The 288,358-nt window shown below is 39.8% G+C and overlaps 1 protein-coding gene across 7 annotated transcripts; it reads right to left on the bottom strand.

Annotated features, from left to right (window-relative positions):
- Positions 1 to 61,327: 61,327 nt before the first annotated feature.
- Positions 61,328 to 257,363, bottom strand: LOC147199255 (neurexin-1a-like). Of its 7 annotated transcripts, none has more exons than XM_086121384.1 (23): positions 257,187 to 257,363; positions 253,941 to 255,164; positions 240,964 to 240,981; positions 238,887 to 238,916; positions 237,789 to 237,836; positions 185,589 to 185,890; positions 183,354 to 183,377; positions 182,201 to 182,362; positions 177,145 to 177,586; positions 171,659 to 172,042; positions 163,881 to 164,084; positions 162,363 to 162,389; positions 157,446 to 157,568; positions 155,797 to 156,178; positions 154,434 to 154,624; positions 153,804 to 153,977; positions 151,716 to 151,835; positions 128,729 to 128,910; positions 94,180 to 94,351; positions 89,145 to 89,234; positions 87,627 to 87,946; positions 73,209 to 73,296; positions 61,328 to 63,054 (listed from the first exon to the last, which is right to left on the bottom strand). In XM_086121384.1, the coding sequence occupies exons 2-23, from the start codon at positions 254,650 to 254,652 to the stop codon at positions 62,750 to 62,752; spliced, it is 4,500 nt and encodes a 1,499-aa protein (XP_085977510.1). In that variant the 5' UTR covers positions 254,653 to 255,164; positions 257,187 to 257,363; the 3' UTR covers positions 61,328 to 62,749. The 7 variants fall into 7 exon arrangements, with proteins under 7 accessions (XP_085977510.1, XP_085977511.1, XP_085977516.1 ...); XM_086121385.1 differs by having other exon boundaries at positions 73,218 to 73,296; XM_086121390.1 differs by lacking the exon at positions 89,145 to 89,234.
- Between the last annotated feature and the right edge of the window lie 30,995 nt (positions 257,364 to 288,358).

Below are 288,358 nucleotides of genomic sequence, written 5' to 3'. Positions count from 1 at the left end.
ATGCAAAACATTCCATCAGGCCATGCTTTCATGACCATCGCATTTACTCTACTATACTTATCCATCCATCCATTTTCCGAACCGCTTGATCCTCACTAGGGTCGCGGGGGGTGCTGGAGCCTATCCCAGCCGTCTTCGGGCAGTAGGCGGGGGACACCCTGAATCAGTTGCCAGCCAATCGCAGGGCACACAGAGACGAACAACCATCCACGCCCACACTCACACCTAGGGACAATTTAGAGCGTCCAATCAACCTGCCATGCATGTTTTTGGAATGTGGGAGGAAACCGGAGCACCCGGAGAAAACCCACGCAGGCCCGGGGAGAACATGCAAACTCCACACAGGGAGGCCGGAGCTGGAATCGAACCCGGTACCCCTGCACTGTGAAGCCGACGTGCTAACCACTGGACTACCGGGCCGCCTCTACTATACTTAGTTTTATTCAAAGCATGGCTCCGAAATCTTTTAGGTTTTAGACCTGGTCCCATCCAGAATCAATTTCTGAAGCAGTTCTGTGGTCATTTTTCCACAGGAAATACATTTTTTTGAAGTAGTCATTTAGGGCCATTTTAGTCATTCCCAGGGATTCTTTTTACTCCAAGAGATTTTGGCCAATTGTTCCCCAGTTTCAACCACATACTAGACAAATGGAAAGTGATTTTCTTTTCACTCCCCGCCATATCTTTCCCCAACTTCACAATATACATATCGCCAACACCTCTCATTTGAACAGGGGTGTGTAGACTTTTCGCTGTTGGCTGTGGGAATGTAAGGAGTCGATTCCATCTCCTGGTTGAATCATTCCTTGATTAAGAAGTGTGTCTGCAGACTTATGTTGACAAAAATGAATCTCTGACATTTTTTGGGCTGTGAAGATAGCAGCTGCTCAGTGTGGACTTCAAACCCTTTTCTCAGTCACTTTCTTCTTCCAAATGCTTTCTGCCACAGTGCGGGGCTTGTCTTAACAAAGCCCTCAAGGCACTTGAAGTGTCTGCAAATGTGATCCCCCCACATTGTGGACTGCAACATCCCTGGCATTGTTTCACACGGCCGGCTTGTTTCCCCTTCATTTACAATCAGAGCACATCTCAAGCCCTATCCTGAAATCAGCTTCCCACCCATACCCCCCCGCGCCCCTCTCTCGGCAAAGAAATGCAAACTGTAATCAGATCAGTGGAATGGAGATGAGTGGCATAAAGATGGGTGACATGAGTGACAATTCCGAAGAATCAGCATAAGAAATGGAATGGTTTGTTGTGATAACAGAGATGTGGACTTGATCAGTCAAATGGTTTGTTTTGGTTCTATTCTTCTATAGTTGTCTGTAAATTATTGAGATAGAGGGCCAAGATAGATGACTGGTAATTTTTGTCAATTTTGGGCCTAAGAGTAATTCTAAAACTGGGCAAACACAAGAGAATGATGTTGAGATGCATGGCTCTGATCGCCCCATGCCTAAAACTAGGCCTCAAGCAAGCCCCGTTATTTTTATTTATTTATTTTGGGCTGTTTATTTAAATGTGTTGGTTCACTATACATTTAAAAGTTCGTGTTTTATCCAGCAGATAGCCTATGCCTGTTAGAAATAAACTCCTGCAAGCCAATAAAGAGTGAGTGAGGAGAAAACTTGGAAAGCGGCAAACTACTTCTTTGTCTTTTACACGCATCCCAAACCTAATCCTTGTTTCCCCCCGCTAAGTGACTGATTTTTGTGAGTGTGTGGTCTTTGGAAAAAGTACAGTTCTGAAAGTAAACATTACATTCCAATAGTAAGGCAAGTTTGCTGTAGAACACAAACTTAGACTACAATATTCATGAATTGCCTTTGGAAACGATCGGGTCTCTTGCAGTTTTCTCCCTGTTAAGTCTGACCCTGACAGTGCCAGCTACTCATCTGCCAGCATTTGACTTGTGCTTAAGGACTTTTGGCAAAGTCTTTTATCTGGACGTGCATTAAAGAGTCTGCGGACTACAAAATACATGATGAATTTTGGATTTCATTATAACATTTAAATGGTTTATTCATGATCCAGTTGAAAGGTTAGGTCAAATGTCAAATACAATTCTTGAAGGGAAAAATCAAAGTGTAAAAAAAGAGGTACAAAATTATTTCAGTCGCAATTTCGTGTCAATATACACTGACACAACCTATCAGTTGGATATACCTGTACTTCACACTGTTAATCACTCTCATTTAATTTTAAGCTTTTGTGAACACTTCTATTTCACTACTTCTGATATAATGCTTTGGATCCCATATCTATATTTCATATGCATGTATGAAGTGCATCACAACACATGCCACAAAGCAGGAAAGCATTCTAAATTAGAAATTGCAATACCCGCAAACATATGCGGACAAATACAGGCGTTGCGTGAGGAGTCTAACTATCAGTGTTTAATGCTAGAATATCGCTCCATCTTCGCTTCACTGTCCAATATAGTGGTGCCTGGACATACGCATAATCCAATTAATACTTTTTTTCGTGATACAAGTTGTCATCCAGCCGACTTTTGGCTTTGACTTGCAAGCAAATCTTTCAGATACGAACCCCCTGTGGTGACAGTGAACTCAACTCAACCCACTTTCAACCAAGCAGCCGTTTACCAGAATATTGTGAATATTCTTCAAAAAAGAAGCTTCAAGCCATTCAATGCCACTCAGAGTTGATTTAGTGTACTGTGAAACGAAATATAAAACTAAGAGAATTAAGCCATGTATTTAAATGAATAAAGAGGATTAATGTGTCACTTTTTTGGGTAACACCTTACTTTCTCAATCATAATAACACAGTTACTGTTACTGCTCAAATATGTGGTGCATTACTTTAACCGTTTGATCACTGAAGCTGTCTTCATCAGACCTGCAAAATCTCTAAACTGAGAGGCAGCTTTAAGTCAGTCAGAGGAAGAGTTGGAGGAGGAGGACGAGGAGAAAGAAGAGGAGAAGGAGTAGTCTTATTGCTTTGTGTGCTGTTTGCTGCTTGCCATTCATGCATTGTTCCTGTCACAAGTCTCGTTGTAGTTAATTGCCTCTTTTGTAGTTTGTATTGATTTTGTATTTCCGTTTTACATCTCCTTCATGTGATATTTCAGTAGATCGTTGTTCTGTTTCGTTTTGCAAAATTAGCTCTTTGTTCTGCTCGGCTCCGTCCATCACCTTTTGAAAGTGAGTAGTAGCACTTGTTTTTTGTTATCGCTGCAACATTTTGTCGCTATTGTTTTAAGTTACTCTTCATTGCTTGCTTGTGCAACCTTGCTGGAATCAAGCCTATGACACTGCTCTCAAATCTTTATGTCTGGATGATGGCTGTAAGGCCAACCTTGACATACTTTACAGAAGAGTTTGAAGCCCTTTATTGTTTCACTCTTACGGATGATATTTTGTTGAAAATACTATGTACACACACACACACACACACACACACATGCACAATTACAATTGGTTTACCGTGATACATAAACTGTTACATTTTATGTAATTATGTTTTTTAAATGCACAATATTATAGGATGTTGTAGTATTTTTTTTGAGAGAGGCTGGAACGGATTAATGGCATTTCCATTTATTTCAATAGGAAAACATTATTTGAGATCCAATTTTAGATTGCAAGCATGGTCACGAAACAAATTACACTTGCATCTCAAAACTGTATGTAGAAAAACTAATTTGAATGTAAAAACGTTTGAAAACAAGGTGGAAGAATAAGAGCATGATTTATTTTAAATGCAAAATACCATTAGTCCACCTTTCGCTATCAACACACAATTCTTCTGCAGGCAAAAAAATAAATAAAATAAAATTACATTTCAATTACATGATGGTTTAACAGTTTCCAGATCATCAGGAAAAAGGATGTTTTTTCCAGGCAAGAGTCTCAAAAATGAACATGTATAATTCCTTTTTTAAAGCTCCATTCTCTGAGTGGATCATTTGACTGTTATAATGCCTCGAGGGGGTTAGACTGTTTATTTTTTTTATTGAAATAATCTCTCAGTGGGAGAAAAGTTGCCCATGTGGGAAATCAGATTTTCTTCCAATGCAGCTACACTGCAGAGTCAGACAGAAGAAGTCAAGAAAGAAGGTATCGAATGAATTCCTCTATTTTAAAAACAAACTCAACAAACAAACAAAAATATATGTAGTGGAACAATGAACATAATCTCTTCTGTGACGCTAGTTGACTTCCAAGTTGTTCTGAATTCAAAATAATTTTCCCACCGGCCATCTATCCATTTTCTTCCTCATATGAGGGGTCGAGTCACGGGGGTTGCAGCTTGAGCAGCCAAGCCCAGACATCCATTTCTTCCATGGGGATGCTGAAGTGTTCCCAAGCCAGCCAGGAGACATTCTGTAGTCCCCACATTCCTCTCTGGAAACATTTTTACACAACCATTTGGTTGAACTCCAAATTATGGAGTTCTACTGTGTATTCGACTTTGAAAGTTCGACTGTATTCTGATTGGGCTTCATATTTACACTTGAAATATTACTCACTATAATCAAACTCTTCATTCACCTGCAACCATTTCGTTGTAGTTACACATTAGTGTGTGTGAGTAGGGTTGTAAACAATGTGCACCATATAGCTGACATGCCTAATGTGCTTGTTAGCCACTTCGGGCTTGCCGGAGGCAAGAGTCTCAGTCCTAGGACTTATTTATGGCACATTTTAACAAGCCTAGTCAATGTGGGCCAGCCTCGCAAGATTACAGTCAATAGCAATGTCATGTGCCACACACAGTGCAAATGAGCTCTCCAAATGTTACTGGGCCTTCAACTTATGTCCGTGACTGCAGGAAGACTGAAGCATGATTGCCTGAGGCTGCAAGGAGCACATTCAGAAAAGGATATTCTATTAGTAGAGTGATATATTTTACATACTCCAAACCGTAACATAAAATCGAAGAGAATGTCAGGTGGTGACAAAATCACTCACCCCTAAATAATTCATCGCAATCTTCCCATCAAAATCTCTGCCATAATGTCAAAACAAAATGTCCATGTGTAGCATTTTGTGCCCGGTAGGCCGATTTTGTTATCTTTGGGCAGTGCCAGGGAAGCTATGCATATTTTTAGCCTTAATATTAAGGTAAGCTAGACAGCTGTCAGCAGTGGTACTATTATTACCTTTTCATGAGATGTTTTATTTTGTTGTTTTTCTTTAGGTGTGGGTATTCCTATTTGTTCACCCACGAATTATGTCGTCAAAGCAAGGGCAAGATGTATCTCATCTTTCGTGTTTCTCTGCAACAGTTGCTTTTCATTCACACTCACAAAGCAGCACCAAAACATTTCCATTCATCAATTTTCTATACTGTTCCAATACTTGCTGTATACTGTTGAGGGCCCTGGGTAGCTTGAGTCTGCAGCTGACATTCAGAAAGATAATATCAAATGTTGAACTGGTTTCCAGTCAATCACAAGGCGCATAAGAGACAGACAATAATTTACACAAGATTTATTCAAAGCTTTTTACACATTACTGCATCAATGTAGTCGGTTGCAGGTCTTGGTAATGTTTAAAAAAAACAACAAAAAACACTTTTTATCAGAATGCATCCAAACCTTTTGAAGTGATTTGTTGGACACACATTTTTTAATTGGAAATGATGACCATGTTGTGCTCTGCAATTGGTTAACCCCAAATCAGCTGGGATAGGGTCTCACTCATATGTGGCCTTATTGATTAATGAATCTTCTCCTGAGCAGATTGGGTAGAACTAAAAACACACCACAGGATAATTAGTCAGAATCATCTTTTGAGCCTCTAGTGACTTTAGTCGGAAAAGGAAGAACCAAGTTCAAAATGGAACAAACTCTGCAAGTGGCTCAGTGTTTCCTAACCTTTACTAAGCCAAGACACCTTTTTTGTATTGGAGAAAAAAAAAATCACAAAACACCAACACATAAAAATGTCACACAAAGTATGAAAATTGAAATAATGATCTTGTCTCATTTTATTCACATCTACTCACTCAATGTGAAATTTGAGGCTGCTTTTACGTAAGCACAAAGCTGTTGTACTTGCCGAAACCATGATTCATTTTGTTTTATGAATGACAGTATGGATACATAACTTTATTGTACTTTGTGCCAAGGAAGAACATTCGATTATTCTCAGATACGTCCCTCGTATTGTTAGATAAACAAATAAATATTTGTTCACACACATTAAGTGAAATTTAATTGACTGCACCATCCTTGCTGATCCACTAGTGGGAATGATTGCGTTCCATCCTGTGCAAAATGTATCGTCGTGATTTTGAGTCACATGTTCATGTCTTTGTTATATGAAGATAGCCTCACATGAGAATGTAATAATGAAAAGATGTTATTTTGCCGGGAAAAAACTCACCAGCCTCCATTGCTTTGCAAATAAAATGCGATTTACTTGACATTCATTAAATAGGTTATTTGGCAATCAGATATGAACAGGTCAAAACGTCAGTGTCAGTCGATCCATCCATTTTCTCCAACGCTTGTCCTCATTCCAGTTGCGGTTTGTGCTGGAGACTATCCCTGGTGACTTTCACATACACATTTCGTCCGATGGACAATTTAAAGTCTTTGAGTAATTTATCATGCACGTCTTGGTAGGAGGAAGCTGGCATACCCGGAGAAATCCCACACAAGCACAGGGAATATGAATGCACATTTCACATTGTCAGGCCAGAGTCTGAGAACAGGCAAAAAAAAAAAAAAAAGCTCTTTTTTTTTTTTATGAAGTTTAGGTCTACCAGAAAACGTTCGTTAGCAGTAGCGCCCTATGTTAGAATGTGATAAATGTAAAAAGGACACTTATCTCACTCACTTCACTGGCAGCACTTCCAAAACCAGAATGTGCTGTTTTCCTGAAGAAGTTGGTTTGTGTGAAGAGGGGGGCAAGGGCGAATTCATGAATTAACAACCTTGTGGTAATGGAACTGAAGGTCTCATTGCGATGAAGGCAGCCATGCATCCACTCCTCACTTATTAGGGTGCAATAAAGAGACACTGTGTTTAGATTAATACCCCCGCCTTGGTGGGTTTACTGGGAAGAGGGAAGACAAGTAGAAAGAGAAGAGAGATAAAATGACAGTGAGAGGAAGCGGATTTCCAGCAGGACATCAGCATAGATTCCACAAATGCCTGGATTAGAATTGCAAGAGGCACAACAAAGCAAAACAATGGCATCCACCCACAATTGTCGGACTAAATATAACAACCCGAGATCCACTGTATACCAAATATTCAGATCCCAATTCCAATGAGTAAAAAGTAAAAACAGGATACATGATTTGCAAATTCTTTACAACTTATTTTCAATTGAATAAACAAGGTAATGTTCAAACTGATGAATATTATTGTTTTGGGTTTTTTTTTTTCAAATGATCTCCCATTTTAAATTTGATGCTAGCAATATGTTCCAAATCAGCTGGGGCAGGGGAAACAAAAGAGGAGGAATGCTAAAAACAACAACAACAAAATAACATTCCACAGGTGAACGGGTTAACTGGAAACCGCTGAGTATAAAAGGAGCATTCCCAAAAGGCTCAGTTGTTCACAAGCAAAGCTAGGGCGATGTTCACTGCTTTGTAAACCACTGTATGAGCAAATAGTCCAACAGTTTAAAAGCAACATTTCTCAATGTACAATCGCAAGTAGTTTAGGGATTTCATCATCTGACGTCCAGAATATCATCAAAAGATTCAGAGAATCCTCAGAACATCTGCACGTAAGTGGGACGCCCCTCCCTCAAAAAAAAACCTAACAAACAAAAATCAAAAAACGTTGAATGCCTGTGCCATTTGATCCCTCAGGCAGCACTGCATTAAAAACCAGCAACAAAGTATAAAGGTTCAGAAGCGCTTCAGAAACATCGTCAGTGTACGCAGTTCTTTGCAACTTCTACGAATGCAAGTTCACACTCCAAACCATAAGAGGCAAAAGCCTCAAAAACAACCAGCAATAATGCAGGTTTCTTTGGGCCCAAGCTCATCCGAGATGTGGAAATGCGTGCTGTGGTCCGATAAGAGGTTTTGAAGCTGCATCTGCTGCCATCCAAGCCAAGCAACGTATTTTTCAGGGTCATCTCTTAAATCTAATATTGTTTATTGTAATTCCAATTATATTATTGCTTGTGTTCGTTAAACATAATCTGCATTTTGAAAAGCGAGACCCTGGACTGTCGACCATCTGAAGTTATACATCAAGCAAGAATTCTAACTACAAAAGTTCAACACTTGGTGCTCTCTCTTCCTCATCGCTTACCGAGCATTATTGAAAACAAACGTGACCTAGCATAGTGTTAAATACACTTTCCCAACCTTCTCTGCCACACCTTCATACACTCCCGGAAGGATCTTTACAGAATCCTCCACAGCTCCGTCGTCACAGTCATCTTGATGTTATCCACATTTTCAGAATGGCTCCCCTTAACTCTTGTGAGGTTGGAGAAAAAGAGAAAAAGTCATAGACAGCCAGGCCAGAGGAGTAGAGAGGTTATTGTAGCACAGCGATGCTCTTTTCAGCCACAAACGGTTGAATGCTCCGGTCATTGTGAGCAGGCGCGTTGTCAAGGTGAAGCAGGTGTGAGTTGTGCCGCCATCAGTCTCACCATTCACTTATTGAACAAGCAAATGTCACAGGATGCCTTTGTAGACGTGCTGGTCGATCACCTGGCCCTGTGGCAAAAACTTGCAACGGATAGTGGCCCTCACATCAAAGAATGAGATCAACATGACTTTGACTATGAACTTTGACTGTTTTGCTTTCTTTAATTATGGCTGCATTGGATTTTTCAACTGAGGGCTCTGGCATTTTGTCATACTCGAAGATCCGTGACTCATAACGGGTTATTAAATCCATCCATCCATCCATTTTCTGATCTGCTTTATCCTCAGAAGGGTCGTGGGGCACGCTGGAGCCCATTCCAGCTGTCTTCGGACTCCATTAACCTGCCACGCATGTTTTTGGAATGTGGAAGGAAACCGGAATACCCGGAGAAAACCCATGCAGGCACGAGGACACCCTAAAAGGCGGGAGCCAAAATTGAACCCTGGACCGACGCACTAACCAGTCGCCCACCAGGCCGCCTAGTATCCCTTTAAATTTATTATTATATTTTTGTTGGTTTTAGCCCAACTTAATCCTGCTTGTCAACAAATGTGACTGTTATTCCTCAGTTTCCATTGACAGAAAGCATCAGGTTGGTTTTGTTTTGCATTTACATGAAAAAAAAAGCAGCTCGATGAAATCTCCTGAAAGGTAAAAAGAAATTTGATCTCACAAACACTGAGCAACAGTTTGCTCTCACTCATCTTCACCTACCTCCAACTGATCTTTAAACACAACATCAGTTTTCCTTCTTATTTTATTTTATTCTAACTCACCTAGACCTTCTAATCCACTTTCAACAAGCAATATCTGCACCTGGGGTAACCATGGCAACACTTCACTTAAAAATAGACCTAGAGGAAGAAAGGTATAAAGTCTCTTGGTACAATATGTTTCATATGCCACATGATTCAGGATGATGTATTGCTCTGTTGGTTCTTAAATCCACTTTGCACTTTAGCTGGCTTGGTTTTATTGCTTCATTTAAGGATTTTGCTCTTTAGGATGCCGCAATTGTGTTTAGGTATCCGGAAAAAATAAAACACTATGTTTCACATTGATATTTCATGAAAGAGTCGCCTCTTGAGGTTGTGAATGGGTCAGAACATTAATGGGTGCCCTGTTGACATCCATCAAGATTTTTTTTTTTTCACTTCGCATGTTCACTTCCGGTGAACAGGCCTGACATTGACGTGTTATGCTAAATTTCTCGATTAACAATTTTTAAACCCTTTTCAAAATGTGACACAGAACAGAACCTTTTGACAGCTATGACAGACAGCGTTTCACTTTTGGGATTAGTGAAAGCTTTGGCAGTGAAGATGCTGGACAAGTGGCCCGGCAGGGTGTAATTCTTCTTGTTTAAGAGCCACTGCGGGTGGATTTTAAATGTGATTTGTGCTGAGCAGTCAACTTTCCACTGAAGCTAATTAATTTTACATGCTGAAACACAATGTTGTCATGAATTATAACAATGTGACATAAAGCAGAGCTAAATATTTCCTCGCCAGTAGCCATCTTACCTATTGGGACATGTTTTCGCAAAGTTTAAGTTGTACTTGCCAATCATTCAGTTAGTTGTCTCTTGGGACAACTTCATTGTCTGAAACTTTGCCATTCTTGTGAATGTTTGCAACATGACTTGAATGAAATCATTTCTTGCACGATAATCAAAGTTTGCAAACTGAAGCAAATCTTCGTATGACTCTCCTAAAACTTTGGGTGGTCGGTTGTCCACTTCATAATTCTGTATTGAATTCCTTAGAGAAAGACACAGTGTTGCCATTGGCTCTGGTAAGAGACACTTTTATTCATGAAGAGCCTGAGGGGGAAAACAAAAGCAAAAAAATAAAATAAAAAAAATAAACAGACCATGCAGCAGAGTGGAGACACAGGATACACGTAATGTAATATTGGTGTGTGTTTGCATCTCAGTCCTTATATAATTACATTTTGCGGCTTTTAAGAATCCGATCGACCAATGAGCAATCAGCAACTTTAAAAAAAAAAAAAAGATATTGTCTCAACATGCTTGGAACCTCTACTGACCACATACCTTGTAGTATCGTATTGTACGTGGCTTCGTGAGGTACTGAGCAGTGGAAAACACACATATATAGAGCATCTGACCTGTTCATAGTGCATAAAATTACAACAATTAAGGAATTTTTTTCAAGGCAAGAAAAAAACTCAAGCTGGACTCAGACTGGTGACTACATTGTATGGTGCAAAAGTGAGATGCTTTAGATATCATCTTCCATCAAACCAATAGCAGGCAACATAGAAATTCCACACAGGGAGGCAGGATCCCAGATTGGAACTCGCAACCTCAGAACTATGAGGTTTATGTACTAACCACTCCACTACCTGCGTACCTAGTAAAAAAAAAAAAAAAAGTAGTAATGCACATAATGAATATGCACGTTTGTCTGGAGCCACAAAACATGCAATGGGTTATCAAATCAGCCTTTCCTACCCATAAAACACATTTGGTGATGCAAATTCTCACCAAGGACCCCATGCATCATACGCATGATTCTTCGGTAAATATATACTGTACATATTTTTAATCTAATCATGGCGGCCCGGTGGTCCAGTGGTTAGCGCGTCGACCTCACAGTGCAGAGGTACTATTGCAGCTCCGGCCTTCTTGTGTGGAGTTTGCATGTTCTCCCTGGGCTTGCGTGGGTTTTCTCTGGGTACTCCGGTTTCCTCCCACATTCCAAAAACATGGATGGCAGGCTGATTGAACACTCAAAATTGTCCTTAGGTGTGAGTGTGAGTGTGGAAGGTTGTTCGTCTGTGTGTGCCCTGCGAATGGCTAGCAACTGGTTCAAGGTATCCCCCGCTTACTGCCCAAAGACGGATGGGATTGGCTCCAGCACCCCCCGCGACCCTTGTGAGGATAAGCGGATCGGAAAATGGATTGATGGAGGGATGGATGGATAATCATACATACCTTTTTCATCCAGTGTGATAATGAGCATCTTGGCTGTATTTCTAATCAACGTTGTCCTTAAATGTGCTGTAAAGCGCTTCGTTACAGCTCGAGCTGTTGTGAAATTGCTCTATAAGTAAAGATGAATTGTATTGTACTGTATTGCTGAAATACCACTACCAACACAAATGTACAGTATTTTTAGCTAAAAGACAAAGGTGAAAAGTTCTACTCAGATTGAAGCCATACACTTTTGAAACAAAATTAACCAAAGAGAACTGGAGATGCTCTACAGAATGGCATACCTAAACTCCAACATATTGTTTGTTTTCCCTTCCCTTTTATGTGCCTCTATATTTGGAACTATGTGTTGCAATTATCCAGGCAAGTCACAGGCAAAACACTATTCTGCAGTTATTCTAGCAGGTCAATTGCATTTGTGCTCCTCCCACAAGCTCTCCAGTAAAAAGAGTCCACGGCAAGGGCTTGACCTTCATTGTCTCTCTTCATCATCCGTCCTATCTCCTTATTAGGCCCATGGTCTGACCAACAAGAAAGGTGAAGGCAAAGACGCGGGCTAATGAATTACTTGTCCAATTATAGACACTGCGGATGCGTATACATCCCATTTCATATTCATTTGCACTCATTTAGCTGTTATCATTCTTCTGTTTACCTCAATTACCCTCTGCAACAGCAGCATACTGAGGAAAGTGTGAGGGAGAAACGTAAGCATATATTGATGACATCATTGGTAGATTCGTAACGTTTTCCTGCCATTGTAATCACTCGGGTATATTATTTCTGACATCACCATATGCTCTAGAAGAGATCAGTAGAAATTGCAAATCGTACATGTATCAAGTCAGATTCTTACTACAAGACGCTAAATGTGTGGTTGTTCTTATGTTAAAGCTGCAGTATGCTGTGTCTTTTCCCGCGGAGGCCGCCCAACGGTCTTTTCTTCTGCCGGATGACACTTGAAAATGTGCCTTCTTTTTACACGGGAGCAGCTTGTGTTTTCATTTTTGTCTCGATAACTCCTTTTAAGTACCTGCTGCTCTGTATTTTCTTGTCCTCGTTATCGGCAAAAATTACGGCTTTCTCTTTGTTTCTTGAGCCTTTGCGAATTTGAAGCAGCTCAATTAAAAACCCACGGGGCCCTTGCGGACTTGAGCACGAGTCGTTGTTGGCGTCAATCACGAGATAATTGGTCCGGCAAAGAGCAATTTACGAACAACTTTGGGGAAAAGGGTGCACTCAGTTGTCACACACAAATGGAAGGGTGAGCGGTGATCTGAGCAAAAGATTAGAAGGATGAAAATGTACAGTGCTACTGTAACTATTATACTAAATGCCAAGGCAATAAAAATTCTCATCATAAAGAGGCAAGCTTTTTGTCTTCAGGTCACTACTACCAAGTTTGACAAAGTCTTCATCCGTGGTCACAAATAGATGCAGAAATAATGTTGGGAAAATTGTGACAAAGGTGCTTTGAATATTTCCAATGGGTTGCTTTTTGTCTGAGTAATCTACTGAGAGATGATTGTGCAGGTTGTAATAGATCAGAGGAAGTCATAACGCTATTCTATGATGGCGTGTAGTTTCTACAGGCCCCAAACAGAACGAGTTGCTAGTCTAGTTCACCAGAGAAAAAAAATGGCAGCAACTGTAATTAAAACTCATTCACTCCCAAAGACGTTTTAAAACGTCTTTTCAGACTTGGTCTAGAATTGGCTGGAGTTAAGACCAAGACACTGCAGTTGTGCCCTACTCAGATTTCATGCCTATGTCCCAGTTTTCCATTTTGATTGACAGTTATTTTCTTGTGGACTCCGACAAAATAATGGCCCCCCCGTGGGTATTCATAAAAGAGATGTATTGTGTTGGTACTTTTGCATTGAAGGTTCTATCCATTCATATAGCATGGCAAATCGGTGGCAGATATCAAATTCATATCCATTTATAAAAGAGACTGGATTCTGATCTGACGATATCCAATTCCATTTTTTTTTCTTTTACACTGCCATGACCCATTTCCAAATTGGGCCAGATGGCAGCCGATGTTTCCAATGTGAAACTCATCCAGCAGCACCCCATCACAGTGTCCGCACCCAAAAAATGTTTTCCTCTTTATTTTGGGAATGTGGTGAGTGAACAGCCAGATAAACAAGAGAACTGGATCTCCAGGCAACTCTTTTCATTTCAGTTTGTTTTATTTGAAACTGTATGAATATAATCATTTTAACCAATGGCAACAGCAGTTTGGGATAACAAAACAGTAGTTGACAGTGGCAAACGTTCAAGAAAATTGTCATCAAATTAAAAGACAGATAATTTCATGTACATTTATACCAAATGTGAAGTATTGTGTACTAAATATGAAAATAGGCATATACAAAATCCCCTTTTACAAAGTTGATCTCTCACATGCTTGTTGGGAACCCTTGATAAAACAACCACAAATCACACATGACAACGGTGAGGCGGAGGTTTACACTGAACATTTGTAAAAAATAATAATGGTGAAAAACTGTTGTGTGCTGCTCAAGATAAGCTATATTAAGCTTCTCCAGCAAAATGTATTTGCTGTGACCAGCAGAGATGCCTTTCTGAACCCTAATATGAACCATGTAGCGTCTTAAATGTTTTTGAATCAAGCCGGTAGGACAAGCAGTCGTTGTGCAGTACTTGGCCTGACATGCAAGATACAAGCTGTGGTTTTGCAGAAATTTCTCTAGTCGGTTTGACTGCACCTACAACTAGATTATTCTTATATAAACTCAATCTTGATTCACTCGATTCCTTATGGATTGTTATGTTTCTGTTTGGTTACATGTGGTTTTATTCCCTCATGTGCCCTTTTTTGTTGCCACCTGTTCTCGTAATGAATGTCCCTTGTGTTTCACCAATCAGCTTGCTCAACCCTTTGGGTCCTGTCCAATTGTTACTCATTGTCTCGTCACTTTGCTTGTATTTAGCTCCCTGAGTCCTGTCAGTCTTTTTTGGGTCAATGTGAGTTGTGAGTATGTGAGTGTCTGTGTGCTCCGCGTTAAGCCGGTTTAACTTGGACGTGGACGGGGCTCGGCTCAACGTGGACGCGGATGGGGCTCGGCCTACCGTGGACATGGCTCGACGTGATGGGGAACATGGGATGGCCACATGACCTGCGCCGCCTGAAGGGGAAAGGGTGTCGGCTGCAGACGTGCTCCGCTAGGTACAGGGTGGAACTGGAACCAGTACTTAGTTCCTTCGGGGTCAATTAGATGGTTGGGTCATTCGGTCACGGTGCGTGGTGGTGGAGGACCCCAAGAAGCAGAGGAGTAGGGTGGAACTGACCAAGATGTATTCAACAAATATACACACGAGTACACTTCAAGTGCTCAAACAAAGTCCTGGAAATCAGAAGGAGCCAAAGTAACTAAAGAAACCTGTGACAAAACGTGACAGGAGCGGAGCACACAGATACTCATAACTCACATTGACTCAAAAAAGACTGACAGGACTCAGGGAACTACATACAATGCAAAGTGGCGAGACAACGAGTAACACCTTGACAAGACACAAAGGGTTAAGGGAATTGATTGGTGAAACACAAGGGACACTGATGACGAGAACAGGTGGCGACAAAAAAGGGCACATGAAGGAACAAAACCAAATGTAACCAAACAGAAACATAACATGGATGTTAACACTGTAAATGTAATGTTTGACTGTGACACTTGTTAGAAGTTTGTGGACATGTGTTCCAGCCGCAATGAATCTGCAGTCTTGTCGAGCATGCGTCAAACTGACAAAAAATAAAAAAATAAAAAAGCAAATTGTTTTTTTTCTCTTAGTTGTGCTTGTTTATGTTGAGTCATTTGTAATGCTAATCGTTTGTCCAAACAAGTCATCAAATTATCATATTATCCTTGACTGAGTTATGCAAACAGACTCGGGGAGCACTTGATAGGCAAGCTGGCTTGCAGTAAGCTGCCATTGATGCTATTTTTAGAGCATTTTATCCAAGATGATGGCGGATCTCAATATTTGCATCAAACCAAGTGAAAATGGGGATAGGGTGCTTCAATAGTTTCCCCTTCATATGCTGTGTATTGTTTCTCCCTGGAGGTTGCCAGTAATTGGACAATTTCTGCAGTGGGGGACACTGAAGTGCAGCTCTGAGTTTGGTTATAAGCAGCAACATGAAGATGATCAAGCCTATCAAGGCTTCCAAACACTTGGATGTCTACACGACAGGAGTAGACCACTGTACTTGTTTTACACCAGGGTTGTTCAGTAAATGGAAACATGTTCACGGCCAGCCTATGTACACAGTACAAATTCCCACAATGGATGACACAACTTTGTTTGTTTCATTATTAACATCAATACTAAAATTATGAAGTCATGCGTTGTCTTAATCCATTTAAAATATGCCCAATATGATAAGATATCCCTTTATTTGTCCCGTAATGGGGAAATTACAGTCAGAATTCAGAAAGGAAAACGCTGGGTAGGGAGAGGGAAAAAAAACCCACGCTCGAACTATCCTCTTCTGAGGATAATTTAAGTCCAGGATAAAAAAGACCCTAGCACATAAATAAGCATATGATAGTTACAACAAGGCTCGTTCGTTGTTGTTGAGGGATTGCAAACACTCTTGACAACAGCTAGCTCTTTGATGTTGTCATAGGCACATCAGTAAACATTATCAACAGTCTAATTGATCAATATTCAAATTCAAATAGTCATTTTCAAATGGGTAGCACACCACATGGAATTTCAGATCACGAGTGAACGGCAATAATCACTAATCTTCATTGCTCGATTGATATTCAAGGTGATCAAATCTAAAAATCCCAAGTCTAAAAAGATCCAATTAAACCCCACCCGATGACAGCTTGATTTGATCGGGATGATTTCATCAAATCTGCTCAATTGAAATGGCCTCTGCTGGGGATCACATTCAAATAACACATGGTTGCATTTTACAGCGTCTGATCTTGAATACGCATCAAATTTTGTTGAATTCCAAAAGTTCATTAAAATTTCATGGACAGCTAGGCTGGTTATGAGGCAATACGACAGTCAGTCAAGGCAGGGTCATGACAGACAGATGGAATGATGAATGTGGCGCGGACACAAGAAGCACACCACAAGAAAACCAATTCAGTAGACTAATGCAACATATCAATTGAAAGTTCCATCTACTGATGATGATGAATAACAATACGTGTGTCTGTGCATGTGATTTGTTTCCTCCACTAATTGTTAGGCAGGCATAAATGGGACTCATACAATGACGATGTTGACATGCACATTTTCATATTACGGGTCCACATGTAAAAATAAAAAGGCGTTCACTCTCTCTCTCTCACACAGTTTGAGATCTCCACAGAGGATAATTTCTTCGATTTCCCTCATGTTGCTCGCACAGTTCACACAAGTTACAGCGAAGTTTCTCTCTCGCTAGTAGTGTTGAAGAAAGGAGATATTTTGGCACTCTGAATGTTCTTGGCAAGATATGGACTTTGAACTGGAACAGTTCTTTGCTGTTCTACCAAACCACAAGGACCAAATGTGAGATTCAGAAGGACAAAGGGAATGACAGCTTTCAATGATGGCCCTGACAAGGACCGAACAATGAACTAAGGTGGAAGACTAGAATATATTTATCACGCTTACAGATGACAATTTAACACTGGCAGACCCAAACAAATTAATGGTCCCACTTGTTTTGCTGTAGTTCTTACACAGCCTTTCTTCATACGACTGCTACACAGTTTATGAATTTATACACCTCGCGATGACAGGATATTGCCATGTTTCCATGGTAACCAAAGCATGCCCGATTCGACAACACATCCTCGAAAAAGAATGAATGAGGACTATTTTTTACCACATTCTCCTCCTCCTCCTCCCTCCATAACATTGATATTATTTTTGGGTAAACATCCTTCATGGACCATAGCTGAAAATTTGTCACAGAAAAAAAAACGTAGGAAGGAGAGTGACAACGGTTAGTTCATGTTCTAATGTCATCATGATGGACCCTTTTAAAGCAATTACCTTTTTCTTTTTAATGGATGTGATATATTCTGCCCAATCATTAGGTTTGCCGCCAATGGCAACACAGAGTACACAATGTGCATACCATTAACACTTTCACAGAGATTTTGTTTTTTTGGACAACGCAGAGTAAAAACTAAAACTTAGTTCAATAAATTCATGGTTGACCAGTGCAACTATGAGATGTTGCAGTGAATTGTGTATCAGAGCACTGATTAAGGCCTGTGGACCAGAGTCGAATCCATTGCCTTCACAGGAGCTACAATAAATGGGCAGTAATATGATAGAGATGGAAGGGAAAAAACAAATCATGAGCAGTGTGCAGTCATGCAGTGGGCTGTAGATGTGATGATAAATCAATAAGATCAAAGAGGAAACCTTGGTATTGGAAAAAATATGCAAATAAACGTAAAAGGGCGTTCCGGATCTGACAAAGGCAAAAGAGATTTGCACATTTTGAATTGCTTGTTTTAAGAGGAACGTCCACCTTAGTGCAATTAAATCTATGAAACGAATTAATGCATGGAGATACTGTATCTCCAATTGACATTTGTTTTGCCGAAAGCATGATTCTCACTTCCATTTTTCCTAGCATTCTTTACAATTATGTTTCTTTTGCATTCATGTCCACATCTTTCATTCAGTTTGAGCATGAGTGAGTCATGTGAACAAACTGAAGGTTTTGCTGCTCTGAATTGAGACAGGTTGTCTCGTGGTGAAAATAAAACGTGTAGAATGACACATCCCAATTGGCCTCGACTGAGCTTGTTTCGCTTCAACAGATTTTCTTTGTGAGAGATTTGTTCCATTATGCAAACACTTTGGATTCTAATTTGAGGATGCCTAGTACAAAGTAATCAAAGCTAGACGCAGCTTGATGTTCGTTGTTTCCAATTTACAGGGATATATTGTCAGCAGAGGTGACATAAGAATTATGAAAAGGATGCCAATCATATGGGCCCGTGATTGACAAGGGCCCTAGAAAATGGTCATTTGCAATGTGCTTCCCTAAATCTCACTTCTTTCTCCTCTTCATCAAGTAAAACACATGCTCTGTGGGGTTTAGGTAGGCAGATTTACTTGGCCCGTATTAATCCCTTTGCTGCTCGACAATGGGACATTTTCTTGCTGCATGCTGAAGCTTGTCACACCCATTTCAGTTGCAATTTTTGTAAATTTTTCATCTTTCGATAGTCTTTCATTTTCATTTGGCGACCAATGAATATTAGAAATTGTTCTGTTTGTCTTTCTATCATCTTATCTATTTGCTTTTTTTAAAAAATATAAAACCCATTGGCAGCTCTCTGATATTTGTTGGTTACCCCTCTGACTATTAATAATAGTGGCCGTAGTCTTCACAGACGAAACCAAATTAGAAAATATGAACTACCATAAGTTCAAAAAATGTATTTTATATACAAAAGCCATTAATTGGGCCTTCAGAAAGCTGTAGATGCTTCCCACTAATCATTACAATGCTGTCCAAACAGATTCACGATACGAAAGACATTGACGCTGTAACTCATGAAATATAGATAAGGCAAAATTTACATTGATGCATGCAGGATTTAGTAAGTTTACAAAAGCCAAGGACTTAAATTCCGAACTTTATTTTGGACCTACTGTGGATAGAGTCGCTGATTAGCAGAAAGAGACAAAGCAGTTAAAAGAATTGTCGATGTTCATGATGACACTTTTATGTGAGCAGCAGAGGTATACATGCATCTGAGTGGAATGAAATAAATATGTCACATTCAAACAGACTCCAACTGTGAATTAATTGGCCAGAGTGTACAGTTCTTTTCGAAATACCGTATGCAAAAACAAACCAGCAACTCCTGCAGTAGCACAGACCAACCCACACAATATTCATTTAAAATGAACACCTCCAGGTACCCATTTTAATTTTTAGCTGCATTTTATTGCGAAAAAAAAAACCCTTTGCATTTTTAATGTCTGCAATAGAATATAATTGATTGTTACTTGGAGCGTGCTTCACATGTACAGAGTAGATGCAAACAAATTCTCTTCAGAAGATGTCAGTTTCTTCGACTTCGTGTTGCCAAGGACGCTGTTCTTGATTTAATTAGCCATTCATACAGTCCTAGGTTAACACATTGGTATTATTCTGATGTGACTGACTGTACCTGTCATTATTCTGCTGAAATCACAATTTCACAGGCTGACTGCCGGATGATGTATCACCTGTCAGCGTAAAAAATAATCACCTTAACTTTGGAACAGTGGAACAGCAATGCACAGGTGTGGTGACTTTTGGGGGGGAGGGGATTGGGCAGAAAACTTCTCTGCCTCGTCCTAGATCCTGGTGCAGTGCGGTCCTGGCAGTTGTCATCTCCACTGGCTGTCACTTTTCATGGGGGTGGGGTGATTCTGGGGGGACTCACTGGACAGCACGCAGCAGGTGGCAAAGGATATTCTCATCAGCTTCCTTCTCCCTTCACCCTCAAGGGCCATTGGAATGCTCGGCAACCATTTCTGTGGTTCTTTCACCCTGTGTCGACCTACTACCGCTTCTGCATGATAACGAAGTTGCAGCCCAATTTGCACTGTATTTCTGCCAATAGTGATCAAGAAGGGTGCACTTATCTGAACATCAATGATTCGTATGCTTGTAACTCACCACGCCCTGTCAAGAACAGAAATATGCACTGTGTTCGCAAACGCTTTTATTCTGTTTTGAAGAGTGCAAATGGGGTAAAAAAGAAGAATGATTTTATGACTACTTTCTGTTAACAATGTCGCAGAAAAAATTAAATAAAAATACAGTCGACAATATTGGATTAAGTACCTCACATCGACCAATGCGCTCCATGTGCAATATACTGTCCTGTATTTTATTTATTTTTCAAATTGAACTACAAAAATACAGTGTGATTGTCATGAAGGAAGCGAATGGCGATGGCCGCAATGAAGAGAAAACATGCAGCATAAGGAGAGAGTGAAGATATATGGAGAGGCTTTTGGCAATGAAAGTGGTTCCAGCACATACACACACACAAAAGGAGTCTCCTTTGTCATTTATTCTGGCAGTAAATGAACCACAATGAACATCTTGTCCAATATTACTCCCGAGAGAACAAACAGCAATGATTAGCTTGTTAAAATGACACGCAAAAATAAAAGGAGACAGACTATTTGCTTGTTTGTCCTCATCCGGTGATCAAGATCTTGTTTTTGCCAGTCACTCCTTATTCTAAACGTAGCAGGAAAACAACCTCTCGTATTGATTTCTGCTTTTCTCCTACTACTTTTCAGATAGAAATTTATCAAGCCAAGTTGCTCAGATTCCACAGAGACATTTGACGCTATGATTCGCGCAAAGACTGATGACGGATACATTTGGGTCGTTATGGAAAGCCGCGCTGCATTAATATTCAATACATGTGTGTGTTCCTTCACCGAGTCAAAACCTAGATGGATTATTTTGTTTCTTGCCTTGTTTCCAGCCGTGCAAAGTCGGCAGCAAAATGGTGGCCACCAGCCCACACATCACGTTTAATCTTTGGAGAACTGCAGCACATTGTGCTGCTGTACCTAATTTTGCACCCACTGATTGTAAATGCTAGTTAACGCCTGTCAAGTGGGCACACTGCAGTGTTTAGACAAAGCGGCCCATTTCTGTTGCAGATCCCTGCAATTTTGAACTCGACACTGTAAGTCAGAGTCTGTCTAGCTGTTCCTGGAGAGCTGATCTCAGGTCATATGCATCAAAGACAGTATCTTCGGGAGGAAGTCATGTCCTTGACCGATAAACACATCTGAGCAGAATGTGGGAGTGGGAGTCATTTGACTAATGAGGGATGGAGAACGAATTCTTGGGAGTTAAGGACTTCTTTTGATTGAGGTCCTTGTGTTTATCACTTTAAATAAGCACACGAATAACAGTTGAGTAAAGTAACAGTTGAGTTAACACCCGCACACACACACACGCAGATGTGTTTTTTACTGCAGGCAACAAGAACTTGACCATCCTTTAGCCTGGCACAAATCAAAACAGCAGAACCAATGGTCATTGGAATTCTGTACCAGTATGATAGTTGAGCTCCGATTCATTTGAGGCTATTTTTCACCACAGCAAATAACAGAAATAGATATGATAATGTAGCCATCATAAAATATTTATTAACCGTACGAGCAATGTTTGAATGTTGATGGTTTCAGAGTTAATGGTAAAACTTAAATCAACTCTAGCCCCAACTGCTAACCTCCAACCCTATCCCCCTGTAACCCTAACCTTGACAAAACCCAAACCCCACAACCCCAAGCCTAACCCCTAACCCATAAGTGTCAAACTCAAGGCCCCGGGGCCTGTGGCCTGCAACATCATTTTATGCAGCCCGCGAAAAGCAAATCATGTCTCTTGACTTCATATGTCTTGCAAATTGTCTTCACTTCAAAACATTGACAAATGAGACACTACAATTTGTTATTTTATTATTATTATTTTTAATCAATTATCCCTTTAAAATACACTGAAGCATAGTTGAACAAACCATTTTATGGCTTCTGATTCCAAAACTAGATATCCATCAATTGATTGTGTAAAAGTGATCATCAGGCGATCATACAGTTACATGGGTTCAAAGTCATAAAGAGGAAAACTATAACCACAATGTGGTCCATGATAAAAAGGAGTGTGACACCCCTGCCCTAACCCTAGCTGCTAACACTACCCTAAAACCCCCTTAAACCTAACCTTAAGCCCTAACCCAAGCTTTTAACCCTAACACAGCCCTAACCTCAACCCCTAAGCCCTCTAACCCAACCCTAACCACAAACCCAACCCTAACCCCCTCTAAATATAACCCCTAACTCTAATCCAGAACCCAACCTTTACCCCAATCCCCCAACCCGAACACAACCCTAATCCCTAACCAGGCAATCTTTTGACTTGGACACTGTCTATCTAGAATAGATGGATGGATCGCTGTCAATCTCTATCTATCTATCTATCTATCTGTCTATCTGTTCGTCCGTCCGTCCGTCCGTCCATCCATCCATCCATCCATCTATCTAACTATGCATGCATACATCAATGTACTGTATATCCATCCATCCATTATCTGAGTGTTTATTCTCAGGAGGGTCACGGGAAAGCTGAAGCCTCTCCCAGCCGTCTTCGGGCAGTAGGCAGGGTACCTCCTTGTCTGGTTGCCAGCTAATCGCAGGGCACACATGGATGAACAACCATCCGCGTTCGCACTCACATCTAGGGACAATTTTGAGTGTTCCATTAACCTGCTATGCATGTTTTTGGAATGTGAGAAGAAAGCGGAGCACCTGGAGAAAACCCACGCAAGCAAGGGAAGAACATGCAAACTCACAGGAAGACCAGAATCTAACCCTACACCTCTGCATTGTGAGATGGACATACTAACCAGTTGACCACCTTGCCACCCTTTAAAACCCCAATACATAATTTCTTCTTCACTTTGAATGAAACCAAAACATCAGAATGTCTAAAGTATCTTTTGCCCTTTGAGAATCCCTGGCAATAGTTTCACAGTTTCCCCTCTCGGTTGGCTCATCCACAACCGACATTTTTAGGTTTCATCAAACTGGAGCCCCTCTTTTGATCTCTTGATATCTGCACATGCTTCCAGTCATTCATTCATTCATAATCCCCCCCCCCCCCAACCCCCCACCCCAAAAAATGTCTGTTAATCAGATTTCAAATCAAACTTTGCAAAGTATAAATTACATATCAAGTTGAAAAAAAATTGTACAGACTTTTCATTCTCCTTCTATATGTCTGTCTGAGGAAAAATAATATTGTATATGGGAATACATACACACACACACACACACACACACACAGAGTATACTGAGTATAAGGGAAAAGTGAAAATTGCATTGAATCTAGATAGGCTCCATGTGCTGGTGGTGGGGTTATGGTATAAATGTATGTATTTACTGTCAAGAAGAGGCGGTACAATTAATCACTGGATCTTGTAGCACAGCAATCAATTTGGGCTGAGGATGTCATTGTGATTTTCAATAAATAACGTGAGTGCAGGTGGAGCGTTTGGGCATGAACTTTGGCTCTTTATGCACCATCACTTTTTATCTCCCAAAGGTTTCATCCTGTACTGTGCTGCAGTCACATGCCACTGATGCGTTATGTCTAATCACATTTTGGAAAGGTGCCCGACACTTGCCATAAAACCGCTACTATATCATCTAAGTTTTAATAAAGAAGGTATTTTGTTGGGTTGCACAGCGCCGCTGGTTGTACCAAACTAAGACTGCATGCTGAACTTATTTAAGACCTCAGCTGGCGTCGTCATGACAGCCTTCAATTTTCCGTATTATACTATACATAATACCATTTAAAATATCCATTTAGAATGTAGCTCTCATTTTATGTGTTTCAAGACTATAACACGCATTAATATTAAAAACGACAACCACTCCATTAGTTCTACCTATACTGTATAAGATCCTGAACAAAAACTGCCTCAAAATGGCTGCACCTCTGAAGGTGATAGTAATCAGTTTTTGTTCGACACTTTCAGAAAGCTATTCATTTAACATGTTTACACATTGTAGTTTAGAAGTGCAATGTTTTGCAAAGGTGTCGCCTATTTCTCTCATTTGTTGTTGTTTTTTTTTTTTGCTTGGTCTACTGAACATGGCAGAAATAATTTGTCCAGTTACCATTCAATAGCGTGCAATATTTTAGGGTGGGGGATATTTTTGATGTATCCCTCCGTTTTCTGTTGTGTTATCCTCATTAGGGTCACAGGTGAACTGCAGCGTATCCCAGCTGACTTAAGGTGAGGCACACTGAAAAAAATTGATGTGTTGAATTTAGTCCATTTTATTTTGTCAGGTGTTTGCGCAAAATAAAATCCTCTGAAAACACAGGATTATATTTCATGCATCGATCCTGATACTGTTAATTCCACATCTTACCTTCCGTAAACAAAAAAGAAACAAACAACAAATAACTGTCGGCTACTTGGCAGCTATTACTGCCAAAATGTACACACACTGAACGATGGGTGTCTCTTTTGAGCCATAATGTTTGACCAAATCCCTAAAAAGCCTCCTAATGAAGGTACAGTCCAAGTTGCGGAATGTTTCAATTCAAACACATTATAGAATATGATTTCTGTAATTGTGTTACAAATGTTTTGTAACATTTTATCTACACCACTGCTTGGTAATACTGTCCAGAGTTTGTGATTTATATTAACCTAATAAATTAACGTTTGAAGAATTGTGAGGCATGAAATGCACACTTATATAGCCATTGAATATTTTAGGTACTTGGTGGTTTCATTGAAATTCATATTTTATTAACAGCGCCTTGAGGATTCCCATAGTCTCTCAAAGCTTCTGTAACATTTAAAGACAGATTTACAGAGCAGCTCTCAACCTTGTAATGCAGAGATTTGGCGCTGAAAAAGGATTCTCGCTTTGCAAAATGTAGCTATAAGAGGTATAAAGTGCGATTCAGTGTACTTTCAAAAAAGAACATATAAGGGAGGTGACAGCTCACGAAAAAGAAACATCACCTCGGGAGTGGCTGCATTGTCTACTCAATAAAGAGTGCTGCAGGGTGGCGTCTTCCTCTAAGAGCAGCCTGCAGCTAATATGCATTACACATTTGCCCTTTGCTTAAAACAAACTGAATTGCTATTAAAAAAAAAAAAAAAAAAGAAAATTTATCGAAAAAATGGAGACGGCACACTGCTGCCTGTGAGCTGCCAAGTGACTATGAGCGGCTACTGTAGCCATTTGTGAAAAGGAGTATTCTGATACACCCGCCACTGGGCTGTGTTAATAAATAAACACTGCATGTCATCTTTATGGATGGCAACCAAGGAGCCATTGATACTTCGTTCTTGGATCAAAGGCGATGTCTAGACTGTGTTGCTTGTTGTCTTCAATGCAAATAAAAGGCTGAAATAGGAAGATTCATAAAAAAGATGAACTAATGAGATGTCCTACTATTTTTATTCGTGTGAAATTTTTAATTTGTAGAGAGGAGTCCGCTTGACTTGGAGTGATCAATTTCTTTGTCATTTCCTCTGCAAAGAGCTTTCTTTTCTATGCTGTTTATGCATTTCTAGACCACAAGTTTTCTGCATGGGTTTGCATTCAGCGCTTGCATAACATTGTTTGCCCTGCCACACCGCCACTGTCAGCAAAATATCACAAGCTTGCGTCCATAAATATCAGACTTTGCTCTTTTGTAATGCTTGGCTATGAACAATGAAACCACCTCCTTACTTTACAAGTGTTTTTTTTTAAAGTATATTTTTGGTGTATCATCTTTGTTTTGTTGGATGAATGTGACTCAGTCACTCATGGGCCTTAACGTGGATGTTTTACACTGGAACCAGAGGCGGGCATTGTCAGTCCATCACTGTTTGCATCCGTATTTCAGGCCAAGGGTCCAGTCTGTCCCTCATCGGCAACAGCCCATCAGCATCGAGAGAATAATTTTCACGTCACATCCAGGCGCCATGCAAGCTGATTAATAGATAAATTAATGAAAACAACAGACAAACACACACACACACACACACACACACACACACTAATAAAAATTATAGGACACTTGTCACTGTGGTCTGTGGCACCAAAAAGTATAGACCACTGTTTTTTTTTTTTGTGCTTTTTTTCCTTATTTGGTTGCCTGTCAGGTGACGTGGTACCGGTAATTCTGTTCTTGATGCTGTTTGGCTGACTCCGATAGACTGGGTGGTCCCGAAATACTGCCGAAAGCTCACTGATGGACTAACGCACTGACAAATGTCCACCTCTGCCAAAAACATACAAGAGTTTTGGCACAGGTGGGCCGCTGTCCACACCCCCGATGAATATCCCCGGAATGACCTTCGGTACCAGTATGCTCTCTTCGACCTCAACAATATTAACATTTTGAGTGAGTTGGAAAAAAATGAGTTTTTGCACCTAACGTGGTTTGCCATTCAGCAGTTTTTTTGTGCCATCGTTGAATGATGACCTTTATGCGAGTGAGCCCTTGGCACTGGGGGGTTATGTGGTTATTTTGTTGTTTGCTTCCAATTCTTTGTTGGATTATTTATTATACATGCATCGTTAAATGTATTGTGAAAATTTTAATATATTAATAGCACAAATTGTTCATCCATGCCGGGATTTTGTCTCTTATCTGAAATTGCATTTTTGTCATACACCTAATTGGAAAAGTGCATGGCCCATTGTGCCCCCCCCCCCCCGAATAGCCCTGATGAAAATGTGTTTCCCCCCTGCAGCATCCCTGTGTTAAACCATTCTGGTCACCATTTGCTATGACACTGATATAGTAACAAATCGATCCTGTCACAGTTAACACTTAAAAATCAGGCATCGCCGCATGCATATCCTGGAAAAAAAATGTAGCCTGGAATGATTATCTTGCTCTTATGTAGCTAAAATGAAAACCTGAACAATGTATGCATCCCAATAAAACGACGCTTGAGTAAATACCAACTTTGCTATGCATAAGTCTCAATTTTTCAGCAGCGTGCAAAGGCTGTTGACATAAATTGAACATTATAGGCCTCAACCAAGCAATAGTTATTGTGAGACTTTTGTAGTGGATTGCATAATGTCATACAGAGCGATTTTCATTTTTTGTGACAATGACAAAATTACAAGCGCTCTCTGTGACATTGTGTGTGTTATGGGGATAGCCATAAAATTGTCCTACAGCTTCAGAAATGTGAGAGAAATCTGGATGAGCTATTGGGAGGCTGCAGAAGATTTATTCCGGTCAATACATATTTGCATATTGCAGAGAAACTGATCATTACTTCACGTGTTGTGTAAATAAACTCAGCTATGTTTGAAAAAAGAAATAACACTTAGGCCATTCGCAACTATGAAATTGACTGATAATTTCATGATTAAGTTATGATAATTATGATGGGCTAAACTCTTTCGTGCTTATTATAATGTAGAGTAAGTGGTTCATTTGTTTTTATTCTGATGTACCAATTACCGGTAATTTAAAAATGAAATATGTTGCGGTCTTACAACTTTTTCCATTTCAAAAGTTATTTAAAAGTTTTATATTGTTTGTAATATATTCTGGCCTTCTCTCCATCCCAAACAACGAATGTTTTTTTTCCAGTGACAGAGCCCTCAGGGCCAAAGCCCGACTGCTCTGGAACGCTCACCCGAAAAGAAATCTGTGATGCTGCTTCCCTCGACATTTCCATAATATTGCTCAAGCACCATCTGCTCATCAAAGATTACATTTACTAACTAATTTACTAAAAAAAACAAACACACACTCATATGTAGATTTGAATTAGCCCCATGAGTTATTGTTGAGTCTCTTTGGGTCCGTGAAAAGACTACAGTATAAGATAAGATAAGATAACCTTTATTTGTCCCACACTGGGGAAATTTGCAGTCTACAGCAGCAAAATGGGGGGAGGGGGGGGGTAGAAAAGAAAAAAACTAAGTGTTGCATGCACAAAATAAATACATGTTTCAGAAAAAGAACTGTACACAGTATAGAATGTAATATAAATATAAGATATAGATACAAGCATATATACAACTGCATATACAGTATGAAGCATAAGGTGGCTGTGCTATTTACAATGGTTACAGGTTTTCACGCATGTTTATTTAGTAGTCTGACAGCAGTCGGTAGGAACGAGCGGCGGTATATCTCCTTCTTGCAGCGCGGGTGTAACAGTCTCTGGCCAGTGTGTCTAAATCAGAGTTATTATTATTATTATTAGTAGTAGTATATACAGTATATAGCAATATAAGAACAATCCTATCAATAAGTGAGGGAGTGACGTGAGTCTTCAGAAAACAAAGTGTGATGAGACCACGTCTCATTCGGCGTGTAAAAAGCTTGTCAAGTGTAGTGTCCCACGAGTCTTTCATGGTGAATGGTGATGGAGGGCTTCCTGTTCTGTTTATGGACCGACTCCTTGTGTGCCCCAGTCTTGATAACAGTTGACCCCAGCTTTTTAATCATCACCTCAATTAAGAAGTTGTCTTATTTTATGTTGAAAGACATTATCTTTTGATGGATTGTGGAATAAAATGTTCTCTGTCCTCAGCCCCCCCTCCTCCGTCGTTTAGTAGGCGGACTATTATTTGTTTTTGAAGTACATTAGAATTGCAAACATACCATCCATGAACGAGTGTTGGCTAGCTAACTGTTTGCCTGAAAATGCATCCTCCCACTTGACAAAATATTTCTCCGCGCAGCTCAGAGTCTTATCCTCGAAGGGCACTTGTCTTCTATGAAAGACTAAGCTCATGTCAGAGTACAGCAAGAAGGGTGAAGGCAAAGAGGATTGCAATTGATCCTCTCCTAAACAATACCTCTTGAGAAGGGGCGATGCACTCTGGGAGGACAAGTCCATCTACCATATCACCTCCGAACCTGAGAATCCCCCCCACCCCCACCCTCACTCTTCTTTTGTGCTTTATACACAACAGTAAACCATCAGATAAACAAGCCTGACCTTACAATGAATAGTCTAGAAACAATGTGTTATATATCGAGAAAGGAATTGGACATCCATTGCGGACGAATGAACAAGCAAGTGTGCACCACCATTGATGAGTTAGGTAGACTGAAAAGCAGCTCGGGTCTCTTCCACCAAATTCAGTCTGTCTATCAAATACTGCTCCTTTATCATGTTGTATTATGGAACGTCCGGATAAAACTGCCACTGTATTAACCATATCAGCTCTGAAAGACGCATTTTATTTAGGTGATAATGTAAACTCAGTGGCATTTCGTGACGGTCATATACAGTTTGTTGTATCGGAAAATACACAATTAATTAAGCGAGTTGTATCTCATCGAGATGTTGGTGACATTTCAAGGGAAACTTGCATTTGCGGCAGTCCAGAACGGTCAGTAAAATGCACTTTTCACAACTCTTTGGCCGCAGAGTGAGAAAAGGAAAGGAGAAATGTGAATCAGCTTTGAGAAATCAATTCTTTTCAAGTCGAAAATTTAAATCACAAAAAAAGGTCTTCGCTGTAACGCTTACCGGGGGAATGCCCAAATTTTCCATCAGTAGTGTTCATATACTCAGCTGTGAGGTGTACCAGGCGTTTATTTGAAGGAGGCTTTTGTTGGTACGGATGCTTGCTTTTGGCTGGTGCTAGACACAATGATGACTATTTTCTTTTTGACAAAGAATTGGTCAGTGTTTCAGTGGAACGGGATGTGACACTCTCACATTAGTGTGTAACTTTTTTTTTCCCATTTCCATCAATAATGCAGTGCAGTTTGAGGTGGTAATAAATTCTGCGCCATTGTTTTCTCATCCTCACTTTTGTAAACAGGCTGGCCAAAGTTGCAAGTGTGAGCGCTCTAGTGAAGTTATAAGATATCTTGGTCTCGCTGCCCGGCCGTGCGCATGTGTTTACTTTTCAATTCGGTGCTCGGTGTTCATTGTTAGAATTTACAATTTGATGATACAAAATCAAGGGATAAAGAAAGCTCAGGCGGCCCGGTAGTCCAGTGGTTAGCACGTCGACTTCACAGTGCAGAGGTGCCGGGTTCGATTCCAGCTCCGGCCTCCCTGTGTGGAGTTTGCATGTTCTCCCCGGGCCTGCGTGGGTTTTCTCCGGGTTCTCCGGTTTCCTCCCACATTCCAAAAACATGCATGGCAGGCTGATTGAACGCTCTAAATTGCCCCTAGGTGTGAATGTGAGTGTGGATGGTTGTTTGTCTCTGTGTGCCCTGCGATTGGCTGGCAACCGATTCAGGGTGTCCCCCGCCTACTGCCCGAAGACAGCTGGGATAGGCTCCAGCACCCCCGCGACCCTAGTGAGGATCAAGCGGTTCGGAAAATGGATGGATGGAAGAAAGCTCACTCCTTTTGTCTCAGATTTTTTTTTTTTTTAATGTTGCTGTCTCCTAATGAGCCAAGGTGGCCGTAACAATTGCACAATAGCGTTCAGCTGTAATGTTTTCTGATCACTTTTTCATATAATAGCTCATGTGGACCCTCTTCAGGTGGGATTCTAAAGCTGATTTATGTGACTATTTTCCACGGGTTGAAAATCCAAATGTTTCTCTTATCTGAAACCGCATCTAGCAAATACGCTCAGGAGTCAAACCGTGCAGTGAACTGAATAACAGTTCTTGGTTTCAAAAAGAATATTCTTTATTTTATTGCAGAATTAAAAAAAAAATCGAATATTTTTGTTCCAAACTTGTAAAAACTTTATATTGCATGCCTGTTTAGTTGTATTTGATTCATCTGTTCTCATGCAGAACACTATGAAATTAATCCTTGCATCAATAAAATGAAAAGATGTTTGAAATCCCTACAAGGCTGGAAAGGGGGCTGATTTGGTGACGGATGGAAGATTTTCATCCATAACTGCCTTCTTTTAGGCTAAATGTCACCTTTTATATGGATGCCCCATTCACTGTCGATATACTTCCGCCATCTGATGTGTTTATGACACAATGGTTTCCCAAACATGCAGTAGTTGGAGCCATAGATTCGACCCACATTTCAATAAAAACAACCATTCGCGCTCAAAATCACCCCTGGGCACAATTTAGAGTGTTCCACTAACCTGCCGTGCATGTTTTTGGAATGTGGGCGGATACCGGAGTACCCAGAGAAAACCCACGCAGGCACGGGGAGAACATGCAAACTCCACACAGGAAGGCCGGAGCTGGAATCAGATCCTGCACCCCTGCACTGTGAGGCAGGCGTGCTAAGCAGTCTTTTGATGGTAACCTCACTTCTGTCTACCCTTTTTGCTATGATTTCTGATTTCTTAAAAACATTGCTGCTACCACATAGGATAATTTGGACACGTTTCTTAATGATGCACTTGAATCTAAACGTGAATGAGCAGTTTAGAACAGGTGGCTTCTATCAATGCTCATTACTTACCGGTGTGTGCACGGCAGGTGGCGCCAAGTTTGATATATATGGATTTGCCAGAACACATTTAGTTAATTTAGTTCTTCGCACTCGGTGATAAATGAGGCCCAGGGTGACACTAGCATTAGCACTACTTGTTTAAAACAATCAGTCACATGCACACAGAGCAAGCCATGCATTTTGTAACCCTGCAAAAGCAAATAAGTCCTTTGTGAAAAATCATCAAAAATGGCATATTTCAGAAACTGACAAGTGACATCAAAGACCACTTTTGAAAGACTGTTTTTAATAAAAGTTACATATGTTCGAAATTAACGCTTTAATTGCTTAATTTGTATTCACTTTGAAATCCCTAAATCTCAATCACATTGTATCATATTTACCTTAAACTATCAATTATACAGTACATAATAATAACAATAATAATTTTGCTCAATTCACGAAAAAAGGCAGAACTGCTTTTGCATTTGAACTCTTTGAATACAGACGAAGGCGCATTATGTGCCAAGCTCAACCATTAACCTCTATTTTGACTTTTGACACCATCAACAAGACTTTATGGGAGCACTTTCTAAAAGGATCCCGGAAAAAAGGCTGAGACAGATAAAATGAATTAACATGTTAAAATATTCACTTATTGCAGTGGGCTGTTCTTGCTCCTTCTTCTTCTCACATGGCGCTACGAAACCTGTTTGAAATAATAATGTGATAATAATACATTTTATTTGAAAACGCTATTCAGCGTACTCAAAGAGGCTCTACACCGAGAATGAAAAGATACAGGATAAAACCAGACAGATTAAAGCAAAAATACACACACATGTCAAGAAAAGAAAAACAAAGCAAGAAATGAGTAACAAAGAGTAAAAAATGCGAAAAACATGGAACAGGTGAGTTTTGAGAAATTATTTGAAGGATCGAAGGTCAGTGCAGTTGCGGATGTGTTGAAGGTAGAGCGTTCCAGAGGGTCGGGCGGTGGCAACAGAGAAGGCTCGGTCATGGGGATGGCGAGGAGGTTTGCATTTGATGAGTGCAGGATGCGGGAAGGAGTGTATGATAAAAGCAATGACCAGGGGGGAGGGACCAGGGAATTTGAAGGTGATGTGGTCGAATGACTGAGTAGGTGAGGTGGAAAAGGTGTTGATTTTAAACTCCGTTTTATGGACTGAGGACACCCTACCACCTTGGCCAGTGAGGCGGGGCTGGTAAATGTTGTTATATGTTTGTGCAATTTCTGTGCATTGTCAGTTTGAAATGTCTTTTTTTTTTTTTACACTGAAGGCGTGAAATTTTGGAAACTGACAGTAATGAGAGCAGCACAGTAGGCGACTGGTTGGTTCCTCTCACATTCCAAAAACATACATCGCAGGTTAATAGAAAATTCTAAATCATCCCTCGATGTGATTGGGAGTGCGAATGGTTGTTTCTATGTGTGCCCTGCGTTTCGCTGGTAACTAGTTCAGGGTGTACCCTGCCTACTGCCCGTAGGCAGCTGGGATGCCATCCTTGAGAAAATAAGTGGATTACAAAATAGATGGATGGATGGATATTGTATGGGGTGGAGTGGTCTGGCTGTGATGATGGATTGGATGGGGTAGACGGCAGCAGGAGGGGATGGTGACAGTGAAAGCTGGGGCCTGTAGGGGGAGCTCTGATAGGGGTAAGTACTGTGAGGTGGTCGAGTAGAGGAATAGGAAGCTGCAGGTGTGTGATTTGTAAATCGTCAACATGTGGAGTGATGAACAGTGTGCTGGATATTTGCTGCAAGTGTTCTGCTGCCCAGTTGTTGGGCTGAAAACCGTCCGCCGATGGGCGTAGAAGATTTCTTCTTCTCTGGCTTGGTATGAGTCATTCCGTTTTTGTGTGGGAACACATTAAATTGTCAAATTAGTAGTAGTGCAGTGCTTCTACTTCCAGAAAACTTAATTTGAACACCAGGCTGTAAAACTATTTATTAGACTTGTACAGGTGAATGCCCCAAAAGTTATTTGTTAATTTAATTTCCAAGTAAACAATTTTCTTGTTCATTCCCTTATTGTGGCACTTTTGTGATACTTCCAAAGAAGGAGCGTCCTTGATGAGCTGTTCAGAAAAAAAAAAGTACAAAAGAAGTATGTACACAGAAAGGTACAGTAGGTGAAGTAAAATGACTCAGATTTCAAAGCAGGAAAGACTCCATTGGTGTTCATCTGAAAATGTTTTGTTGCTTTTATGTTTTTCACTGCTTTGCTTATTTGAGTAAGAATGAGATTTGGGAGAATTATGAGCAACACAAATCACCCTCACATTTCGGATTTCAGGTGATCAGAAAAATACAGCAACATTGTACAGTATTTGACTGAGTCTCATGGCATCACAATTCAAATGTCTGGTAAACAGAAAAATAAGGAATCATTTTTTTCTGACTGAGTCTCATAGAAGAGGTTCAATTGACATATTTTTCCAATGCATTGTCTGGCACAAAGCTGTGATTTCTACCTTCTACCTACCACCTTTTGAGGAGCTGCTGGTGTTACACAGTTTCCGTGCATTTCACCCACACTGTCAAGGGTTACAAATATTTTAAATTCCTCTACAAAGGAGTTAAAATTCTCCTCGGTTTTTGCACATCCCGCTTAAGGCTCAGCTTAGGTGCGCACAATACTGGCAACAGCATTCAGTATGTGTTGCTGTTGACAGATACATTAAGCTTTCATGACACTCTGGGACCATTCCCGATACAAGAAAATGAATGTCTGAATATAAAAGTGAACACGAGAAACATAGTTCATAAGTCTTCTGAGTCTTGATAGCACGTGCCCTATTTTTGTAAACAGGTTCCTGTGCACTTGGCGTAACAACAGGTACATCCTCATTTTCATGCCAGGGCAAGTCTAGTTTACCATGTTGCACCTCACTGGACATTCTGCACCAAGACACGTAAACGGGGATGGAAGGCCCTCTTCAAGTGCCCATTCACAACGATCGACTTTTCATCTTCCGCAAGTGGAGATCTTGCACTTCCTTTTACTGTAAATACACTTTGCGCTTACCTATCTCTTGCATTAACTTCAGTAAGTCATTCAGCCGTGTAGACCGCACGCTTCGGGAATGATCTGGGAGCTCCTTCGATTGGCCACGAGTCGACGTTCTCTTAAATCTGTGCTAAAATACTGAAAGACAAAAAAGTCCACCCGTGCGCAGAGTTAGACTGCGCTTTGGGCTAGACTTAGGCTGAACATGAAAATAGCCCCCCCCCCCCCCCCCACATGTCACGATATACTGAACAAGAACCATCGATCACAAATGCTCTTAACTTGAACACTACAGATATGACAATATGGTCATTGTTATGGTGCCCTGAATTGCCTAATTTCAGGGGTGGGGTGGCCATGGGGGATTTCGGGAAAAAAGTTTCTGGGCTGTTCTTGACCACCGCGGTTGCTCGCAGCTGTCCATCACCGTACACCCCGTCGACGATTACGTTTCGGCGCATGGTGGCCCCTCGACAACTACTTGACAGTGCACGATGGCCGCACCCTCCTCTGTGAACGATCGTTTTTCGGCAATTGATGGCCGCCGTTAACGCCGATTCTCAGGCAGAATTTAGTTCCCAGCACGAGTCCGCGTACTTTATTAGTTGAACAAAATTGTGTTTTTCCACAAAAATCAGACACTGCCAATGTCAAGATCAGATGAGCACTTTTGGAGTAAAAAGTAGAAATATGGACCATTGTTTGTGGTGCTTTTTTGGGCAACACTACTTTAACAATAAAATGATTGCGTTGTAAAGGTTGCTATTTTAGGGCAGTTGAAACTACTGACCTTTGAAATGAATGCCCTTCAATGTCTCAAAGGCCTTCAGCAGTACACAGTGTATTTATTGATTTATAGACTTGGACTCAAAATAAATGTTGCATTTATAGCGCTTCCTCGAATGACCGCTTTCATGTTCCAGCCAATGTCCCCACAAATGGAAGGCAATTAAGAGAGCAAAAGCACATTAGACTTTTGCATAGCTATTATGCAGTCATCAGTAGTATTTTTGGTGCCATGCAAATGATCCACTTTTTGCAGAACTCAAAACTCCGTCCACTACTGCAGTCCTAGTCCTCCCCGACCTATTCAGAGTTCTCAAAGGAGTTTTTGACTTTCCAGCGCCTGGAATGTAAAAAAATGGCCTAGAGCTATTTGCATTTGTAGTGGCTCCATCTCAGCAGCATCATTCCCCACCTTCTCCTAGCTCCACCCCCTGCAGTCAAGCAGCTATGAATAATGGGATATAGCCCCATGCATTAATGTAACAGCATGGGCGCTAAGGAGTGTGTGGTAGCAGGCGATTGTTCGCAGCCCTCTACGCAGCTGTCAGTAAACTTGTCCCCCCTGTTGCGTGGACCATTTTGAGTGGGAGTAAACCTCCTCAGCGCAAAACCCTCGCACTGCATCGTGGGAAATTACCAATGAGTGTATCCCTAACCCCAGAGCTGAAATATTAACTTTTGAGCTACCTTCTTCCAGTGATTTATGAGCAGATTTGCCCATAATAATTGTGTTTTTTAAAGGATAAAAACATTGAGCTATGGATTATGGGTCAGCGAACACATCGGAATGTTCAAAAGGGAAAATATTCAATATTTCCAGGTGACATACAATATTGAGCTGCAGCTGGCTGACAGATGTTAGACCCGATAAAAGCTGGCGACTGTACAAGATAAAAAAAAACATTGAACAATAAAGATGAACGATCTGTGCTTCATTGATCACTAAAAGACAAACTGCTTGCTGTGTCAGCAGGTTTCCATAACCAACAGCAAAGATTAATCCAAAATTAATGCCACTGCATATAAACATTTCAAGCACTGGTTTACTATTTATCTTGATTTCAGCTGTGACTGTCATGACATATTCTTTTTTAAGCAAAGACAATTTATTGACTGAATAGCCCAGTCAGTAAAATGGCTCTGAACTGGAGATCCTCCTCTTTGTTTGTGAGTAAATGATGTGCAACAGTCAGCACTTAGTTTGTAACACAATCCGACAAGTGCGTCTGAAGAGGCATTTTATGGTTTGATTTAAATTGTGTAATGCACTTCCCTTCCCTGACTTTTGAAAGATGCAGTTGCCGTGCAAATATACCCCACAGAAAACAATAATATCTTGACAGGACGCAATGCCATGATTTCGTCATAGCGTGTCATATAGGCAACGTTTCCCTTTGAGATTCAGAAAACTTTATTGATCCTTGTGAGGCATGACAAAAATGGTCATACTAAGTATCCATCCATCCATCCATTATCCGAACCGCTTGATCCTCACTAGGGTCGCGGGGGGTGCTGGAGCCTATCCCAGCTGTCTTCGGGCAGTAGGCAGGGGACACCCTGAATCGGTTGCCAGCCAATCGCAGGGCACACAGAGACGAACAACCATCCACGCTCACAATCACACCTAGGGACAATTTAGAGCGTTCAATCAGCCTGCCATGCATGTTTTTGGAATGTGGGAGGAAACCGGAGTACCCGGAGAAAACCCACGCAGGCCCGGGGAGAACATGCAAACTCCACACAGGGAGGCCGTATAACAATGCGAAACATAGCCTCAGGTACCCACAGCTAACCGTTCACAACATTTTTCATGCACACCAGGTTGAGAAAATGTTCTCTATAAAGGACGACCATAATAATAGTTTAAGACGTTGGTCAGTTATGTGGAGTTTGATTGTTTATCAGTTGCATCTAGAAGCAATTGAGGCACGATGGGCTGCTGTGCTTGAAGTGCAACTACCGGTGGTTTGACAGCAGTTCGCAAAATTCCGAAATGCTCTTCCATCCCTTGAACAATAAAATTTGAAATCAATCGATTGTTCATTTTACATGGAGTTCAATTCCATGCACTGCTTCGTTTTACATGTTACTTTTACCCTAAATAAGCAGTGTGATATATTATGTTAGTATTAAAGATTAAAGTGTTATTTGCATATACCGAAAAGCTCACAAAGCATAGCAATGCAGTTTTAAAGCTTGAAACCTAATTATTATTTCTGGCCTCACATGACAGCTGGTGACTCAAGTATTTTACTTTTTTCAAGCCTGACTTGGCATTTTGCAACCATGGCTATATGGATGGCATTTTCTTTGACAATCTGTTATTGTTCAGCTCCACTTCCCGAGAAAAACACACATCTTCTCATTGAAGCATAATCAACAGACTTTCTAAGACCAAGTATTTATCTTCTCAGCAGCTTTCATGTTGTTTATCCAGACAAGATTATCTATTTGCAACTGTGCTCTAAGCCCCTCTGACCCTCTCAAAAAACAACAAACAAACAACCCCCCCCAAAAAAGCATGCAAATGCAATGAAATCTGCCAGGAACATTTGGGTCGACAAGAGTTGAATCCTGAATATATGATGAGAGCCCAGACACAAAATATTACTTAAGGTGTCAGATCCTTGCCACCATCACAGCCACACTAAAGTTGGCTTCACTAAATGAAAAATACATATTCCATTGCTAAAATGAATTTAGCATGTGCACCCCAGAGCTCAAAGAGGCATGATTCAATTCATCATGTCTACGTTGAGGGTTCATCCAAAGTTCATTTGTGCTACACGGGGTATTTGTCCTTATTAACATCGCATGCATGTCGCATCATTCAGAGAAGCTGAGTGCCCATTGTATTTATTTATTAGTTTGCGTCCACATGCTCACATTTTTTTCCTTGTGTTGTACAATGTGTAGTCAGTGAATTTCAAATTTTACAACTAACACAACCCCCCCCCCTTTTTTTTAATTGTACACAGCATAACTTAGAAGATGACTCTATTTGTGAAGAGCATGATGTCTTATGCCAAGTCTACACTGGCAGCAGGGTGGAAAAATTCAGTAAAAATCCGATGTAATGCGTCATAACTCCAAATATGTCGGACTGACAAAAAAGGCATATTTAGGGCAGAATTATACCGTGGGCAATCAATCTACCAGTTAGCAAGATGAATGACCATGGGTTTTAATTAGAACAATGGATACACATTATACTTGATAGTTCAGTGCAACCCAGCTGATTGAAAAGCCCGCATCGTCTTTGAAAGGTGATGAATAAGGAGCAGTGAGGATGTCACGTCCAACTGGCTATGTGAACCTAATTTAATTTAGTTCTTGATTGGATGCCTATAGACGTTTCCTCTTAATGCCATAAATGATAACATTCTCCTAGATTCTAACACGTACGTGGTGATCAACCCGTGATAGAGAAGATGAGGATGACATTCAGGAGAGCGCATACCTCCACCAAGGACAGACAGTTGTAATCTGAAGCAGCACCTAATTAGACCCCTTCGCTGATTAATCACTTATTTTATGCCCAAATATTCTTAGAACATTCATGCATTATGCACTTGAGGTATTGAGGAAATTGTTGAAAAATCCGACAATATTCATTCCTTGCATTTGTATCTTCGTTCAGTTTTTTTAAAAAACACATTATAATTGGTTCTAAATTGGTCCATAAAATATATCCTCCACCAAATATCAGTTTGAGTACCATTAGTAATACTGTAGTTGCATGTGGTATGCAAACCTCTAGTCCAGGTAATTATGGTCTACTGGCAGGAGAAGACCGGCCAGGAGTTTTCCCTGTGCAGCTGGAGCTTGGGGAACCGTATTCTACGCACGCTAAGGCGCACCTAAAAGCATTACATTTTGCATCACCATCGGTTTCCATTAATTCGGTATGATTCTCTGTGAACAGCTCACTCAGACAGACCACGGCGAAACCAGTATTTTTTTTACTCTTTTTCCTCATTCGTTTGTATGTATACACTTTTCTTCACAATGGATTTCGATGGTCAGTCAATTCTGAGTGGATTTTTGTTCTTCGCAGCCTGGCCAAGTCCCTATCCCCTGCGAACTGCCGGGTTCGCCTGTAGATTGCACCTTTGCACTGAGGTGCCCTTGATTGCACCAATGTTTTTGTTAAAAGTTCAATCTGCACTCTACTGGGTGTTATTCTACCCTTTGATCGTTCAACGACTCCAAATTATTTTTGTAAAAGAAGAAGAAAGTGTGTCTTCTTTATAAACACAGCATTGCTGAGTTCTGCATCCCTTGAGAACATCACTGTATTTCAAGAGTGACAACTGTTATGTTGACTGCATTGTAAGGTGTAGAGCTACTCCCGCCTCTTCCCTTGTGTTTTCCCTTGTGCATCTGCCAAACAAACACTTGTCAGCAATGTTGACATCCCTCTCCATATTTTATTTGGCCGAAAAGCATTGGCAAATCGCTGAGACGGCACTTCATTTTGTTACTGCATCTCCTTTTTTACATTTTTTTTCTTTTTATTTTATGAGCTGCAGTTGGATTTCTTTAAAATTATACCGCACTACTTACAACCACACACACACAAACACACGTGCACACACACGCGGCTGCATGGTCCACAAAGGACCAAGAGAATCAGTTAGCACTCCACACTGGAGGCACTTGATTGTTGCTCCAGCATTATTACCTTGAATAGGTCAAGTACTTCATTAATTGGAGTGCATCCAAAGGTGAGGCTGCGAGGTCATGTCAAGCCATGTTATAAAAAGATTTGCTTTGCAGCTTTTTCTGAGCAGACACTGACCACGTTAGGTACACTTGCACAATCGAATGGGGTCCAATACAAGACTTGTCTTCGTAAGGACAATAACAATGTGTTTGTTATTGTGGCTGTAGTTTATATTACAGTGCATCATACTGAAGGATGATAGTAAGATTTGGCAAAGATTTCCTCTCAGCTCTTGTATTGGATTTCAGGTTTCCCTAATTAAATTTCTAGTGAGTTCGAAAGAGGAAAATATGACCGTTATCAAATAAAAAGGGAGACCTTCCTCTTATTCACGTATCTGTGTTGAATGGTATCAGCCCGTCTGCGCTCTACTCATTTTCAAGACATGGACAGAGCAGCAGCCATGACTCATTTATCAAGAAGAGAACTGGTGGAAAACACAATGTGTCATTGCTGTTTGTAATAAAAAGTACATGTAGCAGTAATATGATTCACCTGCCTTCTTATATTGCCCAGGGACACTTGATCTGTGCATAGCCCCTGTAACTCTGTTACCTTCAGCTCATTTATGTATTCATTTCACTTTCCAAATATTTATTTATTAAAAGGGACATTGTGTATTAATCAACATTCATAACAATGTAAATGAACCTCAGAAATGGTTCATATTCATACCTAGTCCCTTTGCTAGATGTTGTTTGGCAAGCTTAAATAAAAACAAGAGAACATTGAAGAGCACTTAATTGAACCATTTGGATCACCGTTACAATGGTCCTTTAAGTCTCCTTCAGTTACAGCTGCCATTCTTGATCAAAACATCATCGAGATCCAAATTTTATATATTCACATTAATTCACTCAGCAATGTCACATGATGGATGGGCCGTATTTCTTGTGTGGATGGAGCTTGTGCATATTGGATCTTCTATTTGGGTCACCATGTTCACAGTTGGGAGCTGTTGTGTCCTGACTATTGAACAAAGTTTTCTTTTTCTCTCTATTCACATAAAAATTGAGTCGTTACTAAGTTTGCTTGTCTGTCTATCTATCCATCCATCCATCTATATATAGTAGCCCAGATGGGTGGGGAAAAAAATCAATACTGTCCTGGTAGATGAGCATTCGTGCTTTACTGGGTGCAAATATTTGACTTGGGTGACATATTATTCTTAACAAATATCAACATTATTAGTCAAAATGTTATCCGATCAGTCAAACACAAGCTCAGAGGGGTGCCTTCATCATTCACTGTGGTGCTTCATCGCTTGACGGCTCACTGAAACAAAGCACATTCATTGATCCCAGGATATTAAATATTGATTCACGCATCATGATGAATCCCAGATGCAGAAAATGAATTTCATGTAAGACCAAGAATTCCAGTTTCTGGTACAGAGCAATCAAGCCCACTCATCATCTTCATCAAAACAAGGCTGATGACCAGCTGCATGACACTCACGCACATGATGACGGGGAACGTTGCGATAATTCTAGCCTTCCGACAGGGTTAATACTTGTTATCAGACAATTCCGAAAATGCCTTCAAACGCATCACATGAATCATCACAATGCAATTCTTATATCGGATTCACGTGAGGACTGGTGCCACTCATAAGGGAAAGGGTCTGTTGTCAATCACACTAATCCATCCGTTTTTCTGCACATCTTACTCACATTTGCTCCGCTGATAGATGTGGTGGATGTCATTGTATTTGATTCATAAATATGCCATGTGCATGCATCAAACCCTTAGAATAATTGTAAAATTATGATTTAAAAATCAAACTTTGTAAAAGCAAAAAATATATAGATACTATAATCACCTTGGTTTTTCCACTACAGGTTTTCATGGCCTCAGAGGACAATAGAGAAGGAAAACATCATTACGTGGAGGAGAAATGTACCTGTAATAAAGCCAAATGGCACTGAGAAGTGCACTTGTCAAAGATGATAAATGGCACCAATGCACCCTAAATGTGTTTGGTGCCCTTGCCACATTGACTCCACCCCCTGTAAAGGGTGGCCAGTAGCTCCCAACATGAAACCTTCACTTTGGAATTTGATTCTGACACAGAGTCTGATACAAATATTTCTCTTTGTCGCCTTTATAATTTCCATAACTCATAAAATGTCTCTATGAGCTGAAAGCGGACAAAATGTGTTTATTTGACATGTAATAAGTTTGCTTCTTGTCTTGTTGTTCATGCTCAGCTTCAGGTGACACGAGCCTCCCAGGTTGCATGCCTCCTTGTGTGCCCTCACAAAGTCTAGTCAAAGAGGAGTAAATTATGCAAATTATCACACCTAAATTGTGCACTCTAACGTTGTCGGTTACAGTTTATAGAACAATGGAGAAGAAGAAATGGTGCTTTAAATAATTTACTCATACGTACATATAAAGCTGCCACATCACCTTTTTCCTTGAAAAACCAGCAGGCATTATTGTTTAAACTGAGATAAAAGGTTACATATAATAAAGTACACTTACAGTATTCAATACTTGAATTTTAGGTCATTATCCCACAAGTGGCACCATTATTATAATAGTTGGTTCCATCAGTCAACAGTGTGTACAATGTGTGTAGGAGTGACCCAGAGAGTGTGACAACAGAACCAGAAATTCAACTTGCATGAAATAATATTCTTCTCTGTACTACAGTACAGAGCAAATTTAAAGCAAATTAAAGCAAAGCAAGTTTAAAAGCAAGTTTAAAGCAAATTAACAGATCACACAATCAACTAATATGTTTTCAAAAAGATGAGAACATAAATAGCATGTTATCAAAGCACAATCAAAATCTTCAGTTTTTTTTTCTCCATTACAGGTCAGGTGTCTTCAAAGGGTGAGTAGTTTTACTGTAATGTCATTATATTTACAACGGTTAACGTTGTTTTATACTTCAATAATTAGCTATGTTAAAATATTACTTTTAACATTGCCTTTAGAGTCAGAGTTTTGTGATGGGGACATTTTCAAGTGTTAAAATTCCAACTAATGCCACAGAATGGATTGTGTTTGAATTTTAGTCTTCTACAGTGTGAGGAAGAAGATCGTAGTTTTAATCTGCTGTTGGTAGCAATAAAGAGTGCATGAATGTCAACTCCAGTTTTTAGGTGATCCAGAACCTTATTATAAAATTGCACATTCACATTCATAAGTAATTATGCTTTCTTTAACATGGTCAGCCAGAGAAGCTCCCATTAAGTGACACTGCTTCGAAGCAGCCTACCACGGGATTTCTAAACAAATACTGAACAAATGAAATGGAAACCAGCGTGCTCCAGTGTACTGCTGTGAAATAGAATCCACAATGCGTGTCTCAAGTTCGGGGAGAGGGCATGAAAATTGGAAAATGGATGATTATAGAGAGAGCGAATTACACTGGTGTGTCGAATGAAAAGGACGTCTGCTATATCCAGCTGAGAGAGAGAGCTAAGAGAGGGAGGGGAAATGGCATAAAATGAATGCAAAAGACAGGGACAACGATGCAGAAGAGGGAGGACGACAGGAGAGGATAAACATTTTGCTAAAAATACCTCTCCACCCCATGAGTGTACTTCTATTGGAAGAGAGGATGCCCACTGAAAGCAAACCGAGAGACTCCTATTGTTATTTCATTATTCCTAGTGTTATGCACTCCCCAGGAGGGAGCAACTATACTATAGAGGGAGATGTTGGCTACTGGAAAAGAACTCAAGTGAACAATCAACCCGCTGAGAGCAAATCAAGCAAAACAACGTGCAAAATGATATCATTGACGATCTCAAATAAAAAACACAAAAATAAACATCTTTCAAAACAGACTTTGCCTGGTAGAATTACCGTAGAGCAGGGGTGCCCATTAGATCGATCGCGATCGACCGGTAGATTGCGGAAGGTGTCTCTCACAAAAGTATTAAAAACATAAAATAAAATAAAGCAGGTAAATCTTTAACCTACGGTGGCACGTGATCTGCGTCACCGGAAGTCTGCAATTGCAGCTTGTGAGCTGTTGCGCTATATCTTTTATCGTTTTCATTATTTTCATTCAGAGTTTGTTTCGTGTACATTTTACCGAGGGCACGGGCAAAGAATAGCAAATTTAAAATGGTACGTGTGAGCTACGATAGTTCACAGGCTGCAAAAGTGCGTCGCATGCCCCCATGTCAGGCTGTTGCTTATCATGGCGCGCTTGTGTATGCGCGTGCTCGTGTGCGGTAACGGGTCGATCGCAGGAGGTTGGTTGATCGAAAAGTCGATCTTCGGTCCAAAATGTTTGGGTACCCCTGCTGTAGATGTGACAAGCCTCAAGACATGAAGAATTTTAGTTGATTATTTTATGAAACTGATTATATGAATGCGCGATGACAATGATGCAGAAGTCGAAAGCCATTGCCAATCCAAATCTTTATGGTGTTGACACTAACATTATAGCCACTACAGTAGCACATAGAGAGTAATTGATAACATACCCCCAGGATACTGTCAATTGCCATAAAATCTAGAGGACATCATATTTATGTTTGAAATGTTGGAGTACGGTGGACCAAAATAAAGGTAATGGTCCAAATACAAGAAAGTGATCATGAAAACAACAATGGAAATCTTTAGAGTCATCCAAAAATTGGACTTTTGCTGTCTAATGTGGAAATTGTTGCAAAAAAAAAATCTGTCCAATTATCTTTGTGTGTAACAGCCCAGTCAGCAGAGGAATCTGGCCCAGATTCGGCATGAAGCTGGCACAGCTGGCCTTGAGTCGGCACTGGCTTGACTCTGGCAAACCAGATGAGGGCCAGTTGTGGAGTGAGTATTGAGCCAGTATTGAGCCACCCTTAAATGCAGTTTCAGATTTATTTTTTCAACACACAGCACACACACACACACACACACACACACACACACACACACACACACACACACACACACGCGAGGTTCAATAAGGCCCGCAGGATAATTTAAAAATGAAAAAATGCATAAAAGACACAGAATTAATATTTTTAATAAGGTGCAATTCATTCAGTATCCGCTAGGGGACACTGTTTTGACAAGAGAAGAAGAGTCTGGCAGCCTCAGTCCGTCACTGAGACAGACCCATGACAGCTATCAATAGCACTCTCACATTTACACATTTAATAGCACTCTCCTTAGTTTGTAAGGTGTAAGCATGGATTACATTTAGATTTTATATGCACGTGTAAATTGTTTAAAACATGGTCGTTTTTTTGGGCTAAAAACGCCTAACTATACATGGTCGTTTTTTTGGGCTAAAAACGCCTTACTATACATGGTCGTTTTTTTGGGCTAAAAACGCCTTACTATACATGGTCGTTTTTTTCGGCTAAAAACGCCTTATGATACATGGTCGTTTTTTTCGGCTAAAAACGCCTTACTATACATGGTCGTTTTTTTCGGCTAAAAACGCCTTACAATACATGGTCGTTTTTTTTCGGCTAAAAAGGCCTTACAATACATGGTCGTTTTTTTCGGCTAAAAACGCCTTACTATACATGGTCGTTTTTTTTCGTCTAAAAATGTCATGGTCGTTTTTGTCGGCTTAAAACGCCTTACTATACATGGTCGTTTTTTTCGTCTAAAAACGCCTAACTATACATGGTCGTTTTTTTGGGCTAAAAACGCCTTACTAGACATGGTCGTTTTTTTGGGCTAAAAACGCCTTACTATACATGGTCGTTTTTATTGGGCTAAAAACGCCTTACTATACATGGTCGTTTTTTTCGGCTAAAAACGCCTTACTATACATGGTCGTTTTTTTCAGCTAAAAACGCCTTACGATACATGGTCGTTTTTTTCGGCTAAAAACGCCTTACTATACATGGTCGTTTCTTTGGGCTAAAAACGCCTTACAATACATGGTGTTTTTTTTGGGCTAAAAACGCCTTACTATACATGGTCGTTTTTTTCGGCTAAAAACGCCTTACTATACATGGTCGTTTTTTTTCGTCTAAAAATGTCATGGTCGTTTTTGTCGGCTTAAAACGCCTTACTATACATCAGGGGTGTCAAACTCATTTCACATTGTGGGCCGCATATGGCCTCGGTAGATGTCAAGTGGGCCGGACCATTAAAAATGACACCATACTATGCTGTAAATAACCAAAATAACATGTATATGCTTTTTGGTCTAAAGAAGCACAAGAATACTAGGAAAATGTTGAAATTTAATGAATATATTTTTTACAAAACATTTCATGAAGGACCTTAGATTTCCTTAGACAAATATGCAATTTACTTTTATCATTCACATATATGCATTGCAGCTGATCCCATTGACTGTACAAAGGCACCAAACCTTAACAAGTAATTGGTATTGAAAAATATAGTAATGCACTTTTAAGATTAAACGAGATTTATAAAGAAAGGAATTTTTAAACCATTTACACGAGCATATAAATTCTAAATGTAATCCGTGCCTACACCTTACAAACTAAGGAGAGTGCTATAATATGTGTAATATTATTGATTAATATTATTGATAGCGTCCGCTGTGTTGGGTCTGTCTCAGTGACAGACTGAGGCTGGTGTTGTCTTCTTCTCTGATCAAAACAAGGTTGTCTTTTTCTCTGATTAAAACAGTGTGTCCCCCTAGCGGATATTTCACGAATTGCACCTCATTAAAAATATTCATTCCGTGTCTTTTATGCATTTTTTCACTTTTAAATTATCCTGCGGGCCTGATCAAACCGGCCCGTGGGCCGGTTCCGCCCCGCGGGCCGTATGTTTGACACCTCTGCTATACATGGTCGTTTTTTTCGTCTAAAAACGCCTAACTATACATGGTCGTTTTTTTGGGCTAAAAACACCTTACTATACATGGTCGTTTTTTTGGGCTAAAAACGCCTTACTAGAAATGGTCGTTTTTTTCGGCTAAAAACGCCTTACTATACATGGTCGTTTTTTTCGGCTAAAAACGCCTTACTATACATGGTCGTTTTTTTCAGCTAAAAACGCCTTACTATACATGGTCGTTTTTTTGGGCTAAAAACGCCTTACGATACATGGTCGTTTTTTTCGGCTAAAAACGCCTTACGATACATGGTCGTTTTTTTCGGCTAAAAACGCCTTACTGTACATGGTCGTTCTTTTCAGCTAAAAACGCCTTACTATACATGGTCGTTTTTTTCGGCTTAAAACGCCTTACTATACATGGTCGTTTTTTTCGGCTAAAAACGCATTACTATACATGGTCGTTTTTTTCGGCTAAAAACGCCTTACTATACATGGTCGTTTTTTTCAGCTTAAAACGCTTTACTATACATGGTCGTTTTTTTTTGGCTAAAAACGCCTTACTATACTTGGTCATTTTTTTGGGCTAAAAAGGCCTTACGATACATGGTTGTTTTTTTCGGCTAACAATGCCTTACTATACATGGTCGTTTTTTTTCGTCTAAAAATGTCATGGTCGTTTTTGTCGGCTTAAAACGCCTTACTGTACATGGTCGTTTTTTTGGGCTAAAAACGCCTTACTATACATGGTCGTTTTTTTGGGCTAAAAACGCCTTACTATACATGGTCGTTTTTTTGGGCTAAAAACGCCTTACTATACATGGTCCTTTTTTTCAGCTAAAAACGCCTTACTATACATGGTCGTTTTTTTCAGCTAAAAACGCCTTACTATACATGGTCGTTTTTTTGGGCTAAAAACGCCTTACTATACATGGTCGTTTTTTTTCGGCTAAAAACGCCTTACTATACATGGTCGTTTTTTTCGGCTAAAAACGCCTTACTATACATGGTCGTTTTTTTCGGCTAAAAACGCCTTACTATACATGGTCGTTTTTTTCGGCTAAAAACGCCTTACTATACATGGTCGTTTTTTTGGGCTAAACACGCATTACTATACATGGTCGTTTTTTTCGGCTAAAAACGCCTCACTATACATGGTCGTTTTTTTCAGCTAAAAACGCTTTACTATACATGGTCGTTTTTTTTGGGCTAAAAACGCCTTACTATACATGGTCGTTTTTTTCGGCTAAAAACGCCTTACTATACATGGTCGTTTTTTTCGGCTTAAAACGCCTTACTATACATGGTCGTTTTTTTCGGCTAAAAACGCCTTACTATACATGGTCGTTTTTTTCGGCTAAAAACGCTTTACTATACATGGTCGTTTTTTTGGGGCAAAAAACGCCTTACTATACTTGGTCATTTTCTTGGGCTAAAAAGGCCTTACGATACATGGTCGTTTTTTTCGGCTAAAAATGCCTTACTATACATGGTCGTTTTTTTTCGTCTAAAAATGTCATGGTTGTTTTTGTCGGCTTAAAACGCCTTACTATACATGGTCTTTTTTTTTGGCTAAAAACGCCTAACTATACATGGTCGTTTTTTTCGGCTAAAAACGCTTCCTATACATGGTCGTTATTTTGGGCTAAAACGCCTTACTATACATGGTCGTTTTTTTGGGCTAAAAACGCCTTACTATACATGGTCGTTTTTTTGGGCTAAAAACGCCTTACTATACATGGTCGTCTTTTTCAGCTAAAAATGCCTTACTATACATGGTCGTTTTTTTGGGCTAAAAACGCCTTACTATACATGGTCGTTTTTTTCGGCTAAAAACGCCTTACGATACATGGTCGTTTTTTTCGGCTAAAAACGCCTTACGATACATGGTCGTTTTTTTCGGCTAAAAACGCCTTACTGTACATGGTCGTTCTTTTCAGCTAAAAACGCCTTACTATACATGGTCGTTTTTTTCGGCTTAAAACGCCTTACTATACATGGTCGTTTTTTTCGGCTAAAAACGCTTTACTATACATGGTCGTTTTTTTGGGCAAAAAACGCCTTACTATACTTGGTCATTTTCTTGGGCTAAAAAGGCCTTACGATACATGGTCGTTTTTTTCGGCTAAAAATGCCTTACTATACATGGTCGTTTTTTTTCGTCTAAAAATGTCATGGTTGTTTTTGTCGGCTTAAAACGCCTTACTATACATGGTCTTTTTTTTTGGCTAAAAACGCCTAACTATACATGGTCGTTTTTTTCGGCTAAAAACGCTTCCTATACATGGTCGTTATTTTGGGCTAAAACGCCTTACTATACATGGTCGTTTTTTTGGGCTAAAAACGCCTTACTATACATGGTCGTTGTTTTGGGCTAAAAACGCCTTACTATACATGGTCGTCTTTTTCAGCTAAAAATGCCTTACTATACATGGTCGTTTTTTTGGGCTAAAAACGCCTTACTATACATGGTCGTTTTTTTCGGCTAAAAACGCCTTACGATACATGGTCGTTTTTTTTCGGCTAAAAACGCCTTACGATACATGGTCGTTTTTTTCGGCTAAAAACGCCTTACTGTACATGGTCGTTCTTTTCAGCTAAAAACGCCTTACTATACATGGTCGTTTTTTTCGGCTTAAAACGCCTTACTATACATGGTCGTTTTTTTCGGCTAAAAACGCCTTACTATACATGGTCGTTTTTTTCGGCTAAAAACGCTTTACTATACATGGTCGTTTTTTTTGGGCAAAAAACGCCTTACTATACTTGGTCATTTTCTTGGGCTAAAAAGGCCTTACGATACATGGTCGTTTTTTTCGGCTAAAAATGCCTTACTATACATGGTCGTTTTTTTTCGTCTAAAAATGTCATGGTTGTTTTTGTCGGCTTAAAACGCCTTACTATACATGGTCTTTTTTTTTGGCTAAAAACGCCTAACTATACATGGTCGTTTTTTTCGGCTAAAAACGCTTCCTATACATGGTCGTTATTTTGGGCTAAAACGCCTTACTATACATGGTCGTTTTTTGGGCTAAAAACGCCTTACTATACATGGTCGTTGTTTTGGGCTAAAAACGCCTTACTATACATGGTCGTCTTTTTCAGCTAAAAATGCCTTACTATACATGGTCGTTTTTTTGGGCTAAAAACGCCTTACTATACATGGTCGTTTTTTTCGGCTAAAAACGCCTTACGATACATGGTCGTTTTTTTCGGCTAAAAACGCCTTACGATACATGGTCGTTTTTTTCGGCTAAAAACGCCTTACTGTACATGGTCGTTCTTTTCAGCTAAAAACGCCTTACTATACATGGTCGTTTTTTTCGGCTTAAAACGCCTTACTATACATGGTCGTTTTTTTCGGCTAAAAACGCCTTACTATACATGGTCGTTTTTTTCGGCTAAAAACGCTTTACTATACATGGTCGTTTTTTTTGGGCAAAAAACGCCTTACTATACTTGGTCATTTTCTTGGGCTAAAAAGGCCTTACGATACATGGTCGTTTTTTTCGGCTAAAAATGCCTTACTATACATGGTCGTTTTTTTTCGTCTAAAAATGTCATGGTTGTTTTTGTCGGCTTAAAACGCCTTACTATACATGGTCTTTTTTTTTGGCTAAAAACGCCTAACTATACATGGTCGTTATTTTGGGCTAAAACGCCTTACTATACATGGTCGTTTTTTTGGGCTAAAAACGCCTTACTATACATGGTCGTTGTTTTGGGCTAAAAACGCCTTACTATACATGGTCGTCTTTTTCAGCTAAAAATGCCTTACTATACATGGTCGTTTTTTTGGGCTAAAAACGCCTTACTATACATGGTCGTTTTTTTCGGCTAAAAACGCCTTACGATACATGGTCGTTTTTTTCGGCTAAAAACGCCTTACGATACATGGTCGTTTTTTTCGGCTAAAAACGCCTTACTGTACATGGTCGTTCTTTTCAGCTAAAAACGCCTTACTATACATGGTCGTTTTTTTCGGCTTAAAACGCCTTACTATACATGGTCGTTTTTTTCGGCTAAAAACGCATTACTATACATGGTCGTTTTTTTCGGCTAAAAACGCCTTACTATACATGGTCGTTTTTTCAGCTTAAAACGCTTTACTATACATGGTCGTTTTTTTTTGGCTAAAAACGCCTTACTATACTTGGTCATTTTTTTGGGCTAAAAAGGCCTTACTATACATGGTTGTTTTTTTTTAGCTAAAAACGCCTTACTATACATGGTCGTTTTTTTTGGCCAGAAACGCCTTACTATACATGGTCTTTTTTTCGGCTAAAAATGCCTTACTATACATGGTCGTTTTTTTGGGCTAAAAACGCCTTACTATACATGGTCGTTTTTTGGGGCTAAAAACGCCTTACTATACATGGTCGTTTTCTTCGGCTAAAAACGCTTTACTATACATGGTCGTTTTTTTTGGGCTAAAAAGGCCTTACGATACATGGTTGTTTTTTTCGGCTAACAATGCCTTACTATACATGGTCGTTTTTTTTCGTCTAAAAATGTCATGGTCGTTTTTGTCGGCTTAAAACGCCTTACTATACATGGTCGTTTTTTTGGGCTAAAAACGCCTTACTATACATGGTCGTTTTTTTGGGGTAAAAACGCCTTACGATACATGGTCGTTTTTTTCGGCTAAAAACGCCTTACTATACATGGTCGTTTTTTTCGGCTAAAAACGCCTTATGATACATGCTCGTTTTTTTCGGCATAAAACGCCTTACTATACATGGTCGTTTTTTTGGGCTAAAAACGCATTACTATACATGGTCGTTTTTTTCGGCTAAAAACGCCTCACTATACATGGTCGTTTTTTTTTGGCTAAAAACGCTTTACTATACTTGGTCATTTTTTTGGGCTAAAAAGGCCTTACGATACATGGTTGTTTTTTTTTAGCTAAAAACGCCTTACTATACATGGTCGTTTTTTTTGGCTAAAAACGCCTTACTATACTTGGTCATTTTTTTGGGCTAAAAAGGCCTTACGATACATGGTTGTTTTTTTCGGCTAACAATGCCTTACTATACATGGTCGTTTTTTTTCGTCTAAAAATGTCATGGTCGTTTTTGTCGGCTTAAAACGCCTTACTGTACATGGTCGTTTTTTTGGGCTAAAAACGCCTTACTATACATGGTCGTTTTTTTGGGCTAAAAACGCCTTACTATACATGGTCGTTTTTTTGGGCTAAAAACGCCTTACTATACATGGTCCTTTTTTTCAGCTAAAAACGCCTTACTATACATGGTCGTTTTTTTCAGCTAAAAACGCCTTACTATACATGGTCGTTTTTTTGGGCTAAAAACGCCTTACTATACATGGTCGTTTTTTTTCGGCTAAAAACGCCTTACTATACATGGTCGTTTTTTTCGGCTAAAAACGCCTTACTATACATGGTCGTTTTTTTCGGCTAAAAACGCCTTACTATACATGGTCGTTTTTTTCGGCTAAAAACGCCTTACTATACATGGTCGTTTTTTTGGGCTAAACACGCATTACTATACATGGTCGTTTTTTTCGGCTAAAAACGCCTCACTATACATGGTCGTTTTTTTCAGCTAAAAACGCTTTACTATACATGGTCGTTTTTTTTGGGCTAAAAACGCCTTACTATACATGGTCGTTTTTTTCGGCTAAAAACGCCTTACTATACATGGTCGTTTTTTTCGGCTTAAAACGCCTTACTATACATGGTCGTTTTTTTCGGCTAAAAACGCCTTACTATACATGGTCGTTTTTTTCGGCTAAAAACGCTTTACTATACATGGTCGTTTTTTTTGGGCAAAAAACGCCTTACTATACTTGGTCATTTTCTTGGGCTAAAAAGGCCTTACGATACATGGTCGTTTTTTTCGGCTAAAAATGCCTTACTATACATGGTCGTTTTTTTTCGTCTAAAAATGTCATGGTTGTTTTTGTCGGCTTAAAACGCCTTACTGTACATGGTCTTTTTTTTTGGCTAAAAACGCCTAACTATACATGGTCGTTTTTTTCGGCTAAAAACGCTTCCTATACATGGTCGTTATTTTGGGCTAAAACGCCTTACTATACATGGTCGTTTTTTTGGGCTAAAAACGCCTTACTATACATGGTCGTTTTTTTGGGCTAAAAACGCCTTACTATACATGGTCGTCTTTTTCAGCTAAAAATGCCTTACTATACATGGTCGTTTTTTTGGGCTAAAAACGCCTTACTATACATGGTCGTTTTTTTCGGCTAAAAACGCCTTACGATACATGGTCGTTTTTTTCGGCTAAAAACGCCTTACGATACATGGTCGTTTTTTTCGGCTAAAAACGCCTTACTGTACATGGTCGTTCTTTTCAGCTAAAAACGCCTTACTATACATGGTCGTTTTTTTCGGCTTAAAACGCCTTACTATACATGGTCGTTTTTTTCGGCTAAAAACGCTTTACTATACATGGTCGTTTTTTTTGGGCAAAAAACGCCTTACTATACTTGGTCATTTTCTTGGGCTAAAAAGGCCTTACGATACATGGTCGTTTTTTTCGGCTAAAAATGCCTTACTATACATGGTCGTTTTTTTTCGTCTAAAAATGTCATGGTTGTTTTTGTCGGCTTAAAACGCCTTACTATACATGGTCTTTTTTTTGGGCTAAAAACGCCTAACTATACATGGTCGTTTTTTTCGGCTAAAAACGCTTCCTATACATGGTCGTTATTTTGGGCTAAAACGCCTTACTATACATGGTCGTTTTTTTGGGCTAAAAACGCCTTACTATACATGGTCGTTGTTTTGGGCTAAAAACGCCTTACTATACATGGTCGTCTTTTTCAGCTAAAAATGCCTTACTATACATGGTCGTTTTTTTGGGCTAAAAACGCCTTACTATACATGGTCGTTTTTTTCGGCTAAAAACGCCTTACGATACATGGTCGTTTTTTTCGGCTAAAAACGCCTTACGATACATGGTCGTTTTTTTCGGCTAAAAACGCCTTACTGTACATGGTCGTTCTTTTCAGCTAAAAACGCCTTACTATACATGGTCGTTTTTTTCGGCTTAAAACGCCTTACTATACATGGTCGTTTTTTTCGGCTAAAAACGCATTACTATACATGGTCGTTTTTTTCGGCTAAAAACGCCTTACTATACATGGTCGTTTTTTCAGCTTAAAACGCTTTACTATACATGGTCGTTTTTTTTTGGCTAAAAACGCCTTACTATACTTGGTCATTTTTTTGGGCTAAAAAGGCCTTACTATACATGGTTGTTTTTTTTAGCTAAAAACGCCTTACTATACATGGTCGTTTTTTTTGGCCAGAAACGCCTTACTATACATGGTCTTTTTTTCGGCTAAAAATGCCTTACTATACATGGTCGTTTTTTTGGGCTAAAAACGCCTTACTATACATGGTCGTTTTTTGGGGCTAAAAACGCTTTACTATACTTGGTCATTTTTTTGGGCTAAAAAGGCCTTACGATACATGGTTGTTTTTTTTTAGCTAAAAACGCCTTACTATACATGGTCGTTTTTTTTGGCTAAAAACGCCTTACTATACATGGTCTTTTTTTCGGCTAAAAACGCCTTACTATACATGGTCGTTTTTTTGGGCTAAAAACGCCTTACTATACATGGTCGTTTTTTTTCGGCTAAAAACGCCTTACTATACATGGCTTTTTTTTCAGCTAAAAACACCTTACTATACATGGTCGTTTTTTTTCCGGCTAAAAACGCCTTACTATACATGGTCGTTTTTTTGGGCTAAAAACGCCTTACTATACATGGTCGTTTTTTTCAGCTAAAAACGCCTTACTATACATGGTCGTTTTTTTCGGCTTAAAACGCCTTACTATTCATGGTCGTTTTTTTGGGCTAAAAACGCCTAACTATACATGGTCGTTTTTTTGGGCTAAAAACACCTTACTATACATGGTCTTTTTTTTGGCTAAAAACGCCTAACTATACATGGTCGTTTTTTTCGGCTAAAAACGCTTCCAATACATGGTCGTTATTTTGGGCTAAAACGCCTTACTATACATGGTCGTTTTTTTGGGCTAAAAACGCCTTACTATACATGGTCGTTTTTTTGGGCTAAAAACGCCTTACTATACATGGTCGTCTTTTTCAGCTAAAAATGCCTTACTATACATGGTCGTTTTTTTGGGCTAAAAACGCCTTACTATACATGGTGGTTTTTTTCGGCTAAAAACGCCTTACGATACATGGTCGTTTTTTTCGGCTAAAAACGCCTTACGATACATGGTCGTTTTTTTCGGCTAAAAACGCCTTACTGTACATGGTCGTTCTTTTCAGCTAAAAACGCCTTACTATACATGGTCGTTTTTTTCGGCTTAAAACGCCTTACTATACATGGTCGTTTTTTTCGGCTAAAAACGCATTACTATACATGGTCGTTTTTTTCGGCTAAAAACGCATTTTTATACATGGTCGTTTTTTTCGGCTAAAAACGCCTTACTATACATGGTCGTTTTTTTCAGCTTAAAACGCTTTACTATACATGGTCGTTTTTTTTGGCTAAAAACGCCTTACTATACTTGGTCATTTTTTTGGGCTAAAAAGGCCTTACTATACATGGTTGTTTTTTTTGGCCAGAAACGCCTTACTATACATGGTCTTTTTTTCGGCTAAAAATGCCTTACTATACATGGTCGTTTTTTTGGGCTAAAAACGCCTTACTATACATGGTCGTTTTTTGGGGCTAAAAACGCCTTACTATACATGGTTGTTTTTTTCTGCTAAAAACGCTTTACTATACATGGTCGTTTTTTTTGGGCTAAAAACGCCTTACTATACTTGGTCATTTTTTTGGGCTAAAAAGGCCTTACGATACATGGTTGTTTTTTTCGGCTAACAATGCCTTACTATACATGGTCGTTTTTTTTCGTCTAAAAATGTCATGGTCGTTTTTGTCGGCTTAAAACGCCTTACTATACATGGTCGTTTTTTTGGGCTAAAAACGCCTTACTATACATGGTCGTTTTTTTGGGCTAAAAACGCCTTACTATACATGGTCCTTTTTTTCAGCTAAAAACGCCTTACTATACATGGTCGTTTTTTTCGGGTAAAAACGCCTTACGATACATGGTCGTTTTTTTCGGCTAAAAACGCCTTACTATACATGGTCGTTTTTTTCGGCTAAAAACGCCTTATGATACATGCTCGTTTTTTTCGGCTTAAAACGCCTTACTATACATGGTCGTTTTTTTGGGCTAAAAACGCATTACTATACATGGTCGTTTTTTTCGGCTAAAAACGCCTCACTATACATGGTCGTTTTTTTTGGGCTAAAAACGCTTTACTATACTTGGTCATTTTTTTGGGCTAAAAAGGCCTTACGATACATGGTTGTTTTTTTTAGCTAAAAACGCCTTACTATACATGGTCGTTTTTTTTGGCTAAAAACGCCTTACTATACATGGTCTTTTTTTCGGCTAAAAACGCCTTACTATACATGGTCGTTTTTTTGGGCTAAAAACGCCTTACTATACATGGTCGTTTTTTTTCGGCTAAAAACGCCTTACTATACATGGCTTTTTTTTCAGCTAAAAACACCTTACTATACATGGTCGTTTTTTTTCCGGCTAAAAACGCCTTACTATACATGGTCGTTTTTTTGGGCTAAAAACGCCTTACTATACATGGTCGTTTTTTTCAGCTAAAAACGCCTTACTATACATGGTCGTTTTTTTCGGCTTAAAACGCCTTACTATTCATGGTCGTTTTTTTGGGCTAAAAACGCCTAACTATACATGGTCGTTTTTTTGGGCTAAAAACACCTTACTATACATGGTCTTTTTTTTGGCTAAAAACGCCTAACTATACATGGTCGTTTTTTTCGGCTAAAAACGCTTCCAATACATGGTCGTTATTTTGGGCTAAAACGCCTTACTATACATGGTCGTTTTTTTGGGCTAAAAACGCCTTACTATACATGGTCGTTTTTTTGGGCTAAAAACGCCTTACTATACATGGTCGTCTTTTTCAGCTAAAAATGCCTTACTATACATGGTCGTTTTTTTGGGCTAAAAACGCCTTACTATACATGGTGGTTTTTTTCGGCTAAAAACGCCTTACGATACATGGTCGTTTTTTTCGGCTAAAAACGCCTTACGATACATGGTCGTTTTTTTCGGCTAAAAACGCCTTACTGTACATGGTCGTTCTTTTCAGCTAAAAACGCCTTACTATACATGGTCGTTTTTTTCGGCTTAAAACGCCTTACTATACATGGTCGTTTTTTTCGGCTAAAAACGCATTACTATACATGGTCGTTTTTTTCGGCTAAAAACGCATTTTTATACATGGTCGTTTTTTTCGGCTAAAAACGCCTTACTATACATGGTCGTTTTTTTCAGCTTAAAACGCCTTACTATACATGGTCTTTTTTTCGGCTAAAAATGCCTTACTATACATGGTCGTTTTTTTGGGCTAAAAACGCCTTACTATACATGGTCGTTTTTTGGGGCTAAAAACGCCTTACTATACATGGTCGTTTTCTTCGGCTAAAAACGCTTTACTATACATGGTCGTTTTTTTTGGGCTAAAAAGGCCTTACGATACATGGTTGTTTTTTTCGGCTAACAATGCCTTACTATACATGGTCGTTTTTTTTCGTCTAAAAATGTCATGGTCGTTTTTGTCGGCTTAAAACGCCTTACTATACATGGTCGTTTTTTTGGGCTAAAAACGCCTTACTATACATGGTCGTTTTTTTGGGCTAAAAACGCCTTACTATACATGGTCGTTTTTTTGGGCTAAAAACGCCTTACTATACATGGTCCTTTTTTTCAGCTAAAAACGCCTTACTATACATGGTCGTTTTTTTCGGGTAAAAACGCCTTACGATACATGGTCGTTTTTTTCGGCTAAAAACGCCTTACTATACATGGTCGTTTTTTTCGGCTAAAAACGCCTTATGATACATGCTCGTTTTTTTCGGCTTAAAACGCCTTACTATACATGGTCGTTTTTTTGGGCTAAAAACGCATTACTATACATGGTCGTTTTTTTCGGCTAAAAACGCCTCACTATACATGGTCGTTTTTTTTTGGCTAAAAACGCTTTACTATACTTGGTCATTTTTTTGGGCTAAAAAGGCCTTACGATACATGGTTGTTTTTTTTTAGCTAAAAACGCCTTACTATACATGGTCGTTTTTTTTGGCTAAAAACGCCTTACTATACATGGTCTTTTTTTCGGCTAAAAACGCCTTACTATACATGGTCGTTTTTTTGGGCTAAAAACGCCTTACTATACATGGTCGTTTTTTTTCGGCTAAAAACGCCTTACTATACATGGCTTTTTTTTCAGCTAAAAACACCTTACTATACATGGTCGTTTTTTTTCCGGCTAAAAACGCCTTACTATACATGGTCGTTTTTTTGGGCTAAAAACGCCTTACTATACATGGTCGTTTTTTTCAGCTAAAAACGCCTTACTATACATGGTCGTTTTTTTCGGCTTAAAACGCCTTACTATTCATGGTCGTTTTTTTGGGCTAAAAACGCCTAACTATACATGGTCGTTTTTTTGGGCTAAAAACACCTTACTATACATGGTCTTTTTTTTGGCTAAAAACGCCTAACTATACATGGTCGTTTTTTTCGGCTAAAAACGCTTCCAATACATGGTCGTTATTTTGGGCTAAAACGCCTTACTATACATGGTCGTTTTTTTGGGCTAAAAACGCCTTACTATACATGGTCGTTTTTTTGGGCTAAAAACGCCTTACTATACATGGTCGTCTTTTTCAGCTAAAAATGCCTTACTATACATGGTCGTTTTTTTGGGCTAAAAACGCCTTACTATACATGGTGGTTTTTTTCGGCTAAAAACGCCTTACGATACATGGTCGTTTTTTTCGGCTAAAAACGCCTTACGATACATGGTCGTTTTTTTCGGCTAAAAACGCCTTACTGTACATGGTCGTTCTTTTCAGCTAAAAACGCCTTACTATACATGGTCGTTTTTTTCGGCTTAAAACGCCTTACTATACATGGTCGTTTTTTTCGGCTAAAAACGCATTACTATACATGGTCGTTTTTTTCGGCTAAAAACGCATTTTTATACATGGTCGTTTTTTTCGGCTAAAAACGCCTTACTATACATGGTCGTTTTTTTCAGCTTAAAACGCTTTACTATACATGGTCGTTTTTTTTGGCTAAAAACGCCTTACTATACTTGGTCATTTTTTTGGGCTAAAAAGGCCTTACTATACATGGTTGTTTTTTTTGGCCAGAAACGCCTTACTATACATGGTCTTTTTTTCGGCTAAAAATGCCTTACTATACATGGTCGTTTTTTTGGGCTAAAAACGCCTTACTATACATGGTCGTTTTTTGGGGCTAAAAACGCCTTACTATACATGGTTGTTTTTTTCTGCTAAAAACGCTTTACTATACATGGTCGTTTTTTTTGGGCTAAAAACGCCTTACTATACTTGGTCATTTTTTTGGGCTAAAAAGGCCTTACGATACATGGTTGTTTTTTTCGGCTAACAATGCCTTACTATACATGGTCGTTTTTTTTCGTCTAAAAATGTCATGGTCGTTTTTGTCGGCTTAAAACGCCTTACTATACATGGTCGTTTTTTTGGGCTAAAAACGCCTTACTATACATGGTCGTTTTTTTGGGCTAAAAACGCCTTACTATACATGGTCGTTTTTTTGGGCTAAAAACGCCTTACTATACATGGTCCTTTTTTTCAGCTAAAAACGCCTTACTATACATGGTCGTTTTTTTCGGGTAAAAACGCCTTACGATACATGGTCGTTTTTTTCGGCTAAAAACGCCTTACTATACATGGTCGTTTTTTTCGGCTAAAAACGCCTTATGATACATGCTCGTTTTTTTCGGCTTAAAACGCCTTACTATACATGGTCGTTTTTTTGGGCTAAAAACGCATTACTATACATGGTCGTTTTTTTCGGCTAAAAACGCCTCACTATACATGGTCGTTTTTTTTGGGCTAAAAACGCTTTACTATACTTTGTCATTTTTTTGGGCTAAAAAGGCCTTACGATACATGGTTGTTTTTTTTAGCTAAAAACGCCTTACTATACATGGTCGTTTTTTTTGGCTAAAAACGCCTTACTATACATGGTCTTTTTTTCGGCTAAAAACGCCTTACTATACATGGTCGTTTTTTTGGGCTAAAAACGCCTTACTATACATGGTCGTTTTTTTCGGCTAAAAACGCCTTACTATACATGGCTTTTTTTTCAGCTAAAAACGCCTTACTATACATGGTCGTTTTTTTTCCGGCTAAAAACGCCTTACTATACATAGTCGTTTTTTTGGGCTAAAAACGCCTTACTATACATGGTCGTTTTTTTGGGCTAAAAACGCCTTACTATACATGGTCGTTTTTTTCGGCTTAAAACGCCTTACTATTCATGGTCGTTTTTTTGGGCTAAAAACGCCTAACTATACATGGTCGTTTTTTTGGGCTAAAAACACCTGACAATACATGGTCGTTTTTTTGGGCTAAAAACGCCTTACTATACATGGTCCTTTTTTTCGTCTAAAAACGCCTTACTATACATGGTCGTTTTTGTCGGCTAAAATGCCTTATTATACATGGTCGTTTTTTTTTGTCTAAAAATGCCTTACTATACATGAATAATACAACTATACTTAAATAATAAAACGGCTCATCGTTCACTTCAAAGATGTGATGGTGACAGGAAGGAAAGCATGAGAAGACAAGAAGACATGGAGAGCGCATCAATTTGATGGACAGAAAAATACCGTTCAAGAGTAAGCTGCATCTCAATTTGGACTTTGTTTTCACTGTTAAATAAAGAAAAAGGCATTTTCCAGTATATGTGGAGTTATATGTGAGGTTCACAAATTATGACAATAAACATGTTTTTATAACAGTAGTTTTTGAGACTTTTTTTTAAATGTGGGTCAAATATGGCTCATGAAAGATGTGGTTTAGTTGAGATTGAATTCAGGCTGATATCAGGAACCTGTTTTGGCCCAGCGTCGGGCCGGAGTAGGGCCTGATATGGTTTTACAATGCGGCTCAGATCTGGGCCGAATGCGGCCCACGTCATGGATGCCAGACATGGGCCACTGCAGGACCGTCATTCATTGAGGTATGTGGGCCGAGTGTACGTGCCGTGTCTGCCCCAGAGCTGGGCCAGACCAATTTTGCCGACTGGGTAGACACCAGAATGGTCTTTTGTCTGTAATGTTGAGAGAATGTGACCTCAACTCTATGATTAGCATGAACATGGTTCAGAGTGTTGATTTGGACAGACAAGTGAAGTGGCACCTTATGTGACGGGTGAGGTATTTTTACTCAAAAAAAGCTGTAAAAAAAGAAAAATGAACACCTCTATGAGCGTGAATTAAAACTGAGCACTCTAATCTTTATGGAGGCAGAATATTTGTTACGGGATGCGTAACGGAACTCGTTATTGTGGCCAGTGGTTGTATTGGTTGGCAGGAAATTGGGAGATGTCAATAACACACTTTTAATGCATCGGTTATTTTTTAGCAATTTATATTTATATGGAGCCAACTGAAAATAAAATACACTCACCTATTATAATTGACAGCCAAACATTCAAGAACAAAAGAAAGAGCAGACCACGGTAAGTTATAATCATCATTTATAGTTTATGGTCATTTTCCTCATACTCATTCCAAGTACAGGTCTCTGGTAAGCAGAACTGACGGACAGAATGACAGAACAAACACAGAACGGTTGAAATGGACTCGTGAAATCTTTAGGTCTTTGCAAGAGCATCGAGCGCAGACTTGATGATGTTATAATGCCACTTGGAAACACAAAACAAATTCATTGTTCTTCATCGGTGTCATCATCTCCCCATTAGAATCTTCTTTTCTCCAGCACACTTGAGTCGGGTCATTTTGCTGGAGGAAGGCAGTGATTCTCCTCGCCACGCACGTCGTCGTGCTCATTCCTCTCCTGCTTTGAACTCCTTTGTGCAGTTTTGGGTGGGATACACTTGGTCTGGTTAGCATTTGTATAAAAACTATAAAGGAACATGTAAAAACAGGAAGGGGGCTGGAAACAAATGATTCAGATTTCTTCATAAAATGTTCTATGTCTAGCAACACTTAACATTTACATTTTCGTTCTTTTTGTTTGTTTGTTTTTTTGTCTTTTGATTTTTATTCCAAAAATGGTTTTGGAGCAGAGTTATAGTTTGCATCATCTATACAACAGGCTATAAAACACCACATTATCACAGTTCAGAAAGCACATTTAGATGTGGTTGTACTGTATATAAACATACGTAGTGGAATAGGATCATTCAGCGTGCATGGCTCCCACACGTTCACGTCTGAGACTTCTGAGGAAGCTTCTTGCCTTAGACTTCACATGATGCAGAAACAAAGGCCTCCAGATTTCTTACTGGCACAATTGACATTTTGTTCTTCTGGAATCAAAATTCTTGTAAATAACACTGCACTTCAGTCAATTCAGCTCTTAGTCTGTTATGTTCAACTGAGACACGTTGGCAAGTCTGTGGACATCTGTCCTGACTCTTTTTTTTTTTCTTTTCCCTCTGTGGATTTGCTGTCAAGAGTCTGTCTTCTTCAAATCAAATGTTTGCAACACTTATGTATGGCGCCATGTTCTCTCAAAACAAAACACCACAAACACAGACATGTTAAAATCAAACCATTAAGTTCATAACCCATCTTTGCAAAGTGCATCTGTGCTCCTGTGGTGGCCACCAACAAAGGAGTAGGATCATCCCGCTATTGGAAACAAGTCACAGATGGATTATGTTATTTGGTTGTTTTCATTTGGCTTCCACTTGGATGCCAGAGACATTTGTCCATCCACATTCTTTTCCCAGATAGTCTTGAGAATGGTTCTTCCTTCATTATATCTTCTTGTTGATTTGCAGAGCAATGTCTTCTTGGGGGAGAAAAATGACTGAATAAGGTTCAATTTTGTTATCATACTGTACACAATAAAGTCTTGATTAGAATTTTCCAATAACGTTCCAGTTGGTCTGACAAAGACCAGCACTTTGATAATCACACGTAGTACTCCTTATCCTTGTTCTTCTTGTTCTTGCTGCAAGTCTTTGCGGGGTTGACCGCTTTCTCTTTGACAATCGAACCGTTTGACTGAGCCGAGTTGCTGATGTAGTTGCGACTCTCATCCACGTGGTAGGAACCCTCGTCTCGATTGCGGTACTTGTACATGGCGTAGAGCAGGATGAGAATGCACAGAGCCGCGGCTGCTACGATGCCCACCACCATGCCTGTAGTACTGCTGGACTCGCGGAAGACCTCGGAGGAGTCTGGGAAACCCTTTGGTCCGCCACCCGTGGGATTGGCTGCCAAGAGAGACAAAGGCAAAATGACTATTAAGGACTGTTTCATTTGTCATCAATTCAAGTAATACAAATGACAAGATTCACAAGGTCCCCAGACAACATTTAGACAAACTGTGATGAGCTAAAGCTCACATTTTACATCTCGTGGCACAAGGCAAAACATCTTACAGGATTCATTACGAAACAACAAGGGAATGTCATATGTCTCTGAGAGGCCTTTGATTTAGACCTTGCTTCTACACGGAAGAATTGACGGCATCCCTTAAGACCTTTAAAAATGTATGATCTGAAGATATTGTAGATGCTGCCTTCAATGTATGTGCATGTCAATTTCCCTTTCCAATTTAATTCGTGCAGCACATTATCCTGATGATATTCCCCAAATATAACTGTTCACAAATGGCAGACGGAAGGGAATATTCTCGAGAAGGAGGATGTGCGATCTCAGTGTAGAGATTTGCTAAATTTAGTCGTAAAGCTGACAAGAATTACGTGTAAATGATTGAGAAAAAAAAGGCCAGTTTAAGCTCACAGCTCATTAGGTGTTTTACAGCACGGTCATGAATGAGCGGAGGGACGTTAACATATTCCATAAATGCTACCGAGATGACTCACTGAAAACAAATCTGACAGTGAAAAACAATTCCTCAATAGAGTCAGCAAATTTTTCCAAAGACTGTCCTCCTCCTCTGTGTTTTGAACCGTTACAGCTCAATGAGGCATATTTTGAAAACACGTCAGCCCCCTGATATCATTCAGTCCTCCTGGCACATCTCACTGTGTGTTTTGTTGCAGTCATCAGTTCTGCTTAAGCTGTCATTGTTGCATTGGAGGAATCCAAACGCACCAAATGTGAAAAGGAAAGCACTGTGGTTCTGCCAGACTGAGGTGTAAAACACATAAATGAGGGATTAGGAGTTCAGAGTGTAGTTTTGCTGATGTACACAAACCAATAACATCTTGGACTGGGCATCTGCGCCGTTTAGTTAATGTTCACAAGTTTTATAATATTTGCATCACCCGGTTGGAGTAAAAAAGTAGCAAAGAAGCCAAAACACTTAAATACAGAATTACAAACATAATATATGAGATGGAGAATGATGAATATTATGAACTACTTTATTCCTCTTACTGTTTCAATCTACAATGCAATATAGTAAAGATGTAGTATGTCATAAAATAATGTTTCACGATGGTACACAGGCTGCAGAGCACTGGTGTTATTTGAATATTGCTCCTGAGGTGTTACGCAACATTTTGATAGCAGGGTTGCTTGCATGTGAAAATTCAGTTTAAAAAACCACAATATCAAGAAATTAATTCCTTACTTCCTCAGTTATGCACAAATAGAAAAACAAATTAAATGACAAAAAATAGACATGCAAGAGGTGGTCCTCTATGAAAGTATTCAGATTGACGCTTGCAAGTTTGCCGCTAGTCAGGATCTCACTTAGGGAAAAAGCTTATTTTGACAAATTTATGAAATAGAAAAGATTTTTCATGCTTTGTTTATGGTATTTTGATTAATTACTTTGTTTGTGACAACTTATTTCATTTGGGAGTTTTCTAAAATGACTTCACTCTTGAACTTTAAAAACAAAACAATCACCCCCCCCCCCCCCCCCCCCCCCACTGCTTTGACTGGTTCAACGCTAGCAAATCCACACAGGACAAACAGATATGTGTATTTTAGGGAGTGCTCATCTTTACCAAAATAAAAATGTGGAATGAAGACCGGAGAGGGCACAAGTTCCCTGGGCTGTTTGGTTGGACAATGTAATCTTCTAGTGCCATACAACAGTCATGGGCAAGAAGCGATTTCCTTTGGTGTCCTGAGTGTGACTGAGCGTTCAAACAGATTAGCTCTGCCCTTTACATGGGCGTTTATTCTGTGGGACAGGTGTGAAGAATGCTCTCACTTTGTGGACAAAAGCTGCTGTTTGAAACGCCTCTTAGTCAATGAAGCTGCAGGTTTGCTTTCTACTGTGTCTGCTATCAACCTTTGCTCAGGGTCAAAAAGTACATGAGAACTTTAAAGGCCTGTACAGTGAGGCCAAAGTTCAGAGTTTCTTCATGTCTAGATCTGCTTATGGGATTGCTTTTTAACAGACTGCTTTTGTACAAACCTTCGATTGCTCAAATCAATCGACTTCATACCTGTCAACCTCGGCTAATAGCTGCCCTTATAAATGATTACGATTCCCCTTACAAAGCAACAAAAACCCATACAACGGCTTACCGAGCATGCTCACATCATGCGTCATCAATCCGACCGTACGCAGCGATGAAACAAAAAATACGATCGAGGATTACTTTTGCTGGTTTGCCTTGACAATAGTAGCGATCGACGATGGCATTGCCGTTGGCTACCAGCAGGTGAGATGATCTGGATTTGAGCCAAAATGGTCTTTGTGAGATCAGTTCACAATTGTTTTTTTTTTTTTTCCCCGTATAAAAGTTGCAATACGCCGTACATGATTTGGAATGATCAAAAAACGTATAAAATATGGGGAAAACGTACAAGTTGACAGGTATGCGACTTAGTCTAGTCGTGCCTTTTTTTGTGTGGATTCTTTGTTTACGATTGTATTCCTATCTTCTGTACTATATTCTTTAGCATATCAGAATACAGATTCAGTGTGCTTTGTAAATTTAAATTACAAATGAAGCATATCAAGGATTATTGAAATGTTTTTTTGTTTTTTTTTTACTGTGACATCTCTCTATGCCTGCATGCTTGCATATGTGGGGTTTGGTTCTGTGTGTGGCATGCAACAACTATCGTACATTCTTTCATCCATTCATTTTCTAATCCGCTTATGCTCATGAGGGTCGCAGGCATGTTGGAGCCGATCCCAGCTGTCTTCGGGCGGTAGCACCAGGACACCCTGAACTGGTTGCCAGCCAATCACAAGGCACACATAGACAAACAACCATTCGCGCTCACAATCACGCCTCGGGACAATTTTTCCATCCATCCATTTTCTGATTCGCTTATCCTCACAAGAGTTGCGGGGGAATCATTTAGAGTGTTCCATTTACCTATCACGCATGTTTTTGGAATGTGGGAGGAAACCGGAATACGCGGGGAAAACCCCCGCAAACACGGGGAGAACATGCAAACTCCACACAGGAAGGCCGGAGCCGGAATTGAACCCTGGACCTATGCACTGTGAGGCGGACATGCTATTCGTTCGAACACCGTGCTATCATATATTCAGTAGTTTGTCAGGGGGGTTTCCATTTTAAAATAATAATAAAAAACAATTACAAACATTTTCCAAACTCTCAAAATCCCAATCTTATAATCACTTTATATGTCTGCAGCTAGTGTACAAAGGATTGCTTTCTACAAAATTTCAATTATTTCCCTCTCACTTCAATTCAAGTGAACAAGGCACTGGTGAAAATGCTCTTAAACACAAACAATAGGGAAACCAGAAAATCTCACTGTTATATCCCATTTAATATCTTAAACAGGAATGTTATGTTGAGCTCAGTAATTAAATGATTAATACAGCATTTAGTGCAGCAAGGGGAGCTTTGCTCTGTGCCAAAAGATTAGCATTCATTACAGCTCATTACTACGTTTGCTCTCAGTGTTGTCTATCAAACTACCTGAAGGCATTGAGGATTTTATTCCAAGAGTATGAGATCAATGACTGATATGATGGTTACGGAGGATTTTGGAAGCTGCGTGTTTGGCAGTAAACCTCGGGCTTTGTTTCCCTCGTGCTGGCCACAGTGGCCAGCACAGTAATGTGGCCAGCACGAGGCCTTCCAGACATTCTCAGACCTCAGTCAAAAAAAACATCCGGCTGTTTGTTCATTAGTCCTCTAATATTGACTCCATTTATGAATAATGGGTCAACACCCTCACCTCCAACTCACCCAGGGGTAAAATCAAACATGAAGTAGATGACCCTAAAACACAGTGCTTTTTGCAGCATAGCATGGGGGGCACTTGTGACGCACTCACAGTAAACTCAAGGGGGTTAAATGTTGTGAAAAGCTGCATAATAACAGAATCCTTTCCCTGTAGTTGCGGACATAACTGATAATTACAGTATAACACTAACTGGATCACCCGAGGTTATTGTGGGTTTCTTCTCACACGCATGCTGAGATTCCTAAAGATGGGAAGCATAGGGACAATTCTTAAATGGTATTCTCCAATATCAGAGCTGCACAATGTCAGCTAACAAAATGGTAAAAACTTTTTGGGGTCATCATTAGTAAAATACACTGAAATGCAATAGCATTTAAAGCCCGAAAGACACACAATTAAATCCTTACTTCTACTGGAGTCCTCACGGAGACATTCCAATTTTAACAGTAAAATGCCTGTTTGGCATTTCCTCTTATTTGAGCCACACTTGTTTGGTGAGTTAAAAGCCAAAAAGACTCCAATTCCTGTCAACTAGAATTTCAACAACAAATGGCCCACAGCCTGCGATTGGCTGGCAACTGATTCAGGGTGTCCCCCGCCTACTGCCCGGAGATGGCTGGGATAGGCTCCAGCACCCCCCGCGACCCTAGTGAGGATCAAGCGGTTCGGAAAATGGATGGATGGATGGAATGGCCCACAGCAAAGACTATTTTTCCTCATTTGTAGCCAGCAATGCTCTCATTCGTTGGGTAATTGGTAAGAGTCTGCTGGGTGACAAAGCTAGATGAGGCAAAACATGGTGGTTGCTTCAGGTCTGTGCTTGAGGTAACGAAGCAAACAACACTACTTCGGATTTATTGAACAGCCACTGCGGGCTTTCCCCCCACATTACTACCCCCCCCCCCCCCGCCCCCGCCACCCACACACACACACACAAACACCAGCACCGTAAAGTTTGAATGATAATAAGCTGCACGGGTTCAGGGAACACATGGACAATTGCATGCACTATCAAGTTCTGAGTTACAGCTACTGATAGTGTAATTCTGAGAGCTATTGCGATTTGGCAAAAAGAGCTGCAAGGGACAATGTTATGTGGATGTGGCCTTCATTAGCCTGCCACTCTTTAACGGGGCAGCATGAAATGACATCGCTGATAAACTGGTGAAAGGTGACTTCAAATTGCTCAACTTTCCTCTATAACCATTTTGCTTCAAACAACAAAAAAAGCAGATGTAGAAATAGAGAAAAATATTTTGTTGGTTTGTTATGTTTGTACCCTCCATCAGCTATCACTTTATTGTGGTGGAGGATGTTTGAGTGTTCCAATGATCCAAAGAGCTAAGTAGTCTGAGGCTTGACTGTGTGCTTCTGGCAGGGTCACATATGGCAAAATTGATCCAGTTTTCCCTTGCCCAGATGCAGATTACCGGGGCCGCCCCCTGGAGCCGAGCCTGGAGGTGGGGCCAAAGGTGAGCGAATGTAAAACTATGATGACAAAAGGTGAATATTGGACTTAGACGGGCCTACACCGATGGATCTCAGCCCGAAAGGACAACATGCGTGTATGTATGTTGCAATAGTGTACGTGATCAAATACATATTCATCGTTTAAGTTGTTAGTGACAATATATAAAGGTAATTTAAAAATTAAACCTTTGACTTCTTTTACTTCACATCAAATTAAATATTGGATCTTCATGGGTTTGCTGATTATAACTGAATAATGCTATACGAGGGGTGTCAGAAAGCTCCGGGACTGATGTCACTACAGATTTAATTCAAATCCAAACAACAGACTTCCTCTATTGAAGTAATCCCTCTGGAGTCGAACACACTTCCTAAGTTGTCTCGTCTAAGAATTCATGCACTCCTTGAAGAATTCTTGCAGGATCCTGTTGTCCATGTCTTCAATGCGAGAGCTTGTGACAAAGGAAAAACATCAGACAGAGCCAGGTTGCATAATTAGGGAGATTGTGGCAGCACGGCAATGTCTTCCTGGCCAGGAACTAACGGATACTCACGGCACTGTGAGCTGGCACATTCTTTTGTCAGATTGAAGCAGCTACGAGTTAACCATCACAACTCTCATTGCTCTCACTCATTGATCAAAGCAAACACAGCAGGGTCGGTTTGTAGACGTGCTAATTAATGATCTAGATCACACTTTGTGTTTGAAATATATTTATGATGTGTTTAAAATATATTTATGATGACGTCAGCCCTGGAACTTTTCTGACACATCTCCTACTGTAAAAGGTGACCTCCCTTCCGTCCTTTTGTTGCAAGTTATTTAGAAGCTAAAACTTGACACCTCTAGATGGAGCCTGCAAGTGCGAAAACAGAATTTGAATACTGGTGCTTGTACATAAGATGTGCCTTGTAGAATGTATTCGCTTCGGGAAAAGTGGGAGTAGCACAACGTCAGCTGGGCTCCGTTGGCTGGCTCTTCAACACATTGGTGTTATTTAGTCAGATTAGCGTTAGAGCATCTGACTTCACATATCCTATCATAATCAGGAACTGTCAAAAGCATCACATAGTGGTGATAGAGCTCAATCTGCTGACAGGTCACTGTATCAGCTGCAGTGGAGCCAAAACGCTTATTAAATCCCTCTTTAATTATCAGAGTGTCCTCGAGAAGTGTACTTGTGACATGCTGGCAGTACGCCCGATGAGAGTGTGTGAGTGAGAAGTGGTTGAGATCACGCTAATGGCGGATGATGAACAGAGAGTTCAGCGAGCATGAAATGAGGTCCTTCTGAAAATGAGTTAAAGGTGTTTCATTTAGCCCCGTTAAAGGTATGGTGTAATTTAAGCCTCTGTCTAGAGGAGCTTCCACAAGAGGATGATTTATTTGGCATTAATTGCACAAGGCTGGTGACGGGACACTTGATTACTTTTACTCTTACAAAATAGATTAGAAGCTTGCAGTTTGTTTGTTTTTTTTTTAAACAAAAGACTACTTTGAAAGCCAAACAGTAGTTTTACATTCTATGATGACAAAAGGTGAATATTGGACTCAAGTTCCTGTCAGATGGACTAATTGGATGTGTTACTGAAGTTTTTGACACAATACAATTCGTGGACTGTCAAAGTGTGAAGTAACAATTCTATTTAAAAAAATATATATGCAAAAGTCTGTAAGTGCCATTTAGTAAGAAAAGTACAGCCCTGCCTACTTGCAGACTGCCTATTACTGCATCGCTTGACTAAACCGGTATTACATAACACTCAGTGAAAGCACCGGTAAATGTTGAATTGCAGAAATTGCCAAGTGCCTCATGCAATTTGCTGCCATTACCGTTATGTCCATTTAATACAATTGTGAGCCCATATGTATTTCTGTCAAATGTCAAATATGCCCTCAAAAATGGCTACGCACATGGTCATCATGTTGTAAAAATGCCCATCATTGTTGTGGCAGGTCAGTGTATGATAATTAACCAGTATCATCTCTATAATGTGCATCATCACTTCAAACACTGAAATGTGAATTTCCCTTATTCATTTTAAGCCATTATCGACCTTGGCTGTGCGTCTTCTCTCAGATAAGCAAAGTATTCTATGCCCTACTTAGATTTATAAACGGACACATTGTGTAAGCATCAACGTCAGCACATTCAAAAGATGAGTGGGTGAAAAAAAGGAAAATAATTGAAAATATAAATATGGGGGATCAGCAAAGAGGCAGTCTGACAGTGAGTGTGAAATCCTGTTTTCTTTCAGAACACACAGGATGAGCCTGAGATGGCATAATCCTCAATGAAAAAGTATTGGGGAAAATACCAAAATTGCACAGGATATGAAATAAAGCTCAATTTTCTCTTAAAACAATGCCGTGCCATAATTCCTCCTGGCTTGATGAATATACCAGTCGGTGAAGCGTATTCATTTGTTACTTGATTTATCAGTTAAAACTAGACTGTTCTCTTTACATAAGTGAGTCTATTGAAGTAAACATCAAGCGCACACTGTAGGTAGTTCTTATTATAGCACCTTGTGGACAAATAAAGATGTGTGTGCAGAAGAACAAAATGGACGTGATTAACTTTGGCCTGCCAATTGCATACCTGTCAACTCATACGGTTTAGCCATAGTTCATACGGATTTTGTGGTGAATCTTACATATATGGCCGTATCGCACAAATCATACGGATTCTGAACATTTCGGGTTTTTTTTTTCACCAACTCCAAATGATTTGGAGCTGGTGAAAAAAGTAACGCAGGAATACAACTCTGAACACAGTAATGCCACTAAGTAGAATGATGATTAGACATTAACCAGACATTGTATTATGGAGATCTACAATAAATATCATTGAAAATTTCGTGGTTTTTTTTCTGCCGTTATTTTGACATATAAAATGCTTTGGAATGTTATAAGGATTTTTTGCTCTTTATAAGGATTTTTTTGGTAGTTTATACAGGTTGGCGCTCCAAAAAGTTGACAGGTATGCAATTGGCAACACTTCAGCTGAGAATATGGATAAAAAGGGATAGTTTATGATATGTAGAAGGCTGCATAAATCTCAACATTTGAGTTGAAGAAGATAAAACTTTGAAGAAGACATCATGTTGTTCTTCGAATATAATGCAGAGTGGGTGTTCTTTGTTCCCTAACAATTACTTCTGTACCGTCTTTGTCGGCATTATCAACTGGTCTCAAACCTGACAAAGAAGCACAGGACATGCTTGCAAGGTGACTAAATCCCGTGGGTAGATGCTTCAGTCGCCTTTTAAAGTGGGGAGAGAGAGAGAGAGAGAGAGAGAGAGAGAGAGAGCGAGAGAGACTTATGTGCATTCTTTACACTGCTCTCTCCCATTCTGCCAATGCGCGATTCCCAAATTAGCCAAATAAGCCTGCTATTATAGTACACGTGTTAGTATTCCTCTTCCAGGAGAAAGATTCAATTTGTTGCTACATGATCTAATCACAGCGGGCTTAACAGGTGATAAGCCTTTGCTGATGCTCCGGAGTTTTCATGTTTTCAGGAGGTTACAGGAATAAAATAGGGCAATGATTACGTTTAACCAACTGGTATGCCCCACTTACTGCTAGAGTCTGACAGAAAAACGATCTAGTGCTGACCTCTGAAAACAGATCGTTCTCGTTATTGTTTAGCTTTTGGCCCCAACAAAAAATCCTGCATAAATGAATATTGAGGCCTTGGCGTGATACTAAAAACGTGAGAATATGGCTTCCTTTTTGGGGCGTGAAGATTTGCAGAAATGTGATGATGCCATTTTGCATATCTTGCAGATATGCAAAGAGATGTGCGGCATGAGAAGAAAATTGGATGGCGCTATTGTTGTCACCAGACCCCATCATTGGGAGAAGACAGAAAGGAAAGTTGAAAATAATTTAGCGGTGGTTTGATAACCTCACACTGATCAATAGAACGTCTAGATGGAGTAGGTCGTCTGGACTGAATTGTTTCCACTTCTTTCGCATCAGTTCAGAAAGCCTTTAAAATCCCTCTATTCATAGGTTTAGCTATAACGCCTCTCCTTGCTTGGAAAGGTAGAAGATTAAACGTTTGGCAGCAGTGCAAGCTGATATAAAACATTGTGTGGTAAATAAATCTTTCCTTGAAGTTTGTGTTTACCGGCGGTCTAACAAAGGCTGTTAGATCCATGCTGGTGTTATTTCTATTTAGAGTGGGGCATCCATCTTTGAACTGTAGCTCACATGAGCTTTATTGCCAGAAAAAAACCCAACAAAAAAAAAAACAAGAAAATTATGCATGGAAAAACAACGGGATTCATTCTCATCACAATTTGCAGGTTAATTACCAACACAAGACAATGTCACATGTTGATGATAAATGGGCTCTCACTTAGATAGTGCTTTTCTATCTTGGGTATTCAAAGCGCATTACACTGTTACCTCAATCATCTACTGATGACAGAGGATCAGGAGCAAAACTGGGGGCTCAGTATCTTGCTCAAAGGCACTCGGGCATGGTCACAATGGCCAGGGATCGAACCACCTACCTTTGGTTTGGGAAACGACCACTCTACCACTGAGTCATGCCTTCCTTATAACATGCATGCCTAAAGTGAGATTGTGTGACCAAATATGTACAAAGTAGGTGAATGGTCACAAGAAAGAAATAATATTAACACATTGAGTAAAGCGCAGTTGTTGTTCAGGAGAACTTGCGCCGTGTTGCTTCTGAGTGTCATGGTGTGGGTGAAATACAGCACAGACAGACAAACTGACACGGCCATAGAGAAATAGAATAAAAAAAAGATGACTAACCTAACCCACCTGAGCTCGGCTCACAGGGATCGATGTCCTCATCATCGCTTGGACACTCTGCCGATGCGACAAGCATGTCCTCGCTTGTCTGCAAAGAGAGCAATACGTTCACAGTTGAGCGGTGAGGCCACAGAATCGCACAGGGGGTAATACTGACAAACATTCAAACCGGTTCTATATTCCATGAACACAAAATCGGATTATTGTGGAACAGCAGAAGCGACAGTTCGTGCGAAAATATCAGTTCTAAAGCTGTCTGTTGGAGTCAAAAGGAGAGACTAAACAAAACTGATGGCTCATCATTCTTCCACCGTAAGCACTTTTCAAGGCATTGCACATTATTGTGTAATGTTTGTCTGAAACTTCGTGTTTGAGCCCAATTTTCCGAAGCATGATTGGCGCTCCATGGTTGGTTAAAATGTTTAATGATGGCACACTCACAACCATCAAGCTTCAGTATTATAACACAATGTCAAAAAAATTTGGGCCCTCTGAAGATGGAACTACACGGCCTGCTGTATTTTTGCATCACAATATGTTTGCGAGTTGGATGAAATATGTTCAGGAAATGAAAGATGATGTCATTTCGTCTCACGTCCATTAGGATGCAATGAATCTGATTTTGGATTATCTTGACATTGGGAGTGCAGACGAACATCATCAAAACCCTGGGAATGATCCATCAAAGGAGATGTGATGAAGAGCAGTTCTTGGAACGGCTGGCCGGGGAAGTCCGTCCAAACGTAAATGTAATTTTCTGACGTACAGTGTCAACTATCCAGATGGTGTAGCAGTCTGATTCAAGAGTGCCACATCCATCACTTTAGCCTCATGATTTTTTTTTTCTTCCCTTGGCGTAGGATGTTGACATGTTACATTCACTGGCAGAAGTTTGGGGGAATCATGGAATCAATGCTCTCTCGCTCCTCTTCCTAACTTATCACAGGCCTCTTCTCTCCACCTCCCTTTCTCGTGTTCTTTTTCTTGAGATTTATGTGTAAGAGGAGGAGTGGAAGATGTCTACCACGTAGGTTAAATCACCGCACAGTAAGCTTTTGTGGAGGTGTATGGCTGTAACACCACCACCACAACCACATTCTATTTATTGCTATTATCAATTCTGGCAAGTATAGTGACTGTAATAGCATTACAAATAAGTAGCTGAATCCATTTCATGACGTAATACACAAGTTCATAGACGTAGATCTACCTGAATGTTTTAAACTATTTAGACTTGGACTCAATGTACATGTATATATTCAAGATTATTGGCCGGTCCGATTATCTGTGCTGATATTTGGCATTTTGAAGCATATCGCCATTTCATATTCACATCGGCTTAGTCAAAATGTTATGAGCTAGCTGTACTCTTTATTTTGTTTGCTCCATGCTGTTTGAATTTTAAAACAAATAATGTATCTACTATTAAAGATCTTTTTTAATTGTAAGTCACAAATGTAAAAGGCTGTTTAATAAACAAGCTTAAAACCATTTAAACAAAGTTAAGTGTTGAAGTTTGTCCGATTTAAAATTTGGACATGAATATTATCCCTTTTACTGCAAATGAATGCTTCAAATATCGGTTAACGGCATCCTTCACTAAAAATAATTGGTACTGCTTCTGAAAAAATATATCGACCTTTCTCTAGTATGTCTTACTACATAAAACAACAATTCCCCTTGCAATGTCAATGGTTGTATGCATACAGTACTGCATGTGTGGAACTAGTTAAATTGTGCCTTTGAGCCACTTTTACCATAAATATTCTCATCAGTACATCACTCAACCCATGTTATGCTATAAGCCTCTACATCACAACTGAAATGATTTGTCATGTGACAAAGCATCCTGGGATTGGAGTATAGGCCAACATTCTGATGTGGTCATGACACAGAAAGTCCTAAACATGGCAAATTAATGGTGTCCTCATCCTTAGTGGAGCTTTTATTTCTTTTTTCTTAACGTACAATCCATCTACAGTTATAGAAACTGGGAAGTTTCCATTGGGTAACATATTTATTTACCAAAAAAGAACACCCAAATCTTAAAAACAAAGGTATTCACACACACACACACACACACACACACACGCACACACACACACACACACACACACACACACACACACACACACACACACACACACACACACACACACACACACACACAATTATTCCAGCAGCAACGTGCTCAAGCCCTGGTGGAACAAGGAGAGTAGCTCATTTTATTGCCACTAGTCTTAGCAACAGAGACCACACTCTAGTGGGATGTACACACACACACTCACAAAAAAAAAAAAAAACAAGAATAGAAACCCCCTTTTAGCGTTCATGTAAAATGCATGAAGATTTTCACAGTCTCTAAGTACACTGTCATGTGAGATTATTTAGGTGTTGGTGGACATTGTCAAGATTGATCAGAATGAAAACTATACGAACAACAGAAGGTTATACTTGGACCTGAACAGCCAAGCAAGTGTGAAGTGAATATGGGCAATCGAATCTGACTTAGCGCAATGTCTTCCATTACCATGGCTTGATTTACACTACATGTTTGAAATGGGCCAATTTTTTTGCTCTTAAGGGGCATATTTGTGATGGCAACATCGAGAACAACAACAACAACAAAAAAGCACACAGAATGGGATTTTCTCAGATTTGAATGCAGTCTCTTACAAATGTGTATACACATACACATAAATGGCACATGAAACAACCTGCAGGTTGCCCAAATTGTTCCTCAATTACTTGACAACACAGAAGTAAACAATAATTGTAAACAATGAATACAAACATTAACTGTTACCTACTTTTTAGCTGGCCCCCCACCCATTAATATAAATGAGGGTAACTGCAAATGGCAATTAATTTCCTTGTTTAATGATGGTCCCGCCTCTAACATACCATATTTCATTCTCTATGCTTCTTGCTGAAGTTTGAATTCATGGTGGGCATTTTTAATATTTATTTGTGCTTTTTATTTCATTCAATCTTTTTTTTTTTTTAACAAATCTGTATTTTCTGCTGACGTTAATGTGCCCCTGGTCTGAATGTCCTCTGTAAAGCTTAGTCAGCATTCGGCATCTATTCAACAAGGTGACTTCCATTATTTTGCAGAACACTACACTTTCTTTCTTTCCATGAATTCGTCCCCATTTGCATTGCACGTAGAACGAGAGTTGTTGTTCAGGGTATTTTGTGTTCCAATGCACTGGTGCTCAGAACCAAGAGAGACTTTCAGGGTGATAACCTGTTGGCGCACCTCTGTGAGGAGTGATAGCTTTTCACGTTGTTGTCTTTGCGGTCTAATTTGATGAATACTCTTTGGCACCCGGCACATCTCTGTGGAGACAAGCTCAAAGTCAGGAGGACACAAAAGGCATCTGAAGGGTTTATCTGATGCACGCTTGTGTTGTCCTACTAATGTATTCCACCGAGGATGCTTGTTGTTTTCTTGTATCCCTTGGCAAACCCTGTTTTTATCCAGTCTAAGGTCTTGTTTTGCAGAGACCTCTCGGATTGTACATTTGTATTTAGCTGGAAAATGCAGTTGTTTTATGAACAAAACCATACATTGAGTCATATTATTACTAGTTTCCACATGAAACATATAGGTAGCCTTTAACAGATGCCATAGCTGAAACACATGAGCAGATGTGGCTTATAGACTGATCTTTGTCTCGGGTTTCTGTTCCATAACTCACACTCATTTACACAATCCAAAAGATGGACAAACACGTACTCCTCAGGGCTGTTTCTTATTTCAAATCACGTAATCATAGTCAATCAGACCTTTACCCTAACCAGACAAGGTCCTATTTCTATATTTCATGCTCATATGTCATCTTGTATGGCGCTTTCCACAAATCCACATTTGACACCAACAGAGTACTTTTTAGTGCGTTAGTATCACCCCAAGTGATTTTACAGTGTTACAAAGCATACAGGTAACGTGTGAATTTCTATCACAGATGGCATGTGTTAACTAACATATTGCATTTAAAAAATATCCCTACCGCCCAAAGAAGATGCGAACATTTCTTTTGAATATGACTAGAAAGGCTAATTTAAAATACCATTTGGGCTTGCATATGCCTAATTACCTTTCATAACTATAATGAGGTGGAAAGGGGAAGGGAAACAAAACACATCCAAACCAGATCAAAACACCCTGTATTGCGGCAACAGGAATACCTCCTGTTTCTTTTAATTGACATAGCGCTGCTCGGTTGAAGACACACAAGGTTCTACTATGTTATGAGCTCAAAAAATGTTCTATGTTACCAACCGGATCGTGCAAGCAAGCAAGCAAGCAAACAAACAAACAAACAAACAAACAAACAAACAGACAGACAGACAGACAGACAGACAGATAGACAGATAGACAGATAGACAGATAGATAGATAGATTCATAAAATCACTCAAAACCAAAGCTTTTGCTTGCTATTATTTCTCTAGGCTGGAAATGTTTGTGCGTCCAGTTGTGACAGTGCGCTGTCTGGACTAAACGGGATGGGCTTGGTATCTTGAGCTTCGTGTTGGCAGCAACACATCATTAGTGCACCAGTGAGAATGGTACAGCAAAATCGAGTTTCTTTTGTTAAGATGGAGGCTGAACAAATCCATTCTTCCACTTTCTTTGATATAAAATAGTAAAAACTGAAAGCTGTGCTCAACCAAATTCAATGCTAATATCAGTAAATTGTGGCCATAACCGATGAAGCCACTGTAGCTATCACAACGCCTGATGACAACGTAGCAGCCTGTAACTGGGTCGATGGTGTTGAATAATTTAGTCCCAGATGCTCAATGGATTTCATCGGAATAATGAAGGCGAGCGAGAGAGCCTCTCAGACTGTGAGGTTAGTACAGTGCAAAAAGCCTGGCCTTCGCCCACACTCTTCCTGCTGCCAAGCTGTCAACATCACAGACCCACACATTCAAGACGATATGAGTCGCATTGTCGCAGCAGTTCATAGCTGATACATCAATAATACATAATCTATATATAGAGCATATCACCGAGAAGCTAGAATAAATCGCATTTGACAAATAAAGAAATACCCTAAGCAAGGTGTTTACAGGCTGATAATCATTGTATAGCTCAGGGCAGAGCGAATAACAATAGGGAAAACCCATCAGGGTAAATATAACATTAGTCACTTTCATCGTCTTCATTTCCAATATATCACATGTCAAACTCAGTCACACAGAGCGGGGGCTCAAAGAACACTTTAGGGTGGTGGGCCGAACAGGATGAGTTTTTCAAAATCTAAACGGGCAGCGGAATAAATTATTCATCTATCAGAGACGTATCAGCTCATTCAAAGAAGAGGCTACTTATTCAAGGAAGAACTAGTCAACATACCAACGTAACAAGGAGGTAAAACATAACATAATTTCTAACTTAACACGGGGGAATAATAAACAACAACCAATGCTAAATATAAACATGATGACATGCCGCTAGGCATACTTCAAAACTAAGCTATCAGCTAGTTTATGTTAACCAAGATACACGGCGTTCGAGCCGTGTGTAGACAGAGCCAGAATGAAGTGTAGTCTTGTGCTTGATAAAGCCCGGCGCACACAAGGCAACATCGATGCTCGTCACCATCAACGCTTGGTATTCAGTCATTCGCGCCTCGTGTGTGGGGGCGTTTATTTGAGCGCGGATGGCGCTGTGTTATCTGTGATTTGAAATTTGGCGCTGCCCTGTCAGTACATTTCGGAGCTCTGAAAGATAAATTATTTGAACTTTGGCAAGATTAGCCTTGCCTTTACGTTGTCAGGTCCTAATCATATAAGGACACACACTAATGGGACAAGGCAATGCATTATCTTGCAGGAACACTTCAGCCTTAAGATCACTTGAATCTGCCTCTGAGGTCGCCATCTTGAACGGTCTCATGATCAACAGTCCATATTTCACAAGATAATCTCTCATTTGCTGTCGTTTACAGTCAAACCTCGGTTTTCGAACGTCTCTGTTATCGACCAGGAAATTTTAGATTTTTACACCTCAGATTACGACCGAAAACCGGCTTTCAATCAAACTGAGCAACCCGAATACGCCACTTGACTCCTCTCCGCTTCCTCCTTGTAACGTTCATTGTGAGCAGACACCCTTGTTGTGATTTACACAAATCTTTTTATTTGGTTATTTCTGCATAGTGTATTAGCCCCTAATCGTGGGCTAATAAAATAGTTTCGGATTTCGAACAAATCACTTTTCGAACAGCCATATGGAGTCGATTATGGTCGAAAACTGAGGTATGACTGTTGTTGTGGGCCACTTTTGGAGGAAATGTGGCATAAATCATCAGATACTTGGTGCTGCCTAATGAACTGATCCAAAAATCCAGCATTCCTCAAAAGGTAGTAAAGTCTGACTAATCTTGACGCCTTCTCCCTTTTGCAGCATTCAACTAACTCAAGGTGGGCCACGTAATAACATGTCGTTTCACTGTGTAATTTGAGATATCGTCCCTTTAGGGAACTTGAGCTTTATTTATAGCCAATCAGCAGTTCCTTCAACTGGACTTCAGGCGGAGTATCAGGGCAGGGTATAAACAAAAGAAAAAAAATAATAGCTTGAGGCTCTCTATCTCATCCCTTGGTACCATTGCGCTCATGTCTTGCCATACATCTTTCTGGGCCTTTTAAGTCACTGTTCTCAGACAAGCTAACAAGGTGCTGGGAGGCAGCTTCATACACCCGGCACACCCAATTTCATGCAGCAGTGGAGGGACACACACTTCCAATTCATTTGGTTTTGTGACATAAATGCAGTAAAAAGGAGCTCAAAGCAGGAGTATATTGCTGATACTATGAAAATGGAATGAGCAAACATTGTTCTTTTGGACTGCAGGGATGCATGCATGTGTGCGCTTATGAGTCGTGCTTCCCCTCAAAACCCAAGAGCACGACTGTGAACGGACAACTTTTTTTTTTTGATTCATAGCATTTTCTGCTTTGTGGAATTTACAAAAGTTCTCCTCAGAAACCTTATTAACGATTGTCTATAAAGAGGCACTTACAGAGTGTAAATGTAAATTCCTCAGCATCTATCGAACTTGTGTGGTTGTATATGAGAGGAAACCACATCGTGGGCTATTTCCGGGACAGATAATGTATCCCATTCACCATGTCGGTAAGAGATATGTTTTGGAAATATTCTAAAAGGTGAATTTTTAAACCAGCTCTTGAATTCAATTTTATCAGTCAGTGTATGTCTATTAAGTGTGTTGAATAACATTTGTGTTCACTGCCTGAATAACATCTTTGAATGTAACATCATATGGCTGAGCGCAGACAGAGCAAATTGATCCTCCGGCATGTTGATTACAGCCTCAAGCAGATCATTAGTTCTCATTTCTTAGCTAATTGTGGCTGTTGCAGAAATGTTTTACATCAAATTTATGAAGCCTACCTCCAGCTATTTTTTTAATCATTTGCATCTTTGCAATGCATAGCGCATTAAACATGACACACGATATTTTGCCCCCCTTACTCTCAGTAACACACGTCTCAGATAAAGTCTCTCTCCACTGGAGTGTGCCTCCCCCGCAATACGCTTGGGCATTTTTCCTTATCTGAAATCGAATCTGGAGCTCTGTGTGAATCCCTCGCTCACCTTGGTTGTAATCTCCTCTAAGAGAAGAGAAGTGCCTAGTTGGAGTCACAAATTAAGAATACGTGAAGAAATGTAAGAAAGAAAGAAAGAAAGAAAGAATTGGCTTATAATCACGTCTAACAAACTCATGTCGTTTTAGCAATCTAGTTCAGTGTCGAAAGCTAAAAATAGAAGATAAACCCAAACATGCACAAGTGTGTTTTAGGAGAGAGAAAAAGAGAGGAATGTGCCACTTGGGTCCAAATCGTTGTCTTTCTGACTTGGGTTGCTTCTTGACATGCAGTCTCAGTCCCTCATCAGGTGACACGAACAAATTTGTCATCCTAATATAGATTCCTCCATGACGGAGATAAATCTACTGAAGGCTCAAGTCCCATCTGTAATGTTAAAAAAAAAAACAAAGAAAAAAAAACGGAGAAACCAGACCAAAAGAAGAAAACAAAGAAACGGAAAAGCCGTTTTGCCCTCCAACAGTAGGTTGGGTCTTATGTGGCTCCCACAGAGCATCCATCTAATCAGATCCCTGCCTCCAAGGTTTTCTTCTCCACAGAATGAACACCAAAAACAAGAATGAGCAACTTTGTGAGTCAGCAGCACGAAGGCAAGACAATGTGCATTTTCAGGCACCACTTCCCAAACAGATCTTTGGCAGATCAACTCTTGATTTACGTTTTTTAAAATTTATTCATTTTAATTTACTAAGACATGAATTCTTCTGCCTCATTTACCAATGACAAGCTGTAAGAAGACACTCATTAATATATTAAAGGAGGATAGTCTTGAAAATTGCAAATCAACACTTGACTTCACACAAATCAATGCTGTAATCATTTTAATAAAAGGAAGGAATACTTCCTGGCACAATTAAAAATACGGTACTTTTTACCAGTATTTCATCAAAATGCATTGTCAAATTAAGAGCTGCGTGAAGACTGTGATTTTTCACGTGATTTAGGATCTGATTCATGACCATGTCAGCACATGGTGACCCATTTTCCATGTTTGAAACCTCTTGAACCGATGGTGCAAATAACATGAAATCAAGGTGCCATTCAAAGAACTATTGGGCTCTCACAGATTGAATTACCATGCTGCTCGTAATGCAGTCGGTATGGTGCATGAAATGCTTATTTGTGTAAAAGCTCATGGGATTTATTTAATTATGGGTTTTACCCAATGTTGAAATAAAACATTCATTTCTCCTTTGAGTGGCACACATTGAAATATGACAGCAGAGGTTTTAAACATAAGCTTTTGAAAATTTACTGTACATCACTTTTTTTTTTTTTAATGATAGGAGTGTCAGTGGAGTAGTTGGCACAATGCTCATATTCATAATAAATAAGCCTCTCTAACAAGCGCTCTCTCATGCTCGTTTCCTCTGCAAATCATAAGAGCCGGTGCCCTGTGAGAGGACAAAATGGTCAATAAAACATGCTCTAAAGTGTTAGTGTCAATATCGCTCTGTTATAAAACATCACACACAAAACCACTTAAGTTTCTTTCTTGCCATTCAAACATTTTAAGTAGGACAATCTCTTGGCCTCTGATATGCTACCGTGCGAGAACCCAAAGGAAGATTTCGATTTTGGTTTCTTTGAATAATGAAAAGCACAGAAAAAGAAAAGAGAAAACAGCAAATCCTCGAGCAAAGCAAATGTATTCTATTCACCCTGCTGATTGCTCTGATTGGACGGTGTATATATATCAAGTCATGAAAACACCTCAATGCGTGCTGATGTGTGTGTGTTCAAACTCTGTTAGTAACGCACTCATGTGCCTCACTGTGTGTACAGCATCATAGTAAATGCTAGTTTCCATAAGCGCCTCTGGTGACACCATGATGGATCTAGTCTGTCATGGGGTGCACATTCTGCAGGCCAGGGACCGTCGCAGCTCCCCTGCCATATGTTAGCCCTGAGTGGGCAAGAGGGTGTGACCGGATCTGAGGCACACTGAGGCAAGATTACCGATTACAAGTCACGCCATAGCTGACGATCAAAAACATTTTACTATGATATAACAGAGTATCCTATGTGATTGGCTGGCAAATAGTCACGTATCATGGTTCTTGACCAGTCAACTGGCATAGCAAGCACGACCATAGTGAGGACAAGTTCTATTGAAAATGGATGGGCGGATTGGATATAGTTTTGAAGTACAACAATATAATTGTCAGATGTGAGTGTATACCATATGAGGCAAAGTTGGTTTAAAGATGTACAGAGACAAAAACATACATTTATATTTCTACCTCTCAGGAAAATTAGAAAAGGAGCTCGAAGGATGGTCATGTCTGAAGTGACAATATACATCTCAGTTCTCCAGTTCAGGTCTTGTAGTTGTTGAGCCATTTTACCAAGATCACGAAAAAAAAAATCTTGAAATACATTCAATGCATACTTAATAGTTCACTCTCAAGTGGTTATAGCATAGCTAAGAGTGACTATTATGCTTAAAAATGTAATGCCAGATTTGATCTCAGGCAATATTAAAACCAAATAATCCGCAGGTCTCTTATCTTATAAATCTGCATTTGAAGAGTCTGCACTGCATAGGTTTAGTTGCTTGAGGAGTGATTCAAACTCAGATAAAGCTCGGGTCTGAAAACCGGAGCATTCAGGATTAGTGTTGAATCTAAGATTGCAGACTTCACTTGTAGAACAATAATCCAATGCAGGACCAAGACAATCAGAATGATGCCTAAGGGCAGATACTGTAGGTATTGGTTACAAGAAGTGCATAGATGATTATAAAAAAGGATGGGTGCAACACACTCCATTTACCAGGTTATCCACAATAAAAGATTATTGACACATGGGGATCTATGCATATTTGTAAACAGCGCAGCTGCACTCGAGTGTCAAAAGTGGCGTATCCTGGTTTTGGAATTTGGTTCACACACAATACATCCAATTGGGGTAGAAGGCGGTCTCCAAGTGTTTACTTTACATCATCCACTCATGAAGAGCTGCTTGCTGATCTTTATCAACGGACATTGCACACCTCGACTTGCCGCAGGACTCAAGCAGATCTGTGTCTTCTGCTGCCAGGCCGAGGACTATCAGCGTGCCTCTCACAGGTGGCATTAAAGTTGGCTGTGTTCACACCCACAACGGTGTAAAATGCCCTTTTTAGAATGTGCCATGCTGCACCGGCTTGCACAGGTCTGAGGAAAAAAAAAATTGTATCCTGTGGAGGTTGCCACTGCGGCACACACCAGACTTGTAGTGGACACGGAAATAGAGCCCCGTGGTGTCAGATTTGATGAGACAACAGAATACAAAAACTCTTGCAGTATTTTAAATCGTGTCTATCCCTGGGACTTGTGTACAGGCCAGGACTCTGCCGTTCATCTCAGGGATGAAGAACAATCACTGTCAAGAGCTCTCACTGGCTGCACCAAATAAGAGCATTCTCATTTTGTTGTTGTTGTTGATTTTTTTTTGTTTTGTTTGCTTGTTAGAATTTGATTAAAATCTGACCATAAATAAAGTCAAGTGGCACTGGAATTTTTCTGAGGCAAATAAAACACACACACACGCGCACACACACACACACACACACACACACACACACACACACACACACACACACACACACACACACACACACACACACACGCACACACACACACACAGTGCATACCTTTGTACAGTAGTATGAAGAATGAGCTGCAATGCTATTGGTCTTTTAATTACCGGTATGTCAAAAGGTTGAATACTCAAATAACATGAAAATCCATTCTTATTTTTTGGGTGGTAAGGTCTCTAGCTTTCATTTTGTGGATATCTTCCCAGGTGAACCAAAAGGTGTCAGGATTTATGGTAATAAAGCATAAGCGGACACAAGGGGTTTTGAAAAGAACAATGTGAATTGAATGGTTTGCATGAGACAAGACCCACTGAATTGAATAATAATAATAAAAATAAAAATTAAAAACCTCAAATGGGATTTCAAAAACATTTTAAGGGGCAATGGAAATATTAGCAGGGATGCTCTAACAAGTACAAATAAATAACCCCTTTAATGGTAAAATGTGTCAGAAATTTCCTGATAGAAGATTCCTCAAAGTAATGATGCAAGGTTTAACCTAAAATATAATTGACATTTCAATAATAAGGTAGTATTGGTTTTTGTTTCTGTCATTTAATTGTTTCTGTAATGTGATTTCTCTCAAGGATTGTTGGATGTATTGCGACTACAGAGACCTAAGGTTTTGTGACAGGAAGAGTGAAAAGTTGCTGTAATTTTGCATCTAACATTTAAAGGCAAGAAATACAATACATTGGAGGGCAAATGAATGAATGCAACAATCCCTTAACTGAATGTGAAACATATTAACTGTTGCCATAGTCTCATTGGGGCCAGTGATGATAAAAACGGTGTCATATGAAGATTGTTTAAGGACCAAAAATCCTGAATTGGAATGGCCATCAGAGGAGGGTTGAACCAGTTGGATAATGCTAAAAATGAGACAGATTCTTGAGTAAGGACTCTGAATGCATCTCTTTGTACGCACGCCAGACACAATGCAATGTCCTGAGACTGAAACGTCCCACTGCAGGAGCTCTCAGCGGAAAGGTCGTCGGGTAGAATCAAAGCACAGACAATGACATCTCCCACTGCACATTTATTTTGTATGCCTCATTCATCTCGCTGCCATCATAACAGAACACCTCTTTAATCAAATGAATCAACACAACGCTCTCTTTAGTACAAACAGACGACACCATTATCCTAATTTGGTTTTATTGATCAATCAAACCCCGATCTGCAACTTCATATGCATGGTGTCTAGAATGAATTAATGAAGAATACTCAGCCTTGTAACAGTGATGCAGCAGAATCCGTATTTTAGACCTCAATAATCTGTCAATTTTAACCCATTAACCATTGTGGGTAGAATACTTTGGATATTACAAAATGGGTAATAACTTTAGAGGACGTTGGAGTCATGAAATATACTGAAAATTAATTTTCTAACAGATGTACCAAAACGGTATTCTGTAAACTGGTTTGTGGGTTCGGCCTTTAATATTACAACATGATAAATCCACATCAAATGGCGATATCACCAGTTAGAGGAGGAGTTAGAGAAATGACACCCCCACTCCCCACACCGGCCCACCTCCACACCATCATGTACCTCACTCACACCTTCGGACAAGGGCAGGGAAAAGGTCACCGCCTCATCCAGTTCCTCTCCTCAGGTAGACACTATCGAATCATGCACTCCAAAATCAGCAGACATGAAAAACAGCTTCTTCCATCTTGCCATCAACTCCCAAAGCAGGTGACTCAAATACCATTGAGGCATTTTCAAATGTTTGCCAATTTTGTACTTATCGAGGTAGCTTCAGCTCTCAACAAACACGTTGAACTGTTATTGATCAATATTCCATAGCGCTAGACACGTTAAAGTGCTCAAGGGCTTTATGCATCACCGCACATGCAAAGTTGCATCACAATTAGCCTACTGCTACTGGTCACTTTAAAAGGTGGCACGATCATCTGCATCAGCTGCACCACCGTCTCAATAGAATTGCCATTATAGCACCAGCGTTCACTTTATCTTTACTTGATGACTCTCTGCATTGTTGCACAGCTGTAATTGGGTGCTAGTACTGCACAAATGAGGCCTTTACATTACGAATGTACTTATGTGTCATGTCTTTGTTTGTCGAAGTTGCTTGTTACCGCAATACTAGTGCAGCTCATACTATCGGAGACATATTGCTTGTGTGTTTCACATACTTGACAAAAAAAAGATCATTATATAATCTTTCTTATCTAAATTAATTAAATTAAGCTAATGAATTGCTGTTATCGCATCACCCGTTCATTTATTCATCCAGTCAATTTCTATTCCATTTATCTTGAATTGCAGGTGAGCTGAGGAGTATTTTTGCTGACTTAGGGTGAGAACGGGCAGCACCCTGTACTGCTCACGAGCCAATCACACGGCACAGAAAGAGAACCAAAAATTCACAGCAGCCTCCTCACATTCACAATTAAGGAAAATATAGTCAAATCTGTAAACACTGTTACTTAGAGATTTGACAGAACATCACGTTGCTTTAAAGCGGTGGGTTTCCGTCCTTCTCAAAATCTTCGAATATCATATCTGTCTCTCAATTAAGACATTCACAATGACACTTCAGATTTTTTGGGCTTCATAAATAAACAATAATGAGTCGTGAACATAATATCTGAGACACTGTTAACAGCAGTTGTACTTACAATATGAACTGAGATACCATATTTTCCACACTATAAGGCACACCTACAGGCATTCAACTTTCTCAAAAGCCGACAGTGCGCCTTATAATCGGATGCGCCTTATATATGGATCAATATTCAGATTTCTTGGACGTAGTATTTTAAACATTCTGTAAAACGCCTTCTTACAGCTGCAGCGGTTGTAAAAGCGCTATATAAATAAAGCTGTATTGTATTGTATTGTATTCCCTTTAGCATAGATCCAATTCGTGGACGCATAACGTAACCTCAACCACTATTGAGGTTCTATTCTATGCGCCTTATAATGCGGTGCGCCCCATAGTATGGAAAATATGATAATTACAGTAGCTGTTTTCTTTCCTGAAGGGGAAAAAGAGCCGTCTGCTTGAGGAATGGTGCTTATTTCTTTCAGGTGACGTGCAATATTTGCGAATGTACAGTATTCTGCCATCACATGGCAAATGGACTTGTTGCGCACTTTGGGTGCACTTGGTGTCTGAACAGGTATTTAAAAAGAATAATTCAAAGACCAACTTACCTGCTGAGGCTCTCGTGGTGTCGTCTGTTTGACCCGGCGACTGGATGCAGTGGTGGTGGTGAGCTCCATTATAGTTGTGGATGTTTCGGACCGATTGGCTGTAGTACTTGACTGCGGAGTTATAGGGGAAGCCGACTCCCCTACAAGCCGCGCACTGCCTTGGATCTTAATGTTGGGGTCTCCCTCTGCGGCCATGTTGAACACTTTCAGGCCATTATAGTAGAGGCCTGAAAGTTGGCCCTGAAAGGATCTAGTCCGGTCTCGCTCCCAGCCACCAATCTGTATAGTAGTTTGGCTGTTGAAGATAGTAAGCTGCCGCCCTGTGGGAAAACAACGTTACATATACAAATCTGTTGGAGTGTCGACATTTTAAGGACACAAAAATAACAAAAAACAAAAACAGTAATAAAATAAAATAAAAAAGACAAGGAGACAAATTACTCGCCAGTGTCTAATGAGACCAATAAATTACGGGTTGTAGAAGCAAACCCTAGCAATTTATTGCAGTTACTATGATGACATGCCTGCTTTATGAAAAAACAAAAAAACAAAAATACAAAAAAGAAAAAAAATCAGCTTTGCTAAAAGGTTAGTCCCATTGAAAAAACGTGAAATATTAATGCTATATATTAAGGAATACAATACGCAATCTATAGGTACATCGTTTATAGAAACAAATAATACATTCATATTTGTTTCTATAAGCAGGTTTTTACTTCAAGTTTTAAAATTTAAGAACTTGGAACGGTGCAAGCATGGAAATTATTCATGGCATTGCAGTAGGAGGCATCCAGGCTCCTTTTAGCAAACGGGAGAAAGAATAGTCAACTGAATAAGGTTAATTAAGCATGGAGAAAAAACACAAAAGTACATACCAAAAAGAAAAATGTGCTATGACAGGTGATTAGAGCAAAATGACCAAAGAAATAAAACATAAAGGGGGTCATTTCACATTTTATGTGAAAAATATGAATTGGTTATTACATTGTAAAATCAAAGCATGCACACACTTTGTTTTAATGTTACAGTTCACTGATATAAAGCACCTATACATCTTAACAAAATATGTTAAAGGGACTTCAAAATTCTGACGCCAATTCATCTTGTTCACTATTTATAATTTCTGGCACTTTCATCACACAAAAAATGAAAAGGCACAAATCTATCAAAAATATATTTATAAATTATAAATCACATTGTAAAAACAAACAATTATACTAAATACTAAATTTATAGTTATCATTTAAAAGTTTACAGCAAAAGGCTACTATAATTTATAGACATTTTAACAATGTTGAGATTTAAATTCATATTTATAGTCCCTTTAACCATAATTTCACACACGTATTTAAAAAAACTGACTACAAAATGAATACATTATTGAACAGTAACATTATATGGACTATTCAAATCATTTATTTTATTCATGTTTTATTTTAGGTTTAGTGTTTACAAAATATTGCAACAACTTAGTTATGATCAAATTACTCTATTTGAAATTTTAACCAGTGATTTTACCTTTGTCGAGTAGCCATTCGTCAACTACTCGACCAAGTCGGAATGGGATTCGCTGTCTAGCAATCGCCAGGCGTTCGTTATCATTGTTGCCTTTAAAGTTTAAAGAGACATTTCAGTGGTTACAATCTGTCAGGTCAAAGGTTAAAGATTCATACTGGTATAGCGAAACAACTGCACATTTACATGTTTTATATTGAAAATGTTTAATGTATTCGTCACAAATATTTAATAAACCATTATTTAAACCAACATTTAATTTATTTTATCCAACAAATTAGGACTACATTAGTTGAAATTAAATGGTTTCATCCTTTGGATCAATACATCTATGTTAAAAAAAAAAATAAAAACCCAACACACTTCACTGTCTTATCTCCAACACATTTGTCTGAACATTTTTAAATGCTTTTTGCTAGTTATGTACGTACCACTTTCAAAATAAACACCTCTTGAATTTATGTCACCCTTAGATCGTGGTTGTAAAAGAAAAGATACATCTAACACATTGCAAACACCAATCTTGTCATGAATAGCCTGATTGAAAAAAAAATAAATACATACATATAGTGCATTGAATCATAAAACTATTCAATCACAGAAAACAAATGCTGAGAGATCAGTATTGCATAGTTGGTCAACGCAATGGATTTGACAAAAAAGCTACGTGGACAAGTGACTGTCGCATGTTTGGGTGGGAACAGTTGTTGCAGATTAAAAAGCGTCCTTCGGTGTAGAAGTGCCACGGGAGGAGAAGCAATATCCGAAAGCAACCTCCACTTTTACTTTGGAGGACCATTGGGCACAAATGAGGACAAACTCTGCATCAACCTTTTGTCAGGGCCGCTCACTCCACTCGAGCTAAAGAGTGAGTGCTTTCGTCTTTGCCATTGTCTGCCGAGATTGAATTCACTCGGCGTCATTCTTCTTGCAGATTGACAATGTTTGTTCCATCAACTATATTAATTCACTCTGTGCAGATTGAAGATCTGGTAGCTAACAATGCTTGGAGGTGAATAGCCTCTGAGGAGACTGGAACACAGAGACCTGGGGGAAAGGGAGGGCGTGGCGGTTTAAAAAAAAAAAAGAAGACATTTTTCATCACATCAGCTTGAATGACTACAAAGGTGAAAGCGATTTAAAACTTGTGGATTGAGTTCATTGAATTTGGCAGCAGATTGTGTCAAGTTGTCATCTGTTGTTTATTGGAATGTTTGTTGTTTTTAAGACGTACATTCGTTATTATAGTTAATGCTGAGCTACCAAAGAATTTAATTCTTACGTGGCTTAAATAAATACATAAATACATAACATGGACAAATTGGTGTTAGTTGTTAAATGCTGGTGTGCATTCTGTATACTGTACATCATAATGTAAAATGTGTATTGTGATTAATATTGCACTTGTGAAATAAGAAAGAGATCAATTAATCCATTTTCATCCATCCCGGGCGACCGTATTCTACAATATCGCCCTCTGTCTGCTGTTGACGGAAATTAACGTCACAACTGCTATCTGCTTCCATTGCAAACATAGCGTGACCAAATCCGGAAAACAGGGTAGCGGTGTTATGGTGCAATAACTAACATAACTATGGGTTGATGATCATGTCATAATCATAACAAGCACAGTTTAAATCACTGCGATGTTAGTTTCAGTCGACAGCAGAGTGTATGTGGATAACATGTTCCCTGAAATGGATGAAAGTTGATGAAATAGTCAGCTTATTTCTGAGTCCTGAGTTTCTTGAACAAAATGTCTATTTAGTCTACTGTGTTTATTTGCCTTTTCCAAATTTGAAAATATGAGTTTGGGGCCGGGGATCACAGACTAACTCACAATGTTTATTTCAGCAACAATAACGATACAATTACAATTGAGCAAATACGCAGAAATGAAACATCTATCGCGAGAAAAAAGGATAACTCACACTTGAGCAAACAAAAATAAAGACAGACGCAGACAGTAACACACAGACATACTCTGAACCATGCACACAGATAATCTCTACTTGTGTGCAAAATCTTGTTCTCTGCTCGGCACTGTACCAGTTTGGCTGGGTGCCAAATGTGGTCAGTCTCATACAAGGGTCAATTAAAAGAGAACATAATCGCGTTATGATAATGTATTGATCCCTACTGTGGCACATGAACAATGCCATCCGCAGGGCTGCAGTAGAGTCCATTCATTAGGCCACCACAGAGAGCCTGTGACTGTTGCCGAGTGGTGATTTGGTTTTGTATGAGGTGGACAAGCTTATCTATTTTTCCAGACAGCGGCGATTCAGCTGATCCATCCCAAATGACCTGATTTGGTCTGATTCGTTTCTTTTTGTCTTTTGGAACAAAGTTGTCAGTACTATACAGATACTGGGACATTTCCTCCATCAGTGGAACCAGACCATGTGAAAGGCAAAGGCAGACAAATATCGCAATGTTTTGGATTAATCAATTGCCATTTTTGCCCATGGTGTCCATTGTACTGTCTTGCACGTGGCCTGAGCAGGATCATGGAAAGAAGAGAGACAGAAAAAAGTACAGCTTTTATTTTTTGAAGGGGGAAAAAAAATAACCTCCACCTCCAACCCACTCTGTATCCAGCAAATCAGACTCCCCACTGCAAGGTGGGGGGAAATCGGACAGTGGGTAAGATGGACAGAGCTGGCAGAGGTGGTCAGCTTGACGTAAAAGGTACAGGGGGAGTGGGAACTGAATGCAGCGGGAGTCATGTAAGTGCACTGTGTACTGATAACACTAAAAAGAATAAGACCAGGCTGGGACTTCTCTATTATCTTTGTGTGCACTGCATGCTCAGTGGGTACCGTAATAGGATGCTGCATGGTGCCCCGCGGGCATGGCAACACCATTGTGTTGGTATTACTTTCATGGCCAATACTCTGGGGAAGAAGCCCTTTTTTTTACCCCTTTCTTGTTATGGTTGCAGCCCAGCCTTTTGCGTGTGGCGTAAAGCAGAGCAAGAATAAAAGCAAGAACTGCAGCAAACAGAAGGGTAGTTATGCGTCTGCGCGTGAGCTTTGAATTTTAGATTAGAATAATTACGCGAAAGATTTTTAATGGGCCCTCTTAAGTATGGAGGATGAGAGTTTTTAATGAGATTTCAATGACAGCAATATAAGTCCTGGTGGGACAATTATTGCCTTACTTTCAATGATTGTTCACTCAGATGCAATCTGCACTTTTCTCTTGTTGAGCTTTCCAACCATCATTTGTGCTGTCAGCTTTGCTCTATTGTAGGAACTGTTGACATGTGAGTGGCCAAGGCCAAGGGCTACTATTATGAGTGTATTAGCGGCATACATGGATACTTGTCAAACGAAAGGCGGGCTGAGTCAAAAAAGGCTTTCTGTGCTGGAGGTGAAGGAGGGAATTGGATAGCAATTGCAATTTCATGCACTTCGTGTGCAATGAACCGAATCAACTTGCTAATTTCGAGATTTAAAAAAATAGAACCATAGGTCACCAGCATGTGAGTCGTTCAGGATTTGGAAAGTGGATGCCCCTCCGTGAGCCGTCACCTTACCGTGGTGGAGGTGTTTGCATGTCCTAACGATCCTAGGAGCTAAATTGTCTGGGGCTTTATGCCCCGGGCAGGATTACCCACAGGAAACAGGTCCTAGGCGAGGGACCAGACAAAGCACGGCTCACAGATCCCTCACGATAAGTAATAACATTGAAACCGATTTTCCCTTGCCCAGATATAGGTCAGAAGGTGGGGCTTACTGGCGAGCGCCTGGTGGCTGTGTCTGCGCCCATGAGGCCTGACCGGGCACAGCCCAAAAAGACAACCTGGTTCCCTCTTCCCATGGGCTCATCACCTGTGGGAGGGGCCAAAGGTAAGGGATGCCCCCGAGCAGAAGAAAGATTCCTATTGGCCTTTTTTGGCCAGTGGGGCTCTGGAAGCAGCTCACAGATCCCGGATACAAGTGGCCGAAACGAGTTTACTCCGCCGGGTGTCCGGACTATACCTTAGAAATAAGGTGACAAAGTCAGCAATGTGGAAGGGGCTCAGAATCGAGCTGCCTGTACAATGTTTGCTGTTCCAGGATTGACTATTCACCCTGCCATGCTTTCTCCCCCGTCTGCAACATGTCAAAAGTATTACCGTCCATGTTTTACCTGAGGCGAGCAGGATAGAATGAGTACATTTGACCATCTTGCTTTTGGATGGATGCCACAGCCATTGCTAAAAAGGTCAGTAAACATTCTGGGGCGGGGGAGGGGGGAACAAAAACAAAAACAAAAACATTTGTCCTACTGCCCAGACATTTAATTCACTCTCAGACTCAACCATCTTGATTTGGAGCTGGAGAGCACATTCTTTGGGTGCTCATATTTCGATTTATAATTTAAATTAGAGCATCAGGATGCGTCCACTGTACGTTGGCGCAAACTCAGAATTTGACATTCATTTATCCACAGTAGCTTTTGTCAAAGCCTTATGCAGTTCATTTAGTACAATTATCAAGACTGTGACATTTCAAAACATTTACAGTAAATGCATTCATGTTATTGACATGTAGAGACTTCACAGAAAAATACCAGTGTTGCTGGCTCCTTCCTTAGCCAAGGAATCCATTCAAATTATGTCAACGTCATGCAAAACACACAACAGGCTCAGCAACTATATACATAGAATTCAATTTCATTTAATCGTACTGTTGCACTATAAACTCACGATTAACATTTAAGCATTGGTAACACACTGAACGTAGCATGTAGGCAGATTTTAATCGACATACTCTTATTAGTTCCACTGTCAAGAGCGTGGGTGGCGTTTGAGCAAAGTTGTATTTGATAAGGGGGGAAAAAAAGCAATGTTAAGAAACCTTGATATCCAGAAGGTGATTAAGGCATGTATGAAAACACTGGTATTATTCTACACAGCTGCTGGAAAGAGAATAACCAAAAAAAGATTACATAATCATAACAAGTGCAGTTTGAAATCATTTGCTTGATCGTATTTTAGTCAACCTGAATTAGCAAATGCATGCGGCTAGAGGGAGAGTGGGTCACTCACCTTGGGGGTAGCGCTCAATGACGGGTAGATCGTCCAACTGGAGAGTGGCATTACCCCCACTCCTTGTAAACTTGACTATGTGGTATTTTCCATCGTTTACAAACTTTGACGTCTCCTCTATGTTAATGTCATCTGTTCCAACATTAAACACAACAGCAATGTTTCCTCTTTCCTGGAACAAGAAGAACACCAAAATGCAACAGGTTAGAGATTTCAGTTCTACAAAATGCCCTCTACTCTATGTCATGTTATTCATATGTACTGTAATCACTGTGATTTAATTGGATAATATAACATCACAAAAATCAGGAATGGCTTGTATTCCGTCTTCTCAAACAATAAAATGCAAGTGGCCACTAAAGTGTCCGCTACGATGGACTTTTGATTACGTTTCCGTGTTCGTCTATAGGGAAAATGAACGATCATTTAATCATTTCTTTTTTAGTATTTGGTGTTGAAAGATGTGAAAACCTCTCTCTCTCTTTCTCTCTTTCTTTCTTTCTTTCTTTCTTCTGAAATTCTGTCAGCATTGTGTTGAGCAGAACGATGCTGCCCAGAGGAGGTTTTGGTGAGTTTAGCTTGACTGTTTACTTAAATTCAGCCAAATGCTGCCTGATTATTAACATAATTCTTAGCAATAATCAATTCCACACATAAATAATAGAGTTGTAAATGGGCAGTAAATAATCTTGTGTTGTTTTAAAAAAAATGCTGAGTAAACTCAAAATAAGTTTTGCTGTTGTGAAAATTGGCCTTCCCGTATTTCACAGCAAAGAAATAAGAGAAGCAAACAACTTTCTTACTTTGTTGTGCCATAAATGTCAATTATTTATATTTTAAAGTTCTTACAATGAAGAGTAATGTTTTAGCCCAAAATAATACACGGTCTGTTTTTTATAGTGTAGTGTGCACCTCAGCTCGTATTTGCGTTGTCATTTATATTCAGTGGGAAATCTTTTAAAAAAACAAAAATAAAACAAAAAAAACGTACGAATTCAAATAGACATAAATCCATGCTGTGGAAAAATAAAACATGGCTGTCATGTCTATAATTTGTGCAATATGAATGTAATAACTTTTGTTTTAGTTTGGCTTCTTGTCTATTTAGGGTGAAACGATACTTAAAGTCACTGCTGACAATTAAGAGAAAAAGTAAGTCTCAATGATGTTTAACTTCAGACTGTTGATCTCTACATGATGCTTGAACAATTTATGATTCCGAGTTGTTAATATTTACTGCTTAATCAATTTTCAATGAGTGTGCATGCAAGTGCAAACCCTTCTCTCCTCTTTGGAGATTCGATGAAATGAGCATCGGGTTGGAAGCTAAACCTATGGTAGAGCTGCAGCACTCTGCATGTCATTATCCAGTCAGCACAGGCAACACAGCTCTGCATCTCAGTCTTTTGCCATAACTCTCTCAAATTAAATAAGCAACTACTTTCCAACACCCCCTGCTCTTTGTTCTCTTCAAGTTGAGACAATTCAGACCTTGTCTAAAAAGGCAAAAAAAATGAGAGTACAATCAATATCTTTAATTCCATTCATGCTAATGTCTAGGTCAGGGGTGCCCAAACTTTTTGGACCGAAGATCTACTTTTCGATCAACTAACCTCCCGGGATCTAACGTTACCGGCACGCGCGTACACGTGCGCGCACACACACACACACACACACACACACACAAACTCTGAATGAGAATAATGATGATAAAAGATAGAGCGCAACAGCTCACATCACAAGCTGTAATTGCCGACTGCTAACAACGTCCGGTGACGTAATCACGCGCCACCGTAAATTCAAGATTTACCTGCTTTATTTTATTTTTTCAAATTTTTTTTGTGAAAATGAGACTGATAGGATGATTAGAGTGCAGCGTACATTAACACAAAAAAAAATATTACTAACATGTACAAAGACACACAAATGGTTGTTTGTTTTTTTTCTCCTCGACACTCCTCGGATCTACTTGGGACCTGTCTTAGATCTACCGGTAGATCAGGATCGACGTAATGGTCTAGGTTGTCTAACCTTATGGAGTACTGTATTTTCCGCACAATAAGGCGCTTTGGAGTATAAGGCGCACTTTCAATGTATGGCCTATTTTAAAACTGCTTTCATATATAGGACACACTGCATTAAGGTGCATGATAAGAGAAGCCACAATTCTGTCTGCGGTTGTGTTATCCATCCACTAGATGGAGGTACGCTAATGAGAATACAATGCAATACAGCTTTATTTACATTATTACATTACATTACATTATTTACATACAGAACATTTAAAATACCTCGTCCAAGAAATCACAAAATTGGTCCGTATATAAGGTGCATCGGATTATAAGGCGCACTGTCGGCCTTTGAGAAAATTGAATGCTTTTAGGTGTGCCTTATAGTGCGAAAAATACGGTACTTGTATGATTCACTGTCTCATTTGAGGAAAAAAAATTCACAAACGCTAACGTAGTAGGCCTCGTGTCATGCTAGTGGAGTGTGTGAGAAGTGTGAGAGGATGATTGTCAGACATTGATGTGGCAGTTAAACCTTGCCGATGAGTTAATTTGCGTCAGGTTGAGTGATTTGCTCTGCAAAACCCTTCAGAAAATGTCCCTTAGACAGCAGCTGTGCAGTGAGCAGCACCCTTCCGCATATTATCATTTAAAAAATTTAGTCCAAGACAAGTATCTATAAGAGATAACAACAAGAGATCCTTCTTAGACCTTCAAAATCCAGATATATTCATACTGAACTTCTTAGTAACCGACAGTCTTCAGGGATGAACTCAATTAAAATCCTGCTTTAAATAGCTCCCTCCATTGTAATTTGAATGCTTCCTGTGGCCTTGTTCAGGTTTATAACTTAAATGTCCTTCATACAACAGAAGACTGACATCTGATATCGAGACATATTTTAAGATGAAAGCTTGAGGATGAGCGACGAAACAGGTAAGAACATGCTAGTTAATCTCTGACCTCACAAAACAACATGCTCCAACATCTTGTTGAAAGTCTTGCCAGAAGAGTGGCAGATGCTCTATGTGCAGGGCTGACTCCATGTTTCTTTTTTTTTTCAATTACAGCAATTGTCCTTCAACTTTTGCCCAGAACATAGATTTAGAGACATTGTTCATCCATTATGCTGTTTCTCCTTCCAGACAAGCCTACACATGACATGCACAGTACATCAGAAACATTCTCTATTTATATCACAATGTTAAAAAAAATAAATAAATAATATTCAAATTGGTTGGACTTAAAAATGCAGTTCCATCCTCTGCTGAGAGGATCCCAATTCTGGAGCTTAAATATCTCATGGGCTAATGTCAAAGTGATTGATATCTGCTCATATAAACCACAGCCATACTGCAAAATCAGGGCTGCTCACTTGTGCTGCCTCATGGGAGCATACTGTATGGCGCATACATACCACACCCAGAAAATTTAGCCTTGCCTGACACATTCTTCAAGGCGTCTTGATTAATTGCTCATCAAGCTGCAATAGAGTTTAATTAACTGACGAAGCTGGTCCACCATTCTCCTCTAATCTCGTCTCTGTTTCTTAATGCCTCTTATCCTTGCAGCTGGAGGGTGGACTAGCTGCCGTAATCTTGGGGGTGTCAGTTGCTCGTTAAATGTACCCGTCTGCAGTCATTATACAACCCTAGGCATAGTTGTTTCAGTAGTAATAAAGCTGCTAAAACAGACACTGCAGACCAAATGCTGGAGTAGCGGGGTTTCTTTCTTAAGCCAATGCCAACAAAAGCATACCAGAACTACTGCATCCTACTCTTTATTAAAGGTAATGCACATACAAGTGGTAGATGTAAAAGGTCAAACAAAGCACGATTTAAACCATGAACTGTTTACTGGACCCATTGTTTTGCCCATTCTGTAAAGAAGATGGAAATGTAAATTGCCATAGTGTTCTCCCCATTTCCTGCAAAATATGAATAGCCTATGTCGGTGCTCATTTGGAAGTCGTTTATGATGACCACGGCTATGCTTGAGACATATTTTATAGCTCGTCAGCCCAACGCCACAGGACTGCAACCCATCATTCTACGCTGCATGAGCCTCTGAGGCTCAGTTGGCAGTTGGAGGAGCACCTCTGCCATCCCTTAAGTACGTCTTTGTGTGCATCTAATGTATGTGCACACGAGCAGACTGACTTGAGGGAATATTATGATCTCACTACAGAGGCCAAATGTCTTCATGTAGCAAGGACATGCAGGCTATTCTCTCCACCTTATCTTTTAATTACCCCTGACGGTCTTCTCCTTCTACCCTTTAAGCTTTGTTAATGAAATTATAGAGCTAATGGGAGAATTAGCTACAAGAAAACGACTCCTTCTTTTTTCGCGGCATGTATTTCTGCTCCAGGAACTGTACAGTATGCGTCATCCATACCTCAGCATTGATGGCTCCACCAAAATGTTTCATATGACAGTGTAAACTAGAAGTCTGTCTACTATTGTATTGTTTCATCCAAAAGCCACAAAAGTGCCATATAATAATGATAATGACAATAAAATTAATGATAATAATAATAATAATAATAATAATGACCATTTTCAACTTTTCTATTCAATGAAGCAACATTTTACATGTGGGCATGTGTTGTTTCATCACTCTTCAACATTCTGGTGAGCATATGATCAAGACATCCTGTTGGCACATGGGATCAAGTCTCAATATGGCGTCATCACACACGACTGCATCAACAAAGCAGCTCTCCTCATGCATTTGGGCGACCAAAGAGCACTGACAAGAAGACAAGTCGGGTCGATGCGCAGCGCTGATGGTTCTGTGCATCAGTTGTCGTCTGCCATTAGAGTTGCTGCTTCAGAAATGCCATAATTAATTTCAACAATTACTAAAAAAAAAATAAAGAGTCATTTTGCAAAATGGGTACGCATGCCAATGTAAATGGGATGTAACCATAGTTTCACACATAATGGCTTATGAAAATTGATTGGAGAAGCATACCATTGCATTAATGCCGTTCTCAAAATCTGTATGACAGAATTTCTCTTTTTCCGTCTTAGAATGCAGTATGAATGTAAGAATGTTTTAATGATGCCTGCCAACAGACACACACGCAAAACGTTTTCCAACATCAACATTTCAACAATAATCATACAACTGTAAACACTTTCCGGGTCCATCTCAATTATGTGTCAAGGATGGTGAAAGTTTCGCTTTGTTATTTAAAAAGGATTACTGCTGTTAACTGTAGTGTAATCTGGATATCTTGGAACTATCTTATTTACTGCTGTGGTCATGAGATTATTGAAATCAAACAAAAAAGGGATCCTCGTGGAGCAAAGTTTAGATTCTGAAAATGGAAACCAAACCTACTTCTCATCGCGATGGTATCTCCAGTGTGCTGAGGTAAGAGTGCTGTGAGCGCAGCTCATTTCAAAATCAAAGCCACCGGCTAAAGTGCCTAATTATCTGTGAAGTTGGCCTGAAATTACTTCCATTGCTAGCAGACTTCATCAAACAACTTTTCTGCAGGAGAGCTTCATCAAATATCTTTTGAGTATCTTAGAGTTGATCGCTCCAGCTGCATCAGCCCCTAAATGAGGACTCAAAGGGAATAACAGAAGATTTATACACTATTATCTACAGTCTATGTATAAATCATGAAGCATCGCTAAAGAGATGTAGCAACAACATACACATAAGATATAGAAAAATAAAGTAGAGAGTCGATAACAGAAGTTGGAGGAAAAAAGCCAGGAACTGCTCATCTCTTCCTAAAATGCCATTTGCTATCTTATAAGCCTTTTCTTTTGCTCCATCTTCAGCTCTGCAGTGACACATTCCATCAAGAGAGGTCAACATATATCTGGAATTTCATTCTGTCTCACTCAAAGAAATCAATTCAGGTTTAAGGTGATTCTGCTGTCTGTCCACTTGTGACAGCTGGCGAGCAGTCGGGGTGAGTCGACCTTCAGTTCTGTCCTCTCCACCGGGATTTCCTCCCCCCTTTCCCCACGGGCATGCCAGCATGCCTCACTTAGCTGTATACGACAGTATGGACCCCTATCCACCATCGTGAGATCAAACAGAAAAAATAAGGGAGAGAGTGCAACTAGTTGAATGAGTCAAAAAGAGGATAATATTGGGTCTTCAAAATGCCAATAGTTAATAATAATAATAATAATAATAATCAGAGTTGACTTGGAATATGAAAATAAATCACACAGATGACTATGTCTTACTTTCAGAATCAAATTCAATGAGTTGGATATTCCAGGTCCGTGCTTTGCATGAGAAACCCTGCAATAATCAGGTCTCTCTGCTCATAAATATGTAGTTCTCTATCGTTCTACTGAGCTCTGTTCCGCTAGATTTGGTTAATGTTTGAACTCCTCAAGTAATTATGTGACAAGTTCGCTTATCTTGTCAAAGCATTCAGACATGGATGTTCCCAATGTCAATTTAGAATGCACTAAAATCATAGAGAAGATATTACATCTCCTACCTCTTTGAAATGATTACATTTTGGACATATCCCCTCCCGTAAAAGGAAAAAAAAATGTGACCAATGTGTTGTGATGCCCAGTGTCAGAAAGCTTGGTATCAGTCATATAAGCATTTATTAAATTATATTATATTCACCAGTGTGTTTATTTGACTTTTTCATTGTGGTGTTGGTGTTAATGTTTATGTTATTGGTAGTAGTAGTAGTAGTAGTAGTAGTAGTGTATGATTATATGATATCATGGTCTTGAAACTGTGACAATATTGTACCTTGAAATTTTGCTGTAAAATGTAACAAGAAAAACATGGTGAACATTGGTGTTACATTAATGATACATCTTATAAAATCGAAACCTAATTTTTCCAGCTTCCGTAAAGATTTGATCTTTAAATCTGCAAAGATATGATTCTGATGTATCATGTGCTTTTTGTAAGGCTGACGTGAGACACTGAGCACAAAAAAACAGATGCGTCTCTCAAATTCATCTCACATATCCGCTCTAATCTCGCTTCTTTATTGGAAAACCAAAAATCAATATCACTTCCTTTCACCCACTTATTCTTATTAAAGACATATATTTTGCCTGCAAAGAAGAAACAAATGTGTTGCTTCGATTGGAAAACAGAGCTCATCTTCTGTGATCAGTGGCTAGAATAAATAAATAGAAGTTTGAATTCTGAGGAACAACATCTACCCATCCATATACATAGCAATTATGGTGCCATGACTCTAGGTAGGTGGAATAGCCTACTGTATCATAGGGGAGGTTGGAATTTTTACTGTTCTAAGACCTTCATTCCAGTGTCCACTCAGTTTGTTTTGCTCTCATCTCCACAGTGAACGCTGCTAGAATATCTGTATCGGATTTGGGGTTTACCATGTTCTGCAATACTCACGACCGGTGTCATTTTAATCTCTACTCATGCATTTCACACCATTTTTGGGGAAAGTAGAATTTCCGGGCGTGTCATAACTAACTGACATGTTGAGTCGAGTGAGTCTTAACCTCCATAGCAGAGGCTGCGTCGAACCCCTGAGACCGATTCACCGAACCCCTGGGTTTCGATCGAACCCAGGTTAAGAACTACTGGTCTAGACACTGAATAGCAGCGGCTGCCCCCCGCCCCCTTGTACATTAAATATAGAATTTCTTGCTTTGCTGTTGGTGCTCGAATGTCTCATTTTCACTTTGAACAAGGCCTTTCTCAAGGAGGGATTTGATGGGTGTGAAGTAGTTGACAGAATTAAAAAAATGAGGCATATTTCAGTCACTGTATTTGCAATTGAGGATCAAGCTTTGTCTGCCAGCAAGCCTAGATAAGTGGTGACAAGTGATCTGAAATGTCAGAGGGGAAAAAAACACTAATACATCTAGAAACACATACAAAAAAAGATGCATTCATACATAATTCCTAATATTCTACATGCTACAACTTCGCACATTAAAATCAAGAGCAAAATTTAGCTAAGCAGTGCTGTCTCACTTGCTTAAAACTATGGTGTAAACTCAAGTTACAACCTTAATTGTTTAGGTGGTTCCGTTTGTAACCTGATACATTGATAAATCGAGGTAATGTTTCCCATTGAAATGAATGATAATGCAATTAATCTGTTCCAGACCTTTGTGTGTGCGTGTGGGTGTGGTTAAAAATAAATGTAGTGCAATATAGAATTAAGTAAAAACAGACTATAACTAAGAAAAAAATATTTAGAAAAATCTGAGGCATCCAAATAGTTTTCAGTTTCCAGCAATGCCTAATGTGCATATTGCCAACAATGCTTACACAGCGCGAGAAGCAGCAAAACACAGATCTATCCGCTCGCCACGCCGAGGATAGAAGTGTACGTGAAATAGTACGTACCTGAAATAGTATGTAAATGTAATTTTTCTATGAACATTTTTTGTTTCATTCAAATTGTTTGGAATCAGGGGCATTCGGGTCCCACTCTATAATTAAATGCTTGGGTTAGGGTAGGCACTAAGAATCCTGGTCCCAAAGTGAAAGAAATATTTACTTTTACTTTTTTTTTTTTTAGGTAGCACATGCCTGTTTGCTTGCAGCTATATCTTTCACGGCTAGAAATTTATTTTTAAACCACCCCCCCCCCTCCCCAAAAAGATAAAGGGTGACTGTCTCTGTACATAATTCTGTGCTGATGGTTGCATACACACCGCACTGCAGATAAACTGCACCACTGAACAACCAAACGCACAGTTTCCTGACCCTGCATAAACTTCACTGGCAAAAAAAAAGAAAAAGCAAACAAACAAAAAAAACATCCTTGAAAAATATCAATCCAACGTATTAAAAATACAACAACTTCATATTACAAGTTCAAAAGCAAACAAGCCGAAGACAAGATGTGCATAACTTCCTTGTTGGTAATGAAGCCCAAATTTTTGCTTCACAAGGTGAGTGAACAGCCATCAACACCATGCCAGCTTCCCTTGACACACCATACAAGCATGCGTCACCCGCCTCTGCACTGCCAGGGCGACAGCGCAGTGTCAAAGAAAGTCCTTGTTAGGGCCACCGAGAGCAGGGTGACACGTCTTGCCAGAGCTGCCATTTTAACAAAGTAAACCTTGAACTCAAATGTATATATTTTTTCCCACACATATTTAAAACTACAAAATAACCTTTTACTTTCGGGAGTCAAGATTTTTTTTATTTAATTTTTTTGCAATTTATTTTACTGGTAATTCATTTGAATGGCACAAAGCAACATCTGCTCAGCGATAACTCAAGTTGATTGAGAACATGCAAGTGCCCACATCAACACTCTGAAAGGTGACGGCATGCGGGCTCCAAGTGACAGACCGACGAGGCACTTTCATTTGCTATAGCTTTTGATTCTCGTTCTCCTTTCCTCTCATATTCAGAAGCTGACAGCATGAAAAAAAATAACGATTGAAAAGAACAAGTCTCAAACAGCAGGATAGATTGCTGGGGCATGTCAATTTTGGTGTTATATCGAAGCTGATTTTTAAAAGTCTAACAACTACAGACTGCTTTAAATGTGTCACTCAAGCATTGGTTAAAGGAAAAAAAACTGAGACTTCAACAAGATGCAGCTGAGGCCACGAAGTTGATTATTTGATAGTTCATGCATTGTTAATCATTACTGACTGGACCTTATTACCATGCACCTTGGAGCAATTGAATGGTTAAGTAGACGAGCTATTGACACATTTTAATTGGTGCATAATGAGGACGCCAATTATACTTGCACTAATGAGAGGAAATTGATTATTAAGGCAGGTATGTGGCCTTAATCAGGACGGGATTGATGGAAGAGGACAGCCCTATCCTCGGACTTCTGTCTTTTTAGCAATTTCCTGGTAGAGTGAAACAATGGCAATTTCCATCCTGCAGTGTTCACCAAAACCACAGCATTAAGATGAGATACACTATCGAGGTCGGATTGTAATCATAGTTACTTTGAAAATCAAGTCATCAAGAAAGGAACTGTGTTCTTTTTAAATCAAATAATCATTAAAGTAACTACTGTAAATTACTTTTGCAACGTAACGTGGCAACCCTGTTGAAGGATTTCACTAAATAAAAATACAACACAACTGATCGCAAAATAAATCATGTTAATTTATCAAAAACAAACAAATAAACAAATATCACTTTTAGCATTTAGTAACTTGCCTCAAAAAAGCCACGTCTCGCCTTTTACAGTACTCGGTCTATTTTATAGTGCAGTAGTAAGTGGTGATAAATGGCAAGCCGGCATCCATTTACATTTTCCCTTTTTACAAAGTATCAAGTCATTCGTCTCCAAACATGTTAAGATGGCAATCGAACAGGTCCCCCTTTGCATACATCTTCTGTGGTTAAAAAAAAGAACTCTGGGTGGCACACTTATGTGATGCAGAGTCGTGTCAGGAGGAGTGAGTTGGAACCGATGATGCACATCATTAATGGTCTGAAATAGACTGAACATTTTTACTAGGTCGCAATGTTAATTGACAATGATACTTGGGCTGGTGCCTCGCATGCAGCCTGCGGCTCCAACTCTTTCCACCAGTTTCTGCGCTCTCTCACTTTGCTTTGATTTGAACACCCTATTATATTTTTGTCTCCTGCTCAAATCCCTTTTTTCAGAATTTTCAATATCATTTTCCTCTGTTTGTTTTTTTAACCTCTTTAGTCTTTTCTTATAGGTGACTTGAGAAACAGACATGCGCGTGGCACACTCACTTCATATGTTGAAACAGCCACCTACACAAACGTTTGAACTTCGGTTGTCTCCCCTGATATACAAAAGTCTCTCTTATGATGCCAGAGGTGTAATCTGAATGTACTAAAACACTGGAAGAGAATCGGGTACAAATGGTGCAAATTAATTGCAACACTCGGCTGTGATTTTTCATCGTAAACTTCCATTATTGATCTGATTAAACAGATGACTGGCTATGACCGTGGAGCAAAGATGCAGGGAATTTGATGTATATCAACACACGAAAGAGCATTGATATGATGGGTCCAGCTTTTCCACTGACTAAAATTATTGCCTCTTTCATACAGTATCTCTGATGTAAAACATGTCTCAAGTCTTGTCTTCATGTCAATGCTAAAGCAGTCTTCTTGCTAATGATTACACCAATACAAATTTGATAGGTATATAAATGTCAATTCTAATTTGTTTTCGTGGTGTCTTTCACTAAAGCCAACCGATTTGGATCTCAAAGTGTACGACTGTAAACTTCGTTCAGAGAACTTAAAACAGCCAGGGCTTTCCCTACTATCGAGCAGAATAATAGTATAAATTCTGTTTTGAAGTATGTTGCTGTCAATTGTATTCACCCTAACGAATGTTAGGTTACATTTTTTAGAGGTGTGAGCATTCACACTCAACAAAAATTCATACTGTGGATCTGGTGACCAGTCAGCTGGGATAGGCAACTGGATGTATTCGGTAGTACAGTATTGAGACTGACGATAGTGAACAATATGTATGCTGACAATGTAAAAAAATAAAAAATAAAACTTTTACATTTGACCTATGAGGTATTTTTTAATATTCTCATCAGTTCCGTTTTGCACTCCTCAGGACTGAAACACATTTTAATCTGCAATATTGTATATTCATTCAATTTCTAGCTGCCATCTCTTGGGCACCTAAAGATAAAATACAGCCAACTGCGACAGTTCAGTTCAGATAATAGAGAATCAGACAGTGACTTTGCTGTCATTAATCTCTCACCCAAGCACCTGAATGATTGATGTTGGAAAAGAGGAGAAGAGACTTGATTTGTGTGAATGAGAGAGTATTTGAGGGCAAAGCTGTTGCAAGCAGGGCTAAAAGAACAAGGAAAACCTTGAATATAGAAAAATGAAGGGTGGAAAATCCAAAGCTGGTGGACTTAATTAGAGGGCAAAGAAAGAACAACAACAACAAAAACAAATCAATGAATTGAGGCTATCAAAAGGAGATGTTGGGGAGGGAAACCTTAGGACCATAAGAATGAAGTCAAACTCAGCACATTGTCAGATATTGTGTTATATCCGATGTCTGGCTGCTCACCAAGGCAGATCGATATAAGTCGTCCAAATGTAGGCCCATTACAAGCTATTACTCTCTTGTTCAACCACAGCTCTTTGCTTTCTGGGCTCGGTGATAATCTGCCGGGCATCCTAGTGTCACAAAGGTTTTACCTGTCAGTAAACATGAGCATTAAATCATAACCACACATATGACTAAGTAAGCTTTTAGCATAGTGAGCCTGCTGTTTGAAAAGCCACGGACCCGGAGGAGGATGGACGGGCTGAAGTTAAAGGCCTGAGGTTGTGGTGCTGCTGTCAGCTTTCAAATGTTGCTGGAGACAGGGCGAGAGCAGGAAGGCATTTATCATCAGCAAGGTAAGCGGGTTTTCTCGAAGCAACTCAGGCGAAAAATGAACAGCTGCCATGCCTTGCGCTTACAAAGACTGTGCCATTCTGTCTGCCTTTCGCCAGCCTTGCTTTCCAGCAACAGGAAACCAGTCAGACATAATGTCATTCCAATGCTACACCGTACACGACACAAAACAAATGAAAATACAGGAGCAATGTATTATAGGCAAGATAGAAAGGAAGGAAAAGGCCTGGACCATTTCCTAGAAATCAAGGTTGATATCAAAAACTAGATACACGCACCCACTTCATGAGACAGTGTTCGTGTTTCATGAGGGCCTTACAAAGGCTCCATGTACAGCACTCCATACCATACATGACATTGATTTTCTGGGAAGCCATGATGTGGACTCCTTTCTGTTCGGTTTTATAACTAGAAGGGAAATGAGGTTTTCCCAGGGCTGCATCTTTCTGAACTGGTGGTTTCACAATTGTCCAAAGTCATCCCCAGAGGAAAATCACGTCACCCTCGTCCTCATTTTCCAGCACAATGAACGGAGGGCTCTTATCTTTGTTTCAGTCCGACTCAAAGAGATCGCGGGTCCCTTTTGCCGTGCGGTGCGGCGCGGGGTGATGGGGAGGGCTGTCGAAATCAAAACCCCTCCCATGGGTGCGCTCACCAGGCTGTTCACTACTTCTCGCCAAGGAGATTCACTATGTACGTTCTCTTTCATGGCACTTTCTTATTCATCATAACACAACTTCAATTTTATTAACCTCTCCAGCTCAGCATACATCATTGCCTCTGCCGCCAGTCTCTTTCCCTCCATTTCTATTTACGCAGTGCACCGCTTCCCCACGACGCCCATGAATGCGCATACACAATGCAAACTCTCAGCCTCTCACAAGTATTCAGATCTAGTAAGCAGTTAGATGGAGGGAACTGAGGCATTTGTTTGCACTCCAGGGATGTATTTTATCTTTTCTTTCGAAAGGTGTTGCCCCCACTGCCGTGCCTCGGTTCGGGGGTCATATCCATCTAGTTTTCTGTTCGATGCGAAACATCAACAGAACCAGAATAATTAAAATCACAGGAAGCGTCACGTCTCGATCTTTGTCTACATATGTCTACATTTGTGGCTAAATGGTATAATATACTGTACATGAATGTATATTGCTTAAAATTATGTTGTTCATTTGATTTGACCTTGCATTATTACAGGGTTTTACACCCATTCTATTTTTAGCACTTCAGTAATTTTACCTGTTTCTCTGCTGTGTGACAGGACATTTTGAGTGGTCCTGGCCAGCACTCTAATACCAATCATGTGCTACTCTGAAAGCCGTCAGGAGGGTAGCACAAGACCAGTAAAAACGCACCATTAAGATGAGTATACTAATCACAGATGTACTCAGCTAAAGTAGAATACTGCATTGATATAACCATGATTGGGGGGAGAAAAAACGTATCCATATCTGTCAGCAAAGCCTGGTTAACACGGCAAGGTTATAAAATTGTCATCAGACTTTCAAAACACCTAATGATAAAAATTCCCGGGTGTAACACATTTGAACATACCGCGTGAGGTGGGCAGCCACACGGCAAAATCAACACATCACACAATAAACAATTTTATTCATGAATATTCACATGTTTGGCGGAACATCTTGCAAAACCTCTCAAGGTTAAACGTGACTTCCGATTAAACAAACTTGGCAGAAATGGTGGAGGCAACAGATTTTCTGTTTTGATTTTTGATTTCCCAACGAGCATCCTCTTCGATTTGTGACCTCGCTTTCTGATTGGCTGCACGTCACTGTCAACAGGCTGTGTGCTTTGTTTGTCTCAGGGTACATCACATGTAGTGAGTAGTTAGGCTTAAACAATCCAACAGTTGAATGTCCCCGACTTGAAATTAGAGAAGCCCAATGTCCTTCCGAGCGGTCGAGATCAGTGTGAACACACCACGCACGTCAGGAATATCTGATTAGATGATCTTTAGACCCTTTCCGATACTCAGAGCATCCGTACGATTGTCAGGAGGGTAGAATTTGTATTAAAAGCAGACTAATTATCCTGCCGTGTGAACCGGGCTTTACACCATGAAAGCTTTATTCGTATTACATCTAAGAAATACAGAAAGCGAGCAAATGAAAATGGGATTAGGTGTTTGCATGGCATACTGAAACTTAAATCCTGACTCTTTTTAGTGCTAACTTATCATAAACGGGGTTACCCTCAAATGAATTAGCTTATCAGACGTCAGATCAGTGATAATAAGCAACGCCTCAAGAGAAACAATGTTCTATTTCTCATGAAAGATTTATAAGTTTCCTCCTGCTGCAGTATGTTGTGACTAAAAAGAATTCCACGCAAAGACATCTCTGTCGTCAATATGCTGGCCAGGCCATAATGAGAAACCTAAAACAGAAAAAAGACACATCTTAAAGAAAAGCATGGCTGCTTTCTCACCGTATGCTGTGGCGTTTTGCTGCTGAGAGCATTTCTACAGGAGGACGGCGCACTTGTGACTTATGCTAATGGGGCGCTTTCTTCCAGCTGTTCAAGAAAAAGACATACATATGCAAGCACAAAGAGCACATCAAGCTGGAGAACGCTGAAGGCCCCAGTTACACACAGCAAATTTATTCAGTGTACTGTAAGTGGTGGTTTGATGTAATCTATCTCAAAAACATAACGTGCAGTGCGTTCAAGTGCCGTGTACAATCCAAGATTCAGAAGCAACCTCGAAGTGTTTCTCAACACTTATGAGAGCAATGACATGTTCTCCTAGAAGCTGTGAGGGGTAAGCTGTTTTCAAAGTGAAAACTCTGGAAATTTATGGCTGCAGATTCAAATCAGGGCGCAAATCAAATGTATTTATAGAGCACTTTAAAACAACCACCGCTGGATACAAAGTGCGGTCAATGGAGCAAAAATAATTCAAACAACAACAAACAATAAAACAACCAATCAATAACAAAGACAGTAGAAAGTAGAAAAACAGTCAAACTAAAACTCAAGTCTCGTGCTGAGTCAAAAGCCGAAGAATAAAAATGAGTTTTAAGATGAGTTTAAAGATGCGTAGCGAGGGGGCGTGCCGAATGTTCAGTGCAAGGTCATTCCAAAGAGAGGGACCAGCAACGGAAAAGGCTCGATCCCGATCCCCTCTAATCTTCTACTTAATTCTCGGCACCTCTAATAGTGTCTGGCCTGCAGACCTGAGGCCCCGGGCAGGTGCTTTAGGGGCGCAGGAGCTCAAAGAGGTAAAGGGGGGCATGGCCGTTTAAAGATTTGAGAACAAATAATAGGATCTTAAAAGGAACTCTTAGATGTATGGGATGTACAAGGGCCACTGGGACCAAACACCATCACTTCTGTCTTCTTTTCAATGAAATTCAAGAAATTTAGTGCCAGAAGGCATAAAAGTGGCCTCAATGAGACAGCGTATATTTTGCTCAGTGGGACATATATCTGACATCTGGGGCATAGCAGTGGAAGGAAATACCATGTTTACTTAAAATGGAAGCCAGAGGCCCTCAGAATTGAGCCCTGTGGAACACCACACAGCACTGGGGCAGTTCGTGACTCAGAGCAACCAAGTCTCAGACAAAAATAGGACCCAAACCACTCAAGAGCGCTGCCGTCAATGCCCACCAGGTGCTGCAAACAAGCCAACAAAATACTGTGATCCACTGTATCAAATGATGCAGTTAAATCCAAGACAACCAGACACACACAGTCTCCAGTGTCATTTGCCAGGAGGATGTCATTATTCATCCAAGAAAGATAATAACTGTACAGTAGGTGCATCAATTTTTCCAGATTTTTTAAAATGAAAGGTAGCTTAGAAATGGGCCCTAAAATTTGACAGTACATCTTGATCAAGGCCAGGTTTCTTGAGGAAGTGTTGCACCACAGCATGTTTAAACTGGTGGGGAACTGTACCAGAAGACAGACTGCTGTTAATAATGGCTAAGGCTGATTTACCAATACTCGGGAGAACCTCCTTAAAGAAATGCAGAGGAAGAGAGTCACAAGGGCAGCCAGAAGACTTAGTTTGGCAAATCACATCCTCTATAAATGTCAAGTACACAGCTTCAAGAGAATTTAACACAGCTGAACATGAACATGAACATAGGGGTCAAACGTGGTATTCGAAACAAGAGTCCTCGCTGTAGTAACCTTATCAATGAACTGAGCAAATAGCCCGAGGGGGTACAGAATCAATAGTTTTAAATAGTACGCGAAGGTTTTCACAATTAGCCTGAATTCGGTTTGATTAATGTTCTCTTTTGGATTCTTTAACTGTGATCTGGTAGTTATGCCATCAGTCTTTCCAGATTTGATAAGAGACATGAAGCTTGTCTCCTGCTTAGGTGTGCGAGTTCTGTCTATAAACCAAGGCTCAGGTCTAGGATTTGACATACAGAGAAAACTGCTTTACTGTAACGACCCCATGGAAACTTGGTTAAGATGGGGTAATTATGCATTAACATAAATGTCAATGTGATGACAAATGACAAGAAATGATGAACAAAAAAACTGAACTCAATGCTTGTGGCCCCAGGACACTTTGTGGAAATGTGCCTTGTGAGGATGCAGAGGTGTGCGTTCACTAATTGGTGGGTGTGGTAAAGAGTTGGTTTTGCACTGCTGATGGGTCACGGGGCTAAAATCAGCATGAAATCGGGAAACAGCTGCTGTCTGAATATTAAAAAGCGATGGTCATGTCAGGTCTCCTGCATGCAAATCTGATAAGAAGCTGAAATAAACAGAGCCACTCAGGTGTAATGTAGCCAAGACAAATCCAGCAGAAGGGATATGCCGGGCCCTTATTAAAGCAGATCTAAGACAACTCGACCAAACCTTAATTTGTGTGATGCCATAATAGATGCTTTGTATCAGTGTCTATTTGGGCTCGTATTTGTGTGCATGTGAATTGTGCAAGTGATACACTTCATGTGCTCCAGATCCATGCTGAGGGCAAATCTGCGCATGCACACTTTGTGTGATGTAATCACTTTATCATGGTAATGGAATTTGAGTTTCATCGTCTCGTTTTAGTGTCAGGGCGTTTATTCACCCTCATTTCAGCTCAGAGGGTAAAACCGGATGGTAAATGAATCCTTACGTCCAAGCTGTGCTTTTTCTAACTCATTTTCACTGATCAGAGTTACGAAGGCAGGGTAATTCAATTTCATTAAAAACAATAATTACACTGGTCAACAAATTTGATGCAAGTCAGATGCAAGTAAACATCTAGACTATTTTGTTTTGCGCTGATTATGAATCTGGCCTTGTTTTTTTCTGGGGCACATTGGATTCGGTTCAGCAACAGGTTGGATTTTTTTCTGAAACATAGCCATAATTTACAATACATGGTAAAACCTGTATTGCGCAAGCCCTTTATAGGTCTAAAAACATGAACTGAAAATATCTCAAAAAACCTGATGTGCATGAATAAAAGTAGAGGTATTTTTTTAAATCAGCATAAAAAATACCATTACACACACAAAGCCATCCCTGATTAAAAGAATAATTGCGTTATTTATCCGCGTTATCTCATATTTGCAATGGTAGTTTCTCATCAAGCAAGTGTGTGTCTGAAGCAAATCAAAGGTGATATATCGTCTTGTGGATATGATAGCAGAGCATACATCAGAGAGGAAGGCGACTGGTGATTATTGAGTGGATCTTTTCAATAAAAGTGATTTGGCTTTTGACTTCTAACTGTGGCAAACAATTTCTGCAGCATTCTGCAGATCAAAATGCAAAAAATATATATATACGTATTGATACCGAGCAGGCTCCCATATGGAGGAAAACTGACATTAAATGACATCTAAGAACCAAGCGAGCATTGCGTGGCTCTGTAAAGAGATGACAAACTGCAGAAAGAGAAAGAACCACGCTGCAATATCTCTTCATGCTCTTCTTTGTCTCTGACAAACTCCTCTGCTTGACAGCATCATAACTGTCGAACAGATATAATAAATATGTAACACACAGATCAACATAAGAGGTAAACGCTGTTACTGTCACTTCTCTTTGGAGTCAGTGATGGATAATGGCATTTTGAACCAGAGAGGCTGAAGACTTTAACTGAAGTCATTGAAAGTAACTCGAAACAATAAGCCCATCGATTGACCAAAAAAGTGACTACAGGGATCATTGTAAACAGATAAAAACGTTCAGTTTATTTAAAATGATGAATAGAAGAATAATAGGTGATTCACGTCACAATAACGGCTAAGATAGGCTCGTCAAAATATCACAGTTTGTTCTTTGGAGGCAAATTTGTTAATTAAAGCCAAATAATATGATGTGCCACATAACATCACCTTTTGGAACAATACATTGCACAACATTTGCGACATGGTAAATATGTACAGGATTGTGATTGTTTATTCAGGCCGTATTGCTAACGTAATTTCACCAGTTTGCTTCAAATGTCAAGCGTCCTTCCACCAGGGAGCTGTAGGGCAAATATTTGGACTTGGTATCATTGCTCGTTTTTCAGGCTCCCTGTGGTCTGACATAGTGACAAAAATAAATATGAAAGCCTGTGATTAAAGGGTGGAGTAGATGCCCCTTTTTTTTTGAATGGTGCTGTGCCTCACAACTCTTCACATTATTTTTCATCCACCCACTATTCTACACCACACTTCATTACATAACTACATCGAGGGGGAGTTTCTCAAACAGCATCCACATAATATAACCGCAGCTATATTCAGCCACATCGTGAGTAAAAAATGGTTTTAATAAAATATATAACTGCTTTTGTTTTTTAATGGTGTACTTGAGTTTTAAATCACTCTTTCGTTTCTTACCTGCCTTTCTTCCATGTCTTTCTCTTAAACTTAATGTTTCCATTCAAAGTGTAACATTGAATATCAAATATAATAATATAAAATTTACTTTTCACACCTATGTTAGATTGCTGTCATTTACTGAAGGTGCTCCAAATTCAGGCCACTTTATAATTGTGTGTTTATGTAGGATCTTAAACGTTAAAAGAAAGTTAGGTTTGATGTGCACAAAATAATTTGTTTGACCAAAGCACATTTCTAACTGGACTCTGAATGGGGAAATCCACTCCAGTGCAATGGTTTACACTTGCACAGACACGTGCATTTTTATGCCCTGCACGCTGGGATTTAGTTCGCCAAATAAAACTTTGTGATTGATTTCTTGGCTTCCACATTTGAGGTGGGAATACAAAGCATTCTATTGACGGGCCTTTGACCAACTGCTGAGGTGCTCTAAGTGAATATTGGCTTTTCTGTTTTTCGATGGCAGCGTCCATCTTCATTCAGCTGTCTGAAATCGGCTTCAGAACGTATTGGAAATGAATCTTTTACAACACAACTTCCATTACTCCCCTTCTCAAATATGCGTCCACATATTTTATCTGAAAAGATGACATTTCCATTATGGTCTGCCAACATCTTACTGCCGCCCTGTGAATTGTGGTGCTTGGGAAGAGCGACGTTGACCAAAACAACAACAACAGCAGCAGCAGCAGCAGGGTCTCACCACGCCGGACGGATCACGCGCAAGGCAGCTCACTGCATGACTGCTCATCCACATCCGACAAAGAAAGCACACACACGAGGGTCTCTTACTCCCATTTATCTCCATACTCTTGTTCTTAAATTTAGCATAGGCAAAACCTAAAAATTCCAATATATGACACATGACAGAAAAAGGCAAAGACCTTGCCACCAGAGAGAGAGAGAAAGGGGGTTTGTAGTGTTTGATCAAATGAATAAGCTGCCAAACTGGCAACACTTTTGGCCCAAACAGACTTGACTTCTAAAGGCTTGTCCCCACGCTTCATTGTAATGTCATCATTAAAATTGTCTGTCAACATCTCTGGTAAACCTTGTTTTTTTTTTTTTTTCAGAAATGGGAATAGACTCACATTTGTAGAGTACACACAGAGCAAAGTAACATTTTATGATGTGAAATCTTTTCAGGGGATGTATTTAATGACATTGCGGTTACTAATGAGGATGCCACAGTCCGGTGCGTGTGGGTCGACAGAGAGGGTCTCCACTCCATGCCATGAGTGTTTCAATGAGGTGCACACACATCCGACTGTTGTCCACATTGGTCTTACAAGTGATGGATGAATTATGAATCCGTTTTAATCGATGACTTAAGATCCATTCACTCTTCAGACTTTAAGCGACTGCATTGATCTTCACATGCTATTTACTTTCACATTTATAGTGCTGAGCTTGTATTTGTTTATCTGATTGATCAGCTTGATCACCGCCTACATTCTGCAGATTTCATTTTTCATTTCCTTTTCTATTTGTGCTTGACACGTTTCTACCTATTTATCGAAGGGCTTTTGTGTAAAACCGCTTTCCTCCATCATGATCTCATCAGCCCTCAATCCTTGACCTTTGTCCTTTGCTGTAAATGTCAGCTTTCTTTACAAGGCTGGTGATGGGTTTATTGAACAGGTCACACACACACACACACACACACACACACACACACACACACACGTGTGTTCATTGCACATGCATGCATACCCTGCCATAAGATATGACTTCACAGGCGAAATTGACTTTGATTTCGGAGCATCCACTGGAAATTCAAGGCCCACATGGGTGGATGGAATGAGAGCCCACATGGGTGGATGGAATGAGAGCCCATTCCCCTCGATGGAACCAACACAAATAAGGATTTCATGGGCACTGATATTGCTCCCTGCTAAGTCTTATGGACTGTTAGGCTTCATGGAAACCATGTCCTGTCACTGAGTCTTTGCCAATATGAGCTGCTGTAAAGTATATGAAGAGAAAAAAAAACCCCTCTAAAGTAACCATTAGCACAGACAGTCATTTATGCCATTCCAATGAGTTTGTGTCTAAATTGTGGGAATCAAAAGAACAAAGCAGTATGGCTTCAAATTGTAGCGAGTAGTTGTCCTGAATGGTCTTGTCCCAGGTTTACACTTCTAGCCAAGTGTTATAACATGGTCGAGTGATCGGAGCTTAATTACAATAACTTTGTTACAAAATACTCCCGCAAGCCAGGGATGGGGAAAGACAAAGTTGGTAAAATGTGTTGTTTTGTTTTTCTCCTTACATTTAGGCTGATTGTAATATTATTGCCCCTTGGCCATAGGCAATTCTACACATCTGCACATCTATCTAAAAAAAAAAAAAAAAAAGGAAAAAAACCCCTCAATAGTCTCCAGTGAGAATTAAAAAAGAATTCAGTTAAGCGCTATAAAGTGAAGCCACCACAAAATTGGAGTCAGAATTTGATCCAAGAACATTTAAACTAGACTTCTGATCAATGAGAATCTAAAATCCATTTTTTTTCTTTTACTACCACCCAAGGGTATGTGTGATGGGAACATGGAAACATACATATAATAATGACCATAGAACTGACAATGGATCCTATGGCATTGAAGTAAAGTGATGCACCATGCAATATAGCTGAAGGCGACAATAAGAAAGGAACAGAATATAAACCAATATGTTGTATTTAGCCTTTATGTGGAGAATCTTCGAAGCACAAGCTGTAATGTCTGTCTCAACATACAGCTGCAAATCTGTTACCTATTACCAAAGTTGATATTGTGCATATCAAAGTGAAGTGCATGAAGGCTAATGTCTTCTGAGCGAGAATCCATCCCCCATCCCTTTCCAAATCCATCAATTGTCAGAAGGGTTCAAGTGACAATCCTTTTTTTTTTCAAGCTATGTTTCATTTTTGTAGCTTTTAACTTTGACTCCACATTTCTTCAGAATAATAAAAACTGTCAAAAATGTGTCTGTAGTCAAGAAGGTTCATCGTGATGACAGGATGACCCCGGATTGGATGAATTCTATTTCCATCATTTCTTCTGAGGAAAAGAGTTCCAAAATCCAAAGAAATTGGTGGTTGACCGGTATCATAGAGCAAATGGTGTTTGACACACATTTCATTTAAATTGGACTTTTTGTTGAACAACCTGAACAAATGATCAGAGACGTGTATGATATACAACCTGTCAGTACTCCATAAACATCAACAGTAATTAATGTGTGCACTTGTGTTCTTTTGGAAATCACTTTTCCACTTCATTTCATGGTATTTGCCTCTCAGAACTCTGTGCCACCACATGCTTTTAATAAATAAAATCCTGACACCATCCTCACACTTTATCTTTTCTTATGTCTTCAACTTATCATTTGCCTTTCAGTCTTTCATTGTCGTTGGGTCATTATCAGTTTTCTCACAGGAAAAGGTACCAGTATCCATCCATCCATTCATCCATTTTCCGATTCGCTTATCTTCACGGTCGCGGGGGTTGCTGCAGCCTATCCCAGCTGTCTTCGGGAGGTAGGCGGGGACATCCTGAACTGGTTGCCAGCCAATCGCAGCAAGGTACCAGTCATAAAAGTCAAACACAGTGAAGGAGCCCAGTGCCCCTTTGTCATTTTGTTTCATTCCCACCCATTATATTTGTCTGTTAATGTTTTTTTATTTGTGCCTTACTAAGGGGATGGCCCCAAAAATAGCCCCTAATGGTTCTTTGTGGTGAAATAATATGACTGTCAGAGAGTAGTACAGTGCTGCTTGTCACTTGCTTCCTCTCCTTCCTTCAAGCTGGAAACCTCCCAACGAGGCTAAGAGATATCTTTAAAAAAAATGCCAAAAATCCTACAGCTTTCCGCGTAGTTACAGTTCATACACACAGTCACACAACATATGCGACTGTGCATGTCTTCATTATGAAAGACCATTTGGATGATTGTTGCTTTCCTGTCATACACGATTAACTCAGTTATCCACAGCTAGCAGATATTACTGCCTGGAGAGGTACACAACTTTGCCTGCCATCTGTTTTACGACTCATGGATTCAAACGTTCCCCGCTTATGACATAACTTTGTTTCACATCTACAGCGGCTATTAAAATTTCATGAAGTTGTAGTTAAAATGGCTTGTTTAACAAGTTTTGTGGGTTTACGGTCGGATGTTTGCGGTTTCAAATTCGAACACGGTGGAGATGACTGACTGAATAGCCGTGGTTAGGACAGATTTAAAATGGGACTTGTTTTAATCTGTGTTAATTCAAGGGAGATTCAGTTGAGGCCACGGTATTCCCAACACAATTTTCGACATCTTTTATAGCCCCTCTCATAAGAAACGAGACTATTTCACAAACTATACTGCTAAATTAAAGAGTCGAGCAGAGGCAGCTACTCCAAGCATAACTGATTTAAGAGGCCAAGTGAAGGCAGGAGAAGGGTGAATTAGGCCCACTCGCTCGTTTAATTACTGTTGTCAAGGTGTTTACTTTGCCCTTGTCGCAAAAACAGACCAAAAGATCTTTCAAATCAAGTCATATGAAGTAGCAAATGAAGTCATAAAGCTTAATACTTATTACACGGTGAAGCATTTACTGCAATATTAAAGACAACTTCAGCATTTCTCTTGTGTCCAGGGACATGGAGCAAAGCATGGTTGACAAAACTGATTTTAAAGAGGTCACACATCCCTGGGTGCTCCTCTCACCTCTCATCTGAGGGATTAAAGAGGATAAAGAAAGCATTTTGTTGTACTTTCATCACCCTACAATGAGCTGTTCTGCAGCATCTATAGCAGATGCTTATTTTCACGAGCTCGTGCACTCGCAAGACATGTGAATATAAAATATGTTGTTTTGATGAGGCAACAACAATCTATCAAGAAAATGGCTGCAATCAGTGCTTAAAGCATATCTGGGCAGTTACTGAACGGAGTGAGAAAATTGGTGATTTGGCAACACTGACTGTGTTTTTGTACACCTTGGTTTTTGACCATAATCCGTTCCAGAAGGCTGTTCGAAAAACGATTTTTTGAAATCGGAAGCTATTTTATTAGCCCATGATTAGGGGCTAGGACACTATGCAGAAATAACATAAAAACTGTCAGATTTGCGTAAATCACAACAAACATGTCTGCTCTCCATGAAGCATCACTTCCTCCTGTAAGGAAGCCGAGTGGCATATTTGGGTTTGTTCAGTTTGGTCGAAAACCGATTTTCTGTCGTAATCTGAGGCGTAAAAATCTCAAATCTCCTGGTCGAAATCCGATTTGGTCGATAACAGAGACGTTCAAAAACCGAGGTTTGACTGTCCTAACTCCAATATTTTCGCAAACGTGTTGATATTGCAAGCAATGCAAGTCAGTGGGGAAATACTGTAAAGATATATGCTACCCTTTGGTCAAATTGTTCAGAATGCCAATGTTGGCTGTCATAGCTATGCAGATGATACGTAGCGATAGTTATCAAATGTCCCCATGTGACAAAAGTTCAAGTAACGTGCTTTGCCACTAGCTAAAACAAATCAAGAACTGGATGAAGCGACATTTCCTTCAACGAAAACCAAAACAAATCTGAGGTAATTTTTGACAATAAAGAAAAGAGGATTGATGTTAGTAAACATTTAGCGACAAAGCACAGTCTAAATGTGTGCACATGTCGAGTTTTCTTTCTTTTGGTATTGTGCTAGATTAGCGCAGGTTAAAGAGGGTGTTTGCGCCATTGTCGGGGGGAATGCAGCTCACTCACGGTCAAGTGAACCAGCTCCCAATTCATTCTTTTTAAATTCAGTGCTGGTGGAAGGAGTCGCTCGAGTCCATGCAGGAGATCGGCGCGCTAAGTGCATTTACAGTAAACGCTGAGCCACAGTATTTCCCACAGTAAAAAGACCCGCAAGAAGACTTCCACTTGCGGATGATGTCAAGTCAGCCGCTGAGGAGCAGTGACCACCTTCCATGCCCCATCATGCGTCCTTGTGTAACAACCACCCACACCCAACAGCCACGTCTAGAGTTAAGGGGTTGATATAAAAATATATAGTTAAGGTAATAATGAACATATTTTTTTTCAATAATTTATTTCTTCCATGATTCAGGGGGATTGTCCCACACTGTTGTCATATTTATGAATGAAACACATGTTAATGATTTAAGTTCTGATTAAGTCAAAGCAATGCTCATGGAATACAAACCCAGTTGAGCTCTGGAGGTCAGCAGACTAGGGTCAATCAGTGGAGCCCAGAGTTCAAAGTAGACATGGTGCATCAGCATTTAGGTGTTAAGCTGCATGCAAATGCAATAATTTGGCAATAGATCAAAAATTATATCCCCCAATGTAAATGCTTTTAAATCCAGTTTTAAAATTTGCCCCCCCCCACCCAATACCAATGATTGCCTTTTAGATCCTTGCTATATTAAAAAAAGTTACACAAATAAGTTGTCCTGACAAACTGTAATCGATTAATAAAATTGAGGAATCCCATGGCCTAAATCACAGGTGCAGTGAAAAGTGGAGTTCAAATCTTTTGTTCCTAAAGGGGACCTAATTTGTATTAACTTGTTACTTTGAGGATACGAACAGGGCCACTAAATCCATTATTCATAAAAGGGGAATTTCTGCTGGCAATAAAAGATGCTCTTCAAGGAGCTTGGTATGTTTTAAGATCTGGTATATTTCCTAGGTCACCAAACCCTGGCAAAGACCGGATTCATTGTAGATTTCTACTTATCCACACAGCATTGCGTCTTTGCCTCTCAGATCTATAGCTTCATCCTGCTGCTCATTTAGTCTTGATGCTTGTGCAGTTTCTGGGCAAAGGCAATTTGTAACAATAGAAAATGGTCGCTTGGTACTGGATGTTTGCAAGAAGAAACAGCCTCAGGGGGAACCAGGAAAAAAACTCAAAACACTCACTGTGACATGATTCAAATATTTTTCCGAGAACCTCCCCAGGTAATTGAAACATGATTGTATGTTTTGACAGTTTGATGGTGTTGCAACAGTAAAAATGTTCATCCAAGAGGACATAGAATGGAAAAAAGATGTTTTATATATAGTCTGCAGTGCCCAGTCACCCATCAACTGTGAAATTATACAAACAAATTAATCTGCTCCATAAAACAGTCTGAAGAAGCTTTTTTCCCCCTCCATGTTGCTGCATTTGGTGTTATTTGGTGTTATTTGGTGAAATGTGTGCTGCATGCAAAACATAGACCTTCCCTCAAACTAAACTAAAGACTGTAATTTGATGGCTTGGTGCTGACGAAGTGTTGCTTCCACAAGTGAAAATCACACAGCAGTGGCTTCCAGCAAGTGTAATTGTGTTTGCAAGGATGTGAATATATTCTTCTCTGATTGGAGCAAGGGGGGCGGTCTTGGACATTCAAACTGCACCAAAAAGAGATGCTTCATATATCGTGAGTTGCTTTTTTTTGGAAAAAAACAATCAGCAGAGGGATCCGAATACTTGCATTGAGTTGACAACTTAGGGCCACACTCGGGAGTTAAGCACACATTTTGGTAGAGTGGGTGAGATGAGCAGTGTCTCATTTGCTGCGCTCACAGACAAAATTTCCAGAAAAAGGCAGATAACAAAAGATTACCGTGGTTCTTTACAATTATAGTGAATGAGGGCCAAGTCTTCAGGGCACAGGCCCTGAAGACTCCCGATTATTTGTCTACAAACAAGAATACTTTCTTGTTTCCACAACATATCACTTAAAAATGAAAAAAAAAAATCTGAATCTCAGACTTGAGCAGACAAATAAGTGACTCTGTGACTCAGTAACCACTTCACAGCACAAATGTTATGCTAAGTCCACCATGCAGACAGTTTACTGTTTCACTGGAATGCAGTTTATCCATCATTAATGGAAAAACTGGTAGTACAAAAAAACCCAAAAAACATTACTTTCTCTCCATTTGTTTTTACCATTTTAGCTCCACAGCAGCCCAGTTAAGAATTCAATTAGTTGGATCAGAGTTAGATCTATCGCTTGCTTCCATCATGTCTGCCTACGGGGCTTCTAGATGCAAGAACAAATGGTGAATTTATTCCAAAACATGGAAGAAAATAAATAAATCAAGTTATTATGTCTGCACGTTTTACAGAATATCATAAAAAAATGCATTTGCAGTTAGCATGTAGCTCTTTTTCAGTCTGGTCTAATGCAATGGAGCAAAATAAAGCAAAGCTATATTTATCTCACCCCGAGGGTGGGGGCAGCTGTGTCAAAAGTCAACAACTATGTCCATTTCATGCTGTGGTGCTTCATTTCCATTAAAAAAACATGCAAACTGCATGCAAAGACATCATGACAATGGATCATACAATTAATCCGTAGTTACATTTACAGAAAAGGATCCGTGATCTGTGCGGAGGGCTGTGTCGATACAAACCAATTTTGTTCTTCAATTTGTAAAAAATAAATGGAAATGCCAATGTTTTTAACCTTGTAACCTGTACATGAGAGAACGACCAACAGGCTAACAGTGTAATGAGGACAGATGATGAAATCAAATTTCCTTCATGTTATCTGTGGCAATATTGCCGAGCCGGTAACGTATTGATGCTCAGCTTTCAGAATGACATTGTACTCCCAACTGTGATTTGTAACACTAATAAAAGAGAAGACACATCAACATCCTGCACTCTGACACACACGCACACATCACTCTGTCTTTTTCTCACACACACACACACACACACACACACACACACACACACACACACACACACACACACACACACACACACATGCACACACACACACACACACACACACACACACACACACACACTCAGTCATCCCTTTTCATGGATCACTTGGCTTCATCGTGGCAAAGAGCTTGAACAAATTGAGAAATGATTGGAATTGAAAGATGAGTAATGGCGATTCTAACGCTGTCCCCTCGCAATATGGAGATGATGAGATTTGATTCTTTGAGGTCAGGTAACATCATCCGAGGTAAGTGGCTGCTCTGACTGTGACGAAAGGGATGGGATGCGATTCGCTGTCAGACTCAGGCTTTTACCACGATCGTTTACGCTTACTGCTACAAAAATCAATGCAATACATGTGCCATTTCAAAAAAAAAACCTTAAATGCTAAGGCATAACATTACAGTTCAAAGACTATTGTATATGAAGCACATCACCAGTGTATGAGTACAAGTGTCGTCTGCCTGGTTTGTGTGAGTGAATCATCACAGAGGGACTAAATGAGGTCAGTGAAACTCCCCCATCCGCTTCTTTCACTGCTGTCTCTTCAACATGGTCAGCTTTAAACTTGCCATTTTGGTGGCATTAGCATAGTCTCATAAGGTCCCTCTCTGCAAATGATAATGACCAACACACAGCAATTCTGCTGAAACTGGTCACTGTGAAATGAGATGAAATCAGGAATTTAAAGGGAAAAAAAACATCTGGTTGCAGCCCATATATCCTTTTAAATTACATTGGCGATTGGTTGTATTGATTTTTATGATTTACTCTTGTTACATGAGAAGGGGCTCACAAAAGAAAGACCAAAGAAAGCTACTTCATTGAAACCCAAACAATCTTAAACATGGAATGTCTAATGAAAAGCGGGAGTATTAGCATTGTTAGTGAAAAATACTGACTGAATGTGAGTACAATGGAAAATCCTGGAAAAAAAAATCGCAACTCTGACCTGAACACGAAGTGATTGGTCTTTGCATCCATGTCAACCCTCTACAATGAAAAAAAACAACAACCACAAACTCGAATATTTATATATTGGAAATGACTTTTGGAAGGCCCGTGTGTGCGTGCGTATATATATATATATATATATATATATATATACAGTATATGTATATATACTGTATGTATATGTACAGTATATGTCTGTTTGAAGATTATTTAGAACATTGAATAGAGACATAATAACAACAATGTCATTTTTATGTTGTTGTAACAAAAATAAGTGTAATTTTATGATAAATAATGTATATATTATACTTATTATATTATATAAATAATTAATAATAGAATAAATGACTGACAATAAAGTGCAATCTCTCTGGACTATGCCACTGTTGCCCGAGAAAATGGGCTAAAAAACGGGGAGGTAGCAACTGTGGCAATAAGGAACGCATTAAAATGATTTACAGTGGAATGGTGGGTGATAGGAAGTGGAATAGAGGAAGAATGGCTGAGGGGTGTGCCCTGAGCAAACAAATAGCACAAGGACAGTGCATACCATAAATTTAGCGGCTATCGCATGCGGGTCTGCAGTGAGTATGGGAAGGTAATTACTGGCTCTGAGGCGTTAACAGGAGTAGAAAATAGGTGTCAGATATATTCCCATTGCAGCTGTGTCTAATAAGTGCATGGGGGATAGCGTGGCAAAGTCTGCGTCTAGAGGCGCACAGCTCCTCTCCCAGGTCTCAATCTCATCTCAGCATCAAATCCGAATCTGCTGTCATCATTCAGCACAAAATTGTGTATCCTGTATTCAGAAACCAAAACATTTCTATCTTACAAATAGAGCTTCTCATACATTACTCATGGCTATGCGTTGTCCTTGAGCTATTTTTCCTTATTAGGATACGGAGTGAGAGTTGAAATTACAGTAAAATTGTGATCCACAAGAGGGAGAAAATCCTCTTTCTAGTAGACAGCTAAACAGAACCAAGGGGAGCAATGCTCCAGTAGAGAAGTCATTATTTCTCCAAGATCCTCTCTCATCTGTGGAATACATTAACTTCACAGTACATTGTCTTAGCCTGCGTGCCTTCATTGCCAGTCTTTTTTTTCTTTTTTTTTTTAAAGTCTTGTTGGCAATTAGAAGAAAGGGATCGAAGGCAGTACTTGGAATTGTCCCCAACCCCCCACACAGAGATTTGAGAGCAGGCACAATACAAGCTCAGTGGACCTCTAGGGACCTTGTAGGAGAATGAGGAGAGCCTCCAATGGTGCTGCATATCGTTGCTCATTGATAGCAAACTACGAAAACAACTGAGAAGCCACCATTTTACAGAGTGAATGGCTTCCTAAAAATAGACAAATTGTTTCAAGATGGAGAGAACTGTTGCTTGGGATGAAAAACACGAATGATGCCTCAAAAAAGTTAGTACCGATTGAGCACATAGGGTCATATTCGTTGGCTTTGTGCACCTTTCACCTACAAGTCTGGACACCTACTGTCCAGACTTCTGACATATCAAACCACCAAGCGTAATTTGCCAATTTGTGCACAACCATCAAATAAGCATGACTCATTCTAGTCAGAGGCAGGCTGTAAATCACGGAGTGTGCCGTTTTCGTGAGACTTAAAAATGTCATTCAAATCTATTTGAAAATCATACCATAGTTTAAATATAAAAATACCTTATATAACATTTGTGCCATCATCGGATATGCACACGGCTGATGTGTGCACCCCTCCGTCTAACACACAACACTTGGAAGGAGAGCATCCATTTTTTATTCTGAATAAAATAAAATCAATAAAAGTAATTTGCATGTTTGGAGGTCCATCAATAAAGCAGTGGCTCCCGAGCGAAAAGAAACAGACAGGCGAGTCGCGTGAACGTATTTGACGACCGACAATGAAGCACATCAAGACAAATGACTCAATAGTACTCATCATTATGTCATTACTGACTGTAACAGTTGAAGAAGTGTGAGTTCGGCGGTTTAAACAAACAAACAAACAAAAAAAAGACACACAGCAGAAAAGCTCCTTGCAGGTGAAAAGAAAAATATCTGCTGGCGTGGATATTTTTTGCCAATTAATATGATATAATACACTGGTCCGCAGCATTTATTTTAATCAGAAATGGCTTTACGTGGCCCTAAAAATGTCTCTTTTTTCTAGCATAACACGTTTTTGATATATTTTCTTTTTTTTGGTTGTTTTTAATTTGAACCTATAAAAGCTTGCACAAAACTGATTTCACCATGCTTGCAATTCATAGCTGTGACATTTAGCAAACAAAATCTACCTGTAGCTGAAACTAACCGTTAATCGATAAATATCACTCAATATATCTGTATCACTGTATCACACATTATATCATTGTTACGACCACACGGTACATTATTATGAAAACCAGATGTGCTGGAGGGCAGATTCGGAACCAGTGTAAAAATTAATCCCAAAACACTTTACTTGCATTGCTCTGCATAGTGATATTGGACCTTCTGTGAAATAAGGACACATTAGGCCTGTTTGGGGGTCGGTGAGTGTAGATGAGTATTATGGGCCAGGTATGTCCCGCACTGTCAGCACCAGTAAGCTGTGGTTGGGCCATCGCAGGCCAGCTAACTGTATCAAAATGCACAATACGATGTTTCACCTTCACGGGACGCTTGACCTACCACAGTCTCCGGCGTGTGAAAGAGCAAACGTGTTTGTCCATGGCAAAATGTGTTCATGCACGCAAGCGCTAAATTTGACAAAGAAAAGTCCACTTTTCAGTGTGTTGACCAGTGTTCTTTTGTAAACAGTTGCATAAACTGTAAGGTGTTACCAACCAAATGCCAAAGCAGATACAATTCGAAAATGAACTTTAACACTGGAGCAAAAAAAATGAATACAACTAAAATAAACATTCAAAATTAAAAAGAAGAGTGTAAGTGGGCAACTACATCTATTTATTTACTGTTGCTTTAAATGCTGTTTGTTTTTTCAAGCACATCATTATCTGTTAACCTTGAAATCCGCCCTTGGACTTTAGTCTCTCTCCTCATTTTCCCTACCTCACACACCCACTCACTTTCACCCGCAAAACTGCTCGAAATAAACAATTAAACTGACTGAGTTGTGTCATGTGGGAGGTGTTGGAATGCATATTGGTGTTTATATTTACTACTTTAATGATCCGTGACTAACGTCAGGCTCCAAAACATTACACTGGTTAAATTAATCTCAATGGCCAAAATAAATTTAAAAAAAAAGATCGGGTTCTGTTTGAAAAGGCATTTGGGTCAAGGTCTGGACCAAACTCTACAAAGACTTCAAGGACGACTTTTATTTTGAAGTCGAAGTTGAACGAAGACTCACCAAGAATCTTAACACTGCACATGGCAAAATTACTAAGTGCTTGAGTCATTTTAACAATGTAGACTTGCATGGTCTGCGATTGGCTGGCAACTGATTCAGGGTGTCCCCCGCCTACTGCCCGGAGACGGCTGGGATAGGCTCCAGCACCCCCCGCGACCCTAGTGAGGATCAAGCGGTTCGGAAAATGGATGGATGGATGGACTTGCATGGTGGTATTCTTCAATTAAACTAGAGTTGCATCCAGGGAAATAATCTTAATTGCATTCACCAAACAAGACATCGTGATTATAGTCAGTTTCCAGTACACCCCAAATGCATAATGTCACTGCAGAGATTTATTATTTAAACATCTACCTGCGAGGGCTTTTTGATCATGTACAGACAAGTGTTATTATATGGTCGCAGACTAGTTCCAACAGCCTAATGAAAATAGCGCAGCGCCACGGCGAATAAATTGAGCAGCGTTATAATAAGAGACGAAAATGATTAGAAATGGAGTCCTCCTTCCATATGTGCTACAATGATGAGCAAGAGGAGAGTAATCGCCGTACAGGTGACGGCTCACTGATTTCACTGTCATTGTTTTTTTCTGCAATGAAGAAGGAGTAGCAGGGAGAGGGATCACAACTCTGTTGAGCTGCATTTAAATCACAGTCTCCACGCATTCCTCCTTAAAAAAAAGTGTGTAACTGAGATTGCGTCCTTCAAGGCCCGATGATTTTGCTGTCATCATGAAATGGGAGGCTGCGATTAGGTATGTGAGGAAAAGGGGGTGTGGGAGAGTGTATATAGAGAAATCTGGTCTAATCCCATCTCATAGAGCTAAAGATACACTCCTCCTCCAAAGAGGAGTCGAAGCAACATGAGGGAGTAAGAGGAGTGAGGGGGCGGGGGTATCTGTGGGAATCATTCTTCAGTATGTTGGTTGGTAAGAATACATTCTAATGAACACCAGCAGCAGATAGGATTGCTTTCATAGTCAATAAAACACATACAGAAGCTGCAGAGTTCCTTTTTTTTTTTTTAATTTAATGTCCAAACCGGATCATTGAAATACACCAACTTGGGATTCTGTTACTTCTCATCTCTCTGGGGCAATTTAAAAAGTTCCTTTTCTCATTTTCTCTAACAAAATGCGGCAGTCTCAGAGCCTGCCAAAATATTGTGCATTAATGAATAAGTAATTATGAGGAGGCAAACGGAATGACTGGTGATGCGAGAGGGGAAGGAATTCTCACAACCCACTGCCCCCGCCTGTAGAACATGCCTTATCAACAATTTCTCCCTGTCAATTGAATGTTGCAACAACAAGGCAACACATGAATTTGCTGTGAGCCGCAGGAGATTTCCTGTCGAATTTTTATGTCATCTTTTCTTTTACACAATCAAAAATATATGCACATACATCAAATTATGAATATCTACTATGTAAATATGATCTACACCACTGTGGTTTTTACTTTGAAAAATGTCCACTCATCAGTTGGAGGTCTTTTTTGGACTGTGTTAACATACTTTTACATGACAGTTGTCTATTGTGTGTGCAATGGAAAAATGGTTATCACCAGCACTCAGTTTTCAAATGAGCTGCAAAGCTTTGTGAAGCATATAACAAGCAACCACGAGCTCCTGAAGGTAAAAGAGGTAATGCACAATTATAGTAATTTAAGGAGTCTACACCCCCCCCCCCCCCCCTTGCCCAATTGTCTGCAAGATCATTTAAAAACACTGAATCACAGCATTGCCACATCTGACTGATCTTTTTCTGCGCATGTACTCTAATTCACGTTCTTCTTAGTGTCTTGTTAGAGTGCCGGCATGACATTTGGAAATTAACGGCGTGTATATAACAGGTTGTCGCCTTTTAAACTGGCTAGTTACACTCGGATGATGAGCTGTGCGTCAAAAATACCGAAGGCTTGGAGAGAAAAATGCCCGAAATGCATTTCCACAGCAGTGAGACACAGAGACAGATGTTCCGTTTCCTCAGAACAGGCCTGCTTATATCAAGACACAATGCCTTTGTGTAGATAGTGTGTAGACACTTGGGGCTAAGGCATAACCAATGTGTGTTGGAGTTTCCTGTGTTATGGACATGGTTTTATGTATGGGTGACGGGGGGAGCCCTATTACTTTTAGCATTATTGTTATCAGTAAGAGCGTTTAGCAACAGGTTATTACAGGTAATTATATCCAAGTCAGAGATGGACGAAAACAAACTACCCTTATTCGAAAAAGAAAACCTAAAAAAGCCGTAACATTTGGAAAAGACATTGGAATTTAGCAGGGACCTTTTCTTATGACAGCAAATTAAACACTGTTAGTGTAGCGAGTGAGTAGATTTCTCCACTTACGATGTGCAGTTTCAAGAAGTCTCCAAGACCAGAGGAGCTATCCACCCTCACCAGGACAGCATCCTTTAGGTGAGTGCTGAAGCCAATTGCTAGCCGGTCTGCCCTTGTGCTGGGCCGGTCGTTTGGCGGCCACGTGTATGTGATGATACCGCCATCTCGCCCGAATATGTACGTTGTTCCAGCTGGAGGAAAAACAAGACAACGACAAACACAACATATTAATAGAGTGCACTCCTACTCAATCTATTGAATCTATTTCAGATAGTTGAAGAAGCAAAACGCGCCTTCATTTTCTTCTCAGGGTTGGACAGCTGCGGCTTTCCAAATAATACTGCTCACTAACTCCGCTTCAGCGCTACAGCAATGCACCTGAATGCTGGTGAGTGTGCAGTCATGTCTCCGTTGCCCAAGAAACTGGCATGCACGGTCATGTCTCTCGTGCTTCATTAGTAGCCTCAGAGGCTGCAGCATTATTGACTGACTGGTCCAATTATGGCTTTTGGTGACCTCCGCACCGGCTATTTCCTGTCTCCACAAATTACATTGTTGTCTTTAGGAGACCATGGACACGACCAGGAAGATAGTGGAGTCATTCTAATTACCTTGCTACTCAGTGAGAGAGACCCCTGCGGCACGATGCCTCTAATAGATGGGTGTGTGATGCTTTCTCAAATGATGAAGGAAGTGGTCAATTAAAAATGGGAGTCTGTGCGTGAATGGAAACAGAGTAGTTTTAATGCTTGCCAGCATAGCGTTGTACGTCTGTTTTGCCGGGTGGTGCGAGTCACATAAGTTTGTTCCTTTGCTAGGACATAAAGAAGCACAATGAGATTATGATCACACTTGTCACGTTCAGTCGGTTAAAATGAACTCTGGTGTGATTTTGCTGCCCGTGCGGTTTATTGGATCAGCGCATTTTTAAAAACATTTTACAAGTGTGCATGTTGAAAATACATCTCAGCTTTTAAAATAGTCAATGAACTGAAGCTTTTGGACAGCATTTTTGTTTAGTTTTTTTTACAGAACGACTTTGGAGAGTCTCCATGAGCCTTTTTATTTTGTCCAAACCCAGGTACAAAACTGCAAATGTACAGTAAGAACAACCTAAAACTGCACGAACATAATGTATCGAACTATTGTATGTGTGATGGTGATTGAGAAAAGACATGCATCTATGGAGATGGCAAAAAAATAAAAATCCCAAATTTCCCCATCAATAATTACAAATAGCGCTGTGAGGTGTCATCTGCCTGTGAGAGTAAGGAGTAGAAAGCTGGTACAGTACAAGCGAGGGAGTGTGTTAATATTCATGGCGATAGGAAGTGTACAGCCTGAGTTTGAACAATTGATTATAAATCATTCTGACTGTAATTCCAATATTTTCTTGTAAACTAGTTCACAAGGATATAAGGCTATCAGTAAATGTCGCATTTATCCCTCTATTACATTTCCTTTCCTCTGGCTTTTCTCCATAGTGCTGTGATATAAGAGTGCCATTCCGCTGACTCATTTCCTCATTTTGGTCAATACACTGTCATGCGTGAGCAAATAAAAAACCAAAAAACAAATTGCAACATTAATTAACAATAATGTGATTAACAAATGTTATGCCAGAAGATCCGTAGCAGGATTTATTGTATTTTGTAGAACAGCATACAATTTATGAAGTAAAATTAAATACGACTTACCAGTCATGTTCACCACATGGATTTAGCGTTTTGATGTATTCACCAAATGAAAATACACTGTGTAATAGATTTGTAAGGCCAGCATACTTTGTTCCCATGAAGTCTAGGGGCTGTTGTTCCACAACTGCATGACGGATATCGTCCTCTTAACAGAGCAATTTCATGCTAGCACTGTCTGAGAGTTTTCCTCGGAGCTACCAAACACTTGCTCCATGTTACACATTATTATAATTAAGCTCTTCTAAATCATGTCAGGGTTTGCACGCACATCACCCTCAAGCAACCGCGTCCCCTCTCTGTCTCTCTAAATGATGTGACACTCACTTGAACTGGATGACACTATATTGTGATCTCAGAGAAAAATACGAAAACCGTGCTTATTTTAGAGGACTGTATGGAGTAAATCTTGCTGCTGACATTGGTTAATCAACAGCAAGTCAAGGGATAAGAAGGTTAACGAACCTATTAACGGCAGATCATAAAAAATGTTTTAAAATATAGTAATGAGCTTAAAATGAACACATTGAAATCTAAAATTCCATCAACGGTCTTAAAAAGATACACTCCTCAAGGGACTGTTGAAAAATGACCCAAATTATTAAAAACAAGTAAGGGAATGAAAAAAAGAAAGCTTCCGTGTTTCAGTGATGTGTATGAGAATGTTTTAGTGGTGGGTGAGAGCATTTCTGGAAATGAGCAAAAAAACATCCACAGTGTGTGTCAGACCACTTTAATTGTGTGTTTCAATTGCAAACGTATGAGAGAAAGAAAATAACAGTCCCATGTGTGAAAGTGTTTCATAGTGTGTGTGAAAGTAATTTATTAGTAAGTATGAGAGCGTTTTACTTGTGTGCTGAAGAGGTAATCCTGAATTGTCAGTGACGGCCCCTCGAGTACACTGGCTGTGGTCCATCCACGCCTTGGTATGATTGGCTAAAGATCACAACCACGCAGAACGCCTTTCTGCTGACCTCTAACACCACCATCATAAGGAGCCTCATATTACCACTTCTTCCGAGAAAGTAGGAAAGAATCCAATCATAATTACATAGATGTGATGGAAATATGAAAAGGAGACAGGGCTTTATAGATCGGCTTTCCATCAGCACCCCACACATCTTTCTCCCTTTTCGCTACCAAGCCTTCCTGTAATATCTGGCCGTACAAAAATAGATTACCCGACATGTGTGTGTGTGTGTTTTTTTTTGTTTACTTATTGATCATTTTCATAAATCTATATGCCATTTCAAAATGGGATCGACTATCCGGGTACTGTATATACCCATACACAATAGTATAGTAGATACTGAAGGTGGCATCAATGCAATACACAATGTCTTTATAATGGAAATGAGCTTAATTGGAGTAACAGCCACCAAATCAGTGCGCCACTGAGTGTGACATAAAAGAATTGGTTCACATTTGTTTCCGACAACACAGTAATGTATAACATAAAAAGAAATAAAAGGCTTTTCTTCAGGTGTCCTCACGGTGGGCAAACAATTAAGTGTCTTCATGATTTCTATTGGATTACTATTCCTGATACTTGTGAAATCGTTAAAACGATTTATGAGGAGTCCATTTCCCATTCAAACACTTTTAGTGTCTGTGAAGCAGTTACCTCCAATTAACGTTCTTTAAGATTTACCGACATCAGAAAAAATCATTGCATGCACACCCACGTGCATCGTTTGCCTCATTCCTGTGTCGACAATTAGATCGCCTTTTAGCTCAGTTGACAAGATGGCATATACGATGGGGCATTATAAGCGCTAATGTTTGGCTTCATAACTATTTAATTGTCTTTTGAACTCCATGTATCAACATAATGACAAACGTGAGTCCAATGACTCTAGCTGCTCTGTGTTCGGTGGCTCCGCATGCACTCTAGGCGAGTCTATGCCACTTTATGCCACGCGTCTTATGACATGCACCACCGCAGGGACGCACGATCGGGGGTAGAAGGCGGGGCTCAGAGTGCCCATTTTGCAGCAGCCAACTTTACATAATCTGCAAGTGGATATCTTCTTGTACTTTCTTTTGAATGTACTTTGCGCGGACCAATCTCCTGCATCTCCATGAGATGTAGACCGCGGGCGTCTGTCTGCGCTGAATTCAAAAGGAATGAGGGGAGCCACTTCAGTGAAACAATTTGATTTTGATCGATTCAGTGGGATCACTATTCGATTCAATATGGTATAGCTCAGTTCCAGAGGGTATGATGCAGTGAGTTTCTTTTTGTCATTTTACAATATGAATGAACAGTAGGTTATGGTTAATGTGGCAATGTGTGCAAAGCTCCAATAAAAGATGATGCTCTGACAGGAATGTTGACAATTTCTGAGTAAATTGCTTGTTGTAAATTGCTAAACGATATTGCTAATCACAGCAGCCTTGCAAAATGTGCAGCACTGAGTGTTGAAGACACTTCCTTAACTGCTCCTGTTCTGCTATTACAATAACCTATTAATACACTAAAAGTATCGCACAGTCAGCTTCACGTATTTACTCCTTTTTTCTTTATTTCATGTGATAAATCTCCCTGTTACACCTTCATCGAGGTGAGCAGAAATTGAGTTATCAGCAGAAAACACGATGCAACACGCAAGTGCTGAAGACTGTATATCCAGGGAGCAGGCAGCTCGCTTACCTTGTGCTATCTTACGTCTTGGCATTTTGGCATGTACAGTATACTGTATCACACAGCCAATAATATATACTTAAACACTTCATTGCCCACAGCTAATCTTGCCTGCACGAACATCAGGCGTGCTATTTTGGTAGACTGGCACCCGTGCACTCAACGTAACAACGGGCGGAATTTCATTTTCGCGCCAGCGCAAGTCTTGTGTAGCGTGTTTGAGGTTGTGTTGCACCTGTCTGGGCATTCCGGTGCGCCGAGTTGCCTCGTCCCTGACTCATCTGACAATTTGGTAAAAGAAAGTAATCTGCACTCGGTGTAGCAACAAGAGCATCATCATTTTCATGCCGGGGCAATAGTCTAGTTCAGCGCGTTTGTGAATTTGGCGGAGGGAGGCATTACAGTCCGGTGAGTCCCTCAGTGAGCTTCCATCAATATTTCAGGCCGTCCCAGACGGTCCGAGTCATCGGTAACAGACAAAACATGAGGCTGTCTTGTCTTTCTGATTAAATATCAGATCTAACCCATCAGGCCAAGTTGGAATCTTATGCATTTGTTTGTCTTTTGATAGAGCTACTGTATATCATATCATTTTGGGTTTAGCACTAACATGATGATATCAGTGATGATATTGATTTATATGAGAATTTCATTCAATTTCCTTGAAAAAATCAATTGTGATATTGGTGATGTAATACTTGGGAAATAGAGGAATCACTCTATGAATGTTCTGAACTCCTGGTTGATACCAGTGAGAAGAACAATGCCCTCAGGAGGGGATTTGTTTTGATGTAGCTCAAATCATTATGGTTCAAGGCATGATGGACTTCTTCAACAAATTTCTTCAACAATCACTTTATCGACTGTCAAATGGCTAATACAGTACTGTGAAATCGTCCACACAATACAGTTGTGGTACATGCCTGTCATTTGTCCTAGCACTGCTTTGCTGAGATAAGCTTTACCTCATAGAAACTGCCCTCGGGGTAGCCATACTGACCACCTCATCATGCTCTTCATGGTAAGGGCCCATCAATTCAAGGCTGAGGATAAAGCAGTCGCCCCTGGGCTGGTAACATTGTGCCATGAGTGCTCAGTCAGCCAGTGTCCCTTGAAGCAGTCCGCCCCCTCCGCTGCCATGCTCACTTGCCCTAAGCCCAAAGTGAAACACGAGCCTTGTGGAGCAGAATGGCCCATCCAGGCTGAGCTGACAAGACCCAGTGTCCTAACGGAGCACTACATCCAACGGGCCCTTTGTTGCTCCGACCAGCTGCATATCTGGCATCCCGGCCAACCGCCTTGGCGCTCATAGAGGTGTCCCACAGAATTGACAGCTTCTAATTTACTCTCTCATCATCACCTTGCCTGGTTTGCAGCGAATACACAATGCACTCTTTCACTCGGCTCAGATCAGCCATCTCGTTCGCCAGCAAACGTTGATTAGATTTTTCTGCGTCCAACGTTTAATTTGCACACATCAAAAAATAGACTGAGAGAAAATGAAGCATCATTTGATTCTCTGCTTAAAAAAAGCCTGTATGGAGGATCGTGTGCCATGAGACATTAGTGTCATCATTATTTGGGTTCAGTGAGCCTGTGTACGAGCTTGAACCAAACATCCCGGACTCTAAACATCTCTGCTATCTTCTTTATAGAAAGCAAGCAGATGTGGTGCATGTCTGCAGCTCTCGTTTGTGAAAAAAGTGCAAGAGATAATTATACAGTAAGGGGAGGCAGAAAACAGAATCCAGGGTCAGGGCTCTGATATGAGACTCAACTCGTGTGCACCATGTGCAGCCCAACCTGCGTCAGCATGGATGTAGCCCACAGACAAAAAAGATGCTTTCGGCTCACAAGGAGCAACTGCGCTTTAAAGAAAAAGTTCATCTCTTCATTAGGAATGGTCAGCACAACTGTACCACCTTGTTTCAATCCTGTTAAAGGGTACATGTGGTTCTCCGAGACAACATGGCAGCTAACGCACACAGACATACTTGCTCCTTCTTGGTCTACAGGAAGTGGAGATGTGACACAGCGTCACTGAAAGGCAAATCTGGACCAATATATGGTCTATGAAAAAGCAATCATGGGGGTATGGATGTCTCAATAACAAGCGAAAAAAGAAGCACAAGAAATAGGACAATACACACATTGGTGGTGAATCGGATTGAGGAGCAAATTGGCTGTTTAAAAACAAATGCTGAATGACTATTTTCAGTAGAGACGTCTGTATGACGTATGTACTGTATGACAATCTGAAGACAACAACAACGATCCGGCGTGTCACTCGACGGCAACTGGTGGGTGTCAGGGAAGGTGGCGTGGCGTCACATCCGTTCCTACCATGGCGCTTTGCACTAAAATTAACCAGGGGGATTTCGGGCGTATCGTTTCGGTGAATACAAGAAGAGACACAAAGATAGGAACACCAGATATAAACTTGAAAATATTGCTCCGTTTCCCCCATCAATATCTCAAAATGGGGCGTCGGACCATGTACAAGTACGTTTTGCAAAAGGTTACCGTGGACCCCTCATCCTCTCGATTTCACACATAACAAGAAAACGAGTTCCACTTGTCCAAGTATATTCATGTAGTAGTTTGAAACATTTGATGCAAAGCTCAAAAGTATATCATAAACATACATCTATTCATCATAATCAGCATAGTATACAAAGAGTATGTTTGAGGCATTTGTGGAAGGCTCTCCAAACAAACACCTATTTGCAAATGTACAGTTTTTTATGTCATCCTGTTTCCTTTTCAATGTTTACTCCCTTTGTAAGTCATGCCCAAGAGATAGCAAGCATGCCTTGGCCTTAATTGCAGAATTTGACATCCGCTTTGCTTCTTGCTTAGCCTCAAACAGCAGGGAGATTTAAATGATAACACAGTTAATTCTGGGAAACACATACTGTAAAATGATCACCAACGTTTACTTTTAATAAGTGAAAACAACATTGGATATTCAGTGCGATGTTCTGAGCTTAATATTGAATGAAGGTAATGTTACGGGATATTTTTTTGTTGAACAGATTATTGCATCCAGGTCAAAATCGGATGGCCGAAATGGTCATAAAACTATAAATGCTGCTGAATCCAATGTAAAATATCATTTGTGAGTTTTGTGGAAGCCTGTTGTTTTATCATGTTACCAATCGTAAAGATTAGCAAACTATTATTCCGTTTACACATACAACACAGTTTTGAGGCGATAGGTTTATGATGTGTTCATTTTATAATTTGCTGTAAAACAATGTTTTGCTTGTAGTGTACACAGTTTTCAGACAGCAAAAATGTATTGTTTGTATTCATGGCTATATTTAAGCACATGCATCATTTGCCTTCCCAATATTTACCACATGCGGGGGAAACCACACAGCTGCCAACAAATACATAGAAAACAACAAGAAGTGAACAAATGTGTGTGGGTTTGCATTATATTCCTACACTGTGTTTCAATATATGCTAATATTAGCGTGCACCTTGCTGTTCAGCAAGCATGTTTTTTTTTTTTTTATCAGTCATTCCCAGGAGACTGGAGGCTCAAAGAGATGGAAGGAGCAATGAGGTTGCTTAAATCCCACTCAATCCTATTACAGTGGATTAGGGCCCAGTCACTCGACTGCAGGTGAGCAATTGTATACTGCAAAGAAACGAGTTATGGCAACCCACATCCCGAGGCCCACAATTTGTGCAAAGGATAGCCATAATAATTCATCTTTCTCTTACTAAATTGTAATTTCCTGAGAGGCGCCCTGCGTGTGCTGATCAATTTTCCATTTCTGCAGTCAATTATTGTAGGCTAAGTGGGAGGTGAATGTGCATGCGTGTTTTTTTTTTTTTTGCTCAATGACAGCAAAACATCGAAAACACTTTTTTTCAGGCTTTTCTTGAGCACTTTATCTTAGCCTGCAGCACTGTAATGCTTAACACATCTAGTCATTCATACAATTTAACTGCATAGGTTGTGATGGCTGACTGATTAAGCAATGAACATTAAGTCTTTTGATGACTCAGTGGAAATGCAAAAAATGAATCTGGGGGTAAAAATGCAGTTCCCTTGTTGACTGCAACCAGCGGGGGTATTACTGATTCTGTCTCAACAAGTTGACAAGAACAACAAGATTGAGCTGCAATCCATGTAGACCTCCTCTGTGACACAACACAAATCCCTTAAGTAAGCAGGTCAGCAAATTTATTATAGTCAATGTGTGACTTAACAGTTGTATATATACTTCCATTTGTCTCACCAAGTTAATTTTCAAACTTTAAAATTGTATTATTGTGGACAATGCAGTGGAGTTAATTGACTTACACTCTCTCATTTGCGTGTGTGTGAGAAATACAATTAATCACTGCGCATAGTCGAGCGCTGAAGCTTTGGTTCGCTTCCTGTAAATGTCTTTTAGCAGCGTAATGATAAACTATGAATATCCTGACGACTTTACTGTACGTAGGCTTGGTACTGTATCACAAAGGCAAGCGGTATGGGTATTGATGAGCAGATGATTATGGTTACATATTGACAGGGAATGCTAAAATCTATCAGTAGTGGCCAAAATTCATTTGTGGTAGCCCACCGCGGATAAATGTATATGTGGGACACACTGTGGCTGAAACGATCCAATCAATAGCATTATTGGTTGGATCATTGAATTACGATATGTTGGCCAGTAAAAAAAAGAATAACATCTGCATAATATAAGCCGATCAGATATCGCTGATCAGATCGCTGGAAAGTTGAGAATATACTACACATTCAAAAATAACACTAAAAAGGTGAGATGAACTGATGATTTTTCCCATCGTTAAAAATGCCCGTCCAAAACCATTTTTTTAACTGACAGCCCCCCCCACCCCCAACATTCCCTAAGATAGCCGCAAAGCACTACTCACGTCCAAATTGAATTCACTTCAACCTACTCTTTGTCACAATTCAGTCTTCTGTACTGAATGTTCAATTTCAGTATTCAAATGTATTCAACAATTTGCCAATTGCTCTCCAAGATTTTTTGATGATAGATTTATTTACCTTAAAATACATGAGCCAGAATGTCTATACAGATTGTCGGGATGTCAGAAGGCACAAAACATGTTGCTGATGATTACACCATGTCTCAAGCCGACAGAACTCTCTGAATCAAACTCAGGCAGGACCCAGGCATTCAAGGGGCACATATCCTCTTGAGTACCAATGGAGGGGGTCTCTTTCTCTCCCTCGTTCATGCTCTCATCTTCCAAGTCTCTAATCTGAAACCGGACACATTACTCAGCTCAACCTTCCCTGCTCACCACACGCACAGTCAGGTCTCATTTCCCTTCATGCCATCTATAGTGTGGTCCCCACTGGAACCACACCGACCACTGCAGGCACAAAAACACTACCCACTCAGTCTGCTTGGATGGGCTCTGCACACCAACAAGAAGGTGGTTTGGGCAGGGGAAAAGGAAAATAAGAGGGTTGTGGGAACAAAGGCTAGCAAAGAGGAGATGAGACGAGGCACTCTCCATAGGTTACCATCAGATGCAAGAATGTTAAAGAGCTGAAACCTGTGCATACGTAGAGGGAAATGCTGTCCATCACAGGGAAAAAAGAATACTAGTATGGCCTTCAGTCCCTTATCCATGGGTCAGTAACCATCTAGGCCCCCTCTAGATTACAGTAACATGTACCCAGATCCCTATCAACACAGCTATCACCACCACTGCCTCACAGAAGCACAGATACTGTCATCTTCACACTCTCGCATCAACTCAGAGACATGGAAGTAATTGTATTAAACAAGCCCACAACATACCGGCGAGTAGAACAACGCCACAGATACTCCCTTCTCTCTTCTTCCGCCTCAAAATGTTTCCTTTTCCCAAGACTCAAACTTCTTATTTCTTACTTCTCAAGTCTTCATTCAACCCCACTTCGTCTGTTATTCTGCCATATAGTGATATGACAGAAATGTCTGCCCTTCAACTGAATGTCAGTTGCAACATTTAAAACTGACTCAAGCCTCTTTAATACAATACATGGAGATAAATTGAGAGGAACGTGTTCATTGATTCATCAATCTAATATTTTGCTAAAAACTCCTTAGTTCCAGATGAATTCTCATTCATCATCATAACCAAACATTTTGGACAGTTGTATTGTTCTAAATCTGAGGACATTTTACATAAGGCACTGTTCTGTTTGAGCATGTGCAGAGAGCAATGTCCATGAAGCCACAATTCTATCAAATACCTTAAGCATATTTATGATGAGTCAGAAAATCGTATCTCCTGCAACATTGGTAACCATTGGACTCACAAATGCTGTTTTTAGATGAATAAAGTGTTCACACAGGAGCCAAAATATATTTAAAATTGCAAAGTTATGTTCAAACCCATTTTACATTAAATGTTCAATTCCTGCTGGTGAAATGGGCAGATAGAAATGATATACAGTAGAGTAAAAAACAAAATGGCCAAATTTAATCATAGCAATGCAAGCCCAGTTAAAAAAAAATCAGATAATCATACTTAAATGTATTGGAACAACAGTGAAAGGCATGTGGATATACTGTATGTGAACACGGTGGATATGAGTGGACTTTAACATCTCGACACAAGTGTCTGTTTTGCACATGGAGAAAATAAAAAGTCAAAATCATTGAGGCTTGCACAAGAATTTCGAATATAATCAAAACAACTGTTCGTAGTTAATTGCAGCTGTAAACAGACACGCCTGAGAGAAGACAAACCCCATGAAAATCAAGTAATGTGCATCACAGCAAAGACAACAGGAGGCTTTATCCTAGAGCCAGGTACCATGTTGATTAACATGACTTCCATTTTGTTTTTATGTACCCCTCCACATGCTGCTCGACCTGAAATGTAATCACATTAGCGAGAGAGCTTATCTTCACTCTGTGCCTTAGTAAACTCTTAATAATGGCTCAGAGGAGATTCTTGAATATTAGGTCATGAAATATGCCCCCGGGATCTTTGGGGAGAACTGAGCATTGTCTACCAAAGATCGGTCATTCATGGCCAGCAAACACCCTGTAAGAGTTAAACTGATCATTTCCGAGAGGCTCTGTATGGTAGTGTACATCACCTTGCTTTTAACAACTCCATTGTCCGATAACACACTCTCAAAATACCATGGCTTGCGCTACTCTTATCGGTGGCAGATTATTTCCTGATCGAGAAAGGGGGATTAGTTCAGCAGTACCCAAACAGCCAGACTGTGGACTGACAAAATGCTGTGGATCAGTACGTTCCATGCCCGTAGTTACATTCACATTTACGGCCAATTCAGAGTCTTCACTGAACCCAACATGCATGTTTTTGAACTGTGAAGCTGACATGCTAACCACATTTTCTTTCTTTTAACAAAAAATAAATAAAACTATATAAATAATTGTATATAGAAGGTTAACATTACATCCCTGTTCAATTGCCTGTGTTTGTGGAATTGAAAAATACTTTTTCAACTTTTAATGTGACCTTGACAGCGTGTTTTTGAGATGGGGTGGGGGGGGGGGGTCCACACCATTAAAAAAAAAAAGTCTCCCAAAAACATCCACCAAAATGTGTTATGGTCTGATGAAAACAAAAAGGTGAAATGCTTTGCATATAACTCCAAAAGGTACCCTTTGGTGAAAACACAAAATTGCTCATCACCAAAAGAACACCATATTCTACAGTGTAGCATGGTGGAAATAGCAGAAAGTGTGTGTTGGCTGCCATTTAACGTGAGTTGGTTTAACAGGTTAATTTTGAACACAGCAGCAACCTTGATGTGCACACTTACAATACTACATTATTTGGTTTGTTTGTTTTTTGAAAAAAAAAATCATTTTTCTTTTCAAGGTGGCCCTGCAGTCCAGTGGTTATGCGTACATTATAACTGTAGTGCGTTGGGACCTCACAGTGCAGAGGTACTGGGTTCAATTCCAGTTTCGGCCTTCCTGTGTGGAGTTTGCATGCTTGCGTGGGTTTTCTCCGGGTACTCCGGTTTCCTCCCACGTTCCAAAAACATGCTTGGCAGGCTAATTGAACACTCAAAATTTTCCCTAGGTGTGAGTGTGAGCGCGGATGGTTGTTCGTCTCTGTGTGCCCTGTGATTGGCTGGCAACCGGTTCAGGGTGTCTCCCGCCTACTGCCCAAAGACAGGTGGGATAGGCTCCAGCACCCACGGCGACTTTGTAAGGATAAGCGGATGGGAAAATGGATTTTTCTTTTCAATTGAGTTGTGCAAGTTACAGGTTACAAATTGTTTTACTCTGCTGTCTGGAGCCAGTTTGGCCTTGCAAATGAGAATCTGTTCTCAGTTGTCTTTCCGGAATATATTCAATTAAAAAAAAAAGTTGTATTGTCAGAGTTGTTTTGTTTTATCACGAGCATCTGTATCTTTTGGTGCTCTGGCGAAGTAGGTTTACAAATTAACTAACTCTGTAACTCAAATATGTTTCAGCAGAGAGACATTGGATGATGACAAAGCGGAACAATACACTGTCAAGAAATAATAATATTAATATTAATAATAATAATACCAGAACACCTTCTTACTGTGGCTATTAGCTCTCTTATGAGGATTGGATATATTTCAAACTGCTTCACCACATGGAGATACGGTTCATAGCGCCCATGAATTCTCATTTGGGGTGATTTGTATTCACTCTGCATTTTGTATGTTTAGTTATGCACGGACAGAAAAACAAAGTCACTTGAAAATTGTTTGAGTTGTAAAATGGTTGAGGACAACTGCAGTGGAGCATACATGTGAAGTGGGTGTATCTGGATGACATCATCTTCACAATAGTAGTGATTGTGTCAACTCATGCTTGTATTGCTGAAGTATCCTGGTCTGTCAGTGTAGTATGAATGCAGCCCCATGAGGATATAAAGGTCCTCTTTGCGCTCAAGATGGGCCTAAAGAAGAGGCTTAACACCTTGCAGAGCTGGAGACGACATGTTTGTCCGTCCCAAACACCCTTGGGCAACACGGAGCGCCACAATGTTCTAATCCTGTCTAATCTGGACACAGTGGAGCATTTGGAGAAAGGGATATGGCTAATCTCATAGAGACATAAAGGGCACTTTGCTGAGGCAGACAAAGAAAGGATAGACTCTAAACCTGATGTATATATGTATATATACACATACACACACACTCACACACACAATATTATAAATAGTACAAAGATGAAATACGGTCGATGCATGTTGACAACAAATTCAATTTTTTTTTTCAAGGCGTAACACTATTCAAAACTGGACCGAATACTCACTGTGCCCAGCCCTTAGGGACGCAGGGGATCTGTGGATAGCAATAGGCACAATATGTTGACGTTTGTTCTCTTGGGAGAGTGGAACATGGTGGAGACTCTCCACTGCACCTGGTTCTGACCCTGCCACAGAGCCCAGAGCCAAAGCAGTGATCCACAACACCAGGTGGGCAAGGGAAGCCCAATTGTGGTGAAGGGGCTCTTCCAGAGGTACCAGGGGAGTGGTCCATCCCACCAGCATCTTTCTTGAGTGGCTTGTTGAGGCTTTAGATTTCAGATGGAATTTTAGTTATCTTTAAAGCCCATAGTTCTCACCTCACAAATTCTCAGTGTACAGAGATTGACAGACAGATCCACAGGGGAGAAAGTGTACACCACAAAAATGTCTTTTATGTTATTTATACTTCTTGTTGGTTTATGTCGAGTTAAGAAATCCAGATCAGCATGAAAAGATGGAAAGAAGTAAAAAACAATCTAAAGCAAAATCAAAAATTGAGGACAATAAATAAACGATGGAAATCCCCTTCTTGAATCCCACACAGATCTGCTTTTTTTTTTTCTTATGAAACTAGTAACATCTTACAACTAAGACTCTGTATTCCAAAAGATGTAACTGGAAGAATAAGCCAGCTTCAATGGCACAGTACAAAGTGGAAGGCTTCAGAAAAGCAAAACCCATAGTTCCTTCATTCTTCTCCTCCTGTGCTCTCAAAGGTTGTCCAGAGGAATGGAAACATAGTTAAATCCGAGTCTCTTTTGCATGTGTTGGACGGTTGCGATGCGGCTTTTAGTGCACCTGTGGGTTAGTCAGGTAGCACAGTCGCTCTCCATCCAGAGATGTGAGCTCTCAATGAAACAGTGGCACCTGGGAGAAGAAAACAACAAAAAAAGCCCTGTGCAGGAAACACACGCTCACGCGCAGGCAGCATCAACCGCGCTGTTCCAGAAGATGTGCGCAGGAGGACTCGGGGAGAGAGAAAGGGAAAGAGTAGGGGAGGAGTAGGACTGAAGGGAGGGGGTGCTCAGCAGCCAGCCAGGAAGCGAAAGGCGAGAGTGGCTATGCAAATGGGCAGCATGCACACAGTGAATCACTGGAGCCGAAGAGCATTGCAGGAATTGGAGCTATGCCCCCAAGCTCTGATTCCGTTTTTCACAACGACCCCCCCCCCTTCCCTCTCTCTTCAACACTCTCTTCAATACGGATACTGGGGGGGGGGGGGGGGGATTAAGGAACAGTTACATTCATTTTTACTCTCTTTTTCAATAACTCTTGTTCTGCTCCATAACCCACTCACTTTCATCCCTGTTGATTTTGAGAGGAAACTTGATGTTATTCCCCTTAATCAACAACTAGATCAATATATTCCATTTATTCCTTACTTACTTTTAAGAATTGTTCAGCCTTGACAGTTTGCTGTTTACTGCAGGCACAACTGAACAAGCGTGATCCTGCTTCAGCACACAAAGGCAGTTCATAAACAACAATATACGATTGTATACAGTACACTTTGTACTGTGCTAAGGTCTGCTCTGCCTGTTAATAAAGGACCATTAGTCACAAGAGAGGGTCTGCAGATGGCAGCCATGGTGCACAGTGTGTGCCGCAGAAGCCGAGAGAACATGTGGACATTAAAGCCCCGCTGACAAACCCGATCGGGTTCAGCTGGGAAGGTTGCTTAAGTGTTTAAAGTTCAGACTGGAAGCAGACAAGACTCAGACTCGCATTGTGTCTGCCACTGCCCAGCCTGCTCACCACTGAAAAGTAATGAGCATTCAAGAAGGAAATCCTCGATGCATTGCAGATCAGGTTTTCTTCGGCCCAGGGGACAAGGTCATGTGACTGTGTGTTTGTGACTTTACATAATTTCAATAACCTCTTAGCGTGGTGCAGTCGTTCTTGCAAAAAGAGATGTGTTTGTACTCTGGTAATTATAAATTGCAATCGGCATAACGATGCCCAGTCAGAAAATATATATAATGGCTGCTTGTCAAGTACCAATAATTAATACATGAACAGTAAAAAAAAAAAAAAAAGTACGCAGAACAGCATAATTTTGGTTTGTACAGTAGCAGAAATGCTGCGTTGTGCAGCGTCTACATTTAATGACATCATCTCAGTAGTAACGCTCTAATAATCAGGTTCATTGTTAGTTGCTTGTTCATTTGTGCCCCCAAGTGGTGACTAAGTAAAGTGCATGAGGTTGTGTTTGTCCAGATTGATGAGAGAAAGGCTCTCCAGACACAGGAGATATCAGGTTAGGCTGCTGACTCCACACTAAAACGCCCCTTTGACTGAGTGTAAAGCCTCGCATTTTGTTATCATTCACAAACTGACCATGACATAACAATGCTTTAGGAGAAACAGCAGGATGAAGAAAGACAAGAAAGCGTGCCTGAGCCCCACTGAGACAAATGCATTCACATTTTTGAATTGGACATCTAGAAGAAAACCACAAATGCTGACAAACGACCACCCCCCTCGATCGCCACCGGAGGTGAAATAGGATGTAATCGAGCGTAACTTCTTTTAAGCCGGTGTAGCTTCATTTATATGATGCCACTGTTGACGCAGGGTAGCTCAAGCATGAACGCCAAGCCATGCATTTACTAGGTGCACCTGCTTTGTGATGCAGTGACTCGTTCGTGTTGGGCCCAGAAACATATGTGGCGCTAGACAACAATGAGCATGAGCAGCAGGGTAAGGGAGCATAATGTGTCAATAAGGTAGGAAAATCCCATTTTGCCACATTTCAATTGAACGCGTGTAGTATTTCAAGTAGAGTCTCGGGAGTGTCTGTTTGGATTGGTTCTGGATAGGGGTGCAACACTAGATCTCAGAGTGAAGGTTGTCACTTTGGAGTTACACAAGTCACAAGGCCATCAGCTTGTTCAGTTTCAATCCACATGTACATCAGCTGCCCTCACTCTCAGTTATCACCACAGCCACGACAATCTTTGCCAATAGGAAACAAACCCTCTCATCTTCTGATCAACGAGCAGCATTCTAATGGAATTGGATTTATTGAAGTCGCAAAGCATATCAGTACACAAGCGACAATATGAACCAACGTTTCGGCTTTTGTAAAACAAAATTCTGCCATTGAAGACGCTTATTATTATGCATGCGGTGAGTCCTGCACACCTGAAATGAAAAAAAAAATTCTAATAAGAAATAATGCACTGATCTCGATGTAAATTGGGCTTTGGATAATCATAAACTTGACACTCAGGTTCATTAAATTGACAGAGACATCCACGTGTAAGATTTAGCGGACAGTTGGCTATCTCAGGAAAACATGAATATAAAGAATTAAAGAAGGTACCTTTTCAGCCCTCAATAAATTATCCAATGAAATGGAACAATAGACTTGAGGTAATGCATGACAGTATACAGTGCACTTGCAGGGAAAAGAAAAACGTTTGACCTCATCATATATAACAGTAGTTCTTAATATTTAGAACATAACCTTTGGTCATTGCCAAAAATATGTATATTCAAGGGATGACCTTATGTGCACAAAATACATCCGATTTCCACATTAGCGATGACATCACGGCGCTAATCATTTCCTAAATCCCCAAAAATATATATCGAGCCTGTACTTAGTCAATAACATTAAAACAACCTTGCACATAAATGCAAATTGAGGTTATAGTTGGATGTGTGCATCGGTACATCCCTCTTGCTTCTGTCTGTTGCTTAGCGTGTGTGTGGATATGCAGAAAAAATGTGTCCGCAAATGCATAAACTAAATCCTGACTGTCAGTGAGAGAGATAGGGGTCGTAGGTCATCAGCTTTCTGGAGGCTTTCCCTCTATCTTGTCTGACAGTTCCCAAGATGCAGGGGGCTGCCGAGACACTGCGGTCTGTCCATCTCTGTCTATCTGTCTCTCCCGAAAGCCCAGTCCATCACTTCTCTTCTCAGAGCTCGCCATCTTAAACAGGTCAAGGACGGTCCGCCTCCCACTTGAGGAGAACACCTTTGTCAAAGAACTGTGTTAACTAGAACAATGAATTCACTAATTGAAGTTGCTCCTTTCCAAATACAAAAAAAAAGTAAATAAATAAAAGAAAATACTCAGCCATTGCCTCCTGAATTAAAGAAAATCTTTGCAAAATAGCTCTCAGACAAATGTAAATACTTTTCTTTCAACACAAATGCTATCCAGTAATGATAGCGAAGAGAAGAACTGATTGCATGGAGTGTTCTATAAAAGAGTCTCCTTCAGACATAGGGTTTATGGGGCCAGTATTAGTTCTGCACTTCTCTCCATGTCTCTTGCTCTTCAATTTCAGTTGAACTTCATATCTGGAGCATTTTCGATTCATATTCCCCTAGTAGTGGGAAACTATAGTGGCATAAAGCTCAGTTGACTTGATATAAAATGGGGGAAAACACAATGTGGAGGTTGGACTTCACTACAGAGTGACACATGTGGGTATCGTATTCGAATTGTATGTTGACGTGATACAAGAACAAGTGCTGTGCCTTTATCGTGAAACACAAGGTCAGGAGATGTTGAAAAATTTTGTTTTCTGGTAAGCCCTCAGATGATGCGCTCTTATAAATAGCTGACCATAAATGTACAGTACTGCAGTTGTGTCGTAGAGGCAAGTAAAAAGTGTTGTACGCATGATGAGAGGGTCGCAAAATAAAACATCTGGGATAAAAAGAGTGTTTTTCACGTATTTTGTAGGTCAGACTGTCATTATAGGGCTACTGTACCTTCACATCTGACACCTATAGCCCAAGAGCTCTCGAAAACATTGTTTCCTAATTTTATTATATTTTACATGAGCAAAAAAAAAAAAAAATAATAATAATCCACTGCAACCACACAAAAATGTCCCCAAAAATAAATTATATAGGTTTATTATGTACCTTCTGCCATGTATTGGACGAGCAGTTAATTGTTCTGCCTGTTATGTTACGTCATTGCTGGCATGGATAGCTAAAGAAAGATACATTATTTATCGATATGCATTCTTTTCGGACCAATTCACTGAAACGGACTACTTTCCCACAGCTCACTTGATGATCTCTCACGGCACACTCGTATGCTCTGACGCACTGGTTTGGAATCACTGCTCTAAGAAAGGTTAATAGCTTTCCCCCACCCAGCTTCATCCCCATCCAACTCCAGAAAGCGAGAACCATCCGATGCGATATGTGCCGCCAGGCTGCTTGGGAGTGGCAGCCAATGCACCAAATGTTTTGGCTGAGAATATCCTAAATCCCTATTAAGCAGGACTCTTACTTAAACCACTTAAATCGAGACGGCGGTATAGGTGGAAATGAATTTTCCCCAAGATAGTAAGCGATCGCATGTGCCAGCTTGCTGCTTTCTACAGCTAGGGACCCGTGAAACCTATATCTGTCCTCCTTAAATGAAAAACATGAGATTGCACGAAGTCAAGGAGACTTTCGAAGGTTGAACTGACTTTTCTGTAACGGAGAAAGAGAGGGATGGCTTTAGTTTAATCCCTGGGTGCTTGGAATGAAAGCTCCGTGGGCCACGGGGGACAGACGCCTGTTTGCTGTTCACTGAAAAGCTTGTTTCATTGGCTTTGGAGATGTATTTAAGCCTATATGTATACAAGAACACCCATCCATCCATTTTCTCTACCACCTGTCCTAATTAAGGTCAAGGATTAGTTAGACTATCCCATCTCACACTTCTCATCAACCTCATATTGACACCTATAGGAAATTTAGAGTCTGCATTTAACATGAAACCCTGAACCTCAGAACTGTGAGGCATGTGTGCTAAACTCTAGTTCACCGCATGCTGCCCTATTCAAGAACATTGTTTGCTTATTTATTTAGTTTGCTGACATTTATTGAGCTCTTTTGTGCGAATCCTGTTGACCAAGAAAGGCAATAAATCTGATCCGATTTAATCACTGTCCTAATTGCAAGTTCTCATACAGTATGATATGAAACACTGCCTTGTTTACAGACGACTTCCACCAAACACAGTGTCCATGCAAGGCAATGCCACATTAGTGCAATTTTTGCTTTACAGTGATGCTAAGTGCAATACTTTTTCGTTTAGTGAGATGTTTAACTGACAAACGTGGTGAGAACCCAGTAGGGCAGTTCAACACATACTTCATCAAAATCTTAATTTGTCCTGGGTTGTGAACAAAGAACTGCATATTTAATGATCAGGTATAAGTCACTCGTGCACAACCCTGAGGTCTGGAAAAGAACACATGAGCCATCAAATGGTGTAATCCAAGCTAAAACCAGTGACGCCAGCAATTACGGCACCACCAAAGAGCAGATTCGGTAATCGCACTTAATTCAGTATGCTGCGCTTTACCTATTTACTAGGTCAGCTAAAATATGTTAATGATTCCACAAAAAAAACGTGGGAAAAGTTTTAGCAGCCATCCAGATTTCACAAGAAAGACACTCTCTATGTCTGGTTTAAATGCCCTCAGTTGAAGTCACTGATCTGACACAGATACCCATTTGAATTGAGGGCCTCCAACAGCATGAGGAAATAACTGAAAATAAGTGTGACGTGTAGTGACAACTTATTTGGAGTTTGGGTGCGATGTGAGGGTAATAGAACAAATAATAAGGCCCACACAAGCCACATTTTTGTTTTCGTAAAAGCTACTAAATATTAATCAGCCAAACTTGACATGAATAATTCCACTGATATGAAATTACTATACCCTCAACAATAGTTAAACTCCAATGAAAAATGACGGTTGGCTGTGTTGTATTTTTTGCAGGCGTGGAAATAGGGAAATGAGGTTGTAGCTGCTAAAGAGAGGGACCCCCCTCCCCCTCCACACACACACAAAAAACTAAACAAAAGGGCCCTCTTATATGTTCCATTGTTTGTTAAAAACCAGCGTAGGCTTTCAATACATGATGAAACCATATATTTTCTGATGCGTGCAATCAAATGGGGCCACATACAGAGTAAATAGAATATTACTTTGTTGTGATAGCAAAGGCAAGTGGCTAAAACCCCCCATGGCCACCGAGCTGGCCTGGTTATCCCCTTGAAACAAATTAAGTGGTTTAACCCATCCACTGTATTCTATTGACCGCTTGATTGCCTGCATGCTAGGGTAAGCACTCGCTTGCCTTTATGTATGTCTTCAATGAAACCCAAGTTCCCTGCTTTACCCTTAACATCAACAACATATTGACTTTCTAAATCAGGAGTACTCAATAGTAATTACAATACTATTTCATGGGTGCTCTAAGGTCTTGACATTATTACGTGAGTATTAAGTCAATCAATGGGTCATGATACAACCATCTTTGATGCTTGGTAAATGTCTTCCTGAAGTGTCATAGCTGGAATTTTGTATCATTCAGATCATTATTAGATCATTCTGTACTGATCATTGTGTGGCTCCACCGATGTCATAATTATGTAAAATGGTGACACTAAATTCCTGTACGTGCACTTATATTCTCACCAAAACAAAATCTTTGTTATTTATTTATTGCAATCCTGTCATGCTTATCTGTGTATGTGGTACAACTTGGCTTCCAAGTGCACATTTGTGATACTATTAAACATATATTATTATCTTAATAATTCATGAAGGTTAGTTTTTATTTTGTCTTTTTATTTTTCTTGTATTATTATTACTATTATTATTTCACTGTGTTCTAAATCGTGCTTAGAACAAGTTTGTTAGCTTTTATTCATTTTAATTTTTCAAATAGACTGATTTAGTTTGTTTTGATTCATTTTACAATTAGTTGTTTTTTAATTGATGCAGTGTTTGTCAAATGTAACACGAAAATATTAGGTCACTGCATAATAAAGTAAACTACAATCCACAAGATTGACCTTCCTTCTTCTGTACGAACATACAGCAATACCGAGAAAAAAAAAAAAATTACATTTACTTGTGACCGAGTATATACTGGGTCAGCCACATTAGAAACTCATGGGGTAAGCCCTGTCTTTGCCCCTTGGGCTGATAGAATGGCGATACGAGTGCACTACTTCCATTGTTGCTCCAATATTGACATAGCAGTAATAGCTTAGAATACATGAAGGGGTGAATGAGCAACCAAGCAAGGCAAAAGTTGCGTGAAGCTCAGGCGTACTGTACTTAGTCGCCTTTTCTCGACCCACTTAAGCTCAATAGCAAACAGCATTCTGCTTGTCTTGAAACATTACCTTCAGACACTTGACCCCTGCAGGCAAACTCCCTGAGGTGGTCTAGACTGGACATTTCGCCCATCCACATGCCAATGATGTATTCATGCACGCACATGCACACACACAAATACACACATCCACATATGTAAACACTGATTCTTCTTTCAAACTGGGATTTTAAAAGCCCAGGACAAAGGAAAAGATCAACAACAGAAAATATTAAGTGTCAAACCAGTTCCCGATGATACTGTCCTTTTGGTGGATCACCTGATTGTTTTTTTTTTTTGTTTGTGTTTGTGGTTCAATGTTGATGACTAAACAACTTCAAACCTCAAACCACAAACAAACAATATTTTAGGGAACCTGTCTCAGGCTAATAGGCACGGCAAGTAGTTGACAAATATCCCCAAACGCCAGGGGTATATCATGCTTTACATCACAGAGCAGCTGTAAATGTTAATAGGTAATGTAAATACATGCTGCCATCTTGGAGTTTTGCCCATAGCGTAATTAATCGCACAGCTTGAGTAGGCTTATTATATTTTGCTGGTACAACACAACAGCAATTCCATATCATGTTAATGAATAATATCAAGGTAGTAGGCAAGATAGTAAAGCTACATTTAGGAAAAATCATTAAGCTCCACGTGATTTCCTGAATCCATCCACTGTGTTCTAAATTGCCTGCTCTTTCAAAAAAAAAAAAACATTTTGCTGAAACACCTTTTTTTATGTCACCCCAAATGTGTCCCCATTACAATCCATCAACACAGATAAAAGTTCAGCTCCATTTCTCACACTCAGATTTTCTGGGCAAAGAGAAGCTGACTCACATCTTTATCCCACCAACTGAAGCTTGTCATACTCCTAGGGAAGAATTTCTATGTCCTGCATATTGCCTCCCAAGGGCCAAGATATTGAGCTGGGCTATTGTTTTATTAGGTCTGCAGAACAATGTGTATGGCTACAGTAACAAGGCTCAGTAGGCAGAATCTTTTAGTCCAAATGTAATATATTCTTACATGTCCTGTGAGCCAGTCGACTTTCATTGCTGTAAATGAACTTTTCCTCTCTCTCTCCCTCTCTCTCTCTCTCTCTCTCTCTCTCTCCATTCTCCCTCTCTCTGAGAGAGAGAGGACAATAGAAACTCTACCCAAGACTGCAATTGCATCCTATTTTTTACCCTGTATGTGTGCAGAAAAAAACCCACAAACAGACTTGAAGTATTTCTCGACTCCTACCGTCATTACACAGAGGTCCACCAAACGTCGTCATGCTGCAGTCACAGCTGAAACCCTCCCACTGTTGAAGACACACTCCCTGGTTGGCGCAGGAGTCTTCCTGGCATGTGGTGCTGGGGCCTGAGCATGAAGGGAAATATAACACACAGTGAGTCGACTAACAGTACCTATCTCATTTCACTCTATAGTGAAAATGTCACTAAAATGACATTAAACATCTTTCTGCGAAAGTGACAAATCCAAAAAACTAATTTAGTGTGCCAAACAGTCAAAACAGTCCACTGCATAACAGGACAACCATTTTTAAGTATATTCAGCAGAGACAAACCTCATACTTTTAAAATTTACATACCAAGTGTATTTACAATTCGCATATACTGTATTTGGTATGTGTGCGGCAGGATCAAAATGTCAACCAGAATGTGTGTGCTGAAAAGTGAGATGTGGAATCTGCCAGTTTTTGGAGAAGTGGGGGCGGGCAGGCATTGTCAGTGCAAAAAATAAATAAATAAACTAAAATAATAAAAATAATTTTTAAAAAAGGGAATGATTGTCACACGCCATATTAAACAGACATATCTTCTGCATCTACCTTGCAAATCAGCTTTCATCAATGCAACTTTTGACAGCAAACCAGTAGGAGGAAGAGGCAAAGTAGCAGTTGTTAGTAAAACAGAAGGATGGCAGGTGGAATAACTTGCACAGACGACGTAAGGCGGAGAGAGGGTGTGTGTAAAGATGATTGAAGTGGCGGTTTGAATTGGCCAAAGGAAGGTTGGAAGAGCACTAAAAACATTCAAATGACATCAGTGGTGTCATGAGGAAAATACGGATTACCTACACTTGTAGTAACCAATCAAACACAAACAGGAACATTGAGAGGAACCATTGAACCAATATGGAAAAAAAACCAAACAAACAAGTATGACAGAACCACACAAAGTGCTGAATTTGATTGTGTATATAATGTTGAACCTATTAAAAGATCACAATTTGTAAACTCAATTGAGGCGTGTGAATGAATTGTGAAATTAAACTCGGATGCTGAAAAGTAAATCCAATACTGTATTATCTTTGGCTGCGGTACTCATGCAAATCATGCATGCGACAAAGGTTTCATACATTATTCACAATGATTGCTTCTGGCAAATTCTTAGATCCAATAAGTGTGCACCGTGCCCCAAAAAAAACAAAACGGGTTGAGGGAATAATCAGATTAGGGCCAAATGAAACTATCAATTGTGCAAGGCGAAGTGGCATTGCTTCATACATGTGATCAGAACGCTTACGTTGAATAGTTCATTTGTGTTATGTGACACTCATGTTAGGTGTTGGCAGTGTGGGTGTCTCAGCATATACGATTCAGTGTGTAGAGTACCTAATTGATAACTATCAGAAGCTGTAGAAGAATTTGTATTATGTCATAGATACAATAAAATACCAGAAAATAGATAATATGGAAATATTGCACGTTGCACATCAAGACAAGTGATGGATTTGAAAAAAAAATGCAATACTGCAAAATGAATGATGAATGATCCATCATATCATGATTGTAATTTGATAGCCATTTTTAAGTGTGCGTTTTAAAGAGTGGGTGTGTTTTGACCTTATTTTGTTTCAATTCAGAGAGAGAAAGCATGCAAGTGTGTAAGCATGGGAAATGACCAGAGTTATTAGTTTCGCAGAAATAGTGAGCCTATACTGTCAATCGTCAAGAATGTAAATAAACGCCCAAAATTCAGCTTGTGAAAAAAGAACAAGCAAAGTCCACACAGGAAGGGCAGGGCCTGAAATCGAACCCAACTGTGAGGCGCCGTGCAAACCAGCCGACCTCTGTGCCGGTCCAGAGCTAATTTATTGAACTTACATCTTTTTTAGTAAATGTACATCTTAGATCATTTTCTATTAATATGGCTTTTACTTGGATAAAATGCGATGAATCAATTAACCATTGCAACTAACATAATAATAATAATGAGAAGAAGAAGAAGAATAATCTGAGTTTTATTCATTCCTGTATATATGCTGGCATGACAATTATAAAATTAGGAAGCACATAAAAAAACAATGAGACTCAAACCTCACCTTCACATCCCCTTTCAATTTGTCCCACACATTCCAACGCATCTGACATCAGGTCAGGGAGGCGGCCATTCAGATCCACTGATGCCAAACAACCTTGAAAGCCCTCCTTGGCGTGCACCAGTTTGGGCAGTTCTTTGTACATCTCCTTGGCAACTCCACCAATGTAAAGGTTACCTGAATGATATTAGAAGAAAAATACAATACTGTCCCCTAGTGAAAAAAGATGGCAATACCCTATAAAGTACCCTGAGGGAACAGAATAAAAAGCAGCTTTGCCATTGTGAGATGAGTGAATTTTTAAGACTTATTTGGATTTTTCAGATGGGTAAATGTATGTGTGAACTTTAGTAGAAAATAGAATAGCATGCGAAACACTACTCTAATGAGTGCACAATTTGAAAATGCTAATCAGCCCGAGCTCATTGTATACCTTCATGAGACCTACTGGTACATATATTTATAAATAAAGAAGGCATACATTTCCAAAATTCTGATTATTGTTCAATGTGTTTAGATTTCATACTTGCAGGTTTCAATGTGAATAATGGAACTCATCTTCGTTTACGTCTGTTCCATGAGGATATAACTGCACATGTGATGATGACGATCTTAAGACAATGTATTGTGTACCCTTTAAGTCCAGGTTTTTGGCGCCTGTGGTGGTCTGGGTGGTAATCTTGGTATCAATCTTGACCGTGTGGAGGTTGTTGGCATCTCTGGAGATGATGACGCTGTGCCAGTTGTTGTCATTGAGAGGCCTGTTTGAGTTGCCTTTAATCAAATGGGCTCCATTTCCCAGGTCTGACACATAGTGCAGGTATCTATAATCAGACAATGGAAGAAACATTCACAGGAAATGACTTTTGACAAGAAAACAGCACAATACAGTTTCATCATTTGCTGTTTAGTTGTAAAACATGGAGCAAAGAACACAAAGAAAATAGTTAAATTATTGTCAGTCTGCAGAATTACCAAAGGCTCTGTGGCTCCAATGAACAAACCAGTCTTTAATTCTGCATTTTGAAGGCAGTCTGTGTGTTCATTTTAATTAAAATCTATGACTGTTTCATGTTCCCACAAGTAGAATAGAATGTATAACTTCAAGCCTTACATGAAAGGAGACAATTCTATAGCATCATTTGAGCTTTGAGAAATACACTCTTCTGTTGTTGATTCCTTTTTTATGTTGGTTCCTTGTGTGCCTTTGTGAGGATTAAAAAGAAGACTAATAGCCAAAAGTCGAGGTAACAATTCTGGCACAAAGGTGATAAGAACGAAATTTCAAGTCTTTTAGTCGATAAAAAGTGTCAAGAATTTCATTCACTTGAGAAACTGTTACGAGGTATGAATAGTTTCATGAAAATAGCCGTTATTCATTTTTGTACGAGCAGCAGAGTAGTAAACATTTAGTTTTCATTTGCAGGTCTCTTCAGCTGCAGGCACACTGACTAGAAGGGAAAGGACACATTAGTTGTCAAAATTGCACGGGAGAAAAAAAAAATCAAAACATGGTTCCAATAGAGTGGATATAAAAAGTTCACGTCACTGTTCATACAGTACAACCTGTATTGTATTAACATATCATGGAAAGCAATGAAGACAGTTACCATCAAGTGAGAAGATATGGCACAAAAGTGAAATAACCTTTGAAGATGTCTCTAGAAATTGATGAAGAGACGACATATTTATTTAATATATATATATTGCTACGTTTTGCAAAGAACACTAGAAACACAGCATTATTTCGGTTTATTTCAAATTCCCTCTTGAGAATACACTGCAACACTCTGAGAGCTGTGCCTAGTAGTTTGACTCATATCACTTAATTAGATCATTGGAATACAGTATTAGAAAAAGCGCTCATCGTGGTGAAGAGCAGTTCTAGACCACAATAAACTACAAATCCAATCATTGCCACATTGTCAAATTAATACATCTCTGAGAACATCAGAAAGTGCACACTGTACTGGAACTTTATAGAGTGTGAACATACCCTTTGACCAGCTCCACCACAATGAAGTCATTCCCATCCCCACTGTTATAGAGGATGAGGCCATCGGAAGAAGTGGTCTTAAACTGAAAGAAAAGGTGCATGGAATAGTAAGCCTGCAGAGCAGTGAGGGTCACGTAGCTGGAGCGCGACTTGAAGGTGACAGGATCAGCGATGATGTTCTTGAAGCCGATCATGGCGTTGAGCTCGCAGTAGTCGATGTCGCCATTTTTACACAAGTCTATATAGGCCATGCCATTGAAAGACAGGCTTTGAAGGTGACCAATGAAATTGGACGGCACCATGGACATGAAGCGCTTCTCTGTCACGATGCCTGTCTCAATGTTGTGGAACTCCAGTTGGGTGTGGTCACCGGCCATTTGACCTTGATCGCACAGATGGAGAAAATAGAGGTTCTGTTTTTGGGGGAGTGGGACAATTATTGCAATGACAACACACTTTCTTAAAATGTCTAAAACACAAGAAGTGAGCTAGAAGGTTCTACATTTGCAAGCAAACAACTTTGCAAGAGGGGTACACACAACACTGGTCCCCTATTAATGGCAGGGGACATCCCAAAAACAAACAAACAAACAAACCAAAAGAAAAAAAAAATTTACACCCTATGGAGAATGAAGAGTCTAAAATTAACCTATCAAGCATGTATTTGTGGAATGTGGAAGGAAGTTGGAGGACCCTGAGAAAAGCCATGCAAAATGTTGTTTAATTCAAAGCCTGTCACTGTGAGGCAGACCTGCTACCAGTACAATTCATTTAAATAAATGCTCATTTGACCAAATATTAGCAAAAATGGCCCTAGATAGTGGTTTTAGTAAAAATACTAAATAAATAAATATCTAGTGATGGGAAAATGGAGCCTCAAATTTGCTTCATGAACCAGTTGTATTTTGTTCTCTCTCTGGGACTCTGTTCAACACTGGGCTGAAAGTCCACTGACTTGCTTTTTCTTCAACCCCTTAATTTGAACCAACAGTGCTGTTTAGAGGAGTCAAAATCATACAATAACTAGTTCATGAAGCAAATTTGAAACTATAGAAATAGAAATCATTCAATAGAAATGTACAGAAACAGAATCAACACCAAAATTAATCCAACATAATAATAATAATGTTATTGTTATTGTTGTGATTATTATTTGTATTTCCAATGGACAGAATGAAAAAGAAGAACAGCTACGGTAAATGTCATCGTTACATGTACAAAAATGAAAAATGACCAGGCCTTACAGAGACAAAATTGTTTCTTTTTTACCTTGTTTCAATGCCATCTATTTGTTAAGATAAAAATTTAAATAAGGATAATAAAAAAAGAAAAAAAAATACCCAAAGCTCAATTATTTTAGCATAATCTATTAGTATATTCGTATTCTAATGATTTATATTTATAATATTAGATGTCTGTATCGGGAAAGGGTATGAACATTTTATGATTTTCAAATGGTAAAACAAACATCACTTTCATTTCAAGCTAAAATATATTCATTCATCAAATACATATCAACTTTGACTCAAAACGTGGCTACGGTCTGAATAAATCGGGGTTTAACTGTACATTTAAAAAACAAGGATGGACGAAAACGATACCACCACGCCCACGCCCGGGCCCCCACAGGAATGCTGGTTAATAAGTACCTTCCACTGGTGTCAGATCATCTACGGTCAGTGTCAAATTCTTTCCCCTCCGGAAGACACGCACTGTGTGCCACTCATTATCGTTCAGATTCTGACCCGCAAAAATAGTTTCTGGACCTTTGCCTGCAGGACAGTCCGAAAATGGTTAACAAGCATAGACATCTGCAAGGAAGGCATACACAACAGAAATCCCTGGAGAAAATAGTAAAGAAGGGAAAAGGAAAGAAAAAAATAAAAGGGGGACAGAGTGGATGAGTTCTTTTTTTTTCCAGCAAAAGCATAAAACGTGAAGGTTGACATAGTTAATGGTCCATAAAAACACATGATTCTGACTTGCAAGTTTGCTGTGCACTATGAGACAAAGAAATACATCAGAACGCTTAAGGAACTCAGATTTTCGAAAAGGAGAGAGGATGTAATCAAGGAGCCATATTTAAATCACTATCGCGCTGGAAATCGGCCTTGTTTGTGCTTTTAACTAAAAAATACGGACAATTGTAGCTTGCGAGACAGTATCAAAGCAAATTAAATCCCACCAGCAGATGGCAGCAAATGACTGATATCGCACCTCACCAACTGGGCTTCTCCTTGCATTTTTTGTGTCTCCTCAATTCTTTCCAGTAAACAATTTATAAGAGGGGTAAGAACAGTGATGTGAAACATAACCATTGTACACGGTTGCAGAATGGCTCATGTTCAGCAAAACCAATGTTGCTGTCAAATCAACTAAATCAAAAACAAGAAAACACAGTGCGCTTCTATTTTCAATACATTCTCCCACTAATACATGAGAGAACACATTTTTGGGGGCAAAACACAGCATTGGTTATCTGATGTTGGTTACATGCTAATTGAACAAGAAAATTGTGTGACCATGATGTGTTTTAATAATGAGTGAAACTGACATGAATTAAAATAATACGACAGTCCTCTGATTCATGCCTTCAGCGAATCCTGAAAACTGGCATTCTAATATTGCATGAAGTGTGTGACCGCTATCAGGCAGGCTGTACATGAGAGGTTACATAGATTCAAGATGGCAAACACCTCAAGCGTAATCTAATTTAAAATCTGATAAATTAGAGCAACACTGCAAACGGCAGGAACATTTTAAAAAATCCTTCAGGAGCCTCTTTGCAATTACCACTCACAAGTCACAGAAATCCCTGAATTGATCTGACGAGAGAAGCAAGCAACCTCTTCGAAGATCTTGGAATTCATATCCCGCTCCAGTGTTCTCCCACTGTGCCCACACAACCAAACACGCGGATGACAATATCCCATTGTGACAGAATTAAATCTCGAGGCTGTGCCCACTGTGAGGCTTATTTTAGATAGGTGCCAGGTTCATTCTCTTCAACTCCTTTTATGGCTATTTATGCTCTCTTTTTCAGCAAGTTTTAAACCCCTGATGCAATGCATATGCAAATGTGAGGATGCCAAAGTTCTGGGACACATTCAATCTTAGAGGCCCAGTTCTGCTTTGTAAGCACTAAACACACGGGCAGGATTGGAACTGGAGAGGGATTAACGGCCAGAGATATGAAATAATGGAATAGAGTAGGACTCTAAAGTGTACTTGATCGTTGTCTTCCATCTTTCTGTTCTTGTTGCTCTCCAGGGTGAGAAAAAAGGAAGCAGGCAAAGAGGCCAATTTATTTGACACCACACTGCATCCCCTGCCTTTCTGTGTGGTCGTGCGTCTGACATTAAAGGCCAATGTGTGTGCGGCATCCAGCCACAAGGAATCTTCACTTATGGTGATCTATCTGCAGTGATGGACCCACAGCGATCTCTTGCCGCCTCGTTGGCTTCCGTGCCCAAGGGAACAGCAGAGAAGTATGGTACAAGGGCACCAAGAGAACATGTGATTATCCAGTCAATCAACTCGGCCTGGCAAAATGACAAGCCAGACGCTGGTGCCGCCCGGCCCTACATCGCGACTCGCTCAGGTGGAGGAAAGAGGCTGACTGATCAGCAACCGCTGGATTGCTGTCAAAAGCAGACATCAAAGTCTGTGCGGGTGGCGAGGAAAGCCTAGCGGCTCACACCAGGCAACCTACTTGTCTGATAAATGTTATCACGCAAAGGTCGCCAAACAGGGCCAATCAGTCTATTAAATTCTTTTTAGTGAATGAGTACTCAAAAAGACCTTGCTCATTAAAGCAAGTGCCACGGACGTTAATTACACCAAAGTCTGGTTGGGCATTTGGTCCATGAAATCTGATTTGTTTTTACTCATCAGACATGTGAGTCAATACACTATATATCACCATAAGAGGCCTTTGAAAAGTCATCTTTCATTCCCCCAAATCTGAGATTTTCAATTGAACTTCATATTTATTGTATTGAGTAGATGTTATGCTGTTAGAAATGCATATTGGTCGAGCGCCCACCCTTTTTTTTTTTGTACGGTAAATACAAAGAGCAAAACACATGAGCTTGCTGACATGGAGTTTTTGGTTAATTTTCATTTTTGCTAACGTTAGCATTTAATAAGCACGTTGGACAATGTACTGTCCCACAAATAAGTTAAGAATTTTGAAAAAAAAAAAACAATTCTATCAATCGATATTTTGCAATGACAGAGTGGGCATGTTAAGATTGGCGACATCTAACAACACACAAAATATGAAATTATGCGACCTAAGAGTGAATATTTATCCTGAAACTACAGTATCTTCTGGTTCAGCCTCAATACGACAAAAAGTCATCTGTCATTATGTCACTGGAAACGGATGTTTCCAAAAGGCACAATTTCCCTATAATGACAAACATGCAGACATTTTTAGGGCTAAGTCATAAGATTTATGTCTTTCAATTGCAAACAGAATTTCCATGCATTTGAATGACTTAAAATTCAACATAAACAGGCCAATAAACATTATGTTCTGTATATTCCTCCATCAAACGTAAAGGAATCAATTAAGAAATAGAGGTTATATAAAAATACTTTTTAAATCGAATGTGTTTTGAACAAACAATGACCGATTTATATATTCAGCATTACAGTGAGCAAGAGGTTCATACACGTTATCCCATTTAAATGACAGGCATAAAGTTTATGTACTTAAGGCTATCGCAAACCTGTGAATTTTAACTTATTAACCAGATATTGAGATTTTCTTTCCTTCTTTCATATTGTTCTGCATTTGACCAATATTGTATACCAGTATATCAAATATTGCACCAAAGATCAGTTGTCAGGGGCACTTTGGCGTACTATAAAGAGCTTATTGTATGAGCCAATAGTGGCCAATATAATAACCTCTTTCCCTGCAATGTTGGTGAAGCATGGAAGCAGGAGACCATCTTTAGCCGGATAATTTAAGCTTCTGTGTTTTGGTTTGCTCTGGCTTGGTACACGTTCTGAGTGTTTACGTAAGTCAAAATGGCAGCGTTTTCTTCTGACAGCTCCCAGCAGCCCCAGGGAGTCCTTAATTGGCAGTGAGTTGCAGCTGAATTTTTCTCAACTACCAAGCTGACCAGAACCGCAGCGCCTGACACTGCACATTAATTAACAAGTGGGAGAAAGAAGAGGCTGAAAAATAACCGCGAAGCGAATACGGTGGAAAAGAAATTAATTTGATATGAACTAAATAAAAATGGTAATCTCCCAAAATTTCAATTTTCTATGTCCTGAGACACAATTTGGTATGGCTCTTCAATTTTTCTTTGCTTCATTCCACCATTAGTTATTTCCCCTAGAATAGCCATTTGGAAAAAAATATATACATTGCCTTTTGTTTTTATTTATGATGTGCGCTACAAAACTAGACAATCCATGAAGAATATTGTCTTATTTAAAGTTTAAGTTATGTATAGCAATAACAGTTATGGTATTAAATTGTAGTTTTGTCTTTGGATTAAAAAATAAATAAATAAATCCTACTACTAGTCCAAATACTGCTAGCAAAGAATAACCCGGATTTTGTGTGGAGACAGTACGCCTTCACGGTATCATCATAAACCAAGAATGACCTTTTAAAGCATTGAAACGGGGAATTAGAGCTGTGAGCTTTTCATTTGCATACACAAACAAGGGAGGCATCCAGGAGGCATGAGCGATGCTATTTAGCATTTAGAAAGGTGGTAAGAGTGGTTGGCCCGCAGAGGCGTGTCTAGAGGTCACTTCACATGATGCAACGTTTGTTGTGTAAGGGCCACTTTCTCAACATGACCTTTGGAATACAGACGACCGAATTCAAGAATATTAAACCTCTGCAGAGTATTTGTGGGGACAGGCTAAGATTTGATTTCATTCATTATTATCGATGATATTGATAGCATGTACATCTCTTAGAATCGTTAAACCGGAAAAGAGGTCATACAATATTGCAATATGTTACTTCTTTGTTGAAACACACCTTCACATGGCAATGGTCTATTCTTGCACCTTCGTCTTCAAATCTTTCTGCTCCGTGAGCCAAGTTAATGAGAACAATAAAACCACACACTGTAATTCCTGTATATGTGCCATGTATAGTTTCATCAATTTACAACCAGTTGGTCATACTGGAGTCAAAGGAAAATAAAAAGGTGACATGTACCTTCTGCATGGCGAAAACAACTGAAATAAATTTGGGGTTTTGGGGGCGTTTGTTTGGTTGTGTTAAATATCATTACAGAATATCAATAGAAAGGCACAGTACTGCATGGTTCACTTTGATTACAACCTCACCCTTTTCTCCATTCTGGTGAACCTCTTGTTCTATTAATAATTGCAATGCAAGATGCAAGTCAGATACATCTTATGAGAACTTTTGAATGTCATTTGTAGTGGCTGCAGAAAAGAAATAGTATGGCCTTTATAACCGGGCTGCTATATCACCACGACTCTAGTACATGAATGTCGAGAGAAGTAGAATACTGTAATAGAAGAGCTATAGAAGAAATGAAATGTGAGCAGTAACTTACTGGAGGTACAGTTTATCCTGACACAATCTAGATGGGGAAGAATAGATGAGAGATAAATTCATCTTTCAACATTGCAGCTGCAGACATCAGTAAAGTATACAGTCCACCTCTCTGGGGACATACACACGGACGCTGACCGTCCTCTCATGCTCTCGCCCATGGCCTCCAGCTGCAACATGACCACTTAAGTGCTGCAGTAGTCATGACAGAGGAGCAAAACATGGTCTATGGGATTCGCCAAAACAAATGACAACAATAGTTTTTCATGCCGATTAAGAATATGTATGATTGTTTAGTTTTTGTGTTTTAGGTGGATCATTTGCAATTACAGTATATATTATGAGAGCATGAGATTTTTGGTCAGAGTCAGACAGAGCCAGCCAGGCAGCTACGTCCATCCTTTCCTACCAAAACATGAATTGTATACAGTATACAGAATAGCGATATTATGATGAAATAACCATCTACATTTGAAGCAGTTCTGATATATAGTTCAGCCATTTTATCACAGCACCTTAAAATTACCGTCATCTTGGTTTTCTGCCTCAATGTAATGAACACTGGGTAGCACGAGTTCATTCTTACACCAATGACTGGAATTCAAGGTAACAATAACGTCTATGTGTGTCTGTGTTCTAAAGCTGTAAAAGACAAAAGTGTACAAAAGAAGTAACCTGACTTTTTGTCGTTCCTTTTCCAGCGTGCTGGATTGTGGTCTTAATTCTACCACAGCAGCTCTAGTTGTCAACTTCCATGACTGACTTACAGTAAGCCGCGGGCACACAGGCTTTATCTTACGTTTCCTTTTTACCTCCCTGGTTGCAAAAGCTCAGCTCATGTTGTGCTGTGCGATAGGTGACCCAGTTCGAAAACCCCCTTCCTGCCGTCTTTTCTGGCCCTGCCTGTCGTGTGTTGTCAACCGCAGCAGAAAAGTGGGAGCAAACAGCCAGAGACCGACACTTGCCTGCCCTACAGGAAATGCACCAATTTTAAAGAAGGGCATAAAAGTCCACCAAGTCATATATGCTTATTGTTAGTTTATTCCTTTGGTCAGAGGGGTGTGGGCAGTGGCCTATTTTTTTGTCATCGCTTTTTGTAATTTCATTGATTTGACCAACTGCATTATTTCCTTTGTTTTTTTTGGAATTTATCCATCCATCCATCCATCTTTCGACCGATCTATCCATCAATCCATGCGTAAGGTGTAACTGCAAATAAAATTGCACCATGATGGGTCTCAGACAAACATGCCAATGAGGAATACGTTGATGGAATAAGTGGCGAGCATTTCCTTGCAGGGCAAAGGCAGCTACGAGTTCAAGTGGCAGTAAGCAGAGAGCCGCAGACTCTTGCCATTGAAAGCTTTACACCATCTCCTTCTATTCAAGATTGTGAATGTGTAATAATAATGGAATCTGTGTGATGTACAGTGCATTTGAAAGAGTTGTCAGGCGTAATTTAGCTCAATTTGACGCATGACATTGCTGCTGCAGAGAGGATACACGCTTGGGTCGCTACCTAAATTGACAGTCAGCCGGACGCGGCCGCTCTCCAGCTCCAGACGCAGGGTGTCGGCAGAGTCCCGAGAGGTGGTGGCGATTAGGATACCATAGGCTCGCTGGGATCGGAAGCGCATCGAAACATCTTCAGCTTCGGTGTGCATCACCACCGGCAGCTGGACCTTCATAAACTTGCTGCCGTCGTAGCTGAGGACCGTCGCCTCTGCAAATAGATTCAAGAGAGGGCCAAAAAGAAATGTAGGATCAGTGATACAAAATGGGAGAGTTTTATCACAAATCTGGTCTACGAGTCGGTCGAAGGGGCTATAATACAAGCACTTTGCAACCCAATCAGTTTTCATTGTTGTTTTTCCCAAATGCTCATGGACCCTCTTGCATTCTTTCCCAATCTTTATCTAAGGACAGTGTTGCCAACCTTTTTTGTCATAGTAACATTGGCAAAATTTCACAGAACACCACTGAACAAAAGTGGCATGAGAAGTATATATACTGAAATAACATCTCATTTTAGACATTCTTGACAAAGTAAAAAGGCGCAAAAGTGAATGATATTCATTGCTCTGCCCTTCACTATACGTTGCTTGCATAGACAGGTGAACAAAGATACAATATTTGCTCGAAATAAATTTTCCGCACAATTGCCGGGAAGTGAAAGTGTGCAATTTCCCGCTGCACACCTAAATGATCTCAAAGGGGACACAAAACTGCCATCGCATAGTAGTTGGAAATCGCTGCCCTAGGAAGCTGTGATGTACTGACCAGTATTGCGGTCATACATTTTTATTTTGTTCAAAAACAGCTTGATGAAAGTAATGCCAAGGAAACAATGTTGTTTACTTATATGTAGAGCGTGTACAGCTCAAACCTGAATAAGAACGTGGCCTTCTACATGTGCCACTCAGCCGAAAGCGATTTGCTTGGAAAGACATTTGTGACTCACAGCACAGAATAATAGATCGCCATTGCTCAGGATTACTCATTGTCTCCAAAATGGTGTCAAAATAGACAGTAAGTTTGAATAGGTATTGAAATTCTGACATGCAGTATTTGTCTCCGTGGGTGGAAGCAAGCCGTTATGAAGGGGAAACGCATTCAGAACTGGCGAGGACATGATCATGCCCGCCCTCCCTCCCTCGCTCCCTCCCTCCAGCCCACCCTGACAGCACTAGGTAGCTCCTTCAGCCAGAGGCTGTTACACCCGCGCTGCAAGAAGGAGAGATACCGCTGCTCGTTCCTACCGACTGCTGTCAGGCTGCTGGAAATAAAATAAAATAAAAATCAAATAAATGATGGGAAAAACAATTGTAAATAGCACTGCGACCTTATCCATATTTGTATTTATATTGCACTTAATTGAATGGTGTTTTTTTTTCTTCTTTCTTCTTTCTACCCACAATCTTGCTGTTGTAGACTGCAGATTTCCCCAGTGTGGGACAAATAAAGGATATCTTAATCTTAATCATGTTCCTTGAGCTAGCATAGTAAAGGAAATAATGGAAACATTAAATAATGAACATCGATGGAGACACAATATATTAGGATCAACATGATCTGTGTTTGTCTGTGAATCTTAAATATTGAGCGTCTGCTCATTGCCGCTGCATTTACTCAACGCATTATGCCGCTGTCTGGAGAGATGTCAGGGAGATTGTTTAACGCTGGCAGGAACTTGTAACAGCAGTTCCGAGAATGTAACTAAACCACAACCCAATAACAAAGCCATTATTGCTCTTGCGGTGGTGCTGAGCCGCACAGTTCAAAAGGGAGGGAGATTGAGATTTTTGGGGGTTATAGGGTATCACTGTCTCACACACAACCTCATCATCACTTCCCAGTCACACAAAGGCACATGTCACATCCATCCCTTCCGGAGTGACTCAGTCACATTTCTCACCCAAATTCAATTTCTCCACGCCCCTCCTGGGGTACTCTGCAGATGACAGGGGTGTGTGACAAACGAGTCACGCTGCTTCCGAACAAGCTGACACAGCAGAGAGTAGCGTTTGAAAACTGTCGGGGAAATGATGGGAAATACGGAGTTCAAAGTCCTAATACTTGGAAAATGCTTGCTCCCGGAAGACATTTACTGTTGTTTGCTCCGCTTTATACATAATACATGCTGGCTCACGGTATTTGATGTATTATCGTTAGTTCCATTGTCAGTCCTTCTTCGGTTTATGCTATATCTGTAAAAATAGGATGTATCAAATGCTGTACACCGTTTCATACACCTCAGTGTATCGTACAAAAACAACTCAAGAACATACAATCCAAAATATTTGGAGCAATGGCTTTGATATAGAACAGCCTTGTTTCCCTTTTTAATTCACACTTGATTACCACAAGTGGCTGTGATTATGCCGGAAACCATCTGCGACTCGGACCATGAAATTGGTGTTTTTAATCACTTCAACCCTGACGTCACCTTTCAACCATTCAAGAGGCATAGACGAGCAAAGTCCAAATATGTGTTAAGATGTGAAGTATAATGTGGGGAAATGACAGCATTATCCAAAGTGAGCACCATTCAAAAAAATTGTTTTCCGTGGCCCTTCCATTAAAAATAAATTGAGGGGAATGAGGCTGTCAGACCTGATGGAAGCCACCAAAATAACCAAGCATTCCTTCTCTCACATGTAAAACACAAACCACCATTGTTGTGTGTGCTTTTTAGAAGAGTCAGCATGTGTTTGCATCCCGTGTGATGTGACAAATTAGGCTTTGATACTAACAAGGGGAAGGAATGGCACACACTACACAGTTTGGTTTTTTCCCCCTTCCGTTCTTCCCTCAGGAGAAGACGCTCTGCAGGAAGGGGAGCTGTCAACTGCATGTCACAGGATTGTGATGTGCATGCCAAGGTACCGGGGCACCAGGTCCAATCTAATTTACATTTTACTGGGAAACAACTGCCAAAGGCTTTGGGAAACTATGTTAAGGATTAAAAAAAAAAAGGAAATGACAATAGGATACCATAAACAATTTAAAAACGGTGTCCTCCTTAGCACAGCATTCTTGAAACATGCCCAATCAAATGAGTAGACTTCAAATGATTCAATATGCACAAAGAAACATTTGCAACATGACAGGATTACTACAGAGTCTGTATATCTTTACAGTTCCTGGCACAGATTTGTCTCTGCATGGCCACCTATGTGTGGATGGCCATGCAGAGTTTGTTGCACAAACTAGGTTGCTGCACTGTCATCATGAATTATTCCAGTGTTTTCCAACCTTTACTGAGCCAAGGCACATATTTCACACTGGAGAACAATTAACAGCACACTACTTAGCAAAACAATTGACACAAAGTGGACACATAGCTTTGACATCTACCTTCTGTCAGATACTGTTGTGGAAGAACTTTAGATTTTTCTGCCTGTTACAATATGAGATTGGCATAGGTTGATTAACGATTTTTTAAAAAATAAATAATTTGTCCAAGGCGGCCCCGGTAGTCCAGTGGTTAGCACGTCGACTTCACAGTGCAGTGGTACCGAGTTTGATTCCAGCTCCGACCTCCCTGTGTGGAGTTTGCATGTTCTCCCCGGGCCTGCGTGGGTTTTCTCCGGGTACTCCGGTTTCCTCTCACATTCCAAAAACATGCATGGCATGCTGATTGAACACTCTAAATTGTCCCGAGGTGTGAGTGTGGGCGTGGATGGTTGTTCGTGTCTGTGTGCCCTGCGATTGGCTGGCAACCGATTCAGGGTGTCCCCCGCCTACTGCCCGAAGACTGCTGGAATAGGCTCCAGCACCCCCCGCGAACCTAGTGAGGATGAAGCGGTTCGGAAGATGAATGAATGAATGAATTTATACATATGTCAACCTAATGCATCTATACCTGGAATTAATTGCTTATTCCAGATTAGTAAATTCTATTCCTGCAGTAATTTACCTATGTGACCTGCTTCTGCCTCTGACTGATCAAAAACCTACGTTTAATGCAGACGTTTGCTGCCCTCTGCAATGGGGAGTGTCATATCTCATTAGGGAATATGTGCGTGTCCTGCAACAAACCATCTGGTTGCCTGCCTCGGCTTTACACAAATATTTGTGCTAATTAGCAACAGGATTAACAATGGAAGGGTAGACATTTAGGAGGCAAGAGCAAAATTGCTTTGTCTGCTTAATTAAAATCTCTCAAAACAGGGCAAATAGCTTCATGCCTCACTCGAGAAGCCCTACCCCCTGCTCCTGCAGCTGCGTCGTCGTCGTAGTCGTCCTCCAACTACACCATATGTAATTGCTGTACTTTGCCACCGGGGGGTACACCATGCTCGGCTAAGTGAGAGCCGGAGTAATTCTTTTGACAGCTCCTCTGCCTACTGGTGCCTGCTGGATCCGACAAACATCACGGCAATCTGGAGCCATCAAAACAGCTGGCAGCAGGCCTGTGCTCCTCTGTTCCCACTCACTGCCACACTAATGCCAGTGTCTGAGCCGACACAGCCAGAACACGAGAGATGAGCATCCTGGCCAAAACAGGAAGGCACTTGAATGTGAGAAGAAAAGGAATAACTGTGGCAATAAACTGTTGGCTGTGAAGATGCGATACTTTCTTTTCCATTTGCCGGAATTTCTCATTGAAGTAAAAGCGGACTCCGCCTTTGTTAGCCCAAAAAACACCCTCTGGAAAAGCTATTATCTTTCAGAAGTAAAGTAAGAAAATAATCTGAATGCAAAGGCCATTCCACTTCCCTCATGTACAATACCCATATTCCTGTCATCTAATTAGTCAAAAGTGGAGCACACGTGTGGAGGAAAGGCAGAGCAGAGCAGTGCAGAGCAGAGACGAGTAAAGCTCAATTGGCACATTCGAAAGAGATGTCGGATGTTTGCTTCCAAAACATTTCTATTAAATATATCATGTTGTGCTGGCACAGCATTAATGCTCCTTCTCTTTGGGTCAAGCTATTACCACTGACTGCTATTTTCATGTTTCAAGTGCCATTGTAATTCAGCGTGATTGTTCCGCAGCTGCAGATGATGTAAGGTGTGACGTCACCCATTGGTTTGTAGATATTTCAATGGTGAACACGGCTGTTTGTGGCTGTTTGCTCGCTGGTTTGATATCCACGGCAAAAAGATTTGAGAGCAAAGAGGGAGTGAGTGCCCATCCATCTCCGATTTACGTTCTCATACTAGCCGCATTTCAACAGCGCGATTTAAACTAGCTTTACATGGCTACAAGAATGAGAGCAAGAAGGGGAAAAAAAACATGTTGAAATTGGATGATTTATGGGTAATGAGACTTGATAGCACAAACGCAAAAACAAAATGCGTGATCACGCCAGTCTGTCTTTGACATGGAAGTGTCAGTACAACCATGTTGTCATGCAATCTATGATAATGATGCAGAATGGTTTCCAGTGAGGAAACCTGAAGTGTATTGCACCATGATAACGTTGTCACATGCTTCACCTCTTTTCGACATTTGCCTTGATTATTCATATTTTAATTTGTGCATGAATATGCATTGCACAGTTGATGTAAAAAGTAGAAAATAACTTCTGTACAGTTATATTGTATGAATTGGTGCTGTTATTAATTATCCTCATTCCCAATGCTTTTGTTGCTATTGATCCATGTACAAGAGAAATATACTATGGAAATACTCATAGTCCCCACAGCAGATTATCATAATGCAAACTACACATCTAAAATCGCAATCAAAACTATACCGAGACTCCAATTTTAATTGCTCACTGTATTTACATAAATAAGCCAAAATATTGTATTACAGCCTTTCTGTAAATGATATTGCAGCAGAAAGATTTGGCCCACTCACAAGGTGATGGTTGTTATTTTGATCGAGCTACATTTTGATCAAGCGTGTCAGACTAAAACTAATCTGCTGGTCAAAGGCCAACAAGCTGATGTAGGCAGAAACGCACTGCCACAACCTTGCTGAGCTTTGCACTCAGGACAACCCAAACACACAGCATTTCTGTAATTCAGAGAGATCTATCAAAACTATAAATCCATAGCACAAGAGAAAATGAATATGTTCCCAGTAGAAGCATTTGTACTGCTGCTTTAATGCAATATAGCCTACAGAGTGTTGCATAGTCAGCCAAGAGTCTGAACTTGAAGACTTTGCTCACTTCTCTTATGTCTTTCCTCCGGAGTAAAAATTATGAGTATTCTGTGCCAGGTCTGGCCACAGCTGAGTGGCCCGATGAGTTGAAAGGTTAGCAGAAGACAGCCAATTTGCAGGCTATTGTGCATGCTAGATATGTTAGGCCAGTGTGCCTCAGCAGTGCATCCGTCACCTGCCATTCAACAAGTCCTACACTCAACACACATACAAAACCTGACTCTTTATGTGTGCTTTCCAGCGGCATGTTAAAATGATCTTTTCTTCAAATAAATCAGTTTTTGTCCATGTTCCAAAATCAGGATCAGTGATTTAAAAAAATAAAACAACACCAAACTTTCCGCTACCAAAATAATTATTATATTATTGCAATGAATGGAAATGCCGTTAATCAGTTCCAGCCCCCCCCCCCAGTATTGTACTGTCTAAATCAAATTGTAATAGCATAATAAAATATAACCAAAAGAAATGAATCATTTTTCCTTAATCAGTTCCCCTCCATACATGTGTCTGTGTATACTGCATAGGTTTGGAGATAGGAGTGTTGGAGTAGGGACCTAGCTTCAGACAATCATCATCATCATCGTTGACTGCAATCCAAAGCCAATCCTGAACTCCACCATACTGTCAGATCGACTTGCGCTGTCACAGAGTCAATCGCCTCCAAACCGCATGAATGCACTCTTGCTTTTATCTGAACCATATTCCTATCAGAGTTTCTGCACCAGCATCCTCATCTGTGCTCCTGCTTTGTTCACCTCATCTGTCACCTACTACAATCCCACACCTGCGCTCCTCATCTGGTAAAGTATGTCCGCATTAAGCTCCCTTGGCCACATTCATCAGTGGACTTAAAACATTGTCACGACAATCTGCCTGTCATCCCATGTTGGCTCTTTAGTCCTCCTCCTCTTGTCATGGACAGTGGTATGCACCTCAATCAATCAAATATTATTTATGAAGTGCTTTTCATACACGAGAATGTCATTCAAAGTGCTTCACACAATTAAAATCACCCCCCTGCACCACTGTCCACAAGGGTGAAAACAAGCATAAGCAAACACAAAATAAAAGGAAAAGAGCAATGACCTAAGGACCGGAGGCTAGGTACAGGGCATCTCGTGAGGAAACGCCATCTCACGGAGCCGTCTGTACCAGTACCAGATTGCGGGGCACACTTCGCAAAATACCTGCACACAAAACACGAAATTCAACCACAAAACACAACAGATACCTGCACTTTCCCTACAAGGTCACCACATGAATGTATATGATATGGTGAAGTTTGCTGTCACCTTCAAGTGCCGGAGTGTAAGACACAGGAGTCCCAATCCCGTTTCTTGACTCCCGTGGTCGTTACGATTTAGTCACACATCCCATGATTATTGATTGTAATTATGTGTGTGTGTGTGTGGGGGGGGGGGGGGGTTCTGTAAGCGAAACCTCTTTTTACGCTTGTATCACAATTAAAAATGTTAAAATGTTTGACATAATTTTGACTCTTTAATTATTTAAATTGCCATTATTTTTGTGGGTAATTCATAGTTTTGAAAACAAAAACAAAAACAGTAGCATGCCAGAAAAAAAGAAACGTCTTGGAACCTTACAGAGAAAAATGATTGGGTCATTGTTCAGTGCTGACAACATTTCAACCACAGCTAGGAAGGACATCCTACCTCTTTCACAAGAGCGACCCAGGTATCCTGTTCCAGAGCAGTCGCATACATATCGGTTCCAGCCTTCCCTGCAGATGCCGTTGTTTTGGCAAGGATTGCTCAAACACTGTTTGGGAGGCTCCTTGGAGCACGAAGGCTTGACTCCAGCAGCCTTCTGAATTTCAGCCAGACGCCGCACATCTTTACTCTGTCCATCAATAAATAGATCCCGAATGCAGCCGACGTAGCCATAGTTAAGCAGAGCTGTCCACACCTCAGTGGGGAACACCAGGCCCATTTTGTTCTCTGGCAGGCCCCCAAGGTAGAGATTATCATCCAAGTCCAGAATTTCACTCTCTCCAGGGGCTGTATAGGCAGTTCGGAGGGTGTTGATAGAGATGGTACCTAAAAACAGAGACAGATGGATATTTTTAAGTCAGGTGTGAAATCCAGAAAACTCAAGGAAAGGTGTCCAATGGAGACGTTTGCTTAATAGGTGTTATCTGTTGAGACAGGGTCAGGGCTTTCTTCATTTAGAAAGACTGATGAATGTTGATAAGACATATTCATCATGAGGCGGCTAGTCTATTAACTGCTTAATCCCGTATCCCTAGCATCCTCCTCTCAATTTTCCCTGGATTCCTCATAACACATCTCATTTATCTTAAAGGAGCTGTCATTAAAAAAAAGGGTGTGAGAGAGCGCAGAGGTGAATAAAAATGTGGCGCCCCTTCAATCATTTTAGCCACTCCTAAAAAAAAAAGCCATCTTTTTGAACCTGATTAACGGTCTGCAGCGTTTTTTCACTCAGTCTCTCCTTCTGTTACCCTCTCCAACATATACCTGCAACAAGAGGTTTGTGTGTTTCTCCACCATGATTTATTGCTCTCATTCAGGTTTAATTCTCGATCTGGCGAACGGTAAACAACAGCGGACATGACTGGACTGTTAAGTTTAGGAAAGAAAGGCCTTAGTGTGAAAATTGGACTGCGTGATTAATTTGTACACGGTTCTGTTACTCTTAGTTTAGGTGCCATTGTGGATCTTTAATTAATAACCACTGCCTGCACTTCCCGCATGCAGTAATCTATACAGCAGGTTTCTGACTGGAGAAAACAGCGGAGAAATCGGCTAAGGATGCTACAAAATAATATAGCCATAAAATAATCATTTGCATTTTGAGTGGCAGATGCTTGCAAATGAAGATATGAGGGGGTAATAGTCTATTGCCTCTGGCCAAATGTCTTCACTGTTTGTTGTGAAATGGGAGCAGAGCTTTTAAGTTACTTTTCTTCTCAAACTGTTTGTGTTGGGTTGGGAGATTTGGAAGCCCTGAAGCCTATATTAATTTTCCTCAGGGCTGCATGGCATTTTATGGACACACTAAACACTAAATGGAGCCTTTCACATTTTATTACACCTACCATTAGCATGCGCATTTGTGAATACTGAATCATATTAATTGTATGTGTGAGAAATATGCTCAGAATCTTGTTAAATTTCTACTTGTGCCATGAGATGATCAAATTAAATATTTCTCTTTATTCAAGATGAGTCAGCACTGTTTTGCAAACAATTACAATGACTGAGAGAACATTGGGGGACCAGTGGTGGAATTATTAACCTCGTCCCACCAACATGTTGTAGACCGTTTCCAGGGTCTTGGCCCCAGACATCTGTTCCAACGCTTCCCCGCCACCGCCGACTGTCCCTGCTCTTTCTAGCCACATCTGTTGTGGCTTCCAAGCTTTGCAGACTTGGCAAGGGCCACCCGTTACATAGCCAGAACAGCTCCCTTCAGGTTACAGCTAATGAGCACACTATATCAAACTCATTAGTGAAAAAAAGTTTTTCCACATCCTAGAGCAGGTACTTAACTCAAGCGTCAACATTAGTGTGGTCAATGTGGTTAGTGAAGGGAGTCTCCACCTTCACGTTTGTGCCTGACCCCATTAAACGGTGTGACAAGCTCAGGATGGCATGGTCAGAATGTAACCATGAATTAAACATTTTTCAATTGTGTAAAATTGACTGTTGACTAATCGTGTCGTGAAAACAATTAGGAAAAAATGGATCACACTACATAATTCAGTTCAAAAAATGCAAAAGTATCCTTCTGCATGCTGTGTATTAGCTGAAGTGACATTTGATCAATTGACCATAGATTTTGCCAACAGTCAATCATTATTATTAATTTTTATGATTATTATTTTTTGGGGGGGTGGGGTCAAATGCCCATTCCCATGGCATGGCCAACGATCCGCATCCTTTGTTTCTTACATCAACACCATCACCTGATGACTTCTTTACAATTCATTACATCTACACGTGAATGCTATTATTTTATGAATAATCAAACAAGGATGTTTTTTTTTCCCCAGAGGTAGGCTTTCTAAATTGATGCAAGCTAGAGACAAGAGGTTGTAAGCATATTTAAAAGATGGGTTCCGAGTGCTCTGCTTTCTTGTCACAGTCCCGCAAAGGAAGTGTGCAAACACAGTTTTACTACATTGTCGAAAGGCACTAGAGAATACTTTGGGGATGTGTGCCATCAGCAGGCAAGTAGCACGTGGACCGTAACGCATATGCACAATTTAGGACTATGTTTGGAACATCATTCATCGCCAAAAGGGTTCAGGCATGTGCGTGTGTGAATGCTACAGAGCATAAAAGAGGAGGAGATGGATCTAGTGCAAGATGGGAACATGGAGATAAAGATGTCTCTGTAAAGAGCATGGAGGAGGAGAGAACAATGAAAGAAAAGATGAACAATGAAGTAAAGCAGAGGATAAACGACGACGCTTGATCAAACTAACAATGCACACCGTACAGCTCGGTGAATAATGATGATGAAGCTCCCTAAATTTCGAAGGCTTCAAGAGGGTTGACCCTTCCCCTATTATTAAACGAGAAAGTAGGGCTCTCATACTTTCTGCATCAGCAGCCGGCCGCAACTTGGCATGATGCCTCCTAACCCCACTCACACATCCCCAAAATGTGTTAAACCGAGGATTACTACAATCCAGTTAGGACGATACGGCCAAATCTCTCTATGTGATTGGATTCTCGGTAGGGAGAGAGCTCCAGAGATGTGTTGCCTCTGTCAGTGTGGATGCGCGTGTGGTCATATTCCTAACGGGTGCGCACACTGTGGCAGGAAGAGGGATCCACAATGGAGCGATGTCCATATATCTGTGACCGACACCACTCACATGCCCAGAAGCCCTCACTTAAAAGATGAGTGTCACTTAATGTCTCTAATGTGTTGAGGTTACAAGATGCAGCCGGAGTCCATTCACAGATCTGCTTCCTGTAGGAAGAGCCTGAATGCGGTCGAGATCATTACCCACTATTGTCAAGGATGCAGCTCAAGTGTTGCTCATAGAAGACCCGGCTGCGGGATAATTACGTTGGGCTCCTGTGGCACACTTGAGTTTTGAGTCAGTCTTGAGTATTAATAGAACATTTGACGAGTGGCAAATTGCACCATATGCTTCAGGTTTATCGCTCCCACTTGATTTGTGAATGTGTACTGCATTATAAAATACTGCTTTAATTTAATGAAATATTAAATTGCAATGTGAACTGAAAATTGCAACTCTTATCGCAGTGCGGCATTCTCGACTATTTAAACAAAGTAATACAATAGAACACAACCTCTTCCATGACCCTGGTTGAATGTTGCTCTCCTTTTTTTTTTTTTTAAGCCACATTAGTACCGTTAAGTACATTAAATTTGTTCAGACTCAAATGACAAATTGACAGTCTTGAAATAGGCCATTCATTGAAAGCGCGCCTTATAATCCAAAGTGCCTTGTAGCGCAGAAAATACGGTACTTTTGGGGCATTCTGAGGTTTTGATTTATGCTTTCCTTTATATATATACTGTATATATATATATTTTTTAAAGGTGATCTCAGAATTAATTGTACAGCATGTCACTCACAAAAATTGCAACTAAATGTACTGTAAAAGGTATAAAAGGTATTCAATGAGAGACGCCTGGGTTACTTCTGAATGAATGAAAGAGTGCTCAGATTTTAATGCTTCAATATGAGGTGCAGTGCACTCAGCAGTTTATCAAACAATATTGTTTTTGTTGTATTTTGCCATTCAAATGAATTTCAAGACAGAAAATGCAAGATACAGTGAGGTTTCCTACTTGCATATTAATATTATTGCTAAGATGACCCAGCACTGGTAAATTGGAAACGTGTGATCTGAAAACATAGATGCTTCAAGGCCTAATTGTAACCGTTCTGTAAATCTTCTCACTTGTGTGCAATTTCAGATCCTTGTGTCCCTTTTTTTATAACATGGAAGAATTTATTATATGAATATATAGAAAACAAGATTAATTATTCTTAAATGCCATTAGTGCACATCTCAGCACAGCGCTGTGTAGCAACTATCTTGGTCCTGGGAGAGACCACCTCCTGTTTCCATGGAAACTTCGACAGGGTAGACAGAACAGTGATTCGCAAAAGCTCAACAAGATGTTCTGTAGCATGTATGTGGGGACAAGACAGATAATGAGCACCACCTAAGACAGGAAATATATTTTGTTTGACCCGCCATTAATAAAAGTCAGAATATTTAATTTTAAAATACAACTTTGACTTCATGACACTCAATGCTATGCAGGGATGGAGAAAGTGTGAGAGAAAAAAAAAGGAATGCAGAATTCCCACCCAAAGTTATGTATAACTGTGCACATTGTAGCTCTACTCTGGACCAAAACCCAGTTTTGCTTTAGGCTACAATGAATTCTCAATTGCAGCTTTTGAGATGGGGAGTAGAAACTGACAACGAGTACATCTAATTTACAGCCTGACATTGCAAGGGCTTGGCTCGACGGACATACTAATAAAATGCTGTCTAGATAATCAAATCAAAAGGGAATTCAACAGCAAATCTGAGCTCAGGGGACACATCAGAAGAGCGGTCAAAAATATATTGAGGCAAACATGACTGGAAGTCTGACATATGGAGAATGGTCAAAGACCTATTTTAAGAGAAGCAAACAGCAAAGCCAAGTAGGGATTGAACGTTTAAAAGCATCCAGAAATAAAAAAAATCTGTGAACCCGACAGAAATTTGCATGAAAGGTTCATAAAATGTGAACTGATTTTCAGCCTAATCACCACAATAGACACACAGAGTCTGCTTAAACACAACATCATTTGACATATTGGATTCCCAATGTAAACATTCACAGTGCAGGGTGGAAAGATATTTGCCAGATCACATTTTATGACCAATGAACGCAAATGCTACGTCGGTACTTCCAAAGGGACATGCATGTTGTTGCAACCACAATATACTGTATGTCTTCTATTTTCATTGAGTAATTATATTTAATACCATTTAACATTTTTATTTAAAAAAAAAAGATCCCAAAGAGGTTTCATACCTTGCTTTGTTTTTTTCTAAATAGTTTTATTGTGCCAATATTTTTGAAGACATGGATAGCTTCATGAAGGGTTGCCCATTTGAAGTGGTCTTACCAGATCTTCCGTCTCGTTGGAAGTCCACGTGGTACCACTCGCCATCATTGACCTTCTTGTTGACTGCCTTGGTCTTTGTAGTCCCTGAGCCCATGTCGAGCAGCAGATACAGATGGCCATCCAGCATCTCAATGGCAAAGAAGTCTACTTTGAGGATCTGGGGACTTTTGGAATCCTTCTGCTGCTGCTTTGGCTTGCCATGGCTGAAGAGGAGGAGCCCGTTTGGCTCTGTGGTACGGAAGTCAAATGAGATGGAGCCTGTCTTCTTCGCATTCCACTTGTTGAAGACGATGAAAGACTCTGGTGTCTCAAAAGTAATGGGGTCCAAAGTGGCCACATTCTCACACTTGAAGGCCACAGTACCATGTAGCTTCATCTTGGGATCTCCCTGCTTGGCCAGCCTTGATAGCTCAAGTCTTACATCATTGTTTTTATACACAACCTGATGAGAAAAGAGGAAAAAGAGAAAATGTAGCTTGGCAAATGAATCCTTTTTTAAAAATATAGGTACATTTTTGTAAATACACTGTGGGTTTACAACTTACAGGTCGGTGAAACTGAGAGTTTCAGTAATGAGAATCAGGAAAACTGCCTTGCGACATTATTGCGACGGTATCAAAAAATAAGATCTGATGTTGCCTACACGGAGTCTAAGTGAGAAGTCTGCAGGACTGTGCACTCTTTAAAGAGTTACCGAGTCCCCTTGGCAGGGTTTAAGGGATGTTCTGTGGAGTAAAATTGAACCCACTGGCTGATTGCTTTGCCTGTCAGAGAAGTTCCAGAACTGATGTAACAAAAACTATTACAATAGGTTTCAAATCCAAACTACAAGTGTTCCCTTTCCAAGTAATCCCCTCAGAATCAAAGACACTTTTCCAACTTTCTCTTCCAAAGTCATGTGTACTCCTGGAAGCATTGCCTGTAAATAGTCTCATTCATCCAGGTCGTTGTAAACTCAAGGAATTGAACCCATCACAACAACTTATTTTTATTTTTTTTCCATAGCTTGCCTTGCTCTAACATGGAGCTGAAAAACAAAATTCACAAGGAGTCTTTATTCCATCGATCGACTAATACATTCCCCCGAGCAATGACTTTTTTTTTAACAGTGCTCACATTCTGGCATCATGAGACCAAGAATACACCCAACAATAGATCAACACTACTGGCTTGTGAATGTGTCAAAAGAGATGATCTCAGAGGGCACTTGTCACTAATCGTAGAGTGTCACATTGTACTGTCAGCATGTTGCAACAGAGATAGACTGGAAACATCACAGAAAACTGGACATTCTTGGAAATGTCTGTCAAACACCTTTTGTGAATTTTGCCTTTCAGCTTCTTGTCACAGGACATCAAGTTGATCAAAAAGTACTGAAGCCCTGATCAGCTGGATGTGAGCATTACAAAGTTTAGGGAAGGTCAAATTAAGTTCACCTCTTGATTGACCCTGAAAGTTCAGACAAACACAGAGTAGCTTATTTCAGTTACAAAAGTAATGAGAGTAGTGTAGTGTTCATTTCACAACCGTAAAGAAACACCCACTGCTGCCCCACTTAACCGTTGCGTCAAGTGTCATTTTGTTTAGTTTATAAGTGGTGTGTGTCAGTTCATAAACAGGTAAGCTGGCAGAAGCTAACGCATGCCCTGAATGAAAATCAACAATCTATGGATGACACCGTCTCTGCTAGACAAATAGCAGCTACACTGTGTCAAGAGGGGGCACTGCGAGGACCACTTTGCCGAAAGAAAAGTGCTGCTGTAATGGGGCTTAAACAAATTAGACACAGCAATAACCACATTATTATCCAATCTGCATAATGACAGCATCGCTAGAGTAAGAGTAGCAGTAATGACAGGGTTCCCTTGTACAGTCCAATAATGCATTTTATAATGAGACATTTACTGGCTAATTTTAGGGAAGGATTTTTCGATAAAAAAATGACTGCGGTGATTCTAAATAGGCCTCATTTGGGAATTAAAACAACTTTGGCAAGGTGAATGCGACTCGAGTATTTCGATGAGGCCCAGTGAAGCAAATACTAGCCACATTGAAAACTGAAAGTAATCTACAAGCTAGTGCTATGCGGTCGGGGGAGGAAAAAAAAAAATACATCCACCAAAAGTGGAACAGTCCAAGCATGCATGTAACTTAATTCCACCACAACATAATAGAAGACTACTATTTAGAAGGTAATATTTGAACTGATTCATATGTACTGGATTGTCACAAAATGACGACTTTTGCTACATATATGCACGTAAGAGTTAGAGCTGTGGAAAGCACTGCATCTTATTTGGTGACAATTACAGCACAAGGATATACCGTACGAGACAACGAGGGCACTTCAGATGGGATGATTGTATGTGCATGGAATATTGTGCTTATTACTGAGCCATGGCTATTGTCTAACTGCAATACGAGATGTGATGTGACCTACAATGTGATTGATATGATGAATGGAACTACTATACACAAGAAACAAGACACTATGTCCATTCCAGCATGAGCCTTTTACTATTACAATATTGGGTCCTGCTTGTATTAGGAATGCCTTTTACACATCCTGTAAAAGCTTTCCATGCTGTTGTTTGGTATAATCATCAATGACATGTCATGGGAAAACAGAGTTGACCCTGCAATTTTCCACCTTTGAAGGCTGTACAGTACTCATCCTTTTATGCATTTGTTTTTTGGTGAAAGTAGTAATTGTCGAAAGAGCAGGTAATAGCTGGACTTTGTGAAATCAAACTGATAGCCCTAATTTGGGGTGGGGTCGCGGATGAGTTTTCATGAGTAAATCGGAGCGGTGGTGAGTATGCGTGTGTATGTGCTTATGTATTTAAAATCCATACTTCAGTTATCCAAAGTGCTTGCCCACACAAGGGTCGCGGCACATGCTGGAGCCTATCTCAGCTGTTTTCCCGCAGTATGGCGGGGTACATTGAACTTGTTACCAGCCAATCACAGGGCACACAAAGACAAACAACAACCATTCAAATCCCCATTTCCACTTAGGAACAAAATAGAGTGTTCAATTAACCACGCTTGTTTTTGGAAAGTGAGAGGAAAATCAAAGTACCAGGAGAAAACCCACACAGACATGGGGAGAACATGTAAACTCTACAATGGAAGGCCACAGCCTGGATTCGAATCCTGGACCTCTGTACTGCAAGGCAGACATGCTAATGTCTATAATACTGAAAATACCTGTTAGAAAATTGGAAATGCATGGTCGCAAGCAGTCACCATGTATCACGATTTTGACTAGGTATCCTAACAATTATCCGTGACACTGTATGTAACATAATGTTCATTCATTTCACACTGATTTGAGCAAACTGGCTTGCATTTTGGATCGAGAAACGCCCTCCTTTCAACAAAGTTGAAAGAGGTGATATCATTTGGGCGCATAGAGCTCAATCAAGGACAAACACAATTTTAATGTCATCAAATTAAAGCAGCAAATTCTTTCCACAACGAATGGATGACAAGAGTCTGATTATACCGACAAGGATGTGTCGATAGATTTTAAGTTAATATACAGGGAACAGTCAACAAACCCAAACATTACTTGCTTGAAGTGAAGGGCACCTATCGATGCAATAGAGCAGCACTAATTTGTCATCAAGGTAGATCGGTGACAATCAAGTGTTTTACTAATAGCAGTATTGCCATGGAAACTACAATATAACATTTAATCAACTCACTTGTGAGCAATACATCAAACAATCATTGTACATGCCGGTTCATTAAGTAGGTATCTCACTGAGCGGCGAAGGTTTGCAAGTATGCGCGCATGTAGAGATTTTTTCTTGGGAGGGTTCGTTCAGTGCTGCAATTTTGGCCTTTAAAGGTCACATGCACGCAGATGCTAACATTGAATCTGATTAGCTTCGGGATGTTTTATGTTATGCTTTAAAATATGTCAGCTTTGTTGTTATGCAAAATATGAAATTAATGGGATTGAAGAGGAATCGTCATGTTAGCTTCGATCATACAAAGTAACAAAATCTACCACCTATATTGTAGGCCGCTACTTGAGTAGCGTATTTCCATGTATTCTCTAAGGAATTGTATCGCATATTAGTGCATTCCGTCAGTACTGACAGAAGGTACATCAGTCCGTTCCTGAAGGATGCCCATTTAGTTGATGATTGACAAATGACGGGAAACTTGAAGAAAAAAAGATGGACTAAGGACTGACGGAGGTGGGTTTTCATCATAAGTGTAATCGTCACGTACTGGGTCAAAAGTACCAAGGGATGTCTGAGTCTGTCACTGGTGGACGCCCATCTTACTCACGACTGAAAATAAACATGCCCCGCTTGTCTCGTGTTAGTTCATGCATTAGGTCAAAAACTCTGTCAAGCAGTGTATTAAAATGACAGCTGCAGTTAAAAATAAAGAGCATACACTGTCAACCTTATGGAAAAAAATAATAATTCTTCCTCTCCCTTGATTAGTCGAATCAGCTAATTATAGTTATCTGAATAAAATATATCTTTGTGACTCAACAAATGACAAGTCTGATTTAAATGGATCAATCTCATGGTTGCTATGAATATCGAATAATAAACAACGGGCCACAATGAGATTGTTAAATGTAACTTTTTTTAGTGTTAACATTTTTAACTACTAAGCGATTGGCTGATGACTAGTCCAAAGGGTACCCCCCGGCCCTCACCTAAAGTATGCAGGAATAGCCTTCAGTTCTGCTCCGACCCTGATGAGTGTTATAGAAAATGGATAGGCATTTTTAACTGGAGCATGTGTAAACCAAAAAAAAAATAGCATAACACAAGTGAAGTGTGGGTACTGATCCTTTCAAATGGAGCCTTTTGCGCCTGTCGGGCGTCTAGGACATTGAGAAACGTCCTCAGCTCGAGCGAGTGGAGGCAAAATAAAGCTTGTGTGCGTGCGCGTGTATGTGCATATGTGTATGCATGTGAGGACAACAAAAAGCCCCCACAATATGGAAGTATGGTTTGTTGAGTCCTTAAGTGATATCCTGACTCCCCAATAGCTTCAAATTGCAGCCAAAAGTGGTATTTACCTCTTTGAGGCAGCCCATGAAGTTGTTGCTAACTGGAGATCCAGGCAGGTCCGCTGTGCTCGGACTCCCTCCAACGTAGAAAAAGTCATCGGAGCCAAGCATGGTATAGTCCTCTTGCGTATATCCCGTAGTCGTCAGAATTCCGTCAACAGATATTGTTACCTAGACAACAAAGCACAGCGAAAAGAAATACTATACTCAGCCTACATTAGGTGCAACTACCTTTCTTCCTTCCCGTCTGAGATGAGTTTTCCTCTACTTTTCCAGAAACCCATTTTCATGTCTGTTCATGTCTTTTTTCTTGTACTGTTATTTTGTCCAAATGATTAGTTGGAGGACCCCATGCCCCCAAAAGAAGTGCTGTTTTATAGAGTTAGTGAAGTGTCCAGGATACAGTGTTAGTATTGCAACGTAAAATTATTTAGCAGACACAAAAATGGTGTTAGTAGAATGTTAACTGGGCGAGTTTAACTCAAATATTAGTACGCCTAACTGTTCTAAAAAGAAGTCAGATGGTAGTGATGGAGTACATGCGGTGTAAGGCACAATTAATGTTTGAAGAATGGCCAAAGACAAAAAATAAGCATGCGTGTCACTCTTTTCTTTTTGATTATTTTCATACAAAAAGATAGTGACTGGGTTACGAACATCGGAAACATTTGCCAGTGCATTAGATGCATGCAAAAACTGCCAAACCACAACAAGGCATGAGAAAGCACCAGAGAAGACAACCACAGCTCAACCGTCACATTCAAGTTGACAAATGGCTTATGTGTCGCAACATGAAGTAAAAATGCATGCCATGCCAAATGAGTGAGGAGCCAAAGGAAGGCCAGCCAGACGGCGAAGAGCCCCTAACATTTAATCTATTCAAATTGAGGCTCTTAAATGAGTGTCTCAAACAAAATTGGACAGGAAACAAGTTCAAAGTAAATACAATTAGGAGGATACAAATGACGGGAAAAAAAATCAAAATGTAAAACAAATCTGAAAAGTAACCAGAAGAGTACCAACCGCTAATTCCCTGTTTTTGTAAATGACGTCTACAGTTTGAAAAAAAAAAATGAAAGAAAAAAAAAGGGAAAAAGAAACACACGGCAAACCCAAACTAAGAAACAATTAGTATATCTACCGAACAATGTAGTTTGTTTACCATAGCGTGTCCAATGCCTGAGTGCTTTGTGGAAAAGGGGGGAGAAAGGAAATTAAAAACTGTGAACAGAATAACGATTGTTACTCAAATCATATATGATGGTCAATACTGTTAGTACATTGTTAAAACGGCAAAGACCATACTGGTTAGTAGAATGACACATTCCATGGATGATGTTAGTTTCTTTTGAAAGCATGTTAGTAACAGAGAGGAAGTAGGGCAAAATAAGTTTAACAAGAAAAAAGCAGACCTAGACCTACGTTGTTCAAAAAATAAAGTTCTCAACGAGGTTTAAAATCTCAGCCAATGAAGTTCTACATGGCTTGTGTTGACATGTCAGTTGACATTTCTTATCAAGTCTTTGTCAAATGTCATATCTTATTGGTGGTAATACGTGTTTTGTTTGTGTCCTGAGAGTTAGTTTTGGGGACTGTGTCTCAGGCTTCCCCTAGAAGACTCACGCACAACTGGACCTCTTCTCTGTTGTATTGACTTCAATTTACTTTGTAGAACCACTTGACTGCAGAGGGAGAAAGAAAGAAGACCCTGCGACAGCCTGAGGTGATTCAGTGTGATTTTTTTCCCCCCAGATAATGCGTGAATTGATTTGATTCAAAGAAGAGTTCAACGCCGACATATTGGATTGACAAAGACAGTTAGGGAAGTTTACAGTGTTCTGATTATGTTCTTCTGTCTGATGAAGTGTTTGCCTGGAAGTAAGCTCCTCAGCCATGTGGTGTAAAGTTTATCTTTCGCATCCTGCTGACCGCATGAGAACATTTACCTTCCTATGAAAGACTAATAAATCTGCCTAATACATGAGAAGGAATGCAACCTTTGTACAAAGTACCTGCAATACACTTATTATATACTGCACCTGACACACTAACATTTCAATCTTTTGCCGTCATACAATATGTTTTGATTAGTTCCCATACTTGAGTTTGATTGATTTTCATACCATTTAAAGCATCAGCGAAATTTGCCATAAAGTCTCCAAGTCCGCTCCTCAGGGGCCCCTATCGAGCAAGTGTCCCCGCTCCAACACACTTGATTCAAAGGGGCAGCTCATAAACAAGCTTTGCACAAGCCTAGTAACAATCACTCATTTGAATAATGTGTTGGAGCAAGGGAAATATTAAAAAAAGAATGCAATATCGAAAATAGGCTCCCAAGGACTGCACTTTGAGACCCCTGGTCTAAAATGTATTCCTTAGAGTAATAAAAAACAAACAAACCCAAAAAAGACAACATGAAATAAAACAGACCTCCTGCATTCCCAGCTAACAAGTGCTGCACTGTAAATTGGCATTCCAATACAGTGGTGCCTGGAGAAACAAACTCCATGAGGACACTCGCAACTATCTCAAATCAACATTCCCCATTGAAATGAATGGAAATGCTATTAATCTGTTTCAGTCTCCCCCCAAAAGGTGTGTTTGTCAGGAAAATAACACTGAATATTGTTGCGCTTGATAAAACCAGTGTAATGACTCAATTAAAAAGTATGAAAAGAATCAAACAGTTTGTGAGTTAATGCTTCAATTGAATTCATTTTCCGCCTGTTGTCTGAAGACAGCTCGGATAAGCTACAGCAGCAAATAGTTTTGATGCTTCTTTTTTGAAGAATAGCTCACTATCTGACATATTGCTGCTTATTATAAGGGAAGTTGAGTTGGATTCATTAACACCTACAGTGCTGAACTCTCAAGTGTGTTTGCAAGTCAAAGCAAAAAAAAAAAAAAAAATCTGCCAAATAACGGCTCATATTCTCTTAATACTAACTTTAAGTCAGGTCATTAGTATCTCAAGGCACCAGTGTATATCATTTTTTGGAATTGTTCATATATGTTTATCAGAGATGCATATTATACAAATTACAGTAAGTGAGTGGAAAAGGTTTACTTGCTATGAAAAAAAAATCTGTTGTTTCTTCCACTGATATGCTTTCTCACCCAATTCATTAAATCATTAAACATTAAAGGTTGGCAATCACTTATAATAACCATGCAGTTAATTTCAGTCAAACCTGACATGATAAGGACATTTTCGTCTGCACGCTTTAAAATTGTTGTTTTCTGTTTTACATCTCTACCTGCCATTGGCAAAGTTTTAAATTTTGCAATCTAATTACAACGTCTGGAAAAATTATACCATACAAAACAGTATGATGGTAATGATTTAAGTGAATGTTGTAATTCATTTAGGTATCTTGTTCATCCTCTGTACTGTTACCTGACGTAGATTCCTTGTTACTTTGACATCATGCCAATCATTGTCATTAAATTTCCCATTGACTGGCTCCACCAGAGCTTCAAAGGCTCCAGACCCCAAATTAATGACGAGAGACACGGCCCCATTTTTCAATGCCAGGTTGACGTAGTCGGCCGATTTGCCGGTGTGTAGCATCAGTCCATTCCTCTGGAGGGTTTTGAATGACAATGTGATTTCATCGCTGCTGCTTTGAATTGGGTTCAAGGACAAGTCGTAACAGAAGAACTCAGATCCTTTGAAGGTTGCAACATACTCTTCTTTCCCTGCAGAGACCAAGAGAGAAAATGTGTTGAATTAATAACGTGCCCGAGTGGGTGCCTATTGGAATGCTGTCAGAGAGGAAAAAGAATGAGAAAGGGAAAAACCCCCCATCTCAGAGTAGTTTGATTAATAATCAACATAAAGATTTGACAGATACCTACCACGGCCCAGGACCACAGGTGAGTATGGTACTGCATTTTGTGACTGAAAATTACATGCTGAGTGGAAATGCATTTATATTTAATAAATACATCATAAAAGAGGATTTCTTCAATTGTGTACTGTATGTACTCTTTGTTCCATTTGGTTCTTGTTGTATACGTCCCGCCAGTTAGCAAGGTTTAGTGACGACATAAGGAGCTACTGAGCGTTCAACATTGTCCTCAAGGACACCGAAAGGTCTCAAGTGAACCAAAGGAGTCAAAGCGACAGCCCCCCTGTTACAAGACACCCACTTGACTCACTCATCCATGCTGCCTATAAAAAGGAGGGAAAGTGCAATTGTAATCCCCATCCTGAAAAGTGAACATTTCAGGGAAAATGAAAGGGTCATTCTGTGAACTGGATGTACTTTGCTTCATGATCATCAAAACTGAGCAGTGGGAAAATGGCTGCTGTCTCCATACCAAACATGACAATACTACGCGATGTACCGTTTTGCAGAGACTCAATGCCATCAACCAGATTGACGGTGCACAGAGCATATGAGCGACTGCATTGAAACGACTGACGGAACAGAAAGACAAGAAGGAATACTCTCAGGAAAATAATAAGATGCCAAACGGACTCTCCACCCTTTTCTGTAATGCAGCAGTTATATTAGCTTACAGAGAAAAAAAATCATATCAACAAAAGGATATCGGCCATCGGCTGCCCTTCCTGGACACTACACAGTACACCTCGCTGTTTAAACAGTGCTAGAAAAATTGTTCGGGACAGTTTACACCCAGGCTATCACTTGTCCAACCTGCTTCCTTCCAGACGGTGCTACAGGTGTGTCATCACCAAAACAAACAGACTCAAGAACCACTTTTATCCCAAAGCCATTACATTCCTGAATGTAAATATGAAATGACAGGCCACAGCTAGCCCCATTTGCACTGACACTTTATTCATATGCATCGCAAGGACCATACTGTACCTATAACACACACAGCCATATGTCGGCACTAACTGGTCATTATCATTGTTTGTTGTGTGTCTTGTTTCTATGTCGTTGCATTTATCTTTTAATCTCGTTGTGTTGCTGTGCAATGACAAAAAGATTCTGATTCTGATATGACAGCGCATTCGGGAAGTACTCCATTGTTTCAGTATTTTGTTATGCTATAGACTTATTGCCAAATAAATTTATATGATTAAAAAAAAACAACCCCCCCCCCCAACAATTTCTAAACTCAGTAAGACATCCATCATACTTTGGAACTAAATGACACTGTGTCTAACAGCACTTGGAATGTGTAATCTCGCACCCGTCCACTCAAGCTGACTCTTTCAGTCAGATATCTGCATACAGTACATCTAACAGAGCGTGCAGTCACAACACATTCATTTCCCAATTGGTGTAACTGAATAAGTGAATTACACTATTATGGTACAGATCCTGGGCGGCACGGTGGACAATTGGTTAGCACGTCGCCCCCACAGTGCAGAGGTGCAGGGTTCGATTGTGGCACTGGACCTCCTGTGTGGAGTTTGCATATTCTCCCCTGTGTGGATTTTCTCCGGGTACTCCAGTTTCCTCACGCATTCCAAAAACATGCATGCCAGGTTAATGGAACACTCTACCTTGTCCCTAGGTTTTGTAATGGAGACTAGTAAATTGTCAAACAAATGTTGCTTTATATTGTGTATATCTACAAATCAAGAATCGGACAATGCAGAGATGGAAAAAAAGTATTACAATGACTCATAGGAACAAGGAACTCATCAACATCTCAAAGACGGCGTGCATGTGAATAGCCGTTGCCAAGCATTTAAAAACTAGTTTAGACAGATAACAAGCTATTAAAACCACTAGCAGAAAATAAGCCACAGCAATATAAATGGGTGAGCAGTGTTCAGGCATGCTACAACAGCGTAACAAATAAAAAGGGGTTGCTGTCCACAACAATTTGTCACCTCATTGATTCACCCTTAAAGGCCCTATACAGCGCCTCTGGGAGAACTACATGAGGCCGTAATTGAAGTTGACTGGAGTTTTTTTTTTTTAAACACCCCTCCATGTCTGTGAACCCTATCAGTGAGAATGAGAGACCCCTACTTCTGTTCACCAGCACAAGCTCAGGATGACATAAGAAATAAGGCCACTGGTTGGCGGTCATTCTCATCTCTTGCCTTCATCATACATTGCCAAACCAGCAATTCACTGTTAATTCCCCAAAATAATGAAGAATGAATTGTGAGTGTGGGGCATGGAATAAGTATACAGTATGTGTGTTTAAACACTTGGTACAGGTACATGTGTGGATGTGCAGGGGGCATGGTGAGGAATTTATAACAATTTGGGACTCATCCCATTAGTACTTTTAGAATAGCGCAGGCAACCAATTATATGGTGTTGGGGTTGTTTTTATAAATACAGACTGTGGCAAAATATGACAAAATGTGTTTGCTCACCGATCGACATTTGGAAGCATTTCACCATCTTTATGTCAAGTCAAGTGTGACGCTAAACTTGCATTCAAGCTTCCATCTTCCAAAAACACGGTGAGTTTATTTTCACTGAATGCAGATAAAACCAATAGTATAATTAATCATAATAGAAATGTCAAAATGGGATGTCAGTTATGTTTCATTTTAATCACTTAATCACTTTTAATCACGCAAGATAACAATCCAGCACCACTGAGTCCAGTGGGTTCACGAAACTTATAAAAGTCTCCATTCAAATAACACATCACTGTTGTCAGGCTTCACATGGCCCAAAGAAAATGTAAAAAATATAGCATTTTTCAGGAAACCTATAAATGTGTTGAATTGTGAACATTGCATCATCAAAGCATGCAAGCTATTTTCAAAACGTTATATCAGTAAATAATTTGTTGAAAAAAAACAAAACAAAAACGGGGTAATTGATTGTGGAAAAAATATGTTTCAGCATGTGACGACCCCAATGTCTAACCATCGGTAATTTCTGGGGCATGACAGCGCATCTATGACAACTTTTCACCGCATGATGGCCGCACTCCCCACCTTTGACGATGATTTTTTTTTTGGGCAAATGACTCTTAAAAAATTACACTAGCAGAGCACAGAATTTACTTCATTACACTTGAAAACTGGCAAGTATTAAGTGACAAAAATAATAATCCCCAATCCAAATTCTGCATTAGCGTAAATTGACTCATTTTATCAGAGGTGCCAGTGAAAACAATGAACTGAATGTGTCAAAAAGTAGGAAAGCAAAGATAAAAAGTTGTTGAAGCAAACTGAACTTTAAAGCCTGAGTTTAATGCCATACATCAGGCAAAATAGCATCAACAATCATCAGTCAACACACAGCTGGACTTACAGCCTGCCACAAACATCCTGCATTCTAAAATAGGATCATGTCAAATCAGTGTCGTTTTTATGTTGACTAATCCACCTACTTCACAAGGTGAATTATGTTTGTAGAGTGTTATTTGACATTTGTGGCAATTATCCCTCTTACATATACCTGAGGCTGACTCCCACAAAATTTCTTGGAACTGTCATGCTCCACTTTTAGGTATAGTTTGCAGAAAGGAAATGCAACCTTCACCGTTAACACTTGACTGTTGATGTGTCACAAAACTGTCGCATTTCTGCAGGGGAAAAAAAAAAAACATCTATTTGAAGGCTGTTGTTTCGTCGCTGTGTTCTTCGGTGTCTTTGGGTGTGTCCCGTGGTCTTGAGTCAATCAAAGCCCTGCAAGCTGGCGGCACCTTCTTGCCCTTGAGTCATGACACCAACTGGGAACAGGGATAAAAGCTAGCGCCTTTAGTCTTTTTCCAGACAAGAGAGGACAAAAAAAAGACTAGAACAGAGTGAAAATGTGCTCCCAAGCGAGGCCATAAATAGATTGAGACTTGAAATTGGGAGGGAGTTGTTTTGAGTCATTAGCAACAGATCTGTAACAACCACCGAGTTATATAAAAGTGCAGTATACTTTTTGACACCATTCCTTTCGTCCCGCACTGTTCTAGCAGGTGAAATACTGTATGTATTGATGAATCAGCAATACGTAATTGCTTCCACAATCGGGGACCTCTCATCACATTGAATTTGCGGTTGCAGTGCAGAGCAAGCTGACAATATTGATGCCAGTGATACAGTTATTCACCACTCCAATTCAATCTAAATTATGCCACTCACGACACAAAAAGTTATAGAAATGCCGTTATACATATGGGTGCATGAATACCGAGAAAGTAACGTTTCAATAACCGTTAAACAAAACTGACAGTTTAGAAGCCAAACTGTTGTTGTATTGTAAAGCGGTGCAACAAGCAGGACTCTCGGTTGTCTGCGACAGTGCGGCCAGGAGACTCCTCATCAGTCACTTTGGTCTGACACTAATCTGGCATCTGCTGCTCTATGGCTGATTTTAAATTAGCTTGCACCCAGGGGAGCACACTGCCCGTCAACATCAAATCAGAACACCGTGACTCTAAAGCAGACTTGGCAGGGGATTAGAAAATGAACGCTAGTGTAAAGGCCTTGACTTTAATTGTCTTCATTTTGTTATTGTCTTTACTGTATAATTTGAAATAAAATCTTAAATAATGATGACGGGAATGCATCATTATCTGGTAGCTTCAATACATGCACACCTGCGGGTCAAATTTGTCTACACTCTAATGTCATCCAACGTCAGAGCTGTAACAAAAATTCGGACATTGCAAAAGACAAAAATGATTTAGTTTGATTTACCCGTATGATGTAGTTAATATGCAATGGTTACAATACGAGTATGTTTTATATTTAACTGTAGAATAGTTGTATCCTATTGTTGAAGTAACAATGCTTTGGTCATGCCAATCAAGTGTTGTCAACCTTATTTTTAATGGAGTGCTTTTTTTAGGCACTTTTTATCATACTTAATAAATATCGCTGCTTTAGGGCAGAATTTTTTCAACTCCAACACCATCACTTTCAGAAAAAAAAAAATACATAGCATGTTTGATGATCCATTACCATTACATCATTCAAGAGAGCAAACCAGTTTCAAACTTTAGATGGGTGACTCATTTGTAAACTTAACAGACCCACATGGTGTCTGTTAAGTTTACAAATGAGTCGATGAAAAAAATTGAAATTGGCCAAATTTGAAAATGGGTGGTTTCCGCCCAACAGTGATAGCATGCTAGAGATGTTGATTTTATTTATTCATTTTTAATCGTAATAACATCAGAATTTTTTTTCAGCTTGATAAGTGACACTTGAAAGTATTCTATTCAACAGTGGCGGACAGTATATGCTGAATATGAATGGCATAGTGACATATGTACATTAATACAAGTCCAGTATATGGAGATAAAATCATTTCTGTTTATCAATGTGTTTTATTTCCTATCCAAATAGTGACTTTGACGATAGCCCGCTGCATCATTGTGTCACTATCACCCCCATCCCTTGTAAAATGAGAAATGTTGGTTTTCAGCTTTCAGTGACAAGCATACTTTGGAGGACTTTTCATCAGGTTCACAAGACGTTCACAGCTTAAATAGGATGGATCACATCACTACCACTACCACAACACTTGAAAAGGACCAGCTCAACCATAAATATGTTTAAAACCATCCATTGAAGACCAAGCAATTTCATCGCCTGGCAAATTACTGACATTGGATTTCAGTCCCTTTCCATTCAACTTCTTTCCTCTGGCAGCCTATTAAAAGCATGCAGACATGAGTGTCTGGCACTCTTTTGAAATAGTCGCAAGTTAGCGTCATGAAACCACTCTTAGCCTCTTAGGGGTTTGATAGAGACAGGACTTTTCTGAAGCTCTGCATTCTTTAAAAACATATTTATTACATTATCAGCATACCCTTGAAAAAACCTAATATCAAACTGGCCTTTCAATATGCTGTAAGAGAAATCAAATATAAGGAGCTGTACCATCCAGCCATCCATTTCCCAATCCTCTTATCCTCATGAGGGTTGTTGTGCTGGAGGCTACACCGGCTGTCTTCGGGCAGTAGGTGGGGTACACCCTGAACTAGTTGCTAGCCAATCGCACGGCACACAGACGAACAACCACTCACAGTCACAATCAAACCTAGGGACAATTTACAGTACAGTGGTACTTCTACTCTGTTCAGAAGAAATTTTCAAGTTACGAAACGCCTCAACGGGAAAATACTGCCTCTTGTTATGAAAGAAATTTCAAGATAAGAAAGGTAAAATTAAAGTATGGCCTGCTGCTCGCAGCTCCGAGTTTCTTGAATGCAACATACTGTGTAGCTTATAGCTGCTCTGCCATTGGCTAAGAGGGACTTCTACCGTATGTGTCTAAATGTGTAGATAGATAGATGTGTGTCTATGCAGCGTCCCCGTCATTCGCCCCTCGGGCCATGAGGTGTTCTGATCACTCAGAAAAAGTGTTCATTGGTCGGGCGATCGCTCACTATGCTGATGTTTGCCTTGGACATTGTTGAAGGATTGTTAAAAGTCAATAAAAGCAAATGTCCTTGGATCAGTTCTTTACAAAATGCCAGGCAAAAAACACTTCTGAGAGAGAACGTGGACTAAAGAGAGCAAAAAATGATGGAGACGCAGACCCCGGACTTCTTAAGACTTATCGACTCTTTTAATTTCGTGCAGTATGTGACCAGCCCGACACATGAACAAGGTCATATTTTAGACCTTGTCCTTGCTTATGGTCTACCGGTGTCAAATCTGGAAGTCCTTGAAAATGGGATTTCTGATCACATGGCAGTTTTATTTGACGTAGTCTTATCGCATGCTGCTGTGAAATCTGCCGCTCCTAGTTTTAAACGCCGAATTTTTAACCCTCGCACTGCTGGTCGTTTCTCTGATGCCCTTAATAACCTTTGCGTACCCTCGTCTAACACAGAGGAACTCACCTCTTGGTTCAACTCATCATGCCGTGCCATCCTGGATTTGGTGGCTCCTTCAAAAACTGTGCTCCCAAAACCTAAACCCGAGCCATGGTTTAACGACATTACCCGCGCAGCTAGGCAGGGGTGTCGCAAAGCCGAACGCAAGTGGAAAAATGACAAATTGCATGTCTCTTATCAAATTTGGAAAGACTGCTGGCGTAACTACCAGCTCACAGTAAAAGAGGCCAAAAGAGAATATCTGTCGGACCTTATTCAAGCTAACCGTCACAACCCACGCGCACTATTTAAAACAATAGATTCTGTACTCAAACCCCCTCTGCCTACTTGCTCGGATTCTTCACCCGAGATGTGCAACAGATTCCTTCAGTTTTTCATTGATAAGGTCTCTACAGCTAGGACTCCGGTCTCAAATACCGCATCTGACCCCTCTGTCCATGTTCCATGTTCAGCTGTGCTAAATTCTTTTGAAACTGTGTCCTTGGCGCTTTTGGAGGATGTAGTTCGCCAGACAAAGCCATCTGGCTCCCCTTGCGACTCTCTTCCCCCGCACTTCTTTCAGGAGGTTCTCCCGAGTGTTGGCGCATCAGTCTTGGATATCATCAACAGCAGCCTCTCTTCTGGTGTAGTTCCCCAACAGTTTAAACATGCTGTGGTCCAACCCTTGATCAAGAAAGCTGGCCTTGATCCAGATGTGCTGTCAAGTTTCAGGCCCATTTCCAAGCTGCCTTTCATTTCCAAAATTCTGGAAAAAGTGGTGCACATGCAGTTGAAAATTTTCTTGGATGAACATAACATCTTGGAGGTCTTCCAGTCAGGTTTCAAGACGATGCATAGCACGGAGTCAGCCCTGTTACGCGTTTCTAATGACATCCTCATGGCAAATGACTCTGGAGACCACGTGTGTCTAGTTTTATTGGACTTAACTGCAGCATTTGATACAGTGGATCACAGTATTCTGCTGTCTCGTTTGCAGCACTTGGTGGGCATTGGCGGCAGTGCTCTTGAGTGGTTTAGGTCCTATTTAGCTGACAGAACCTTCTGTGTCAGCCTTGGCTGCTCTGAGTCACGCACTGCTCCCCTGTCATGTGGTGTTCCACAGGGCTCAATTCTGGGGCCTCTGCTGTTCTCGCTGTATCTGCTCCCATTGGGTTCCATCTTAAGGAAACATGGTATTCCCTTCCACTGCTATGCAGATGACTGCCAGATCTATGTCCCACTGAGCAAGAAAGACGCCTTCTCATTAAGGCCACTCCTATCCTGTCTGGAAGAAATCAAAACCTGGATGGCACAAAATTTCTTGAGATTCAATGAAAAGAAGACAGAGGTGATATTGTTTGGTCCCAGTGGCCCTTGTACATTCCATCCTGTAGACTTGGGCCCCCTGTCTCCTTATCTTAAGTCAACAGTCTCAAACTTGGGCCTTAAACTGGACAGTGATTTCAAACTCGATCGGCAAATTGGTGCCGTTGTTAAATCCAGCTTCTTTCACCTTAGACAGCTGGCCAAAATAAAACCTCTCCTCTCACATGAACACTTTGAGACGGTAATTCATGCCTTTGTCACATCCCGGCTCGATTACTGCAATGCCCTTTACTTTGGAGTCAGCCAGTCCTCCATTAAGCGCCTTCAGCTGGTCCAGAATGCCGCCGCTCGCCTCTTGACTGGTACTCGTAAGAGGGAGCACATAACTCCTACTCTGGCATCCCTTCACTGGCTCCCCATTCATTTTAGAGTTATTTTCAAGATCCTCTTATTTGTTTTCAAATCTCTGAATAATCTCGCGCCACCTTACCTCTCTGAGCTCATCCGCCCCTACACACCTGCCCGGCGCCTCAGGTCTGTGGACCAGACTTTATTAGAAGTACCAAGAACTAAACTGAGGCTCAGAGGGGATCGAGCCTTTTCTGTTGCTGGTCCCTCTCTCTGGAATGACCTCCCACTAAACATTCGGCAAGCCTCCTCGCTGCCCATCTTCAAAACCCTCCTCAAAACTCACTTGTATTCTTTGGCATTCGACTCAGCATGACTTAGATTTGTTCTTGGTTTTACTGTTTGGTGCTTTCTACCGCCTTTATTACCGCTTTGTCTTACTGTTTATTGTGCATGTTAAATTGCTCCATGTACAGCACTTTGTATGCAGCGATGGCTGTTTGAAAGTGCTCTATAAATACTGTTGACTTGACTTGACTTGACTTAAAAGTTAAATGATTCATATTCATCATTTTTATTCTTTATTCTTGTTGTTTTTTTTACATTATGCACGTCTCTCATTTATTGTGTAATAATCTATTTGCATTTGTTACATATTTTGATGCATTTTTATGCTTTAGAAAACATTTATGTCTGAATTTTGGGGGCGGGGGGCTTAGAACAGATTAGGGCATTTACATGGAAAACGCGTCTCTATTTACAAAATTTTCTAGTTAAGAAATTTCTTCCAGAACCAATTAATTTCATGAGTAGAGGTACCACTCTATTCAATTAACCTACCATGCATGTTTTTGAAACATGGGAGGACACCAGGGTGCATTGAGAAAACCCACACAGACACGAGGGAGAACATGCAAACTCCACACAGGAGGGCCAGAGTTGGAATTGAACACCTGTGCACTGTGAGGCGGACGTACTGTACCATACAGTGTAATTCACTTCTTCGCTTACAACAACTGGGAGATGGATGTGTTGTTACTACACGCTCTGTTGGATGCATGCGGGTATTTGACAGAAAGAGTCAGCATGTGTGGATGGGTGCGAGATTACACATTCCAACTGCTGTTAGACACACTGTCATTTAGTTGCACAGTATGATGGATGTCTTGCTGAGTTCAGAGAGAGAGAGGGGGAGAGAGAGAGAGAGTCCAAAAGTCAGATTGTAGAAACTCATCTGATGGATCCATTCAGTGTGTCATTAAATACGGAGGCAGGCATCAATTAGGCATTTATTAGAACATGCTGCCCACATTATAAAATATTCTAACCACAGTGGTTGCACAAAGAAAAGTCTGTACCCCACAGACCAATTTTAATTCTCGAGAGAAGCTATGCTGTCAAAGTCATCAACATTTTTGAGAATGTGAATGAGGATGGGTGCTAAAACCTCTGCCAATTGTGGATCGATCGCTTCTTGAAGCGAATGAGATGAAATTAAGTGAATAATGACTTTGGCTAGCGAATTTAGCGAGACACCATCTCTGGGCTGGTAATTGCCTGTTAACAAAATTTCATTTATCGACGATGAACAAAATTAAAAATCACTTACAAGAGTTATAGGCTTTTTTTCTTATTATTATTATTTTTTTAATAGGTTGGGAGAATCTCTCTTATTGTTCTTAACCACTGTTTCAAAACCAGTGTTGATCTTTTTGATGAGAATAAAAGCTAGTGCGTGACATACTGCAAGTTCTCTGCACAAAAAGTTTAGAATTAATTACCGGGAGGAAAAAAAAATCTGTTCAACAGGTGACAGACAGAATTCTTTGGGCGAGTGCGGTGTGGGCCTACAACCTGGACTGGTCGCCAGCCCCATTTAGACGAACAACCATTCAAACTCATACCCACAGACAACTTTGAGTCTCCAATGAACCTATCATGCATGTTTTGGGAATTTGGGTAGACTATGAGGCGGTTATGCTAACTACTCCTGCACCGTCCCACCCATCCTCAAACTGTTTCATTAATTTTTAAAATTTGCAATTTAGTCCTCACTACAGCTGTTGCCATTCAGCAATGAGTTGGCCTGCTCCACTTCCCCCAAAAAGCCACAGCCCCCCAGGGCACATCCCTCCAGCTCCATCAAAACTCAAGACTGCTCCAACCAAGCATGCCAACCGTGGCAGGTCTTCATTTCCGACCATTAAAACCATCCAGTAAACTTAATTGTGCACGCTAGGTGTTGTGACATTTTATATGCAAATTTGCTGAACGATTCCTGGATGGACATACGTGTAATTTTGTTGGTTTGCCACATTTTTGTGCCTTTCACAACTTGACATATAGAGGTATGTACTTGCCTATATAAAAAGTACGGTAGGTAAACTCTAGCTTGTCTTTGAATTTGAATGGGGAGAACTGCAGCAAAACTTGATGCACGTGATGTTCATCCTATTGACTCCAATAGACTTCATTTTTAACTGCAATGAAACGAGCTAATGAATTTCAGCATCACTGCTGTCAAAGGGGACATATTATGGAACATTGATTGTTTTCATTGCTTTTCTACTCATAGTTTGGTCTCTGGAGTGTCTGCGCATCCATCAGGTATGAAATTATACAACCAAGTAAATCTTTGTGAGTTGGCTAGTCCTGTGAGTGAGCTATTGAGTATTTAGCCCAAAAAAATAAAAATAAAACAGGCACATCCCATCTCCATTAAAGTTGATGTGCATGACCATTTATCACTTTTTTAAAAAATCCTGGAAGATACAAGTCATTCCAAAAACACATTCATGGATTACAATGCAATCATAAAGTTTGAAGGGTTATACAGTTCCCTTTTCCCTTAAAACTACACCAATATGCATCATCAACAGTCACTAGTTCAGAGTCGTGACCTTAAGGCAATTACCTGATAATGATTTAATATGTTAGTATTGCGAAGATAAAATCTAAGATGTACAGTTAATCGTGGCTCTTTTTTTGAACATATATAACAAAGAAATTGAATATGAACAAACTGACAGCCGACTGAATTATTTTGGGTGCTCCTAATTAACAAAAAAATCTGTGATTAGAGGGAAAAAAATGGGGTGATGATCCACATCATCACGAATGTCATCCTGGCAAATGTTCTGTCGGCTCACACGGTGTACTTGTCTCGGTCATATACATTTTATTCGACTACAGCTGTGCATACCAATCGGCATATTGATTTTTGATTTCCACAGAGCTGCTGCCAACACCATCACACATCACACCATGTTGGGCAGCTGGCAAACAGGCATTTCAGGCTGAGGGTATCCTCTAGAATCGCCGCCAGATGCACATGCCTCATTAGCCTCATTCTAAATAGTCCAAGTATTGTGGTCGCTACAGATGTGAGTCATTACAGGCCACATTTTGGCCAACATGGTCTTGTGTGTACGGTGACTGCTGACACAGAGCTTAATGAAGATCAAAGATGCCCACTGACATCCCAAAGCTTCGTAACATCTGTTCTTCATAAACACTGACCTGACAGTGCTACATCAATTATTTCAATCCCTATGGGTCATTGTACTGTCCAATTGAAAGATCCTTACTTAGTATGGCGGCATCCACAATCACGCTGGCCATCCAGTAAATGGATAATCAAGCGTGTCGAAATGACAATTCAATGACCAATTTGAAAGGTCATTGAATTGCATCTTTAACACATCAGATGTTAAAGATGCATACCTGTGCAATGACAATCAATGACAGAACAATATCAACAGAAGGCAGGTTACACACCAAACCAAAATGTTGAATGACGGTTTTAAAGAGTTTATAAAGTTTAGAATCAGCATTCAAAACTATATCCAAGCAATTATTGTACTGTAGTGATCTCAGTAGGAAGATGTTTCATGGTGCTTCAAGCACAATTTTTCAGACCAAACTTAGCCCTTACGACTCACTATTCATACAAAATATCCATATCAAAAATCACACAATTATGTAAGATTTTTTTTAATATACCTGTGGGTGCCTGAGCTTGAGATATTGTTTCAAAAAGATTGAATGGGCTTCCCTGGAGGGTTTGCAAGAAAAGCAGCGAAAACCTCTTGTTTAAAACTGCAGGAGATACTTGAGATCAAATAACGTCTATGCGTATGCGAGATGAAAACATACCGCCATTTATAGCTGGCAGCTATTAAAATAAATCTTTTTGTGCTGTTCCCAACTGGGAAGAACATTTTGTGGAGTGGATTTAACAAAAGTAGCACCTTGAGGACTTAATAGGACTGGCAGGGAAAAGGGTATTCAATCAGACACAATCCAGCACAGACATTTTGAAGGTGGGCAGTGTGAAGAAGATAAAAGCAATTTGCCTCCTCAGGAAATTGGGGAACCATAAAATGATATCAAAGCCGGCCACGGCATGCGTTCCGACTGCAAACAGAATCTCAAAAACCACAAAAATGCTTTTTAGGCATGTAATGCTCTTATCACTTATTTAACACTTTACATTATTTCATACATGTGAGCAAATATATCGAGTTATAAATACAATAAGATGTTTGATGGGTATATGGGTATGATCAAAAAGGTTGGCGAATTGTATTTGCTAAATTATGCTGGACAAATAGAATCAAAAGGAACTGCTCAGGCTTAATGCCATGAGGAAAAAAAATACTTTAAAACAGCTTGTATATTTACATAAAGCATAAGAATGAAGCACCTTCACCAATCTCATTGCATTTGAATTAGTGATTGTTTGTGATTTGAAATCACAAACATTTTCATCTGTCCTGTATGTTACACATACAGCACATTTGACAATAAAGTTGTATTCAATTCAATTCAATTTTGCCACTTTTGTCCATGCAGTTGGGTGGTGTGGTACAAATTAGCACTCAGTGAGGTATCTGTGTATATTCTATACAGTGTATGCCGAAAGTGTAAATTGCAACTGCTTTGCAAGACCCAACTATTTCATGAAAATTATCGTTGGTGATAAATATGCAGGAAACTCTCTCAATGTTTATTTGAATGACCATAAACAAATAAGAACACACTGTCTGCCTGTTTGATCATGGTATGATATTAGAAATATATACATTAAAATGTCCTCCTCCGGAATTTGCCATTTTTGTTGTTTCTAAAAGTGTTGTTATTTTATATTTTCACCATTCGCCAGCATTTTGCGGCATTGTTTTGAGTTTAAATCCCACATGTCTCCCAAAAATGTGTATCTATTGATTCAGCCAATCAGTGTTGTTATCATTTTGTCAGCCATTGATTAACCATGAGATTTTGTCAGTGGACTCATAGCGTGCTGCTTGTCTTGCTGATCACTTCCTCGTTTTTTTTTTGTTTTTTGCTTTCTGAACAGAATGTAAAGTTAGCAGGGTGGCGTTCTGACATGTGGTGCACAAAACAGCATTGGTGGAGCCACCCAGGTACACAAAAGACGAAACACAGCCAGCCAGCCAGCAACTGCCCGTAACCATGTTCGTTTAAGAAAAAAATAACCTGACGAATTGTAGAAGTAAAATGCATTGTAGAAGGGCTCAAGGACTCAATTTCAACACATGACAGGTTTGTCAATTTATTATTATTATTTTTCACAAAGAACACACCTTTATCTTATCATGGAAACAGCAATTACAGTATTACGGCAGCTTCATCATCATTACCATCGTCATCACGACTACAACTTGTGACCGTGTTTGTCCAATATTAAAATATTGTATTTATTTAAACGTGTTTGGATCATTTTAAAAGTGTTTTAAAATGCTTAGAGTATTTCTATATTGCTGAGGTGATCTGGAACGTAACTTCCGAGATGGACGGGGGATTTACTGTAATGATGATGATTCTACGCTCCCCTTTTAAGAGCCACTTGAAATCATTGACCTTTAGATTGGCCCTCACTTTTCCAACTAGGCTGGTCACGCTGTAGTTTGGTAGCATGGGTGGTGAATGTAAAAATGTAAAAGCAGCAAACACTCCCATTAAGAAATTCAAACCAAAGAAAAACTATGTAGACAATTCCTAATCGACTGTGAAATCTTCCTGAGAACAAGCAAACTGTGTGAATGCGCAAACTCAATGGCCCACTTCTTGCTGCAAGGCTCTCATTTGCTCTCAGCCCATTACTGAATCAAAACAGCATTACAGTGAAGAGGGAGAGTAATGTGTTGAATACTAATCTGCAAAAACCCAATCCTTTTTGATTTAGTAAATCCAGGGGATAATAATGTAAACCCAGGGGGGATTGGGGATGGTAGGGTGGGGTTGGGAGTGTGGGGGGGGTTGAGCATCATCAAAATCCTCATCAGAAGAGACGCTTTTTTCCCCTAATAATGTATTTGTTTACTTAACTTTAGTGCACTATTCAAATTATTGTTTGCTTTCAGTCAGACACACCAAAAAAACATTGACACTAATTTGTTGCAGAGAGAGATGATCCTGTTTAAGTGATTGTTTTCAAATGCAATGACTTGCATTGGCAGGTGTGTAGTAAAGTTTGCTGCTGCTTTTCCCTCATAATGAGCCGCAGACTGATAAATCTCAGCTAAGCATCTTACCAAGCTGCTCAATTAGGGTCTAACCTTGTCAAGGTTGTTAGCAAACAAAGCTAAAGCTTGCATGGCAATAGCGCTTGGCTGTCACATTCTGACTGGGGGTCGGGGCGGTGGGGGCGGGGGGGTTAGCTAAAGTGGCATCTGACTGTGGAGAACTGACATTTGTCAGATATCTAATTTGGGCCTCAGACATGGGAGACATCGCTCAGACAAGAGCAAAGTCGAAAGGCACTGAGGCGTGTCATTGCACAGAAATAATTCATGTGCTAATTACTTTGCTGTAGTGTATCTCGGGATGAGTTCTGTACAGAGTCACTCTTGTCTTTGCAGCTCCTCAGCGCAGTCTATATATCAGACAGAGCTTGATTCCTTGATAGGGAGCAGACACATCTGCAAAGACATCTTTTCATCTGCATGGTTACATCTGTTTGCCCTGTTAAAGGCATGCCGGTAGCGCCATCTTGATTTGGTCTTCGTGATCATTATTTTATGATTTTGCAGCGTCCTCCCTGAAAGATTAGCTTTGATGTTTAGATCAGTCATCGATTTATTCACAAATGTGTTCGGGGCATAGTTTCCAAACTGATTTTGCGTTTGTGTGCAAGATGTTTCCCAGTTTGTGCACTTTTGTTCTTTCATTTCCAAAAGTCAACATAATGACTTCACATTGTTCAGTCATGCCTTTCATACTCCGACACTGGCGAAGTGGCCTGTCTGTCAGGACCAGTTCTTTCAGGGTGCAGTGAGCTGAACTTGAGATAAATGTATCCTGAATTCAAACACTATCTTCCCAGCATGTCGGCTCGACCACTCAGACAGGAAAAAGTGAACAAAGATGCCTGCAGTGGGTTACTGTGTGCAGCTTTCCCCCGCCCTCTGTCTGTCTTTTTTTTTAGTTTATTTTTTTTATGTTTTCGTGATGCATTTTGTTGTCAGATTTATAGTGGTCACTCGACTGAGGTTTGCACAGCACGTTGAGCATCATCATTGCATGTTTAAAACCGTGCTCCAGTGAGCAAATGGCTGCAGGATAGTGAAGCCTGACAGAATCCCAGCCTCACCTCACTGACTTGCTGCAAGGTCACCAACATCAGTGTTGGGGTTTTTTTCCTTCTTCCTTTCCTTTTTTTATGATTTCTACTCCATTGTAGTATTTATTTTAGATTAATTTGCTTAATATGAATCACGGCACCTCAAACAAACATATGACAAGCAAATTGTGGTCTCTTGAGACCACATTCTCAAATCAACACAGGATCGCTGCTTTTTGGAAGTCATGTCATTACATAAACTGAGGCATGACACCTGTACGTACTGTCTATATTTCATATCATTATATCCTGCACCATTCCACTCCACAATCACCTGTTTGTAAAGCCTGCACTGTAGAGAAGGAGAAGACACTACATTCCATTCGCCGGCTCAGACAGAGACTCACAGCTGTGATCACATGAGGGTGTCATCGTCAGCGGAGAACCAGAGGCGCAAGTGTTTGCAGCAATAGGCAAAACAGTCTGCGGCGGTGGAGATGAAAAATGGCGACGAGTGGAAAACCTGATTACAACAAGAGTAGCAATCATTGTGTCACCTCGCTACTTCAAAAGCCTAAAACGCCTCACCGATATTGTTCCCAAAATAATTACGGCTTCGGCACGGCATTTTCACTTTACAGGTGTCAGAGAATCAGCTCAGCCTCAGAACAAATAGCTCTCTGAAGTCTTTAATGAAATCCACTGTGCTCCGAGGATGAATACACATGTAGACTAATTAAACTGCCCTGCAAGGGAATGCAAAGTGAGGCACAACTTTGCTTTTGTTAATCCATTGCTCAGTTTTGCTTAACATCTTTCAATAATTAAAGTGACTCTTTTTTTTGTTTTAGTTTTTTAACCCCTCTACAAAGGGTTGTCTAATCGCACTTCCCCCCGCTCAATAGCTCACGCCAGGACGCCTTCCTCACCTTGTCAGCAAAGATGCTAGTGTGGAGAGAAAATTGCTCACTTCGTGGTGTTACTGTTTCAGCAATGCTATGGCCCTACTGACACTTGACCAAGGTCATTTCATAATGGCTTGTCCAACTGTCAGTCTGCTGTCACTGGGAGAGCGTAGCCAGTTACGGTGACAGGAGTCAAGGCTATAGGAGCATGATAAAGATCAGCTTGTATGACGAGTGAAACCATCAAGGAAGGATAAAAGGAAGAAAAAAAAGATGATCTTGCATTTTCACCCTTTTCTTTCACAACGAGGACAAATAGATATGCTTCGCGGCTTGCGTCTGCAGAGACCACTCTGTTTTGCATTCTGCTGTGAGCTGCAACAGCCAGGGCACAGGAATAAATGAACTTGATTGGCAAGCACAGTCATCACAGCGCAGCAATACGCTAAGCAGTAACAAGTTTCAGCTTTTTTTTCTCTGGTCCCTGTCAATCTTGTCGCTCCTACAAATTGATCAGTGGTGGTGTACACATCCATCAGTGTGACTCATGCAATACAAATGTGAAGGTAGATTAAAAGTGTATGGTTTTGCATGAATCGTTTCCAAAGTTCAGATTTATACTGAGCAATGGCAACGGTGGGAAAAAGTTTCTGAAAACAAAATAAATAATTCACATGCAATATAGGTCATATACTGTATATACGGATAGATAGATAGATAGATAGATAGATAGATAGACAGATAGATAGATAGATAGATAGATAGATAGATAGATAGATAGATATGGCAGAGATTTGGTGGGTGTAATGAAAATATTCAAAAACATAAACAGTCCGATAAATTTGTGGTAGATGTGTCAAAATCTTGCTTCACCACACCAAGACTGGCAATGGTGTGAAATTGTATATCTAGGGCAACAGTGAGCTCAACACATAATAAAATAAAGAATGGATAATGCCTTGAGTGTATTTTTTTTGTTTCTTCTCTGCATGCTTTTGTAATGTATGCAAATGTGCTCAGCTTTTTGGCCAAAACAAGAAGACTTCTCATTTGTCAATTTGCTCTGTGTGTGGGGGGTTTAGAATCAGGCTTGATTTAGGGATTATATATTTTTTCACAGGTTTAGCAATTACAACAACAGTTTACACACATCCCACATAGATGGGAGCGATTGAGTTGGGAGGCATTAGGAAAATGTATTTACGGTAAATCCAAGGACGGCTCTGCCTGGTTCAAAACCTTTGCGCAAAAAGAATCTTATCCTTTAAAGCAGTGTTTCCAAAGATGCATTAGGCCAAGACACCTTACATGCGAATAGTCTCATGGCACATCCAACAGAAACATCACAAAAAGTATAAATGGCGAAATAATGATGATCTTGCCTCAATTTACTGACTGTGTGGAATGCGGGCCAGTTTAATTGAACAGAAACATAGATGATATACTTTTTTCCTTTAAAAAAAAAACAATTGTTGGATAATTTCCTGCATCACCCTTGCTGTTTTTTTAAGACACCTTGGTTCGGAATCACTGCTGTAAAGGATTCAATGGAATTTATTTGTTTGATTAAAATAAGAATGGAATGATTCCATAATTTCGAACAGGATTCATTTCACTTCACCTGCATTAAAACGTGAGATGGTAACAATTGGCAGAATCCAACTCCAACAAAAACATGCACATTTGAATGTTGCCACGCATAAAATGACAATTTTCCCCAAGTAAAGTCTAAAACATATTTATTCAAGGGATATGTATTTTGTTTTGTTTTTTTATTCCTCACAAGTGTACTCCAGCGATTAGTAGTGGGACATGAAATAGGTCTTAGAACGTGTTTCTTCACGCTTCTAATGAAGTTTAATGGAGGAGCTGCAAGCCTCCAGCTCGGCAGCAATAACAACACAGTTTCTCATTTGTCTTACTGTAAATACATTACTGTATAAGGAACATTTTGAACTCCTTCTAAAGGTAGTACAGACATGCTTCTACCTTTTTACTGAGTCACATTCAATCAAACATCCATTGTCATAATCCCAGTCACACAAGACACATCAAACAAGGTTCCAAAAAATACACTGTGATGCACCCGTTGATTTCACAGAACATGAATAGTGACTTTAGCAAAACAGACATTCACCTCGGGTAATATCATTCCTTAATGGGACTTGGCTGAGTGTGTGAAGGAGCCCCAACAAGATCCTGTCTGGATCTGTGAAGGAGCCCCAACAAGATCCCGTCTGGACCTGACTGACCTAGCAGTTGACTCAGTGTCGCCAATCCTGTATGATTTATTTATTGTTAATGTCAACTATGAAGTTTAGGCAGACACTGACTGTCTGATCTGACCTGATCGTCTTTATTATGGCTGACACAAATGCTCAGTGATGCGCTGGTACAATTTGTAGGAGAACTGAAAAAAAAGCTGCTCTGTGTGCTACTTTCTGTTGAGGCCTTCTTCAGCGCTCTCCATCAGGATCACAGCCTAAGGTGACGGGGCCTTTTACCTATCTGCAACGTCCAGCCACCTGCCATGAAAATGACGGCTGTTTCCGCCATATGCCTCAGTGTTCTGCCAAGTTTCGATGGTCTGTTCTGCCTTGAGCATATTTCATTATACAATGGCCGCAAAAATGCAGGTCTGCTCATTAAGGCTGTCAATTTGGCATGCTGTTATCGCTAAAAGAACCAATGTGTGAGGTTAAACACCTCAAGCACATGAGAGCACTGTGCAACTTTAAATTAAATAAATAAATATATATATATATATATATATATATATATATATATATATATTTATTTATTTTTATTTTTTTAACATATGGTCCCGTCTCTCCTACTATAACACACACAGTCAACCACACCGGTGACTGGAACAGCGAGTGCCGACAGTACGCTGTTGACACATAAGGTGTAAATCATCTTTAAGACTGAGCAAGACTTTTGTTTTCAAGAGTTGGAGCCCAAAAAGTTTCACCCTTCATAAAATCATACTTGCTTTGAGAACAATAGAGTTAAACTGGGCACAGCATTTACTTACAGTTTTTATTTTGTACTAGACTGGGATAGAACACATGCTATTGTTGTGTTGCAATCAGGTCCAGTAATAAGGTCATTGCAGAGCCATGTCAAACTCAACCGGGACCAATCCGAGTTTTCCTCCACTGCCCGAGCATTTCATTGCTCCACCACTCTCTGTTATTTCCCCGTGAGGAACAGAGAAGTTCACAATGCTGAGTGATAAAAGGTGAAGCGAGTGTGAAATAATGACCCATAACTGCTCCCTTTTGCATTGATTTCTTCGAGATGTTTCCTGCAGGAATACAATATGAAAACTGCGTATGACTGTGTATTGGAAATACCTCCTGCTATTGGAGAGAAAATCTGAAGTAGGACTAAAGAAATAATGGAACACTGGTTTCAGAAGATGACATAGAAATAAATGTGGCTCACTGATAAGAATGTCGGATATTTGTTATGTACTGATTTCTTCTCAGCGGGCCACTGTCAAAGAGAAACAAGATCGACACGGAAATACTGTAAATCAATGCAGCTTGTCAGAGGTATATTGACCAGAGTGGTAAGAAAAGGAAAAGTGGATCGGTGATGACGCAAACGCTTTAAATTCAACGTTAGGTACTGTCCCCATTTAGACCCATACAATATGATCCCTCGATAGCATATCAAAATCACAATTTTCAAGAGAACATAGAGTACAGCCATCAAAGTCCGAACTGAGGAGATGGGTTTTAAAGATAATGATAAGTGCGGACAAGCACTTTCGTCTCAGGAAGCACAAGCAAACTTCTGAGGCGCAATGATGGCTTAGCACTCATGATGAAGGACACAACTTCACATCCAAATGACCCTCACCAGCAGCTATCAGCACTACACTATTAGAGAGCCAATTCCCACTGACATGTGCCCTCATTTACAACAATGCCTACCGAGACAAAACAAAAATAAACAGCTTGAAGCAAGTCAGAGTGCCAAGGGACACAACGCTGGAGATGACGTGTAATTTGCGGAAACTCAGCGAGTCTCGCCGAGTTCTTTTTCTCGAGGATACGACCTGTCCTCCTCCTGTGAAATCAGCGTGGCACTTTGTCAGGCAACAGTGACACCAAACCAATGTCTAATGGCGTTAAAGACATAAATATGGCCACCGAGCCGACAGTCCGGATCTACGACAGCCCATTACCTTGATTCATTTCTGCACAAAGGGAACAACGCTTCAATGTATTGTCACCGACTTGAAAGGGGAGAAGTCAGCAGGACCCGGGGATGCGGCCCAGCAAATTGCCCATTTCCACTCTAAATTTATGATTACAGGTTAGTTCAAGCAGTCTGTTATGATAAAGACGCACAGCAGCAGGCTGCTTCCGAAATGAGCATGGCAAATGTGACAAGTAGCACAAATAAATCAGGGGAAAAAAATACATGGTGCCAATAAGACAAGGCTGTTTTACAGAATTGGGCAAATCTCTTCACTGAAAAGATTCAATTGGTGTGGGGACTACACAGATCTGAAGAAGTGACCGACTGTATGGGGCAGCAATCACTTTTTGCATTTTCACCTGTCAGGTGTTTCTTATTTATTATTGTTGTTAATATTATTATTACTATTGTTATTATTATTATTAATGCATAAACAACATTCATGGCTGCAGGAGCTTTTTCGTTTGTCCTCATTAGACTTCACCGGTGAGCTGGAGCCTATTACAGCTGATTTTGGGTGAGAGACAGATTATTTGCATGGATCTCACATTAAAAATTTTCAAAACTACTGATTCTCAATTAGAATTATTTTTATTATTGAGTTGTCACGGTCACATATTTTTCAAATAAGTTATTCTTTCGCTAAATTGAATAATCAGATAACATTTTAATTTGCATTAGTGTATTACAAAAACTATTGTTTTCCCCAATGACTGTTTATCAACCAATAATTGTTGTTTATTGATTAAAAAAAAACTACTAAACAACAAAAAGCTAAATCGCATGAGAGGGATTGATGTTGAACTCACCAAACCTTTTGAAACTGATTCAGTTACTTGTTCGGTCATCTGCTTTTCAGTAAAAGCAGATGTTTGCAAATGTGTTATTTTGATTATTCAGAAGAGACAAGTCTCCTTTCATGAAGAACTGCAGAAATCGGAAAATAAATACAGCACAGAGGGTGAAATCGGGGGATTTTGACAATTTTAAGCTAAACAATGAGTTGATTATGAAAATAGTTGCCGATGAATTCGACAATTGATTAGTTGTTAAAGTCAAGTTAAGCTTTACTGTCAAATATGCTGTGTGTGCAACATAGAGCACAGATGAAATTACTTGATTCGTCAATTTTGACACCTTTCATTTATTGAAATAGAGCTCAATTGAAATTTGATTTTAAAACAAAAGACCATTTTAGGAAAACAACGACACAAAACCAAAACAAGGTTCCACACCAAGAGAATGCTGGACAAAGGCTGATGAGGTAGAATTAGTTTAAAATCTGGAAGCCTGGTTGACAAAAAATGACGTGTATCATCTTAACTATTTTTTTTCATGTGTAGGACGCAACACATGGCAAAACAAATCGCTGTTTGTTCTCACCGCTCATACGGCTTGTGCTGTAGTCAACATGACGGACACAGCACACAACACACCGAATGATGTTTCAATCGATGATCAGGATTCTCATCACCAAACCAGAGATCTGGTGCAGTTCCCGACTGACCTGTGAGAGGCAACATCACGCCATAGGACATGAGAAGGGAACACAAATCACAAGGCGAGCAGCAGTGGCACACTCTTGTCCTTGTCATTTCTATTGCAGTGAATGTCTTGAGGAACATGTGAAATAAAGCAATGCAACCAGCTGCTCCAAGTAGGAACAACAAAATACAGAACATTCACATCAACATTGCTTTTTTTGGGTAACATTTTTGTTTGACAATAGTTTGTGAATGACAGGGGTGCCCAAACTTTTTGGACCAAAGATCGACTTTTCGATCAACCAACACCCCGCGATCGACCCGTTACCCCGCACGCACTTTTGCAGCCTGTTAACTCACACGTACCGTTTTAAACTGCTTCCCTCGGCCCTCTAGATTCCTATTCTTTGTGCGTGCCTTCAATGAATTGTACACGAAACAAACTCTGAATGTCAATAATGCTAACGATAAAAGATATAGCGCAACAGCTCTGATCACAAGCTGCAATTGCAGACTGCTGAGCGCTAACAACTTTCAGTGACGCAGGTCACTGCTTTATTTTATTTATTTTTATACTTTTTGTGAAATGAGATTGATAAGGTGATTAGGGTGCAATGTACATTAACACAAAAAATATATTACTAACATGCACAAAGACACACAAATGGTTGTTTGGGGTTTTTTTCTTCTCGACAACCCTCGCGATCGACTTGGGACCAGTCTGCGATCTACCGGTCGATCGCGATCGACGTAATGGGCACCCCTGGTGTATGACATTTCATTTTGCCTTAACATACACTACTCACGCCCAGTATGATTTTCTTGCCAATAGCAGGCAAGGGGCCCCACCTATTAGGAAAAGGACAAGGAGACTGGACAGAATTAGAGTCACATAGACATGGACTCAGGCAAAAAAAAAAATTAATAATAATGTAAAGATTATGAGCTTGTTTTTAAAATTGTACCTACCATCACTTTGCTATTTACTCAAACATAAGCTACTGGATCATGTTGGGTGCCTAATGCAATATTAGAACAAAGCAGATTGACGTTCATGGCCTTAATTGTGTACTTAAGGTCAATTCAGCGTTAACAATGTTGCGGTAGTAAAAATACAGTTTAACTACTGCAGGCAAAAGGATGCATCCCTGACTGTAAATAACACTCCGCTCTTTTAGTATGGCTTTGTGGACAGATATTTTGAGGACATTTAGAGAAATATGGGCCACGGCCAGGACAGTTAAGCTGCTCATCTACCTGGTGGCTGTAAATACCTTTTAGGCATATCAAACATGCAAGCCACAGACTGGGCTAATGAATATTTTACTCTTTCTCTCCTCAAATGATGAACTCGGGTGACTTCTCTGGAGGGCATGCGGCTGTGTTGTTAGTTATGGACATCAGAAATATTTCTCCATGAGAACAAAGGTTTAAAGAAGCAAACATCAAATCTTGTCTTATTGATCGATTCTCACAATTAATAATTGAATATAATGCAAATACAGAAGCTGTTGCAGATCGTAAGTATTGATTTCCATTGGAGAATATCCAGCTAGGTACCACCTCTTATTCTTCACACCATAATCACATGAACAAAGGCTCCTTGGCAGAGGTTATGCATTTAAAATATGGACACATAATTATTACAACTGAAAATTTGAAAGAGAGTATATTAGGCATGCAAAACTGCAAAAATCTACAATAAGGGTAACATTTCTCAGTTCCCAACAGATCTTTGGAAAAAGATACATTCAACGAGATGTTAATCTTTGACTTGTTACCAGACGTTATAATGTAGGAGTATGAGCAAAAGACTCAACCGGCCTGAGCTAACTTGCACCATCATCATTCACTAACTTTATGTCTACATTAAAAAAAACAAAAAAAAAACCACCACTCTATTTCTACATTTGGACTGGGTCCTGCTGAGAGTCATGCAGTCCTTGCAGTGTGTAGTTATTTTCTGCTCTCCCCTACAGCTTGTTTACCAAACCATGTCATTAGATTACCACCTAATGTGCACCTTTAGAAAGTCAGTGTGTCTAAATGATTGCTGAAGTGGCTAATTACAGTTAATCATGTAGTATTATTGACATAGGATATACTGAATACAATAATGTGTGACAGAAAAGAGGTTTTACTATGGCAACAGGGGTAATAACTTTAAAATTAACAGCAGAGGTTCAACCAGGATGTTGAAACAAATACAGAAATAAAAGCATTGAAGAAGAGTGTAAAATATTGGGAAAAATAAGCCCACCTATATGCTGTGTAATGAAATGGCAATGCTCAGTGAGACTAATAAAATTGTGTAGGAAGCCTATATAGCCTCAAGTCCCAAGGTTACCTGCAGTGGACTTGGCCTCAGCCTCCCACAATCTCCCTCTTAAATCAGCATGCAGTATAATTTAGCAACCTGCCAGACCACCCCCTGGTCAAGATTGCATGAGGGGCTTAGAGGGGTCAGACCAGTAGAAATGTAGCTTTTGTTGGAAAAATAGCGAAATGTGCTTTTGTTGTTTATTACCCAATTTCCTCAGTTAATATCTAACTTCCAACGCACATTGAATAGCTATCCTGAGTTAAAATGTGCATATTTCTGGCTGCTGTCTCCACATCTAATCCTCTGCAAAGGCCTGATAAACCACATGCCTGCATGAATTAAAGAGTGAGGTACATTGTTTGTACAGTGATGAACAGATGAAGCCTCGCCAGATGTGATCAGGAGCTGATTTGCCCTTTAAATCTCTTCAAACCCTTTCTCTGTGGGAGAAAGTGCCGCCTCAGCGTGTCCGTAGCGGTGGGCAAAGCAATAGGAGGCGTAATCATACATAGTCACCCAAAGCACCCTTCTGGCTGGTTTGACCCTGAATGTCTGCCACATGCACCATGCAGAGAATGGCAGTCGCTGGAAGCTTAGCACAAGCGTGTTGAATTAAAACTATTACTCTAATTGAATTAACACCATGGGCATATTATAGTTACACCATTTAATTTACTGTTGGCCATTTTCATGTTAAGCTTCGTTGCTTTCTCTTTGCTCTCTGTCAACCCTAAAACCAGCCACCGGTCTGTGTTTGATCATCACCTACAGGCCCACTGTTGGAAACACATGCACATGTTCTTACAAGTTAACACACACACACACACACACACACGGACACACACACACACACGCTCACACACACGCGCACACGGACACACACGCGCACACACACGTACACGCACACACACATCTGATATTATGAAAGAACTTTTTTCAAACTCGCATTTCATTTATTATTGTTTTATCACCTACCAAAACTGCATAAAACCGAAAAATCAGAGTGCAATTAAAGATTAACCTGAATAGTTAACTTCTTGACTTATTATTCTTTGATGTATCTATTTACTGAAAGGCTGAATGGAGAAATGATCATTCTTAAATTTTTGCTCAGGCAAAGCACTCACATATTAAATAAACTAACCCCCCAAAAACGTAAAAGAGAAACTAAATCATCATTGGTATTTTTTAGTTTAAAAAATAAAATAAAATAAGCAAACATGATCCACTATGCAAAAGTGCATTCCAAAACAAGGCGATTTAACAAGGCGAGTGAAGACGGTTCACTTACATTACGAAATGTCCTTGCATACTTATTTGTCATGTCCTTGTTGATGAAGGAGCGTGTTATACCGGAGACAAATTCCTTGTGTGTTCTACATACTTGGCTAATAAAGATGATTCTGATTCTGATTTAATATTTTTAAAAAAATAATAATTGTATTATTACAATATAGGGAAATGGCTGGAACAGACAATATTAAAATATTTGTGGGAAGAAATGATTCTTTAATTAGGCAAATGTGTGGGCCAAGACAAAATACATCAGACCGAGTTGATGCACTTCATAAAACATTATCTTTATCTTACGGAACTATTCAAGTGCAACTTCAGTCAACACATTCTAAATCCCCGAGGCACCTTTGTAGCCTCACCTGTCATTTAAAAGCCTGCCCGGTTCTCACCGCCCATGTCGAGTTAACTCAAGTAAGAAGTACTAAATGAGGGCAGTTCCATCCTTGAGTCACAAGGAAGGCTAAATAAACTAATTAAAAATATGTCTGTGAGCATGCTGTGTTCAAGGGGAACAGGTTTGCGCTTAATGAGCAGCTTAACATCAGGAAACATTGCCAGGGGCACAAACACGGTGACAAAGCTTCTGTGACTGCTCCGTCACGTTCACTATTTAGGTTCATTTGTGTGCATTACTTAGACAACATGTGCACACTCATTCTACGGTCAGGGCCTCTACCGTCGGTGTGAATGGTTGGCTGCTCTGATCACAACATGAAGGAGTCTCTAGGTGACTACTACATCAGTCTGACATGGCTCCTCAGGCAGCTGAGAAGGGAAAACGCCTTGCCAACTTGCGCAAAGCAATGTGAGTCATCATGACCGGCACGGCTGACCATACTGCTTGGTCTGAGGAAAAGTTTAAAGAGTATAAAACATGTTGTTGTGGTCAGTAATGCTATGGCAATTTGTCAACAGCACGGCATGGGGAAAAAAAAAGAAATAAAAGTAGCTTGACACGTAACCTACTATACTATCACATTGTTGAGTTAGTCTAACAATTCATATATTCTTCGATGAAATTAGTACTCAATGTCAGGTACTTCCTTCCGCATGGCAAGTTAAAAGCAGACTCTAAAATGTGTTCACAGTTGTTTGTCTGTACCTGTGATTGACTGGTGCGTACCCAGCCTCTCACCATAATCTGTGATAGGCTAAAGCTCACCATCAACTTGAGGAAATGTGTTATTAATGCTTAAAACTCAGATGAGCAATGACTGAATAACGGTATTAATTCATTTTATTCCTCACTGGCCTTCAATTTAACAGAGGATAATACAAAACTAAATAAATGAATAATTATCTGTCATTTAAGGCAGTTGGCACACAAAGGTGAGTTCACAAGTTAACCAAAGATTGAAAATAAAACCCAATTTTGTTAATGAAATAAAATGCTTGAAAAAAAAACTAAATGACACTACATTTGACATTTGCAGAACTAAAAAGCAAACTAATTGTAGCAAAAATGTTCTTTTTCATCTTTGGCATTTCGTTTAATATATATAAGCCTTTGGGGTTGGTTTTAAATGTATTTATTTCGGTACTACAGCATGGCAGTTAGCCGAAAGAAGAAAAGTTGAAGAGTCGTCTGGGAGTTGGTGTTCTTTTACTGCATGTCGCCTAGAAACAACGTCGTAAAGGCACTGAATAAAAAAGTGCCACAAGATGACGTCGCTTCTCGGCATGCTGCTTTTGTCAAAATATATATATATTTTTTTAACGTTCATATGTTGTATGGAAAAAAAACAACTGCACAACTGATGATCTCTCAAGGCACACTGATTGGATACGAGACGAACAACTACATATCTTAATAGAGCCTACGTATTTCGATTTAATTCAGTCACGTAATAGACAGTAGTAGGATACCAAGCAATTTAGAAACTTTTCCTTCAATATAATTTTGTCTGCGTCACGTGTCTTGCTAAACAAATGAATAACAGAAGTGATCCCTTTTTATTGGATTGATGGAAATGATATTGAACCGATTTGCAATCTAAATGCAATTGTTTTTTTATTTTTTTATCTAAACAAGTATCCAACCAATAAGAGTCTGTTCAGCAGCTCAGCTTTTCGGTCTTGCAAGTCACCTCAGTCATTCTTTTGACGGTGCTGCACCACCTGCACACTGCTGTGCCGAAATAAGATGCTGCCCCTGCTGCTGCTGCTATTTGCTCAGTATGATGTTCTGCTTCAAGAGAGGTGCAAACAGTCCCCAGTGTAATAAAGTTCATTATCACATTGCAGGCTGGCACTGCCTGTCATGCCGTCTGGGGATGTAGATGTGAAAAAGGCTATTTCTGCTGTTGCTAAAAGTCAATTCTGCAACAAAACTATAACATGCGGCATATTACCGGCACATACAGTATGCACCCAACCTAAAAACAAAACAGCAAAGATGTGTCGTCACACTTTTACCTCACGCGTCTCCAGGGGGTTAACAAATTGCCTTTATCTTTTGTATACACACCTGCTTCAACCCCGCAGGGCTAATGTCACCTTCATCTCTCACATGCCTGTTTGCTTTTCACCACCTGTTAATGTCACACTGACAGGTATCTTTTGTGTGTGTTTCTCTTTCTCACCAAGAGCCACATTTCATCAAGACAGAAATCAAGTAATGTGTGTCATTCTGCAATAAACATGGATGCCAAAACAGTGTATGAGAGAGAGAGAGTTACAAAATTTGCACGTACTCAAACTATTTTTACTAGACAGCTTGCCAAGCTTCAGATCATAATGCTGTTGATGGTCAATAAGATTAGCTTTTTTTAAGAGTTGTGAAAGCAGGAAGGAATTGCTTTTAAATGAGAGAGCAATGACTAAAGTTGCTTTGTAGATAATGCTGTGTTATATACTGCTGTGTTTTCATGAAAACACAGATATACTGTGTTTTCATGAAACACTGAAGACATTGATGCAAATGTATAACTAGAGCTTAATTTGCACATATATGCCCCCACCCCAAAAAAAGATCCCTCCATTGCAATTAACATTTATGTAGCATCACCCATCAAGTTTCATTGTTATTGTGGAAATACATTATACATTTTATTTATAATAAATGATTGAGATTAAAATTGTCTGGATTTTCTTTTTTTTCACCCCAGAAACTAAACACATTTAGTCAGTGTGGAATAATGGTGTCATGCGCATCCTGTATATCTAGCTAGGCTGCACAAAAGCCAGAATAAAAAGCTTTGTGCGTAAAGAGGGGGTCAATACAGATCTCTAAGCAAAGTACAGCATATTGGATTTCTCATACACAGGAGGTTGCCAGTAGGGAGCATTTAAAATGCCTTAAGTCTGCACAGGATGCTTGTAAAAGCGCTGGACAAACTGTCAGTCACTGGGAATACGAGAAGGGCAAATATGAGCGGGAGGAGGACACTCCGAGAAAAAGAGGATGGAAGGCTCTTTTTGGCTTCATATGAGCAACCATATTCACTTCACCTGTGAGATGATCGCGCTCCGGTGGAGTGCATTAAGTGGAAATTAATTCTCCCTTGGGTGCTTATTAAAATCATGGGTGTTAATCATTCCCCATTTCACAATCCCCACTTGAGTTCCAGCTCAATGAAATATACCGGCGAGGAAAAAGAAACATACAAAAACAAAACAAAGCATCCATAAATGACAACGGTTTTATTTGCTAAATGTGCTACAATCTTGGACTTTCATCTTCTAATTTACCGTTGAGCAAAAGTTTTACTTTGCAGGCGTACGGAAAAGGATAATGGCTGATTTGAACTGTTCAAATTGCCAATTTTGATGCAGTTTTGACAAAGTAAATTGAAGACTCACAAACAAACACAACAGTTAAAAGCCAATTAGCTTGGTTGAAAGTGGTACAGTAACAACGTACAGAATTTATCTTGTGATTACAATTTGACTGGAATTCATCTTGCCTTACCTGTATGCAGATAATTGCTAAATGTTAATGGTGTATAACTGGTTGCGTAATGTTTGTTTTATTGTCGAGCTCTTACAGTGTAAGATGTCTGTGTACAACTCTAAAAGTTTTTAAACGTCTTTTCAGACTTGGTCAAGAATTGGCTGGTACTGAATGAGTTAAAAAGATAAATGCACACCTCATTTCAACCGTCGCTACACTGTACATCTACTGTACATTGAGGTCGGGACAATTAACATACCATATCTCGCTTTATACAAAACATGGCAGCTCTCAATCGCAGCAATGACCTCCTGAAGTGACCACAACCAATCAACTGGTGCCCATATGGGAGTTTGCAAATACCATCGTAATATCAGCAATATTCTCTCTCCGGCAAACCTCTTTATCAACGTTAAATCAGATTGTATTACATTCATTTTGGCAAGAGGTTGGGGTGATTGGCATTCAAACAACTGTAGATGGATTGTCAGCACATGGCCTGCACTGGCGAGACCCAGTCTGAGTCATTAACACTCAACAAGCACAGTGGAGCCCCGGGGCACCTTGCTCTCTGACAGTAATGCATTCTAATCTTGTCAGCCCATTGAGAGCTTCAGCTACATTACAGATAACAGGGCCAGAATCAAACACTACTGTCTGTCAACATCTCGGATCAATCAGGGGCTAAGAGTCTGTGGGGCAGCCATGCATGCAATGCTACTTCACAGGTCAACCGCCGCAAAGCCAAAACGGAAATCCGAATGGTGCTCGGGAGTCAGCAGTGATATTTATTTGAAATTTGAACAAAGGTGTGGAAAACAATAACAAAAACAAAAGAATAGCAGAATGGCATGTTTAATGATGTTATACGGAGTCACATTATCTGTAATTCAAACTCCCCAGTTCCTTGAAATGCAGGATTTCTGCCCGATGCCAACACCGTTTAAATGCATGTTTCTTTTTTTTTTCCTTCTTCTTCTTCTTTTTCTAACCAATCTGAAACAATCAGATTTTTAATTCAATAAACACAGCCTTCATGAAGGCACCGGGAGATATCAGCATTTTTCTATACTCTGATTGATTCAAACCTAATTGAGTGAGATTCATTACGTGAAGCCGGACGAGAATGCTTTGAAAATCATTTTCAAGGTGGACTTTTCAAGAAAACTGAACATTGTGAGGATAGGTTTGGGCTGGCAAATAGCTATCTATCTATCTATATACACAGAGAGAGAGAGAGAGAGAGAGAGAGTAATTGAATGTTCCTATTTTCTTGTTTTTAACCGTTAGCACCCCGTTTGTCTCTCTTAATGTATTGTTTCAAGTAAATAGTATCTCGTCTGTTTCCATCACTTTACATTTCCAGCCATCTAGAGCACATATGGCGATACATCAGACCATTAAGTAGATTCATTATTCATAAAGAGATTCTTACTTTGCTGGTTCATTTCCCATAATCGTAGTAGTATTTTTCCCTGAAATTCATGGGTACAGGAAGCGCACCGAAGGGAGGATAAATATCATAAATATTCCAAAGCCTAACCGTACGTGCAGTTGTTACAAGACAAAACATATTAAATGATGACATAATAGAATGGCCTATTGTGTGTGTAAAAACAAAATACACGAATAGTTAATTGAAGACTTTTAGAGTAAAACACTTGTATTTTTCCTCATAACAACAAAAAAAATGTATTACTTATCATGATATTCCAAGTACATTGGCATGTAGCTCTTGAACCTGATGCTTTAATGGAAAAAAAGGCCCATACTAGCTGTGAGTCATTTTCAGATTAAGACCATCAAATTCTGTTCTGACAACTGGTGACATTTCAAATAAGGACTGAAGCTGCTACTCCTTTTGTGCCCTCCCCTTCGTTTAGGAAACCGTGGTCTAAAAGGTTACACATGTCCAGTAATACAAAAACACAATAGTGGTGTTCTTTTGTGCAAAGAAGCATTTAAGTAAATAAAAGACAATAAAATGTATCGATGTGTCTCTGTAGGACAAATATCTTTGCTCTCTCTGACTGCCCTGTTTGTCCATTTAGAAATGTCACCAGCTGTGGGACTCCCCAGGATGCAAGCGAAAAGGCTTCACTACAGTTCTTTTCCATTTACTGCTCGAGTTGGCACAGAGACAGTGCTCTGTTTTCTTTTTTTTTTTGTGTAAGTGTGGTGGCCAGGAGAGTCAGAGTGCACAGGCATTTATCATGGCCTCTAACAATGCAGGATATTATTGAACAACCACTTTAGGGAAGGCCCCCCACAGCAGCTCAAGAACTACTCCAAACAGAGATCAAACATGACATAAATCACAGCAGTGGCTGATCTGGATTCAGTGCGTTTTTGAATAAATAAATAAACAAACAAATCACAAGCCTGAAATTGGTATTGGTATCATGTGAACAGTGTCCCTGCATAACCACTATGCCAGAATAATATACAGTATCATTCAACGACAGAAACACAGAAAAATGTCCATTTGGAAAAGCTGAAAATAGGAGGCTTTATCTGGTAATGGTGTTCAACTCTCTAACCTTATTTTATTTCCATTTCACTTCCAAAGATAATATACTACACAACACAATTACCGTATTTTCCGCACTAAAAGGCACTTTAGAATATAAGGCACACCTTCAATGAATGGCCTTGTTTAAAACAGTTTTCATGTATAGGACGCAGCATATTATAAGGGGCATAGAATAGACGCTACAATAATGGCTGCGTTTACGTTATGCATTCACTAGATGGAGCTATGCTAAAGGGAATACAGTACAATAGAGCTTTATTTATATAGCTTTCACAACCGCTGCAGCTGTAATAAACGCTTTCCAGAACATTTAAAATACTACATCCAAGAGATCAGAATATTGATCCATATATTAGGCGCATCGGATTATAAGGTGCAGTCGGCTTTTGAGAACGTTGAATGCATTTAGGTGTGTCCTGTAGTGCGGAAAATATGATATGTGTATTTAATTCCACTTCAAAAGCAATATGCAAATATTAACGCCATAATTGAATCACGATGCTGTCACAAAAATGAACACAGGAAAGCAAGTAAAAGTGCAACATTCCATGCTGTTTTGATTATGTCCTATAGGTGGCAGTCACACACATGAAATAATTTTTGTCCAAATAATCACGGCAACAATGACTGTGTCCAAATTCAGAGGCCGGGGCCTCCAAAGGCCACATTTCCGGCGCATGACGTCGCTTCCGGCACGGAATGTGCAAATTCACATTAAGTATGTCCGAATTCCCCACGGTTTATGCAGTCCACGGAGGCTACATTAGGAGGCTTTGAAGGCGTCAAAGGACCCAGGTTGCGAATTGTCTTTCTAGAAATTGGAAATCAACTGCCATTATGCGGCCCAAAAATGTGGCCCTTGGAGGACGCAGCCTGTGAATCTCGACACAGCGTATGCTTCAGTTGTCCTTGAACTCAGAATGCAAATGTGACTTAAAAAATACGAACACCTGAGCTTGCCTCATTAATTTTGTCTTGTGCAGGACACTCAAAGAGTTTGGGAGCTTCAACTGATTCAAAGTGCTGCAGCCGACCAAATTTGTGACACGTCAAAAATCCATTTGATGTTTTACTAAGCTAGATCATGCCCGGCAAAGACGACCCTTTTCTTTCACATTAAAGATTACCAACAACACTTGAAATCAACCCTGACTTCGCCTGGAAACTGGCTAAAATGGCTGAGTTTGAGCACTTTAAAGTAGGCTCAGTCTTTAATTACCGTAATGTAGAAACACACTTGTACTAGCTTCCAATTAATGTTGTGTATGTTGCATAATTTTACTTCCAGCAAGATGCTTGACAAAGTGAGGCCAGTTTTAATTATGCTGTAAAGTAGCAATAAAACGGATTCTATGTGCATTATAGCCTGTGGCCCATGATGAACATGGAAAGGATTTCTACAGTCTCTAGGTATACCCGCCTAGACCCCAGTTGATAAACTATGTTGCTCATTAGATGAGGCTCCTCAGAGGATCAACTCAAGATGAAATCCACACTGGTATCTTTGTTACCCCAGGCAAATCACCGGGGAACGAGGAGTGGTGTTTTGAGGATGGGTAACGGAGGGGGGAGGTGGTGGACAAGTGGGATCACAGGAAACAAACAGTGCAACCAATCAGGAAGCTCTCTGGAGCAGAATACTTCTTCCCCTATTTAGTTTACAAAGCTGGAACGTTGTTTTTCCTCAGTGTCCCAGAGTAAGTAATTACAGGGGAAATCAAAGAGATTGTGAAGTCTCAAGTAAGTAAACACGAAACCATAGCTTTATTACAATAATTGCAACGATTTTGCTGCATATTTATAACTGTCACCAACAGCATTTCAAATAACAACCACGCATCAATCAATAATGCATGTCTCACAACGATAAATCCAAACTATTTTGACCATTACATACATGAGCATGATGTCTCTGATCCACTGGTTAAACGACACTTTGATTCTCTCCTCTTTCATCTCAAACTGCTTCAAACAACAAAGCGTGTGACAGAAAAGTGGTTAGGACTGCACGACTGTCCGTGTTTTATGTTATGTGTTGTGTGTATTTATTTTACTTTATGTTAACTGTTTTGTTAAGCGCTTTGTTACAGCTGCCACTGTTATAAAAGCGCTATATAAATCAGCATGTATTGTATTGTATTGTATGAGTAATCTATTAAGCTATGCATGCAGTGAATCACAACTGAAATGTAAAAGCAATTCAACAAGAGTTTTGAGAGCATGCTCATATACTCAGACCTAAATCAGACCGGGTACTGGTATATTTGGCTCCCAGGGTCAGTCTTTATTAAGATTTCATGGGATCTATTCAATATTGAGAACTCACTGTCATTGCTCACCAGTGGACTGCCAGAACAGGAGAATGCCAGAACAAGCTCGAGAATGCTGTTGGGTTTTTAGTAAGAGAAACTACAGCGATAGACATAGACACAGTGCTGCTAAAAGTACTAAAATAACAAGCGTGATGAAAAGCGAGTGTTAAAAAAGCACTGGGAAAATGTCACAATTCCCCAGTGCGCGCCAGCAACACTTCACAAGTGATGTGGGTCACAGTGTGTATCGCGCTCTCATGGACATTGTCGTAAATCAGCACTGCAAACAATGTAAACATATAAATCTGCCATTGGTACGTAGCCCGAGGTTAGTCGATGACTTATCGTGCAGGCGGCAACGCCATGGTGCTCAACGTAGTGGGGTACATCAAGACGAGCAGATTCTCCACTTTTGAATGAATATTCAATTAAAATGATCTCATGTTCTGTGGTGTAAATTGACTTTGAGTTTCACATTACAGATGTGAAAAAAAAGTCAACAAAGCATAACTTAGCACTACTCACTATTTGAAGACACCTGGCAGACAGTAATGGAGTGTGCTGTCATACATGATGGCTTCGGGTTTGTTTGAGTCTTGCGGAAAATATTCCAAGATAATCACGATTGAAAACCAAGCTGGACAGTGTTGAGGTGCTGTACTCCCACTATGTTATTATTAACTGTGAAATATTGTAATCTGAAAATGACACATGGGCTGTGGGTGTTTTAATGATAGCTTTATCTCAGGATGCTGGACATCTGTCCTATAATTTATTGAAGCAGGCATGACCTCCAGATATCGTGTCAAGGTTTTCTTAGTCACTGATATTGATTACTAGGAATGACTCACAACCAAACAAGCCCACATAGCTCCATTAAGAAAAGAAAATAAAAAAAGAAAACATCTCATATTCATTATATCTGCTGTATTTGTCTGTTGTGAAAGTGTGATATAAATAAAATTGTCCTGTATCATGCAAACATCATCCACGGTATTTGTTCTAATCTTAAATGTGAAGTTAAAAACCCTTACGAATAGCAGATATCTGAAAATCACAACTCAGATTCTAAATGGGCGAGCACTTACATGTTTTGAACGTGATGTTTGCCATTCAAAAATCATCTGTTTTTCGAACCTAATTTAAACAATTGCATGAAAGTCAATCTGTGTATCATCGGGCCCTGCAAGCTCATGTACACACATGCAAGGAATAATTTAGTCATCGTATCTCTTCATCTGACTTCCTTTATTTAATTTCTCCCAGACTGAACCTTTGCAAACACATCTGCACACCTTACAACACAACTTCTCTCCCAGTCACAATCTCGCGCCATAGGAATGATTTATTTAAACATGTTCTCTCAGGAGAAAGAGCCGTTATTCTTTTCCTCCATCAGGGAATGCAATCTCACCACAATATGGCCAAGGCAATTCGTCTTTATTTAAGTCGCCGTTTGCTTTCTCAAGTCACTGCTGTGTGGGTCGTTCTCCCTTAGTCTGCCAAAAGTGTCCTTTAGCTTCCGCGCTAGCTCATTTGTCATGTTTGACACGCTAAGCAAGATTTAGCGTGGTCAAATATGTACATTTTAATACTAATGCCTCCCAATGGCTTCATTAGATTTGATTAGATAGTTTTTTTTTTCACGTCAGTAGACATACAGTAGTTGCAACATACACAGAAAACAAGGTATATCATGCTAATGAATTATTGCTTATGCAACATTTTCTAATTAAAAGTAATTACATCAGTCACAGTGCCTATGCGTTTATGCAACTGTGGGTGGAATCCTTTGTGCAGTTAACGCAATGTACTCTAATTTGTTATGCTCTCTATTTTGAAAATTTTATTTCAGTAGCAATATTTTTCCCCCTTTTAGCCAGTCCAATGAAATTAGTTTTTACAACCATTAGGGGAAGTTGCTTCCTGTGCTCACTTGCTGACAATGTGCTTTGCGCTATAATATCAATTCACTTGAGTAGACCCATCTTGTGTGGGTGTGGTTGTGCTCCTAATGCGTACTGACCCGCCGCACAAGACTGGCCATCTCGAGACTCGAGGCGCTCCATTGCAGGGCTAATTACAGAACAGCAAGTTGCCAAGCAACTGCAGCAAATGGTGCCTTGTGGGTCTCGGGCGGGGGTCATAGCAGTACTAGTCAAGTCTTTGATGGATCTTTATATGACCCCAGTGATCCTGAAAGGATCTATGTAGCGTGTTTGACTCGCGAAGAGCATGAACCTGACTGCAAATGCAAAATTTTGGAGAGCATGGATTTATGTACTTCGTATTCATGAAAGGGGGAATCTACCGTTTCCATCTGAATAGCTCTGTGGACAAAATATGCCAAATGCTATATCATATTGTCAACATGCGCAATTTTCACGAATATTTATAACATGGCTCTATTCTCAGTTGGGATATAAAAGTAGCTGGAGGGTGCCAACTCTTTTTTTATGATGGCAGTTTTTATTGCAGCGCTTTTACTGCTGTTTTTCCTCAACAGGAGTGAATCCACTTTTTTAATTAGATCATGAATCAAGAATACTCACAGAAACCGACTCAAATGTGACAGTATGATGCACTTTTTTAGTAAAGTAATAATGTATGAAATTAGTCGTCTTATCGATTACCGTCATTTCTCTTTCCATTGCAGGGTGCTGAAAAGGTGCAATGACAATCTGTGTATCAATCATTGATTCGTTCATTTTTAAAAACAAAGCAGAAAAATAAAAGCACAATCGTGGCTTGTTTTCTCAGTATTCATTCCAAACACCAAAACGAAAGATGGATAGGTCTCGCGGGCCCACATTGTTAAACTCTGGAACTGTAATAGAAAATGGACCGCGCAATCAGTTACCGTGCAAACAAAACGTGGTTCCGGTTCACACCGGAAGTCGCTCCATAATTCACGCAAAGGCTCATGGGGTGAAGGAATTAGGTGGATAGAGGTGCACCCGGGTTTCATTCTCTCTTTTCCCAAAGTTTCAGTTCCCTGTGTCGCAACCTCCTTCAATCCACTGTGGTCCTGTGCTCCACACATTCGGTGATTAATAACAACCCCTTGCTCATTTTTTCCTGCCAAACAGAACAGTGCTTTCCTGTCATCTTGACACAAATGAATTCCCCTTTATTTATCTTCAGGCACCAAGGCGGACGTTTGCAGAATAACTGTTTGGGGAGGGGGACAAAGAATTATAGATGGTGTGTTCTTGATGACAGGGCCATTTGTTTCTCAAATAAGAAGCGAGATAAAGTTCATAACAATCACTTTTATACACAAAATCCTTCGCAGGCAATTTTCGTCTTCAGACTACAATCAAAGGCAGAAATAGGCAGCTGGTAGCCTTTCGGTAATCCTAATCATTGCGGCCTGCAAATTGTAGTGACTCAGCTCTAACTCGTATGGGGTGAATTCACTAGCTTTCAATTCTTCAGATTGCAATTCAGTACAGTTCTATCAATTTAAATTCTCCAATTTCAGTTCATAATTAAATTACACAATCAGGAGTACATTTGGAATATTTAAAATTGTTGAAGCCCGCTGTGTCAAAATAACCGGCATGTGACGTGTCATTTTTAGCAATAAAACATCTAAATATCTGATCTTTTTTTCCTTTGATTATTTTTATGATCGAATCAATCAATCAATACTGTACTGAACCTTTGAGCACATAAACGACTAAAAATAAAATGTTCATAAAACTTATATATGTGCATATGGAGGTTACTTTCTATATGAATATTGTAGGTTGCATTGTGGCTGAAGCACTAGTCCATTCCAGTATCTCCTCATTCAAATCAAAGCAGCTCCAACTCCACTGACAGTGAGAAATGGATTTAATAGCCAGAGAACAGCTTGTCAGCAGTCTAAAACAACACGTTAGGTGACTTTGTGCACTCATCCCTTGTACCCCCCCCCCAGGGATCTGTATTGGGATATTACAAAAAAATTTGGAAAATACCTCTGTCAACACTGCATTCTGATATTTTTTCCACCGCTGGTAGGAATATTATGCATTGTCTATTCATTGTGAAGCCGCATGTAATGGCACACAGGAGTTATACACACTTGTGTAACAGAAGGACGCATAACAAATCCAACACAGTATTTGATTCAATCTGTTGAGATCACAGGCCTTTTTCACAGCAGACATTTTGTTTTGTCGTCGTAAAATAGATGTGGGTGGATTAAAATAATGGGAGAGATGTGGCTCAGGGGTTAAGCAGCTGACTATTGATTCGACGCTTGGTGTCTGAATCCCAAGAAGGGTTATTTACCTTCTTTCCAGATATTTTGCATGAACGCATTACAATGCATTCATTATTCTGTGATTTTTAAGCTTATTTGTAACATTTGTATCAATGACATTTCTGATGATGATTAAATGTAGTCGGCAGAAATGCATATTTTACTACATATGAGTGATTACACCATTTCTTCATTGAGTGAATGTTAATAATGTGGTATTAACAGGGAGCAATATCTTAAATACAAATGTATTTTAGGCTTTTACACATTAGCTTATAGATATTAGGAGCAAGTTTTAAAAAACTAATTGCTTGAACCTTAAGAATCATTTTGATAATTCAATACATTTTTATAAGGGGCTTTCATGCATTCATACTGCACAATTAGCTTTTTTTTTTTTTTTTTAAACAACGGGTCTATTTTAAACAAAAATGATGCACTGGAAGCTAGGTTGGGCAGAGGCTTCCTTAGCCATAATTGTGCAGAGTCCTGTCTGGCTGTTGTCTCTCCAGGGGAACAGCAGGCAGCTCAGGGGCGTGTTGTTATATTTCACACTTAATGATGTGCAAGGCATTCTCGCCTCATATCTGCGCCACTATTTTAGTCAATCGCAATAATTACATTTTAACTAAAAAATTCAAGTTCTTGGTCTAGAACTTCTCATGTAATGTTTCCTTAAGAAAGCCACCAATTCATAGTTTTGAGGAATTTTACGCATCTGAAAAGAGTTTTGCTTTATTTTTTCTCCTCGGGAATTCAGATAATATGTTACTGTATTTCAATCAAGTACTCTAGCTAACAAACAAAAGGCTTTGAAAACAATGGAAGTTTCTACTGATTTAAAGGTTTTATATAAACCCTCATGCAGAGGTCGAGGCAAAATACGGCCCAGGGGGGCCAATTCCGGTACCCACAGTCTTTGACCAACCGGCCCTCACAGTCACTGTAAAAGATGAAATATGCAGTGCTGTTTTTTTTTTGTCTTGAATGAAACGTATGTGATTAAAATGAATTTTTAAAAAAAGGAGAGAAAGAGAGAGAGAGAGAGAGACTGTTGTGGTTCACTGGGCTACTTTAATTCCTGGAAGCCTCACTGTGCTTTGACAGTAACATGAATGTTTTGACAGCTCCCTGGTGACCTTCGCCTGAGCACAGGGAACAGCGAGTTATAGCCTCAGCAGTGTCATTTGAAAGTAATATATTTACAGTGCACAATGTTAGTCCCCTACGTGAAGTACCAAGCTTATCAAGCCCCGGATACGAATGGAGCTTCTATTGTTCAATACTTGACCGGCGTCTGACACAGGCTTACATGCTCCCATATCCCAAATATGATTTGATTAAAACATCTGGACAGTGTTTGCACGGGCAAACAATAATCAAAAATAAATACTTGGCAAGCCTCACTTCACACCAACAAATAATGGCTAAAGCCTACGGCGCACAATAAGTTTCTTTCTAAAACTGAATGGTACAAACAACATCAAATTGAAATTTAATCCCTGATTTTGCTGCAGAGAGACGTTCAAAAGTAAATCATCACAGGATGATAGTTGCGGTTTAAGACACACTTTCAGTAGAAGCCTGTGGGGTGATCTTTATCAGTATTACTGGAAAGTAACTGTGACACGGCATATCGGTATCTTAAAGGCCGTAGCCCAAGTACATACAGCTCAGAGATCTACTTGATTATAATGTGTATGTTGGGGTAATATGTATGCTACAAAGACTGCCAAAACATCTTTAATATGCCCCAAATGTAAATGTGGTTTGTTTTGTGTGCTTATGATTGGGTCTTATTTGTATTGCACTATTATCAACTTTATCCCTTTGAATCAGCATATGGATGATTTTTTTAAGTTGTTTTCTTTCATCGCTTTTTTTATGAAATGAAAGCACACGGAATTGTCTCACTGTGCAACTGCTATTAAAAAAAAAAAAAGACGATTCAGTGCCTATAATAGTTTTGGGACAATTGTACATACTCTGGTTTTCGTTTACACTTTTAAGTATGGCTTTTCGTGTAGTGGACCGAAATCAATATTGAAAGAGCTGAACCTCCTTGAACAACAATGCAAAGCAGCAGCTTTGGTGGCATTTTCATGTTTTGCTGCACCGCGGTGGATCTCATCCAGAAAAGCGAAATAAGACACTGCTTACAGAAACCATTGATACAACAGCAATGCACCAAGTGGGGTCATGTAATCTCCCACTGTCTCTCCCTGACTCACTCTCAAAGGATGAGGGGGCAGTGCACAGTTGATGTGAATCCAAGAATAAGAGAGGAAGGGAGGGAGAAAGCCGGAAATGAGATGGGAGTCTAGATGAAGCTCTTGCAGTCTGAGTGGAAAACATTCTTTTGGTAGCATTGGAAATAGTCAGACAACTGCTGCTTCCAAATGTGAGACTTCAGTGACACATTCAAGTCGAATAGGGCACCATAATTCAACACAGCGGGGCAATCCATCCCTGGGACGGAACGGTTTGTCCATCCGTCCTGGACAGACGCCCATTTTTGGGCTGGAGGATGAGAAATTTTTGAAACAGCACAGACTAAGCAAGGATGGAAAGCGGGGTTTATTCCGTCCCTTTAATCGTCACTAACCTGGTTAAGTATGTGGAGTCGGAAGCAAAATAACACAGCCAGAGTGTAGCCAAACACAAATTTCTTAGCAGGCTATTTAACAGTGTCATCTCAACAGTATTTTTCTAGTAACACTGCCACCTAGTGTACAGTTAGAGACCATAAAGTACTGTACCTAGCGACACCCATTTCACTAACGATCGATCAATTTCGGGGAGGCAGGGCGGACTGGGAAGGAAGAGCTTTAAAAGGACGAGGATGGACGGGGACGGAGGACGATTATTATATGAATAAGGACGGAGGGATGATGACGGAAGGGTACACAAGTCGCGGATGTAGGACAGACCGGCAAAATCGGGTCAAGTGACCATCTCTGCAATTCAGATTATGAATTATGAAACACTACTTGACAAGACCAGACACCTCAAGGTGGCATATTGGAGGTAAACTCATCAGATCTGTACAATAGGATTTTATAAGACATTAAAAACACAAGTGCAGTTATTGTGTACAAGGTTCTGGGATATTTTAATGACCATGATATGAATTAAATGATCATCACCAAACTTCCATGTTACACATAATAAACATGCTCAAGATGAGCATCCAGTAAAAATGTTTAGAAGCGAGCCCAGTCGAAAAGCTCTCTCGCAAACAGCAATTTAAAATGTTCAAATACAGGCCAAGTTAAGTCTGCAGTAAAAATGAGTGAAAACAAATTCATTTTTCAAATAAATTGATCATGTCCTCAAATGGCACAACGGGAATCAAGAAACCAACCTATCTAGCTATCTAATTACAAAACAAACATTCTGCTTGGAATATAAACAATGCCATTTAATAAAGCTTCAAATTTAGCTCTCCTGCAGCTAAGGAAGTTAATGTTCAAAAAAAAAATGTAATGGAAAATGAAATGTTCCTTCCTATATGCAAAGTAAAATCAAATCAGCAAAAGATGCACATACACCATTTTTTATGTATTCAAAATGTGATACAAGGCCTCCTTTTTAAATCGTGTTTTTGTCCCTTAGGACATCCTGGTCTTGAGTGTAATGATTCCTGGTGCACACCTCCGAGACAAATTGCCACTGACCCCCATGGATTTTCCAGGGCACACACGATTCGAAATGGACTATTCAATTTCCCACAGGGAGCCCTGCCACTTCCCCACCATGCATCATTGAAAATGAAGCCACTTTCGGGTTTGCAACAACATTGTACCAAGAGTCAATTTATACTCCCCTTTAATTAATGGCTAAACTTAATTGGTGACTTATTCCGCTCAATGGTAATCTGAACAATTCTATGATCGTTAGTACATACTAAATGACGCACAAAGTAGGTAGACTCCAGCTTCCCGCAGTTAATAAATGCAGACTAAAATGACTTGCTTTAAAAAGCTTCTCGCACTTAAATGTAGTACACATGTTGGCACATGTCATGGGTTGCTGCGCAGACAGCCACGATAAGGTGAATGACGTTTTATAAAACTCTGGCAGTGATTGAGCGCATCTAGATAATCATAGTAATTACCATGTGTAAAACAGCATGTAATGACAGCATGTAACTTGTTTTTCTTTTTTTTCCAGTCTGATGAAGCCCATGGCATGCCACGAAGTCGTATGAATCACAGGAACATATTACTACATTACTATTTCTAAATAATTTTGTGAGACAAGTGATGAGAAGGATGTCAGGTCAAAGGACTGTGGAGCAATAATAATGCATTCCCTCATATATTGTAGCTCTTGGGTTTTAATCTCAAATGAGCACAATGGCCAAAGTAAATTGGGCAAAGTCTGTCAATTTTAAGATTTGGTTTAGTAAAACAGAATGGAGGTCAGGCCGATAATTATTGATACACTGGCCCGAAATTTGGGTAAAGAAAATTTTGATTTACATTTCTATTATCTCCTTTGACTGTCAGAAAAAAGTTTCATGTCGAAAATAATTCATATCCATTAGAAGTATGTTCGTTTCCTAACTCAGTGGAGCTCAAGACACACACAAAGGGCCCTGTTTTCCTCGATAGTCCCACATGGGCACGGCAGAAAAACGGTCGCATCTTCTTAATTTTTTTTTGATTTGGCATATCGTGCTAGGCCTTGCTGGGTGTTTGGGCAGACCCAGGATGCTTTATATTACACAGCTCTGGCGCATCTGACGATTTGGTGACACAAATTAGACTAGACTTTAAACCAGCTAAAAGCAGATCTAAGTTGTGGCGTCAGTGGTGTAACGAGATTTTGGTGGATTTAACCTGGGCGCAGGCAGCTGTACAGCATCACACCCTCTGAATCATTGTAGAAGTCAATGCATTATTATTATTATTATTATTATGATCATCATCATCATCTATAATATTGTTTTAAAACCACCGCCATATTGCAGCACGCAATAATGTGTGTGTGTGTGTGTGTGTGTGTGTGCGTGCGCGTGAGAGAGAGGTCGGGGGGGGGGGGGACTGCAAGTCTTGCGTGGACCAACTGTGTGCATGTGAGGAGTTTGCCTTCTCTTGGTATTTTCGCAGACGCACAAAGGTAGAAATGGGCATTTGTGCTGGTCTGGGTGTGGACGCAGCCAACTTGATTCCCTGCCAACCGAAGCAGCTCCTCTCAGCATCTTTAGATTCAGCGCAGGAGAGGCGCGCGGTCTACATGGCGGAAGCATAACTGACTCGCTGGACTCCATGCAGGAGATCAGTGCGTGCAAAGTATGTCAATTGTTTTGCTAAGTAGTGTGCTGTGAATTTTTCTCCAATGTGAAATATGTGCCTTGGCTCAATAAAGGTTGGGAAAAACTGCCATACTGTATATGTGTGTGTCCCTTTGCATGTCTTCTGAGAGTAAAGACCCTGGAGGCACAAGTTACGTCTCCACGCCCTGGACCACCCAATCACCAATTAATAGCATTTGTGTATTTTTATATTTTTTGGGGGGAGGGGCTGCTAAAGTATGAAAAACATTTTATTTATCTAAAAAAAAAAAGAATTAGCAAAAGGAATGTGTTATTTATTTCATCTTAGCATGGCTTGATTAAAAACAGTCTAAGTTATGTGATTTCCAGCTATGCACATTCAGACAATTATAGATGCCAGGAGGGCAGACATGTAGTTTGTTTTAACTCATACTATTGTTGATGAGCGTAAAAACACAGTATTTTAAAATGTAATAATAATAATAATAATACATACGGTGGTCAAGTGGTTAGCGCGTTGACCTCACAGTGCAGAGGTACCGGGATCGAAACCAGATTCGGCCTTCCTGTGTGGAGTTTGCATTTTCTGCCTATGCCTGCGTGTGTTTTCTCCGGGTACTCCGGTTTCGTCCCATGTTCCAAAAAACATGCATGACAGGCTGAATGAACACTCAAAATGGTCCCTAGGTGTGAATGTGAGCGCGGATGGTGGTTCGTCTCTGCGATTGGCTGGCAACCGGTTCAGGATGTCCCTCGCCTAATCCCCGAGGACGGCTGGGATAGGCTCCAGCATGCCCCGCAACCCTCGTAAGGATAAAGTGGATCAGAAAACGGATGGATGGATAATCCATCCGTAAATCATACTTGAATCCAGTCACTCATTATTTTACTTCTTTTGTTTATCATAGACATATCAGCTGTTTGCATAATACAGTATACTGTATGTCTTCAACTGGTCAACGGGGAAACACATGACAGACCTCTACAGAACAAGATGAATACACTATTACATATAGTGGCTTTTCAAAGCTAACTACGTCCTACAAATCAGCCAACAGAGCACCAGGTTAAACATGTATTGTGGGCACACTGACAGTGATCACATTGCCATTACAGTAAATCATCACAGTAGTGGAAAGCATTAAATCCTGCGGCCCTGCCTGCTAAAATGGCTGAAATGTACTCGAACTACAACTAACATGCCAGTAATACATTCAAGGAACTTAATCAAAGATGGTGGACTTTTAGTGGAATAGGAATTGGCTTTCCTCATCCTAAAATTCCTCCTCTCCTTTTGGTAAGGCGAGAAATACGGTTTTTCATCACCATAGTCTCAGAGAGGCATCGACCAACAGTATTGATCTCAAGTAGCTGCTCGGGAGCCAGATGAGCCTTGTCGACATCAATCCCGCCATGCTCTTTTCTCGATATTTTCTTTCACTCATTCTTTCGACTGAAAGAATTATATATCTGTCATCTTTCATTGTAAGTATCAGTAAGGAGAAACTGCTCTTTTAATAAAAGAAGGCGTGAAGCAGTATACAGTGGTTCCAATGAAGGCATTATGATTATTATCTTCACAAGGCAAATGTGGCTTGCAAATGTATCTATGTATGTATGTCCTATTATAAAGTAACCAATATTTTCTCGGAAAAGGAAAAAAATAAACAGAAGTTGCACAAAACTGTTGAACATGGCAGTTCAGTGAGTATTCATTTTGTGTGTGTGTGTGTTTTTATGGGGGGTGGGGGGAGGGGGATTTTGGTGGTTATTGAAGTACTTTTTAAAAAAGGTGGCAGGTTTTAAATGACATGACTAGAAATGTTTAATTTCACGCAAGAACTCATTTCAGTGCGTGCCAAATTCCAAATATTTAGTTTTTCTTGGGGTTTTGAGTGTATTTCTCTGACAACTATTCCCAAATGAGGATCAGCCTAAACAAGGGGTATTTCATGAGAAGAGAAACAATATACACAATTAGTTTTTTAAATGAGCAGTTATGATTTATTTCATTGTAGATTGTTTTATTGTACTGTGTTTATGCCTGAGCAGTACCGTAGCTTAATTGTTTTGACACTTGTGCGACAGTTAAGGATGATGTCAAATATGATCTTCAGTATAGGCACTATTACACTGTTCAATAGTGTTATTCTGTGAATACTAGCAATACGAGGGCAAAAATTTTTCGTTGTAGTTTTTCCCCCATGCGCGTGCTGTTTCTCTTTACATATTTGTAACATTGAATGTGATGCATAACAAAAGGCCATTGGGTAAGGAATTAATTGTTATGGCGGAAGAATTGAAGTTAGTTCTCGTGGAAAGTTCACAGGGTACATCACAACCAAAAAAATGTATTTGTTATGAAAATCCGGGTGGCCACTTAGTCTCAGGTGTTATCGATTGTGTGTGTGTCTCCTCAATGAATCAAGACTATCAGAGACAAGCACTCACTTCCATGAAAGGGAGGCTGGAATTTAAATAATACGATTTCTCAAGTAATTATTTGTTTGAAAAGAGGATGTGCATACTGTATGTGCTTATTACCTACTACCACAACAGAGTTGTTGTTAATCCTTTGAGATGGTCAATGGAGCTGAAAGGATTTTGCTGTCAGTCCCTCTGGTTTCATGTGAAGCTACGAAGGCAACATCTGTTGTTGATACAATGTGTTCTGATACCTGTCACAAAGAGATAGCCGACGCGTCCACAAAAGTTATACTGAGACGTGCTCCTCCATGTTGGTGAAAAACAGCTTGTTGTGGCCCAAATGCTACACTTTGTTGGAGCCATTAGGACTGAATAATGTTACTGCCATTTTTTATTCAGGGCTCAGGTCACTATTCGGAAATTTGTATTGATCAACCATGGGTTAGTGATCGACCTTTTTCTGTATGTGCCCTGTGACTGGCGACAGGTCTAAGGTAGTAGTCTGCTTTTTGCCAGAAGTCAACAAGGGTAGGCCCCCCCAAACCCTTCAACAGTATTAGCACTGTTGAAAATAATAGATTGCTGTTGCTTGTTTTTTCAGTTCGATATCTTCTATATTTTGACTTACCGCGCCGTATCTTCGTGCAAGTCAATTCTAGTGCAAAGCGCGTGGGGGAGTTTTCTTTCTTTTGATATTTTCGTAGACAGTCACAGGTTGAAAGGGGAGTTTGTGCTGTCGTGCATCGATAGAAGACGGAACGCAGCCAACTCGTTTGCCATCCAATGGAAGCGCCTCATACCTTTTAAATTGAGCGCAGAGGCGCAGGGTCTACATTGTGGCAGTGGATTCGTTGAGGTTCATGTGGGATCAGTGCCATTTAAAAGGAACTGCGAGAGCTCCAATTCCATATGATGTAAAGTTGGCAGCTATGGAGTGGCATTTGGAGACTGCCTTCTAACCCCAATTAAGCATCTATGTATGACAACCCCCACGACCCTCACATTCCATAGTTGTGCTTTTGGAAATACACTTAAGATAATCATAATGCTAATTCATTGAATGAATTGATTTGTCCAGTCACTCAGAGGGACTGACCGAATCCATTTTTACGAATGAAATGCAATCTGATATCAACCACACACGTCCGTGGAGCTCAGAATCTGTCTGTCCGTGCCTCAAATCAAATTCACCAAAATCACCTTAGACCACCAGCACCGCAACTTAGACCTGCTTTTAGCTGGTCTAAATTGTGGTATATGGTCTGCCAAATTTCAAAAAACGCTCAACTAGACTTGCCCCGCAAGAAAATGGAGATGCACGAGTTTTGACGGCAAATGTCTGGCTGCCTGTCTCAGAAAATAAGGCCCATTGTATTTCATTTTTAAATGAAGTTGCCCTTTGTCTGGATGTGGTGTTTTGTTTGTCCCATCCTATTCCAATGTGAACCATTTATCTCCCAGTATGTCATTGTGTGACTTAGATTACATCATAAAACAATAATAACACATGTAAGCAAAAAAAGAAAAAAAAAACTTCTCACAAGCAACTCACAAGAGCATTTTCTTACCAGTTCTGGACAATCTAGAAGATTAAACTGCAAGATGAAACTCTCCATATGTTCAACCAACAGAATTTAGTTTAGTGCTTGATAATGAATGAGGATTGATGCACCCGTGCTGGTTTTTGTGAACAAACTGGGATTTAAGCATTAATAATCCATTTAATTTGTCATGTGTAAACATCCATCCATCCATCCATCCATTTTCCGAACCGCTTGATCCTCACTAGGGTCGCGGGGGGTGCTGGAGCCTATCCCAGCCATCTCCGGGCAGTAGGCGGGGGACACCCTGAATCAGTTGCCAGCCAATCGCAGGGCACACAGAGACGAACAACCATCCACGCCCACACTCACACCTAGGGACAATTTAGAGTGTCCAATCAGCCTGACATGCATGTTTTTGGAATGTGGGAGGAAACCGGAGCACCCGGAGAAAACCCACGCAGGCCCGGGGAGAACACGCAAACTCCACACAGGGAGGCCGGAGCTGGAATCGAACCCGGTACCTCTGCACTGTGAAGCCGACGTGCTAACCACTGGACTACCGGGCCGCCCATGTGTAAACATATTAAGAAAATAATCTCCTATCCTACTTCATATCAAATCATGAGGAACAATTTATTTGCTTAAAAGTGTACTAATTTAGAAAGAGCCCAGTTATACCTACAAGCTTGTATGCACAGGCTGCAGTTGAGCTTAAAAACTGCACATGTCTGTGTTGACATGGAATTCAATACCGGGGATTTGTGTACAAGTACTATCATTGTTTCCCTACTGTTTTCGGTGGTCAGATGTGGACAAATAAAGTTTTTTTTTTTTTTTTTTAGGAATGCAGTCAGTACACCAGCTAAATACTGCACACGTGAACCATTCCATTTTCAAAGGACCAAACCCAAACAGAAGATCAACCCGGTAAGTGGTTAATAGACCACAGGCAGACATTAAGAGCCAACCATATTTGGTGTTTATATACTTATTTTGTGTATTGTGCATCCTAGTCAATATTCCTATCCCGTCTTCCCGTCTATTATCCCGTCTATTATCACCGTCTTCATCGCTCCGATTCTTTTCCCCCCGTGACGTGGTTCGACATGCAGAGCGCTCGTGTGAATCCGTGCAGCTGGTCATTTTTCGGCCGCGTCACGGTTACCCCTCTCAACCCCCCCCCCCCCCTTCCCATTCAGCCTCCCCCTTATTACATGTTATGTCTTGTGACTTGTTGTAACTGTCATATGCTTATTTCTGTGCTAGGGTCTTTTTTTTATCCTGGACTTAAATTATCCTCGGAAGAGGATAGTTCGAGCGTGGGTTTTTTTTCCCTCTCCCTACCCAGCGTTTTTCCTTTCTGAATTCTGATTGTAATTTCCCCATTGCGGGACAAATAAAGGATATCTTATCTTATCTTATCTTATCCATCATCCGTCCTCCTGGTTTTAATACACAAATGAGGATATACTGTATAAGTGGGGGACTGCACAAGACATAACTGGACTGCGTCGGTTTGCACCACAGGGGGACAACTAACCAAAGCCTGCATTAGAGGCAAAGTGCTGTGCATGTCAGGTTTGTGCCGAATCAGCACTGCCGTCTTCCTGTGGCTTTCCTTCTGTCAATTCCAAAGCCGTTTTTTGGGGGGCTGCAAAAATATATTCCGTGGACACATAAATGTCCCGTTTCGACAGTACATTCAGTGCCAACGGGGATGTTGGTACTTCAGTATTATCAATACATTGAAGGCCATTTGACAGCTTATTGCACCTAATCGGTCACATTACAGGCAGCATCCATCATCATCACTGACAAAGAGTGCAACTCAAATGCAAGTGCAAAAAGTCACAGACAATTGGGTTCATAAGCAGTTCAGCATGAATATTTGATACAAAGTGACTTGTTTCAATGGTACTCATCATTATGTTGGCTGCAGAGCCAAGTAAAAAGTATAAGTAGGTTGTATCATTTACAATTATAACACATAACACTCAGCTCTGATTTTATTTCACTATATGGAACTGCATCCGATTTTGGGTACCTGTTTGATGAATGATGTGGCAAAAGAAGAAAGAATTGTAGCACCATTGTGTTTCTTTCAAATTGTTTTGAGAGTTCTTAGTCAGTGATACATCAGTAAATGGAAAAAAAACCCAAATTGTTGCGGGGGGGCATATCCTGTTCTATATCTCAAAAGTCATGCAAAACTACAGTGTTTAATATTTTATTTTACATTAGTGGTACTTTTTTGAATGTTTTAGTCTTTCGGTGTTTTAATTATGTTTTAGATGATACTTGCTAATTGTTAACATTTTACTCAGAACATTGCCTGTGCAATCTATATATATATATTTACAGTATATTGACTGCAAATCAGAAAATAACAGTACAATGGAACCTCTAAAGTCAGACACAATCCATTCTGCGACACTGGTAGTTCAGAATTAGCTTTTTGAAAGGACGTGCACCACTAAATTCAATTAATTCACACTGTTCACCTCATACACACACATATATATATATATATATATATATATATATATATATATGACTTTAGAGGTTCCATTGTACTGTTATTTTCTGATTTACAGTCAATTCATGTGGCATTATTGTGCATTTGGGTAAACCTTCACTCGAAAGTAACGAGCAGCTCCTGTAGGCAACATACTTGAAGATCCGGAACCTGAAGCAGACATGAGATCAAATACAGGAAGGACAGACACTTACCTTCGAACACTGGACATGTGATATTCTACTCATGTAAAATGTAAGCAATCAAAATTCCACTTGGGGTGTTTGTGTCATTTTTTTCCAGCAAGTTTAAATTCATATATGTAGTAACCAATGACTATAGCAGGATATCTAAAAACAATACTGACATGTAAATATTTACAGTGAGAAGTAAACACTTACCTGCTCAGAAGCAGCTATGCAAGATGTACAGTATGTAACATTACACAACTCAAACTATTGAAATATGTATTTGCAAGTGTAATAAGCCAGAGCAAGCAAAAGGCAAATGAGACAATGGCATGTCAAGCATCAAAAATGTATCTTCTCTGACTTGAGAATGTGTAATGCCCAATTATTATAGCAAAACGTGCTAGTTCGTGCTTGATTCAACACAAAAAGAGGGAAGAAGGCTTTACCTTGAATGCTGAGTAGGGACCTTAGAAGCCAAGTTTCCCCTCTCTGCCCTGAGGAGGAGAGTCAAACGGTAAAGATCAGAAGTCCACTTACCCCACAGGGAGAAGAGGTGAGGATCACAGCCAGGATGGGAGGCCCACAACACTATGATCATGCCTCACACAACCCGAAACCCAGTGTTTGAACCATGGACAACAACACTACGTTCTTTTCTTCTGCCTGCCATTGTCGTCTCCCCATGCAGCAGGCAGGCGCCAGATTGAATGCGTGAAGCAAAAGCTGCACCTACCTTGAAGACAGCTATTTAAAAGTGCCACTGACCTCAACTACATTAGTGGGTATGTAAATGCCGTCAGGTCATGAATTAAGAACACAAAGAAACTGGAAGTACCTTTAGTTTTACCTATGAGTTTTGATGGGATGGTCCATAGTGAAAGCAAGTTCCAGTCACAAAAAAAGAAAGAAAAAAAAAGGAGAACAAAAAGGAGAGGAGGAGACACCAATAAGTGTAATGTCAGGGTTCGGAAATGGAAAAACAGAAATAGGTTTGATGCTTCCACAAACTATATTTGCAAATAGAGATGAAATGGCTACACATGGAAAGATGTGTGAACTATGAACTATAGCTGAATGCTAAGCAAAGTTTGAATGGCAGAAACTGCTACGTTGCAGTGATTACCATGCATGCATTATATTTTGAAAATGCCCTTTCATTAACACAGTACACTAGGGGTGTCCAACTCCGGTCCTCGAGAGCCCCTATCCAGATGTATACCTCCTCAACACACCTTACATTCTGGAAGGGAACCCTCGAGAGGACTTCAGTTGGACCCCCCCCCCCCAGCCCCCTCTCCCGCAATAAACCATTGAAATTTACAGTAAACACTCAAAGAACAGAATGGAAAGAAATCAGATGGACAGAGTCGCAGCTCATAAAAAGGGGTCATATACTCTGGAGAATGAACATCTAGGCCATTCTAATGAAGGACCACATTGAAAGTGTCCCGTTTTGTGCTGGCGTCAAACACACACATTTCAGAACACATGACAGCATTAGGAAAAATGGAGGGAAGGCGGGAGAAAAAGAACAGAGCTCATACCTTGGTCGCCCATCATCAGGTGTGCCAGACCTTAAAAAGGAAAACAAGAGCACAGTCAGCAGAGAACTAGGGATCGTGGGAAGTTGTGTCAAAAATAAAAACGGACACAAAGGCATCTCTTTTCACAGTAGATGTCTGTGTTACTGGACGGGATGGGATAAGGAAGAGTCGGAGGGAGAGGAATTGGAGGGTGCACGCACAGGGTCAAGCCTGATGAGCATTCATAGTTAGAATGCGTCATCGGCTACTTACTCACTCAGACATCTTCATTCATGTTTTATCGTATCCGAGATTTGAAATGCACAGGCTTTCATTCAGAGTGAAGAAGTCCCCCACCATGACTTTTAATTGAGTCGTCCGTGTACCATGCAGACACAAAATCTATTTAAATGTGGCTGTGACAAGCCAATTAAAGTGAAAAATAGAATAAAGACGATCAATGCGGGCAAACAACCCCTAACATTGTAATGTGTCAGGTATCCCCAAATTGTGGCCTCCATATAGACGCCATTGTATGTGCCACAAATTAAAACCTTACCTCAGACATCTCTATTGGGAATAGGTCTTTATTTGCATGTACAGTACATATACATAATAATATAGTATTACAAATTATCAATATTAAACCAATTATACTGTATTTGGATATAGAGTTAATGATATTTAAAGTATGAATATGGGTGTCTGGTGGCGGCACGGTGATCGACTGGTTAGCACCTCTGCCTCACAGTGCAGAGGTGCAGGGTTCGATTCCGGCTCTGGCCTTCCTGTCTGCCATTTGCATGTTCTCCCAGTGCCCACGTGGGGTTTTTTCCGGGTACTCCGGTTTCCTCCCACATTCCAAAAACACGCTTGGCAGATTAATGGAACACTTGAAATTTACCCGAGGTGTGAGTGTGAGCGCGAATATTTGTCTATGTGTGTCCTGTGATTGGCTGACTACCCCGCCTACTGCCCGAAGACAGCTGGGATGGGCTCCAGAACCCCCACAACCTTCGTGAGGATAAGCAATTTAGAAAAAGGATGGATAGATGGATGGATGGGTTTTATTTGAAATAATCTGTATATTACAGGATATGTTAAGTGAACCTGGAGTTCTAATCCAAATAAAATAAGGTTAATAGAGATATACAAAGGAATATGGACCAAGACAAGATGGACACAACTGGTCTGAATGTGCATTGATTCCATAAACATGGACGCACACAACATTACAAAATGGTCCCAGTTAATTTAGACAGACACCATTTCGGTATAAAATCGTCTTTAGTACTGCATGAGGAAATCAGATTCCTCTCTCGAATTAATCAGGGATTGGTTTCATTCGTAACTCTTTAATGGCCTTTCTCCGAGAGAAAGAAAAGTGGATGATGTTAAAATCTGAAAGAAATTTCTCGATCCACCTCTAATCAAGCCTTGTTTGGCCCTACAAAAATCAAATTTTGAACACAATGGTCTTGAATTTCATTAATGACATGTTAAAAGCAGGTAAATGGGCAACATGTGGATAAAATACTCATCAGTAAACCTAATAATAATAAGAGCAATAATCACTAAGTAACAATTAAATTTCAATTTATATTAAAAAGAAAATAATGTCCTAACAGCTATTAAAAGAAATTACATGTCAATCATTTGAAACACTTTTTTTCCCCTCAACGCAACTCATTCATGTGGTAGCAAATTGGGATTGTCAGACAGTTGTGTGGTGCTGCCTATTTAAAAATAAAGGCCAGACTTAATTTATAAACTGATTCATTTTAAGGACTTCTAGTGCAACAATTACAAAGTAGAAGTCCACCACCATCGTTTTAAACCACACTGGAAAACATCTAAAGATGTATATATGACATTTATTAAATAACACAAAATCTATTCATGTAAGGCATCTTATCTTCTCTCAGACACAGCTCGATGAAGAAAAATCTGGAGATCTCAGCGGAGGCAATGATCACAACCTGATCATCCACTTACCACTTCAACAACACTGTGTCAAAACCTGTGCTAACATTATTGTGTAGGTCCATCAACCATAAAGATTCATTCACATTTGCACAGCCACTTGGCTTATACCCACCTTTGGTATATTTCTCTTCTGGAAGCACGGACAGCCAAAGAGAAAGAAAGGAAGACATTCATTAAGCAGCATGCAGACTCAGACTGGCCGTTGCATGTTAGCATGCAAGGCATTGAAAAAAATCACATGCAAGTGAACTAATACAACCCCATTTCTAATTTTGCACCTCTTTCCTGTCCTTATTTATACAATGGAAGTCACGTCAAGGTTGAACCCTAGCAGCGCCATCCCTTATAAATTCATCTGATGTAAAAGTATTATATTGTCTGGCACATTTTAGCGGATGATAAAACATCCAGCAACACTGTTAAATGACTTTAGAAAAAAAGGCTATGAGGCATCGTGCTTGGGGGCTATCAAGCACATCTTGGGACTTACTCATTGTGTTATATAGGGCACTTTAATTCATTTATTTAAGCACGAAGGACTTCAAATACTATTTAATTCACAGCACTAGATGAATATATTATTTCGGTATACAAATCGGTATACAAAGCTACTCGAGGATGCCTGTAATGAAATGCACTGCAGAAAAAAAAAAACAAAGAAAACCCTGAATAAATACATTTGTGATAAACAATTCACTGTGAAAGAGCAGGCAATTGAGAGCATGTGTTTTTCAGGTGATTTGCTTTTGAAAATATTGAACAGTGGCAGTTCCCTGAAAATGCACAAGTTCTATTTTGGGGGTGAGTGATGTGCGAAGGTGAAAGGAGGAAAAAAAAAGTCATGTGACACACTAATGAAGGAGTCTCAGAAATGAATACGGATTATAAGCATGCTCAGTTATTATTATTTTTTTACAGCTGAATTGCATGCACAATGAGATGTTTAAGGCCCATAGACTGCCTATAAAAAAATGTTTAAAAACATAACAGTCAGCCATGGTTTGCTTCTCCAATGCGGGTTCTTGGCTTAAATACCATACAAAAAACATTTTTTTCCTCTTTATATTTTCTGATGAGAGAGTAAAATCTTCACTATAGTAACACATGCAATGTCTAATTATCATTACTTAAAAGACATCAGTACGGCTGAAAAAAAAGGGGAAACGCAGCAAAGACCAATTGAAACCACAACAAATTCCTACCTCTTTAAAATGCTTTGTTGCCCAAATTCAAACGATCATAGGACCCAAAAACTTACCATCATCACTGGTTCCCCCTCAGACACCATGCATAAAAACATTTACATCAAAGCTTTGTGAACAAATTGCAAAATAACAGCGTACCCGACTGTTTCACTTGATCAGTTTGCCGTTGCCTCTTTAAAATCGGGTACTTTTTTTTTTCTTTTTTGAAAACATATTTATCAAGCACAAATGCAACTTTGTGGAATGCTTCCTTCCTACAGGTGGACATCTGAAGACCTTCTGGATACTTTGTTCACAAAGCTTGAAGATGACAAGACTTGCTGAAAAAGCATCCAGGCAAAGCATGATGACGACACTTGTAAAGCAAACAAATGTGCGATGATGTCGAAACTGCAAAGACCGACAAAGACATTAAGATTAATTATTACACTTAACTACTTTTGAAAGGTGGGGCCTTGATACATTTTTTTTGTTCTACTTTTCACACTGTAAAAAGGCAAGGGGAGTTGTGTGGATTATTATAACTTGTGCTCAATAGTATAATTCATTTATTCTGCAAAGCATAATTTTTTTATGAATTCTGTGACTTTATAAAATGTTAACTTTCTTACACATTAACTTTCTTACACATTACCCACTTTTCACTTTACGCCATTGGCTTTGTAGGCTCATTTTCTTTTTTAAAATCTACTCAACTCAACTGTATTTATAGAGCACAACAACCGCTATCGAAGCAAACAACTCAATTCCCATCATCACGTTGAAGTGAGAAATAAATTCAAAAAATGTGTAAAATACATTTTTAATGCAATCTATGATCTTTTGATGCCACCGTTGTGATTTCATTTTTCTCCATTCTAATGAAAAGAAACTTTACTTGATCAACTGCCATTAAAAGAAGAGCCCGATAACCCCCCTCCCCACCTCTCTCTCACGCACACACACACACACACACACACACACGGTCTCCACACACTTTCTTTCAGAAATGTACCCAGCTGGTTACATTCTAATCCAGAGACATAAATCCCTTTAATCCCCTTGTCAAAGTGATCCTAGTGCTATTGTGCCTGTAACACTACACTAAAATGCACTCTGCTGTCTATCACACACAATCTGCATCTTGTGCTACTGATCATTTTGCAACAGAAACTCATAATGCGTGTGCAGTAATTACATTAGAAAGTCAAGGCACCGCTTTACTGGAAGAAACATCTGGCATGCAGTAATGACACAAAACACATTGAGGAAGGTTACACATTACGTCATTTGTTTGTTTGTTCCGCTCCATTGCTTTTGACACCAAACATCCCGACTCAAAAGTACTGGGACACCTTGCAAATATTGTACAGTACATCTACTGTGAGTGGAATTGGAAGAATAGTTTGTTGGTCCCCACCTTCGTAGTTATATGCGATTCCTCGATGTGTTGAGGGGAATATTTGGTGAATTTTTGTAAGACTTAAGATAATATCGCCGTTGTCTTTTAGTTTGCACGCCCTCTGAAGCCACGGTAATACCCAGGATCACTAAAATCATTTCCCTAATATGATAATGACACTTGATGCTTTCAAATGAGCCCGCATAACGACTTAACTGCACCCTGAAGATTTACAGCCCTTAGACGTGGAAAATAGCAACAACTGTTTTTTTAACAACTATTAGTGTAAAAGTGTAAAATGTGAAATAAGAAACGAAGACAAGTGTGATGTATCAAACACAGTATATTGTGGTATTCCGCTGGGCATCTATAATCGGTCCAATTGGTGTTTGAGTTGTAGTAGGCGTTTGTTTTATTATTCATTGTTTGTATATTTGCCTTGCTTGCTCTGGTAGTTTTACTTCCAGGTTTTGTTTCAGGCCTACCCTTTTTTTTTTTTTTTTTTTTTTTTTTAAATCCACTCATCTACTCTAGATTGAGTTGAGATTCTCCTTGTTAGCCATGGTGCATTGCTATTGCGGTTTCGTCCATGCTGTATTGGATGAACAACTCTCTGCTGTCTCATCTCATGTTCCGCTGAGCACTTTAATAAATGGGTCCCCAACCACAATGCTGCGGACAAGTAACAGGCCACAATGAGAGACTGAACAAAAAGCGATATTTTATTGATCATCAGAGAAAATTTCATTTTGGAAATTCATGTCTGTCTGCCTCTGCCTTTGTCAAAATGCTCATCTCGAACCATTTGATACAGCAAAAAAGGTGCGCAAGTTGACTCACAGGCAGCGGCTTGGTCTTATCTGGTTTTGATGTTTTTAAGACTTACCCAAAATAACCATCACTGAGGTACATTGTCTTTGTAAGTCCCCCTCCAAAGAACAGAGTGGGCTTTAATGTCTGTCCCTTTCACATTCACGGATATAAATAAATAAATAAATAAATAAATACATTAAAAAAAAAATATATATATATATATATATATATAAAGGGCGGCCCGGTAGTCCAGTGGTTAGCACGTCGACTTCACAGTGCAGAGGTACCGGGTTTAATTCCAGCTCCGGCCTCCCTGTGTGGAGTTTGCATGTTCTCCCTGGGCCTGCGTGGGTTTTCTCCGGGTACTCCGGTTTCCTCCCACATTCCAAAAACATGCATGGCAGGCTGATTGAACTCTCTAAAATTGTCCCTAGGTGTGAATGTGAGCGTGGATGGTTGTTTGTCTCTGTGTGCCCTGCGATTGGCTGGCAACCGATTCAGGGTGTCCCCCGCCTACTGCCCGAAGACGGCTGGGATAGGCTCCAGCACCCCCCGCGACCCTAGTGAGGATTAAGCGGTTCGGAAAATGGATGGATGGATATATATATATATATATATGTCAGTATTCATCATGTTTTGGTTACATGGGTTATCAATATGTAAATAAACAAAACCTGTTCGTAATTGAGCATGTGGTAATGTATTCGTGTGGACTAACATTGTGTTCTTACAGTAAACTTGTGTGCATTTAAATTAACTTTTTTTTAATCTCTTTTTGTATTATTAGTGTGAAACAAAGACAAACAGACGGACAGACAGAAGAAGTGGCTTTACAAGCTTTCTGCTTCATATCCATTAAAACCTCACAGTTGAGCTGCTTAAGGTTATTGGTAGCTTTCCTCCATCTTAACATGCACAGGATCCAATGTCATATTTGGATTTCCAAAAAATTTTAGTACTGTATTCCAAATGTAGATTTAATTTTTAGTTACCAGATCTCTTTCTTCAACAAGTCTATTTCTCCTTTTAAGTGATTTAATAATTGAATGCACTGCCGTGTCCAGTAGAGCAGGTTTTGGGACAGAGCAATACACACAATCATGAGTGAGTTCAACATAGCTAGGAAATCTTTGGTAAATTAAAACGGCATTTTAGGATGACTGTTTGCATGTTGGAACCCAACAATGTGCATGGTACTGTTTGGTTTGCGTTTGGGAGGGTGGGGGTGGGGGATGACAAAAAATAAACTTGTTTAAGACTCATCCCCAGTTGTTAACTCAAGACTATGAAAACACCGTTGTCATTTTGAGCCAAATCTGAAAAAGGTAAATTATCTTATCTACAATGGATTTGAGGTCATGGTGTTAGGTGCAAAGATCCGATTAATCGAACATGTTTTTTTGGAATGTGGCAGTATATCGGAGTATCCAGAGAAAAGCGTATACAAGGGGAGAACATGCAAATTCCACACAGGAAGGCCCGATTTGAAATTTGAACATAGAAGCTCTTGACTAAGCAACCGTGCTAACCACAACCCCACTGTACTGCCCCTTAATAGAGTATTATTTTGTAAAAGTTGTTTGTGTCGGAGAATGCTCCAAAAGCCATCATGTAAGTGTAGATCTGTAGATCCCATCGCTGATGACGTGTTGTTCCCAAACTACTTGCAACTGAATCAACAGTGCCTTAATCAACAGCACCTCTGCTGACTGCAGCCAGGTAGTGCAGCCTAAACTGCATCACAATGAATTATTAAATAATTCACAAAATCAACAGTATGATCGCGTGACTGATTGAGTATAATTCCTGCTCCGAGTTGTTATGACGCCCAATTAGGAAACGATAACATTCAGTGAGTAACTTCATGAAACTACGTTAACTCATGTTAAATATTATGATCGCCTCTTATCCAAACAAGAGTTTAATTTCCAAATAGCGTCAAACTGAAGCAGTTTTGTCATGCTGCTATTCTTTTTTGAAAAAGTAGGTCAGTTTGAACAAAACCTAAAATCAAACACTGGAACATGAATTGCTTAATAATTGCTTTCATTGTTGTAATGCTCAGTTAATAATGACAGAGAAAGGCTTGAAGCACATGTGCTTTTGATTCCTTTGACTAGATGATAGGCAAATAAAGCAAATGAAGCCAGAAATGGGAAGTGTTATTTCTGTGTACTGGTGAATTTTTATTCAGTCTCATTCACATTTACTTTGTAGGTTAAGATTTGATTTTATAATGAATGACATGCAATAGTTAATAATCTTTTGTACATCCAAAAATTAAATGGAAATTGTCTTTTGGAGGAAACTTTCTGTAGTTTTCTGCTTTGCGTTAACATTGCAGGCTCTGTTTTTGTGACGTGGCTTGACTCCTGTGTGGCACATCTCTGTTTTGGGGCGGGTTAAACCCGATGTTGGTCATTTCGGAGATGAGCGCAGGCTGTGAAAAAAAAGGGCTGCGCCATGGTGCGATTGGTCACAGCCAACCAGTCAGCCCCATCAATGGTAGTTTGATCTCCAAATTGAGATTTTCTAGCTTTCTGCAGTTACAGTAAACCATCTCTAAACCGACATAAAAATAGGACAGGGCACTAAAGAACTGAAACAAATAGTGGCTAAGTGTATAAGTGTATGTATGCTGTATAACTACGGTATGTTATTGCAATAATTATATACGCCTATTTGAACTGGCTAGGATGTGTGATTTACACCAAGTATGGCCTTGTATTAGATGGATGGATATGGACTGTATTTGCACGTAAGTAAAGCCATGGTGGTCTATGTTGTAATGGATGGAGACTGAAACTAATGACATAAAACTAAACTACATTGAAAACTAGAAAAGTAGCTCCTGAAAATAAGCTTATCAAATCATTTTACAGTGAATATTGTTTATTTGTTTGCAATGTTGTCTTTTAACTTCATGAAAATGATCAGAAGGTTAATTCAGAATGCGTTCATTGCAAGTTCCTATATTAACAATAACAGCTCGGGAAGATTAGGAATGATGGATAACTCTAATACATTATTTGCATTATCCCAGATGGGACAAGGACTCTTCTTTGAATTATTACAAACTACAAATCATGGAAAATATTCACAGCCGATGGGGGGGGATGGGGGGGGGGTGTATTGAACAAATGGCGCAGGAAGGTGCAAATAGAACATATACAAGCCTTGAAACAAAGGTCAAAGCCAGCAGGGGATGTGTTGTCAAATCACAATTTTGCCCAAAATCAAGAGTAATGAGTCTAAGGGCTCTATTTTCATCGACATCTCTCGGTGCGCCATGCGTAAAAACGGCCACATGTTGATTTTTTTTCACGGTATGTCGATTTGATATATATATGCTTGATATGATTAAGCGTATTGTGCAGCTGTATGTTCTGAGCAGATGGCGTGCTGTGCTGACAATAGTCCAATGGTGATCTTTTCAGAGAGACAGGCAAAACAGAGGGGGGATTTCAGAGAGCAGATGTGCGGTAGAACCTTGTCATTCTTTCACATCTTGTGGTTTGGAATGATCCAACAGGATTATCGGAGCAGTGTATACTCTAGTTCTTATAACCTTAATCCCAGGATTGACAAAATCTGGGATCGTGTTACAGGCAAGGACACTATTTTTTTTCTGTGATGCAATAATGGTAATATGCTCCCCCGGTGGGAGGCTTAAGAAATTAAACTTGTCAAAGTTTATAAAACAGAGCGGGCAACTTTTTTGAGGCTAAATGTTATGCACCACTTATCACCAAGTGTCTTTCTTCCAAAATTGTTCTTTGAAGTGACTTAAAGAAACCAGAATGGTGCTTTTGTTTTTCTTTCAAATGTGTGAAATACCCCATCTGATGACATGAAGTAAAATAAAAAAAAACACACACACACACACACACACACACACACACACACAAAGCACAGAGCGCATTAAATATAGATTAGCCGTTAGTAATGTTAACGTGAAGATAGATATCTTCAGGATGAAAGGCTGAGACGTATCGAGGGAAAACGTTACAAAACGGTCAAGAGTCCAGAGGTGTCAAACTCCAGTCCTGGAGGGCCACCGTCCTGCATGTCTTCCTGTTGCAACACACCTGATTCAAACAGGATCGATATCAGGCTTCTGCAGAGCTTGCTGCTCAGCTGATCATTCGAATCAGGTGTTGCAACAGCGAGAGATGGAAAACATGCAGGACGGCAGACCTCCAGGACCAGAGTTTGACACCTATGGCTTAGACTCTAGCAATGTCAGAGTCAAATGGCTGATTTTAACACTTGGCGTGCATTAATACAACGTAAAATGAGCTAAGCTGCAAAATGTCTGGAAAGTGCGACACAAACTACATCACAGACTATGGAGATTGTGCCTCTTACTTTTACAATTTGACAACCTCAAAGAATTTCAACTTCAGGGAGGAGAGTGGAATGAAAGAGCATTCATGTTTTAGTATCAGTGTTTGCACATTGCAACTATGCTTGTATTTTTTGATGTTCCAGATGTTTCAAAAGTGCCCCTGTCAAATTGTAAATATAGTCTGTAGTCTGGAATCAAATAAATGCTGTTGTTGTATTGTGGTGCTGTTTTTTGATTTGATTAATGACAGATTAATATGGTCTTGAGGTCAAATGGAGTGCCCTTTCTTGGCTGCATCAAGCAGAGGCGTTGATTACTGGTTTGTCTACGGGAGAATATCACCCCCACTACCTATTGTGGCCGATGCATAATTGTCAAAACAAAAGCTCCAAATTTTGTAAATGAGGAATATGTCCCATGTTCTTTTCAGAATTTTTCAAATGACCATAAAATAGACATTTAAAATGCAAAATAATAAATTAGTTGATAATGAGTCCCCCCCCCCCCCACACCCCTGCTCACCACTCAGTTTCACGTAAAATGTGCTCAAGACACATAAGTGGAGTCTTTGTTGTATGCATTGTTTTACAGTATTTCTCTTCCTACGGCACATCCGCGATCGAGCTCATAATTTAACGAATTAAATGTTTACATAGGATTATGTGGTAGAAGCCTCAATAAGAATATGTGACGTTTTATTATGAATATCAGGTGTATCTAGGCTTTGTACCCTAACAAAGAAAAAGAAGGTGTAAGGAAGAACTGTCAAACAACTGTCTACACACCCTTTGACAGTCACAGTTGCATTTAAACTCGATAGAAATCCCACAGGGAATGCCTCTAATCTTTTGATCCCAATATCTGTCTTTAGACTCGGAGGCAGTAACGTACTATTAATCTGCTTTTGTCCGAGTGGAGCCGCACTTCGGCTTCTAGAAAATGACACTTTCCCAGATATAGGTTGTGCTCTTGCAGTGATCGACGCACGTTGTAGGAAGCACTCATTCAAATGAAAAATGCAACGCCCTGTAACATGCACAGCACTTCCATTTGCGAAGCTGTGGGTGAAGGATTGCATGAGTCACTCCTGTAGAATATGGCGCACCAACTTTGTCGAGAGGTGACCCCTTTTGGTGCCGGGGTCAGTTGACAGGTTTAGTAGCACTTCTGAGACTAGGTTAGGTTACTATTAATAGCTACATTTCCATCAAGCGGTACGCTTTTGTTTGCCACTGGACGGCTAGGATCACGAAGCGTATGTTTCAGGTGTGTATGGAGAATTTTGAGAGCCAAGTTACTTGAACAGTATTAGAATTGAAGTATACTTTTTATTTGATGGTTTTACACGAATTCCAATATTTTATACAAGTGAACATCTGAATGTAGAAGTGGAAATATGTGATTAATTGTGGGAAATTGCGCAATCAATTAGCTAAAATATTTTGTTGTGCATATATACAGTATATATATATATATATATAGTCTGTGTGTGTGTGTGTGTGTGTCAATGCCAACTCACTGCACTGTGTCAACTAACAACACCAAATCCACTGAGAGAACAGTTGGAAAAATAGGTGCCCCTGACCTGAATTGTGACAAATTCAACACTCTGCTAATTTGCTCTCTCCTCCATTCCAAAAGCGGAGGGAACAGTAGCATCAAAACACTGCACAATGGAGCCTGGGAGCACTGCCATAACAGCCAGAAACAGACAGTCAAGCTCATGAGGCAAGGAAGTGCACTGAGTGACTATTGTGAAAATATATAGCGCTAACTCCTGCCCCAGTGCACGAGTTGATTGATGACATTTCCTTTATTGGAAGTAAAGGTTGGTTGAGACTGTGAAATATGACCTGGTCGCTGCACACATATGTATGCTTTTACTGTTCAAGGCAGTCTCCACTCGCTCCAGCATAAGTCAAACTGCCTATGAATCAGATAATGGACCAAATAAAGTGCTATATCTTCTTAGTTCGTCTTTTTTTTTTCCAGGGCTGATTTGTGTTGAGCTAATGTGCAATGAAATGAATGACATCATTTCATCTTATCAGGATGCAAATATGGCAATGCATCTATGTTATTTCTCTAATGAGAAACGGGAGCAGAGATTCAGTGGGACTAAGCGATAGCTACCAAACAATGCATTTAAATAATTGTTCTCACCGGTCAAAGGGATTTGTGGAGGCGTAGACATGCAATGTGCATGCTTGTGAATGAGCAGGGGAGAGATGACAGTTGTTGTAGCACAGCCACTAATCCTTTCATCTGATCAAAGTAATAGAGCAGCTTTGAAATGATTTAATGGACAGGTAATGTCGAAATTTCAAGGTATTTTAAGGTTGAATCCGGGTGCTTGCATTAGCTAAAATGAAATGTGGATGGAGGACAACTTTTGTTTACTACGCTGACATATTTGGATCTGCCAAGCAAAAATATTTTTGCTCAATTTGGCGGTTGAATCTAATTCTGAGTGACATAATTGGAAGCTCCCGTTGTTCAATATTCGGTTCAAAACGCCAGCTCCCCGTCTCAGTTTTAAATGAGTGCTGTGAATTTGGATGGACAGCCATTTATCGTATTTCTTTGCAGCAATTAGTTGGTGATAAAGCAAGCATAAATGAACTTTCTGTTCACCGTACTGTGTAGGGTAAAAATATTGTTCACTGTAAACATCCAACCTATTGAATGCAATCAATAACCTGCATTCACACAATCTGAGTATGGCGCGGTCTCTGAAACACAATAGCCCGGGTACATATGGAGACTTTTTTTTTGTCAGTCTGATTGAAATCATTGCAAATGAAGATTTCTTGTCACTTGGTTACATCTTTTCCGTATGGCCGTTTAAATGATTCACTCCGTTCATCAGACGAGCCATGTGACAGCCATGCGGCACGTGGGGATTGTTGGAAACATCATGTAATTTGTCAAAATGGAGTTATTTTGGGCTTTTTTTTCTTTTTCTTTTTTAGCACAGTAGTGGTGATAGTTGTAAGCATTTTTATGAAAGCAACATTTTGATAAAAACAAGTTGGATGTTCTTTCAAACAAGATCTCGGATAAGCTCAGGTAAGACGCTGCCATTTTACGGTGCGTCTATAACGACGTCACGGCACAATTACGTCAAGACAGCACATGCGCAGACCGAACGCTGGCTATTCTGATTGCACTGCTTACATGACGCCATATAAGAACTCTACCACCCGTTTTATTCCGATTGAAGTGTTTATATGGAGCAGTTTCATCATGTTTGATTCTGATACATTCTAATAGGATTACATGGGTCCATGTAAACCCGGCTAGTGTTGCGACTGGATTAGAAGAAAAGCCAACAGTTACCTTTTCCTTATGACATGATTTGAATAATAATGTTAGAATTCATTATTGCCAATTTACAGCAGCAAAATTATGAAAGGGAGAAAGTATAAGAAAAAAATGATAAAAGATAAAAAAGATAAAAAAATGTCAGAAAAAAAGAAAACAAGAAAACAAGAAAATATTGTATTTTGTCGGCTGCTTAATTGAGCATATTCGCCCAGCCAATTTCCATTCATTGACAAAATAATCGACAGATTAATCAAATTGCAGCACTATTTTGAATATTTAAATCTCTCAAGAATGTGAAGTGGGTGGAATACCATATTGGTTACTCTGGCCTGGTGTTAATCATTCTTTCTATCAATCAATGAATCTTTTTTTTTTTAAATCTCATTCACACCTCACTTGACTATGGGGAAAATGACAATCATTCTCTTGCACAAATCTACTACCACAAAAAAATATACATCATACATAAATAATAAATGATGTGACCATGCAGGCTCTAAAATTTTGTTGAGATTTTTGTTATATTGATGTCCAGTAATTTGAAATGACTAATAGATGCGGCTCCACTCCGTATTTTAAAGCCAGTGGATTAATGACAGCACCCTGAATTCATGAAATCAGTTCAGAAGGTTCACTCATGTTGTTGTCGGCCAATCATAGAAATGGGAATCCAGCAGGAACTCAAACATGCAGGCTACATGGACGACATTTTAATGAGTTGTATATGCCTCACCAACTATCGGCAATCCAATGAGAGCAACTTGGGCTGCAGTTACAGGTCAATTAAACCTGACCTAATGAGCTTATTGTTAACAAAATATTACATGCTCGGATGAGCGTACTGGAAAATTAACATTCAAATATTTAATACGGCTAATAGGAACATATGTCTCGAATATAAACCCCCTGAAAAGGACCAAGTGAATTGAGGTCTATAATGTCTGCCTCTTACTATAATGTACACACCGCACATCATCTGATCGGCTTCAGAGCAATTAGATTGGATGTGACTGGCAATGCTATCGCATCAAGTACAATCATTGCTTTCTCGATCTCAAATTTGATCGACCTGCACAACAAGTCAATTGGATGGAGAAATTAAACATCTCGTCTAGTCTGGATAAAATTATCTAGCGTTACAAATATACGGTATGTTATTTATTTCAATTTTAGTCATGAAATATATTATTGAGGGCAAGTTATTTTTTTTACGCTTGCATTTATTGTGTATTGTGTTTTATTGTTTTTGTTATTGTAAAGTGTCCTTGGGTGTCTTGAAAGGCGCTTATAAAATGCATTATTATTATTATTATTATTTAAAATTAAAACAGCTCTTGATTGATTGACAACTTAACTCAGACACTTCACGACTGACTTGTACTACCTGGGGATCGGCTGGGGGTGCTTAAAAGGACTTCCATTTCCCTGGGTTGGAATCCATAGAGGCATTATGTTTTCATTATGCATGTGTCGGAAGGAGTAGTAGCCAAAACAATGGTGCATTATGGGACAGCATTGGGATTCTTACTCGTGTCGTTGTATACACACCATCGACAAGATCATAACAGTCTTGCGTCACCATTTTGTGTGGTTCTATGCATCTTACATTGTTGTATTTATGAAGAATATTGATCATTTAATCCTTCTACGACATCAAACATTTTGGTTTTTGCATCTGATGGAAGCCACAGGAGGGATCGTTTCATAGGTCAACCAATCCCAGCGGACCTGTAGGATAGGAATGGAAGGAGACCTTTGGGGATGGAGAGCACCAGCGTGTTTTCTTAATGAGGCCTAGCAGGAGATCCACTCATTCCAAACAACAGCAGATCAATGGCACACATCCCATTACTGGAACAAATGGCCTTCACGACATACAGGAAGGGATTGTTTCACTTTTGAAAAGATGTCCATGTTGTGGGGAATTTGAATTTTCAAATATCACTCAATGTTTCAAGTTGGTGCTTTTTACAGAAGACATTTTGTAAAGTCAAAGTGGATACAAGATATCTTACCTTCGCTGCAGTCCGTTCCTTGGAATCCGGTTTGAGAGCAGTCACAGGTAGGTTTGTTGTTGATTAAACTGCACTGCCCGCCATTTAAGCAGATGTTGGCTGCACCGCATAGGTCCTTTATGACCCCTTCACTGTCCACAATGGCAGATGCTGTGTTGTTGACCTTTATGTCCGTTATCCAACCAGTGAAAGGGGGCTGATCTCTGATGGCAGCAGACGTGAGCCGCAACGCCACCGATCGCAACTCCGGCGGGATCCCGCCGACGAACATGTGGCTGAAAACTGTCATATCCCGTCTTTTGGACTTCACCTCCACCCATTTGATCTCATTGTCCACCATCAGGGTTGTGTTCTTAAAGTTTCTCCTTAGGGTGACAGCGTGCCACTGGCTGTCATTGACCGCCGTGTCAGATATTACGAAGGCGGGCTCGGCACAGAAGATGGAAAAGCGAAGGCTAAGTTTCCCGTTCAGTAAGAGGAGTTCCAAAAAGTCGCAAAATCCCTCGTCATCAAAGTAAACCAGCAGCCCGTGGGAGCTCTTTGTTTTCATGTTGAAACTCATTTCACTTTCACAGCACGCGTTCCAAACCGGGAACCGAGCCCACTGTCCCTGTGCACCTGTAAACTCCAGGCAAGTGCCAACTTCCACGTAGCCACAAATGAGCAGCCCGACCCAAATCAAGTGGGCACTGTGATGCTTTTGTAAAACCATTGTGAGAACACTAATCTATGCAGATGGCTAAATGTATTTATAGGACGTTTTGATTCAGCAATAGTTGTCGTGAGTTGACTGTGACAGAGAAGAGGCAGACAATTAAGGGTCTCATTGTACAATAGACAAATCGAAGCACAATATTTGATTTTGTTACAGAGAAAAATATTAGCACTGCCTGGGCTGTTTGTGCCAAAATAATCTGATCTGTTTCAAGGTCCTCTCTGCCATGGCTCTGGAAAACAAATTAACAGTGCTTCAAACACAAAAATTGTTTGTGATCATGGAAGAGCTCCTCCTGATGCCAGTTAGAGAATGCACGGTTTCACATGAGTTGAGATTGGAGCCTTCATCTTCATGTTCATGCCAATATGGTTTTGGCTGGTAACTGCAAGGCTTGCTGTGGGCTTTTCACCCCGCATCCTCTCTAACAAAGTGAAAATAAGCCATATGGAGACACACTGGCTGATGAGCTCATCAAAAGAGGCAGTCTGTCCATCCAAGCAAGTTCGCTGCAAAAGAAACAAAGTGTCAGTACAGCAGCAGCCTTTCACCTGAACCAAGTCTACATTCGCCTGTACTTTTATATACTTCACAATTAGAGAAATAAAAAATGGTGTCCATGGGATAAACAAGCATTGACTGCCAAAACAAATATGTTCCTATTACAGCGGAACCGCTACATTCAAATGCCCTGAAAGTCACACAATTTGTAATTTAACAAAAGCTCACACAACTCATTCCTACACGCAGCAGCACTACAAGTCTCGGTCCCGGCTGCTCAGTACAAGACATTCAAAGTAACAGTAAATTGACCCACATCCAGAACGAGCCATAGTCCCCCTCTGCACATTCCGTTACCGTGACCATCACGTATCAGAAGTTTGCTTTTGTTTTTCAGTTTTTAAATGATGCCACTGACTTATTTTTACAGTTGAATGGCTGTGAAGAATGTCACAAAGTACACGTGAAGTGAACTGGCCTAAAATGATCCCTCACCCCACTTTAATTTACTATTATACAGTGGTACGCTTATTTTTACACTTGAATGAGAGTTAATGATAAATTGTCACTCATACTATTGCCTGAGTTGTAATTCTTTTTATATATATAATGGTGACAGTTTCAGAACAGATAAATTCAGATTTGTGTATTTCTTTGGTATTTCATTGACAAACAGTCCAAGGAGTAACCCACCCTTCATCCAAAGTCACCTGTCTTAAGACCTACCTGTAAACGACCCTAATAATGACCAGACATACAGGTGATGTTTGGATTGCTATTTCCTATGGGAACAACGGTAAACAAATTTAACCGTTGAGGTTCCACTGTATGATTCTTGCATATTTACGTTGCCTGAGAGCAGTGCCACCAGCCAGCGGATTCAGTCTTAAAGAATCAAATGTTCATCATGAGCAGTAAGCAATTACTTTTTAGTCACACTGAAATGTTAAGACTTATCCACAAGAAGATGAAACGCAAGATGATGCAGCAACAATGGCATGGGATCGCCGCCCGGCATAAATCAGCTCTTCCCTCGATCATCCTTAAACAGCTCGCTGCCACTAGGGGGCATTTTAAAATATTTTTTGAAGATTGATATACTATGCTGTGATGTATTAACCAAGCTATCTTCATCGATGCACGGCTTTCTGTGTAATTCCCACATCATGCCACCCTTACTCATCATTCATACAGTTTTTTCCAAGTGAACGTGTGCTTCAAACATGGACGTGCTCTTTGATGCAGTAAATAGATCATTAGGGTGTTTGCAAAAAGCAATTACGATGCACAAGCACAAGTGGAGTAGCTGACTCACTTTATAATAACACCATCAGAAAACATATAATTTATAATCATCAATTTAATCAATTTTACTTTTTCATCCATTTGCATGAAGCGAATTACTGGCCAGGAAAAAAAACCACGCACTTGAAGAAAAAAGTGCGCCATTTGCTCACAAAGGCGATTTGTGTAACGAAATGCGCACAGTTGCCTCAATTTGCTTCTTGTACGATTAAAGGGTAGCGTTACGTTAACAATAGATTTAGATTCAGCCACGTTCACGGAAACGCGAAGTAAATAATATGTTGTGTTTTCGAAAATGGTCGGCTATTAACTAACAACAGTTCATTCCGATGCTCGCCAGGCGCGTTTTTTTTCCCCCCAAAAGCGACGGCATCATCATCGTTTACACATCTCGTGCCTTTACATCCTGCTGCAGACGACGAAGCTCAGAAGTGTTATTTTGCATCCAAATGCATTTCTTTTTCATTTTTACACAAGTGTTAAGGGCGAGGGGCAAAAGGGGAATCAAATGTTGCGCTATGATCACCTTCCTTGCGCTCCGTAGACTTGTACCGGACCTTTAATATAGTTAGCGCAAAAAGGACAAGGACGAAGACTCCACCTCAAAAACACGTTGGCCAAAAACATCTCATCACACACATCAATACGTGTGCTGGAAAAAAAACGGGCGAGGAGACAAGCCACTTCTACACTTTTACATCTAGTTATTTTAAGGTGGCATTTACCTTCAACGCGCTTCCTTCCGCTGTGTCCTCATCTTAAAAAAACCCAAACGCGTAAGGAAAGAGAAATAAAAAACAACAACACTATTGAAAAAGACAAACGAGGGTTCGGGTGAAGAGCGGAAGAGTGAGAATCCAGTTTTGGTGGAGGTGGAGAGAGAGAGGTGCAGAGTGCTTTCCCGGTTGAGCTCGTTCACGGACTGCGAGCTGCCAGAGACACTGGGAGCCACGTGACTCCCTCGTGCAGGGGAGGGGCTGCATGCAGCACCTTGGACAGCGCCTCGGTGTCCACACACAAACAAGACTATTGACATACTAACTTCTTATTCGAAAAACTGCAGTGATGAATTGCAGTAAAACCAAAACCTTTTCCAAGGACACATTTTAGCGCTATTATACTTTGTGCACAGGTCGCTCCTGAGCTAATGGATCGAGGGATAGATGGCTGGATAAATGCATCAGTGGGTTGGAAACAGCTATTTGGATAGATTGCCCTGAGGTGCGATTGTGAGTGTTAATGGTTGTTCGTCTTTGTTTCTCCTGCCATGGGCTGGCAACCAGTTCAGGGTGTACCCCGCCTATTGCCCGAAGTCAGCTGGATAGGCTCCAGCGCGCCCGTGACCCTTGTGAGAATAAGCTTTTCAGATAATGGATGTCCATCCATTATCTGAAATGCATCCATCCACCCATCCATCCTTCCGGATGTGTGTGTGTGTGTGTGTGTGTGTGTGTGTGTATATATATATATATATATATATATATATATATATATAGTATATTACTGCAATATGTCAAGCCAAAGTGGAGTTTGAAACATCATAAAAGGACACTCTGCCCATTCATTTGCTATACCACTTATTCTCTTGAGGAGCTTGTGCATATGCCTACTGACTTCAAGCAAAGGGTAGACTACACCCTGGACAGGGCACAAATAGAGGCAGACAACCATTCACAGTTCCCACGAGATGAGAATTGAACCCACGCGGCCTGAAAGGAAGCCAAGCGAGTGAATCACTAACCTGTGAGCGAAGGACTATCACAGTGAAAATTCCAAGAAATGACAAGAACCGAGGCTGGATCGAAAGAGGCAGTGTGGGCAGAACTAATATGAAAGCACATAACCTAACTGGGACATAAAAAAATGGATGCAGACAAAACGAATTGCTAATTGAAGGAAAATGCATGTACACTGAAAAAAAAATGATGTGTTGAAGTTACTCAAGTTTTCAATTATTTTTCAATAATGTTGCAAATGATACAAACATCTGGATTTTGATTTTTTCTTTTTCAAAATAGATGTATAGTCTATTTAAAAGATTCATTTGGATCCACATGATTTTAGTTTGTGTAAATCATTAATTAAAAGCTGTTTTAAATTAAGTTGATTGCAATTTTCATGTGTTTCAATAACTGAAGTGCATATCATTCAATATATCCAGAATTGATCTGTAATCTATTAATTGTTCCATGTGGTAGTTTGTCCAATATATGAAGGAGTAGTTGCAGGTCTCCACTGGACTGACTGATCACTGTTGGTTTCACAGATAATTTTTCAAGACATGAGTGGACTTTAAAAAAATCAATAAATAACAGGAGGAAGGAATGCTTTGTAATCATCTATATTGACAATGAACACCTCATCTTTGCAGAATATAAACACGCTAGAACACCAGAGTATGAAGGTGGCTCGTGATGGTCTTTCCAGCCAAAGAAAACCTCCCCTCAATTTGGTGCGCTTGCCACTGGGACAAGCGGGTACCGTTTGAACAACTTGGTCAAATGGGAAAACCTCTCCTCGACCACAGCTTGATAGAAAAGCTAAGTCAACAACTCACATAACAGAAATAAGACTAAGAACCCAACGCTCCACCGACGCCTTTAAGCAAGACCTAGAAAAACAAAACTGGACCGAGGTCTACTCAAACGAAGACCCAAATACAGCGTTTGAAGTATTTCAGTCTACCATAATCTCTTTATATGATAAACATTTTCCATTAACTAAAGTCTCCAAAAAGTATAAAGACCCAAGTAAGCCATGGATAACGAAAGGCATAGAAAATGCATGTAAAAAGAAAAACAATTTATATAAATTGTTTTTAAAATTGAGAACTGAAGAAGCAGAAAAAATATATAAGACCTATAAAAATAAACTAGTAAATATTATAAGAACCAGTAAAAGAGATCATTATCATGCACTATTAGAGCAGAATAAAAGTAACACACAAGTAATATGGAAGATACTTAACCAAGTAATCAGAAATAGTCCTAAAAAAATGTATTATCCAGAGTATTTTATCAAAGGCAAAAATACTATTTTGGAAAAAACTGCAGAAATAGCAACTGAATTTAATGAGTATTTTGTCAACATCGGCAGTAACCTAGCAAAACAAATTCCTGATCCAACAAACTTGTTTGAAATAGATAGATATGTAGAAAAAAACTCCTCCACGATGTTCCTTACTGCTGTAAAACAAGAAGAAGTATCAAATATTATAAAAACTTTTAAAAATAAAAAGTCAACTGATTGCTTTAATATTGACATGACAATAATAAAGCAGATTATAGAATATGTAGTGCGACCTTTCACGCACATATGCAACCTGTCATTCAAAGCTGGTATCTTTCCATCAAAAATGAAAATTGCTAAAGTTATTCCAATCTATAAAAGTGGAGAAAGACATCGGTTTACAAATTATAGACCAATATCACTACTACCACAATTTTCAAAAATATTAGAAAAACTATTTTCTCGCAGACTTGATAGCTTTATACAAAAGCATGCGCTGTTAAGTGAGAATCAATATGGCTTCAGGGAAAAACGGACCACCTCAATGGCAGTTATGGAGTTTGTGGAAGCAATAGCCACTAATATAGACAACAAAGAATTTACTGTTGGGGTTTTCCTAGATCTAAAAAAAGCTTTTGACACAATAGATCACAGTATATTATTGAAAAAACTAGAAAGATATGGCATTAGAGGTGTAGCTTATAAATGGATAAAAAGTTATTTAGAAAACAGATATCAGTACGTGCAACTCAACAATAAAAAAACGAATCAACTAAAAATCACTCACGGAGTTCCTCAGGGGTCAGTGCTTGGTCCAAAACTATTCATCTTATATATAAATGATATCTGCAAGGTCTCAAAACAATTTAAATGTGTCCTATTTGCTGATGATACAACTTTCTACTGTTCTGGAATAAATCTGAAACAGCTCCTGACAACCGTAGAAAACGAATTAAACAAATTAAAAAACTGGTTCGACAGAAATAAATTGTCACTTAACCTGAAAAAATCGAAGTTAATTGTTTTTGGCACAAGACCAATCAAACACCAAGCTAAAATTATGGTAAACTCAATTGAGATAGAAAGAGCGTATGAAACCAAGTTTCTCGGATTAGTAATAGACTCAAAACTATGTTGGAAGCCACATATCGATAACGTAAAAAGAAAAATAGCCAAAACCGTAGGGATCCTCTACAAAACCAAGGAAGTGCTAAATAAGAGATCTTTGTACACATTATACACTTCATTATTATTACCATATATGACCTACTGTGTGGAAATATGGGGAAATGCCTGCAAAACAAACACACTCCCTATTCTCAACCTACAAAAAAAAGCAATTCGAATTATTAATAGATCAAAATATACGGAACCCACAAATCCACTATTTATCAAATTAAATACGATGAAATTTTATGACCTGGTTGACTTTAAAACCGCCCAATTAATGTACAAAGCACACAATAACCTGCTCTGCCAAAACATTCAGAAGTTTTTCGAAATTCGAGAAAGCAGCTATGATTTAAGAGGTACCAACTTATTCAAAAAACTCAAAACAAGAACAAACATCAAGCAAAGAAGTGTATCTATCAAAGGTGTTAATCTGTGGAATAATCTCGAAACGGACCTGAAAATGAGTAAATCGCTTGCTGAGTTCAAAAACAAATTCAAAAAAATAGTACAAACAACCTACATCAATCAGAGTTAAAATGATAAATTCAAAACATTAAATATAATGATAAATCAGAACTAAGTTGATAAATAGAGAAAGGTATATAAATATCCATTATGAATACAAGAGAAAATTGACACAAGAGTGTCAGGGTGTGGAAGTATATAATCCCGATACAAACCAAAAGTTGTAAAAATATCACGGTTAAGGGTAAAGTATGAGCCTTAATGGAGACTTCTTTCTTCTTACTTTTTTCTTTTCTGATTGATATAAAAATGATTTATTAGATACAATCACATAACGGGGTAGGACTAGATAAGTTTTTTACTTCTTCCTACTCCCTTGAACATAATAACTGTGTTGTATGAAGATTGATTTCTTTCTTTTTTTATCTACCTTATTTTCTGTCAAATTATTACTGTACATATGTTATATACTGTATATATGTTTTATGTTCAATAAACAGCACTGGGCTCGACATGGTCAGAATCTGGGTTGTTTGCAAATAATTAAAGACCTCTTTGTGTGCGGTTCGATAATTCACTGCCTTCTTTCTACTTGACAGTGTGGGCTGAAAAGTTGTTTAAAAGCCTGGATTTTCTTCCCCTTGACTTACTCTCCCTCACTTACCAAAGCTGCACATTCATAAATAGAAGACAAATTAATCAATTAAGGTGAGGGAATAATTCTATTCAGAACTATCGTCTGTTGCTGCAAGCGGCTCTGCCTCCTTGACAAACCAAAACTATGTGATTAGCGACCGGCCAATGTGCACTCTGCATAGTCGTAAATTCAACAAAATGACGATGGTCGACTAGCCTGTACAAACCACAATATGAATATTTAGTCTATTTTATCATGATCAGATGATTGTATTTACAATACAATACATACAATACATGCTGATTTATATTGCGCTTTCACAACTAGTAAATAATAAATAAAAAATATTTGATTCATATCCTGCTTTACTATGTATGGTATGCAGCTGTTAGATATGAATGTAGGTAAGTTGTTTTCATTAACCGATTAAGAGCAATATAAAGCCATGGATTGGAAAACTTCATACTGGAGTTGCAGCACAGCGATCAGTGGTACTTTTGTTGAAAAGATTGCCATGGTGCTTAATGGACCCATCAGATGTAATTATTAATCTTTCTAAAGTAAATCTTTTGTGTGTGTGTGTGTGTGTGTGTTCTTTCAAAATGTGCTTTTCCTGTCACAGAAATATTTTTTCCGTTCCTCTTGAAAGCAACTGTATCCCCCTCAGATTAAAGCTGATTGAATTTAGAAATGTATGTCGTTTCGTTGATTAGATTAGAAGACAGGGAAAAGGACATTGCAACTCTGAATTTAATTTCCGATGTATTAATGAATCATACCAGTGTGGGCTGCAAAGAACTGCTTGCATGTCCAGCTAAATTGAGCTCGCTGATTGTATTGACTCTTATATAATGACGCTGTAGAAATGATACATGAGAAAACCATTAACGTGCCCAAGAATCTGATTAAAAGTGAAATTTTAAAGCTCAAGCAAACATCCTGGAGCAAATTGCCACTCTCCTTATCAACTTTTGATTCAGGGATTATTGGATCAATTGATGTCCGATTGACTTTTTTTCCCCTTCACTTTATACAATACTTGCCAATACGATGGCACTGCCCTATATTTACAACGGTAATTCAAGAATGAAGTTTCATCAAAGTTTATCATTACATGATCTTGAATAAGAACATGTAGAACCACGTACTCTGTATATATTTGTGTTGAGATGTCAGTCGGAGAGAGGAGGGCATAAACAAACACAATGACCAAATGTGCTCCATTTGTACCCACGTCTCAGAAAATATAAATACAAAAAAAAAGAAATCACACTCAAAATACAGCTTGAGCATCATAGATGCATGATAGGCACAAGATATAATATATCCTCTCCACTTAGATTTCAGTCATGCTCTGAAACTGAATCAATCTCGACTCAGTCCAAATGACCTTTTTCCATTACTCCAGAATGCAATGTTTCTGCTCCATAGCAAACAGAAGCATTTTCCACTCTTAACTCCATAGATAAGTGGCTTATTTTAAGGTTACACTGTTCTTAAGACTCGATGTCTTGATGTTGTGTAAAAGTGTTCGTCTTTCAAGTCTAAATGTAGCTGTGACATTTGCGTGACAATGCCACCACAAACATTAACAGGGTTGTTATTCTTTGAACCAGTTCAACACTTGTGGAAGTAGTTTGAGCTACTGCAGTTTGTGTGGGTGCTTTCACGTCTGCAATTTGCTTTCGCTTATCTGAATCAGTTAAGAGATAAAAATAGAAATAACATTCAAGATCTGTTTTCGAATATTTCAGGAGTGTCAGTGGGACCTACAGGTCTCAGAAATAGCAGAAGTCTTCTGAAACGGTTGGGTCAGCAGATCACAAAAGCTCATTATAACACCACGCTCCCTTTTTTGTGAAAGATAGGAAAAAAAGACATCACAAAGTATTCAGTTTATCTTCTCTGCACTCTCCTTTATAATATGTATATATTTAGTTTGCTTGGCCTTAGAGGTGCTAATCACGCGTAAACACAGCGGCAAACTGCAGTTTACCTTCAAAATTATTTGGTGGATATGACTGTGTGTGGAATCCTTTTAATTTCCACGAATAATAGAAATAAGTTGGAATTCTCTAATGGAAAAAGACTGGAAAGCTTGATCTTTTCAAAAGGGGCATTTTATATATATAATTTTTTATATATATATATTTGTCAAAAACATTACATATTGTTAAGCTTATTAGTCTGGGTGGGATCGCAACAGTTTCAATAAATATACAGTACATCTAATGTTGAAACTATTTTCTTTTTGTCTGTGACCTGTGCGAGGTCGTATTGCAGCAAACCTCAGACTGGGTTTCATCTAAATTAATTCTACACCTAACTGAAGCTGAAGTCTTACAAAAACTACTAAACTTGGCAATGCTCAAATGTGGAGATACGAGTTATAAAAGGTGTGGCCATATCACTGGCCGCTATCTGTAAAATGTTTGATAAAGAGGAATTATATTCATTGAATGCAAGCTAGTGTGAAATGGCCTGATAAAATAGAGTGATGACACACCCGCTGGTCACAAATAGTAATCCCAACATTTCAAGGGAGCTGCTTTCATTCACTATTGTCACAGAAAGCATTTATGGTGAATGCAGGCTCAATACAGGCAAAATTGAAAAGCGTGTGTGCACAATTGCAGACACAGACACACAAATAAACATGTTATTTATTGTCCTAAGATATTTTTAGTTGGACTTTACACTTGAATATTGATGGATGATGGATGGATGGATGGATGGATGGGTGGAAAGAGATTATATCTCAGAAGGTTCTCATTCAAAAAAAAAAAAGCATCACTGATCAATTAAACACAAATAATGGTTTCATGTTATAACCGGGCGGCCCGGTAGTCCAGTGGTTAGCACGTCGACTTCACAGTGCAGAGGTACCGGGTTCAATTCCAGCTCCGGCCTCCCTGTGTGGAGTTTGCATGTTCTCCCCGGGCCTGTGTGGGTTTTCTCCGGGTACTCCGGTTTCCTCCCACATTCCAAAAACATGCATGGCAGGCTGATTGATCACTCTAAATTGTCCCGAGGTGTGAGTGAGGGTGTGCATGGTTGTTCGTCTCTGTGTGCCCTGCGATTGGCTGGCTACCAATTCGGGGTGTCCCCCGCCTACTGCCCGAAGACAGCTGGGATAGGCTCCAGCACCCCCGCGACCCTAGTGAGGATGAAGCGGTTCGGAAGATAAATGAATGAATGTTATAACCATACTGTTTCTTTAACCGACACTTATCAGCCTGCTTTTGTGCTAACGTGAAATGCAATGCCATATTAAATTTGCTCTTTCTTTACATGTCTTTTTTGGACAGAATATGTATTGTATAGCTCACTTGTTTGATTTATTGTGCCTCTAAAGTGGACATAAGAGCGTCTTCACTGTTTTAGAGTATGCATCTCTGTACAGTATGTATGTATGTATAAATAAATAAATGCCCCAAATTACTTGTCTCAAGACAAATATTCTCATGATAACTGAAAACTCCTCACTGCGTGGTTGGATTGCAGTGTAGTCTGAAAGACACAAGCAGGGTGACAACCTCTGAATAAGTGATTAATGACTACTGAGTTTAAATGATCTTGTGTTAAACGATCTCCAATTGTTCACTTCATCAAACAGTTCAATCATGCATGTTTGACACTATCAGATGAATACATCCATCCATCCATATATCCTGAACTGGTCACTCACCTGTTAGTCACAGGGCACCTATAGTGAGAGACAACGATTCACTCTCACATTCATACAGTCAATAAGTGGGGACTGAAACCACACTGCCTGCATCGAAGTCAGGTGAATGTACCACGACACCATCAGTGAGACAGGAACATACATTTGTAAATATACTCAAGAGCACTGAGACATGAGACATACAGGTATGTGTCTTTAATAATGAAAGCTGTGTCAGAATCTCTCAGAATGTTGCTATTGCCTGAATCTTCTGGGCAGGGAGGAGGTTGTTGGTTTGTTAGAGTCCAATGGCATGGAAGGACGTGTCAGTCAATGGAAAACTTCACTGCATGAGAGCCGATGAAGGTGCATGATGATGGGATGATGTACTGACAGCGCGCTGACTGGGTCAGAGCCTTTGCAGCAGAGTTTTTGACACAGTGGAGCATGTCCAAGGCCTTGCTGAACACCCTGGACAGGACTGCCTCAATAATAGTCCCGATGGGATTAATCAGAGCACGAAAGGATGTGTACTGATGTACAGCGGTGGGTCATCAACAGTATGAATGAAAGATAAATCCATAATGGAGGAGGCCAAGAGAGAGGATGTTATGAAGAGAAGGGTAACAAATATGAAGCCCTGTGGCACACCGTGACTGAAGCCGGAATGGGTCTGGAGTTACTGTTCCAAACTCTTCGCTGTGGGGGGAATGAGGAAATGCATGATGCGTTTGCTCTGCATACAATATTGTTACTCTCCTAAAACAATGGTTTATGCTATATTTTGATTTTTAAAAAATTGCCTACAACATCTCCTCAGGATGCTGGCCAACTCTGCTAAAATCAGCTACAGTATATCCTGAATTAAACAGACAATTCAATTCTACATCTGAAATGAAATTATTCATAAATATAATACAATCCGTATTTGTTTCATTTTTTTTTTGTTTTCTGAACAAAAATTAAAAATGACTTAGGCCATTATTTTAGGAAAGTGATGATGTGTAAACATTATACTGTATACCAAACCCATAGATCGAGCATTGCGTGCGCACTTCAAAGACATGCAAATAAAACCCACTATCCCAAAATTTAACTCTCCAAACCTACAGTTCATGAGGAAAAATGGATAAACACACATGGAAAATGTTATTTGCCTCTCCAAAGGAATGAATTTTAACGCTAAATCCTGAGTTCACTTGAAATCAATATGCTACAAAGTTATAAAGTGAAACTCTGGACGTGAAATAGCATCGATAATTTGCTTGGAAAGATTAAATGTGATAGAATTTCAGTACCTTCCTGTGTGAGCACAGCAAGCAGCCACAATTAAAAGTGTTAAACAGCTGCAAGGTGAAGGTTGCTTGCTTCCACATGACTGCCCCTGACAGGAAGAAAAATCCACTTCATCTTCGGCATCTCCCTCTGCAGTCTTTTCTTGGGCCATCGGGAGGAGGATCGCTCCCATTTTGCGCTTTTCGTCAAAGTGGCAACCAGGGCCCGGGAACACACTTCATTAACTGCTCCTACGGACGAGGATGGTAGCTTTTCCAGGCAGCAAGCACAAATCTCAAGCTGTAAGATGACCACAATGCATTACGCAGAAAGGGCTTGTCACTCCTTCCGAGGTTCATATCCTTCCAAGTGTGGGCGCCAGTCAATCAAATGAAATGAACTGAGAAACCTTGGGTGTTATTTACACGTGCATCTTCTCAGGTTGTTTCATATATCATCAAACTAGTACACATTTCCTTCCAGAAAATTAGAAAAGCATAGTCGTAGACACCCTGAATGTATCCCACCCTGTGGGTTTCCTCCTGCAAGATCACATGCGATTGGATAAAAGCACAATTACAATTGAGGCGCTCGACCTAGTGCGGGGGTCGGCAACACGCGGCTCTCGGGCCGCATGCGGCTCTTTAGCACCCCCAGTGGCTCCCTCAAGCTTTTTCAAAAATGTTTCAAAATGGAAAAAGATGGGAGGGAAATATCTTTTTTTGTTTTAATAGGGTTTCTGTCAGAGGGCAAACATGACACAAACAGTATTAGCGTTTTCCGATGCTGTCAACATTTCGTCAACGAATTTATATATATAATGTACAGTATATATTCGTTGACAGTCCAAGGATTCAGTCAAAACAGCCCTCCTTAGTCAGGGGGCTGTTGTAAAAAAAAGAAGAAAAAAAACAACTGCATTTCATGTACAATTCACCAAGGGTACTTGCTAAGAATGGGAATCTGGGTGGCCAAGAGAAGCATTTTTAAATGGTACATGTGAGCTACGATAGTTAGCACGCTGCGAAAGTGCATCCCGTGCCTCGTTCATCTTAGCAGCCGTTACGGCTGTTGCCCATTACAGCATGCAAGTGTAAGTGTGTGCATATGTGCGCCTGTGCGGTAACGGGTCGATCACGGAAGGTTGGTTGTTCGAAAAGTAAATCTTCCGTCAAAAAAGTTTGGGCACCCCTCCTCTACAGGATGAACTGCAAAAAAAAAAAAAAAACTTTTAATCATGAATGCTCCTTGTGTATTTGTAGACAACTTAGTCATGTTGATAGCAGGCTAATATAGCTCGTATAGACACATACAGTATGTGTTGCCTTCATTATAAGGCTTTTTATTTTTTGCGGCTCTAGACATATTTGTTTTGTGTTTATTTTGGTCCAATACGGCTCTTTCAACATTTTGGGTTGCCAACCCCTGACATAGTGTGTCATTAGGTTTGAGGATGATGACCATGGAAATACTTTCTTTGACATAGAAAAAACGTCCACAGCAGTGACAGAAGTCAACAACACTCTGGAGAAGATAAATGTATCATTTTCAATATTCAATATTATCAAGAGATGGCTTCCGAAATGGAAAAGACTGACGAAGATGTACAAACCACTGGTAACAAAGAAAGGATCCAATCCAATTATGTTTTAAGGTTCACGAAAACATACATACTTTTCTGTTCCTAATTACTATTTGTCATGAGCAAAGATAAATGCTAAGGACTTGAATAATAATTGCATCATATCCACCTATTTATGCACAACATTTATGGTTGCTGATTAATTTGCCTTGACATTACTTACTCTAATTTTTGTGCTTCTCTGCGTCCTCAATAAGATAAAAAAAAAACAGTCATTCATTTATTGTCACTCACTCGCTGGCAGATCAGGAGTTATAGGGTGTGTTGAAGGAAGAAGAGGTGGAGTAAGCGGTGCGGACGAATTAGCAGGGGGCGGGGGTTGCTATAATTTCTAAAAATAAAAAAAAGACTTCCTTTTCAAGACTGGGAAGACATTTATTAGACTTTAAATGTGCACACGCAGCCTCAGTTTCATTGGCTCTCACATTCCATCGTATATTATTAATGTTTGATGTAAAAATCCAACTAAATGAGTGCTACTGGGGACTTAATGAGAGGATCGTCTTTGCAATCCTTGTAACACAAGTACTGTACAATAAAAGCAAAGCCACAATCTCAATCCTGCCATCAAAACACCCAATCGTCAAGATAATGCCGCAAGTACGGTATATGGATTTCGGGCAGCATTAAACCTCCTGCTTTAGATACATCTTTGGCTCTTGGTGAAAAGTGTCAGGGAATTTATTCCTCCTCTAATTCTGTGACAGCATCTATAAAATCAATTAAGACTTTAAATATAGGCCGTCCTCGCCGCTGAAATATTAAATTTTACATTATTCTAACCGAGACCTTCTCTGAAAGTAATAATGCATGTGATCTCAGAAGCAGGCTGAAAGAGCTCATCCATGTGATGAACAGATCTAGCAGGAGCAGCACCACAAGAATAACAATAGGGACAACTGGCACCCCATCAGGATTTCAGAGACACATTGCAAAAGGAATCAACGATGGATATGGGTGACAAAGAGCCAAACTAAGAACAGTATAAAGGAGGTGTCTCATTATGAAGTGTGGAAAGATAAACATGCCCTACAGTCTTATCTTGTTATTGATACACCAACTAAATATGAATCGAGAGATGACATATTAACCAGGAACACTGAACAGTAAGACATTACTGACATTCGCATGATCCAAACATTCCAAGCACTACCAAATAAATGGCCCAATATTGTCGTTTGTAAGCGCGCTGATAAATCAGGGAACAATAAACATTTGATTTTTTAAGTGTTATTTTTAAGAGTGAATGACTATGTTGTTGGTTGATTTTCTTTTTTTATTTATGATTTTAATTTAACTACTACTTATAAAAGAATAGGCTGTATGTTAGTGTCTCTGGCTTGTATTGGATTAGAATAAACACTGCAGCCAAATTTCATCCATCCATCCATCTTTATGCCGCTTTTAATCATTCGGGTCACGGGTAGGCTGGAGCCTATCACAGCCCATCCCCTTTGTCAAGGTTCAGGGTACACCTTTGGACTGGTTGCCAGCAAAATGCAGGTCACATAATTCATATGCAAATAATCATTCACACTCACAGTCACACCTAGGAGTAATTTAGAGTCTTTAATGAACATAACGTGAATGCTTTTGGAATGTAGGAAGAAGCAGGAGTCGCCACATAAAACCAAGACACAAATGGGAAGAAGATGAAAATTCCACAAAGGTAGCCCCGAGCGGAGAACCTGAGAACTGTAAGCCAGACATGCTAACTACTGGGCCGCACGAGATATTACTCCCAGCCAACCAGACTTGCAATGTGTGGCACCTCTCAACACAGTGGAGTGCACAGGGAAAACACTGCCAAGTGAATTGGAAACATTGCAACATACATCTTCCCGATCAGAGAGAAATGTCTTGTTGAAAAATATTACGTCGCCATTTCAGATCATCTTACAAGTGAATATGAAGTAGCTGCAAATATAGTGGCGAGTGCCTCCTATAAGACAAAAAATTCAAACTATTCTAGAAGGAAAATGCAGATTTTGTTTAAATTGTCGAACCTGTGTTGAAATTATGATTTGCAAATGTTCCTCTGATTCACCAACTTTGGCCTCATTTTCAAAAAGAATCTTCCTTGGTGAAAGCACACTCAGTCATTTCAGTCATAAAGTATTTCTTGAAAATAGAATGTGCACACTTCACCGGATGAGCACAATGCATGCCATGTGAAACAAATCACATGAAAGAAGTATCTCAAAGCTGAAACAAATTATACCATGAAACCTCAGTCAATCCTTAGGATGAGAGAAATATAACACTGACCGCGTACACATTTATCTTTCATCCCACTGAAGTGTTATCCTCATTCGGCAGAATTAACAGAAATTAACCTCAGTTTAATGTTCAGACATTAATGACATTCCAAGGTTAAAGGGCCCAGTGTTTTTTGCTATGCCTGTAATGAGACGTAGGTTGGGGGGCGGGGGGGGGGTGCTTACAAGGCCACAATGGAGGACAAGGCCAACACCTTGAGTTGAATGTAGGATCATAACTCAAGATTAGATGCAAACAAAATAATGTCATACATCAATGCACCAAATTCAGTGAACCATGTGGGAGAATAAATAAAACATCTTTATAAATAGCCACGCGAAAACAAACTTGGGTATAGATTTGGCAGCCATCAGTTATTCTGAGTTGGTGTGGGAATTTGTTGGACGGTTTGATGAAATTGGGTGAGATAAGAGTGCCTGTGATAAAGGCGGCATCAATCACTTACCAGCTATCTTTACACTTGACATACAAGATTGTGGTGGTAGTGGATGCTTTCAAGCAGGGGTGTCAAACTCCTTTTTGTCATGGGCCACATTTTAGTTACTGTTTCCCTTAGAGGGCTGTTATGACTGAAACCAAATAAAAAAGTCAATCATAACAGTTTATTCAACTATTGTTGAAGTTTCTGTAATGAGGGGTTTGGTTCCAAGAAAATGCTTACAATATGTCTCTTATTTATTACATAGGAAAATGTTTGATTTTGGTAGAGATTTCAGCAAGTATCATGGAAGTTGACATGTTTGATTTGCTTTCATGGGCCACATAAAATGATGTGGTGGGCCAAATCTGGCCCCCGGACCTTGCGTTTCAGACAAGTGCTTTAAAGAGAAAGTCAACCTAATTTAATAATCTGTTCTATGGGGCCCCGCAAGTCTAAACACAGCATTCTGATTAATATTGCGTTTGTGGAATAAGAGTTAAGCAGAAAAATCCACCCATGTTTGTCCATCTAAGGGCAGGCATTTTGACATTTGCATTCGACTGAAAATGACTTCAGTTTCTCTGCACTTTTGTGACGACCAATCGTGGGTCACCCTTGACGTGAAATTTCCCACTTACATGGTGACGCTCAGCAACCTCAAAGCCGCCCAGCAAGCACTCAGAGAGGGACTGAGCAATACAGTGTGAACGGAGCTGGTTGCCAATGTATGCAATACTCAGAATTTAAAAATATATATTTCAGTACTTGAGCATGGTGATACTACGCAACCTCGCACCTGCCAGAGGGGACCGAGAGCAAAGTGTGTCTATGTGTGACTCGGAAAGGTATGTGTAGAGTGTGGGTAATACTTGACGAAGTCATCCTCCACGGAATGTGACTACCACGGCACAATTCCGATTCTGAAATGCTTTGGAATTTCTCCAAAATGAAGCCGTTTTATTCTCATCTCTTCTGAGATTGGGCGCTGATGCAACATTTTGGATGATGTGCCTTGTCACGAGCACAAACAGGCTCCTACGTCACAATGGCACCAAATTCAAATCAGATAGTTTTTCCTTTCAAAGGCTAGCTCATGTAAACAACAAACGGTACGATTGTCACAGACTAATTTTAACATGTTTTGGATAGAATGAAATAGGGCCACTTTAAAAAACAGAACAAAAATGAACAACGTTGGTACTAATTTACCTACTAACTTCACCTTGAGATGTTTTTTCATGAGATACTCACACTCTACGGCCTGTGGCATTCAATGTTGCGATACATGGTTGATCATCTGGAAGCCCACTTAGACAAAGTACTTCCACAAATTGACATTGCCAAACCTCAAGATAATTTAGCTCTTTTGCAAAAAAAAAAAAAAATGTTTTAAAAGCTCAGAGGGATGGAACATTTCACACAATGAGTCTCCTGCGCCTATTTCACTCACAGTGTGGTGAATACAAATGGCAGAAAACAATCCCGTGGATGGGAAAACTTTGAACTTATGACAAGGTAGGAATGTTTTTTTTTTGTTTGTTGTAGGTTGTTGGTTTTTTACTACATAGCAGATTACTGCATGTGCTATAACTAAATGTCTTTCAGGGAGGTTGCGAGGATTAAAAGGTTGCAGAAAATGAATAAATATTACATTGAATGTTTTGGGCAATGTCTGTTATTGTCAAAGGTGTCTGTTGTTCTGACTGGTATTTAATTATTTCGCACAACATTCAGTCACACCTCCAAAACACTGATCCTGAAATAACTCATCTCACTCCACAGCACAGTGCAATTATGTCATCATTCCAAATCATTTGGAAATTCATGGCTGCCATAATTGAAGGTGACCAATACATCGCTCTCAATTTTTTAAAAACTTTCACTTCCATCTGCTTCAAAGGCTTCACAATCCTTCATTCACTCATTTCTAACAGCACAGACCAGTGCTTTGTCTATTTCAAGTGGAAATGGGGAATCAATGTTTATAGTAGTGGACTTTATCATAGCGCTTGAAGCCCTACGTTGGCGACTTGTGGTGCTCTTTCAATGCAATATGACAAAAGTAAATTGACTTCTAGAAATGGAAAAATCATTTTAGAGCTGATTTCAGTATTAATACTTCCATACCACATCACAAAAGTGATAAAAAAGGAGCTTTAGCAGAGTCATTGGAGGTGGGCTAATAAAGCATTTTGCCAATTGGTGGGAACTATTGATGTCAGACTGCAGCTATTTCACTATTGAACGGCATCATCTTTAAAAAGGAGACGATGGGCTTGGCAGTGGAGGAGTCCTATTGATCCTTGGTTTCATTGATTTCCTCCTTTGTGAGAAAGGGAGATCAAGCTTGTGTGTTTGTGCAAGCGTGCATATGTGTGTGCATGCATGTATGCGTGTGTCTGTGTGTGTGTGCGTCAGTGGCGAAACAAAAAGATGGGAGGTGCGTTAGCTGAGAAAAGGCCTCTTTCTGAATAAGAATGGTGAAGCACTAGGCACCAGAGTAAGGTGTTGAATGAACAATAACGTCTGGTGCTGCTGTGAATTGTGCTGCACTCCAGAAAGGGGCTCTCTCTGTAAATGTGCTGCTGACATGTTCCAGCGGGTGCATTCCAGCATTGCAGACACTTATTGAGATCCCGGAATTATTGAGTTCTTGTCGACTGGACGTAAAACACAAAAAGACAAGTCAGATCTGTCTAACGTAATATGGGAGTATTTTGACTTTTCCAGAGGAAATGATGGACACAAGAAAACAACAAGATCAAAAAACATCAGTTCCTGTGTCAAACTGTTACCAAACTAGGAATGATTTTTTTTCTACCACTTGAATCACTCTCTTAAAAACATTAACATGAGTTCCCAACTGTTTAAAATCAATGCTTCAAAGTCCCTATTTGTCAAAACAACAAGAACAACAATAAATATATAAAAACAACAAAACACACAACCTATGATACTTCCTCATCAGATTCCAATTGTTGATCTGTTTAGCGCACATGAATTCAACTCTTTGGAATACGTGTCACAGAAGCAGTAAAAATCAAAAGAGAAAGTGATACCAAACAGCAAGTCAAGCAATAGTGTTTTCTAAAAACTTGAGTAAAAAGCACTTTATTCACATTATCTTCCCTTGAGTGACAGATAATAACAACAATAAAAATATAAAAATGACAAAACACGCTACCAAGTTATGTACTTCCTCATCAGACTCCAATTGTTAATTTGCTTACCTCACATAAATGCAAATGTTTGGAATAAGCATCACAGAAGCTCCAAAAACCGAAAGATAAAGCGATACCAAACAGCAAGTCTAGTAATAGTGTTTACTCAAAAGACATGCATTGAATCATACACAAATTCTGAGGCAAATTTGAAAAGTGAGCTGGAGTCATTTTATTTCTTGGACTTGGAGAGAATGACTCAATCGCTGATACTTCTGAGTTTTGACAGTGTGAGTTATCTATTCGGTGGCTAATCTTGAGCGGCGGATGTTTGTGGTCAGAATGTTGTCAAGGCTCAAGTGCTGAGAGAAACACTTCAGGTGAAAGTCTTTGCAGTAATCAATCCCTAAGATGCCTGATTAAGAACAACAGCAACAACATACCATTTCCTCCAGTCAGGGCCTCAATCCTAAAGAACTTTTCCACCCCCTCCCCAAGTACAGTCGAACCTTGTTACGACGTACCTCAATCGACATTATGAATCTGTACGTTATCACGGTAGTTCTTTAGAACCATTTCCAATAAAATGGCCGCCAACTACGATGTACAGTATAATACACTATGAACATTCATAGATGTAAATACATGAACATGTAACAAACAACTGTAGCGTTCCTACTTCATCTCAGAAAACATTCAGTCAGCAAATGTTACCCGCTACAGGCAACTGCCCGTGCCGCCTGTTTTCACTTTAGGATGTACCGCACCCCAAAGCCGTGTACAATCATCTTTCATTCTGTTGGGCTGGAACTCTGCATTGATTTTGTTGCCATTACGGATGATTGTTGAAATTGTTTCCAACCAATTCGTAGTCTCGGCTGAGCTTCTTCTGAGAGACTCCCTTTTGAAAGTGAGAGACAATTTCAGCCTAGAAAGACAACAAGATTTGTTTCTCTTTACAACACATTTACAGACCATGTACTCAAGGCCGCGCCCTGCCTTCAAAAGTACATTGTACGAGTCGATCAGTAGCGTTGCTCAGTAACGGAGAGAATCCCGCCCTGTACATTTTGTTCATAAGTAAGGTTGCGGCGGCAGTTAGCTTCCCATGCTTCGTTGTAACGAAGGCCTTTTCACTATTTTGTGGGAATAAACTGGTCGTTTTAATAAATTTTGGTTATAAAGGTGTTCGTTGTCAGCAAAATCGGCAAATGGCAAATGAATTACGTGAAATCGGACCTGTGAATGTTACAACGTGACAAGAAAAAAAAAAAAAACATTGTCGAATGTTTGCTACTTTGAACAAACCCTGATATGATCATTTTGCTCCCTTCGCCAACACTCGCAAATTTGGTGGGATAGTGTGGCTTCAATAAGTTGATCGTTTTTGAAGATCATATAATTTTCCACATTAAATGTCCTTCCTTTGAGTCAAGTAAAACATGATACACTTTTAAAAGTGAAAGTGCAATTAACCTTTCTCATTCTTAAAACTCACAAGAGGAGGCTGTGTGCACTGGTTGAATATCACAAGATTACCTGGATGAGTGAAAAGTGTCTGGTGCAATCTAATGAGGCCATGTTTGTTTACCTCTAGGTACGCCTCTTTCCAGTAGAATCTGCCAGGATTTACCCGACAAAAATGCCAGTGTTTTGAGAAAGGTCAATGAGAGTGAGACAAGGCCGCTCAACTTGGCTTCCTTTAATTAGCTCTGGCTTTGTGCTCCTGTCTCATCCTGTAGTATTACTATAACCGTGTTCACCCTTCAAGATGCGGCCTGAGCAAGGATGGACCTGAGAGGAAGCCAAATGAGAAGAGTGGACATGATCAGAAAAGATTCCCTTGGCTCAAGCCAAAAATATATTCAGTGAATATTAAAAAAAAAAAAAAAACTGTGAAAGACTTTTTGGCATGACGTTTGACAGCCAGACTCACAGGAGTTCCGTCTTTCACTGAATCACATGCATTGTGAAAATTGATAACATAATTGAGGCATTTGTAAGTTAATGAATGGCAAGTCGGGTCACTTGAGAAGATTTAAAATTGGCGACATCCAAATCTCCTGAGTCGCATGATGCTGGTGTGAGGAAGAAGGTTTCACTGGACACTTAATCTTATTTTCATCAAAGGACTGCCAGGAACAAGAGCAGGAAATGCTGAGAAAAGGTCAGATATTTGTCACAGCTATATAATGAAAGTTGCTTTCTCAGTGCTACGGTTGACTTCACAGGATGGTGAACTGAAGCTTACCACTTGATCTACTTTTTCACTCTCACCTGTCAGATAGAAAGCCAGTATTCCTATTATTGTGCACACCCGTTGAGGAATAATCATTGGGACACGCAGGACACAAAATGGACGCAAGGGGTGGCACCCAAACAAATTATCCATCTTCCGAAATGACTGGCTAACTAGAAGCTGCCACACTGTGAATTAAATAACTTGACATGATTGGTATTTGTCTGTCCGTAATGCTTGAAACTGAAAGACGAGAGACTGATCGTTTTCTCAGTATAGTGTAGCCATAATTCAGTTAATGTTCCAATCTTATTAGATGTGATGAGGGTTTACAAAGTTTAGAGTATAGAGAAACTTTAATTGCAGTGGAAAAGGCATCGAAATGGCATAGTGGAAGAAGCTGACTGCTACAAGAAGAGAGAATGGGTAAGTATGTGAATATTTTACGAGGCTCTTGGCAATTATTGATTGCCCCAAAATATTTAACATGCTATTATTAAATAGTGATTCACTCTGAAGGTTCCACACAATTAAAAGGGAACCAGCTCACTAAATAAGCCAATATATCGTATTTGAAAACATGGTGCATGGTCTTCAGTTGAATTCAATTAAAATTCAAAACCAAACCCTGAATGTGAGACCTATACTACACCATGTTATTTTGCAAGGCAGAGGGGGTTGGGGGTGGGGGTGATATCAGAATCAGAATCATCTTTATTCGCCAAGTATGTAGAACACACACGGAATTTGTCTCCGGTAGTACAGAATGAATGAGTACAGGCTACCCTAGTATCATCAACTTATTTGCTTGTCATAAATGCCTGTTTAACAGCCTTCAGTAACTACAGTACTGGGCTTTTTTTTAAATGCAGAATGAACAACTTTTTTTTTTCTGAAGATCAATGGTCATCGTGGCTTGTTTTTCTGATATTTCAGGGTTTTTTTCATTAATTGTCTAACTTGTATGAGGGCCCTCCAAAATATAGCCAAAAGTGTATTCGTCCTCATGTGTTATATTTGTTTGGTGTGTAGCTCGACAGTATTGTGTTTGGTTTTAGGGGACAAAAGGATGTCTGGGGGTATTACTGCATGTTCCAATTTTCTGAATTAGTCATTTTCAAATAAAAATATGTATATATTTGTAAGGAGGGCATTTGACTTGTTACCAGGAAAGAATACTGACTGAAAGCATCCTTCTACAGGTGGACTCAACCTTACAGTACATTTGAGTTCATAAAGTAAAGCAAGTTAAGACATGTTTCTTTGAAAGACTCTATATTGTATACTGAAATACTGTAGTAGGAACTTGGGTTTAGGGAGGAGGAAAGCACTTCCAGGCAAAGATCAACGCTGCTATGTCTGTGGAATTAAGTCTTGTCTCATTGGAAAAAATGTTTGACACTTAAATGCACCTGCAGTCCAGCCACTCCGAAGGGATTTGAGGGTTTTCAAGAGAATTCAGCCACACAGATTGATGTTGCCCTTCGAGAGGAACCCAAAGCTGAAATGACTTGAAAAACCCTCATGTTTTACCACCACTTTTGAGGGGCTGACTGAGTTTTATAGCTGGCCACAGCAAGAGTCTGGGCCCCGATTACTTGCAGTGATTTTGTCATGAATTATTCAGGTAAAAGAACATTGAGTTGTTGAGTATGAGGTCAAAACAATTGAAATTATGGTCTGAGGTGTCCCGACCAGAACTACAGTAGATGCTTCAAGGATGCAATTTTCAAGGTTTTCAACTTCAAGTGTGACACAAGCAGTGCAAAAGAGATCATGAGAAAATATCAGTTGGAGTAATAACTGAGGGGAATTGACCAAAGGTGGCAAAATGGATCAAGTATAGGAGAAGACGTTTGACAAATGTGGTAGGTCATAAGGGGTCAGTCGCATCCCCAATGGAAGATGATTCAGACGACAATAGTATTCAGTGTTGGGCAAAGTTAGTACACCGTAGAAAGTGGGCAAGATGTTATGGTGATGATCGTGGTGCCCGAGGATCAAAATCAGAACCGTAACCGTCCGCTGACTGTACTTTTCAGTGTCACATAAACATACACGTACTGTACGTACACATTGTAGCCCAACGAATAGCAACACCAGAGTAAACTTTGCATAAATTAGCATCTGTTTCAACTAGTAATGAAGGCTGAAAGCTGTTTCAGAATATCTTACTTCATATTCAATCCGTCATTTCAATCCCATTTGTTCTCCAGACATTTGGCCTTGCCATTCAGGTAGAAAACCATCAAATTCAAAATGTGTGAATATTTGAACAAAAAACAAACAATATATATATAAATGTTCATCATTTTGAACATTAGCATCTTGTCCTTTTGTGTATTCAGTTGACGATATCTTTCATTGCATAGTAACGTAAATGAAGGAGGGTATCGCAGTTTTTTGTTTAACATACGACTACACCCACCTAAAAAGCAAGACAGCTTGTGGTGAACCGATTTGGTCGAAACACAGCCTTGATCTGGGAAATGGAATATTTTACCAAGGCTTGGGAACTTAATAAACTTACGTGTGACCTATTTAGTATGTTGTTTTTGACACCAAAACAGAACCCAGCATATTGTCCACGACTGTACATACAGTGAAAAAAACATTTTTTGTCAGAATTCTCATGTTTGAACAGACTCTGAACACATTAGCAGCAGATTCCATCGTGTTCAACTTATTTTCTTCCCAAGAAACCGGCTTTGCCTTTGGGCAAAACGTAATGCATTTTGTCTATTGATGAGCCATGGATTGCGCTGTGGGAATCGGCAGGCCTGGGTCTAATGTCCACAAAAAGTCAAGATGACTTACTGGTGGGCAAATGTAAGTATGAGAGGGGTCGAGTCAAGAGAGGTAAAGCGGTCCTCTCGCTGCCTGCTGGGGACTTTCACTCTCCTTCGTATCGATTTCTTTGTCCACCGTGTAATTAGGCCTCAGTGAAAGTGAGCGGGACAGGAATGGACGAGAGGAGGGGTCGTCTGATGTTGTACGGTGAAAGCTGTGTTTGTAAGTTATGTCGATAAAGGCAAGAAAGAAAAGCAGAGGAGATAAGATGGCCAATCCGCCACAGGATCTAAATAGCCTTATTCTTCTTGGCTATTTGTAGTCTTGGACTGTGAGTGTCTGAAAACGAATGTGTGATGTTAGTTTCTATGTGCCGAGTCCCAACACACTTGTCAGGTTTGGTTTGTTTTAAATTAAGTGTGATTGTACTAGCATCGTAACCCTTGTGTGTACCAAATAAAGCCAGTTGTGGAATGCAACAGTTAAGACAAAGTGGACACTCCTACATTGATGAAGGAGCATGGGACAATCCAATCTGCGGAAGCTACAAAAACTAACAAAATTCCCTCTCACTGCTGGATATGCTATCGTAAAATAAGTTGCATATTTTCCAAATTTTGCATTCTCAAAAAGTGAGATTTTAGATATACTTTAATTTATTATATTGTTTTAATGCATATAAAATGTTGAAATGAATCATCATATGTTGAATATTTAATTTGGATAATAATCAACTGTCAAGGGCTCTCAAATTATTTCAGGGTTTCAGCTTAATTTGTAGCACTTTCCTAATGTATAAAGTGGAACTTTAGTACTAGTTACAAACTTAATTGGTTACGCGAGCCCGCTTGTAACTTGAAACGTTCATAAACCAAGGTAATATTTCTTCTTGAAATATATGGAAATGCATTTAATCAGTTGTAAACCCCAAAGCATGTTATATTTACCTAATTTCTTATTTGTTTTTTTTTAACCAGTGTTTGGTTAAAAATAATAATATAAACAGTCAGGTTAGGATGTGAAACTCAATTTCAGAAGGTGGCAGCGATGCAACAAAAGACAAAAGAAGACGAAGACAATAACAAAGTCAAAAAGAAAAGCATTGATTTATAGTCATGGCAACTTGGTTTTGGTTTCTACAAGATTTCGGATGATCTTTAAACCACCAGGATTACACTTTTGGCAACAATCCAACACAGTGTTCTGGTTAAGGTAAGGCAAACGTTAAAGTAACTTTTTTGGGCATTTTAGGAGTTAAAAAGGAGCCACGCAGCCACGAGCATGCTCCCTAGTTCAATTGATTGGGAAATAGACTGAATAGACCGTGAAATGGATGTGAGCGTGATATAGATACACCGATTTATAGTCACTCCATTTACAATTATAATAAATTTGAATTTTTATCTTTTATCCGATGTGTGGGCAGTGATGGACTGACTGGTGGACTGGTGGTATTTATTAACAAAAGCACATTTAAAATAACATGACGGACGAGTTGACTGACGATTAAAGTTTGGTTTGCCTTGAAAAATGACGGACTGATGATGACGGACGAGTATCCAGGCAGCTCACGGATGACAAATGACGGTCAGTGAATCAGGTCCTCTCTTCCACCACGCCACAAATGATTTCTGGATAAATGGACAAAAATTCCCACAAAAAGGGTCTGAATGGATCAAATCAATATACTTTTCCATTTTCAGTTCCTTCAGGTGTAATCCAGGTCGATCAAGCCTTTGCATCATTGAGCACTCTGTGAGCTAAATGCAGTAGATTTTTACAATGAATTAATTACGCTGACCTATCATTAGTAAATGAGTAAATTTATTAGCATTCATTTACTACTGAGGAAAACTGTGAAGCAAAAAGATCAGGGATGGGGAAAATGTACCCTAAGTAATAGCAAACCGATTAAATTTTAAAAAAGCAAAACAGATAAACAGGTTTACTTCCAACCCCCATAAAATGTGTCAGTCAGAGAATGACTCAGTCATGAAAATAGAATTAGAGTAGGGCTCAATTCATCATTTAAAAAAAAAAAAAAAAGGATTATCTGCTTCTGGCTTCTGAGTCATTCTGATTCAGTCGTATTACAAATCATTTTGACACCCATAAATCCATTTCACTTGACTTGACGTTTGTTAGAACACAAGTCACTGACTCATGAACACTCCAAATGCAACAATGGTATAATTCTCACATATTCAAATGAAAGTACAAGCCCTTCTCTGTGGCGAGAGAGATTTTCAAATTGGAGGGTTACACTTCATTGTTTAGCCTCTAAACTGTCCCTAATTGAATTGATTTTAGTTCAATTTTGTTTCCATCCTGCCAAAACATTGTCGGGATCTTCTTGTTGTGATGCATTTTTTTTCCATTTCCTGACATTTATGGCTAAATTACATTTAAGATGAAAGTCCATTCAGACATAATATACTGGGCATTGTACTCATAGGTTGGCAGCACAGTATGGCAGTGGTTAGCATGTCTGCTTCACTATTCCAAGGTTCTGGGTCAGAATCTTGTGCTCCTGTGTGGAGTTTGCATGTTCCTTCAATGCTTGCATGAGGGCTCACTGTGCATTCTCTCACATATAAAAAAACATTCATGTTATATTAATTGACAACTCTGAATTGTTTACAAGTGTGAGTGGTTGCTTGTCCATAAATGCCCGATATGTTTATTTGTCTAATTCTCGGATTGACCTCATTGAGAGAGACCTCTTCTTAGTTTATGAGGCATGCAAGCACACCACCTGAGAGTATATAGAGATACTTTAAGTGCACGATTGTTGAGTTTTTGCTTTTACCGGTCTGACAAATATTAATCAACAACGGATGTATTAAGTCACGTATACAAGTCTCAATAAGTATACATTTGATGTCTCCAGGAATTCACTGGGGAATCTATTAGCGAGCCAGAAGGTGTAACAGCAGACATGAAGGCAGGTGCGCATGTACTGCCGCCAATAACTTGTGTCTGTTTACTATGAATATTCGTGTGTATCTCTGCTTTTGTAGGTTTTCCCAGCCACCTCGGTCTAGGCCCCATGTACCTGCCAAGTGCTTCAGTCATAAAGTTGATCCACATACAGTATGTACAGTTTTAACCACAGTGATGCTGGATACTGTTCAGAATTATTATCCATCCATCGATCCATTTTCTCATCCGTTTATACTCACAAGGGTCGCAGCCATGCAGGAGCTGTCTTGGGCACACAGACGAATAACCATTCGCACTCACAACCACACCTAGGGACAGTTTAGACGAGAGTGTTCCATTAACCTGCCATGCATGTTTTTGGAATATGAGAGAAAACCGGAGTACCCGGAGGAAACCCATGCAGGCATGTGGAGAACATGCAAACACCACACAAGGAAGGCCTGAACCTTCACCTCTGCACTGTTAGGCAGACGAGCTAACCAGTCGACCAACGTGCCAAGTTAGAACATTGCATGATTAAGTTGACTACGCAATATAAAAGTGCGTATGATTTAATTGGACTAAAAAAAAAGTCTGCAGATGGTAATAACTCGAGGCTTCCGAAACACAGTCTAATAAATATTTTATTCAAATTGTGCATGGCCCTTTGTCGCTGTTGCACTCCAACAAGGCCATTCAGTACACACACACACACACACACACACACACACACACGCACACAGCTTTTTAAAACAGAGTATGTGCAGTCTGAACAAAATTGGAGCGATTCATTGTCATATAAACCTTTTGTTTAGCTTTCATTGTGTAACATTTGGGTTGGGTGTAGTGGCTGAAAAGAAGGGGATAACTTGCATTTTCATTTTAAATACAGGGTATGCATGGGAGAAGTACTTTCATGTATAATTTCCAACATGACTTTAATTGCTAAAAGTTGTGTGTGTGTTTGCTTGTGTGTGTGTGTGTGTGTGTGTGTGTGTGTGTGTGTGTGTGTGTGTGTGTGTGTGTGTGTGTGTGTGTGTGTGTGTGTGTGTGTGAGGGGTGGGGGGGGCGCATTCATGCTCATGTGGTTCACTTAAAATAATTCTTACCAAACTAATTTCTCATCTTCACATTGCTCTCCATTTATGTACTGTAACTAAGAGAAACAAGTAATTATAACGAGGGCCCGACCTCATCAGAAAAGCCACTCCCAATGCTCAACTGCATCACCAAAGGAGTCGCAGGATTGTAATTAGGGGGCTTTGTGCATTATCACTGTATCAGGTTGATGTTTGATCCCCAGTACACTTTTAATAATAATAATAATAATAATAATAATACATTTCATTTCTAAGCGCCTTTCAAAACACTCAAGGACACCTGACAATCAAAACAAGAACAATAAAACCACAGATAAAATTATAAATAATAAAAGGAGAGATGAATTTGAACTGAGTATGCGTTTTGAGATGTGATTTGAATGTGGGAAGAGAATCAATATTTCAAATGTTGGGTGGGAGTGAATTCCAGAGTTTTTATAGTGATTTAGGTTTAAAAAAAAGTGTTTTAATTATAGTACACTAAGTATAGAAGTATAGTAAGATTTTTTATTTTATGTACGACACTTTGTCTGCAGCTATGGTTGTGCTATATAAAAAAGTACTGTGTATATACAGTGTATATATATATATATATATATATATACACACACACACACACACACACACACACACACACACACACACTCGAGAAATACCAAGGGCTCAGAGCCTGGAAGGTAAAGGTGACAGTCGTGCCTGTGGTGGTCGGAGCACTCGGGGCAGTGACCCCCAAACTAGATGAGTGGTTGCAACAGATCCCGGGAACAACATCGGACATCTCAGTCCAGAAATGTGTAGTGCTGGGAACAGCAAGGATACTGCGCAGAACCCTCAAGCTTCCTGGCCTCTGGTAAAGGACCCGAGCTGAATGAGGGACGGACACCACCCGAGGGGTGAGACGAGGATTATTATTTTTTTTTTATATACAGTATACACACACATATATATTTGAGAGCCTGACAGAGATGTTCATTAACTTCGAGTATATCATCAAAAATCTAAGTTGATCCAGGTAGAAAGATGGGTGACTAGTTAGAGTCTCACTGTCCTGAGGTTCGGGGTTAGAATTCAAGCTATGGCCTTTCAGTGCGTAGAAGCGGTTGAACCGATTAATCTCTGTGTCGGAATTTACTACTCTGCAATGACGGTTATAGACAGAGGATAATTCCTTGCCAAACACATGTTTTTGCAACAACAACATGGACGCCTCATTAAAATTTAGAGCAGAAGCTAACAGCGATGACTCAAGCATTTTGTATGAGATAGGTAGCATGGTCACTTACAAAATATCTAAGCCTAATCAGCTACATCTGAGGATGGAATTGCATAAACTTGCATATTAAAGTCAGGTGCAGATGGGGCTCCGCTCACTCATGGTCGTAGTGAGGATAAGCAGTGCAGATAATAAATGAACGGATTAAATCTGATTTTATTTTCAAATAGATAAACAATTCAATAAATCACGCCATTCTTGATGTGATTTTATTTGAAATAGCTTGTGTGTGTTGTACTTTGTACATCTGTCAACGTACTGGCATCCATCTTTTCATTAATCAAAGGGAGAAGCAACATAACCAGCCTTTGTATGCGTGATCAAAAAGAACATCAAACGTGAGTAGCTCATATAATTGGGTTTAAAAACAATTGCGTTGCTCTCGGGAAGGATCATGAGAATAGACGGGCTAGTAATGCTGGTAAACATCAACACGGCTTAGTGATTATGAATGTGATATAACTGACTAGGTACTAGGAATTGGAATACTGTACCAGCAACGCAAAAAGAACACTAACTTATTCTAGGTGCTGTTATATGTGTAGGGAGAAAAATTAATGATGTATTTGAAACTTCAGCCTTTGAGATTTCCGTGTGAAATGACACACGCAGTACAAGTCAGCGGAGACTAAGCAGTGTGAAAAGACAAACGCCTTTTGGTGTGAGCAGGCTGAATCAGACTAATGCTGGGGTGCTAACGAAGGTGTGAAGAGAGAGGGAGACGTGAAAAAGGAATGAAACCGAGCAGAGGAGAAAAATGTTTCATGGTTTTGTCTGGTGGCACTTATCAGCAGCTGCCAGTCTGATAATTACGGCTCGAGGCCCACTGCTGCTTCTTCAAGTTGGTCTTGACAGCCCAATTCAAGCTCACAGCCGCGGTGCTATGTACTTCAGCTGTTGGGAAGATGCTGGCTTTGAGAAGATACCACACTAAAAATAAATGCCCCATTTAAAATATTGGAAAAATAAAATACTGAAGGTGTGTGAAACATTGACCCCATTGAATAACAGGTTTTCTCCAAATGTGCAGCCCCTAGCCAGTGAGGCTGTTGTGCTCCTTGAATCTCAACCAGTGCAGCATTGAGCCTCTTATACACTTTAGGCCCATCACACTTTAAATTAGTGTTCTGCACTTTTGTATTATTCTGTCCATTTGTATACATACATCATGCAAACACCCTAATTTAAAAACAGACAGTATAACTTTTATATTGACGTGAATATATTATCCATTGAAATCATCATGACTCACTTTTTTTTCAGAAGGGAGGCGCAAAATGTATTAAGTGTTTTATAAGAACAGAGAATTTAAAGCACGTGCTTTATCAATAAATCGTGACCATCATTGCTTTTTACTCTTTATTTGCCAAAATAAAGCTGCTAAATGTATCAAGAGTGTTTCAAAAAAGGTTTTCATTGGTAGTGTGGGTGTTCTATTGCACCGGTGTCAAACTCAAGGCCCGGGGTCCACATCCGGCCCGCCACATCATTTTATGTGGCCCCCTGAAAGAAAATCATGTGTGTCAACTTGCATGATCCTTGCTAAAAAAAAATTACATAAAATGTCAAATTGTCATGTGTAATAAATGATGTTGTAAGGGTAAGAAAATTATTGCAAAATCACAAGTAATAATGCGGTAATGCAATGAAGCATTTTTGTGGTTTCACTGTCATAACCGCCCCCCCCCACCCCGAGGGATGACGAAACTCAAAAGTGGCCCGTGACAAAAATGAGTGAGACCCTTGTTCTATTGACAGTACCAAGGTAAGAATTGATGCTTTCACCTCACACGGAAGTCAAATTCTTCACAAACGGCATAAAAAATAAATAAATAAAATGTTAGACAGAGCCATTACTAACCTCTCAAAGATAGCCATGGGGAATGTCTTTTCAAAAATATCGTTCATGAAAAAAAAAGTAACAATATATGAATGTGTGTGCACTAGAACAAAGTTTGAAGGGGTTTTTTTTAAATGAATTTGTTATTTTTGAGGAAAGCCTGAAACAAGCAAACATACATTGGTAGGGCTTGTGTGTACAAAATTTTGACAAATAGCAAAGGGGCGCAGGAGAAAAACGATCCTGATTCAAGACATGGTCTTTGAAGAGTTGTGCGCACGTTGTGTACAATCAACACACTGTGTCACTTAGCTCCCACATTACGAATGTCCCTCTCCGTTCATATCCAGGAGCTATCACTCTGAAATTCGTGCTTGCATGTTTTCCTGCCCTTTCCAGTAAATTATATCTTACAACTGCCAGATAATTTCATGCTTTTCCTCTGCCCTCCGATCTTTCTTTTCTCATGCCCTTCTTTTCCTTTTTTTCCCGCAATTTTTTATTTTTTAATGTGCAGAGTATCTGCACTATTAGGAACTAACTCTTGTGTTATAAAATATGTCCTCACGTAACAGGCTGTTAAGGTTATTTGACAGTGCGTTTCACATAACTACATTCCATCTTTGCTTGTGTGAATGCTGGAACGGGCGCTTGTCAAGGCAAGATTCAATTCAGTAGTTAATACAACCATGTTAAGCATAACAATCTCCGAATGTCATGGGATACAAACAACACAGGTATGATTAGAGTGAATGACTCGATGTTCAGCAATTCTCTGTTCATGACATGTCATCATTGGCACCCATTTGGTTGCCTGTAATTTGTTAAGTAAAACACTAACAGGAAAAACGGACATAAATACTGCAAGTGGATCGTGATTATTGTCAATGAAATGACAGCCCGTTTTGGAGCAGATGCCACAGCCACGTGTAATTAGATTTGCAATGCATTGCTGACTATTTGTTAAATGGTTTGGAGACACATTGGACAGTCCCCTCCAGAACCGGCACCAGCTTTATTCATTCATATTAAAGTGAATTTTTTCCCCCGCTTCGTCACTGTTAAATTTGTGAGGTGTTATACAAGAAATGAGAGAAAAATAATCTGTTCCTGAACATAGAGTATGTAATAGCAATAAACTATGTTCCTTGTACTGCATTGTCCTTTGTTACATCCAAATTTTGTCAAATTGTACGCATAACACCATTTTCAAAGTAGTTATATAGGTATTCAGTTGTACAATAATACACATTTAGAATAGGTTATCTGAAGTATATAGTGTGTTCATTGACTTAGTGAGGATTATTTATGACTGAATATGACGAAATACAGAAGAGGGAAAAAAAGTATTTTCTTGCATCAGAGGCAGACATTACATTCTTTATAATAAATGGATTTGATTGTGGTTAGTAGCATCTCTGTGCATGTTCATCCTGTGCTCGTGTGGGTTTTTCCATCAATGGTTTTATTATTATACTCTACCGTAACATGTTCATTGTTGGTTGACAATGGAGGTGTGTAGCCTCTCATTGACGGCATTTAAAATGTTTTTTTTTTCCCCTCCCCTCTGTGAAAATGAGGTCAGAACCCCAATTAATTATGCTCCCTCACATTTACTGAAAACTACCCAAGGATGAGCGTTATCAGGCCACAGAAACACAGTCCTATTAAAGTGTGGACTACAGTTCGAGGAGTGTCGAGCGTTTTAGTGTGGGAGTGAGCCCTGTGGGTTCACGCTAGCAGGCCTGGGTCTGAGAAATGAATTCAGAATTATTAAGAACCACTTGCCGTTCGGCGATGTTCCATTGGCACTGCTCATATTTACAATGTGTTCAAGGTTTTGTTTGTTTTCAAGTCAACGAAGTTTGACCGAAGGCCTGGATTGCACACATCTTTAATTGTCTCATGCTGCGGAGCTTACCAGGTTTAAAAGTATGAGATTTGTTACATCCAAACAATATGCAATCTCAAGTGATGTTAGGTTTTTTTTTCGTTTGTTTTTT

Source organism: Hippocampus guttulatus, chromosome 10 (genome assembly GCF_054856545.1).
Source record: "Hippocampus guttulatus isolate MCC_2025c chromosome 10, RoL_Hgut_1.0, whole genome shotgun sequence".
NCBI lineage: Eukaryota > Metazoa > Chordata > Actinopteri > Syngnathiformes > Syngnathidae > Hippocampus > Hippocampus guttulatus.
Note: the sequence above shows the minus strand (reverse complement) of the source record. Positions and strands in the feature narration are given on the sequence as shown.

What these genes read in the sequence shown, in the direction of transcription:
- LOC147199255 (XM_086121384.1), bottom strand. Translation starts at nt 254,652, where the DNA reads ATGGTTTTACAAAAGCATCACAGTGCCCACTTGATTTGGGTCGGGCTG. An exon ending in CAGGATAAACTGTACCTCCA is followed by an intron (nt 157,569 to 162,362) that starts GTAAGTTACTGC and finishes ACTGTCCTGCAG; the next exon opens with GCAAAGGTCCAGAAACTATT. An exon ending in GTGGTGGAGCTGGTCAAAGG is followed by an intron (nt 154,625 to 155,796) that starts GTATGTTCACAC and finishes GTCTGATTATAG; the next exon opens with ATACCTGCACTATGTGTCAG.